The sequence below is a fragment of the Lepisma saccharinum genome, chromosome 2 (assembly GCF_977018435.1).
Source record: "Lepisma saccharinum chromosome 2, izLepSacc3.1, whole genome shotgun sequence".
NCBI classification, from domain to species: Eukaryota; Metazoa; Arthropoda; class Insecta; order Zygentoma; family Lepismatidae; genus Lepisma; species Lepisma saccharinum.
Window position 1 is genome coordinate 165,090,721 of NC_139230.1, and position 233,297 is coordinate 165,324,017.

Consider the following 233,297-nt stretch of genomic DNA (forward strand, 5'->3'; position numbering starts at 1 on the left):
GGCTCAGAGTCATTTGCTATTCATGCAGAAAACATTGCAAGCCCATTAATATGTGCGAGGTGTGCAAGGTAAGTGGAGCTGTGTGAAATGGTCCGCCATCGTGGGGAACAGGCGATTTCAGTTGAAAAGCGTGCTGTGATATGTGCACTGAAAAATGAAGGTTATTCTGAACGCGAAATAGCAAGAAAACTGAATATTTCCAAGACTGGTGTTCATTGTGCATTGGACAGATACTGTAAAACCAACAGTCATGCTGACCGTGAACGTAGTGGAAGAGCTCGTGTAACGTCTGGAGCTGACGATAGATATATTACAGTAACTAGCAAACGGAACAGGCACCTAACAGCACCAGTCATCGCTGCTTCCCTGAATAACAGCAGAGTGACACCTGTGTCTGTGTGAACGGTGAAGAGGGTGTGTGAAGAAGGGCTGCATGGCAGAGTAGCTGCTATAAAGCCATTGTTACGACGTGTGAACAAGACGAAACGATTATCCTGGACTAAAATGCACCAAGGTTGGACTGCGGATAACTGAAAACGGGTACTCTGGACCGACGAATCCAAATATGAATTATTTGGCAGCAATTAGCGAACCTTTGTGCGTCTAAAGGTTGGCGAGAGAATGAAAGAAGAGTGTCTTGTTCCCACAGTGAAACATGGGGGTGGAAGTGTAATGGTGTGGGGATATTTTGCCGCAAACCAGATGGGGGACCTTCATAAAATTCAGGGAGCATTGGTAAAACAAGGGTATCAACAGATATTGGTGCACCATACCATCCCCTCTGGTCGTCGTCTTGATGGTAATGGGTTTATTTTTCAACAAGATAATGATCCCAAACACACATCTCAATTGTGCACAAGGTATTTGGAACGCAAGGTAAGAGAAGGGGCATTAGTTCTTATGACGTGGCCACCACAGTCTGCTGATCTTTCTCCAATTGAACTGCTCTGGGACCAAATCGATAGGGACATCAGGAAGAAGTTACCCAGCAACACTCAACAGCTATGGGAATTCATCAACGATGCCTGATGTAACATTCAACCATCCTATCTGGACAAACAATTGGAGCGCATGCCATGTGTTTGCGCTGCTGTCATTAAGGCCCATGGCGAATATATTGATGAAAGCAAAATATGAGGTGACATTAGTATGTATAGTGGATGTACCTATGCTTGTACATTGTCAAGCAGATTCTTACATCTGTTTCTTGTACATTAATTACGAAATACATTCATTTCTACTGATTTTTGGCACTTTTTCCTGGTGGTCTTAAACTTCTTGTCGGTAGTGTGTGTGTGTGTGTGTGTGTGTGTGTGTGTGTGTGTGTGTGTGTGTGTGTGTGTGTGTGTGTGTGTGTGTGTGTGTGTGTGTGTGTGTGTGTGTATATAAATATATATACAAGTTTTAGGGCTTGCCCCCCCCAAAAAAAAAAAATCCTGGGTACAGGCCTGGCTATGTGGAACACATGGTCAGCAATCTCACTACTCTGCAGACAGCATAAGACATCAATATGGGATGATCTGGGGAACTCATGGAGTTTCAACGTGGTCAGGTGGTTGGGTGCCACTTGTGCGTGAGATTTCCACCCACTTAAACATCCCTAGGTCCACTGTTTCCAATGTTATAGTGAAGTGGGAATGTGAAGGAAAGTGTACAACCCAAAGCCATGCAGGCTGACCTCCCATGTTGACCTCCAGAGATCGTGGAGTGTTGAAGAGTGTCATACAGAGTAATCGTCAATCTTCCATCGCCACCATCACACAGGAATTCTGAACTGCATCAGGATCTACTCCAAGCACCAAGACTGTTCGGCGTGAGCAACTTTGTTTCCATGGTCAAGCAGCTGCCTATAAGCCAAACATCACACAGGCAAATGCCAAACGCAGTCTCGCATGGTGCAAGGAGCATTGAAACTGGACCATAGAACAATGGAAAACCATTGTGTGGAGTGATGAATCACAGTATGCAATGTGGCGATACGATGGTAGGGTGTGGGTGTGGTGAATGACATCTACCAGCCTGTACAGTGCCGACAGTGAAATTTGGGGGTGGCAGGGTTACAGTGTGGTCATGTTTCTGCTGCAGGGGGCTTGGCCCCCCTTGTTGCTTTACATAGCAATGTCATGGCACAAGATCATGTTGACATTTTAACCAATTTCATGCTGCTTACCATCGAAGACCAGTTCAGGGATGACCATTGTGTCTTACAACATGACCGAGCACCCATCATACTGCAGGGCTTGTGGGGGAGTGTCCCACTAATAGAATGGCAGGCACAAGAGTCCTGATTTGAATCCCATAGACCATCTCTGGGATGTTTTGGAATGTCGACTTCATGCTAGACCAAACCGACCCTCATTGATACCTCTTCTCATTTCGGTGCTCCGTGAGGAATGGGCTGCCCTTCCCCAGGAAACCTTACACCACCTGATTGAAAGTCTGCCTGCGAGAGTTTAGGCTGTCATCAAGGCGAAGGATGTGCCGTATTGTCTGCCAGGATGGTTAAACTTGTACTTCATTTTCAGGTGAGTGTCCAGATACTTCTGATCACATAGAGTATATTACATAACAAATGAAATTACAGGAGATGGACAAAAATATGGAAACACCTGGTATAAAACAAGTAGTAATTTCAAACACGATTTGCATCTGAATGGTAGGTGGCGTTGTTGGTCACTGGCACTTCCTGCGAGGTATACACCCTGGCCAACCTGACAGATGGGCCAGTTACAGTTCAGCGGGCAGTCCGTGCAGTTTATCGTGAATCATGTCTGAGCTGACAGAGTTTCAAAGAGGGCAAATTGTGGGTGCGCGTATGGTGGGAGCTTCCATGACGAAAGTAGCGAAATGTTTGGTGTATCAAGAGGCACAGTCTCGAAGATCATGACTGCCTACGAGACTTTCGGAAAAACCACATCAGCGAAGCACCAGTGTGGACGCTAGTGTGTGTTGCATGACAGAGACAGACGCAAATTGGGTAGGATTGTGACCAAGCAGAAGATCACCACAGCTCCAAAAGTCACTGCTGAGCTGAATACAATGCTTACAAATCCTGTTAGCATCAAAACAGTCAGAAAAGAACTCCACAAGCAGGGTATTCATGGCAGATCTGCAATTCCCAAACCACTCGTGACTGTTGACCATGCTGCTAGATGGAGACAGTGGTACAACGCCCATGAAAACTGGACAATGGAGCAGTGGAAGACTGTAATCTGGTCGGATGAGTCATCCTTTACATTGTTTCCAACTGCTGGCCGAGTGTACGTGTGGAGAACACCAGCACAAGCGTACGATACAGACTGTCTGTTACCAAGAGTGAAGCATGGCGGTGGTTCAGTGATGATTTGGGCAGCCATCTCCTGGTATTCTGCCGGACCCATCATCACCCTGCACGGACATGTCACTGACAGAAACTACGTAACCATTTTGAGTGACCAGCTGCATCCCGTGGTGTAAACTTTGTTCCCAGATGGTGATGCCGTGTTTCAAGATGACAGAGCCCCTGTTCATACAGCTCACATCCTCCAGGGCTGGTTTGATGAGCATGAAGATGAAGTGTCACATCTGCCATGGCCTCCACAATCGCCAGACCTCAATATTATTGAGCCCCTGTGGTTGGTTTTGGAGACCAAGGTGCAAGCCCGCTACCCACCACCATCATCTCTACAACAACTTCCAGCTGCTTTGGAGGAAGAATGGTACAACATCCCTTTGACAACCATACGCGACCTGTATTTGTCCATTCCACGTTGACTGCATGCCGTTCTGTGCGCCAAAGGTGGTCCTACTCGATATTAATAAAGGTAATGTGCATTTCTGCAGGTGTTTCCATATTTTTGTCCATCCCCTGTATATTCATTTTTATGTATTATGTTACTATATTATTATAAGTTATTGTATTTATTTTGTATTTGCAATTTCTACACTATTTTTAAATGTTGCTGTTATTGATAAATTGATATAATAATGAAATAGCATATTGTGAAATATACGCTGATACAACAAAACAGAATAAATTTTTGAAATCAGCATATCGCAAGTAGTAAAACTCACCTATTGAGGTTCATACCACAAAAAAAAGTTTTCATTTGCAGGCTAGTATTATTGTTGAAGAACAAACACAAAGGATTCATGCCAAAGTCAGATATGCTAACATACTTGGCCACCGGGCTGATGGCCTTATTTGTGCAAACTACATCTGACACTGCTTGGAATTCTTGGTGGGATCTTAAGTTGTGTCTCTACCAGAGTAGATATGTAATTACTGAAATATTAACATTGGCCTACATAACTGGTGTTCTCCCAATTTCTATTAATGTAAACACCAGATCATTGAATTGTCAGCTGCCAAAAATTCTTGTACATTATGTAAATTTGTTGATAGTCAAAGTGATGCTATCAATATGCTTTGACACCAGTGGCGTATGCAAGGGAAATGGATACCGGGTTTAACCCCCCCCCCTTAAGAAATGGCCAATTTATCACAGTCAAAGATCTGTGACAATAATAATAACAATAAACATTTGATTTATTATTGCCACGCAGTTCGGAGAAAAGTACTACATTCCAAACATGAATTCTTTAAAATAATATATGAGGGCATTTATCAGTGGCGTCTCATCCCTTGGGGCTTCCGGGGATTAGCCCCTAAAGAAAAACAGACGTATTCACGTAATTATCAATCACCATAATGCATAACTATCCACAGTCTTTTAAAAGGCGATTTTTACCCATGTAAATTCATCGTCTGTTGCAATGGATACGACAGAGCTCCTAGCAGCATTGATGTCAATTATCGTTTTCCGGGGCACGTTGCAAAGGAAGGCGTGGCCTACACCCACCTACGCTACAGTGAAGGTCACATGCTAGCAGAGAGAGGAGGGGAGAGTGCAATGGATTTCAGTGCTGATTCGGGGCTAATTCCTTCACGTCGCGTTCGATCTCGCGTGTTGTTCTGTAGTGTTGTGGTGGATTTCATTCGCTATGTTTGAGTGAGTTTGGCAGGGTTGATGTTCGAACACAAATTGATGAAGGACATAGGCTGTCAATTACAAGACACAATGAATTTGTCTGGAAAAATAGGCATATATTAAATAGAATTATCGATTGCTTAAAATTCTGTGGTCGACATGAACTTGCTCTACGAGGACATAATGAAAGAGAACAATCTTTAAACAGAGGCATCTTCCCAGATTTATTATCCCTTCATAGAAGAGGTAACTTCGTGTTCTTTATTGTAGTGAAGAGTTGAAAAACATAAACTCTATCAGTAGATTGCATTAATTTTTTATTTAAAATTATTTAGAGGGTATCTTTTCAGAAACAGTAAAAATGACAAACATAGTTTTAATAACTCCAGTGGCAACAGCTGAATCTGAACGATGTTTCAGCACATTGAAGCATATTAAAACCTGCTTAAGAAATGCAATGGGACAAGACAGACCAAATGCCTTGGCACTTGCTTACAATAGAGATAGAATACATTTCAAACATAGAGGCCTTCAACGAAAAAGTAATAAGAAAATTTGCTGAGCAGAAGAACAGGAGTCAACTTTCGTAGAAAGGTATGTTTCGCAACAATACCGGTTTATTTTGTAATCATGTGAATTGTCATTATATTTTAAATTCTTAAAAAAATAAGCCCCGGCCAAATTTCAGGCCACGAGACGCCACTGGCATTTATGATTTTCAAGAGTAAAAAAAAGTTGTTTATGTATCAGCTGCAACAATGAGCAGTAAGAAAGTAAGGAAAATACTTGGTTCATTGTACTAGTGGCTAACGGAGACAAAGGCTAGGCTAACAAGAATACATTGTTTACCGCAGCATGTTTGACTTTCTGAATTCGAACGATAATACGTGTTAATCTTTTTTCAAGTAACTCTTCAGTTGTCCTCACGATTCTGGGTCAACACAGAAATTTTGGGAGTTCTCACTGGGACTGGGACTGCTCACATCAAAGCTAGAGTTCTAACCACTGCGTGACCCCTCTTCACAGTAATAGAATAGGTAAGCTTAAATTTAACTTCTTTTTTTTTTTAAATCTAAAGGAACTTTCTTCTAATTTCATCTAACCACCATTCGTCATCATGATCAGCCCAAAGAATAGAAAAGTGCAACTTTTTATCATTGTGTTGTCTATTTGGTTACATGTTTTAGGAGGTTTTAGTGCCTACAATACAAATCTGCACCCATACTCATTACTTTCCTTCTAAACAAGTGTTACGTGCTTTGCATCAAAGTCAATTCACCTATAGTTTCCCTTGCTCCGAAGTAGGCGGCAAACACATGTCAACGAACCTTTCTTTCATTCTTTGCACTAATGGGGTATCCGACACTTGGAAGACAGTTTCATCTTGCTGTCAGAGAAACCCTGCTGTGGTTGTAAACACGGGCTTGAAAAGAACCCAGCGGACCTTTAAGACCTTATTTTCATCTTTTCTCAATTTAGCTACATCGTAAATTTCAAGAGCGCAGAGCAGCACACCCTCAAATTTGTTGTCACTCAGCTTCAAGAGTAGAAAAACAACCATTTTATGGCGCCTGTCCTCTGTTGAGCAATAATATATGATAGGAAATCAAGGAAAGCTGATACAAATAACTGTTGACCAGACAGTTATTTCATAATAAAGTTGACATGATCCTGGAATTTGTTAAAAATCGAATGACTAGAAAGTAATTTCGTTCTATTGCTTTCATAAGTATATTTATGTAGATCTCTACTACTTAATAGTAGTAGTAGTAACAGAAGCAGCATTAGTAGTAATAGTAGTAGTAAGTAAACTATAATAATACACTGGTAATATGAATTTGACTCCCCTTGATGAAATCCTGTGTACGCTACTGTTTCACAGAATATAAATGTCGATCCCCGGCACCTCCACCACGTGTCATTCTAGAGAATGAGGGGATCTGAACCAGTTGTTTATGCAATTAATTGCTGGGGTGATGTGAACTACTCATCATTCATCCTCTGATGAGACCACTCGTCATTGGCATGATGAGTTAACGCTTGGCAATGCGAAAGGTACAAAATCACACTAAGGAACTAGACTACAGAAAAGACAATGGTCACTCGTTGGGTTTTGTGAACCGTTGAACCTGAATCATGGCTGGGTGTTAGGATAATTACCTGTCTATCTGAAGTCTTTAGCTGAATCAAATAAGCGAAGTTCTCTGCAAGCTTCTCCAATTCGTCGACCAGAGCGTCGTTCCACTTCTGACCTACTGCCTTGCTGACCACCTCTTCTCTCTCAACTCAATCCCAAAAGTCAGTCCCCTCTCAGCTTGTCTCACCTCTATATTACTAGGCCATCGAGCTCTTCCTCTATGCCGAATCGTGTTATTAATTGCCACCATGCAAACCGCTGACTCTATAACCAGAAGTATTACCTGTTTCCTGAATGCTCAGGAGGTTTGCATGGCACAACACAATGCATTGTAAACATGCCTCAGAGGTTCAGACAACTGAGAAAAACAAGTGAATGCCCTGGTCAACATGAAGCGTTCAGAGACACTTAAATAAAATAAACATATAATCTTAGGGATTGATACGATGTGAGAAAAAATGTGTGCCAGATTTAGCCACTGTCTCCAGGAATATGTACTGCCTGAAGATGTTGAAATTTTTGGCTGATTGAAAAATGAAAACGTCAGACTTAATCTTACCTTAATTGTTACATGTTTAGTGTAAGAAGTGCTAAGTCAGAACAATTTTCACAGCTGCCTATTTTATTACCACAGTTCCCAAAATACATCACAAAATGAAATTAACATAAAAGAGAGGCAACATAGCAATGCACAATATATATTATCTCCTGAAAAATAAAAATTACACATTGTGTAAAATTCAGGGTAAAATGTCACATGTCATGACCTCACTTCAATAATTTGATATTTTCTTACAATGTCCATTCTTATGCATTTCTAGCATTCCTCTAGCATTATTCATTAGAATTCTGCTACTGATGGAACAAAAATTATGATTATGTTTTGTTTGGCCTGCATGGTGAAATATGCCATTCCCCTCACCCTTCAAAATTGACAACCCTATTGCTTAAAGCCTACAAGTTACAGAGCTCTAAAAATGTGCATGGTAATTATGAAGTCCATGAAACATTTTTTTAAATAATGATATGAAATTACAATATAGAAAATGTGATAAATCATATACCAAGTGAAAGACAAACGCTGAGGTTGTTTTCTCCTTTCTTGTAGTTGTGAAGCAGCTGATAGTGGTGACACTGCCACAGGTACAGAAAGTATTTCGCATCCTTCACTTTGACTCCAGACAATTAATTGTGCATGCAACGAGCTTTCCATGTCAAGTACTGGAAGAATCCACCAGTGCACAACAGCATGAAGTGGCACAGGAAATTCAAGGAGGAGAAGGAGTTTGTGCAATGCAAAACATTCAGATCAACCTGGCAAAACATTCAGATCAACCTAGCATGTCGGAAGACACAGTGGATCATGAGAGACGGACTTTCCATCACGCAGACCCACAAAGTCAAAGTATTGAGTAAGTCGTGAGCTAACCATCCCATACCCAAAAGCATGAAAAATCCTTTGTATGTATGTACGAGTAAAGCTGAATAAATTACAACTCCTGCAACCCATTATCGCTCCTGATGATAATGTCATCTCAGAGCAGTTCTCCCATCAAAATGCATGAGCATATAGAAGACAACTTCAGAAACAAATGGATCTTTAGTGATGAAGCAGCTTTCCACCTTTCTGGAAAGATTGAAGGACATAACATGCACATGTTGGGAATGGAGAATCCACATGTGACTCTCAAGCATGTTTGAGACTTGCCAAAAGTGAATATGTTTAGTGCCATGTCCAACAAAAAGGTTTATTGTTGCTTCTTTACAAAAGTAACCACCACTGACATGATGTATCTTGACATGTTGCAATTGTGGTTCATCCCACACATACAAAGCAATGGGGGGGGGGGGGGATTTCATATTCCAGCATGATACTGCTCGTCTGCATTTCCACTAGTAGTTGTCATGCCGTTGGATTGGCTGCATGGCAGCCACTGACCAGGAACCACTCTGTTGACCACCAAAGTCACCATACTTGATCCCAAGTGATTTCTTCTTGTTGGGTTATGTCAAGGATCCATGTACAGTGTCTCTCAAAAGTTTTAGGACAACAACATTTTAAACTAGGCAACCCAAATTACACAAGGCATTGGTGGGTTGCGTGTAGAGTTAGGCTCAATTTCAGGGTTGCCACATGCACAATAGATATTTGTGAAATACGCAAAATAAATTAAAAGAAGTATTTTTGTATAAAATTATTAAAAATATCAATATTATATCACAAATGACGAATTGCTTTCTAAGAGAAAAGAAACTAGGTTTTCTAGTATTTCATTGCTGATGAGCCTAAGGAGAAGGATAAGAGGTTATGGGAAATGAAAGATGAGAAAGGAGAGTAGAAAGAGAAAGCGAAAGGAGAAGAGGAAAAGTAGAGGAGAGAAGAAAGAGAGGATAGATGAGGAGAGAAGAAGTAGTGAGAAGAAAGGAAAAATCGAGGGGAGATGAGGAAAATGGATCAAAGAAGAAAGGAGGGGAGTGGAGAGTAGAGTAAAAGGGAAGAATGAGAAGAAGAGGAGAAGAGTGAAGTGGAGTCGGAAATCTAAGAGAGGAAAGGAGATAAGAGGAGTGGAGAAGAGTGGGATGGAGACAAGATGCGAGAAAAATAGAGATGGTGATATGACATAAAAACAGAGGAGAAGGAGGGGAGAGAAAAATAAGAAGGAGAAGAGAAAATAGAAGAGAATGGAAACAAAAGGAGAGAAGAGGTAGTTGGAGAAAATATCGTCTCAGCGTCAAGAATTGCTGCATTGATCAAATTATCGACATGAAACAAAACACACAATAACGTTTTGAAACATATTGGAGAATGTATTAGATCGGTGCCATATGCCTTTTGGCTGAGTTCAGAGCAAGATGAAATCTTTCACGTAAGATTATTGATTTTACCTGCGATTATATCACTAAAAACATGGATGTAATTTTAACATTTATAAGAATTATCCAATTTTTCTCGACTTCTCGGTTCATTGAAATGAAGATGTAATTTAATATTTCCCCTCCCCCCATCGTTAATTCCAAACTGAATCATTCCGTTTCACACAGCGTGGACAATGAACACAATGGGATATGTCTAAAACTTACGAAAATTTTCTGCCACCGGAGGGGTTTGAACCTATGACCATCAGATTGACAATCCTTAACGGTAACCATTACCATACAAGCTGTCGCTCCTGAAAGCAGGTAGAAGGAGCTGACCAATGTGAAATGTAGATGCAACTCTCCTCCTACATGTAATGTGCAAAGAAAACTTGTTTGTAGCAAAGAAAACGAAGGTAGAACGAATCGGTGAAAACATTTAAAGGATAATTGCACCAGAGGCCTGCACAAGACCTGGAGAAGACCCGTTCGCGAGACATCGCACCTGAAATGCCATGCAACCTGCGCAACATCCTCGCTTCAGCAGCTTGTCTCCCCACCTGCCCAGATCGTTCCTGGCAGGCATTGTAGACCCGCCGGGTACCCGCAGTCTTACGATACCTAGTAGGTCTCAGTTCGTTCTTTCCATCAACTTCAGACCCCTCTCTCTGCATGACGTAGTTGCTTTGAGTAGAAACTGCACCGGGCCCACACCGTTCTGCAGTGTTGCCAACTGCAATAGATTTTCACTACTTAAAAAGGGAACTCAAAGCTTCGTAAGCCACATCACCAATGAAATGAGATTTACGAATGTTGCTACCCCCCCCCCACACACACATTGAAATGTGTTTTCCGTGGCACAGGATCCATAAGTATATGTCGTAAACAACCAATATACGTATATATAGTGATATAGGGCAGGACTGAAACATGTCACGTTCGATACTGAGGTCGCGAGTCGAACAACACACTGTTCTACTGCGAACACCAGGGCCGTAGCCAGCCAGGGGCATTGCCGTTACCCTTGTTTAGGGGGGGGGGCAAGTACTTGGATAAACGTGCCAACAACAACAATCACAATAATAGTAATAAAGTAGCATGAAAGGCATTATAATCCTCATAAATCTCGCAAAAAGGGGGTAGAAGTCGGTTCTCACGCATTTGTGTTGAAACAGAGCATTAGAAATATTTTTTTTTCAACACGTCAATTTCACATTAGCTAATAATGGAAAACAAGCACACAAACTGTGTTTGAAAGAAAGAAAGTGCATGATAAATGCATTCCGAATGTACATACATATGGCATGTAAAATTTCCATCTACAATATTTTCTTTTCACATGGAGCGACGTATTACATAATCAATTCATCCAACTCGTAACAAACCAACATTAATAGCAAATAATATCACGGGCCACCATAGCATTCTCTGTTTTATAACTTTTCTCACTTAGATCGTTTGGCGCTCAGGGCCGACTCCCGCTACCCCTTTGCTACGGCATTGAACTTGATGAGACTGTATAATATTTTATAATATATTTCTACTTTCATAAAATTTGAAATCAAGGGGTTGCAATTACCCCTCCATTCCCCCTCTGCAGGTGCCCTTGGCCGTCTGGAAGGAAAATGCAAGAAAAATATGAAAATTCATTCCATCTTGAGTATCCTTTAGCCCTGCTACTCTTAAATTCTGCTAGCCTGTTTTTTTCTTGTACTTTAATGTTTGGCCCCCACCCTGACCCCTCCGCTAGACTTAATTTCCGTCCAAGGTTGTGAGCAATGCACCCTGCCCCCTCTGGTTGCGCCACTGCGTGCCTGGTTAAGGCACCATGCAATAAAAAACAATTAGCTTTCAGTGAGGAGATTTTTGTTTGCTCGATCATTCATTTAGATGAATGAAGCTGTAACATTGCGTGCATTTCCTGGCAATAAGATAAAAACTGCTTACGCTGAACTGAAATCGCTAAGTATATAAATTCTCCTTGGAGGACAGAGCTCCTCCTAGGAGTTCGTAGGATTTAGTAGCTACGTAAGTAGGCAACACTGGCTGCAGCCATCACGTGGTGATGAAACACCTGGAGCGACACGCTGCCGGAGGGCTGTTTCCTTCCAGCAGGTTTTGCAGGCGCCCGGGTCTTGTTCAATGCCCAGTTACCTTGCAAGTGCAGAGTGCCTTGAAGACCAAGAACCCGGGTAAAGACGCAAGTCGACTCGTTGCCGTGGGCAGGCGAGCAGGTATACCTGTCCTCGCGGGCAGTGGGTAGGTAAAAGGCAGACGATACAGGTCTCTAAATTGCACATGTTGAAAATTTTTCATTCGATATTTGCGGAGGTATCCTTGCATTGATCTCGAGTGGGAAAAGGGGTAAAATTAGTATATCCTGAATTGCCACAAATATAAAGAGTTATTTCATTAATATTTGTCAATGTCTTTAAACGAGTACAGAATTATTGTTAGAGTATCATAATTCATGATCTTATACATGAAAATATCCTTTTGAATGTGTGTCAATTCATTTATTTGTTTTTTTTTATATATACATTCCAGATGCAGAACAATGTAGCCACTATACACAGCTATTACAAATAATGTTACCATGCTCGTTTAATAGAAGGGGCAACATGTTTTCTAGTATGGAGGATCGAACCTGGGACTGCAATCAATGCTTTCAAGAACTCTAACCAATACAATACGCCCTTTGTTTCCCTTGGAGCAACAATTCTTAATCATTCTCTCGCCTCAATATTGTAAATGTTATCCCGCAAAAGAAAAGTTCAATACTCTGATATAGCTCTGTACTTCTAGAATAACTTTATACACATGGATTTAACTCTGAATTTCTTTCTGCGTTTTAGTATATCTAAGCTTGTGAATAATTTATTTGTAATTTCATAACGGTTACATGAACATTTACAATATAGTAAATGTAAATGTTCAAATTAATTTTAAACTACTATATTTTTGCAAGGGAATTGTATATGTGATCCGTTTCCAGTCATTCATTGCTGAAGCAAACGTTTTATTACTCTGCTGAATTTTCATTCTGAGATAAGTTTCTTTACTTGCTACATGTATGCGAACTACACTCTGTCCCACATATCTCTGGAGCAGGTGAACGAAAACAAGTATCTGAGCAGCGATGAACACCTGAGAGGAACGGGATTGTGTGGAGGGAGGAAAGCCACTGCTGTTACCAGCCTTCCCAGCAGCGTGCACTGTTTCGCTCTGTCCTGTCGATCCCCCCCTTCCCCCTTCTTTTCTGCTATGCGTGGCTTTGCTTCAGAGATGCTGGGACAGGACACAATTAATTGTTTTCGCAAGAAGTATCTCTGTGTTCCACACATTTCATTCTTACTTACATGAAAAATATTCAATTTGCATTCAGGGCTAGTTTCACAGTTAGAAACTCTTTTGTCCTCGATGAGAAGTTTAGTATAAATAGTCATTTTGTTTATAATTTTGAAATTGAGGTCTAAGGTTAAAATCCTCATATTTAGGGCTTGAACTCGTAATCTAAGAGGTTTGAAGATCTGTCCTCTCCTTTGTGCGTGACCTTTTTTATTTATTTCTCTATTCATTATTCATCCTCATCGTTGCGATTAGCCAAAAGTCAAATAAGAAAAGTCCCCCTACTTGACTGTGCTGTCTAAGGCGCTGTGCTTTGGACTCCGACTGCGGAATGTCATGGATTCATGGGTTCGAGTCCACCTGTGTTCAGTCTTAGGGTTCTCGGCCTGGGTATAAAACCGGTAGTAATCCACCATCGTGAGGAAATTTGGGAGCTAAGAGTGAGTAGCGTAATCGGGTCTGGGAAATCTCCTATAATGGCTGGGGTTTGACGTGCTGATCCCACGTCACCCCATTACCGGTTGAAGAACTCCACACCTCTAGGTAGGACTGTGGGAGGGAGACTGGAAGTCGGGAGATAGGTCAAGGCCCTTCGAGGATTGTCGAGCCATGGGTTATTATTATTATTATTATTAAAATAAGAAAATACAAGGGAATGAAGAAAAATATATTTTTTAAATATTTATCTATAATAAAGCAACCATTCAGTTTCATTTTGTTTTTCATGGATGTATTGCCACTACTACGCTGTAATCCCGATAAGTATCTTACATGTTACAGGATAAAACACGTGTTACTATTCGAATACTTATTTAATAAGCTTTTTGTTTGTGAGGAATTATGACTTAAACTTATGCATGTTGAGCTAGTACCCACCTAGCCGCCTCTGATGAAATCTATCATTCTTCAGATTCTTTTTAAAATTCGACTCTGGTCACTTGTGACTTGCTGGGTGCAGACGTTGTGAATCGACGCACAGTGTTTTGCGATAAGTAGCGTGTCACTTTGAACGCGAGCAAGCTACGCTACCAAGCTTGTCTGCCTTTGAAAACGAAGTCATTTTTTTCACCGTTTCTGATTGCGATTACTATTGTAGATGTATATATTCTCTCAAAAGAGCAAGAAAGGAAATTCGACCAATGTTCTCCCGTCGTTTTCTAAACATAGAATTATAATGAATTTTCAATGGTGCTCGGACAATTTGAAATGTTTTGTAATCTCTCTTCCTCCCTCTCTCTCTTTATATATATATATATAATTTTGGGTCTGGCCCCTTCCTCAAAGAAATTCTGGATACGTGCCTGGTCTAAGTCAATGACAGAAATATAAGCAATATTTTTATTTATTTTTAACCCAATTAAAGGAATGTGTAAGAATTTAAAAGAAATTAGAAAGAGTGGAACTACTGTTGCTCTACCTTAAAAATTGTTGTTCTTCGATGAAGAAAAATAAGAAGCATTTAGTCCAGCACCTTAACACAGTGTCCCACGAGTATCTCTTGACAAACACTGTCAAATGTGATGTGATTTCATGAAAAAAAAAAAAAATTCCCCTGTCTACGTATAATGTTTCTCACATTTGGCAGTTGGCAAACATTTTTGCAAATGGTGTAATTATTTCGTGTTACCTTGCGCAACAGCAAATACATTTCTTAAGACTGTTCTGGATACAAGACTTGCATCAGTAAACAAGCACTTCGTCTGTTACAGTATCACAGGAAGAGAGCATCCTTCTGCAATGTTCAAGCCTCTAGATATTTTCCATTCCCATTCATAATATCTAATCACAATAATAAGTTAGAAGAAATAACTCGTATTTTCACAACTACTAATATTCTTGTTTTTCATCATCACATCAAATTATTTCTCGAAGATAGCTGCTATTGATTGATTGATTTAGAGTTTTAAGTCCATTTTATGCAAAGTAAGGCTAATCTGGACTGGACCTATAGATTAAAGTGGGATCCGAACCACTACGTAACTCCACCGGGAATCGAACCCAAGACCCCTTGATTACAAGGCAACGCGGAAAGAATTTACAATACCGGACCCTTCTGTAATTTTATACTCACGAAATAATTAGTCGCAATGATTTATCTCAGGTGAACATGTTTGGGTGAGGTGAAGAAATTGTTCGTTGACGTGTAGAAGTTGTAAAATAAGCTTTTCAATTCTCGCAATGACTCTCCGTATACAAGTATGCAAGCCATATTTGTTGATATAAACAATTGACGTTCGCAAATTAGTTACGCTGTCTACAGTATTGCCACATTGTTGATTTCATACTTGGAGAGCATGGAAATGCATCGAGGATGACGAAGAAGACGACAGTGACAATCATGATGTAGAAGAACATGTGGAATGTGGACTGATTTGATTACAGGTAAGTTTGGCAACAGTGCATCGATCGTAAAATTGCAGGATACGAAAATGGCATCTTCGATGATGAACGTTTGCCGTTTAAGTGCTATGAAAATAAGATTTTTTTATCGGTTCGTTTTCAAAATTAGCGCAAAACCATTCACGGATAGCCCCACTGACCATTCTCGGTAAGGTTAGGCAAACATAGTTAAAATTTGGGGTCCTTAAACCATGCACGGGTAGACCCACACACCATTGACGGATAGCCCCATGAACCATTCACAGTGGTTAGATTAGGTTAGGAAAGGCAAGCATAATTAATATCAGGACTGTATATTTCTTTTCTTTAAGTATTGGAAACAAAATTTTCCGGTAAATAATGAGCAATCGGGGACCACTCAGTTTTGCTTATTTTGCAATTTCTACACGTGACCCCCAAATTTTAACTTCAAATTCGTGATTAGGAGGCATCAATTAGTGAGTATGCGAGATAGTACAAAAATCGGGGAGGGGTCCAGTATTGTAAATTCTGCGCCATCGGGGAGGCTGACAGCTGCTATACTACAAGAAAGAAGTCAAAATTAAAGTAAAATTTTAACTACATGTATACCCAACGACATTTACACTATTGGAAGGACAGAATACTTAAAAATTGATGCTTCGACAGAAGGTAAAAGCGTGGTGTAGTGGCTAGTATTCTCGATAGGGCTGCTAGCGGTCCTAGAATCGATCCTACTTACGAAGTGTTCTCTTTTTATCGATTCTCATTTTATTAAACAACGGCATGGTGGCATTATTTGTAATAGCAGTGTATAGTGGCTACATTGTTCTGCATCTGGAATGTATACCGGGTGGTCCATTTACAATGATAGTATGGAATATCGCATGCAGAATGCATCCAATCGAAAAATTGCACAGAATAAAAGTTTGATACTATTGAGGGGGTAAGTCAATGCCACAAAAATTTCGTCGCCGCCACCCACCCCTTAGGAGTGGGGGGTAAATTTTATATTTTAAATGGAACACCCCCATTCGTTTTACATATTTGGATTCCATGTTGAAAAATAATTTTTTTGTTTGAAACATTTATAAACATTTGGTAGTTTCAGATTCATTTTGTTCCCTTTATGTAAAGACGGTTTTGGTTTCCGTTGAGAACATTGCATAAACGAATTTTATTCAAAAAATGTGTGCAAAGAATTCGGCAAAAGAAAATTGTTTGCAATTTATGTTTTTGTGTAACAATAAATAATATTAATTTGTTCCAACTCTTTGGTTTCAAGGAACAATTTCATATGAACAACAAAATTAAGTATGTTCCTACAAATTAGTTATCATTTGAGGTACACAAATAAATGTTTCAAGGAGCAAATGTTCAAAATGGTGACCCTTCTCTTCAATGCATTTCAAAACACGGTGTGTGAAGCTCCACACTGTTCGTCCCAAAATGTCAGGAGTGATAGAGGCACAAGCATCAATAATTCGTTGCCGCATTTTTCTTGCGTTGTTGGAACTTCGTGGTAACACTTTTCGTTAAGTAGTCCCCAAAGGCAGAAATCAGGCGACGTGAGATCGGGTGAACAAGCTGGCCAAGAAACGGGTCCTCCACGTCCTATTGATCGACCAGGAAACTTTGTGTCCAACATGGCTCGAGTCTGAATGCAGTAGTGAGTAGTGTTGTTCATATGAAATTGTTCCTTGAAACCAAAAAGTTGGAACAAATTAATATTATTTATTGTTACACACAAACATAAATTGCAAACAATATCCTATTGCCGAATTCTTTGCACACATTTTTTAAATAAAATTTGTTTATGCAATGTTCTCAACGGAAACCAAAACCGTTATTACATGAAGGGAACAAAATGAATCTGGAACTACCAAATGTTTATAAATGTTCAAAGTTTGCAATTTTTTTACAAAATTTTTCAAACAAAAAATTCTTCTTTTTCAACACGGAATCCAAATATGTAAAACGAATGGGGGTGTTCCATTTAAAATTTATCCCCCCCCCCCTAAGGGAAGGGTGGCGGTGACAAAATTTTTGCTGCATTGACTTACCCTCTCAATAGTATCAAACTTTTATTCTGTGCAATTTTTCGATTGGATGCATTCTGCATGCGATATTCCATACTATCATTGTAAATGGACCACCCAGTATATATAAAAAAACAAATAAATGAATTGACACACGTTCAAAAGGATATTTTCATGTACAAGATCATGAATTATGATACTCTAACGATAATTCTGTACTCATTTAAAGACATTGACAAATATTAATGAAATAACTCTTTATATTTGTGGCAATTCAGGATATACTAATTTTACCCCTTTTCCCACTCGAGATCCTTTAAATGTTTTCGCTGATTCGTTCTACCTTCGTTTCCTTTGCTACAAACAAGTTTTCTTTGCACATTACATGTAGGAGGAGAGTTGCATCTACATTTCACATTGGTCAGCTCCTTCTACCTGCTTTCAGGAGCGACAGCTTGTATGGTAATGGTTACCGTTAAGAATTGTCAATCTGATGGTCGTAAGTTCAAACCCCTCCGGTGGCAGAAAATTTTCGTAAGTTTTAGACATATCCCATTGTGTTCATTGTCCACGCTGTGTGAAACGGAATGATTCAGTTTGGAATTAACAATGGGGAGAGGGGAAATATTAAATTACATCTTCATTTCAATGAACCGAGAAGTCGAGAAAAATTGGATAATTCTTATAAATGTTAAAATTACATCCATGTTTTTAGTGATATAATCGCAGGTAAAATCAATAATCTTACGTGAAAGATTTCATCTTGCTCTGAACTCAGCCAAAAGGCATATGGCACCGATCTAATACATTCTCCAATATGTTTCAAAACGTTATTGTGTGTTTTGTTTCATGTCGATAATTTGATCAATGCAGCAATTCTTGACGCTGAGACGATATTTTCTCCAACTACCTCTTCTCTCCTTTTGTTTCCATTCTCTTCTTATTTTTCTCTCCCCTCCTTCTCCTCTGTTTTTATGTCATATCACCATCTCTATTTTTCTCGCATCTTGTCTCCATCCCACTCTTCTCCACTCCTCTTATCTCCTTTCCTCTCTTAGATTTCCGACTCCACTTCACTCTTCTCCTCTTCTTTTCATTCTTCCCTTTTACTCTACTCTCCACTCCCCTCCTCTCTTCTTTGATCCATTTTCCTCATCTCCCCTCGATTTTTCCTTTCTTCTCACTACTTCTTCTCTCCTCATCTATCCTCTCTTTCTTCTCTCCTCTACTTTTCCTCTTCTCCTTTCGCTTTCTCTTTCTACTCTCCTTTGTCATCTTTCATTTCCCCTAACCTCTTATCCTTCTCCTTAGGCTCATCAGCGATGAAATACTAGAAAACCTAATTTATTTTCTCTTAGAAAGCAATTCACATCATTTGTGATATAATATTGATATTTTTAATAATTTTATACAAAAATACTTCTTTTAATTTCTTTTGCGTATTTCACAAACATCTATTGTGCATGTGGCAACCCTGAAATTGAGCCTAACTCTACACGCAACCCACCAATGCCTTGTGTAAATTGGGTTGCCTAGTTTAAAATGTTGTTGTCCTAAAACTTTTGAGACACACTGTACAAATCCTACTACAGGACCTCAATGATCTACTGCACCAAATCACCACTGTCATTAGGACTGGCACTCTTGATATGCAGGGCCAGTTGTGGGCAGAAACAGACTACATGTGCACTGTGCAACAATGGCTGGACATATTGAATACTTATGAAGACAGTAAAAAATCCAGGAGAGTAAGTTTTTCGCTTGATATATGAATCATTACATGTAACTGAGCTGTTTAATTGCACTGATTCTATAAACACCTTGGTGGACTTTACAATTAGCATGGAACAAATTTATTTGTCAATACATATGTATGTATGATGCTGAAATCAGTTATATTTTGTGTTATCTTTTCACATCATGGCATGTAGACTTGAAAAAATCAGTTTTTATTTTCCATATTTGTACATACATTAGGTTTTGGTTCTTATTTTACATATTTTAGTTATATTTACACATTATTTCCATATTTAAGAAGATTTCTCAACATATACTCCATATTCGCATGTCCTGGTGTGGCCAAAGGAGTTGGGTGAATTTCTTGTGAACAACTGACAAAGTACGAAGCAACGTTAAACAAATGAAAGTTTACAACCTTTTTTATATCCTCCAATTGCGTTAATTACAAGTTTTCTGTCATCCGAATGTTTGCTTTTGATATTGTAAAACACTTAAAATTTCCGTTGATTTACAATTATTGTCAGCAATAGCAAAGGAGGGCTCAAGCATCGCCTCCTAGATGTTAAAAATGTTATTTTGGCAATGTTGGAAGAGAGTCCCACTAGTTACATGCCCGACAGCAATGCCAGAAGCAAGCACATGTATGGGATTTGCTTCTGATTTCTCTTCAAGACAATCACAGTAATAGTTACAATGTCGAGAGAAGCACAAGCAATTGTTTTAAAACTCAAGGGTTACGTATGTAGTCTCTCATATTATTAAAAAAGGTAATATTTTACAATCTTAAGTCCATATTTAACTCCACAGTTTGGTGAAAATAACTATGTATTTACATATTTAGAACTTTTTTACTACACATAAATCCATCCTCTGATAATAAGCCTGTACTTTACATCACATTCCCCACTTGCAAATTTATTAAATTAATAAAATTTGGACAAGATTTGATTCATGGGATGACCCTTCTGAAAAGGCATATATGCTGACTTTTGATTACCGAGCCCATTTTTAGCAAAATGCAGTTTCATTTAGATGACTGTAGCTCGGAGGCTAATTGCCCTAGACAGATGAATGGAGTACCATTATATGGGGAATGAACCATAAATTCGGACTATATAAAATGTATGCACATTGAGTGTATATATATGCCAAAATTCCAAAATTTCTGAAGAAAAATGCCCCTTCCCCCCTCCTCCGCCCCATGACTATAAAGTACAGGACATTGTCAAAATACACATGGAAATGATTGCTGGCATGTCTGAAACAAGAAAATTATTGCACTATTATGATATGAACAATACAACACGAATTGTACCCCCAAAATGATATGTCTGTACGCCACTGAGCCATTCAGCGTAATGCAGTTACCTTGAAACGACTATAGGTCCGAAGCTAATTGCCCTAGACAATGAATCAAGTACATTTATATTTGGAATAAACCATGGAATCAGACTATATAAAATTTATGCACACAGTGTATAATATGGATGTGGGGGTGGAGGGAGGAACCGGAAAAATTCCAAAATTTCTGAACAAAAATGCCCCTTCCCCCCTCCGCCCCTGGACAACAAAGTACAGGACATTGTCAACATACACATGGAAATGATTACAGTAAACTATTTCCAAATTGAAGTTCAACTGCACTATTGACACTATTGTAGTGGAACAAACATTCCGGTCTTTATTGGGCACAATGCTTTCTTTCTTCAGAGGAAGCCACCACAAAGAAAGCCACCATTTTCCCGCCTTTTTATGGAAGAAGACGTGCAAGAGTCCTTACGGTGCAATATATGTGTTAACAATAATATTAAAAAAAATCGTAACTCCAAATAGAAATATCGACATTATGAAGCAAAAACTACGACCTTGTCGAGGTATCTATATATAGATAGTTGGTAAACAAGGGATATACCTAGAGGTATCTATTTATAGATAGCTGGTGAACAAAAGGTTAAAATGTTACATAAAACAAAGTTCAACTTTTTCAAAACCATTTTATCAAACAGGACTGCTCTCTTTCATTATGTCATTCCTTTTATGCAATTTACTCTATGTGATCAAAAGTATCCGGACACACCGCGAAACGTGTGTTTATCATAGAAGGCGACACAGTACGGCCATCTATTGCGTAGAACACATAGTCAGCGAACTCAGTAGTCTGCAGACAGTGTGAGACAGCAGTATGGGATTGTCTGAGGAACTCACAGACTTTCAACGTGATCAGTTGGTTGGCTGCCACTTGTGTAGGAAGTCTGTGTGTGAGATTTCCACCCTTCTAAACATCCTTCTGTCCACTGTTTCCGATGTTATAGTGAAGGGATGTGTACAACCCAAAAGCGTGCAGGCCAACCTCCCATGTAGACCTCCAGAGACCATCGAGTGTTGAAGAGGGTCGTACAGCATTATCGTCAATCATCCATCGCCACCATCACACAGGAATTCCGAACTGCTTCAGGATCTACTCCGAGCACCATTACTGTTTGGCGCAAGGTGCGGCAACTTGGTTTCCATGGCTGAGCAGCTGCCCATAAGTCAAACATCACACAGACAAATGCCAAACGCCGCCTCGTGTGTTGCAAGGAGCGTCGAAACTGGACCATAGAACAGTGGAAAACCGTTGTGTGTAGTGATGAATCACAGTACACAATGTGGCGATCCGATGGTAGTGTGTGTGTGTGGCAAATGCCTGGTGAACGACATCTACCAGCCTGTATAGTGCCTACAGTGAAATTCGGAGGTGGCGGGGTTACAGTGTGGTCATGTTTCTCCTGGAGGCGGCTTGGTCCCCTTGTTGCTGTACATGGCAATGTCACGGCACAAGCTTATATTGACATTTTAACAGCTTTCATGCTGCCTACAATCGAAGACTAGTTCGGGGATGACCATTGTGTCTTTCAACACGACCGAGCAGCCGTCCATACTGCAGGGCTTGTGGGGGAGTGGTTTGACGACAACAACGTCCCACTAATGGACTGGCCTGCGCAGAGTCCTGATTTGAATCCCATAGAACATCTCTGGGATGTTTTGGAATGCCGACTTCGTGCTAGACCACACCGATCCACATCAATACCTCTTCTCATTTTGGCGCTCTGCGAGGAATGGGCTGCCATTCCTCAGGAAACCTTCCGCCACCTGATTGAAAGTATGCCTGTGAGAGTGAACGCTGTCATCAAGGCTAAGGGTGGGCCAACACTGTATTGACTGCCAGTGTTCCCGATGGAGGGTTGCCCAAACTTGTACTTTATTTTCAGGTGGGTGTCCGGATACTTTTGATCACATAGAGTATGTAGCAATCTCGAGTTTACAATAAGACACAACTCTGCCATTATTAAAACATAACACATGAAGATACATTAGAAATCAGTCAATTATACATAACATGAAGAAAACTACTTCATATTTTCCCTCTCCTCACTTGTTTTATTTAAAAATTAGTCAGTACATGGAAATTGAAAAAACAAACATAACACTTCCTTATGCAATATGGTATGTCATGAAGAATGACATCACGATGTTACACAAATGCATCATTACATATAAATACAAAAAAAACAGCACTTATGCATCATATTATATCATAGAGAAATGACAAGTTCCCTATGATTATGCATTTCCCAAATATAAATATATTAAAACTTACAATTAAATAAACACTGATTTTGTAAATGTTTTGTTTAGATATATGACTAGTTCCAAATAAAGCAATGAAATCTTCATACCTCAAGAAAAAATACAAAAGAAACAATAAGAATCAATTTCAGGAACACATGAAGGCAGTGAGTTATTGTGGTTGTCACTTATCATGTTAACAAACACTATAATACCGTATTTATGTGTGTATAATGTGCACTCTGGTTTTTGATGAGGAAAAGCAACAAAAAATGATATCTCATATATAATACACAGTATAATTCAGGTTCAAGAAATAGCTCTCTTAGTTGTAGGCCATAAAGCTGTTGCCATTCTGATCAAGAGCAAACGATATCATACCTATTCAATGAGTCACCCGTTGCTATGTGGATCAAGACCAGAATGTCGTCTTGTGTATACAATGAGTCACCAATCAACCCACCTCACTCCTATCTCTCCCTCCACTTTGCATCCAAAAGCTTTCATTTCTGTAACTACCTTGTTTTTTCTGTAGCAGAAGAAAGCGAGTTCAAAATCTGATAGAGGGCAAGTTATACTGATGTTATCATGTTCTGTGGAACATGCAGGAACACAGCAATAGGGCTACAGCTAGAAAATTCAAAATGGTAAGGCAAGCATAAGATAACGGCGGAAGTAAGAAAAGTTCAATGGAGCCCCATCCAACAAGTGGGCTTTTCAGAAGTGAAGCAGCAGCTACATAATTATGTTATGGATTTGCAGTGTTCAGGAAGATATTTTCTATTATTTCTCATGTGACAAATACATAGACATTACTCATCCTATTTGTCAGGAGGTGTATGACTGAATTCTGCCAGAATAGTACCACTTTTCTCGATGTCTCAAAAGGCTCCGATACAAATTGCAAAATAATGGTAAATGACCATTTCACTTTTATACGTTTTTTTTTTTAAAAAAAAAAATAGTATTACTAAAAAACCCAACCTGATAATCTGTATTTCTGCCTGTTGTTACATACGTGTTGTATGCAGTGACAGAGTTTAAACATGTGTGGTTTTATGTTAGCTGTCTAAATTATTCTGTGCATAATACGCTCCACAGTTTTGGGGGCAAAAATTTTGGAAAAAGTGTGCATTATACATGAGTAAATATGGTAAATGTTAGCAAATAATTAAATAAACAAACTGGAAGACAGTCAAGTACAAGTAAAATATTCAGAAATGCAAATAAGAGGAACAAAACAAATTAACTACAATGAAAACAATTACAAAATTTAAAACAATAAAACATGTTACTTTTCCCTGAGATCAGTGAGTTGCTTTTGCAAAGCTCACAAGACATACACAAAACATTACAAATTTGCCAATACAAATCTAGCAAATCTAGTATTACTTGATGTTCTAAGAACAATTCTCTACATTTATAAAAATAAACAAGTGTCAAAAGCTATACAAATACAGCATAGTCCTTCCAATATAAACATACTAGGAACAACAATAAATTGGGTAGACATAATGGTATGATTGAGGAGATTGATGTTCAATTAACTGTCTGAATCTAAGCTCAAAAACACAGGAGATTAGAATTCTGATACTTGTACTTTTGCTAGAGTGCTATGTGAAGTTTCCCAGCAGTGCATTCTCAATTACATTTGTGGAATTTCATACCTAGACCTTGAAGATTGACACTCTAGATAGAAGATGAAACACAGAAAATTAGTTTACGAGATCACAGCCTAATCATTAAATTTAATTAATATAATTATATTTTATTTCCTTTAACTGTCATTGCTCAAGGAATACCACATACATATTGTCTGAAGTAAAACAAAAAGGTCGAGAACTTTAATTTGAAGAAGGTGAGATTCTGTATTTCAAACAAAAAAGTAATTAACTTCCATGGAACTTCAGATACTACAAATACAATGTGATGTGGTTATAATATACTCATTTAACCCTCTTATGGTGAATCAAGATCGGCTTTCATAAAATTCATACCCTTGGTTCAATAAGTTCTCAAAATACACATATGCACTGTGATTGGACTTTCAGTCAAATTCTTCTAGTATACAAATACTGCTGGTACATGTTACTTTAGTCAGTCTCTTCAGTAGCACCACACTTTTTAAGGTATCAAACTGCACTTTGACAAAGATAAGTTATCTCAATTGACTTTGAAACCTCAGTTGAAACCTGAAAAATTGAGAACATTATCAGTTACAATTTAAATTGTATTTAATGCATATTGATACAAATAACATATCCATGTTAGCAAATATCAATAAAGATTTATTACAAAACCAGTGGCACAGTGCTGTTTTGGTGCCTCTCCTTTCCAAATCAAGTAAAGTATGTTCAGGGCTCTTATTGAAGAAGTTTCAGCAAGAGATGGCAGCCTGAATTTAAAAGACCACGTGTGCGCACTCAGTAGCTGAGCATATTAAGTGGACAGCTATTGGCCTTGATACCAAAGTTCCTGGTTCGAGTCCAGGTGCAGGTATGGGTGTTCTTTGTGTGTAACCCTTCATCAATTTAATCTAATCACTCATCCTCATCCTTGTGATTAGCCAAAAGTGACAGAAAAGTAATGTAAAACAACAAAAATACAAATCCGAAGGTTGCACGTCCAGTGAAAAATCTCACATGGTGAATTATTGTTGCCATGAAATAAAGTGATACACAGCTTCATGCCACATGTAGTAGCCCCACTATTGGGATTGGATGAGGTGAGCTAAGAATCCACAGCACATTAAAACCTAATTATTACAGGAAAACTGTATCAGAGTGAAGGGAATTAAGACAACTTGATTTGTATATACAGAAATGTGTGTTCTATGACTAAAACCCTCAGATTTCTAAAAACTACTCAAACATACAGGCTAAAAGGCACTAAAAATATGGAAAATAGGAACAATAATAGTCACTAAAAATAGAAAGGCATATAATAGGTGTTCACTTTCAATATTGTGAATAAAGAAAGGTCCATAGAATTAGGAGCTATGATTTCATGATGCATGTAGAGGATTGTATATAATTTTTGATTTAACGGAAACTGTGTTACATATTTACACATAATTTCTTAATTTTCAATGCAGCAAAACTTAAAAATTATCTGTTCTAATCTTTAATAATACAAAAGGTTTATAGTGTCATCAATGTCCTGGTGGGACGGAACCGTTGTAGTGGATGGACGTGCTTGAATAGAGCTCCACGCTTTCACCCCTCAGCTAGCCTGGCATTCTATTCTCCACCGCTGTACGTTGCCACATCTTCCGCCAGGTCAATAGCTTCACCGTGTGGATCTTCGGGGTTGTTATCATGTCCAAGCCTACACTATCAGTTGTTTCAACCAAAGTGGAAAAAATAGGCAAAACTATGGAAGCATTCCAGCAACGGCTTGATGAGTTGCTAGACAACCATGGATCGGTGCAAGAATATGCTGACCTCTGCAAGTCACTCCTGAACCTAAGAGAGGAGTTTGTGCAATTTAAGAGATCGACGAGCGACTCCATGACAGAGCTGCGGCGAGACCTAGAGAGCATGAACAAGCAGATATGCACGAACACCATTGAAATAGATGACCTAGCGCAGTACTCTAGGAGGAACTGCATTTTGCTGCATGGGGTCCCCGAAACCACCAACAAAGACGTGGACAGCATCGTGCTCCAGACTTTACAAAATAAGCTTCAGTTGCAGCACATCAAGCTCGAGCACGTTGACTGGTGCCACAGGCTTGGCCCTCCGAAAAGATCGTCTGCGGAAGTTTTGAGATCGGGAAAACGCCCCATCATAGTGAAATTTGTAAGCTACCGCTCCAGGAACGAGGTGTGGAAGTCAAAGAAGATGCTAAAGAACTCGTCCCTATTGATTACAGAGTCGCTAACTCCCTACAGACAGAGGGTTTTGCGGTTGGCAAAGGATCGCGTAGGGACACGCAATGCCTGGAGCCAAGACGGGCGCATTTTCGTATCTCACGGAGGTCGTCGCTACCTTATATCTTCCCCCGAGGATTTTGACGTTCTCCCTTGAGATGGGGTGCAACGCGAACTGAGTGTGAAGTGTAATGAAGAGCATATGTGACTTTTGTCGTTATGATACGCTGTGTATGAATAATTGTGTGTGTGATGTGTTCAAATCATGTGTGTTTAGTGTGGGTTTTTTGTCCGAGTTCTTGTTTATGTTATCGTTTTTTAATGTGAGTGTGTGTGTGTCATTCCCTGATGCTTTCCTCCATGCTATTCTGCTTGACAGGGTAAGTAATAATTCTAAATTTAATTTTGGTATGCTAATGTTTCTTCTCCCATCTTGTTTCTGTTTGTTAAACCTCAATTCCAAAAATGGCTAATCTGGCAACAACGCATCTCGGTGACAGTGGACGAAACTCTGAAGAGGGTCGTCGCTCTGCTAATTGCCCTGGCACTCCGCCCGCTGCGGTCAGCACAGCCGAAATTCTCGGAAATGAGCTGAAGACTTGTCCGAACTCACTGTTGGTGTCACACGTGAATGCACAGAGCATCGAAGCGCACCTCGATAGCTTCAAAGCTATTTTCTCCCCCCTGAATCTCCACTGCATTCTTGTATCGGAGACTTGGCTTAATCCCCTCACACCCTCCAGCATGGTTTCCTTGCGAGGCTACAACGTCTTCCGAAACGACAGGTTGGAGAAACGAGGTGGCAGGGTGATGGCACTGATAAGGGAAGATATTACTGCGGTGGTTGTGGCTAAATCTGTCGGTAACTACGCACGAATGACAGAATATCTTTTCCTGGAACTTACCATCAACAAACAGAAGCTACTGCTGGCTGTTGCGTACCGTCCACCTGGAACGTGCTTTGTAAATTGTGAAGAGGAACTGGCTAAACTCATTCCCATGTACTCGCATGTATTATTACTGGGCGATCTGAACTTTCATTTAGAAACTGACAAACCTGAAGTAAATAAATTCTGCGCTGCTATCTCTTCTTACAATCTAAATATTTTGAAGCTCTATCCTACCTTCCACACGGCCAACTCGCATTCTTGGCTAGATGTCATCTTAACAGAAGACTCCTCTCGAATCACCAAACATGGACAAACGAGCGCCTGCGGTCTCTCGTTCCACGATCTTATTTATGTTGCTTACTCGCTCAATGTTCCGAAATCCAAGCCAAACATAATTGAATACCGCGATTTAAAGAAAATTAACCCCGCTTCACTAAACGAAGATGCTACAAGAACCCCATGGAATTCAATAAACAGCTTCACTAATATTAACGATAAGCTTAATGAATTAAATAGTCTAATCTTACACCTTTTCGACAAACATGCTCCACTAAAGAAAAAACGCGTCACGCGGCCTGCTTCCCCCTGGATGACCGACAGCATTCTCGCACTTATGGCGGAGCGCGATTCGGTTCACCGCAGGTTTAAATCTGACAAGCACCTCAAATCTCCAAATACTTTAAATAGTTTTAATAACTACCGCATGTTGAGAAATCAATGTAATCAGGCCATGCGCAACGCAAAGATTATGCTTTCTTACGAATTATTAAATATGCAAGGCAACCCCCGAATGTTGTGGAATAACTTAAGAAATCTAGGGCTAGGAGAGAAACGTAATGTAGATCCTACTCGTGTTTCGTCCCTTGATGAATTAAATACGCATTTCTCTCTCTCTAATTCAATGAATAATGATGCTAAAAATGTTACTATTAGAGCTATAGCAAACCACAAAACAGAAATGATAGAGTTCAATTTTAACCCAGTCTATGAGTTCCAAGTTGCAACTGCAATCGGTCGGATCAAATCTGGCTCTGAAGGAGCCGACAACCTCCCATTGCGACTAATAAAGCTGATTTTACCTCAGGTATTGCCATCCATCACTGATATTTTTAATCTTTCTCTGCGCTCTGGTATTTTTCCAGATAAGTGGAAAATAGCACACGTTATTCCTCTCGCCAAGACTGACCCCGCCACTTCCGTTGACAACTTCCGACCTATCAGTATTCTTCCCGCGCTATCGAAAGCATTAGAATACATTGCTCACGACCAAATCAGCCGACATACAAATGAAGTTCTGGCTCCGTTTCAGTCGGGATTTAGACCTAATCACAGCACTAGCACCGCCATGACTCACATAACCGACGACGTCAGACAAGCTATGGACTGCAGACAGGCAACAGTTTTAGTTTTATTGGACTACATGAAAGCAAGCTTTCCAGTCACTCGACCATGATATTCTCATTTCCAAGCTAAAATCATTTTTTAATTTCACCATTAATTACATTAATGACCTGCCAAATATCTTGAAACACTGCCGTTATCACATGTATGCCGATGACCTCCAGTTGTACTATTCTGCACCCCCAGTAATGTTAAGCGATGGTATTTCCAAGGTTAATGAAGATATAGAGAGGATTGTTAACTGGTCGCTAGACAATGGCATGTATATTAACCCTAATAAAACACAAGCAATTTTGATTGCTTCCGATAAACTGAAACGTTACGTAGATCTTAACATTCTGCCTTCCATTCTTGTAGATTCAACTCACATTCCATTTAACCAAACTGTTAAAGATCTGGGAATTGTATTAGACAGAAATTTATCATGGTCACATCACACAAGTTCGGTGTGTAGAAAAGCTTTCACATCTCTGTATTCTATAAGATGCATGGGCAAGTTCCTCCCCACCTCTATCAAGGCCAAACTATGTCAGTCCCTAGTTTTATGCCATTTAGATTATTGTGACGTAGCGTATTCCGGCTTAACGGGTGAGTCAGCTAGACGTCTGCAGAGTGTTCAAAATGCCTGCGTATGATACATTTTTAATTTAAAATATTGGGACCACCTATCACCTTATTTTCTCAAATTGGGGTGGCTACGAATGCAAGAAAGGCGAACGCTGCACACTCTGATTTTACTTTACAAAGTTCTCAACCTCAAGTCACCTTCCTATCTCCTCTCTCGCTTCCAATTTCTTCACGAATTTCACGATCGCAACACCAGATCACGCAACTCCTCAGTTCTCTCCATCCCCGTCCACAGATCAAATTTCTTCTCCAACTCTTTCTCCGTATCGGCTGTAAGACTATGGAATCAGTTGCCAGAAAGCACTAGAGCAGTAAGCTTCGTCGGTTCCTTCAGCAGACGTGTTCGCCACTCTCTTCAGAGTAGTCGGTAGATGTTCCCCTGTCAAGCAGACTAAAAAGCATGTGCAAGTGAACGAATTCTTAAAATACCTTGCAGTTACTTAAATACAATTTAAAATTTTGCATTCTTTCATTCCATATTTAGTTTTTTGTGTATTATATATTTTGTATTTTGTGTGTTATATTCAGGGCTTTAAGACTTGTGTGTATGAGTATAATGTGTGTGTGTGGACCTATGTGAAATGACTTAGTGTACTTTGTGTATAATATAATAATGTATAATTTTAAATGTATGGTTGAGTGGAAGAAAAGGCTTTGTATGGCCTTAACTCCGCCATTTAAAACAGGCATTAATAAATAAATAAAACAATTGCTCTGCATTCATCATGACTGGGCATTTACAATGGAACAGTCATGTCCAGGTTGAGATTCAAACCTAGAACATTCAGTATCAAGACTGGGTCAGTCATAGGGACAGCTATACTGCAAAACACAGTGAGAGATGGGACTTCCTCTTAAGGGGCGGGAGGATGAACTTTCATGATTGTTGAATATTTATTTTTAACTCTAGTCATAATGAGAGGTGGGGGTAGCAGCTTTCCATGATCCCTGAATCCATCTGTGGGGAAAACCTAAACAAAAAAAGGCACAAAAATGCAATTTTCACAGTTCAAACATTATTTAGACCCTCATTTGAAATATTTCAGGCACTACCAACTAAAATAAGCACAAAAACACAAAATGTGAACTAACACATTGTAACGTTAACTTTTCATGTTTTCGAAAGGTGTGGGGTGCATTTTGCTACCATGTTTTAGGGTTTTATTCACCATTTTAACAGCAATATGCCATTTTATACACCATTTTTGATCCTGAAATATGTCCAGTTTTTGTACAGATATCTTGATCTTCTATGTACCATAAATATATGGCTCTAGTAATTTTAGACACCATACAATTTACATATAAGATTGTATTATTCTGAAACCTACTTCTGTACTGCAAGAATGCAAATTTCATCACAGGAACAAAATAGGCAATTTGGGCAATTTCCAGCTCTATTTATGACAAACTATTGGATTGGATTGATTTGCTTTATTTTACTTTGCCTTCTGTGCCACATTTAGCTAATTTGCGAAGATGGAGATGAGTGATGATATGATGAAATTGATGAATGGACATGCACAACATACAAGCCCAGGCCGGGATTCGAACCCGGGACCCCTATATGACAAACTATTAATAGAAACAATGTTGCAGGGGATAAAGAAAAATACATTAACAAAGTAGCAGAATATGAATGTTAAGATGGCCTCAGCCAACACATGACTGAACAACGTTAAGGAAAGCATGGGTGATGAATGATAATGGGAATAGACCAGCATATCTACATAATAATCATGAACTTGTAGCAGATGGCACTTCACATAAAGAGTATTAGAAGATCAAAAGGAATCTCCCATGATGATCTAAGAGTCAAATAGACCAGACCATATGGTACTCAGTAGAAAGTGAAGAAGATCACTATTAGACACAAAAAATATGAGCCGTCCTGAGCATAGTGACAGCAAACATCAGCTTGATTATTGTCTTAACTAAGATACAAAATCAAGAGAGAATGAATTTCTTTGTAACAAAGACATGTTAATAAATGATAAGGCATTTAGAAGAGAATTTAATGTACAATCAAGAAAGAGTCTTGAAACTTCAAATACTTCAAAAGAAAAGAAAGAAAGAAATAAACTAACAGAAGAATGTGATGCAAAACATAAAGAAATGAAGAAAAGATTTCAGAAAGACAAAAGATGGAGCAAGGAAACAACAGAGAAGGGAAATATAAATGATGCAGTAGTATAATAAATTAATCAATACATGTAGCCGGACCCTGTGGCCAAGTGGTTAGCAAATCACGCTGGGACACCAAGGGTCCCGGGTTCGAATCCCGCTCGGGCTTGGTTGTTTGTGAATGTCCAATCATCAATTTCATCATTTCATCACTCATCCCCATCTTCGCAAATTAGCCAAGAGGCACAAAACACGAAGTAAAATAAAATAAATCAAATCAAATCAAATAAATACATGTAAGCAAATTACTAACTTTATCAGTGAGACTTGCTTATAATGGTTCTTTTTTTTATTATTTGATTTATTTTAATTTGCTTTTTGTGCCACTTTTGGTTAAATTTGCAAAGATGGAGATGAGTGATGACATGATGAAATTGATGAATGGACGATCACAAACATCCATGCCCAAGCTGGGATTCAAACCTGGGACCCTTAGTGTCATAGCACAATGTGCTAACCACTCCGCCACGGGGGCCAGCTATAATGGTTCTATCATGATTATTCATTATTCAGCATTACAGCACTATTTAAGTAACCTATCTTAATTAGGTTAATTGTGCATGCCTTGCTATCAGTATTCTATTGTCTTAAGATTAATAGGGCTCTGAGAAGTCATAGAAGAATTGTAATACATTTGCCATATAATGTTTAAAACCCGGCGACAGTCTTTCCTGACATACAAGCACACAGAGAAACAAGGGATGAGTTTATCTAACATAGCTGAAAACACTACAATGATTTGTGAAGCTATAGTTGTCATTCTTACTGCAAAGCTTTACCCATTACACTCTAACTTTACACCATCATAACACAAGACTCACACACAAATGCAAAGAGTAGTTTAAAAATTAGCATTTTGGGTTAAGATTTTCAGTAAGAGTGAATAATATAGTGGTGCAATATTTACTGCTATGTAAATTGAACTCTTCTTGTTTGTCTGTCTGCTTGCACATTGGGGTTGTAGAGTTTCATTGGCACTGCCATTGTGGGCTTGTCTGGAAGGAAATGTAGCTGACCACTGGGTGAATGTGTTGTACAGTACTTGTGAAATTTCTACACGTAAATAAAATTGAACACTTACGGAACAGTAAGTTATATGCTGTGTCTTCTCCACACTGAAAAACAATAAAACAAAAAAATACTTATTATCAACTATGTATACGAATACACATATATTCATATACAGGGTTATTCTAAACTAGTCACTCAAAAGTCAAAATTACAGATAGGAGTTGCAAAGTATGCAAACTGCACATGCTCACCATGTACTCAAGCTCTGATTCACCCTGTCTGATGTCATTCAGCTCCATTCTCCTCATCCCACAAACCAATCACCATATTTACTCATGCATAATGCACACTTCTATCTAAAATGTTTGTCCCCAAAAACTGTGGTGCGTATTACGCATGGAATAATTTGGACAGTCAACATGAAACTGTACAGGGTCATTTCATGATTTTGTGACACTTACATTGATTTTTCATGTTTACGGAATCCTATCATGTTATGTATCATTGGAAAAGCTTAAATCATGCAGTTTCTGAATATGGCAACAGTATTACATTCAAGATAGCGACACTAATGTGAAATACAGTTGAAATAAGCTCATCACAAAATGAAAGAACGTTCTGATTTTTATGGTAGTTTGAATGAAAGAAAAGATAAGGAAAAAGAAAATAATAATTAAAATGTATGACTGGCCAAATAATATTATGTACATGGAGTGTGTAAATGCCTTAATGGAAGAAATCTTTTGATGCCAACTGCTAGTTTGAGGGTCATGAAAGTGCCTCATATAAATGTTACGTTAGAAAAAAAGTATATATTTTGAAGTTCTTTTTAGAAAAGGTAAAGAAAGAATGAGCAAAAACCTGTATAAAAGTGTGAAGGCCATTTCCCACGATTTTTCACTTTGTATTGTAATGTAATGTTCTGTGACACCAATAAAAGCAGTGCAACTCTGGCAGAATTCGAGCATGCACCTTCCATCACATGGGATGTATATCAGCAGTATTTGTTAGGCGAGAAATAATAGAAAATAACTTCCTGAGCACTGAAAATCTATAATGTAATTTTGATCTCGCTTTCTACTATTACAGAATAAATAAGGTGGTTAAAGTGTGAAAGCTTTGGGATGCTAAACACAGTGGAGGGAGAGGGGGAGGTGGCATGGGTTGGAGACTTACTGTTTACACAAGAGGATATTCTCCTCTTGGTCCACATAGCAACAGGTGTCTCATGAATAGTATGAAGTCATTCACTCTTGATCAGCATAGCAACAACTTTATAACCTACAACTAAGCCATTTCTTGAACATGAACTGTACTGCACATTATATACGAGATATAATTGTTCATCACTTTTCCCCATCGAAAACCAGGGTGTGTATTATACCCGCATGCGCATTATACATGCGTAAATACGGTAACTGAATACAAAACCTTCCATTTAGTTAATATGGAAACCTTCTGTGATGTGGAACATGCACCAAATTGTTGGTGATTTCTTGAAGTACAATTGGAAATAACCATGCAAAACTATTTCACAGCAAAGTAAAATCTTGCACACATGAATTCTGGTAGAAAAACTTGGTGTTGGTGTTCTGAGTTTCAGTTCACTTTATGCACATAGAGACAGTCTAAAGCGGGATCCAAACCACTATGTGCCTCAACCAGGTATCAAACCCAGCCTTCATTACAAAGTGAGGGGAGGTCCCGTGAACAGTGTACAATATGCAGTTTAATTTTCAAATCAACTAAATGCAGTCTGGTAAAATCCAATTGCAAAAATTCAGACACAACAAAAATCAGTTTTCAAAAACCATTGAATACTGTCAAAAAGAATGTGTGCAAACACACAAAAAGGAACATGAAATTTTAAATATTTAACCTGCAATAATACTTGAATTTACGAGGCACATCCAGAAAGTAAGATTCCCTAATTTTTCCCATGAAAGTAAACATAATGAGCCGTGTAAATTGCGCATGCGCAGCAGAGCTAAGACGTATCAATCATATGCCAGGCGGACAGATCCCGCCCGGCACCAGTAGCGAGGCAGCAGTGGTCAGAAGTGGAAGCTCGTATTCCTTCTCCCGCCGCATGCCAGTAGCGAGGCAGCAGTGGTCCGAAATGGAAGCTCGTATTCCTTCTCCCGCCGCATGCGAGGTTCGGTCGGTGATAAAGTTCCTGAATGCACAAAGCATTGTGCCAATTGACATTCATCGTCAGCTCTGTGAGGTCTATGGGCCGAACGTTATGAGTAAGCAGATGGTGCGTCGCTGGTGTCAGCAGTTTTCGGAAGGTCGTCAAAGTGTCCATGATGAAGAGCGCAGTGGGCGTCCGTCCCTCATCACTGATGATCTGGTTAAGCTGGTGCGGCAGCGCATCGTAGAGAACCGTCGCTTCACGATTACGGAGTTGAGTAGATATTGCGATCCGTGTTGCAGTGCCTGCTGTTCAAAAAATTGTGTGCCAGGTGGGTGCCAAAAAACCTGACACCCGAACACAAAATGAAACGTTCAGGAGCAGCACTGACATTCCTGCAATGGTACCATGATGATGGCGATGATTTCCTCGACAGGATCGTCACGGGCGATGAGACGTGGATTTCGCACTTCACCCCGGAAACCAAGCAGCAGTCAATGCATTGGCGGCATAGTGGATCTCCGGTCAAGAAGAAATTCAAACAGACGCTGTCGGTACAGAAAGTGATGTGCACCGTGTTTTGGGACAGGAAGGGCATTTTGCTCATTGACTTCCTCCCCAGAGGTGAAACGGTGAACGCTGACCATTACTGTGAAACACTAAGGAAATTGCGACGTGCCATTCAAAACAAGAGGCGTGGCATGCTTACTGCAGGTGTTGTGCTCCTCCATGACAATGCTCGTCCACATACGGCTCGGCGCACAGAAGCTGTTTTGACGGAATTTGGCTGGGAGTTGTTTGATCATCCACCTTAGAGTCCTGATCTGGCTCCCAGCGATTTTCACGTTTTCTTGCACCTCAAGAAATTCCTGTCCTCCGGTGAGCATTTTGGCAATGACGAAGAGCTGAAGACGTCTGTCACACGTGCCCGACCCTGTGGCCGAGTGGTTAGCACATCGCGCTGCGATGCCAAGGGTCCCGGGTTCGAATCCCGGTCGGGCTTGGTTGTTTGTGAATGTCCATTCATCAATTTCATCATTTCATCACTCATCTCCATCTTCGCAAATTAGCCAAGAGGCACAAAACGCGAAGTAAAATAAACTAAATCAAATCAAATCAAATCAAATCAAATCAAAGTCTGTCACATGCTGGTTCCATTCACAGGCGGCAGAGTTCTACGACAGTGGGATCCAAAAGTTGATACCATGATACGACAAGTGTCTCAATTCTGGTGGTTGCTATGTTGAAAAATAGCTGAACCTTTGCTGTACCTGTTGCCAATAAATGGTTTCCTGAAACTCATACCTCATATCTTACTGGTATAGTAACTAGCCTAGACCATGAACCAAACAGCTGTATGTGGGGGGAGGTGAAAATTTAAATTTTTTGCAAGCTGGTGTCTCTTAGTTTCTGTATATTTCTAATTTTCATGCATTTATGTGTATTCTCATCTAAGTCTTGTGTCCCTTACTCTATTCTTAATTTACAGAATTTGGTGCTACATGACACTTTCATATCAAAACTCACAATGTAAAAATAATGTTTTTGGAGAAGTTTTAAAGTATTTTAATACTAGTGTCATAAAATAATGCCATGGAAAAGAACACTGCATGGAGCTCAGAAGATTGTCCATAAGAATTGTGTTTTCAAATAAAAATTACAAATGTACATGTATAATATGAAATATGACTAAAAAAAAGGTATCCCCCCCTGACACACACACATATGAACAATGCAGATCATGTGTACCAGATGTATGATAGGGAGGTGAGCAAACAGCCATAACAACAATGTCATGCTACATAAGTTTATTAGTCAGAAAACATACATTAGCATTACAGTAACAAAAGAGGTGTACACATATTCGCCCTGTGAACTCTCAAAGAAGTCTCCCAAAAACTTCTGCAACCTGCTGCCAACAATCTGGGAGGCACCAAATACCATCTGTCTCATCCCATCTACTCTTGGGGAAGGATTCTAGCTGGGAACTGCACCAGTTCCATGTCCAACTTCATATTCCACTCTAACTGATCTCCAGAGTGTGTGAAACATGAACTTGGGCATGGAACTTGCAATAGAAAATCATTCACTCACAGGTTTTCCTGACTGATGCTAGTCTATGCTTGCTTCGTGACCTCACTTAAATGCTGCTGCCCACTTGGCATTTGTCCCCCGAAGAACAGCTATTTTCATATACGAATACTGTTCATGCCAGGTCACATCTATTCTGCACTGAAGTTGTTATTGTCCTCTGTGCTTATTACTTACTTACTTAAATCCTGTTGTTCCCTGTGGAACATAGGCATCAACAAAGTATCTCCACCTGGTCCTACTAACACCTTGCGGAAAATTTTGGAGCGGTGCATAGAATGGTCATCTCGTCTCTATACAATTTTGTTGACTTAGAGAAAGCATTTGATGGTCAACAGAAAGGCAATGTGGAAGGAAGTGAAACATTATGGATTACCGACAAAAATTCTTGGTCTTATCCGAGAAACTTATCATGATTATACACGAAGGCCGTGTATCTGAGCCAATAGATGTGCAGTCTAGCATGAGGCAATGTTGTATATTATCACCCACAATGTTCTTGATTGTGATCAATGCAGTGATGTGAAATGTAATGAGGGAAAAGACTTGGTATCCAATGGAGATTGAATAACATACTAGAAGACCTTGATTTTGCAGATGATTTGCACTTCTTGTCTGAAGAACATTGATATGCAAACAAAACTAGCAGATTTGATAGAAAAATATATATATAGGACTTGTGATTAACTACAAGAAGACCAAGACACTGAGGATTAACTCCACAAAAACAGACCCATTTAGTACCGGTGAAGAGATTATTGAAAATGTGGATAGCTTTACTTACCTGGGTAGTGTGGTGGCAAAAGATGGGGCTGTACAGGATATTTCTCAATGTATCCAGAAAGCAAACAGAACCTTTGTGAGGCTCTATCCAGTATGGAAAAAACAAGAAAATATCTATGAAGACCAAACTTTGTATTTTTCGAAGTACTGTTAAGTATGTGCTGTTCTATGGGTCTGAGGCATGGAAGGTAACAAAAATGATCACCTCTAAACTACAGACCTTCATCAATCGCTGCCTGAGGAAAAAAAAAATATTTTGGCCAGAAGTGATTCAAAACCGAGAAAGACTGGAGAAACCGAGATACATACAGATACACAGTGCTGGAAAAATCTTCTTCAGAGCTAGGCACCAGTTCTGAAACTCAGGCGCCAGGTAACCACCTACTAGCAATTGTGCATACTATAAGAAGCTGAGCATCACCGTATTCAAAACAACACTAAATCATGTGAGAAAGTGGGAAATGGGAGAGGGGGGGGGTTGGGAGAGACAAAGAGTAAGAAATTGTTATTGATTTTATGGAATGTTCAGAGCGTTGATAAAAAAATAATTTGCTAACTTACGCTGTACTGCAATTTGAACTTAGAATCTTCAAAATTTCATACATGCAAACTTAAAGAACGGCAATATTACAGCAAGAGATCACAGCAAGAGATTACAGCTGAAATTTTTAGTCGCCATGGCGACCTGGCGACTGGGATTTTTCGAGCCCTGCAGATACATATATATACAAACCATACAGATAAAGTGGTGAAAATGGAACTGGATAGGGCATATGTTGAGGAAGGAAAATGATGCTGTCGAGAGAGAGGCACTAGACTGGAACCTGCAGGAAAGAAGGAAAAGAGGGAGGCCTAGACAAACGTGGCAAAGATCTGTCCATGCTGAAGCATTGGAGAAAGGAAAGAGCTGGAATGCTGTGAAGAGAATTGCCGTCAGTAGGAAATTGCCCTTTGTGCATTAGCAGTACATCAAACTGCCATCTAGTGATGTGTCCATGTACTATGGGTGCCACCTTCTTCAGGACATACGATCACATTCTGATACCATTATTTGGTTTGCTTCCATAGCAAGCCCTATCCATGTATCAAGTTTCACCAATTTGTAGTATTGTGTTTCAGATTTTATTCAATAATTTCAATTTTTTTACATACCAGAGATGCACATTACATCCAAAAGGTAAGCACATTCTAGTCCTCTTCGGTGCATTAAATTATTTATGCAAATTACTTTTGCCAAACGAAAGTTCACAGAAAACTTAATATGCACAAATGCTATTTGCGACTGGATCTACAGTTTTATGTGGAAGTGAAACCACAGCATTAGCTCCCCTCTCTCTCTCAACACAAAACTGATTGTTTTATGCTTTAGTGTAAGATTATTAGATTAGTTTATTCACTTATTCAGGTTTCCATGACCAGATTATGCAACTCATTCATAGCTCCCCAATTTCCTCATTATGGGCCACTGGTCCCATACACAGGCCGAAACCTCAGGAGAAAAGTTGTTACGCTTTCTCCATGAGGCTCAAACCTGCACACACCCCATGGTCAGAGCCCAAAGCATGATGCTTTAGACCACATGCAGGACAAAATTCTTTATTACTCATTATATTATCAAGGGTTCTTTAATTTTACCCTCCACCAAATTCTCGACACTTGGCACGCTTATAGTATATTATGCAAATGAATTAAACCTGCTTCATTGCAATAGTACCCCTCAACATCGAAATCTTGTTACAATTGCCACAATGAGGGAAAATTATAAAATGGCTATCAAAAATTAGGAACTACTGTATTTATTTATTTATTTACCTCTTATTTTGTATGATGGAGATTAACCCTTAAAACTAGAACCGTGGCTGGGTCATTTTTGACCCATTTGGATCTTTTCGTTTTAATAACTTTCACATTTTTTTTATTAATCGGATTGAATTTTCGTGACTTTTACTCATCCTGTGAAAGGAACATTTGTAGAAAATATCAGTCTTTTCCTAACTTTATTTTGTGAAATATGAAACGATTATACTGGAACCGCAACGTGGGCGACCTCTCTAAATAGTCAAATTTTGTTACATTATTGCAACACTGCTGGCTACCGTTTTGTTTCTATGTCACAAGCCTCCCTGGTGATAATGGACTCTGCCTTCCAGTTCATGTTTAAGGCCAGCTTCTCAGCCATGTTGTCAGTTTTGTCAGAGTGAGTCAAACGTCAGTGTCTGTTGAGTGGAAAAAAACTCATTATTGGCAGTTCACTGTGTTATTTTGGGCATTCACTATGAGTTCTTACTAATAAAAGTGGAATAAATACTTGCAAATTTCAATGACATAAGTGAGGCCGAATCTGAAGCTGAATGTGTTGATATTTCTTCAGATGAAGAGTACGTGCTGGACAACAGCGAATCTGACGAATCAGATCCAATATCAGGAGAGGAAGAGGTTGGCACCACAAGTCCCACTTCTTCAAATAAGCGTCGTAAAATAGGTAAGATGATTATTATTATTATTATTTTATTTTTCATTTATACACATATAAATTATGTCTCTCACATCATAAAAAAATAGTATTCATAGTAATTTCAATCGTTTTGACAAAAATAATAATTGTGAAATAAGTTGTATGCAATTGTGTAAATACATTATGCCAGGGATGTACGCAGGGGGTGCGTCCTAGGGGTCTGACCCCCTCCCCCAAATCCTGACTTTTATTTTCTTTTCTGTAAATTTAGGGGTGATTTTACAAATTTTAATATAATTTATCCTCATATTGAATTTGGACAACTCTAAACTTTGGATGCCTCCCAAAATAAATTCCTGCATACGTGCCTGCATTATATGCTTTCTTGTTGTTGTTATCAGCATCTTCAAATATTACATGAGAAGACGTTTATGGCACAAAAATAATATCCGACGTAGCCAAAAAAGTCAAAGGCAGATGAAAGCCAAAAAAGTTTAGAGGTGTATGTGGGGGTCAATTTACCATCTCATATGTTTTTGGTAACTTATGTTTCAACCAAAGGACCTGCCCTAAAGGAGGAGGGGGTTTGAACCAAGCGATCCCTTTTCTAAATATTTATGATATGATCCTTCTCTTTGTAGGTGGACTGCCCTTTAGGAGTCTGAAGCGAGTAAGGAAAGTCAGTCAACCAGCATCACATGATTCTACAGATCCTGAGCAAGATGTTGCTGGCCCAAGCATTCAAGCACAAGTTGACTAGCAAGTTGCAGTGACTCAGAAAGCACACAAGAAACGTCCAAGGAACCGGCTATCACATTTACAACCTGGAACAGAGTTGGACGCACCAGACGGAACAAAATGGACTATTTTATCAGGTAATGAACGTATGACAGGTAGGTGAAGTGAGCATAATGTTTTGAAAGAAGACTGTGAGCCATCTTCGTACGCAAAACACAACATAGACAACTCAGTTTTTAGCGCATGACATCTCATAATCAATGATAAGATATTGAAGCACATACAAAAGTGCACTGAGGCTGAGGCACACAGAGTACTGAAAAGTGATGACTGGTCAACGTCACTTGATGAGCTTCAGGCTTTCTTAGGCATAATTTATGTACACGGTGAAGTTGAAGCCCGGGAGCTAGAGCATGATGCTCTGTGGTCAGATAAATGGGGACTGTCATTTTGAAAGCTTGTGATGCCTCGGGACAGATTCCGAGACATTATGAGGTTTCTGAGGTTCGATCTAAAATCAACCAGATCAGAAAGACTGAAAACTGACAAGTTTGCTCTCATGACCAAAGTATGGAATGACTTCATTTCAAACAGTCAGATTTGCTATTAACCAGGGCCATACATCTCTGTAGATGAGCAGCTGTTCCCATCAAACTGTCGGTGCAAATTTACTCAGTTCATGGCATCAAAACGAGACAAATACGAACAAAAGTTTTGGATGGCAGTTGACAAACACTCAAAGTGCATTCTAAATGCATTCCCATACTTAGGAAAGGATGAACTGCGTGCAAATGACGAACGCCTTGCCGATCGTGTGGTCAAACAGCTTGTCGAGCCCATCACAAAGAAAGGAATTAATGTCACCTGTGATAATTATTTCACCTCACTGTCTCTGGCTAACTAACTAACTAACTCCCTAGCCTTCTTAAACCCGAAGGTTCATGGCTGCAGCAACACAGGCCTTCCATCTTTCCCTATCTTGAGCAAGTTCTATATACTCTTTTCCATCCCTACCGATTTCCTTTAGGTCCATCTCAACGTTGTCCCTCCATCTTCGTCTTGGCCTTCCTACTGGTCTCTTACCATCAGGTTTCCCAACAAGAATCCTGAAAACTCCTCTTTCCTCTCCCATTCGTGCCACATGGCCTGCCCACCTAAGTCTTCTTCATTTAATTATTCTAATAATATCTGGACATGAATATAAATTATGTAGTTCTAAATTATGTAACCTTCTCCACTCACCTGTCTCCTCATCCCTTTTAGGTCCAAAGATTTTCCTAAGGATCTTATTTTCAAATACTCTCAATTTATGTTCCTCTTTCAATGTAAGGGACCAAGTTTCACATCCATATAATACTACAGGCAAAATTACTGTTTTGTATATTTTAACTTTTACTTTCTTAGATATTAAACGAGAAGACAAAAGTTTATGAAGAGAGAAGTAATGTGCATTTCCTGAATTAAGCCTACTTTTTATTTCCTCTTTAATATAATTTTCATTTGTCAATATTACTCCTAAGTATTTGAATTTGGAAACTGGTTCAAACGAGTTGTTATCAATAATTAGATTTTGATTATTACCTAACACTTGGTTTCGGCCTGTAAGCATATATTTAGTTTTCTCTTTGTTAACTTCAAACCTATCTCTTTAGCAGTTTTGAAAAATATTTTAGCATTATTTTTAATTGTATTCACATCATCCCCCAGTAAGTCTACATCATCTGCATATGCTAACAACTGAGTCACACCATTTAATTTTAGTCCTTCTTTAGTTTCTTTTACCTTCCTAACAGCATATTCTAAGGCAAAATTAAAGAGCAATGGAGATAATGCATCTCCTTGTTTTAACCCATCATGAATTGTAAATTTGTCAGACATATTAATACCCACACAAATTTTACTTTCTGTTTCACTGGTGCATATTTTTATCATACTAACAAGCTTCTTAGGTATTCCAAACTCTACTAATATATTATACAATTTATCTCTTTTGACCAAATCATACGCTTTTTTGAAATCAATGAATAGCTGATGGACATTTTGATTATATTCCCACTTTTTTTCAAGTGTCTGTCTGTTGTAAAAAATTTGATCTGTAGTTGATCTGTTACGTTTAAATCCACATTGATAATCACCTATAATTTCATTAGCATATGGGGTTAGTCTTGTTAAAATAATGTTAGATAATATTTTATGTGTTGTTGAGAGTAGAGAAATTCCACGGTAATTATTGCAGTTCATTTTATCACCTTTTTTAAACACAGGAACAATTATGGATTCTTTCCACTGTTGAGGGATTTCTTCTTTATTCCATATTAAACAAATTAATTTATGAATTTGACATATTAATGAATTTCCACCATATTTAATTAACTCAGCTGGTATTAAATCAATGCCAGGTGCTTTGTTATTCTTTAGCCTTTTAAAAGTTCAGTCAAGTTAGGTTCTGGAACTAAAGGTTCTGCTGTGTGGACTTCATTTACTTCTGATTTATCTCCTACATGGACATTTAAAAGGTCATTAAAGTAGTTCTTCCATCTATTTAGAATATCGCTTGGGTCAGCTAGAAAATCACCGTCTTTATCTTTTATCAAGTTTACTTTCTAAACTCATTTACACCTTTATATAAATCTCTGATATTTTTATTTTTGCTGTTTGTTTCAATTTCCTTAATTTTGCTTTTCAAGTAATCTCTTTTTTTACTTCTAAATGTGCGGTTAACTTCTCGCTTTATTCTATTATAATTGTTTAGATTTATATCATCGGAGTTATTTAAACACCTAAGTCTAGCCTGATTTCTTATTTCTATTAGATTATGACATTCATTATCAAACCATGGCTTACTTTCTCTCGGTTTATGGTATCCTATACTTTCTTTAGCTGCTGATTCTATTGCATTACGTATGTGCTCCCAATTCTTATTTACGTCTTTTTCATTTATATTTTCATCATCATTTAAATCCTGCAAAACATCAAATCTATTTGACAGTTTAATTTGGTAATCTTTCTTAATTCTTTCATCAGTAAACTTTCCTGTATCAAATTTTATAACTTTTAGATTTTGTTGTTTATGTATTATCACTGAGAGTCTTTCTCTTAATTTAGCAATTACTAAATAATGGTCACTGGCACAGTCAGCACCTCTATGTGTAGGAACGTCAATTATACTAGTATGCCTTCTCTTATCAATGAGAATATGATCTATCTGATTATGAGTTTTACCATCTGGAGAAGACCAGGTATATTTATGGATATCTTTATGTTTAAAGGTGGTACTTTTCACAATTAAATTCTTTGAGGTTGCAAAAGTAATCAATCTTATACCATTATCATTACTTAATTCATGAAGACTTTCTTTACCCATCGTGGGTTTAAATGTCTCTTCTTTGCCAATCTGTGCATTACAGTCACCTAACAGAATTTTCATATCATACTGAGAAAATTTATCAAAGACCTGTTCTAACTCTGTATAAAAATCATCTTTAGTATTATCATATTTATCTTCCGTTGGTGCATGTATGTTTATTAAAATAATTTTACACCACCTACCCTGTAAAACTGCGTATGATATCCTATCATTAATAAATTCTACTGTTTTAAGAGCCAAGATAATTCTATTATTTATGAAAAAGCCTGTTCCAAAATTATGATTTTCAGTACCACCATAGAAAAAAGTATAATTTTTAGTTTTACAATTCCCTTCTCCTGGCCACCTAACTTCCTGGACAGCTACTACATCTAATTTATACTTAACTATCTCATTAACTGTACACTGAAATGCCCCAGGCCGGTAAAGGCTAAGAACATTCCATTCTCTGGCTAATACTCTGAAACTCAAATCTATAAGTATTGTTGGAACTATGAACAAAGCCAGTTGCTGTAAAGGAGTCTTGCGAGGACTTGTACACTACAGTTGTACTGAAGAACAATTATATCACTCTTACCATGTACCAATGTAAAACCACGAAGAAATGTCTTGATTTTGAGCAGCCTGCATCCAGATGTGGCAATAGGTACAAATGAGAAGAAGAAGCCCGAGACAGTACTGTTCTACAACACAACGAAGTTTGGTGTTGACGTTGTTGACCAAATGGCAAGAAAGTACTCTGTCAATGCCCATCCTGACAGTGGCCAGTGCATACATTTTACAACCTGCTTCACCTTGCAGTCATAAATTCATGGATTCTGTATGCTTATGCTTTATGCTTATATAAGATAGTGAGTAAGTCGCACGGAACCAAAAAATGAATTCAGCAATCTATACGGGTAAAAAAGTGTGAGATTTTCAGAAAGTTAGGATTAGGTTAAATTCAGTTATCAATAGGATATGGTTTTTGAAAGAATGTAGGAGGTTGGGAGTGATTCCGAAATTTCTAAAATGGGGATTTACTCCATTGAGTATGAGGGGATACAATCAGAAAAAGAAGTGTCGAATAGGGATGATTAATAGTTGCATAAGAGAAGCATATGGTACGGTGGATAAACTAAATAGAGAATTTTTAGAACTACATTTAGAGCTAAGGTCAACATTGGACGGGATAACCTGGAATCGAATACAAGAAAGACACCACAAATATGTGGAGGCAGCTAAGAATGAGAATAGGATAAGAATTCATAAGAAGTTAACTAGAATAAGGAAGAACACAAAGGTAGGAGAAAGTAGATAGGTGAGAGGAAGCAGGCAAAATGAAAAGCAATGTACTTAATTTAACTGATACGGTATTACATCTGGATTTAAATATCATTATGGAGAAAGGCAAAAATTTGCGATAGGAAAGGCTGAAATAGTTATCATTGCTGCGGAAAGAATAGGGGCGACCCTGGATGATAAAGATGACAAAAGGGAATTAAAGAGTACGATACATGACATTATAGAACAACAAATCCGAAAAGAGAATGAAAAAGGGTTTGATAAAGGAGGGGGTAAAAATAGTAAAAGATACAGAAAGAGATTAGACAACATCAAAAAATGGGCCAAAGAGAATGACATATTTATAATAAGATCAGACAAAGAAAATAGGATGGTCACCATAAGTAAAGAAGACTATAGGAATAAATTAGAAGAGTGTTTAACAGGCAAGGACTACATAGAGATAAGTAAGGACCACATTAATAAGATTAGGAGAGAAACAAACAGAGATTGAAATTAGCATAACTTTGAGTTGAGTTGGTGTTTTAAGTCCACTTTATGCACAGTAAGGCTAATTGGGACTGGACCTACAGTTTAAAGTGGGAATCCGAACCACTTGTGCCTCCACCGGGTATCAAACCCGGGACCCCTTGATTACAAGGCGGAGCATAACTTTGAGTAGGAGTGAGGAAAAAAAAAAGCTAATAGGAGATTGTAAAAAAGGAACTATCCCTGTGGCATTCGGCATTCCTAAAATGCATAAAGATGGCGTCCCTTTAAGACCAATAATACCCACATATTCCCACCAGGGTTACAGGATAGTTAACATCTTGGTAGGAAGAATTAAGAAAGTACGGAAAAATATGGCTTTTAGCATGATGAACGCATGGGAGGTTAATGGGGAAATGGAAAACATTGAATTAGAAAATGATGACAGAATTGCTAGTTTTGATATAGTCAACCTTTACCCCAGTGTACCACGAGAGAAGGCTGTGGATTGTTTACATAGGTGGCTGGTGGGGAATGGGACGGATGTAATAACCACGTGGGAGTACGTGAGGTGGTTTAACATAAGTACAGGTTGCAATTATTTTTACTGCAATGATAAAATCTGTATGAAAAAGGAAGGGCTAGCAATGGGAAGCCCCATATCAGGGATAGTTTCAAGTATTTTCATACATTTTATTGAGAATGCAGCTTTAAATGCAGTAAGTAATGGAGTCAAGTACTATGGGAAATACGTAGACAACATCTTAGTAATTGGGAAAGATAAGGTGTATGGCCTGTATGCGAACTTAGGAGAACAAGAGGCAAGAATTAAATTCACGAGAGAGGACATGAAGGATAATAAGATTAGCTTCTTAGATTTGGAGATCAAAAAGGCAGATAGGAAAATCAAAACGGGTGTCTTTCATAAACCCTTAGCAGGAGATAGGTATATAAATAAGGAATCAGCACACGTTATGAGGACCAAATACAATGTCTTCTTAAATTTCTTTATCTGAGCCCTAAAGATTATGTAATAGTAAGATGATGCTGGAAGATGAAATAACATGGATTTTTGAAATCGGTAGAAAAAATAGGTACAAAAATGAAGAATTGCATAGGAATTTAAGTCGGGTGAGAAAAATATGCTCTAAAGATGAAAATAAAGATAGAGTAAATAAGGGGGAGGAAAAAGATGAGGAAAATGTTAATGAGGAAAAAGGGGAATATAGGTATGTGGCTATCCCGTACTTCAGGGGAGTGTCGGAAAAAGTGGAAAAAGTAACAAAAACTTACAAAATTAAATTTAATAGTTACAAAAGAGAGGGGGAAAGAAAGGGTGATGAATTAGAAGGAAAAAAGGGTGTATATAGAATCAAATGTCAGTGTAAGAAAGAATATGTAGGGCAAACTGGCAGGAGCATGGGGATTAGATGGAAAGAGCATGCTAAAGATATCAGAGATGGAAACCCCCGCACGGGATTATCAGAACATGTTTCAGAAGAGGAGCATGAGATAATCACATGGGAAGTTATACGCGAGGAATACAAATTATTAAGCAGGAAGTCAGCTGGGTTTTCAATAAAACATCATCCTTGCATGTTTTAGCTAGAAAATTAGATGCCTCACTATGCCACAAATGTTTTGAACTCTGGTGTTTTATACCTTTCTGCATGCCGCAAGTCATTAAAAACCTACCTGAATCATAAGCACCTCTGCACAACAGTAGACGTCATTGTTGTGGATAATCCAACTACTGATTGATTTGGTTTATTTTATTTCGCTTTTCTACCACTTTTGGTTAATTGCGAATATGAATATGAGTGATGATATTGATGAAGGGACACTGACAAAGAACACCCATGCTCACGCCGGGATTCGAACCAGGGACCTCTGTCGTCTTGGCGCACTGTGCAAAGAAGAGTGGATGATCCAAATATCGTACACTCTACTGACGTAACAGTGCCAATTAGTAATTTAGACCACTGTTTGTTACATCTTGAGAATGCTGATAAACATTTTAAAATAATTTTGTCCAGAGACCATTCGATGTTAAGAGTTTTCAAATGAATGCTAAACATTTCCACTGACACAATATTAAGTAGTTATATAATAACGAAAAAATAAAATAAAAAAAATTAATAGTTTTGCGGGTTAAGTGGTAGAGCAGCCACAGGCTGAATTTCTACCACGAGGACTTCACCAACTCACTTGACAAAAACTGTGCTGATCTTTTAGTTTCTAATGCACATCGCTGTTCGTGCGATAAATCATACAATGCAGTGGCAGAAAGGCTAATTGGGACTGGAATTACAGTTTAAAGTGGGATCCGAACTACTTGTGCCTCCACCGGGTATCGAACCCAGGACCCCTTGATTACAAGGCAATGACACAACCACTGCACCATGGGGAAGGCCTATAATTTTGTTACGATTGAAGGTATATAAGTAAATAATAGAAAATAAAAGGTATCCGTCATGTTCAAACTTCTGCGTACAGATGGCGCTGAAGTGGTAGTTTTGTCAATACCGGTGCACTTTTTTCCTTTTATGACTAGTATGGAAGATTTCGTGGTGAAACAAAGATCACATTTTCTTCCCGCAAGCATCTGAAATTCTATGTGAAAAAATGAAAACATTTCGTACCTACAGAGAGTAGTGTTTATCATCAAATTTTTTTTGGCGTTTCATCGCAATTTAGTCCATGGTGCAGATTTTAGCCAACACTGTTGCCGAAATTTCACTCTGTGCTTTCTAACAATATGATCAATGCGAGTGCTTCGAAATTGTGAAAGTTAAACCAAGTTACCAGAGAATAACGAATCCCAGTAAATGTTGGAAGAAGGAAACATCGGAAAAAGCTGAAAGGTAAGTCTTATATTTAAATGCTTGTTGCTTAATCCATCAAAAGCAAAACGTTTGCAATATGCAAGAGTGATGAAGAATGTATGATTTATTTATATGTTGAGGAAATACCTTCCGATATAATTTCTGTGAGAATATCGCTTCAACGTCTCTACCTTTACAACGCAGCATGCATTTTTCCTTACAAACGAAGTTCATAATTCTTTGCAATTGTAAAATCAGAAGAGAATGTTACATTAAATTAGGCATAATGCAGATATTACAGTTTTGTGATTATTACTAGAGCATGAAATACCTTGATATAGATTATATTCTGGCATTAAATTGATATTGCACAAAATGCTCTACTATCGTTCCTTTGAGATTATTTTCGTATTTCACTGGTGCTATTCAAATGTATGTACATCGGAATTTGTATTACAAATCAGTCGTTTATTATAGTTTCACTTTGCCCTTGTACATGGTTGGAACGAGTTGTTTCTGACCTGTTTTGAACAAGATTTTTCTTTTTTATGTTCTTGAAACTTGAACACAGTCCATAAAGCTCGCAAATGTTAAATGCATGAAGTAGGTTAAGCTGTTAGGTTGGATTGGAATAGATTTAATGTGAGATCCCCGAATTTTGTGCAAGTTCTGGACAACGTTCTGTTATCTTCTTTCACAGAATCAGGTCATAAAACCAGTTTCGTAAGCTGTATAAAACACTTAGGTTTTCTCGTTCTTTCATAATTTTGAACGCCTTGTAATGGTAGTGCAGCATTTCCAATAAGTTCAAGCTTTATGTATTTAAAGTGTAAAAGTACACCCTAACAGCTAAAAGAGTAAAGTCCTAACAGTCTACCACACAATAGTTTGCGTAGTTACTGAGAATTTACAAATTAGTATAGATTAGTAAAGATTAGAAGTTCACATCTTTTACAAGTGCAAGGCCAATCATTTATTTGTGGGTAAGATTGATCGATTTTCAGAGAAATCATAATTTGTCCAGATTATGTTACGAATATTTGATTCAATAACTTACTGAAGTCCAAGTCATATTCATAGGCATGCGCATGGTGGGGCAAGGGGGGGGGGGGGGTGCTCACGGACATTCGCAGATTTTTCCCACATAGGGACAAGCAAGATATTTTTCCGTGGGGCATGTAACTTGATAATAGTGCTGCCCCCCTAAAACACCACTTGAATTTCAAATTATCGCATACTTGCGCCCCTCCATTACATAATAATTAATGTAAATTACTATGACTGAAATCAAATTATACATGTGAAATATATACTTTTAGGTTGATATTCATTTTCAAAGAGCGAGGTGTGTAATCCTTGCCCCCCCTTTTAGACGTTCCATGCCCCTACATTATTATACTTTCAACTAGAAATTTAGTGTAGAGGAATCTTATGACTTATTAAACGATATTATTGGAGAAAATGAAGTATTTCAAGCCCATGAAAATTCAAAGCACCTACGGGGAAGGGGTTACAGTGGCACAACCACAAGGGGGCAGAGGGGCATTGCCATATCCCAACCTTGGACGGAAATCAATTCTAGGAGGGCAAACATTGAAGTAAGAGAAAGTAAAACTAACAGAAATTAAGAGTAGCAGGACAATAGGATACTCAAAATGGAATTAGATTTCACGTCTTTCTATCAACATTTTTTCCAGATGGCAGGAGCACCTGTAGGGTGGCACAGAGGGGCAATTGCCCCCTCAACTTCAAATTTTATATACAAACAAAAATACATTTCGTAAAATTTTCTTGCTCAGTTCGCTCGCAATATCTGCTTTTCTTACAGTCTTGTCAAATTCATAGTCATAGCTAGGGGACGGCGGGAGTTGTCCTGGACGCTGAAGAATCTGAATGAGAAAAATTGTAAAAGAGAACGCCATGGCATCCCATGAATGTTTTTGCGCCATATTAAATCAATACTGTTTTCACGTCGCAAAAATTTGGATCGTGAAATTTTCTTGCTCGCAATTTATTTTCTGTAGTGCATTGTAAATTACCAGAGACAGTGTAAGAACAATTAAGTACTTCAGACAGTTGCTCCTGTAACAGCTTGGTTTGGAGGAAAAGAAGCGCGGATATTTCAGAGAAAATTTATATCATTTTTGCTGTTGGTTTGTTATGGGGCAGATGAATTGATTATGTAATGTATATAAATAATGTCATACACACACACACACATATACCCATCAATGCAATAGAACTAAAACAGCAACATAAAGTGAAGTTTTTCTTTCCCGACTGAACTTTCAAGGCTTTTGCCCCCCCCCCCCCTAATCAGAGGGTCTGCGCACCCTATGGTCATATTTAACATGCACTGTAAAGATAGATCTGAGTCACTGAGCTGATACCGTGAATCAAACCTTTCATAATTCTGTTATAAAAGGACCACTTCGTTAACCATTATGGTGCAGTTTAGATCAGTTACATTCACCACCACTTACACAACATCTCTAAGTTGTTTTCATTTTATTATTAACTCAACTTGTCTGTGGTTGTAACAATGTAATGAAAATGATTTTTTTCATCTTTGTTATGTTCATAGTCTCCTACACCATATTAACAATATTTTTATTTGCTCCTTTTGCAGATGAACATTTGAGAATCTATTTGATGTGTCTTCTAAGAATACCTTGAAATTTGTAAAAAGGACAACAGATTTGACTAACAATGGCAACCCAATACCGTGGAAGTTTGTTGATATGCTTCTATGGAATCAAAATCGTCTGTGTGGATTGTTTGAACTGTACACAATTTGCAGATACATGGTTGAATGGTGATGGTTTACAAGATATCAAGAGTCCAAAATATACTCAAGAAATTATGTTGCAAGACTTCTTAATATCTGGTTGCAAGTAGTCAGCAATTGGGAATGGTATATTTGAGAAACTCAAAATAATGGGTATAACTTGTTTGTCTTGTCTGTCAAGTTACAGCACACATTCCTTGAAATTTTTGCTAGTTCCAATTTTGAAGGGTATTTGCCCAAAATCTTAGGATATTTATTGCTTTCTGAATGGGATGATGATTTCAAGACAGCAAGAAGCATACGCATCTATGAGAGAACCACATAATGATTTGCAGGATGGACAAGAAGGAGAATCAAGTTACATTGAAAGAAAAATGTTCATGTGAATTTATACTTCAACTGTTCGACCCTATAAAGAGTGACACTTTATGTGAACAGGAGTGTACAACTAACTTTGAACTTAGTTACTAGTTAGGTGGAAAAATAACTGAATTTCAGGTACTAACTTCATAAATTAAGTAGTTTACAGTTAATGTTACTCGAAAATGTTACTGTTACTTGCAAAGACAGCTGCAGAACAAACCAGTATAATTCGTGAAGAACTGTGAAACAGGACTATGGACACTGTGCGGAGGCAACTTGTGTAAAATTGTACTTAAGTATAATGAAATGAAAAAACAATCACTCTGCTGCTCGTTTACCTTTATTCCCGGTTTTCAAATAAAGGCCTCCCCAAAGGCGTGGTGGTAACGTCGTTGCCTTTTAGCTACTCAAGAGGTTCGATATATGGTGGAGGCCCATTGCACAGTGGTTCGGATCCCACTTTAAACTGTAGGTCCAGTCCTGATTAGTCTATCTGTGCATAAAAATGACTTAAACCATCAATTCAAGGTCTTCAAATAAATAATTTTCTTAAAGTATAGTAATTTGAGCTTTAATTTCCATTGTAACACTGTTAAGCCTTGTTTCCATGTCATTAAAATGTTGACGAAGGAAAGCTTTTATAGTATAAAAAAAATATACATAAAAACGTAACGTAACCCTCTAACAGGGTCTTCTTCATACGAATATTCACAATTGACAATAAGCAAAGATTATTTGGTCTCATCATCATCCTGAGAAAATGGAACACTTTTTTGTATCAATTGAAATTCTGCAAGAAAAATACATTAAGAAACTGAAATTTACGGCCTTGCGGAAAAATTAACATTAATACTTTTAAGCATTTTTTAACAATGTTTATAATTGAAAAAATTGAAAACGTGTTTTATCTTTAATTTCACTTTACTAATACACGGTGCGGAAAATAATATCTTGCAAATGGCATTTCAACAATGAAAGCACGGTGCGTTGCGTTGCGTTCTACCCAAGAATATTTTGAACGGTCGCTCCATACACAAGAAAAGAACTTCGCTGGAGCAAGCGAACGAAAGCAAGTCTCTTCACGAAGCTGTTACACAATGGATGGACAATCCACTCGACGATGTGAGATTCAAACTGTGGGCTGCGAACTGGACGCACACAGTTCTCGAATAGTTCTCCCTGATTCGAGCCTGAACACCACTAATGTGTCTTGTCTTCCCATGTATGCAGCTCTTATAAAAGCTGAAATCCACCACGTTGTTCATATTCATGCCTAAGCACTCGCAAGTGTTCAAAATTGTCTGTTACAGCTTCCGCAGTCTTGTCATATATTGGCATGAAACAAAGGAAGTCTTCTCGAACACAGCTGGATTGAGAAACAATTAATGCACAGTGAAAACCCTTCCGTTCCCAACACATCTAATGTTTCGACTTCCAATATGATAAAATGCTCACTTATTTATATCCAGTGGCGTGATGGGGGTTGTAACCTTCCTTTGGCCCAATATTTCTATAAAAATGAACGTCAAAGGCAGACAAAGATGGCAAAATGAGGACTGACTACCGAAAAAAGTATACATAACAGCCCCCCCCCCCCTTTCAAAAATGCCAGTTGGCTTAAATAAAAGTTCTTTTTATCCCACAAAAGTCTCGGACTGCATACACAAAATTTGGCTCGGGCACAAATAAAATTACAGTTGATCTGTGCAACTTATTTATGTCTTAATAAACCACCCCAATATCCGGTACTCCTGAAATATTCACTTTAGACCTTCGATCTCTTCGGCTCATGACCCGAGCTAGCACTACACTGAGTCTCCTAGAGTTCCACAGATGTCCATACCTTCAACTTTGGACATGAACTAGAAGTAGACTTCGGCAGTTTACAGGAAATTGTCTCACTAGTCCTCTTCATTTTCCAATTACTAACAGATTCTGTTTACTGATCAACCGGGAAATTGAAGCCTGGTATTTACATCTTCATTATATTCTAGAATGTTCCGCAGATAAAACGTTTCATTAATATTACCAGTAGTTCGACTCCACCTCTTATTTAAGAACGTTTCCTTTCCCGCTTTCCAAAGAATAAATAATACAAAGAATCGTCGTACTCGTGGCACGCTTTGTTGTGGAGCTTCCAAATGATGACAAATCTTTACACAATGATCGCTCTCGCTGCGACAACAACAATGAAAGTGCAAGAAACGTTTACGTGCAATATTGTCAATAAAGGGTTTTAGAACAGTCTCCGTCTTGCCTCGATAATTACTCTCCTTAAATTATCGTCACATTATTCAAGCAGCCAAAAAACTAATTTATCCAGTGTAAACTGATAGATTTCCTGAGGGGGCTCGACCCCCTGATCTCCACCTTGGATACGTGCTATTATCAATAAAATGGTTATGGAACATTCTCTATCTTGCCCCGATAATTATTTCTCTTGTTAAATTATCGTCGCATCTTTCAATAAACCAAAAACCTAATTTATCTAGTGTAAATTGAAATATTTCCTGAGCAGGGGGAGGGGAGCTCTACACCCCTCACTGAACTCCACCTTGCATACATGCTATTATCAATAATATGGTTATGCAACATTCACTATCTTGCCCCGATAATTATTTATCATTATTTATCTCCTTAAATTATCGTCGCATCTCTCAAGAAACCAAAAACCTAATTTTATCTAGTGTAAACTGAAAGATTTCCCTTGGAAGGGGCTCGAACCCCCGCCCCTGATCCCCATCTTGGATACATGCTATTATCAATAACAGGGTTATAGAACATTTTCTGTCTTGACTAGATAAATATTACTCTCCTTAAATTATCGTCACATTATTCAAGAAGCCAAAAACCTACTTTATCTATTGTAAACTGACACATTTCATGGGGGGTCGACCCCCCTTATCCCCACCTTGGACACATGCTATTATCAATTACAGGGTTGTAGAAAAATTTACCTTGAATTGATAATTATTTCTCTCCTTAAATTTTCATCACATTATTTTATTTCACACACACAAGAAACCAAGAAGCCTCATTTTATCTAGTGTAAACCGAAAACTTTCTGGGGGGCTCTGGCCCCCTGAGTGCCCCATGAGTCAACGCAGCATTTGCTTCAAACGAATTCACAAAATGTTTTAAATTATTTCAATTACTGTCCTTACATGGTCAGTTTCGTGTTTGAATTAACTACACTTATTATTGTATTTTCTTCTCTGCGTTCTGAATATTAAAACAAATACTTAATATAAAACAACAGATTTTATATTAATTTTTCGACTATTACTACCTTCCACTGATGATATATTGCTTATTTCTGTAAGAACAACATATAACTAAAATTTCATGATTATCAATTTCCCTGATTTACTGGTTTTTTTTTAAATTCACTAACTCACCTCTAACCAATATGGCGTCATCTCACATTGAGTACCCTAATCGACCTACCTGTATGTATCTACCTTGGTTATATTTATGTGGAGATCTGGCAACATGGCCCTCGGTTGCCATGGCAAACGGTGCTGCCATCTGTTATCGAAAAATTACCACAAAATTGCCTTTAGTACGGAATTAACTTAGCTTTCAGAACTTCTTGTGTGCAATGGTTATGCAACCTTTAATAGGCTTTGAAAGCTAAATCGGTTGCTTCTGAGGATTTCCTTAGCCCCCGTTTATATTTTGTATGTTGCATATCCGGAAGTGACATAAGCTTTAATCTATCAAATATCATCCAAGGGGATGGGGGATTTTCAACCATCCTCTTATTTATAGGTGCAATTTTATTATAAAATTTTAGTATCAAGGAATTCAAAATCAAAAGTCTTATCTTTCAATATACAGATGGCAAATCTAGTATTTCATGAAAAGACAACAAGGTTGCCTCATTTGATAGATCCACTTCACTCAAGTTTTAAAAATCTCTACATATTATTTTTGGGTGATATTTCAGCACCTTCAAGGAGTAAAAAGAATATCATGTCTGGGTAATATGCCAGGAGCACTAACCTGCCATGAGTTTGTACACATTTTTCATTATTTGATAAAGTAAAGTCAAGTCATGGTTTTGTATTTTCACTATGGTAAGTTGAATTAAATGGCAAAAATTTCAATTTGGAAGTTGTCATAAGGTCACAAAATTTATTTCTATCTGCTTTATCTGTGAGCAAATTATAATTCATATCCCTCATGAGCAAAACATTATCATATTGTGGATGAAATTGAATGAAGTCATTCTTAAAATTACAGTCGGGTGGTTGATATACTATTGATGATAAAATATTTTGTCACATCTCTAAAATGATGTATTCAGTTTGTGTCATATATTGCGAAGGAGACATTGATAAGATCTTGATGTTCAGATCATTATGAACATATGCAATTATTTCACCACCACGTTTTCCCACTCTATCATTTCTATATAATGCTAACTACCAGTTTTTGGAAATTATTTTTGTGTGAAGAGTTACCAATTATCCATACATATTATATTTAATTTTTTTTTGTTCTGAATCTTGCAAAGTCAACAATTATTTCTCCACTTTGTTTTTGTCAAAGATACCTAGTATATTAGCAACATGCAAAAATCACTTCCATTAGTATGCTGCATTCAATTATAAGGCAACATCAGTAAATAGGTCACAATAGCTATGAGATAGCTAATTAAGATAGCAGTTTTGAATGGTGTCAATATAGAGCAGTCGAATCCAGCTTGATAATAGGTTTGGTAGCACATGTTGCATAGTGCTCAAAGAGTGTACAACTGAATAGCAATATGCATGGTGAGGAGAAAGTGCACATCAAGCAGTACATAACTGAGATGGTTAATTCCCTAAAGAAAGCTCCAGGATTAATTATGAACAATGGAAAAGCTGTATTGTTGAGATTGGATTGGAAGCAAAGGCGTGGAATGTGGTAGGAATTATTCAAGCTGGAAGGTGAGTAAAAGTAAACAGTAAGAGCATTCTTGTAGGTTAGCCTACAGCATGATGTAGAATTGTTTGATGAGATGAGATAATGAAAAGATTGAACATGAGGAGATAATTTGGCTGACTAGGGGCTTATATACAGCCAGTATTAGGGCAGAGATTAATACAGGGGATTATGTTGTGGATTAATAAATGGTTTTCAAGTTTGATCTGTCAATTTTTTATTTGGTAGCAATTTGTAGCGTATTTACTGACTCACATTTATAATATTTTAGGATAACAAATGAGCAATTATAGAGTGGTGATGATCCAGTCAGTGGGTGTCTGACTGACATACAGGAGACCTGTGTTTGATTCCTGGGGTGGGAGATTGCATGGAAATTTTTCCAGCAATGTCCCTGGATTAAGCAACTTGAGGTTCATCCATCCTCTAATAAATGGGTAGTTGGAGGCAATTCTGTGGGGTAAAGGAGGCCTGAGCTTGCTGCTGATTACAACTTAAGACTGATGTAAAATTAATTAGGTGAAGTATAATAAACTCTTTTAATGGTACTTTGGAGAATTTTTAATCAAACTGTTTACAACATATAAAAATTCCTTGAAATTACTAGACTTTTATTTTGAACTTTAGTTGTCGTTGACAGGCTATAATGGAAAATGCAAGAGATGCCACAGTAGAGAAAGAGACTTAAGGACTGTCTTGAAAAATGATAATGAAAATCTGGAGAACAATATACTTATCAAAATATAATATAATTATAGTAGCATTCTTATTGCATCAAAAGACACATAAAAACCAAATTTCTCAATACACAGTAAATTTCTTTGCATCTTCTACTTCCTGGTGGTGAGCTCATGGAATATATTCTCCACTGCAATCACAATTTTAAAAAAAATGTTACACAGAAAGATGGTAAATAAAGTAATGACAAACTAAATAATTTAATTAGCTCTCATTAACACTTAAATGACCAAAATGAAATAAAATAACTGATCTCTATTATCTGTTGAGTGACTATGCCTATTGCTACAACAGGTCACATAGCTGTCACATGAATCAGAATAATCTGACCCAATATCACCTCCAAGGTACTTACCATGCGAGTCGATCTGCCCGTCATTGTAGCAGGTGACATATGTATCACTTGAGTCTGACCAGTCAGAGCCACTGTCACTATCATGTTCCAACATTTCAGGTGGATAGAATTCATCTTGCCTTGACAGTGGCGCAAAGAATAATATGTCTTTCTCTCGATATATCTCAATCATGGGATGAGCACAGAGATTATGTTTCTGAAAAATAATTATAATAAAGTCAAACCACATTAAGTTTAGATTATAGTGTTGTGTGCATCTAAAATGCAGCATGTACACGTTTTGAGTTTACAGACTTAAAACAAAAACAATTAAAAAAAAATAATACTATCAAATTCACAAAAACTAATTAAGTCACATGTCACACATACCTCTGTGTTGTAATGATCCCATTGAAAGTCAATGGAGCTGTTACAACCCAGAAGTTTGATTTCATTTTATTTCACTTCGCTTCTTGTGCCACTTTTGGCTAATTTGCGAAGATGGGGATGAGTGATGATATGATGAAATCGATGAATATACATCACAAACATCCATGCCCAAGCCAGGATTCGAACATGAAACCCCTGGCGTTGCAGCGCGATGTGCTAACCACTCTGCCACAGAGGCCGGCACAACCCAGAAGTGTCCACGACTGTGTAACTAACTAAGTAAACCATTACCTGTGGCAGATCTATCTATATATAGACTCTCTAAAAGTGGTCCGTTTTTGCAGAATCTATATATAAACAGTATTTCCAAATTAATAGTTGTTGTATATAGTAACCCCTCACCCAACCCCGAGTTATGTAAGTAATGCATTCCACAAACCTTCATGTAACTTGAATGTGTGTGTGTGTATATATATATTTTGTAATGAGTGTTTTCCTGCATTCTACAATTTTCAACAGAGTCTATAAATAGATTGCTCTCGTTAGCTTCATTATGTGGCAAGTCCTTTTATAGTTATTTTTAATAATGATATAATGATGAAATAAATTTGCGGTTGCATCTATTTAGAGATAATTTCTTTTTGGAAGCACTTCCCTTCAAAATCGCCACAGGGAAGGAGATAAGAGTGGCATTTGATATGCATAATTGAAAAATAATATAAGCATTTACCATATACCGTGCGTCCATTTCGATCTGCAGCCGAGAGATCGGGAGAAGCGTGGCGGGCGGCGCTGACGGAGATGCCGACATTTGCGGCCTGAAATGCCCGCTTATTTTTATGGACATATGCAGACATTTATACAAATATTGCAAAACGAGCACTAACCTGTGTTATAAGAGTATGGTTTTAATTTTAGTAGCTTAGTGACTGTATGTGCCAATGATTTTGACATGCCCACCTCTTGTGAAACACGGCGTAGAGGTTTGTTTGGAGAACGTTCTAACGCTGCACCAATATCATCGAGTTTTGCTTCGGTTAGAATCCGTCATTTTTGCTTAGGTGTTTTAAAATTTAACGATACAGTTTCTCGTAATTTAAGGACAAGATGTCTAACTGTATCTCTGTGTGGAGTTGAAACGCATGGGAATTTCTGTACAAATTACCTACACACGTCTCGACACGAGTTTGTTTTCACATATGTGTCATACATAAAAATTCTTTGTTCTAACGTGAATCTTGCGGCTGGCATTCCAATCGTCTCACTGACACGTCACACATACACACTACAATAACACAAACAAGTAACTGCAAGTAACCAAGAATAACACTCTTGCGCACAGTACGAAATTAACACGCTCTTGGTTTACATTGCTCGCCACTATATTTACAACTCTGTCTTCATCTAGTCGCGAAGGAACAAAAAACTCGAGCTCGGATATTTCGGATTGCAAGGAAGCTCACGAAAACCATTCACTTTTATCGGTTTCGTCTGCAGTGTAATCCTGATACAGTGTTGCACATTCGAAACCTCCAAACGATTCCCATGGCCACAAAACTCTTTCAAGGATATAAACTTAAACAGGACGTTACTGGTCAAAACTATGATTAAAATGCTTTATTATCTGTGGCTCTTAACATCGTTTCTATAGTGTATTTATTTGTGTATATAAGAGCAGAACTTAAATGAATTACAGAAGAACTTTTGCGTGTTATAACACAGGTTAGTGCTCGTTTTGCAATATTTATATAAATGTCTGCATATGTCTATAAAAATAAGCGGGCATTACAGGCTGCAAATGTCGGCATCTCCGTCAGCGCCGCCCGCCACGCTTCTCCCGATCTCTCGGCTGCAGATCGAAATGGACGCACGGTATATTATTTTAATTTTGTTATATGTAATTAGCTTATGCTATTTACACAGCACACCTAGTAAGTTTTAGGACTGGCATTATAAAAAGCACTAGCACCACAGACACTACACTTTTATTGTTTAGCCTTCGAAATGCATCCTTTGTACACATTCATTTGAATGGGCATAAAACTTCTGGATGCCTCTGTAGAAGCCTTTTGCAATGGTGTTTAATGTACTCATCACTGCTTTCTGGATGTTTGAAATAAAGTCAAAGAGATGGCACTATGTTACAGTTAAACTCACATTATGTATGTGGCAGTGGTACATTCCTACAACCATGCAAAGTTATGGATGCTAGATGGACCAGATTTGCAGAGAAGCACAACAAAAGACCACTCTTTGAGGATCCATCCCACAATTTTAGAGAAAAGAAAAAATAAAGGAAAATATGCAAAATTTTAGAAAATCATAATTTTCAGGATATTTTTAAAATTGGACATTTTTCACTGGACCTCTATCTATCACAAGTTGTGAACATGTTCTTTTGTTTCCATTATTACATGTAAGAGTAAAATATATCAGCAAAAAGCAGTGGTTGAAGAGTAAATAGACCATTTAAAACATCTGTCCCATACTACTCACATAGGGGTCCCAGGTTCGATACCCGGTGGAGCCACATGGTGGTTCGGATCCCACTTTAAACTGTAGGTCCAATTCCAATCAGCCTTACTGTGCATAAAGTAGGCTTAAAACACCAAATAAATCAATCAATCAACCATACTACTCACAGGGGAAAAATTCGACATTTTCAAACTCTGTTTCTTAATAATAGTAACAATGGGTATATTGTTTTGTGATTCGAGTATGTCATACCCTGATATGTAAACAAATGAACACAAAAACACAGAACTGAAATAATTCACCCAAATTAAGTTCAAGTTTAATTTTTCTGTGTAGTTTCGGTTTCCATCAATTTCGCCACCTGTCTAGTGGCTTTGTCATGCCTGACGAATGAAAACTATGCAGAAAATGAAACATGAACATGAAACATGAACTCTCCGCATAATTGCCAAACTGATATATTTAGATACGATGTAGAACTGAAATATGTACAGTTTTCAAGAAATTATGCATTAATTACTGTCACACGAAGGTGATAAACATAGCTACTGCTTGTCCGGCAAAGGTGAAATTATTATTAATATGCAATACACATGGGTATATGTTAAATATTGCATGGATTGCACATTAAAGTGACTGAAAAAGTTATGCTAAACAACTACAAGAAGAAAATGAAGTATTTTTAAAAACTCAGCAGTAAATCCATTTTTATAGTGTACAATTTTTAGTTTTGGATTCATATCATCCAAACATCTTGTATTGTTCTACATGGACTGATACACGAAACATAATAAAGTTGTAACTGTAACTATACACAACCAAATGTATTTTACTAATATGAATTTAATATGTGAACAACTGCCCTTCTCTAGGATTTATGTTTTGTACTGTTAATACTACAGGGTGTGGTCAAAAGTCTGGACCGGGCTAAATATCTCATAAACCGGGTTTGTGTGTGATCAGATGCCAGTTGGTATCAATGTTAGTGGGAGGGGGAAACGTTATGACGTGGTCATGGTGGTCGTCCGCCATCTTGGATTCAACTTTCTTGTTTCAAATGGCAACATGGTCGTGTGACATATCAAAAAACATTAGCTTTTCAAGAGGAATCGAATGGCGAAGTTGAAGTTATTCGCGAATTTAGGGTATAATGTGTTAGATTTTGTATGTCATTTGTATGATATGTGAAGCGTTGTATGACACAAAAACTGACTGTGTTTCATTTTTTTTCACAAGTAGGACCATAACATGTTAACTCGTGAGGAGAAAATTGAAATCATCCTTTCCGCTGGAGGACGCAGTTCAGCAGTAATAGCAGCTGACTTCAACGAGCAGCATCCTAATCGCGAACCCGTGACGGACAGCGCTGTGCAAAAACTAATCCGCAAATTTCGTGCAACGGGAAATGTGGACGATTTACCTTGATCAGGATGACCACGAACTGCGACTGATCCAGACACATCAGCAGCCGTATTGGGAGTATTGGTGAAGAGTCCGACAAAGAGTGTGAGACGTCTATCACGTGAACATAATGTTAGTGTCAAAAGTGTTCAAAGAATCCTGAAAAGGGAAAAGTGGCACCCTTACAAATTACAGCTGAAACAGAAATTGTCAGAGGATGACCCTGATAGACGAAGTGAGTTTTGTGAGTGGGCATTGGCCCAGATTGCACGTGACCCATTGTTCCCTCATAACATTGTTTTCAGTGATGAGGCAAATTTCTACGTCACAGGCGAAGTGAACAAGCAAAATGTTTGGTACTGGGCAGACACAAATCCCAATTGGATAGATGCAACCAAAATGCAAGGTGGTGGTAAGGTTATGGTGTGGTGTGGTATATGGGGTGAGAAACTTATTGGACCTATCTTCATCGATGGAAACCTGGATGCTGCAAAGTATGAAGATATGCTGGAAAGCACTGTTATGCCACTTTTGTTAAATTAAGAAGGGACATTTCCTCCATATTGGCAACAGGATGGCGCACCTCCACATTATGGTCGTGATGTTGTAAGGTGGCTCAATGAACAGTTTCCCGGTAGCTGGATAGGTCGGTGTGGACCAGTTGATTGGCCTGCATGGTCTCCCGACTTGACACCTTTAGATTTCTATCTTTGGGGGCACCTTAAAGCTATTGTGATAAAGGTAAAGTGTTCCCCTGTGCATAGCACCATGCCAGGAAGGCGTATAGGGGGTGTGGGGGTAACGCCCCACACTTTCTTGATCCGGTCGTGAGTGGGGGTGATGTGATCAGCATCACGCCCCTGACCGCCTTTACCCCCCAGGGTTTCCCCCAGGTACCCATGTTATTCGACGCTGGGTAGGCGCCGGGGCCGCTTCCACCGTTAGAAAAGTTCCCGGATTTGAACCGGCCGGGGATCGAACCCGGGACCTTGAGCATGGTAGTCAGACACGTTACCGACTGAGCCACCCCGGCCACTTGTGTATCAATGCAAAATTAACCAACGTTGCCCACCTAAAAATGAGAATAATTGAGGCCTGTGAACAAATAACACCTGCTGTGCTTCGTAAGGTACACGAAAATTGGGTTGCACGTTTACGAATGTGCATACAAGAGAACGGCGGACATGTGGAACATGTCCTGTGACTGGTAATATCCTAATGTGGTGCTTCTCTCTTATCATTACAGAGTTTCTTTTACGTATTGGTGGTTTTTTTTTACCTTCTCTTTATCTTGTCCTTCAATTCGTGACCGCCCCCAGAACCACATTGCACATAACCAAAATCTAACACATTATACTCTAAATTCGCGAATAACTTCAACACTGTTGATGTTACTGAAAAACTAACTTCGCCATTCGATTCCTCTTGAAAAGCTAATGTTTTTTGATATGTCACACGACCATGTTGACATTTGAAATAAGAAAGTTGAATCCAAGATGGCCACCACCATAACCACGTCATAACGTTTCCCCCTCCCACTAACATTGATACCAACTGACATCATTTCACACACAAACCCGGTTTATGAGATATTTAGCCCGGTCCAGACTTTTGACCACACCCTGTAGATTCAAATTAAATAAAAGTACAATCACAAAAATCTGAGAGTACATCAGACAAAAGGAGTTGTGGTAGTCAACTGGTAGGGTATCTGACTGCCACACAGTCAACATGGATTTGATCCAAGCGTAGGTAACCTTGGGTGGAAAGTTTTTCATTTATGTCCCTACAAAAGTAGCCTTGGGTTTCTCTCAGCCTCTCATCCTGAGTCCCTGGAGTGGGAGGAAGGTAAAGAAAACCAAAGCATAAGACCAATCACATTTCTTCCACTATGAGCGAAATCAGAAATGTGTGGTGCACTATCAATTACCCTTTAAATAAATTACCTCTTAGTGAAGATCTACTGAATAAAAACATAACTTTGTCACTTGAATTCACAGAATCCTATAATTCTATCATCATCTTATATTTCAGATAAGTATTCTAAAATATATACATACATATGTAGGATTATGTACTTACGGCCATGTACGATGATAATTTTGGATAAACTCTGCTCACTGCAAACACAACAGACCATTTATTTTTATAAGGATAGGTGGTGTATAACCCATGTTTCACTTTTGGAAGACGGACAATGCTGTAACCTTTGCTTTCCAAAAGAGTTACATGTTCCAATGAGGGACAAAAATTCCCTTCACCTAACACACCTCCAACTGCGTAATGAAGGGTTGGTTTATCAGGCTGCTAATAGAAAAAAATCCATTATAAAATCTTGTTCAATGACATACATTATTCTGTACAATCAAAAATTTAAGGAAAATGATACACAATAAAGCACATGCATGCACAGAATTAGAATTCAAATCTCTATCCATATAATAGTACATATACAGTTATAGCAAAAGACATCTGCTTGTAGAAGGTCCCATTGCAACAATTATATCATTTGTTGGACAGGCCTCCGAGAAATTAAGCAGAATTCTTGCCAGGCACAGGGTAAAAACCATTCATATACCACCACCCAAGACCAAAGCCATACTCTACTCAGTCAAAGATGACCTGAAACTCCAGTATCCAAAGTATTCCCACCCAATGAAAGTGGGACACATACAGAGGGTTTGTTAACATTTTATGGCAGTCATGGTCAGAACATTGTTGACCCCCACCCCCCTCAGCCATGCATCATTATTCAAAGTTATTTTTATTTAATTATTTTTAAAATTGCCTAGACTCTCTTTCCTCAATATCCAAAGATTTGAAAGTACCATCAGAATTTAGAACTACCTCAACACATGAAAAGTAATTCTTTTTTGTCTGCCATCTTGAAATGTTTGGAGTGATTTCATTCAAATGATAAACCAAATGAATCACCAAATGTATCAAGTTGCTACATAATTTCAGCTTAAAACCTCTACATTTGCTGCTTATCATGGTCACAAAAGTGGTGATTTACCCCAACCCTTCCAAGAGGTTCTTTCTGAGATGATAACAGTGTTGTAATTTGGCTACATCATGTGCTTTGTTTGTTATCTTGGTTGGTTTTCAAAATATACCAGTTTAAAACTTATTACAAAAGGAAAATTATAAAATGCCACAATAGTAAAGCACAGTAATAAATTTCAAGGCATATTCAACTGGCTGGATATCAAGAAATGTACTGATTACAACTTTTCCACTAAGAGTTAAAGCATTGTGGTTGACTGTGTCTGTGACAGTACATTCAGATGGGAATTGTGACTAAACTTTGCTCACTTTCTTTGTTCATTAACATTTTTATTGTTATTATTAAACTGCACAGTATGCAATGCAACTACATCCAAAACCATAGGTTAGATTATCTTCCTTCCATGAACACAAGAGAGCCTAAGTTCTGATTGAATATTATGATAATTGCGATAGACATATTTTGTTCTGGTTGGACCATAATGCAGAATTTTCTGACGAAGGCTTGGGAGGAGCAGCACCCTTGGCTATGAATAGGATGATTAGAGCTCTCAAAAGAGAAATGACAGTAATTAACTCTGATAAATCACTTGTTAGTAAAAATTAACAAAATAAATAGGTATACTAATGTGATCTATTTAGCCCCGAATACTAGTTGATCTGTATGTAGTTCCCTCCATCAAACCATCTTATGATGTGCTGATGTGCAGGAGATTGTAATTTCTCACAGAGAACAGGGGAACATAACAATTTCTTATTCCAAAATAAAAGTTGTGTAGAACTGAATCATTTCATGTTACTCCACCAACTAATTAGCTTCAATGACGTAAAAGATGACAATGAATGAATGTTAGATTTAGTATCAAGTAATGTTAATAGCATAACAGTGACACGGGGAAAATAACGCTACACACATTGGTTATCACTATGAGAAATTTAAAGAACTACAGAATATTGTTAAACAATGGATTTTAAAAAAAAACTTATACTCCTTATACCGTGCGTTCATTTTGATCTTCAGCCAAGAGATCGGGAGAAGCGTGGTGGGCGGCGCTGACGGAGATGCCGACATTTGTGGCCTGTAATGCCCGCTTATTTTTATGGACACATGCAGACATTTATATAAATATTGCTAAATGAGCACTAACCTGTGTTATAAGAGTTGTTCAAAGTGATGTTCACCTACATTCACGGCATCGTTTGATGAAATTTTGATACAAACGCAAAAGTTCTTCTTCCGTAATTCTTCCAAGTTCTGCCCTTATATTGTCTTTTAGTTCGTCGATGCTATGAGGGTTATTTCGGTAGACTCTATTTTTTAAGGTTCCCCACAAATAATAGTCACATACGGTAAGATCTGGCGATCGTGAAGGCCATAAACCTCTAGAAATTATTCTGTCATCAAACACCTCCCTTATAGCATCCAAAGAATCAGTGGCGGTATGGGCTGTGGCCAAATCTTGTTGAAAATACCCATATTGTCTCTCATTATCTGATAACTGAAAAAATGGCGCGAGTATTTGTGTGCTGTACCTCTCTGAATTTATTGTGTCTTCAAAAAATATAGGCCATATTATTCTTTTTGCACTTACAGCACACCACACACCAATTTTTGCATCATGTAACGGAACTTCGTGTATTATTCGGGGATTTTCAGTGTTTCAGTATCTATTGTTCTGTGAACAAACATGACCATGCAAGTGAAACCATGCCTCATCCGAAAAAAATATTAACTGTGGATCAACAATACCATCTACAATATTCTGCAAAACCCAATTACAGAAATTTACTCGAAATTCTTGCACTATAGAAACTCTGTACGGTTTCAATATTAGTAGCTTAGTGGTTGTATGTGCTGATGATTTTGACATGCCCATCTCCTGTGAAACATGGCATAGAGGTTTGTTTGGAGAACTGTTCTAATGCTGCACCAATTTCATCGAGTTTTGCTTCGGTTAGAATCCGTCGTTTTTGCTTAGGTGTTTTACAATTTAACGATCCAGTTTCTCGTAATTTAAGGACAAGATGTCTAACTGTACCTCTATGTGGAGGTGAAACGCCTGGGAATTTCTGTACAAATTGCCTACACACGTCTCGACACGAGTCTGTTTTCACGTAAGTGTCATACATAAAAATTCTTTGTTCTACGAGGGGGGGGGGGGGCTGATAAGTTCTCGGCCTGACCCTCTTCCACACATGTCATCCTGAAATCATGCATTGCATTTGAACCATTGATCTTTTGGAAGTTTAAGTGCCAGCTGGGATGATCGTATCATTAACGGTTTTTCCTTTACAGGCCATTGATTGAAGCATGGTGCAGCCAAATGTGGAATTTACCAAGGAGGAGTTGCGAGGTGTCATGAAGTTCTTCTTCCTGCAACAGAAGTCGCCGAAGGAAATCCATGGTTGCATGCTAGACACATTGTGTGTACATTGCCCTTCACACTCCACTGTGAAGAAATGGTGCTCAAACTTTAAGCGTGATGATTTTTCCACAGAAGATGGTGAAAGGTGTGGGAGGCCAGTGTCATGTCAACTCTGGAAAAAGTGGATGAGGTTCATGACCTGATTTTGAGTAACAGACGAATTTGACTTCAAACGATAGCTGATACCTTGCACATGTCCAAAGAACGTATCTGGTCAATAATCCATGATCAGTTGGACATGCACAAGCTTTCCGCAAAATGGGTGCCTTCTCAGGTGATTTTGCGGTATTTTGCGAACTCTAAGAATGATATTTTGAATCGGCTTGTTATCCAGAATGAAAGTTGGTCCCACTACTTTGATCCTGAGACCAAACAGCAATCATGCGAGAGGCGCCACTCAGGATCTCCCAGGCCAAAGAAATTCAAAGCACAGAGGTCTGCAGGTCTGCTTGCCTCAATATTCTGGAATGAGGATTTTTTTTTTATCAGACTACCTTCCAAAGGGACAAACCATAACATCAGAGTATTACTTCAGTATTCTGGCTAAGTTAAAGGATGCTATTAAAGAAAAGCGCCGGGGAAAATTGAGAAGAAGTGTGTTGTTTCTGCAGGACAATGCTCCCGTTCAAAAGGCTCTGGAAGAACAATGGATTTTCTGAATGACCTAGGGTTTCAGTGCATTGACCACCCACCTTACTCACCAGACCTTGCACTCTCTGATTATTATCTCTTCCCTAGACTGAAAAAAGTTCTGAAAGGACAGAAATTTAGAAGTGATAAAAAAGTTATAGCACCTGCCGAACAGTTTTTTGCAGACCAGGAGAAATCTTTTTTTTTTTCGGAGGGGTTAGAGAAGTTGGAGCAACAAAGTGCCAAGTGTGTAGACCTTCGGGGAGAATACGTTGAATAGCCTGAAACTTTCGTGCCTGTAGCTAAAGTCCTTCTGGGTCGGGCCGAGAACTTATCAGCCCCCCCCCCCTCGTTTGGTTTGGTTTGAGTTGGTGTTTTAAGTCCACTTTATGCACAGTAAGGCTAATCGGGACTGGACCTACGGTTTAAAGTGGGATCCGAACCACTGTGCCATGTGCCTCCACCGGGTATCGAACCCGGGACCCCTTGACTACAAGGCGACGACGCTACCACTGCGCCATCGGGGAGGCCCTCCCCCCACCCTCGTAACGTGAACCTTGCGGCTCGCATTCAAATTGTCTCACGGACACAACACACATACACACTGCAATAACACAAACAAGTAATGGCAAGTAACCAAGAATAACACTCTTGCGCACAGTACGAAATTAACACGTTCTTGGTTTACATCTGCTCGCCAGTATACCTAGGTATTCACAGCTCGATCTTCATCTAGTCGCGAAGGAACAAAAAACTCGAGCTCGGAGATTTAGGATTGCAAGGAAGCTCACGAAAACCATTGACTTTTAATGGGTTCGTTTGCAGCGTAATCTTGATACATTGTTGAACATTCGAAACCTCCAAACGATCCCCATCGACACAAAACTCTTTCAAGGATATAAACTTAAGCAGGACGTTACTGGTCAAAACTATGATTAAAGTGTTTTATTATCTGTGGCTCTTAACATTGTTTCTAAAGCGTAATTATTTGTGTATGCAGAACGTGGATGAATTACAGATGATGAATTATAACACAGGTTAGTGCTCGTTTTGCAATGTTTATATAAATGTCTGCATATGTCCATAAAAATAAGCGGGGGGGGGGGGGTGCGATGTTGAAAATAAAGAAAGCATGAAATATGCATGCATGTTTTAGCAGAGGAACAATCACGAATTTTGGTCTGGGGGGAAGAAGTACCAGGATAAATGTGCCAATAATAATAACAACATTATTTTTATTATTAATAGTAGTAGTAAGAGTAGTAGTAGTATCAAATATGTTATTATCCTCGTAAATTATGCAAAAAGGGGATAAGTTGTTGCTAAAGCATTTGTGCTGGACAAACGATTTGAAATATTTCAACTACTTCAATTTCACGTTACCTAATAATTGAAAACAAGCACACAAATTGCATTCCTGAAAGCCATAAAATGCATGATGAATATAATTCTTTTTGTACCTATGACATTGTATAGGGTGAGTGCACCAGTATATGTCCATCTCCAGTGAATGACCATTCCCAAATACTACAAAGCAAAATATTGCTTGGAACAAACTGAGCCAATAAAAAATGCGCTTGCATTCATCTACAATCCATATTCTCTTATATAGGTTGTGATTGGTTTGTCCAGGTCACAAGGTAGGGAGTTCAAGAGCACACTTGTTTGAGTTCAGCAGATGAGACAAAGGATCTGGTATTAGGATTACTACATTGTAATCATGTGTACAAGAAACATTCAAGATGTGTGAAATTTGTGCTTATGTAATGGTTACATGATGAAATCAGAATAATGGGGTATTCAAAAATCACACATTCTCTGTTGTGCATTTCACTGCAAAGAAAGCAGATGGGGAGGTCATGCACTAGATACCAATTTGACATCATCTCTAGTAAATGACCACTGCAGTCAGAAAATAAAGGAAGATCCAGATGAAATTGTTAATGCCTTCCAATCATCTGCAACACTGACATATAACCAACTACCTCTTTTTGATCATTGGAAAAAAAATCAAAGAGAAAGCTTCTGGAAATGAACCTTGTGGTTTTCATTTTGATGAGGAAGGAAATACTGATATGTCCTGCTCATTGCTACATGAAGGAAGTGAACTTCAAAGAAGTCAAGCTGAAATTTCAACACTGATATTAACATCAATACCTCAGTCTCCAAAAAATCATCTAACCTTGTACACCTAATGCAGGCCAGTTCTTGGGTCACTGACATTAAGAGGAAAGAATCATCTCCTGTGGTTGAGTGCCAACAACCAAAAACTCCCAAGGAAGAGTGGGCTACTCACTTACATCAGCCTAAAGTAAATGACAAAAAACATGAACAGCCAACAAAAGATCTAAGAGATTACCACTTACAATAACATCGAAGAAATGGAAAGAATATCATGAACTAAAACAACGAGCGAGAAAACAGCAACAAGTGAAAGTGGATGTTAAGAAGAAATCAAAAGCTATCACATCGGAAGAAGATAGTATATAGTGAGACCAATAGATTTAGATTAGATGTCCTTGGCATCAGAATCTGAAGGAGATTTACATGAGTTGTTATTATCTGTTGCGCAAAACAAGAGTGAAAGCAGTGAAAATTGCATTATGCACAATGTTGGTGATTATGCTACAGTGTGTTATGATGGTGAATATTTTCCAGCAATAGATTCAAGATAAATTTAAGGATGAATCTGAAATAAAAGTTTTGCATAACCGTGAAGCTGACAAATGTAAATGGTCAAACAAAGCTGATCAAATTTGGTGCAGTCATTGAGACATCAAGGTGTGTATTCAAGCTCCACAAATATCCTGTCTGAAAGGTCTTATGATGTTTACTATACCATACGCGAAATGCTAAAATATATAAAGAAAACAGTCTGTAACTTTTCAAATTTCTTTGTTCAGGAATCATTATTATTATTATTAAAAATGTTTGTGGTCATTCACTGGTACTGAGATAGTCATTCAGTGAATTTTGCTGGTCATTCACTAGTGCTTTCATTGGAATTCACCAAGCTTTACCTAATTCTTTCATAATGATATGTATTTACTTTAAAGTAGTATTAAACTAAACCCAACATTATGCTGAATTCATTCAAGCAATTTGCTTGGATTCACTTTGTTTTCTTTATTACCTAGAAATAAACTTGTGGGAAAATGTTTTTAACTGGTCATTTACTGGTGCACTCACCCTATGTGTATTTATACGATTCACACCTAGCACCTTTAACATACAAACCCATACATTTTAAAAGCTTGTCCCTAGGTTCAACAAATATGCAGTCTGGAAGATAAATAAAGAAATACATGAAAACCAATTTCATCTTGAGTATAATTTTGTCCTGCTACTCTTAGATTCTGCTAGCCTTGCTTTTTTTCAATTTAATGTTTGCCCCCTTACCCCCCCACATAGAAATGATTCGCGACCAAGGCTGATGGGGGGGGGGGGTAATGTCCCTGCGGTTGCACCACAAAAAAAGTAAATTGCAATCTCCTTCTACTAAACTATCTCCATCAACTAACTGTAACATTTCTTTGCAAACTTTGGGCTCCTTGACAAAGTCTAAACTGGTACTTTACTAAACATGTTACATGGAACATATAGAACATACTAACAGGTAAACTACCTGTCACAATACAACTTGCGTTAAATAATTTCCCGAGCACTACCTGATGATATCATGAAAGCACCTGCGACATGGAGAAAGAGGAACAACAAGTAGGCAGACAATAAAACCATTTAACAGCAATGCCAAAAAAAGAACTTGCTGAGTTGTAGGCAAATATCGAAAAACACAAACAGGCCACTTAAAACAAAAGAAGAAACAATTCTTAACAACAATACTAACGAAAGAAGAGATAACGACCTCTGATCTTTATAGAGACTGCCGACAGTACAGGAAAATATATATGCAGCTTCCCTTTAAATGCTTGGCTGTTGTGTACAATAACAGCGGTTTCACTACAATTTACCTAACATTTGGGAACTCAATGTGACTATGACATATGGCACTGTAAGTTAATGTTTTCAATATAGGATCTAAAAAGGGGGTGCTGAAGAAAATTAGGAGGTGCATAAGCACCCCTATGCACCCCCCCCCCCTGGCTAGAAGTAACAATGGAGTTTGCTAAATATTTTCAATTAGTGTACCAACAAGATGATGGAGAGGTTAAGATGCTGAATATCCAATCTCACAATGAAATAAACAAACTCAACTTATCAAATATCAGTCAAAGATATCTAAGTTACCATAAAAAAATCTTCAACGAAAAAAATCAATGGGTCCCAATAAAAAAACATAGAGAACTAACTATAGGCTGATAGCAATTCTGGCAGCACCTGCCAAGCTCTTGGGGAGCAAATTCTTCACAAGCACATTTCTCATCACATAAGAACAGTGATCACCCCTAATCAACATGGTTTCCTAAGTAGAATATCTGTACAGTGGGATTGATGATTATTACCATGCAAATTGTCCATCACCATATTCGTGCACTTTATTTCACCCAATAAGAGCTTCAAGAATTAAAAGAAAACTCAAAACAAGCTGTTGACAACTTCTGTACCAGCATACATAAAAATCCATCGCTTAAAAACACACAGGATGTAAGAAAAATTAATGAAAATAGTCATGGACAATTTGCATGGTAATATTCATGGATCCCACTGTACCAACCAATCAGAAATCACTCATTTTATCGCAACTGTGATGGCTAGTGGAGCCCAAGTACAAGTATTTTTCAAAAGCTCATCTATAAACCATAGAATATTATTAATAAAATTGAAATCGTACAATCTATTGAATCAGATGTTATGATGTTAGAACTATCCCAGTCTTACTTCACAAACCACAAACAACATGTCACGACTTAGGAGAATAATTCAATGAATTCGAGGCTACAGCCAGAGTTCCCCAAGGCTCTAAACTTGGTCCCTTATTCTTTCTCATGTGTATAAATGATCTTCATGAAGACTTGAATTAATTGGGTAAGCTACTATTTGCAGATAACTTAAAAACATTCAAAAGAATATGCAGTTACAGTGACTGCACTCAGTTACAAGTTGACATAAACAACCTCATGGAAAAGTGTGAAAAAACTTGTAGAAAGGTGAAAAAAAAAAACTAATCTTAAACAGCCAAAAGTATCACCACATCTCATACTAGAAACTCTATATCAATAAAATATAATAAAAGATAATTAAAATAGAAAGAATCAAAGATCTAGGAGTTCTGACTTCTTCTAAACACATATTTCATGCACATGTTAACTTTATAACTAAGGAGGCTTACAAACTCCTGGAATTTGCTTATGTCAGATCCAAGATTGAATACTCATGTATCGTATCACGCCGCAGACGTGAATCGAACCTAGGACCCGGGCATCATAAATAAATAAGCTAATCACGTTATAAAAAGGGTCCCGCTGAAGCATTGAAAAAGAGCTTCTTAAAAGCTCATCGCGACAGAGTCCTTCAGCAGAGTTGGAAAAACTCCGCTGACATTGCAGTAGAAAATGAAATCAGGAATCAGTGTTCTTCTTCAGAATTGTCATTGCCAAAGGACGCGATCGAAGCAACAGTCGTAACAGCCAATAGTTCGAATTTCACTTAAATAGGTCACGTGAGAAAATCTCAGGCTTGTTTGTCTTCAGTTTTCCGTCAGATGAAGTACTTACAAAAGAACTCTGTTTCTAGTTGTTTTCAGTTTACGTTGAATCCGGTTATCCCGAGAGAGCTCCACAGGCATCATAAGTTTAGAAAAAGGAGCGAACGTTTAGAATATCGGTCTACGAAAGTACAGAGTTTGGAGCTCGGAGTTGCTCCCTCGTCCGTTTTCTTACAAAGTAGGGCCATGTCACATCGAGGACCAGCGGAGAAGAGATCGCCGTAGAACTTCAGGTAATGAACATTCCTTATGTCTTTCCTCCCCCTGCCTGATCAGTCAAATGTAGTATTTTTAAATATATGTCTGTGTATTTTTATTTACGGGGCTAGTCCCCTTGCAGTTTGAGTGTCGATGTTGCTCTTCAGAGCTACCCCCCTCCTCTTACAACATTCCTCTCGCTTAGCAAGCAAGTGGCTAAAGGCCCATCAACGGTCCCCAAAGATTTAGACTTTATACGTGGTAGAGATGCTCGGCTTTTTTTTTTTCATACATTTCCCCTCAAGAAATGTATGACCAATTTTTCGTGGATATTTTTTGCTCCCTGAGCTGTAAGTGTTATGCAAGCACGTCATTACTGGTAACAATGTTTAATGTCGATACACGGCTTTAATTCACCCACCCCCCTCCCCCTACAGGTTAATCGACCTCATGTCAGAGCCGATCACCAGTGAACTTTAACAATGCAGAGGTAAAGAAAATAGCATGTTTTCTTTGGTAGCCACGAGCGACGAGGGCATAGCCCTCAGCCGTAGTTCCGTCGCGGTTATCTGCGGCAGGTTGGCAATTTGACGCACAGAGCGTTCGTCATGTTCGATGTCGGACTTGAGGGATCCACATTGCGCCGTTAAGACTGCCAGCCCGGGCACGTTCGTCGACGAGCCTTTGTCATTCTGCTCCTGGTAGCACCGTGATTCGTTCGAACCCATTACCCTGGTCAGGCATCGATGGCTATGACAGCACTACCACCTGGGAAATTTTCCTCATTTCCAGGATTTTATTTACTTTTGAAAGTGAATTTAGCATATTTTTTTTTACATGACTTGGTACCTGACCAAGGATAGGCCTCCCCCTTGGCACAGTGGTAGTGTCATTGTCTTGTAATCAAGGGGTCCTGGGTTCGATACCCGGTGGTGCACAGTGGTTTGGATCCCACTTTAAACTGTAGGTCCAGTCCCAATTAGCCTTACTGTGCATAAAGTGGACTTAAAGCAGCAACTCAAGCAAGCAAGCAAGATAGTTCGTCTATCAGCGATGCAACCGTGCAGCAAGCTCCAGAACTTATTTGAACATTTTTTTTTTATATTTGACACCTGGGCCCAAGTTCATTTTGTTATATTGCTATTTTTCATCATGTTAAGTATGCATTTCTTACATGGTTCAATTTTGATTTACGTCTGTTAACACATACTGCAGTCTTTTAGCGATTACTTACTGCGTGTTTCCTTGATACTGGTTTTTCACTTCCGTATACTTCTACAGAGCATTCCCTGACATTCGCTATGAGACTCGGTGGCAAGTGACCTGGCATCAGCGCTTGTCTTTCCCAGTGAACAAGGTCCACAACAGTCGGCTATTAAAATTACAGTTTTCATATTGTGTACTAGCCTTGACTACAGAAGGTATTGAAAATGATGTCCCTCTGCTGCAACACATTCCTGGCATCTACGCAGGAAATTGGCATTTATTTACATGTGCAAGTTCATCTACTGTAATTCTCCTGATTTCTCGTACAATACTCTATTTTAACTCACGGATGGTGTGCGGATTGTCCTTGTATACTTTATTTTTTTAGATTTCCCCATGTCTCTTTCCACTTTTATTCAGAACTGGCCCTGTTACTCTAAACTTTTTTACGAGGTTTAATATAGTGGTCCTATGTGAAACGGGAACACCAGGAAATTTCATTGCAAAACGTCGTCCTCTATCCGAAGTAACACTCGACAAGGTAAATCCTTTGTTGTAATGTAAACTTTTGTGATGCCATATTAAGCCACAATCTTCAACATACGGACACGACACAACAAAACTTCCGAGGAAGGATTATACTGGCGTCAGTCTGCAACATCAACAGAAAGGGAAAGAGAGCGAAAAAAACAGACTGTAGCATGCGACTGTCGCAGACCCAGTTCACCGGGAAAGACAAGCGCTGATGCCGGGCTGCTTGCCGCCGAGTCTCGTAGCAAATGTCATGGAATGCTCTATATATAATTCTTGCTGTCAAAATGTTGAAAGATTTTGTTCAATATATGCATTCGTAGTTAGGTTCGGAGGGTCAGGATTAGTTCTTTTAATTTTAATAATAACCCTAAATGATTTCATGGTTAGGTTAGGCAGGTCGGGTTTAGTTCTCTTAGCATTAAATTAATAATTTCTGTGTAATGCATCAAGCATGCAAAATTGGGTGATTTTGCGCAAGGAACCTCTAACATCTTATATTGCCAACAAATAGGAGTTTTCTGAAATGAAAACTGTGCAGATTAGTTTCAGGAAGGTTCCAAATTACTTCTACATTCATTCCCACTATTCTACGAAGAATGCCTTGTCCACGGGGAGTGTGCATGCTTGCGTAAGGTATCTTTAAAGTTGTTGTTCTCCCAACTTAAACAACTGTTTTTGGTGAAAATTTACTATCATTCGGACACCTATATTTTTTTTTGTTTCGTCAATTTTTGACATTCGTACTTATGTATCCGCTTTGCGGAACATTCCTGAAGGTGTATTAAAGTTGTTTTCATGAAATTAATTGCAATTTTTCACATTACCAGTATGTCTTTTCGCTTGCTGAGAAACAATATGGCGCGTACAACTTCCTACATAATCGCACATCATGCTTGTCTTTTATCGATTTTGAATCGTTATGCAGTGTTTCAACCTTCGGAACCCAAGAAATGCCCATGAACAAAGCCCATCAGTTCTTTTGTTTACGAAGAAAATTGTAATCTTTCGTGGCGCTATCCGTGAATGGTTTTTGGGGCTATCCGTCCCGGAATAAGTGGGAAATATAAACTATTTTTTTTTAGTTTGAAATTTTTGAGTCGAAATTTCCCACCGATTCTGGGCTCCGACCCTGGGTAATTGACCTACCGCCCCCAACCACTATTGCGGCCCCGCCTCCGCTCCGGCTTTTTCTATAGAGTCCCTGTTAAAGGCATGTTAGAAATTGGCCGGAGTCACCTGCCCCCAAATGAGCCCCAAACTTTTAAATTTGAAGAAATCCATTTCCAGAATACGGAATACCTGAATTTCAACACGCATCCATGACACGTCATATTAGGCATATACCCACAGCCGATTCCTCCTAACTAGTAGCTTACATTCACTGCCACATTTTGGACAGTCCTTTCTTCACGATCCCGTGTTCAATTAAAAAATCCACTGGATCTTCCACACCCAGTACAAACTTCACCATGCATCCAGGACACGTCATGCATCTAACTCTCGTTGCAAACACAGACGGATCGAAACACTGGATACCCAATGAACATGAACAAAACACAAGCACGACGCGCGAATATCTACGAAGGTGTACGCGCCATACTGTGTCATATGTAAGCGAGACAACGCAAATAAAGAAGTACTCGTAATGTGGAAAATTGACATTACTTTCATCAAAAAAATGTGAATACACCTTCCCGATGTTAGACAATACTACAGGAACTTATTACGGTAAGTAGTTTCTTCTGTAGAAATGAAGAAATCAGTCTGAACAATAGTAAACTAGTACCTTTTTTAAAAATCCAAACAGTGCTCATTACTTTAAGGAAGGTTCAAATTTCATATGACAATGATTGACAAAATTCTACGATAATTACTATTTCTTCTAGGAGAATTTGAAAAAATCATGAAACAATCGTAACCGCTACCGACTTCTGCATGTGTATACAATATCTTCCATGCAAAAAGGATGTTTCAAGAGCATTTTCACAAAATAATTATTCCCAAATTAATATTTTTTGTGCATCTAAAATGCAGGGTAAATTTCTCGTATCGGACGAACGGCTGAAATTTGCTAGTTCATTTAATAGCCCGTATCAGTGTCACTCGAAAAAGGCACCGGACAGATGTCATTTATTCTTCCTAGTCTTACCAATATTGATTCCATTTCCCCCTTCGAACGCAAATCCATTGCATGGGAGGCCTATTCAGACTTTGCTGGAGGGAGGATTGCTGTGTCGAAAGAAGCAGAGGACAAGGTTCCCTGTCCGCTACTCTCCCCCCATTCATGCAGGTCAGAGTCTGACCATAACGGACCTTTCTTTTCAGCCCCCACGTTTATAACTTTGAGAGGGTTTCTGTGACAAGAAAAAAACTTTTTCCGAGTGTCTGAAGAGAAACACACATTGACAAACATCGCAATACAACTTACATGTAATAGAGCCAAGGACTATTTAGGGGAGGCGGGGTGGGGTGTCCACGGAGTCCGAATCTTCCACAAGAGACTTACGAAGTACTAAAATTAAATAATGTAAATATGCTTGTTTTGTTTAGCATCTGTCGTATAATCGAGAGAGGTGTATTTCCGTCAAACCTATTGTAAGGGAAGGATCATACAACTTTGGATGACTGTATCAAAGAAGATTTATGCACACCACTACCTAAGTAATATTCTTAAATATTAAATTAAGAGCTTTACTTTTCGTCAAATGGATCTAACATCCTTTTTCGTTATTCAATAAATATTCAATTCCTTATCTGTTTCACAATCACCTTGCCAGGTCAGTTGTTTTTATACAAATTGAAGCGATCTTAACTATTCATGAGCTAGATAATGAATAAGTGCTGTTATATTCCTATTCTTATGCCGTCTTTTCCCATTCATGTAATAACAATATTAATGAATATTATTAATTTAATATTACAGTTATTTAAATTTGTTCTTATTATTAGAAGAAGGTACCAACATCATAGGCGTGTGCAGACCCTCTGATAAGGGGGGGGGGGCAAAAGCCTTGAAAATTAAATCAGATCGGGAAAGAAAAACTCATTTTATCTCACTGTTTTAGTTTTTTGCATTGATGCAATATATAAATATATGTGTGTGTTCGCGCATGTGCGTATATATTATATATACAGTATATATATACCTAGGTATTAACATATTATTTAAATACATTACGTAATCTATTCATCCGCCCCTTAACAAACCAACAGCAAAAAACAGTATATAAATTGTCTCTGAAATGTGAGCGCTAGTTTTCCTCCAAACCAAACTGTTATAGCAGCAACTGTGAAACTGCGAGCAAAGCGAGCAAGAAAATTTTTCGATCCAAATTTTTGAAATTTGAAAACAGTATTGATTTAATAGGGCACAAAACATTTCATGGGACGCCATGGCATTCTCTTTTACAATTTTTCTCATCAGATTGTTCGGCACTCCTGCTACTTCGTAGCTACGGCTCGGAAGTTGACAAGACTGCAAGAAAAGCAGGTACCGCGAGCGAAGCGAGAAAGAAAATTTTACGAAATGTATTTTTATTTGAATAAAATTTAAAGTCGAGGTGACAATTGCCCCTCTGTGCCCCCCCCCCCAAGGTGATCCTGGCCGTCTGGAAGAAATAATGCAAGATGGACGTGAAAACTAATTCCGTCTTGGGTATCCTTTTGTCCTGCTATTAGTAGATTCTGCTAGTCTTGCTTTCTTTTACTTCAATGTATGCCCCCCCTATAATTGATTTTCGTGCAAGGTTGGAAAAAGGCAAAAAGGCAATGCCCCTCCCCCCTGTCCCCTCGTGATTGCACCATTTCCTTTTAGAGTAGAATATTGTTTTATTGTACAGTACATGCATTTCGACCGAAACAAGAGAAAAACTATTTTTTTCATTATAAAACTTTCATAAAAGGTCATTACAATGCTCAAGTACATTTTCTACTTCAGGAAGATGTTACCTTATTACGATGTGTTCTAAAATCGTGAAAGGGCAGGGCAACTGCTTATCTGCCTGGAACAACAATGGCCACTGATCATTTGATACTAAGAAATTGTTAAATCATGAGTCGCCAAACTTGTCACGAAATTGACATGATATTCTGCTGTCTACCTGGTAGGTGGATTCATTCAGTGGCTGAGAGATTGTTATTTCGTTCTATAGGTTATACGTATATAGAGTTAAATGTGTACAATTATTATCCTCTACAAAAAGTGTTTCCAATTTCCGGAATAGGTGTGAAAATTTTTGAAAGTTGGAGGACGTTCAACATCTCAAGAACCATCAAGTTTATTTTCCGGTTTGTAGTGATTGATTGATTTAGTTTACTTTACATTGCTTTTCTGTCACTTTTGGCTAATTGCGAAGATGGGGGATGAGTGATGATATGATGAAATTGATGAATGGACACCCATACCCAAGCTGGGATTCAAACCCAGGACCTCTGGCGTCGTAGCACGATGTGCTAACCACTCCGCCACGGGGGCAGCTTTTCTGATTGTAGTTTCTCATTCGAGTATTTGCAATGAACATAATTGTCAGCGATGTTTTCTCAATCCTTTCATCATTACACCTATTTTTGTTACTGAAAACATACAAGAGGTAAAAATACGACATTAAGGAATTAAAAAACTACAGAAACTACCTAACTCTTAAATGTTAAGAATTGGAAAGATCATAAGTGAACCTCCCCGCCTCGGTTAGCAGTAATAATGATGCTTTGTAATCGAGCAGTCACGAGTTCAATCCACGGGTAGGCACATTTGATTAAGTGGTTCGAATTCCACTATAGGCTGTAGCCTTTATGCAACTAAACATTGCAATTCAGTGCAAAAATCAGCAATTTTGAGCAGTTTTATTCCTTGTAAGCCTAAGTCTACATGTTAATAAATTCTTATTTATGACGTTGGGAAAAAAAAAATTATGCCGAGTGGCCAATTACTATTCCATGGAGAAGAACCAGATGTGAAACACATATAAAACTATTGGTAGATATTTTCACTACAAATCACTTCTGCCCAGTGCGAGAGCTGCAACTGTATCCATTGATTGATGCCCGACCCTGTGGCCGAGTGGTTAGCACATCGCGCTGCGACGCCAAGGGTCCCGGGTTCGAATCCCGGTCGAGCTTGGTAGTTTGTGAATGTCCATTCACCAATTTAATCATTTCATCACTCATCCCCATCTTCGCAAATTAGCCAAGAGGCACAAAACGCGAAGTAAAATAAACTAAATCAATCAATCAAAAAAAAAATGTATCCATTGATTTATGTCAATGATATTGATAGTCAATGCTTTTGTCTCATAGTGTAGGTGAATTTGCACTGAAAATATGTTTGTTCTCTCAGTGTTACCTTCACAATACAATTGGTAACATCCTACAACTTATAAAAAATAATTTTTCACACTCGTTCCAAAAATAGTGACATGATTTACATAGGATAATAATTGTTAACATTTAGCTTCGTAGGCATCGTATTATCATCATCGTTTGACCCTCCAGCAACCAAACATCAATCCCACAGCCACTGAACACATCCACCTACCAGATAGGTAGCAGAGTATCTGTAATTTTGTTTTGCAAGTTTGGAGACTTGTGATTTAACAATCACTTAGTACGTATTAAATAATCAATGTCCATTGTTGATCCATGCAGATCTGCAGCTGCCACCTCCAACCACGATTTTACGTACAACACGTTGTAATAATCTTGCGATCTTATAAAAACAGGAAATGTACTTGAACATTGCAATGGCCTTGCCTAAGGGAAGTTTTATAATGGAAAATATTACTTAAGATAGCTTCTAGTTATTTTATTTTCAATCGAAAGGCATCTACCCTACTATAAAAATCTGGGGGCTACAGGGAGCTTAGATCTGTTGTGGGGGTTTCATCCCACCTAACCTCTTTGTAGCACCGTCCCTGGCGCTATGTATTTTGTCCAATGAGTACAAGCTAGCAAAATTGTGAATTTCAACAAGTATGTAGATAATTCTGCAGCTGTTCATAAAAACAGACGTATTTCATTAGTTTCTTGCTGTGGTTCATTTTCCATTTTCAGCAAAAAAGTATTCACACTCTTTGCATACGCTGCGTAAATGAGGGGGAGGGAGAAGTTGCTTAATAGTCTCACTTGGAAATGTAGTGCAGAGGAATCTTATAAATGTTCTTAAACATCATTATGCTTTTATAGAAATAAAAATAAATACTATTTTCAAACCGACGAAAGTTCCAAGTAACTACGTAGGGGAAGGGTAGTGTATTACTTCCTATGTAATTGGACTCTCCCACTAGCAAATTTCTTATTAACACATCCACATATTTTATTCTTTAGTTGTATTATCTGTATATGTGTGCAGAATAAATTGTCCATATATTGCACATGAATAAATTATGTGTAGTTGTTTTGAATTTGCGGTACTAAACCATGTTTATACATAAATTAGTCTTTGAACGACAGAGATGGAAAATAAAGTGCCAGCAGACAACAATGGTGACACTGAAGTTGAAATTCATCTAATAAAATGATTTTAGGTGCGTCGGGACACACACGACCCTGTTTTGTGCCCATCAATGTAATAAAACAGTGAGATGGAATGAGGGCTTTATTTCGTCAGCTAAACTTTTATCAAGGCCCTTGCTCCCCATAATCGGAGGATCTGAGCACGCCTAAAATTCCTTATACAGAAATAGTGTTACATTACATAGTGTTATTTGTTGTATATCCAGAAAGTTGATTGATTGATTGATTTGCTTTATTTTACTTCGCTTTTTGTGCCACTTTTGGCCAATTTGCTAAGATGGGGATGAGTGATGAATTGACACTCACAGACATCCGCGCCCAAGCCGGAATTCGAACCCAGGAGCCCTGGCATCGTAGCGCGATGTGCTAACCACTCCCCCACGGTGGCCGGCCCCAGAAAGTTGAAAGTGAATGAAATTTGTATGGTGTGTTTTGTAGGGTTACATAAGACCTATGCCTAAAAGTACTTTTGTATATGATGACACAGAACTATCTTATGTTGTGATTTATCTTTGGGTCTGACTGTATGTAATTGGTGAAAAATTACGCAGTAAAGTATTAAGTAAATATATTTTATCCCCCTACTCACAAATTATGAAAGGAGTCAAATTCGAAATTAAATTGAACGGACGTTCAAAATGTTTAAAAATAGCACTATTTCCATAACAGATCATAAAGTATTTTTTACCATTGACCCTCAGAAATATCTCAAATTGACAATGAACGTTCATTGAACTTATTTATGATCGACAGCTAAAAAGTCATTCATTTGCGTGACTGATTGATAATCCACCAGAAGATAGAATTTACACAATATTTACCTAAAAACTTTGGGTAAAGTCACCTTCACCCTAAAAAAAATCTCTTGGTAATGGACTTTCGTGTTCTCACAAAAAAAAGTTATAATTTGGCACAATTTTTCTTTTGTAGGCAAACCTTTTGTAAAGGTGTACTTCAGTCTGTGCAACCAGCTCTTCCCATTTGTGAACAATATACTGGGGAAATCCTCCATCCTTCACTGTTGTCATTGCACTACAACCCCATCGTGATTTAGCATAGTGAAGAACTTACAAGAAGTTTACAAGCATCGCCCAAACCATTGACTCTCCCCCAAAACCTTTCCCTGCCTTCTTTTTTCTTTTCCTAGCTCTCAGCATGCGGTTTTCTTGGAAGACTGGCAGATTGTGAAAGAAAAAAGGGACAGCGGAGGAGTGTGGAGGGGCGGGGTTGAGCGCGAGTAGTACAGAGGGGGAAACGGCTAGCACGACCAGCTTAGAAAAGTCGAAGTTAAAATTTACATACATTGCTCTGTACGTCGAAAAACTACAGACATTCTAAAGAAAATTACGTAAGATCAGTTTCATTTCTTTGCTGTAGAAGAACAGTTGAAGCTTTCTTGTGCTTTAAAAATGTTGATTTAAGTTATTACATACAATTGGCGAGCAAGTGAATTTTACGAAATTGAGATAAGGAAAACTACGTAATAAATAATGTATTTAAAAAAAGGCTTCATGACATAACTAATTTCATATTTGATCTTTAACTCAGTAAAATTTAAATGCCACACACTTGACTGTTCGAGCACAGAAGGTCGACGCAAGAACCTATTTTTTAGGTATCGTCACCAGCGGTGCTTTGGGCTCTTAATTTCAATATTCGTACTTATGTATTCTGCATTGAGAAACATTGCTGAAGGTTGCATTTAGCTTATTTCATGGAAATAAGCTCTACTTGCAACATATCGAGTAAGTTTTCTTCATTTCTTTTTGCCTTCGGTAACACACAATATGGCGGTCACAGTTTCATTATCGTACTCGGCATGCAGTGTTTCCACTTCACTGCACCCTAATATACCTACTTAGCCCCACAAACCATTCACGCATAGCCCCACGAACCATTTCCAGTTAGGTTAGGTCAGGTAGGGTCACGTATAGGTTACAATAGTTAAAAATTGGTTTCAAAAAAAATATGTGTAGCCCCACACACCATTCTCGCATAGCCCCACGAACCATTGACACACAGCCCCATGAACCATTGACACATAGCCCCATGAACCATTGACACACAGCCCCACAAACCATTTGGGGAAACGTACCTTGTTCAGTTACAATAACACGTGTTTGGAAACACTGACCGCGATTGAGTGGGATTACGTCATCACACACAGGCTACATCCACCTGGAAGAAAATGGATGCAAGAGCTTTCGTGCAATGGTCACACATTTATATCGAAAAATAGATGATTTACCAGCAAAATTTAATGAATGATGCAAGAAAACACTTCCCCGAAATTCAAACTTAGGCCTACTTCTTTGGGCCTTCTCGATGGATTAGTGGTAACATCGTCACCTTGTAATTAAGGGGTACTAGGTTCGATACCCAGTGGAGGGACATAAGGGTTCAGAGTTCGAGTCCCGATTAGCCTTTTTGTGCATAAAGTGTACTTAAACTCAATCAATCTAAATGCATTCCTCATATATATCTGTACAAGTTTTAAAATCATGGTATCAGTTGTATAAGCCGGAGACACATTAAACTCGTTTATTTTCAAATAAAAATCATTGCTACTTACCTCATATGCATAGCAGAACATTTTTCAAGCTGGGGATCACTTTTTTTTCCATCAAAAAAGCGATATTTTTAACATTATGGTACTTGTTTACTATCCTTCGGACACATTTATTTATTTCTACAGAAGAAACGACTTACCGTAATAAGTTCCTGTAGCATTGTCTAACATTGGGAAGGTGTTTTGTGTGATGTGGGAATGTTCCATAGCTGAAATTCATGTTGTTTGTTGAAAATTAATTCTCTGACGGAGAATAGCTAGACCCCACGAACCACTGGCGCATGGATAGGTTAGTTCTGTTAGGTTAGGAAACATAGTTAAAATTTGGTGTCGTGTTAGTATCAGGATCTAGAAATTGGAAATAATTGCGAACCATTGGCACATGGTTAGGTTAGTTCTATTAGGTTAGGAAACATAGTTAAAATTTGGTGTCGTGTTAGTATCAGGATCTAGAAATTGGAAATAATTGCGAACCATTGGCGCTAGCCCCACAAACCATTGGCACGTAGTTAGGTTAGTTCGTCTCAGGCAAGCGAAAAGGCCTATCAGAAAGACGTACTGGTAATGTGAAAAATTGCAATTAATTTCATCAAAACAACGTTGATACACCTTCAGGAATGTTCCGCGAAGCAGATACGTAAGTACGAATGTCAAAAATTGAAGAAACGAAAATTTACCCAACATTATAATCATTTATTGGTCGTTGCTAATTCAGCGGGCAAATTTTGACTCACGTTGTCTATCGTCAGCTGATATGCAGTATCGTCAGCTGATGTGCAGTGTTTCCAAACTTATGAACTGATAAATGCCGCACAAACTATTCACAAAAGGTTTTTAAGAGAAAATTGAGGCAAGACTCTACTTTACGTCCTTATCTGCATGGTGATTGCTTCTTTGCGTTCGCGGTGCGGCACCCGGCATCTCTTCGGGTAAGTACCTTTTTCTTTTTACACTTTCTGTTCACAATAGCCCCACTATCCATTCACGGGGTCGAGGTATGCCTACGAGGTTAGGTTAGGCCTGTTAGGTTATGTTCCATTAGCACTAAATATGTGCTTCATCATCTAAAAAATTCCTCAGTACGTTCAATTGCGCATATCCGGACAACATTGGTTTTTCTCGATTTATTCCTTCAGGAAATTTTTGCTCGATTTGGGATTTACGTTGTTGAATTCCTTATAAAATAAGCTTTCCAACGATACATGGCACGTATTCCTTAGGAAAAGGACGTAAACTAGAGTGTTACCTTAAATTGGAAAAAAAACACTCACACGTCATCTTGTAAAACTACCGCGTGGTTGCTACACTGACAGGGGGTTACATAATCGAACGCACAGAACATTTGATTCACGTAGTCGACGGTAATGGCGGCACGAGCTATCGTACAACGGATATGCATGAATGACGAAAAATACCTTACTTACAGGCCAAATAAGTTGCACGATTCGAAAAAACAATTTCCCCGGCTTCAGAAAGTCATCAAGAACGCCATTCCGTAAGTACTTTTTCGGCTTTTCTCCTGTAAATTTGAAGAAATCCGTCTCCGACTTATACAACAGTTACCAAATTCATTACACAATCGGAACTTTGACCGCAAGAATTATTTTGGTAGACGTTTTTACTTTGTAAATAACGTCAGGGTGCTGGATCTCAGCTAAAAGTTCTGGCAAGGCGGCACTCCCGCAAGTGATACCGTGTAGTTAAAATCTATAGTTGAAATTCAAAGTAACGATTGTTTCAACTGACGATAGCACAAAATTTCAAGTACAAGGCATATGTCGTGTCAAGGTACTTACCGAGGTTCTTCTTGTGAAATACATGCACAGAATATTTCCATTGGGCACTAATTCTCCAACTTCCGTGAAAAGTCTTGTCATGCTTTTGCATCTTCCAGAATACAACTTGTAAGCAACTAAGAGACTGTTTATAGGAGGATCTCCCGTAATAATGTTTATGTCAGCCAATGCACCATTCAGTATTGACAGAATTAATACTACTATTAGACAAAGTACTACGAAGAAAATGCCCATCATAAACTCCATTATGCTGTTATACAGCTGATTATTATAAAATGTCACCTTTTACTATATTGGCTAACAAAATACTCCATGCCATGATTATCTCGAGTGGCGCCGTTATGACGTCACTCAGTGCTACCAGTTCCTTGTTTGTTTACTTCTGGCGACTCTAGTAAACAAGTGAATAACGGTACGATTCTCGCCTTCCTCCCAATCCTAGTGCCGACTCTTCCAGATCCCGCACATCCCTAGTTTTCTCGCTACTATTATATCTCAGTCGGTCTGGTTGATTTATGCTAAAATGAACGATACACAGTGGCTTGGCTGTCCCCTAACGGAAAAGTATATTCGCGACCCGGTGAACTAGATCATTAGAAAGATTCGTTCCTTCGCGAACGACTCGTCTCTAAACTGTGCTATTTATCGATGGCTGTAAGCTGTGATCCGAAACTAACATGACTTAACTGAAGTCATCATGTTAGTTTATAGGTTTTAGTTCTTGCTCCAAAACTTTGTAAATATATTGAAGAAATGGTTGTGAAATCAGAAAGTATCAAAGTTTTGATAGTGACAAACACAATGTACAACTTCTTTCCGAAGTTGTAAAACAGGTATTATTTTCATTCAGCAAATCTAAGTGCAAGGGTGATATTATTAAAATTTTAGTATCTTTCAAACGTCTGAAATTCCTTTATTTTCTTGTTTTTCACATTGGTACTTACGTATTCTGCATTGCTAAGGGTTGCTGAAGGTGGGATTTCTTTTTTTTTCACGACAATAATTTAAATTTTCCACATATCGACAATAATTTCAATTTTCCACATATCGAGTAATTATAGTTCGTTGGTGTTTCGGTTGCGTTACTCACAATATGGCGGGCAAGTCTTGACTAGCGTTGTCTATGACCAGTGGGTGTGCAGTGTTTCCAACCTTCTTCACCAAAAAATACCTACTTTCGTGTTACTGATTTTGTATTTTTTTCCGGGTTTGAAAACCCCACGAACCATGCACGGCAAGGTTAGGTTCTGTTAGGTTAGGCAAACAGTTAAAATTGTCATCTTCAAAATTCTCATGTTCTTGCAAAACAATGGTGTGGTTGGAAACACTGACCGGGGGTTACATCATCGAACGCATGCAGCATTTTTTTCATGTAGTAGAAGGACATAGAGGCAACAGCTTTCGTGCATTGGAGAGACATTAATCTTCAAAAATACATGATTTACCTGCGATAGAAATTAAGGAATGGGAAAAAACACTTCCACGACCTTTCAAAAGTGCACGGAAAGTCAGTTCGGTAAGTACTTTCTCCTGTAAAATTGAAGAAATACGTTTTGCAGATACTAAAATTTTACTGGGTTATAAAATGTTCACCTTGGAACCACATCGTGATTTTTTCTCACAAATTCCACATGGTGGGGTCGGCCATGACCCAAATAATAAATTTCCATGTATCGCATTTTCATGTTTAAAACTGAAAATTCATCACATGATTTGACTAGGAAACTGATATAACTGACTGATTCCATATGGCAGGCCATGACAAACCGATTATGACGTATTTCTAAACATATACACAAGTTCCAACAACAACTGTATCAATCTAACTATAGTTGTCTGTGACAACTTGCACATTATTTGAAGTAACAAACATTTTAAATATCTTAACTTCTTACAAATATAAAATCTTAAAACTCTCAGGTTCGTTACAAGATTTTAATGAAACTTTGTGTGTTTGTTAATACTACCAAGGTATGAATGAACACATGCAAATTTTTTTCACTGAGGAACTCTACTCCCTCGAGTGTTAAGTCGATTTTCTTTTTAATCGACAGATTTGAATGTTTTACGTAATATAAAAGTTGTTCCAGCGTTAGGAAACCGCAAATAACGGAGATAAAGTATCAATATGCACAAGGTTTCAAGATTTAAAAAACGAACACTCTTTTGGCGGTATGACTTGAGATGACCGGACCCCTCTCCGATTTTCTTCATATTTGACATAGTCACTAATTGAGGCCTCCTAATCACGAATCTGAAGTTAAAATTTGTCGGAAATGTCTAGAAATTGTGAACCATCGACGCTAGCCTCACGAACAATTGGGGCTAGCCTCAAGAACCATTGGCGCTAGCCCCACGAACCATTGGCACGTGGTTAGGTTAGGCAAAAATTGTTAAAATTTCATGTCGTGGTAGTATCAGGATCTAGAAATTGCAAATAATTGCGAACCATTGGCACGTGGTTAGGTTAGGCAAACATAGTTAAAATTTGGTGTCATGGTAGTATCAGGAATATATATATTTGCTTGTGAAACAAAAAAATTCGCGAAAATCGACGGTTTCCATTCCAAAAGCTAACGCCTTATTTTAGCTTATTTTGCAATTTCTAGATGTTTCCGACAAATTTTAACTTCAGATTCATGATTAGGAGGCCTCAATTAGTGAGTATGCCAAATATGAAGAAAATCGGAGAGCGGTCCGGTCATCTCAAGTCGTTCCCTTTGGCTTTGTCAAGTTTGTTTGTGTAGGTATCGTCTGTAATTTGCCTTCAATATCATGTACAGAGGCCATGTTTTGGCCATTTAGGGTGTGACTGCTTTTCAAGAAACTTCTGTGTGCACATAATTTCACAGATGTCGAGGACCTGCAAGCAGCGCCCTGGACGTGGGTGCGACACACTCCAACAAAGTGGTTCCAGGAGGGCCTGGAGAAGTTGCCACACCGCTGGAGCAAGTGCATAGTGCTGAAGGGAAACTACATTGAGAAGGTGGACATATCTACTGATGTGTAGCTATTCTTTGTGAGTGCAAACAAAAAAATTAAGTGTAAATCAATATGGAACGGCCCTCATAAGTTGACATCATTGAACTATATAAAATGGAAGGACTGCTTTACAGGGCAAGAGTGAAGCCATTCTCTCGCTTACGACAGGAAACTGGGGAAGAAAAGCTGAAGCAGATGATTTTTTCTATGGCGGCGAATGGATTTTTAAGAGATTATTTATGAAATAAAAGCTATAGTTTATGAGAAAACATTACAATGAGTATGTCACGTATATTCAAATACCACGGGATTTAAGATTATATTAACAATATCAATGTATTTTTAAGAACTTCTTGGTAAAAGTTGATTAATATCAAGAACTTAGCAGTTGCTGTCCTCATCGTGTTATAACTGCAAAAAATATTATTGTTGATTGATTTAGTTTATTTTACTTTGCTTTTCTGCCACTTTTAGCTAATTGCGAACATGGGAATGAATAATGATATGATGCCATTGATGAATGAACACTGGATTAAATTTTGGTTTCGTTATTTATTTATTTATTTATTTAAAAGTGTTTTTAAACTTCTGAGAACAGCTTTTCAGCCTTAATACAGCAGTATTACATGTTACAAGGTTACATATTACAAGGTATCCAAAACCACAGTATTGGACAGAGGGCATTTCAAAATATTTAGCAAACATAACCTAAAACTACAAGAATTTTAAAAATGCATTAAAGAATATACATTGTTACAGTTCAACTATAGAACTAGAAAAGATTTTTTAAATAATTATCCTTATATATGAAGTTGAAATTGTTTTAACAACATTATCAATATCTATCTCACGGTATTCGAATTATAACTGTTTATGAGATACAGAACATACTTGTTATTTTTGTAGTTCTTATCAAGATATAATAATTCGCTATTTCCTCTCAAATTGTATGATTTAACCTTAAGCCATATCATACGAAGGAGTTTTGGTACCATATAATTTCCCTCCAAGATTCCTTCCATATAAGATATAATTCGCTTTTCAGCTCTGACATCAAGTCTGTCTATTTCTAGGTGTTTCAGCAGGTTATCATACTCATAATAGTATTTGAATAGCTTGAATTTGTAATATATAAATGTGATAAATGCATATATTTTGTACATGTTAATTCTTCCTCTTACTGTGCGACTGCCATAGATTATTATATAAATTTAACACCTAACATCTTAATTAAATTAAATAAAATTAGATAATATGAAGGATGTGGCAAGTGCATGCAAGGAAGCTACATTTAACAAAACGCAAATCAAAATCCAGACTTTAACCCGACAGGATGCACGTTTTTCTACTAGGATGTAAGGATGCGCGCTGGATACAAAATTCATGAAAATTAACACTTTCAGAAAAAAAAACACAACTGGATCATGGTCGACAAATCTCAAACAATACTTCACACTCTTTTCATTTCGAAGCTTCGACACAATTTTTTTTTTCTTCCTGTTACCGTACCATGTTCAACCGACGTAAGACTGGATAAATTGTTTGAAAAAATACATGCCAACTATTAATGTAGCGAAGAAACAGTTAATAAGACCTTCACTTATAGCACTGAATGCAGAAATATTCTTAAGGAGAGTAAATACAAGTTAGCTTATGGGATCACCAAGTTTTCTTCTCCCGTTCCCTGGAGAAACTAATCTCAAAAGTGGCTTCTGTTTCGGTGGCTGATCAGCGTTGCAGCGAGCGTTCCAGTTATATATAGTTCAATGGTTGACATGATCAATAACCATTTCCAGGAGGGGTCGATGGACCAGTTGAACCCCCCTTCCGAATGCTTGAAAATGTTTACCTAATTGTCATAACTTCATGTTCCTTTTTCACACAGCCATCTCCCATAGCGGAGTGGTTAGCACATCGCGCTACAATGCCAGGATTAGAGTTGGCAGTGGTCGGAAAAAACTCCAGTTTTTTCCAAGTCTTTTTTGGTTGAGCTTTTTTTTTTTTCATTTTTCACAAAAGTGCCTCAAATCAATGAAAATACAGGAGTTGGCAGTAATTTTTCCTGTTCCATGGTTTTAGTTTATCTCCCTACTGTAAAATAAACACTCATTTCTAAATATAAAATACAATTTACAATACGGAATTTGTAGCTAGACAAACAGTGTTTTCAAAGAAGCTGGCTTTTTTTAATGGGCAACATGGCGGCATAATTCCCATCTTGCCTATCGCAAGTTCATGAGGTGTTGCCAGGTTGTGGATTATGGATCACTACATCAGGAACGTGTTACTTCAGAGATAGAATGCACATGTGGGACAACCTAAAATCAGTCTCATTACTTAATTGTCGGACCTCGTATTCACTTAACTAGAATAGTTTTGTATGTGTTTTTAATAGAGCCTAATAGTATGATATGATTTTCAATGTTTGAATGTTTTATATGAACACGTACATAAAGCAAACAAGAAAATACTGCTCCACCTTTTGAAAATCTAGTATCAGATATTTTTACATTAAATTTTGTGTTCAGTAAATTATATTTGTATACTGGGTTTCCAGTACATCATGTATTACTTGGTTAAATGCAAGCCGTGATGTATTTTGGCTGCTTGTTGCAGTAGCTCATAACCTTTGTGAGACCACAGCCCAGTAAATTTATTTCTTACAAGTCAATGCCCTGATCCCAACAATTTCACTCATTTCTGATCTTTAAAGTTTATATGGGTTTATATGCACCCTTAATTAATATTAATATATCAACTATGGCATAATCATAGTTCAATTATGTACAGACTTGCTGTCAAATATAAAATTAGATTTAAATTAGTTGTCAACCCCTGCGTGCAACGGACCTTTTGCGGCCTGGCGGTTGAATAACATTGGCACTAAATCTGAAGCAGAAGTAAATACAACTGACCGCTAATGGCAAGAAAAAAAAATATTTAAGAAATCTGGACTGGACCTACAGTTTGAAATGAGATCCGAAACACTCTGCCTCCACTGAGGATTGAACCTTAGACCCCTTCTTATTACAAGGCAACAGGAAGGTACTTTATTCTACTCCAGAGGCCCATTCATGATTATAAAAGGAGCCTTCTATCAAAAAGCCGGACTTTTTCCAACAACATTACTTGGAATTTGTACCCTGAGATGAATGAAATCTTAATCTCTGATGAAGTAACTAACAACCTTGTTAAGTATAGAGAACATTCAGACTGAAGCAACACATGACAGTGGGGGTGTCACATAGAAGTGAAGTGACATGGGCCCCTTCAGTCTGTAAGCAACCATCCACCATGCCAGCACAAACAAGACCGAGGTGACATGATGCATGACATTGAAGGAGCTTTCGGATTGAAGTCTCATATGACTAGCGAAAAAGCCTCCTTCAGTATAAACATCATTGTCTGGTAATCAAGGGGTCCCAGGTTCAATTCCTGGTGGGACAAATGATGGTTCGGTTTGCACTTTAAACTGTAGGTCCAGTCCTGATTAGCCTTACTGTGCATAAAGTGGACTTAAAACACCAACTCAATCATTCAATCCTTCAGTATAAAGCAAAACATTCACAGTGCATGCAACAACAGACCAAAGCAGCACAATGCATGCCACATTGAGAAAACAGTATAGTCCAAGCAACATGCTTGATTTCCTTTATTTTTGATTGATTTGCTTGATTTTATTTCACTTTTGGCTATTTTCTGAAGATGGGGGATGAGTGATGACATGATGAAATTGATGAATGGACACTCACAAACATACATGCCCAGGCCAGGATTCGAACCCAGGACCTCTGGCATTGTAATGAGATGTGCTAACCACTCCGCCATGGGGACCAGCCCGAGCAACATGCAAGTGACATGTTTAGATCATTGTCGCACTTCGGTTCAAGAGGTTGAATGGATTACTGAGGGAGTCACTTGTTGCTTCTGTCTGAAAGTTCCCTGAGAAAAAGGTATAGGCCAAGTGACTAGCGACACTTTCAGCTTATGTTGCTTAGGTTCGAAAGGTTGCATTTACTTCTAAGGGTTGGCCTCCGAGAATCAAACGTCGCTTCCATCTCAAAGCTTCGTTTAACAGGATATACAGGGTGACTGGTAATTAGATGTATTCCCTGAAAGGGGTTAAAGTAGAGACAATTTGCAATAAATTTGACCATATGATACCCCGTCCGAAAATAAGTAGTTTTCGAGATAATCGAATTTCAATTGTTTTTGAAAAAAATGACAATTTTCCACATAAAAAGATGAATTGAGAAAAAACTGCTCATTGTATGGAACTTATTTCAGCGTTTTCTGATAGCTAACAAATAAGTGGTTCGTTTTAAAAAAAAAAAATTCCCAAATAACAATCACATGTAAGTAACGGGTGGGTCTAAACTTACAAGTGATGATAAAAAAATGCACGGGATGGCAATGTTGTTGGAGGATGTGCCTCTAGCTACAAGACGTGACATTATTTATCAGCATGATAACTGCCCAGCTCGATCCCCCGATCGATTGGACGCCTTGCGACTTTTACATTTGGAGCCACATGACAAGGCACTGGTAAACTCGCAAGAAGAGCTCAGGGAGAGGATCTTAACAGCTGGTCAACACGTCAAGGCCACCATCACATCACGAGTTAAGAGACCAAATGACCCGTAAAAACCTGCGTGCCTGCATTCGTAACGTAGGTGCCCACTTTGAGCAAGACGTGTAATGTTCTTTAATTGTATTGTTCATTGATTCCATTCACATGAAGATGAATGAAGTATTATTTCTTGTACACAGATGTGAATGTTAGCAACATTTGTACCTTGTTGGATAGCTGATGACACAAGGAAGTAATTTAAGTAATTTGTACGCTTCGTGTCATACCATTTTTGTTATTAATACGTTGCCAAGTAAACTAAGAGTGCATTTTTTTATCATCACTTGTAAGTTTAGACTCACCCGTTACTTACATGTGATTGTTATTTGGGAAAAACTTTTTTTAAAACGAACCACTTATTTGTTAACTATCAGAAATCGCTGAAATAAGTTCCATACAATGAGCAGTTTTTTCTCAATTCATCTTTTTATGTGGAAAATTGTAATTTTTTTCAAAAACAATTGAAATTCGATTATCTCGAAAACTACTAACTTTTGGACGGGGTATCATATGGTCAAATTTATTGCAAATTGTCTCTACTTTAACCCCTTTCAGGGAATACATCTAATTACCAGTCACCCTGTATATACACATTCATGTAATACGCATCCATCTGCATATGTGTTGTGAACAGTAAATATTTTTAGTTGTCCCAAAACATCGAATATTTTGATATTAACATTTGTTTCATATTTTATGATATCAGCATTTAAATTGAGACACAAACATGTAAAAGCTTGTTTTAAGTCCATTTCATGGTCAGAAGTGCTCATCAGGACTACACATTGAAAAATCTAAGAAATGAAGGTGCCCCCAACCCCCCTATAAGCTAGGGTTAAAATTGTATCTCAACGACCATGCAATATGCAGTGGTCGAAAGTAGCTACCTACAAAATTTGTAGCTGTAGCGGCGCTATATTTTGAAAATTGTAGCAGTAGCGAAGCTACAAAATTCCTGTGATTGTAGCAAAAATTAAGCAACAGCTACATTTCTTCTCAGCATTTTGAGGTAAATTTTGAATGTGGCAACATCATTTAAACAAATCGACAATAATGCTTACTGTCTATTACTTGGAAATACGGATAATGTAGATGATAAATATCTTGATATCACAGTAAAGGCATCTGCGTAATTATTTCATTAGTATATTAATAATTCTAATATCCAGATAACTAACTGACATATATGAATATATTCCAGCTAACACCTACTTTTTTTTAGATTTTGTGGAAACACCTCATTTGAGGCACCCCTGAAAAAAAAATTACCTCTTTTGCACCACCCCCGAAACATATCGTGTGGATATCCATAGTGTAAGAGGCAGCAAAATGTCATTAATTACTGTGTAAAACACAACTTGCAGTGCAAAAACGAGTGATCCATTTTCCAGTAGAATGACAGCAATTAAATGTTAACACATTTGTCAGTATGTTAACACAGCATTGACATTTGTCAGGATATAGGATCTCACCAGCAAGAAATTATTGTTACAAGAACGCTAGACATACACTTTCTGGAATTACAATTACTTTCATCATAATATTTGTTCACAATTTTTCAAATTACAATGTGTTTAGAACACTCGGATTTACACATCAGTTTCCTCAATATATTTCTCTTTCGCTTTTCTGTTACTTTTAATCATGATAATGAAGTTGAGTGTTTTATTTAGCAATTCTCTTATCTAGAGTCGCTTTCTGCCACTTTTGGCTAATTATGAGAATGAGTAAGAATGATGAAAGACTATAAGCAGCATGGGGAATGGAAGAGCAGGAGGATCACATCCTCCAGGCATCTTTCCTATAGTTTTTATTTTGAGTCCACTTTATACACATATAAGCTAATCGAGACTGGTTTCGAACCACTATGTGACTTAACTCAATATTTATTCTCAAGGAAAATATGTTGATATATAAATGTAAATAATTCTACCAAATTTTATTTGTGTATAGTTTTAATCATTAATTTTGTGTCATTCTAAATGCATGCAATACTCATATATCAAATTTGAATTGATCTGCTGCTTATATAGGTATGTTATTCTCAAGCACTATATTGAAACTAAGTAACTGAAGTAACACTACTAACAAAATTACCGAATGACTGGAATCATGATAATAAATAACAGAATATATTTTCCAGTATGTACAACTATCTTCTTTAGAATATCCATGTGGTTGTTAAGTTGTTTTATGCAAAAGTAGTGAAGTAGCAATTAGCGAACAGGAGTAGTGTAGTGAGCTACTTTTTGGAAAATGTAGCTGTAGCGAAGCTACATTTTGGAAGAGTAGCTGCAGCTGTAGCGAAGCTACTTTTACAATGTAGCGTTCTGATCACTGGCAATATGTGTCCACTGAGATTGGCCAATATCTGTCTCTTGGTGCTACATCATGTAAATTTTTTAGCTAGTTGTAAAATATGTCTACTACAAACCTGTAAACTCATAACAGTAACTTTAAGTGAAATAGGTTAGCTGTAATTGGTAAAAAGCCAAATTTTCCGTTTTTTTCCCAAAACAACCAGCTTTTTATCGAAAAAGAAACTGTCCATTCAAAAAAGGCCTGCTTTTTTGCAACTCTAGCCAGGGGTCCCGGGTTCAAATCCCAGCCTGGACATGGATGTTTGTGAGTGTCCATTCATCATGTCATCACTCATCCCCATCTTCGCAAATTAGCCAAAAGTGGCACTATAAGCGAAGTAAAATAAAGCAAATCAATCAATCCTTTTTCACAGAAACTGTTAGGTATATGAAGATGAAATTTTAGCATAGACTCTGATTATTTGTTTTCACTTTAGTGCAGGTTTTCCTATCATTATTTGAATACATAATGAAAGTAACGAATTGGAAATCAAAATTGATAAAGAATAACCAACTCTAACAAATCCAATAAAATACAAGGCTAGATCTCTGCAGGTAATTTCATCTGAATACCTCTCATTAACTAAATTTGTTGGTTCAGTTTTTCCACGTTTTCTAATGTGCATTACTTCATAAAATATAGTATTGTACGTAGTCATTTGATAGTTAAATGCAGTGTGTTATCTATCATTTTAAACAGTACAGTTCCAGCTCTCAGATGCAATCAATATCTGAAAATTGATACTTTATATATATATTTTAGCCATTGGAACTCCATTAAGGGTGTTAATACAATGGTATTACATATTATATTACGTATTATTACACTACACAACTTCATGTGATATAATCTTTGGACCCTACATAAATCGGTCTGCATTTCTTTTTCTTCTGGGTGCAGTTTCGATTGCTACAGCAATCTTCTTGTTACGTATAAATTTAGATAAACAAATAAGCCTTGTGACTTGAAGATAGTTTCATAGTAATTGAGGCTGTGCGGGCCAATTTCTGGAAGAGCTCTGTGAGATTTGTAAAGTTAAAAACCTCTTCTTCACTACATGATTACTGATTATGGGTGTAAGAGGTGATTCTTCCATTCAATTGTCAACCTCACTTCCACATAGTACACCATGGACTGCATTTTGCAGACTAATTAGGCTCTGGCATCTGTGTTTTGTCCATATGTGTGCTGAGTGCCCCTTTACAGCCTCAGCTTTTAACTGAAGTCAGAATGTTTTAATATTTTAGTAAATGACATTACAGTTAAAAGAGGTAAGATAAGGGCCTGGACCCCGTATAACATGAAGAGTGCAAAATAGCCTTTTAAGTGCTGATGCACCCAAGAATTCAAATTTTAAAAGAAATGATTACTGATTATTAGGGCTTGGAAGTTGAAGACCTATAAATTGCCAAATAAAGACCTAAAAATATCAAAAAAAGGACCTTAAAACGGAAAAAAGGACGTATAAATGTGATCCAAATTAATTAATAACTTCAGTTTTAATTACATATTTAATGTATATGGTCGTATACAACATGGCTGAAAGCTTCAAAACAAGAGAAAGTTGCCACTTACAGCGCGACCTTCCAGACAAGTTACGGTTAAAGGACTTTGTACCATACCTGCTTCAGTCGTCCAAAAATGTTTTTCTCTCGTTTCAGGGATGGTTCAAATATATTTATTTATTTATTTATTTACTACAGAAAGGATGTTTAATAGGTGATGGTGGTGATCTGATGATGATTCGAATTGAGAATGGGCAGTAAAAATGTAGTCGAAAGAAAGTGAAGTTGCAAAAAAAGCCGTTAAGACCTAAAAGAAGGCTAAAAAAGGACCAATAAGCCATAAAAACACCGAAAAATCAAAAAAGGACAACTAAAACCCACCTTTTTCTGGCCTACAATGATCCAAAATGAACATATATTATGTTGGGCCTCGTCTTCAGACACTAGGAAAGAAAAGGGTATTTCCTCAACTTCCGAGCCCTACTGATTATTATGGAAAATATTATCACATTGTTTTGGGAGAAGAGAGAGGAGAGAGAGAAAGGCAGGGGGAGGGAGCATCTCGAATGAAACTCGTTAAGAGATGCTCAGTCACACCCGACACCCCCTTGCACACATCTATAATTATCATGTTAGTTGTTCGGGTTGTTTTGAGTATTAGTTGATGAAAGTTGGCCACACTGATGTGATGTCAGCAACCAAGATGAGGCATGTTTTCTGCTGCTGTTCTGCTTATTGTACAGGTGAAGCTTAGAAACTTGCTTGCAAGGATGAACAGATCCGATTATTCCACATTTTTCAAATGTACAATTTAGAGGGTTAGGTTTGATGTGCATAGTAATTTTACATTATTCTTTTAATTTGCTCATGCATTTGTGCATGTAGAACAAACCTGTCTTATTTTTTTAATAAGTGGTGAAAGTGGTCCAGAATGCAAGAAATTGGATGTATGCTTGTCAGACTATGGGTCTAAATATCTCACTCATTTGTATTTCTGCAGACTTGAAATAAATTCCAGGCTTCATAAAACATGTGCCACTGTACATATTTCACCCCTGAAATCATGTAGCTCGAAGTTAATATTTTCAAGTTATGTATGTAATTTCATTGCAATGATTTTCTTGCATGTGTGATTGGTTTATTTGGTGTGATATAAAGGTATTGGCAGTGCATTTCTTCGGAAAATAAAGATTTATTGATTGATTGACTGAATGAATTAGGTTATTTTATGTGGCTTTTCTGGAACTTTTGGCTAATTCCGATGATAGGGATGATTAGTGACGCAATGATTGATTGAATTTATTTATTTTACATTGTGTTGCTGCCACTTTTGGCTAATTGTGGGGATGAGGATGAATGGTCACAAGATTAAATAGATGAAGCAACAATCTCAAACACATATGGACAGGACACAACACAAGGAGGATTCAATTGAAAGCATTTAGAATATGATGAGCATGATCGCACGTAGAATGGAACTGATGCTTCTAGTTCTAAGAAACAAATGCTTTTTAATTTTTTTTTCTTTTTCGATTTATTGATTAATTTGCTTTATTTTACTTTGCCTTTTGTGCCAGTTTTGGCTAATTTGCGAAGATGGGGATGAGTGATGATATGATGAAATTGATGAATGGACACTCACAAACATCCATGCCCAGGCCGGGATCCCTGGAATTATATCATGATGTGCTAACCACTCTGCCATGTAGGGCGGCTTTTTCAATTGAGGAAGATCAAGTATAACCTTGATGTTTTCTTTGTATTCCTGTTAAAAATTGAGTATCATGATAGGGTCAGTAGAAAATTGCCATTGTTATCATTAAATGGAATCATTAAAACACACACTGAAATTCCTAGTTTATTTTAGATTTTGATGCATAATCCAGATAATTGGAAAAATCAAGAAATAATTCACAATTGCAAGCTTGATGATAAAGATTGGGTGTAATTTCAGCACATTTTTCATTAGGTCCCAAACACCAGCAATTTACTCTAGACTCTAAACCATAAAATGACTCAATTATAAGGTCTAAACCAGGTATGGCAAGATCAAATGTTATGTCTCCTGCGCTGCAATTCAGCTGGCAAGAAAGTAAGAGAACATGATTTCTAAATTTCTATCTTCTTTTGCTTTTAGATTAACCTGACAATGGGAGTTAGTTGTGTCAAAGGCTTCAAACCTTAAACAAATTATAGCATGAAAATAAGGGGGAGAGAGGTGGGAGTATAAGATGGAAGAAATTTGTAAGTATCTTCTGCATTTCGCTTTAACTCAGTAGGCACAGTGCAAGCTAAAAGAAAGTTCTTTAAACAACCTTTCGAGTTGAGTGATATTTGAAGGGGAGGATGATGATGAATCTCCCCCTCTCTAGTTGCAAATAGAGTGCATCACACATATCTTTGCCGTTGTGCACATACCAATTTTTGTTTCGTCTCCCTCTCTCTAAACATCCCGTGTTCTACGCTGCTCGCCAACCTTCGCCATTGTTGCCATATTGTCATTCCATTCCTGGAGACACTCACGCAAACATCATTGAAAACAATTGAATAGCGCTCCAGCTCGCGGTTCACACCGTTCGGCAGGGACGGTAATGTGGCAATATTGCATGACGAAGTGGTTGCTGCTTTTATGCAGTGCATGTTCATTGGCTAGTTAGTAACTAGTGTTGCCAACTGTAATAATGAAGCACTATTTATGTCACTGAAGGAGAAAGGCAGTTAAAGTGACAGTGAGTTTTGTTGGATTCGAAGCACCATATTTTTATTTCATACTAAGGATTTCACCGGTTTGACATTGTGTGCGTTAATTGCATGTGTGTGTGTGAAAGTGTGTGTTTGTTAATGAACGTTAAATTCCATAATGCCTCCAGTTCTGTCAAAGTTGAAATCAAAAACCTTGCATAGCCAAGCTCGGAAAATTCACAAATTGTTCATATTTCATAATTTGGAATTGTTCGAAAGAAATAAATTATGTGGCTCCATGAGCATTTCAACTCTTGCTCCGGCACGTGTTCGTGTAGAAATTGCATAGAGGAGGCTGTCATTTTTGCTGCTTAATGCGATGCATATTGTTTTCTGTGTTAAAATTGCCATGCTTTGATGGGCGACAAGTTCATAGCAGCAGAAAAAAAAAGGCTCGCAGTTTATCGTCTAGTGGCAGTATATGTACTTGTTATTGTTGTGAAAGCCGGCATCGTTTGTAAATGTACAACAAAGGCAATCAACTGTCGCCGATCACAGACAGGCAATAATACTGCTTGAGGAGGAGTGTTGTGGTCCAATTGTCGAGGTTTAACACATTCACATGTTATTAGTTCCAGGGGCGCCGACTTGTCAAAGTTATTGGGGGGCTCTGATCACTGAAATAAATGAATGAATGACTCACTCCCTCCCTTTTTTAAAAATAAAAATTACGTCTTCGTATAGCAGTTTTTAAGCAGCTATTCCTCATGCAAATGAAATGTAACATGAAAAACGTGTGTCTGCTCATTTGTTTTCTAGATAACAATTAACATTTTTATTTAAAAGTAGGCTATGTATTTACATTAAGAGGCCAACATAACAGTTTTATGCTGGCCTCGGTAGCCGAGCGTGTTGTGTGGTCGGCTCAACTCGCTTTGATCCGGAGGTCTCGGGTTCGAGTCCCGGCGAGGGCATGGGTGTGTTTTAATGTCCGCAACAGACTTGTAAAGAAAGGACATGTGACGAGTGCAAAGAACCTTAGTGTTAACGTACCCATAAAAGTAGCGAATATTTACAATATTTAACAGTTTTATTTAATTATTTACATGAATGCTAACACAAATCGCAGGCAAATAGTTTTACTTTTTTGTTCTTACAATATTTTACTTTTTAAATTTAATTTTGCAATAATAAATAAACACATAGCACGCCGTGCTTTTGATCATAGCCATTCCCACTTTCGCAATACAGAGTTTTCATAAGCTTTCCTTGTGTACTTTACGGCAAGCCAGTGTAAACAAACTCATAGACTTTAGAATTATTTTCCCCTTATTCTTTGGACTAGAGGAAGAGATTTCGAGGATAACTAAATATCGTACATATCAATATTGCCTGTAAGTCATGTTTACGACCTCAAATTGTTCAGAATTCACTAAACAACATACTGGTATAATTGTCATATCACCTCATTATTTTTAAACTCTTTTTAGTAAAAATGTTAACAATACTCATAATTACGTATATACTTAGTACATAGTAATAAGTCATGTGTTTTGCTGTCTCCCTTCATAGCCACCCCCCAACAAAGTTGGTTTAGCAGTCTCAGCCCCCCCCCCCCAAATTTGATGGTCTAGAACATTTCAAATGTGTATTTAAAGTTAAGTTCATGTGGCACAATTCAGAGTAAACTATACAAGAGAAGCAAAATAATACATTAGATCCTCTTAAGCAAAATTATTTGAGTGGCTCTGCCCCCACATCATTAACATTGGGGGGGCTTGAGCCCCCCAAGCCCCATGGAGTCTGCGCTTATGATTAGTTCTCAGACTGGGGAGTGAACAGTTAGAATGCCACCAGTGCATTAATGCAATGGAAAATAATAAAGTGTTTATTTTGTTTGAAATCACTCAAATATGGAATCACTATGAAGAAGTCTTCTTTGCAGCATTTTTGGTAATTTTACGTACGAATGTGTTAGTCTATATTTTGCGAATTTTTAGTCCATATGTATGTAGCTACATACAAAGCCACTTGTTAGTACATATTAATAATCCTAGTCCTGGTATATTGCATGACGTTTAAAACTCAACGTTAGATTGACCTAAATTATCTAATATTCTTGTTGTACGTAACAGCTGTGCATCGGCGCACTCCAGCGATTTTTCTATCTGCTCCATTAGCAACACTGCTTCTCGAGTTGTGTCGCGCATCGCATGGCAGAAATATCTGTGTTGGGCTATACTACACTGCTTTCAGCTACCCCTGAATCTTTGTGAAGAGATAATGTTGTTTTCATTCTCTACTGTGTGTTGGCAGCACATATCAATACTCAACAAATGACTACAAGGCACAAGTGCATTGATAAGCTATTAGAGATTTGTTCTCCCCATATTATATTCTGTGGTTTTCATTCGTCACTGGCAATGTTAGCGACATCTATGTGCAGTTCACCCACCTGTTTGTTTTCCAAACTCTAATTGTTTCTCTGCTGTCACACTGGATGGCTGGCTTCAAAGGGAAGGGGGAGCAGGGGGTAGGCAGGTATACTGATGTATTTCAACTTTCAAAAGTATTCTAAGTCTCTCCTTTACACCTTTTAAATAACCTACTGTTAATATGATCTTCCCTTCAATGCAAGCATGAATGAATTTTCTTTTGCAGCTATAGACCCATTTTAACCTGTTAAACCAGCCCCGACTAACCTATCTGTGCATGAAATGGACCTCAAGCAAACTCATAAGACACTTTGATACATCTGAATGGATAGAATAGTTCTAAGTTCTGGAGATCTTCCTCCTCAAAAGCTTTCAAGTAAATGTGTTAAAAACATTCAGTGTAACTAGGATCTGCAATTGTATATTATGGTTGGTTTCACTGTCAGTTGATGATGGCCTGACATCTAGTGTAGAACTATGAAATAATTACTGACTGAGAAGCACATAGGTGTACTGCGAATAGATTTCACTAGCATCGCCGACCAGGCGAAGACCACGGAACACGTCACGTCACTACCCCTGCACATTTCAACTTATTTTTAAACCTCGTGTACTCTTTAAGCATGTGCATGTGTTTTAAAACTTTTTATACAACTACTTGTAAGGATTAATAATATGTTTAGTGTGGTAACGAAGGTGATAGTTATAATCTTGGCCATTTATGCTCCTACTTTTGTTTAGTTTGTTTCTTACAGTTAACAAGCAATGCGTACATTTCCCAATGCTGGACCTGCTGAAATTTTCCGAAGTGTTGAGAAAGATGACTGGTACAAACAAAGGCTTCAGGGAGATATTTCAGATGCTTTATTGAATATCACAGGTATATCTGAAAACATATTCTTGAGTTGGTGGGTTGTATGCAGATGCTTATGAGCATTATCTCAAGTGATCTCCAATAATGGCAGAGTAGATGCTCGAGAAGTAAATATTTGCTCTATTTTCGTAAGAATAAAGTTTGAGGATTTTAACAGCCCACATATTCATGCATGCTCATACATACTGAGAGCCCTCTGGAGCCAGTTTGAAGCATCAGATTGCAGTGAAACATGGTATAGATGCTATGGAGACCATGGAAAAGTGAATGCTGATGAAAGAAAAAATAGTTAAAATATTCACCACCAGGTGAAAATTGGAGCTGAAATAACAATGAAAAGACAGACATGAGAAACTTTATTTTTAGTTTATATCAATGCAGCAGTGTTCAGTATGTGCACTGTCAATGTGAATGGCCCTTTGGAAATATAAGACAGCATGATCAATGTTTACATGAAGCATTTCCTGGGATGTTTTTCACTGTACACCAGATTTCAGCACCGCATTTCCACCTGGTGGTGAATATTGGATATTTTTTTTTCATCAGCATTTGATTTCCCATGATTCCACAGCTTCTATATCTAGTTTCATTGCAATCTGATGCTTCAAACAGGTTCCTGGGGGCTCTCAGTAGGAGAACTTCAATTATGACCACCTAGTACAAGTACATTGTGTTTTAAAAAAATTGATATCATTACAGATCTGTAAATATCAAAGTAACTATGTAGTCTAGGCAAAGGAAACTACACAGGTGTAATGCTCAACTCAATAAGATTTTTGCATAAACATTTGAATAAGAAATTCAAAGGTATGTTGATGTCACAAATGATTGTTCACAAGTGTTCAATATGCACACCACCTGTGACACGGCACATGTCAAGTAAGTAGTCCATCTCCTGCCAAACTCACTGCAGCTTGTCTGCGGTTACAGTCTCCAGTGTGGCAGTAATCCTCTGCTAGAGTTCCTCTTGGCTTGTAGGGAGAGGAGGTGCATAGACGAGGCCTTTCACATAGCCCACAGGGGGTCAGGTCTGGTGAACATGGCGGCCATTTCAGAAGCACATTATCTTCATCACTAGCATGTCTGATCCATAGCCCTGGCAGTGTCTCATTGAGATATGCCCGCACAGTGAGCTTCCAGTGAGGTGGTGCTCCATCCTGTTGCAAAGTGAAGCGTTAATGTTCATTTGCAAACACAGTATTCATAAACCAGCTCTATAGCATTTGCAGATAATCATTGCCTGTCACATTTTCTGCAAAGAAAAATGAGCCATGAAGATGATTCTTGGAGATGGCACAGAAAACAGTCACTTTTGGTGAGTCTCTCAGTTGCTCGAGTGTGCTTGTTATGATTGTGTGAAATGTGACCTCAGCACTAAAAACAAGACTTGTATCAAAGTTGTCTTCAAACCACATTACACATTGACTTTTGAGGTGTTTCTACACCTACTGTAAAATTTTCAGATTATTTGTACGATAATTGGTATTGTTATTAGTAGGGAAAGGAACTTTAGGTAATTAAATGTTTTTTCTGCGATAAGATACAGACCCTCATTTTTGCCAAAATTCTGATTATAGCCTTATATGTCAACACAGCAAATTTTATTTTACATAAAAACACACATTTTCCAGTTTTCCGTATGTAAATACATATTTTGCGAATTTTCATTTTAAATACATAAAATCGCTCATTGACTTCATCCACCTCGAAATCCTCGAAGGAAAAATGTTTATAGGCTACTCTGCACCTCTTTCATATCGAGAGTGCTAGGTTTGTTTTGTCTTTGAACACCCTCACTGGCAGACTTCTGGCACCTCGCCTACGATCCTATTGGGAGAAAATAGCTGTAAGTAGTAGCTGGGGCTGTCTACAAGTAATGATAGCAAGGCTTTTTAACGAAGCAATGCAGCTATTGTGGCCGGAAGGCATAACATTTGACAATGTTCTTCTCCTCGTGACAGATGCTGCAGCTTACATGAAAATAGCTGCAGTAGGCCTTGCCGTTAGCTACCCCAAAATGGTGCACGTTAAATGTGTGGCCCATGCGTTGCATAGAATATGTGAAAAGATAAGAGCTCTTTATCCCAATGTCGATAAACTGGTTTCAAATGGCAAGAAAGTTTTTATCAAGTTGGCTAGAAGAATAGACAATTTTAAACAAAAATGTCCTGAGGTTCCCCTTCCCCCTACACCTGTAGTTACGCGATGGGGCACTTGGTTGGATGCAGATGTTATGCCCAGAATTTTGAAAAAATTGTATCTGTTGTAAATGATCTCGACAAAGAAGAATTCTGCAAGAACTGTTGATGGAGCCCTCCGTAAAAGTCGAATTGGCATACATCTCAACAAACCTGTCCATTCTCTCTAATTCCATATGAAAGCTTGAATCGTCCACGAACACTTTGGCAGCTTCCATTGTTAAAGTCCGTATAGTAGAATCGAAACTGCAAGAACTCACTGGATCTAAGTGTCTAAATGTACAGAATTTTTTGGGAAAAAACAAGGTTTTCAAACTTTGTGCCAAATTGCATGTGTTTTGGAAAGTGAAGTAGAGGAAGAGGAAGCTTTGGAAAACTTAAGCGTTAGTGACATTTCGTGATTCAAATATGCAAGAATTGTTTCTTGTGACGTGGAGCGATCTTTCTCACAATATAAGATGCTTTTTAGAGATAATCGTCACAGATTTACAATCGAGAATTTGGAAAAAACTATGGTGATCCACTGCAACTCTTCCAAAAAATTGTTCGCTAAGAGGTAATCATTTAGAAACTAATTTCAGGTGTTTAAAATGCATGTTATAGTTTGTTTTTGTTACCAAATGTTTTTATTTTTGTCACATATTTTCCTGTTTTTATCACATATTTTCAACATTTATGACACATAAAAAATAAATATTTCTGTGTTTTTTAGCACATAAAGTTCCGTTCCCTAGTTATTAGATTACGAAATAATATCAAATTTATTGAAACACCCGGTACAAGTGTGTAAGAAGAAGAGAAGCAGATGGAGCTACAGTCTCCAGGAATGTTATAGAAATACAAAATTCTGGAAGATATATTTAACTGCTAACGCCAAGACCTGATGGCAGAGAGAAGTAGATTAGAGAAGTTTGACCTGTTTGGTCATGCAGATGATTGAATGCAATACCAAGTGGTTGCTGTTAATCTGGTACTGTACATTTTGTTTGTAGGTTTCATTATGTATCAAGCAAATAAGTGCTGCTTTTGCATGAAATTACTAAATATTGGAAAATGCATAGAAGAAACATTTCTTCTTTTGAATTTTTTTCTCATTCTAGAAACATGAAATCTGGTATATTGGTTGATCATGTTCAGTGTAATACAGAGCATTCCCTGACATTCACTACGAGACTCGGCGTCAAGCAGCCCGGCATCAGCGATTGTCTTTCCCGGTGAACAGGGTCTGTAACAGTTGCACGCTACAGTATTTTTTTTCACTCTCCCTGCCTTTGCTCTCTTTTCCTTTCTGTTGATGTTGCAGACTGATGCCAGTATAATCCTCCCTCGGAAGTTGTGTTGTGTCGTGTCCGTGTGTTGAAGATTGTGGCTTCATACAGCACCACAAAAGTTTACATTACAACAAAGGATTTATCTTGTCGAGTGTTACTTCAGAAAGAGGAATTTTGGAGAAGTGCGACTATGTTTTGGAATGAAATTTTCTGGTGTTCCCCGTTACACATAGGACCACTATATTAAACCTCGTAAAAAAGTTTAAGAGTAACAGGGTCAGTTCTGAATAAAAGTGGAAAGAAAACCCACGTGTACTTACTGAGGAAAAACTCTATGAGATAGGACAAAAATTAGAACAGTCTGCTCAGAAATCTATCCGCCGTCTCACAAGAAATGGGTGTTTCAAAAACCACAGCATTTAGAGTCGCTAAAATTCTTAAATCTAAAAAATAAAGTATACAAAGACAATCCGCACACCATCCGTGAGTTAAAAGAGAGTATTGTACAAGAAATCGGGAGAATTACAGTAGACGAACTTGCACGTTTAAATGCCAATTTCCTTCGTAGATGCCAGGAATGTGTTGCAGCAGAGGGACATCATTTTCAACACCTTCTGTAATCAAGGTTAGTACACAATATGAAAACTGTAATTGTAATAGCAGACTCTAGCGACTGTCTCAAACCCCGTTCACCAGGAAAGACAAGTGCTGATGCCGGGCCGCTTGTCACCGAATCTCGTAGCAAATGTCAGGGAATGCTCTGTATATGCAAACATGTTCAGTTAACTCGAAGTATACCTAGGTGTAACTACTGTATTGAACTTTTTAAATATATAACTTAAACTGAATCTCAGTATTCTCCCATAAAAAATAATACTAAATTTCAATACGTATGTACTTCTGGTTTACTAAAATGTTATTTGGATATTTTTATGTAAATGACTCTTTTAAAGAATCAACACACAGTTGTTTCATGTACCAAATTTGCAGAGTGTAAGGTCTGGCCTGACTTGTCCAACTAAATCAGGTCAGATTGAATACAGGATCAAGTTAGGGTTGGGCCTATATCCCAAAATGTTTATTATTTGTTACATGTCAAATTCCTGTGTATTTATCAATTTTAACCTTATGAACATTTAAAATATGAAAAAATACCCTATTATAGCAAAATCAAGAAAGAAACACAATAATTCACTTGTCCCATTGAAATTGCACTATTTTTCATTGCAGTGTTATTTTATTTTCCATAGTTGGCATAATTTACATGTGAGAGCAGATGCTTAAACATGTCATTGAAAAAGAAAAAACTCAGTTTTCTTTCTACTAGTGACAAAATGTGTTTCTTAAGTAATAGACTTGAATAATTTTTCCAGTAGGTGTATAGTGGAAAACCAATTTTACATTCCTGGGTTGTACATTCACATTATTCATTCAATATAGATGGTCCCAACATAGCACAATGCTATAAAATTTTTCTCAATTGTACATTTTCCCACATTTTAAGTTTTTTCAGCTTGCTTCCCTGAAAAACGTAAAATCGAGGTTCCACTGTAATTTGTATGATTGAAAAAATATGTGACTGAAGAACATCATATTACAAGAAATTAGTATTTTAATTCACTTTTATACACAGTAATGTTTAAATTTTTAACAGTGTTTAAAGAAAGGAGGTTGATGTAGTCAACAAGATTCATATAAAATTCAGTAAAGAAGGTGAACGATATAGCTGTACTTTTAGTGACAATTGAAAGAAGTACTAACTCGACTTGTTTCCAGATAGTAAGTTTTAACTGAAACATAATGTTAGTTCCAGTGTTTAGAATTGTGTGTAAGAAATAAAGAAGGGCAAATTAATTTCAATTGAATATTTCTAATATATTCTAACAGCTTCTTTACCAATATTGTTCATCATAGAATTCCTTCTCTGCGACATCTTCAGAAACCTGACATCCTGACTACTTTGAACATTCAATTACTGCAGACCCGACGCGATATGGCCGATATGATTTTTTTCTATAAAATCATCAATGGAAAATTAAGATCTGAATTTCTACTTGCAGAATTCAATTTCAGCATGCCCTCTCCATCAACCCGAAACACTCAATTGTTCCACAACTCTACCACTAGGCTTTTCCTTATACAGTGCTCCCTGTTCCACAGGCTGACCCAGTTCTATAATAAACCCTACAAACATCGACATTTTTGCCCCTGAAAGTATTTTCCGATCATCTCTAATAATGAATATGTTACTCTTTTGTTTGTTTCCGTGTTTATGTCTTATCATGTTTATATTTACCTTTTTTGTTTTTACCTAAAACCATCTTGACTTGTTCTTGTTGATTTATTAGAGTTTTGAGTGTAAAATGGCTTTACATGTGCTGTATCTCAAACTTGGAATAAATAAATAAACATTACCTACACTTGATGGGCCTCCCAGATGGCATATTGGTAATGTTGTTACCTTGTAATCAAGGAGTCGTGGGTTCGATCTCCAGTGCTTTGGTTCTCATTTTAAACTGTATGTCCAGGCCTGATTAGCCTATCTGAGCATAAAGTGGACTTAGAATAAATTTTGATTATGCCTAAGTTGTAATGGTGTGGTACAATTTTATTACAGGTGTCAGATTATGGTCAAAATGGAAGGAATTGAGTAATTTGTTATCAGAATTTCTGTACTATGCATGTACAACAATATCCAAATGTCAAACTTTAGGAGAAGAAGCCACTGGAATAGTTCAAACTGATGGAGGTAAACTACAGTTGCCTCCAATGTGGGTACGTAAGTTTCTTGTTAGTAATTGAGAGTAGAATATGCTATATGGACATAAATCTTTAATGAATATTTTTGCATGATATTTCATTAGGAGTGAAATTGTTTATATCATAGGGAAGTACAGACAACGGATTTAAGAAACTATTTCAATAAATATTAGAGCATATAAGTACAGCGCCTTGAATAACGTAGTGTGGAAAACGGCACAGTTCTGCGCGCTCTGGCTGGTTCCACTCAAAAATGATCCGCTAGAGGCGCTGGTGTTGAACCCGGTGCTTGGTATTCGTCTGCTTATAATGGAAGTAAATGGAGTTTTCGCTGCAACGTCTGATTCTTTTACATGAAGCATTTCTATGAATGTGATAATTGCTATGATATTTGGTACAGTGGTCGCGAAGATATTAACGAACATTCTAGACAGTCGACCACGTCTTGTTATTGTCATACTTTCGTTAATAATACGAGAGAAAAAATATGCATGGAATGTTCACTAATCGCGGCGATGATGATAATGATAATTCCATGAAACGACAAGGGGAACCCCACAAAACTTTCTTAGTGCCATCCACATGAGTGTAAGGAAACTTTCAAACAACAGATCTAGGTGACATGATAAGTCACACTTGTCGCTTTGTCACTTGTGCATCGCTCAAACTGGGCCATTTCCTCAATAGCTTGCAACATGTTGCCGTGGTTTGTTGTTCGTGCATGCACAATGCAATGAGTGTCTTGCTTTAGGGAGATTGTGCACCAAAGCGACAAGGGGCACGCGACACTTATCGCTTGAGGATTTCACCAACTGAACGCCGGCCTGTGCTTCCCATCATGCCGCTACGATGTGAAATGTTGCTCTTGATTGGCTCGTTTCCAAGCAACATGTGTCACTTCGGTGTGAAAGTTGCCTTGGACCGAAGGACCCATGTCGCTTTGGTGTGAAATCCTCCTATCGTTTGTCACATGTCGCTTTGGTGTAAAATCTCCTTGAGGAAACGGTGCAGTCAGAGCTTGTGTCCCTACGATTCGAAAGGCTGCATTGATTACGGACTGCTCGTTTCTAAGCGACACTTGTGGTTTGTCGCCTTGGTATGAAATATCTCTCAGGATACTATTTATATTCTAATAACATGGAAAAATAAAACTCTAGTACACAATCCAACACCTGAGGTCCGGAATCACTTTGCGATGTTTCTTCTTGTGTTACGCATGCTATTTATTTTTTAATTTTATTTTACTTTTCTTTCCAAATTTATGTCATTTCGGGACTGCAAATCACTCCACAAATATAACTGTTTCCATCAATTCACGTACCGCCTTTCAAGACAAACAAATCTACATAATATATTCCAAAAACTAACAAAGCCGCATTATTTTCATAAGAAAATTAGCACCGACATTGATCGCACTGCCATCTATGTTTCTCATCCATCTAGGGAACCAGTTTCTTGGGTCGTTTTCCACACTACGTTATTCAAGGTGCTGTAGTATAAGGGATGACCTTCTAGTAAGGCACTCAATTGTCAACCCCACTTCCACATAGTACACTCCAGTAATGGCTTTTTGCAGGCTAACGAGACTCTGAACCTATGGCCAATTTAATTCTCTGTAGGGCTGTGTGTGTTTTCCTGTGTTTTGTCCTATGTGCTGAGTGCCCCTTTACAGCCTCAGCTTCCCATGTAAGGATATTTTAATCCTCAGACACGGTTTTATTTTAGTTATGGTAAGGGGCTGGACCCCATATAATGTGATGGGTGCAAAATAGCCTAAGAGCTAATCGTGCAATGGCATATTGGTTACTTGCGTATTACTCACTATTTATAAACAAAAATACATTAGAGTATAAAATTTCATCTACTTACATAAGTGAGCATATATTCATTGTAAACTACGTTTCGGAAGCTTTACTGCTTCCTTCTTCAGGTGGTCGTATTATAGTCTCGGAACATCAAGCCACGTCGGAGAAGTGTCATGCGAGGATACTAGGTAAAAGGTTGAGGTTAAAAACACTTCATGGTGCTCGACACATACAGCTGCCCACATGCTTCACCTTGCCAGAGAGCTAGGGCTCTCAACGGCAACTCAAGATCACCGTGTTGGTGATTTTAACTTGTTTTTACGTGAGTTTTAAGGGTTTTTAACAAAGGTAGTATTAAATCTTACATAAGTAGACAAAATTGAATACTCTAATGTATTTTTGTTTAATCATGCAATATTAGGGATGGGCCAATATGGAATTTTACCTGAGACCAATAAAGAATTAGCTTTCCCAGTGGCAGAGTGAATTTGGGTGCAAATTGAGTGCTAAACTCACTGTCTTGCAACCAAACATTCCAGGTTTGGGTCCCACAGGGTGGCTACGCACCGGGAATTCCTTGAATTCTGGGAATTATGCGTGAATTATTTGCTCCGTCAAATATGCTTGAATTATTCTCCGTAGATGTGAAAAATTGCAACTACTTTTATTAGCCAAAATCCAATTGAATTTATATATATTATTTATTAATGCTCTGATGCAAGTTTTTCACAGTTTAGTTTCTTTTGCCAAGGAAAGAAAGCTGTATGGAAAATAAAACACAATTCTTTGAGATAGTTTGCTTTGTTAGTTTCCTGTGCAGAACAATATATTTGACAGATGTAAGATTATTGCAAGATATCTTGAACTTCATAGGTAAATTTGAGTTGGAAATTCTTGTACAATTAAAACTTTTTCGTACATTAATATATCCCGTAACATTTGTAGATTTATTTCGAGTCTGAGTATGTGAAATGGCAAATGTAAATTCCGCACCTTAAATTAAATATTTTAAATATATATACTGTTTAATTGAATTAGAATATTAATATGCCAAAAATATGAATGCTGGAGTTAAGAATCATGCCTCATTTTGTTCAGCATACATAGTTATGCTCATTGTGGACCTTTATGTTCACATATTTTTAAGGATAAGAAGAAACTACAGGAAAACATTTTTTTTAAAGTTCTTTGTTTTAAGGTACAAATACTGTTAAATGTTCAAACACAACATGTGGAATGTATATGCTCTTACCTGTTGAAAACCATAAACAAACCAAAAAATAGCACAAAATAACACATTAAAATTCTGACATTTAGTGGATTTCTCACCTGCATTGTCAAGCAGGAAACACAGGAGGTGTAAAAACCAAGTAATGGGGAATGTCTCGAAGCAAACAATCAGAGCTTCATTGTGTCAGCCTCTTTTGACTCTGTTATCTGGTTTTCACTCGTCCTCCATTTCCTTACCAATGCAGGTGGGAAACCCATGAAACATCAGAATTCTGATATACTATTTTGTGCTGTGTATTTTGTTCCTGTTTATCAACAGGTGACTGGTTATCTATCTCACACTTGATATGAGAAGATAATTAAGTGAATATGAAATATTCTTTGCCGAACATATTTTATAATGGACTCACTATTTAATTGCCAAAGGTTCTGGGTTTTAGCCATGGCTTGAATAGTTCTCGTATTTCATCACTTGATACACAATTTTTGTTTCCAAGTTCCTACTTGCCTTAAAAATATAGAGTATTAATAATGTACAAATATGAAATTTTTGCAGATACTAACAAGAGTAACGAGATAAAATTTACTATTAACCTTTCATGTTATGTGTGGATGTGATTTGCTTTAGAAAAAGAAACTGCTTATACATGTATGACATTATTTTATGAGAAACAATGGACACAAAAAATAGTGACACATGAATTTTCAACATAACTTTACATCATAACTACTCCATTTTAGAATTTTTCTATTCAATTTGGTTTATTGTGGGGACCACAGAGGCTCGCCAAAGAGGTATTTTTGTCTAAAATTTAAATTTTCCTGTTGTGCATCTAACTGTTCTTGATTGGAGTGAGGATTTAACTTTCACAAGAGCCTGTTCCTCCCTCCTCCCAAATAACTACTCTAAACTCTCTACAGCTAAATAATTGGCCTGTGATTTTTTCTACATCATTGCACATATGAAAAGTATTTGCTTGGAAACCTTCTGGTCATTGAGGCCTACATATGTAAAAATACCCCTGTGGTTAAAGGCTTAATATAAAAATTGTTGAATATTGATAGAAAATGTTATATCAATATGTTATTAAAATCCATTGAAATTTGATACTAGTTCATCTTTGATATATGGTCAGTGCTTCTCAACCTTTCTTACCTCATGGCACTCAAAGTGCATAAGTATTTTTTTCAAAACACTGTAAGTCATGAAATCTATTCAACATATTAGTCCAATTAGGTGATGAATGAATGGCTTTATTAACACAAATTGTATAATTTAATGCAATTTTAGTGTGTGTTTGTTAAATCTGAATTTTCTTTCATATTTATGGAAATGAAATGATTTGTACCCTACACAAAACTGAATTAAAAAAATAGTTTATATAATATATAATAATAATAATAATAATCCGTTGCGCAACAGCCCATGAAGGGCCTAGGCATACCTACCGACTGCCGATCTCCCTCCCACGCTTTCCTTCGTCACCTCTAAGCGTGGAGATCTTCAACCAGTATTGGAATAGTCGGGGGGTCAGCCCGACGTATCCCCAGCCGTTATAGTAGGTCTTCTCGACCGGATTACGCTCACTCACTCGGAGCTCCCCAATTTCCTCACGATGGTGGGTTGCCACCAGTGAAGATAAATAAAGAACTTTGGCATGCTTGGTAAACATTTTCACATTCCATCTGTTTTTGTTCTGTAAGAGCTCAGGTGATACACACACACACACACATATGGTGAAACACTCATACATATTATTGAATTCTCTGATTTTTTTTTATTTGTTACAGAGGGTGCTTTTAATGATTACACTGGATTCTTTTGGACAACCCCTTTTAACGTTTTTGTTGGGACGTGTGGAAGAAGAATTAAGTAAAGATTCAGATGTAGCAACACAATTGAATATATCTAACCCATCGAGAGAGGGATTATTGAGATTAATTGGAGGTATCCGTTCCATTCTTCCTTATGTACAGAAAATTCACACAGCTATCTTCTTTATAAATAGTGACTTCTACCACATTGGAAAACGATTGACATCTGTCCAATATGTAAGTAGAGTATGAATAAAATTTATAAAAATGAAAATGTACTTTTAGATAAAAAAAAAAATCACAATATTTAAAGTAATGAGTTTCATAATGCCAATACAGAGTAATTGACCACATCCTAAAGTTTGAGAGTGATTTGTCCTTTGTGCATGTACTTGTAGAAAGCAGATTTTATGTGACTCCTTTCAACAACACAAGTTGACCTCCTTGTAGCAAGGCAAGCAACATCAATGCAAGTTTTGAACAGAGTTCAGAGGCACAGGCTAACATTGTTCATCCAGTGTAAATCTCTTTTTTGTGTTAAAAACTGATCTAAACTCCTAGGCTAAACAATCGTTTCAGGGCCAGGGCTTGCTGAATAGCTTTTTGTTCAGTGACACATTATCAACTCGTTGAGCCCCATTGCCTCTGCTTCTTTGACAGGTCCTAACCATGCTAAAGGTGAGAGCATTAACCATATGGCTACATGAGAACCCTTTTTGTGTTCTAGGTGTTAACAGAATGGTAGATTTTGTTCTATTCATCATAAGCATTTTTAAAAATAAACTACAGCAAAATTTGAACAACCTCTTGTGAGGAAATTCCTGCAATTTCACCTGTATGTGAATGGACCAAGCTGATATTATTAATTAGGGATGGGACTGATCAATTGGTACTCTATCGGTATTGGCCGATATAGGCATATCGGTTTATCGGTAAAATTACCGATTATTTTACCGATCCAATATATCCATAAATATCTTATAATTTAGTGCAAAATTCTGCCATTTTGTTGTAATTTTTATGGACAATCTCGATGCCCTACTTTCTAAAAAAGTAATTGTCTAAATTTTCAACTTCTTTTGCACTGCAGTCACCTTGAAACACACATTTGTTATCGGTATCGGTATATTTTATATCGGTACTTTATCGGTATCGGCCAAAATTTCATATCGGCCCATCCCTATTATTAATAATATGGTAGATGGTGAAAGGAGTAAGCCTACTTACTTACACCGTATATTGAGACTAAGAAACCTATATCCACTAAAACTCAGTATGGGAAGAGAAGTACCAGACTATCTAAAACAAACCCAATGAATTGTTCGATAAAGCAAAATAAATAAATAAATAAGCCTGCATATAACATGAAACATGAAAGAGCTGGATGGTATGGAACTCTAATATGGATGGTGTAGCCCAAAGATTTACACACTTCATACTCCGAAGGTACTTGTATCATATTTACATTAGGTGAAGATGTACAAGTATCATATCTTGTCACACACTACATCAAAGATGGACTCCAAGGTAAAATATTTGGGTAAAATTGATTAAAACGTATTCAAGGTGAATGTGCTCTGACTAAAATTCATTGTAATCAAATTATATGTTGGTAAGGAGTTGGGGCCCTAACTCCGCACCCCCTATATGTCTTCATGGCATGGTGCAAAGCACAGGGGAGCACTTTACTTCTTTTTTTTTTACTTTTTAACGAGTTACAAAAAGAAACATTATGATACTGTGCATATATTTTTTCTGCTCTTTTGTGTGTTTCTTGTGTTCAACTATCCTCTTCTCCAGAAGGCATCCATTTTTTCCTGTATTCATCCACATTTACATGGTATGTTTTATATGCAGTTTTTATTGGTTTGTATGGGTTTTATTGGCTTTGTGGACTTCTTAGTTTTTTCTCACTGCTGAATGCTGTCTCCTAAATTGGAATTTTGAACCAATTCGTCATATCTTGTTTCATAACACTGGGATGTATCATATACATAGTGTGAGAAATGCAGTAGTTTTGCATTTCAAATTTGTTTCTGCGGTTCTCAGTCTCCATTAAAATGATTTTTTTTAAAAAAATATTCAAATATTACCATTGGGTATTCTGTATGTATGTACTAGTGTGTCTGATTTTTGTAATTTGCCATGTATATTTTTTCTGCAGGTTGTTCTGAGGTACTGGATGAAGAATAGATCAACAGCATATGGATTTAAAACAGTGGGTGTTTTGTCATTAGTTCAAGTATTATTGAACATAGTTGTTTCAATTGCATCCCTAGTTTTAAAAAATAAAGTTAAGTCATCTGATGATGAGAGACCAACAACTTCAAATATGTATGTGGATCCTGTTCAAAAGTGTTCCTTGTGTCTTGATACTAGATATAAAACAAGTACTACAGCTTGTGGCCATTTGTTTTGTTGGTCTTGTATTATGGAATGGCTTCAAACAAAACAAGAATGCCCACTATGCAGGGAAGCTGTCCACCCATCAAGAATTATATTACTGCAGAACTATGACATGAAAAGTCGATCTGAGCATCAGGAATATCATAATAATATTTTCAAGCATAAATAGGGGGAAATATTCTCGCAGCCATCAGAGTATCTCTTGCCAGTCTTTCACCCATATCTTGGGAAGAAAAGAGGAGCAAAGGGACAGCCCCTTGTTTTACCATGTGTTGTTTGGCTGTTTTGTTAACATCAAGGCAGAGAAAACAAGGGAGACTGTGCTTTACATCTTGATCTAAGGATATGTACAGGTTGTGTAATTGACAAGATATTTTACTTCTACTTATCAGTACCAAACCTGATGTAGTGCTTGTTTTTGTGATAGAGTCTTAACATCAAATTGATGAGAATTACATCCCACATTTCTATCTGTACTTAAGCACTTTCAGAATGCATAAGCACAAACTTGTAATATCAAAAAGAGTCATCTTAGTCCACCGTGTTATTACCATGCATTCTGGGCATTCACAATCACTTGCTTACAAGAGCCAGGCATGAAGTATTAATATATATGTAATTCAAATTATCTACCTTATATGTGGGTGTGCATTGAGCAGATTAAAATTATACTTGAGATGAGGATTGTTTTAATGTGCACAGTACATGCCTACTAATCTATCAAAGTACTGCATAATGGAATCAGATTATACAAGACTTGATCAATTTCCTTGAAACAAGTATAAAATCTGATGTACATTGAAACAAGACGTTTCTGGCTCAAGTGCTGTACTTTATGTACATTACCACTTCTTTTAGAAACTCTTACTTACTGTCAAATTGGTTTTATTGAATTGCAATTGATGACAGGTACCTGATTCATCACAGTAGTTGCTCTGAGGTAGCAACCATTTTATTTTGGTATCATCTATCTCGGTCTCACTGCAGAACATGGGCTGCTGTTTTCCTCTAAATAGACGAACAAAATTTATATCCCCTGAAAGTACGTACCTTCTACATGCATTTTCCGGTGTTCCTTTTACGATTACTATTATACTATTACGCGTAAAAATATTTTTTCCTGGTACTAAAAGCAATGCATTTGTCAATTCGTTCGCGTCCATATTCTTTACGAACAGTTGCTTTCATTTGTTTCGGGGTTTTCCTCTCCGCACAACAGTTTGACCACCTTGTGTTCCGACGTCATATTCTTTACAAACAGTTCCTTTCATTTCTTTTCACGAGGAATGCCTACAAGGTTAGGTTAGGTCTGTTAGGTTAGGTTTCATTAGCATAAATACAAAACAACGATAGTCTAACGTGACAACGTAGGCATCGGGCATTAAATTAACAACCTTTTTCCCATGTGCTCAATTGTTGTGCGATAAGCATTTGTCTTGTGTTCCGACGTCATATTCTTTAAAAACAGTTGCTTTCATTTATTTTCACGAGGAATGCCTATAAGGTTAGGTTAGGTCTGTTAGGTTAGGTTTCATTAGCATAAATACAAAACAAAGATAGTCTAACGTGACAAAGTAGCCATCCGGCATTAAATTAACGAGCTTTTTCCCGTGTGCTCAAGTGTTGTGCGATAAGCGAGACCTTTCGCATACACAGACTGTCGTCTGTCTTTTTCGCGGCATTCGAGTTGATTCCGTAAAAATGGCTTGGCCACACGGATTCTGGAACAGAAGAAAATTGTATTCGGTTTTGGGAAATCACAATGATTGTATATCTTGGTGTGAGGATAATGGTTTTCTCAAGACAGAAAAAATGTGCAGGAAGCATAAGTGTTCCATGACATTAGATCTAACGCATGGTAACGTAGGTAGTTTCCGGTGTCAAAAATCAAGTCACGGATCTCAATATCGCATCTCCAGAGCAAAAGGGACATGGTTCGAAAATTCAAAATTGGATCTCCCCACCACTTTCAGCCTTATGTACAGTTTTGCTCACGGCGATTCTTATGGCAGTGCAATTAGAGAAGCGTGTGATGCGGATGTAAAGGAAATTAGCGAACACACAGTGTGCGATTGGTACTCGTTCTGCAGGGAGACAATTGTCATTGACTACAGAGAACATGAAAACCTTCGGGGTAAAATTGGCGGTCCAGGCAAAATAGTGCAAATTGATGAATCTAAGTTCGGAAAACGAAAATTTCAACGTGGTCGTCAAATAGAAGGGCATTGGGTGATTGGTATGGTTGAGGATGGGTCAAGTGATTTACGGTTAGAGATATGTCCCGAAAATGTCAGGAATGCGGGAGTTCTAACAAATTTGATACAACATCATGTCCTACTTGGAACTGAGATACACACAGACATGTGGAAGGCATATGGGGGTTTGGCAGGCTTAGGGTACATCCACAAAACAGTGAATCACAGTGATCCGGATAACAGGTTTGTCGCTCCGGATTCCACCCACACACAGAGGATCGAATCTGTGTGGAGGGTCGCTAAACATTTCTTCCACAACAAAAACGTCCCTTCCGATTCTTTCGCTGACCACCTTGTAGAGTTCCAGTGGAAGAGATTGGCAGATTTACAAGGAGAGGACAGGTTTTCGAAACTTTTAAATGCAGTGAGATACGTTTATCCGCAGTAAGGTTAAAGTTCAACGGCATCGCGTGAAACTGCACAGATAGCCTTACTTTTTTTACTTTTTCTACTTTTATTACTTTTCCTATGTTCTGTTAAATTACATTATTGATTTCCTTACCATTTTCTTCATTTCCATGCAGGAACGTGCGAAACAATGTCGCTTTCTCGATCGTTTCACCGCTTCGGAAAGCATCTAGCCTGGACATGTATTTTCCATTTTTTTTCAAATAAAAATTTTTTTCCGCACTTTCCAACTTACTTTACTCGATTACTTACTTCAATACCTTACCAAAAAATTAGGAACCGCATTCCTTCTAAGCAGCCCATATTCTGCAGTCTTACCTCTATCTCTTAACACAAGGCTTGTGAGTGCCCTTCCTTGTTGAGTTTTTCATACCCTAGTACATAAATATGTACTGCATGATGTTTGCTACTGGTATTCAAAAAGTGAAATATTGCAACATTATATGATGGGATCAGCACAAATTATTTCTCACTGTAGTTTCTCAGCCTGGTTTCAGTATGCTTATTCTTCAGATGTGGGTTTCATACAAAGCCTTCCTGCTTGTCAATACCTGAAGTGTGCCTTGCAATGTGAGGCTTGTTTTTGTTATTGATTTCTAAAATGTTCACTCCGTTTCAGATGAAGTGGCACACACTTGAAATCTGTTGAATGTGCCATTTTATCTGAAGAGGAGTGCACCTTTGAAAACATGGCTAACAAGAGAAAATTGCTGAATAATGTGTCCTCTTCAAATATTTCAGATTTAACTATTACATCACATTTGAATATGATCCACATGAGATAACTGTTATCTCTTACATTACAGTGTAATGATTGATACTGTAATATTTTTCAGGGAATGTACTATATTGAGAATTTTGTATCTGATTTTTGTGTGGGTTTCCTTGCTGTTAGAACAATGAATTTTGTGTTTTTATGAAAATTAGGCCCCATTGTTAATTTGAAATTATACATCATAATGCATTACACATGCTATATTTTTATGTGTTATGTTTGTAGTTGTTCATATTTGTTTTTTATACTTTAAACATTGTTAATTGGTATGCATGGATAATTATGTTCTGTGATTATTTGTTATATGCACCTTCATTTTTCATTTACATAGGGGTAAAACTAAAAATTCCTGAATTCTCACCAACAAAATATTTACTAGTAAGAGTTGCACAATCCCACAGGTCTTTGCTGTAGTTGAACAAATGAGAGACCACAAGTTCTGCTCCTGATATAGAGACAGAGGTATGAAACTAAGTGAGGGAAGGTCATGATGTTAATTTGGTGTAATAACCTGCAGAAAATATGTTGCAAAATAGGACAGCTAAAGGAGTGGATGTCTGCTATAAACAATTTTGTCATCAGAAAATGCTTTATACTCCTATTCTCTAAGTATCACAGGCATTTATAACTGTGTGCCCAGTCCATTAGTACCCTCAATTATGCACATGAGAACCTGTGCAATATCATCTATTTTTGAAATGTCTGTTAGTGTTGTTTATAAGATACTGGATAGTGAAGGTGCACCCTTAGCGATGTTCAATGTGTCAAATAATTATGTGCATTTTATGACTCATAATAATGTACAGTTTTAAAATGTAAAATGAATTCTATAGGTATGCGACCCAAGCTGTAAAAGATTATTTTGTCAGCCATGAGTATAATTATTATTATTACCATATTTATTATTATACTTATTATCATAAATGAAATTACAACAAATTATATCAATGTATTCCTTAGATATTAAAAAGTTATTTGTTGAATGGAAATTAGTTATTGTTTAATTTCATAATAAGGGGCATAATTATATTCATAATACAGGACACAGCATTGAGTTTTCACTAAAATGAATTCTAAAATAGTAAAAGAAAGTTAATCTGTAAAAGGTTAAGCTCAAGTGTAAGCTACAGTATGTTTATAAGAAAAGGAAGATTTCCCTGTAAATCTTTTCCTTTATGCATGACTAGAATTACTAGAACATAAAGTAGGACAAATTGGCCCCAAATGCAAGATTTATGTCAAAATACAGGACACAGTCATTCACAGTAAGTAATATATAAGCACTGGGATAGTTAGGAAATAATGTGAAATTGACGTATTTTCAGCTCAAAAAAGTAATGCATATTTAAAATAAATCTCGAGTATAAAATTCAGTGAGACTGTGTGTGCTATTGAGCATTTCTTGTAGGACAGTAAGGCAGTCATTGTGATATTTTAGTTCTATTTTTTTATTTTTTTATTTAATATGGCAGACATCCCATCCAAAGTTAATTTCTTGCCAACCTCATTGCAGTTTATTGGGTGTAACTTCTTCAACTGAAGTAGTGATTTAAGGTCTGAGATAGTGAAATTAGTAGTGAGTGTGGAACGCTTGGCCTTTAATGATGGTAATTTATCCACACTAGGGATGGCCAAACGGAACTGGATCCAAAAAATTCGGATCCATTCGGATCTGGATCCGGATCCGAAAGTTCCGGGTCCAAAAATCCGGATCCGGATCCGAGAGTTTCGTATCTCAATCCCATTATAATATTACCACACCTTAAAAGGTATTATGATCTTTGATTACAAAGAAATTTTTCATTAGTTAGTCCTACAATAATTTTCTTGAAGTGTTGTTCCTAAAATACTCTGCTACGCATCGGCTAACACTCGTGCACAAAAATAATCTTACTTGTTTAACATAAAATGTCAGAGGTGATTTTTTAAATGCTATTGAAACGAATTTGTATTCATTCGAATGTATTGGAAATGGAAACACACATAAATGTGAGACATTCCATTCCAGGATGAAACCTTCAACACATATAACAAGATAGAAATGTTATACAAAAATTATACAATTTTTCTACAGTTACAGTTTTACAAATTAAAATAAAACATTATAATATATGCAGTGTTATATAATTACAAAGTGTAAGACTAACAAGGGAGGTTATCTAAGTGTCCCCCTCCGATTTCCATGAAACTTGGCAGGTGTATAGTGGGGCCCAGTGGAAGAAATACGTGTTTTTTTTTTTGTTTCAGCTAAAAAACTGTTTTAGGGGGCAAAACCCCCTCAAATGTCAAGATGAGGACAAATTGAAGTGAGGATCTGACCCCTGTGTCCCCCTCCGATTTCCATGAAACTTGGCAGGTGTATGTATAAACGGGCCCAAAGGAAGAAATACGTGTTTTTTTGTTTTGGCTAAAACCCTCCATACAATTGCCAAATTTCATGGAAATCAGAGTGGCACACAGGGGTCAGATCCCCGCGTCAATTTGTCTTCATCTTGACCTTTGAGGGGTGTTTTGCCCCCTAAAACAGTTTTTTTTAGCTGAAACACAAAAACACGTATTTTGTCCTTTCGGCTCCTCTATACACCTGCCAAGTTTCATGGAAATCGGAGGGGCAGACTTAGACCTGTATTGTAAGTTTATTAATTAATTACAAATCATGCGCGGGAGCACACACTATATATATATATGGATAAAAGCAAGGAGGGCCAAAAGGGCTAAGTAAAAATCAAATAAGGTAAAAGGAAACACTCACCGGACAGTAGGAAAATTCAAAATTTTCGCTAATTTATAGCATCATCGGTGTGAGAAGAAACAGAAGACGGAACCGGAAGTTGGGGTCCTGCAGAGTTGCCAGGTCCCCATTGAAGAAGAAGCGGTGCGTAGAACGAAAAAAACACTGTTTCGTCACCAGGCTCGTCGTAAACTGTGAGTGTGTAGGATGAGTTGGGAGGGAGGGCGGGAGGGTGGGTGAGGGTTGGGCATTACTGGGTGGCCTTGTTCAGGCCAGCTGGAGTGGTTGCACTCATGGCCGATATATAGGCCCTCTCCCATCTTTTGCGAACAGAGGTGTTGGCTGGTTGGGGTAGGAGGTGGATGATCGCTACCCGGAAGCAGTCGTTGAAACTGATGTTGTGGTGGTTGGTGTGGACGGCGACAGTGAAGTCCAGGTTGTGGGTGGAGGAGCGGTGGTTATTGATGCAGAGGTTGAGGTAGCGATCATCCACCTCCTACCCCAACCAGCCAACACCTCTGTTCGCAAAAGATGGGAGAGGGCCTATATATCGGCCATGAGTGCAACCGAATCTGGCCATCCCTAATACACACACCCCTAAAATTGTTCACAAAGAGTAAATTTATGGTCAATCTGACAGCTCGACCTATTGATTATTGGGGAAATCTTGGACTTTTTGGTTCTCGTGTAACTGAGAAATAAGAAAATTTTCCAGCATATCCAGGTACACTATTCTGGTGATAATCCTTTCTTGTAAAAATATGTAGTTGTAAACTTAATTCTTGCTTAGGCCGTAAAAGACATTCAACTTCACACTGTCACAAATATGTTCCATAGATAGGCGTGGATTTTTACTGCCCCAAATTCAGCAGTTATGTCATCTTTCCACTGAGGTGACAAAAATTCTGTTTCACAGCATGCATGCTGCACCTGTGAAGGAAGCTATTTTAAAATTCAAGGCCATTGGCACTCACAAACGGCAGAACGTGGTACTGGTACTATGGCACTGTCATTGTCAAACCTGATATGCTTTATCACACTATAATGCATTGATTCTGAAATGCTTTTAAATAATGGTAAAGTTATTTTTGAAGCACCCAGTATAATGGTTAAATCTTTGAAATTGTACTGAACCAATACCAGACCTATTACAGAATCTGTGAAAAATTATTGTGGAGTATCTACTACAGATACTATACTGTACTACATGATATGTACGATATGTAGTATCATATTTTCTTAATGCAAATTATGCAATACTCAAAATGTGGGGCATTTACATTTTCTAAAAATTCCTCCTGGATGCTGGACATAGAGTAAGATGTGGAACATGTCCAGGGGAAAAATAGATATCTCGTAACCCAGTGTATGACATCTCGTATTTGTATTTCATTATTTTTGTTATATACTTTAAGAATGTATATTTACTTTAGATAAATATAAACATAGTGCTGAATTAAGTATTAGTTTACTTTTCCTTCCAAGACTGTGGAAACTTAAATGAATTTTCCATCTTGTGATTTATGAACAGAGGTTATGGTGAATGGTGAAGAGATTCTCTCAGGAGATCTGCCAGGTCTCTTCCTGGTGAACTTGTGAGCTTTTGAGAGGGAATGTCTCTCATCTTCAGTCCCTGAAGAACAAAAGTGGCCTTAGAAGCCCTATCTGAAATTGACCTGGCTAATATCAAGAGAGAATCTTTCATCAGTGTTTAAGAAGTGGTTCTAAAAGGTAACATGTTACAAAGTACCTTATTCTTCTCCCAAAAGTAATCCACAACAACCTATGGCATAATCTCTGTAGAGAGGAAAACAACAACAAACTAGTAGAAAGTAAAATACACATAACTTTGTTCCAACCAATCAATTTACCAGAATTCTGTCTTTGTGAAAAGTTGAAAAATCAAAGTGATGATGCCTGGAATGTTGTTTTCCATTGTAGTTCAGCTTAAATCAGTGGGCTCGGAAGTTTCTTATGATGGATATAAATACACACACACACACATACATATATACAGAGTGTCACCATTAGCACACTGTACGAAAACTTTTCTTAGGAATGTTTTGCTCATTAAGATCTTATTTAGACTCCAGGGGTCCACAAAAAACAGCATTTTTAGTCCTGTATGTATGTAGCTTTGCTTTGCAGAATTACAGTTGCCACTATTATTATTATTATTATTTCATCTCATAATGTTCTACGGAAACAGTGTCATGCCAACATGAACTTCTGTAGTCTGAAATTGCTGAATTTAACAACTCTTCATAAATTTATGTATGTATCAGCATCCATGCATATGTTGTATTGCATATGCTACTTTATGTTTTTGCATGAAAATTGGATCTAGTAAGTTTTCTGAGGTATGTACCCTCCAGAGATCAGCCCTTGCTTTGGTTGCTTTCACAGTCTGTAGCATACTAAACAAAACATCATTGTGTGACAAAAAATATAACTGTGGCAATCACGAATTTTTTGCCACATGGATGCATACATACAGAATAGAAAATGTCATTTTTGAGGCCTCATAGTGTCAAAACAAAGCTTCAATGAGCAAAAGTTCTAAGAGAACTTCATATTGATTTCTCCTGCATGCTGTGAATGTTTGTCAGTGCTGTTCAGTAACACTCTGTATAATGTGATTTTATCTCCTAGTTTTGTACATACCAGTGTCAGCTTGTGGTTAGGATCCTTTGGTGTGCACCCATTTTGCTCAACAAAGGTTTGTGACCAACACTCCAAAAGTCCATGGATTTTGTAAGGACAGTATGATCACTCACATCGTTGATGTACATGTTACCATCTTCCATGCATGTTATGTACGTTCCCTTAAGGGAACATGCTCGAATATTGGATACTTTTGTTTACAGTTTATGATATCTTAATAACCACTGAATCCAATGTGCTTTTTGCAGCAGTCACATTATTCCTTTACTACATTGTACCAAGTTTGTTTTATTGAAAATTCTCTTTTCTTATATAGAGAGCTCAACAGAAGAAAAGGTAGAAAAATTTGACATCCAAAAAAATGTGCCCTAATATCAGATAGGAGGGTTAAACAAATAACATTGTAATATGAAGAGAAAATCAAATAATAAATTACTGAAAAAGAAAAACATATTTATTGTACAATAAAATGTGATGATCTGGGAAAGAACATCAAGAGAGCAGAAAATATTGTTTATGTGTGTGTGCGATTTGATAGTAATTGATTCCTCAGAAATTGATACTTTACCAGCATTCAGGGAACAATTGAGTAATAGAAGCAATGATGTCTCCCTTGGATATAGGGTCCACGTATCCTTTGCATCTAGAATAAAAAACTGAAAGGATGGATGGGTTTTTGTCCACTATTACCCTTCACTGGTGATGTCTTCCCATGAGTTGGGTATGCTGTCATCACCTTGGGCACTGTTTCTCTTGATACAACTAACACACTGGCCATCTTCGTTACACGTGCACCAACTAACCAGGCACCATCAATCTGCCCCTGTCGAATGTCTGAGAGGTCCCCCATTTTGCCTCACCTATGTCTGGCCATTTGCACACATGAATATGTATTACATTCCCTGTCATACTACCGACTACCGTCCTTCACTGCAATAACAAATGCCCATCACACGACAGATCAGTATTGCTAGCTCACACAGCTGCCATGTTGCTGAACATAGGTGTTTCTATTATTTTGATAACCATCTGTATATATATTGTGTATGTTAGTTTTCCAGCCTAGGTCTTGGACCTCAAAAGTTGTTGCACAGGTTGTGCGACACCGAGAAAAAGGTTATGGATATCTGCCAAGTGCCAAAGCAAAGCCACAGGCAACATTTGTGGACATTGTAATTTTGGGTAGAGAAATAAATTATTTTTTTCTATTCAACTTTTAAAAGTTACTTTCGGCAGGGTCGCCATTAGGAAATGGAAGGCCCTGTGCGAACTATATCTATGAGACCCTTATATTATTAAAGGTAAAAATATTGACAACTTTCGCTACTCATATTGTGTTGAAATTTGAGTACGTCATACCTTTATATGTATATAATTTAAATGAAGAAAAACGCAGAACTAAAATATCATCTCTGTTTTTCATTAAATGACGTGTTAAATGCTTCCATGTGCCGCTGCAAGAAATTTAGTCCCAGCCTTCCTTAAGGGGCCCACAAAAAATTACTATTTTATCCTGTGTTTATGCAGTTATGGACAACAGATTAATCTTTGCCGCTGCCTTCCGTTGTTTTTCCTCAGATGAATACTAAGACTTTAGCACTTTACAGAAAGCAGTAGCTGCAACTAGGGAAGGTCCTCCCCCCCCCCCTTTTTTGCCATGTTTTGCCCCCATGCTATGCTTTGTTAATGCCAACCTTGTCTACCAAGAGTAAGTAAACTGTCTTTACACTTAAGGTGCAAGTATGGACATTTCATGTGATTTTTGGTAAGTGTAGTAGGGGGAAAATTCCTTGGAGAACACACAAGTACAATGAAGAAAAAAGGATCTAGCTTATGTTCCAAATAGAATTTATCTTCCTCACTTTTTGTGCAGCAGCCTTCAATCACTTCGCCGAAGTCAATTTGGACTCCACATCTTCCATCTTTCTTGCATCAAGTATTGGATTTATTTTTCAGAACGTCGACAATATATCTGCTTAACTTAAGAAAAATTAGTGACCATAAAAAACAAGAAGCCGTGTTTGTGTAAAAGATCTTGTGCAGGAGGATATGTTTGTCAGAACAATAGAATCGACAAGATTTTGCACAGGTGCATGTGCAAAATTTGGTGTCTGTGTCCGTGTCATCACCTTTAACGACTCCAACAAAAGATCGGCAATGTGCAAGCACTCTAAGAGGTGATTAATGTTAAGTTTTACATTTTACCATCTTTTAGCATGCATGTAATGGATGATCATTTAATTTTAGGGAAAAGGGTTAGAATCCCATGCTTCCCCCCTCCCTGCGATTTCACTCTTTTTGTATACATTTCTTGATTGATTGAGTTGATGTTTTAAGTCCACCTTATGCACAGTAAGGCTAATCGGTACTGAACCTACAGTTTAAAGTGGGATCCGAACCACTATGTCCCTCCACCGGGTATCAAGCCCGGGACCCCTTGATTACAAGGCGACGATGCTACCACTGCACCATCGGAGAGGCCCTCTTTTTGTATACTGTTTTATACTGTCATTATATATTTTGTGGATATACGACACTGAAACCCTCACACTCATCTGCCAAGGCTGGACTCGAATCTCGAAACATTGCACTGTTGAATCCTGAACACTGAAACATTCCAATTAATAAATTGGAAAATATATGACACAATACATAACAGTGAACCAAACTCAGGAGTAGCGCCTGAAGTGGTAAATGTTAACTGAGGGGATGTTTGGTTGAGCCTTGGGGGATGATATGGCTTAAGATGGTGACAATGAGACAGCTGGGGAGATGCTTTGAGAAAATTTTGGTAGCTGGGGATACAATCTCCCTGCACTCCCTCTCACTTCGAGTACTGCTCAGTAGATATAGGTATTGAGTACATATGTAACTAGAAAGTACAAAATTGAACAAAAATTGGTGATGCGGAACTTATTGAAAAATGTTCAAAATTTTAAAATTTAGGTTTTTGATTTAATTGTTTGATTAATTTGCTTAGCTTTTCTGCTACTTGTGGCTAATCGCGAAGAAGAGGATAAGTTATGATATGATGAAATTGATGAAGGGACATGCTACAAACCAGTAAATCAGTTTGGCTGAGAATCAAGTCGAAAGAAAAGTAATTTCAAGAGACAACTATAGATGGCAGCACTTAAGATACAATCAGTTTGAAGTGGAACAAACTTTTGTGTAATGAATGATTGTCAGTAAAAGTGGTAATGAAGGATGCAGAAAGAACTAGCAAACTGTAGTCTATTTAATGAATGGAAGTTATAATTAATTATTGGCGAAATTAACGAATGTTTTCTAACTGACGCATATATAAAACTGGAAAATGTGCTAAAATTGAAAGTCAGTACTGTGTTAGACCATAGTCATAAAAGTCACGTATCATTTATTACTTTGACCGATATTTTGGGTTTCATATCTTGCCCCTCAGCCATAGAACTTGTAACTTTGAACTTTTTTTATTATTATTATTATGTGACAAATCATAACATTGAAAATGAGTGAATTGGCGCTGTTGACAAATTCCTACTTGAGTTCACTATTTAAATAGAAACTGGATTCGCCTTGCTTCCATTCCTTTGGTGATGAACAATTTTGTTTCTTTTGTACTTTATCACGATGCGTAGATATCAAACAGGGACAACTTAATATGCTCTCCTACCACCCTAGTTCCGGCAGTCAGAAAACGTTATTTTGTTAGACATTGCTGTAACTACAGTCTACAAGTCACAGAAAGCAGAATTATTTGTAATAAAGTATCGTCATTCGAATTACATTGTATTTTCCAGATATCTCATGGGGGCCAAGTGGCCTCTTTCCCCCCCCCCCCCTCTCCCTTGCTTGCTCTCATGTTTCTGGATGCGTGTGCCAGGCGCTGCTCCCCTAAAAAGTTCTGTACAAATCCTGCCGTGTGGGTTGACTGTTTGAGGCGCAGGTCTCCAGCTATTCAGGTTTGAATAGGGCTTTCTATATTTCACAGGAATATATATATGCGTGTGTGTGTGTGTGTATATATATGTATAGACACACATACACACACACACCTGTCCAGTGTACCCATATATCAAGCGACTGTGAAGAAGAATCATTTGAGTATACGTATGTTAAAAGGCGCTTCTTAAAGATCGAGCACTATGAACAACTCAATACATGTGATAACTTCTCCCAATTTACGATTAGCCATATAATATATGTAATATGTAAACAACTTATCAATTATCGATTGAAGTAGTTGCCGATAATTTCTATGCTTCATGCAAATTTACGACACCCTGAGATAGTAACCATATTCAATTGAAGCCTAGAGTAGACACTCACGAAGCACGTCCACGCCGGGGATTCGAACCCTGGACCACTAAGACGTGGTAGTCCGCTGTGCTAACCATTTAAGTTTTTGACTATGAGATAATATACACGATTCAAAAATATCCAAATGAGTGTTTTCCTAGATCTGTATCTCACTTAGAAACAGAGTTAATTGATTAAGCAAGTAAGTCGTTAAAAATTTAATTTGTTAAATGCCACTATTCGGAAAGAGGTGAATTTCTTTGAAGAAATTATTTTTGTTAAGAAAATCACATGCATGCTCAGGGGACCCAAGAAACAAATGCTGCAGTGAGTGGAGCAGATTCTTGGTTGATTTGACATGGAATGCCAAACATACGTCCCTCCACCATTTTGCAAGGATTTCGCCATACAGGCCCGTAGCCAGAAATTCTTAGTAGGGGGGCGAAGTCAATCCTAGAGGGGGCAAATTTTTAATATATTGTGTTGCATTGGCAGATATAGCAAGGCACTTGGCTCCCCCCTCTTCCTCCAAAAGTGATAAGTAACAGGAAAGGAGTGATATCTTGAAACTCCAACGAACATAAAAAGGTCGAACAACATGAAATAACAATATTTCGATAATGACCTATCAGACTACGAAAGAATATTAAAATAAAGTTTAACATAAATAGGCTAATCGGGACTGTATCTGCTTTATATTTACAGGTCAATAATTTTAATAGACGATGAATATGTACGAACAGCTTTGGGCTTCTCTGCAGAACTGATCAAGAAAGTCCTTTATAAATCGTGCTTCATAATGTTTCCCTCTAGTTTTTAGTATGCAAGAAAACATGGGTCCCTTACTCCACCACAGATTTTATTTGAATGAAAGACTCTTGCATCACTACAGACAATGTTTGCCTACTGGTTACGTTAACCATTTTGCAAAATATTGTGTTGTTGAAATACTGTGTTTGACACCCAACAAACAAATAGGAATCACTTGATTGATCAATGACTTCTTGGATTACAGTGTCATCATTAATATTTCATATCAAGTTTTATAGAGGGAAATGTTGTATCCTGTTTACATTATGAAAAATACCTTCCTTAATGACTATGGTACAAAACCGTACGATATAAGGGCCCTCCTTCGCCTTACCCCATTTCCGCGGCACAAGGTCTCTGCGCCGCTTATCGCCATCACTTTTTGAACAGAAGCGTACAAACCCCAAATATCATTATCTTTTATGCTGATATTATTTCTTCCAGTCACAGAACGACTTAAGATATATGAATAAAATTAGGAAAATCCACTCCATATCAAAAGAGTTGACATAATTATTTGTCAAAAGATTAGATTGTGCCTGAGGTACATACTTTAACAGACAACGTTTGATACAGACAAAATGTAATATTATAAATATAAGAAAATAAATAGGATATAATTTGAGAGATTTTTAATCGTATTTGTCTGACTGCAGCTTTTTTGTACTTGTCATTTTCGTGAACCTATATTCATAGTTTTTCTTGTATGTACGCATTGCTTGCATTATAGAATTATTTTCCTGTAGTTTACGGTTATTACAAGCATAAGAAAACATTTCTGATGAAAGGAGCGTGTGTTCTCCTGAAACGTCACAAAGAAAAACTGTTTTCTTATGCTTGTAATAACCGTAAACTACAGGAAAATAATTCTATATTCAAAGGGTGCCGCCTGACAACACCGACAACTTCCACAGTGTGTACAGGACATCAAGGCAAGCAACTTTTCTCAGTCACAATTTGCTCGTCCAATTCTTCTTTTGATATTAGAAGCAATCGAAATATGGCATCTTTTGTCCTTAATGTATACAATCCCATTGATAGCTTCGCAGTTGCAAATGTCATTTACTTTTGCTGCCGTTTAAAATTCTAAGAGCAATATATAACATGCTATGGAAACGATATCATGCGAACAGTCAGGGTTAAAACTTAACTTTTCCTTTATAAAATGGATATCATAACACACACCTATGTTGCTTATCATATTTGATGTGTTTGCATAGAGAAATAATTCATAAGATTTAATTGATTGATTGATTGACTTACTTTTTTTTACATCGACTTTTGTGCCGCTTTTGGCTAATTTGCAAAGATGGAGATGAGTGGTGATATGATGAAATTTATGAATGGACACTCACAAACATCCATGCCCAGGCTGGAATTCAAACCCGGGACCCCTGGCGTCGTAGCACGATGTGCTAACCACTCCGCCACGGGGCCCGGCTCATAAGATTTGAAATTGATATTTACACTCCATAAGATGCTTAGTGTAACCCGTATCAAACTACACATTTTATCGCTTTCTAACCGAAATAATAAATGTGAAACACTATCACATTTTCATCGTATTTCATAATAATTTGAGCCGGTATGCTGTCCTACATCTTTCACTAGCCGAATTCCATGATTGTATGGTTACATAACACATTACGAAGCCAGGGGTTCCAATTTCGAGCCTGGGCATGAGTGTTGTTTGTGAGCAGAGGCGAAATCTTAAATTTTTATCTGGAGGGGAGAGGGTCAAGTACCATGACAAACGTGCCAATAATAATAATATTAATATAGTGGTGGTAGTGGTAGTAATAATAGTAACATTAAAAGACGTTATTATCGTCGTAAATCGTGCAAAAGGGGGTAGAAGTCGGTGCTAAAGCATTTGTGTTTGAACAAATGATTTGAAATAATTTTTTCAACACGTTCAATTTCATGTTAGCTAATAACAAATAATAACAAGCACACAAACTATATTTTCGAAAGACAGAATATGCATGACGAACGTTATTCTTTTTGTACATATGACACGTAAAACTTTCATGTACATCATATATTTTACACATATATAACATATATATGTATATATATATTAAATAAACTTTGAATACGTAGTCGAGCGGGTTAAGGCGTTCACTCGTCTTGAGATCGTTCGCTGCGGGACGGCGTAGGTTCGAATCCGGCTCTGGTCGGAATTTATTCGGCCTACGTATAGGGCCGGTGGCAACCCACCATCGTGAGGAAATTGGGGAGCTCCGAGTGAGTGAGCGTAACCCGGTCGAGAAGACCTACAACAACGGCTGGGAGTTCGTCGGGCTGATCACCCGTCACCCCAACACTGGTCTGAGACCTCCACTCTATAACAAGTGACGGCGGAACAGTGTGGGAGGGAGACCAGCAGTCGGTAGGTAAGCCAAGGCCCGCCAAGGTGCTGTAGAGCTGTGGGGTTATGTTATATATATATATATATATATATATATATATATATATATATATATATATATATATTATTTAAATACATTACATGATACATTCATTCGCCAAATTAAGAAAATTTTACGAAATATTCTTTCATTTGTATAAAATTTGAAATCGAGGGGGCAATTGCCCCTCTGTGCCTCCTGCAAGTGCCCTTAACCGTCTGGAAGAAAAATGCAAGAAACACTTGAAAATTAATTTCATTTTGAGTATCCATTTGTCCTGCTATCCTTAGATTCTGCTAGTCATGTTTCTTTACTTCAATGTTTGCCCCCCCTAGATTGGGTATCCATCCAAGATTGGAGGAGGGACAATGCCCCTGCCCCCTGGGGTTGCAGCACTGTGTGCGAATGTCTCTTCATCAATTTTACGTCATCACTCATTGTCACGATTAGGTAGATGTGGTAGAAAAGCAACGCTAAGTAAAAAAAAAAATATCCACTCCCCTCTCTCTATCACATGAATCGCTATTACCAAACGGTGGACTGGGGAAACAAAAATTTATGCAGTTCAAACTTCATAGCAACACACCCAAACACATTAGGCACCTTTAATACAAGACTTCTCAAAATGTCACAACTGTTCTAGATACTTAAAATTGCGAGATCATTTCCCGAAATCTGGATATGGAAGGTAATTCCCCCCCCCCCAATACTGATACATTATACGGAATCCCACACACGTTCATAAATCATAAAATCAATAAATGTCTGTTATATTGCTAGAGTAATAGGGGATACAATATTGTAAAGAGCAGTGAGAATTCCAGGTAGGAATGTGTTGTGTATTTCTCACAGGGGGGGCAGAGCAGGCTCTCAGGGGGGCAGTTGCCCCCTGCCCCCCTCTAGCTACGGGCCTGTCCCCATAGCTAACCTTGTGGTCTAAATATGAGGCATATTAAGGAACCAAAGCCTTTTCTACTTATCGGACTCGTTGCTAAATAATTACAACCTGTTTGTTTTGAAGACAATTAATCTCGTTAAGCAATGAAGGGCGTGCGAAAAGGTCACCAAACGAAATTAAAGTGTATGATTTGCGTCGTTTAATCTCTTCGTGTCGTGTTTATGAGGATTAATGATGGAAAGCTGCCTTGAGGTTCTCAGTTTCGTTCTGTTAAGAAACGAGACTTTGATAATTCGCTCAATGGGTCAGAAGTCGCCATCGCGCAATTTTCCACACTTTGAAAGGAAGATGGCGACATGCAACAACTTCCACTGTGAACCTGCAACCCAGACGAAAGCAGGAGGATGTGCGTGAGAGCCTCCACTGTTCTCGTGGGCTCGACTCGGAGAGCTGTGTTGCAAATGGGTCGCAGCTTTTCTTCTTTCTGTTTCCGTTTCGTGATGTCGGTGATATGTGTGTGTGAGCAAAATTCCTGTTAAAAAATGCCTTTAACATATATTTCATTAAGAAATATGATTATTCGTTTTGAAAGCTGTTTAAATCAACAACGTTTAAAAGTTTTGTGCAAAACTGAGTGATCGATTGATTAGTTTTATTTCTCTTGGCATTTCTGCCACTTTTGGCTGATCGCGAAAATGAGAAAAATGGTGATAAGATGAAATGAATGAAAGCACAATTACAAGCACACATGGGCAGCACACAACACAAATCCCACCGAGGAGGCACGGAGTGTGGTTCGGATCCCACTTTAAACCGTAAGGTCTATCCTCATTGTCCTATCTGAAAGAAATACTGATGAGCTATTCTTCAGTCCATAAAATGGACTTAAAGCAAAAACTCAGAGCCTCGTTAGTCTGCAAAAATTCGAGCCAGGCTGTAGTACGGGGAAAGAGATTGACATTTGGGTGTCTTAAGAAAGGGTCACCTCTCACACCCTATTTTTATGCAAAAGAAAACAACCTTATGTTTATGCACACACAGGAGATGCACTACGAAGAAGTTGAAGGGAAAATGAAGACTCGACCAGGACTTAAACCTGGCTCTCTGGCATACCTCGTCATATTCATCTCTAACGTCGTAGTGCCCTGCGCATATCTCTCTCTCTCTCTCTCTCTCTCTCTCTCCGCTCTCTCTCTCTAAAATGAAACCCATAAGCGGTAGTTTCCTCCGTCATTCGCTTTCACATCTATTCGTGCCGATTTGGCTGAATATCGCGAATTTTTCATCAAGGACAGACACAAACATCCATTTATTACCCTTGACGTCGAAGCGCACTGCGCTCACCACCCTACCACAGAGGTTTACAACATCGATGTTTACAACCAACTGAGCGACAATTCCCACAAAGGTAAAACAACGGCGAAACGAAGATTGGCTAGGTAACTCACCTATTAGAGGAATGGAACGGTAAGCCGGGTGCGAGTCCTGGTCCCTTTAAATGTATTAATAATAATAATAATTTAGTTACTAATCTTCATATGATATACAGGGTGGCGCACGAAATGTCTTACACATTTATTTATTATCGATATATTACAAAATTAATGCATAGTGAATTATCAGAGTATGGAAAGTTTGTTTAGTGCAGAATGTGTTCAATGTGTCCACCATTATGGTTCACAACCTCTTGCAAGCGAACCTTTACATTTCTCACAACCCTCCGGCACAAGTCCTCCGAAATTTCACGGCACAACTGCACAATAAAGGCCTTGAGTTGCACTACATCTGCAGGCTTCCTTGCGAAAACTTTATCTTTCAAGAAACCCCACAAAAAAAGTCACAAGGATTAATATCCGGGCTATGCGGGGGCCACAATCTCCCACCTTCGTGACGTTCCGGAAACCGATTAGACATTACACGCACATTAAACATCTCATACAGGAAATCAAGAACAATGTTTGCAGTATTACAAAGTCACAACGGTACCACTACGCCATCGGGGAGGCTCTTACATGATGGTATTGAGGTATACCTTTAATGATTACTAACATAACAGAAAACGCGCTACTTTTAAAAGGGGATGAAGTACACGTGCAAACGTATTGAGAAAATCCATGTTTCTGCAACTTTCTGATCGATGTGTTGCAAAGAAAGTTGTCCGTGTTCTCATTTACCATTTCATCATTTTATAAAACGTTGAATAATATATGGGAGATATATGACTAGGTTTTCCAGGTAGACAGTAAGTGTGCCCGGATAGCTCAGCTGGTAGAGCGTTAGGCTTTTAACCTAACGGTCCAGGGTTCGAGTCCCTGTTCGGGCGGTTACCGTTTTCCTCCTTACTTTGATTCATTTGGCCACTAAATGATTCAAATTAGGCAAACGAAAATGCATTATATCTAGAAAAAAAGGCAAAACAATCTTGTGTGCACCAACAACTAATACTCATATAGAACTTATATTATGTCATTTTTATGATATTTGTAGGAATTTGTTTGCATCCAGAACGACTATATTCCAATTTCTCGTGTGTCCCACTATAAAAACATTCAAATTCAGAAATAAATCGAACACTGTTCAAGACACGACATAAGCTTATCACTAATAATTGCAGAATTTTATTTCAAAATAACAAAGTTCAAAAATGATAGTAAAAATTGGGTCAAGATTTCTCTTGCAGCCCTGAATTCTGCCCAAAACATCTCCAAAGAATATATATTTGGGCCACAAAATGTATTAATCGTTGATACAATGTGTATAGGACATCACCAGCGGGTAAGAGATCGGAGTCTGCCTTCTCAAAATATATTTCATGTGATATTAAAGTGACTGCCCTCCAAAAAATATCCAGCACTTTCCGCCATTTTTGTCAGTGTTCAGAGAAAGAACGCTTTTAATTTATTACATATATGGGAGATATATGACTAGGTTTTCCAGGCAGACAGTAAGTGTGCCCGGATAGCTCAGCTGGTAGAGCGTTAGGCTTTTAACCTAACGGTCCAGGGTTCGAGTCCCTGTTCGGGCGATTACCGTTTTCCTCCTTACTTTGATTCATTTGGCCACTAAATGATTCAAATTAGGCAAACGAAAATGCATTATATCTAGAAAATCGGAGTCTGCCTTCTCAAAATATATTTCATGTGATATTAAAGTGACTGCCCTCCAAAAAATATCCAGCACTTTCCGCCATTTTTGTCAGTGTTCAGAGAAAGAACGCTTTTAATTTATTACATATATGGGAGATATATGACTAGGTTTTCCAGGCAGACAGTAAGTGTGCCCGGATAGCTCAGCTGGTAGAGCGTTAGGCTTTTAACCTAACGGTCCAGGGTTCGAGTCCCTGTTCGGGCGATTACCGTTTTCCTCCTTACTTTGATTCATTTTGCCACTAAATGATTCAAATTAGGCAAACGAAAATGCATTATATCTAGAAAATAGGCAAAATAATCTTGTGTGCACCAACAACTAATACTCATATAGAACTTATATTATGTCATTTTTATGATATTTGTAGGAATTTGTTTGCATCCAGAACGACTATATTCAAATTTCTCGTGTGTCCCACTATACACACATTCAAATTCAGAAATAAATCGAACACTGTTCAAGACACGACATAAGCTTATCACTAATAATTGCAGCATTTTATTTCAAAATAACAAAGTTCAAAAATGATAGTAAAAATTGGGTCAAGATTTCTCTTGCAGCCCTGAATTCTGCCCAAAACATCTCCAAAGAATATATATTTGGGCCACAAAATGTATTAATCGTTGATACAATGTGTATAGGACATCACCAGCGGGTAAGAGATCGGAGTCTGCCTTCTCAAAATATATTTCATGTGATATTAAAGTGACTGCCCTCCAAAAAATATCCAGCACTTTCCGCCATTTTTGTCAGTGTTCAGAGAAAGAACGCTTTTAATTTATTACATATATGGGAGATATATGACTAGGTTTTCCAGGCAGACAGTAAGTGTGCCCGGATAGCTCAGCTGGTAGAGCGTTAGGCTTTTAACCTAACGGTCCAGGGTTCGAGTCCCTGTTCGGGCGATTACCGTTTTCCTCCTTACTTTGATTCATTTTGCCACTAAATGATTCAAATTAGGCAAACGAAAATGCATTATATCTAGAAAATAGGCAAAATAATCTTGTGTGCACCAACAACTAATACTCATATAGAACTTATATTATGTCATTTTTATGATATTTGTAGGAATTTGTTTGCATCCAGAACGACTATATTCAAATTTCTCGTGTGTCCCACTATACACACATTCAAATTCAGAAATAAATCGAACACTGTTCAAGACACGACATAAGCTTATCACTAATAATTGCAGCATTTTATTTCAAAATAACAAAGTTCAAAAATGATAGTAAAAATTGGGTCAAGATTACTCTTGCAGCCCTGAATTCTGCCCAAAACATCTCCAAAGAATATATATTTGGGCCACAAAATGTATTAATCGTTGATACAATGTGTATAGGACATCACCAGCGGGTAAGAGATCGGAGTCTGCCTTCTCAAAATATATTTCATGTGATATTAAAGTGACTGCCCTCCAAAAAATATCCAGCACTTTCCGCCATTTTTGTCAGTGTTCAGAGAAAGAACGCTTTTAATTTATTACATATATGGGAGATATATGACTAGGTTTTCCAGGCAGACAGTAAGTGTGCCCGGATAGCTCAGCTGGTAGAGCGTTAGGCTTTTAACCTAACGGTCCAGGGTTCGAGTCCCTGTTCGGGCGATTACCGTTTTCCTCCTTACTTTGATTCATTTGGCCACTAAATGATTCAAATTAGGCAAACGAAAATGCATTATATCTAGAAAATAGGCAAAATAATCTTGTGTGCACCAACAACTAATACTCATATAGAACTTATATTATGTCATTTTTATGATATTTGTAGGAATTTGTTTGCATCCAGACCGACTATATTCAAATTTCTCGTGTGTCCCACTATACACACATTCAAATTCAGAAATAAATCGAACACTGTTCAAGACACGACATAAGCTTATCACTAATAATTGCAGCATTTTATTTCAAAATAACAAAGTTCAAAAATGATAGTAAAAATTGGGTCAAGATTACTCTTGCAGCCCTGAATTCTGCCCAAAACATCTCCAAAGAATATATATTTCGGCCACAAAATGTATTAATCGTTGATACAATGTGTATAGGACATCACCAGCGGGTAAGAGATCGGAGTCTGCCTTCTCAAAATATATTTCATGTGATATTAAAGTAACTGCCCTCCAAAAAATATCCAGCACTTTCCGCCATTTTTGTCAGTGTTCAGAGAAAGAACGCTTTTAATTTATTACATATATGGGAGATATATGACTAGGTTTTCCAGGCAGACAGTAAGTGTGCCCGGATAGCTCAGCTGGTAGAGCGTTAGGCTTTTAACTTAACGGTCCAGGGTTCGAGTCCCTGTTCGGGCGATTACCGTTTTCCTCCTTACTTTGATTCATTTGGCCACTAAATGATTCAAATTAGGCAAACGAAAATGCATTATATCTAGAAAATAGGCAAAATAATCTTGTGTGCACCAACAACTAATACTCATATAGAACTTATATTATGTCATTTTTATGATATTTGTAGGAATTTGTTTGCATCCAGAACGACTATATTCAAATTTCTCGTGTGTCCCACTATACACACATTCAAATTCAGAAATAAATCGAACACTGTTCAAGACACGACATAAGCTTATCACTAATAATTGCAGCATTTTATTTCAAAATAACAAAGTTCAAAAATGATAGTAAAAATTGGGTCAAGATTTCTCTTGCAGCCCTGAATTCTGCCCAAAACATCTCCAAAGAATATATATTTGGGCCACAAAATGTATTAATCGTTGATACAATGTGTATAGGACATCACCAGCGGGTAAGAGATCGGAGTCTGCCTTCTCAAAATATATTTCATGTGATATTAAAGTGACTGCCCTCCAAAAAATATCCAGCACTTTCCGCCATTTTTGTCAGTGTTCAGAGAAAGAACGCTTTTAATTTATTACATATATGGGAGATATATGACTAGGTTTTCCAGGCAGACAGTAAGTGTGCCCGGATAGCTCAGCTGGTAGAGCGTTAGGCTTTTAACCTAACGGTCCAGGGTTCGAGTCCCTGTTCGGGCGATTACCGTTTTCCTCCTTACTTTGATTCATTTGGCCACTAAATGATTCAAATTAGGCAAACGAAAATGCATTATATCTAGAAAATAGGCAAAATAATCTTGTGTGCACCAACAACTAATACTCATATAGAACTTATATTATGTCATTTTTATGATATTTGTAGGAATTTGTTTGCATCCAGAACGACTATATTCAAATTTCTCGTGTGTCCCACTATACACACATTCAAATTCAGAAATAAATCGAACACTGTTCAAGACACGACATAAGCTTATCACTAATAATTGCAGCATTTTATTTCAAAATAACAAAGTTCAAAAATGATAGTAAAAATTGGGTCAAGATTTCTCTTGCAGCCCTGAATTCTGCCCAAAACATCTCCAAAGAATATATATTTGGGCCACAAAATGTATTAATCGTTGATACAATGTGTATAGGACATCACCAGCGGGTAAGAGATCGGAGTCTGCCTTCTCAAAATATATTTCATGTGATATTAAAGTGACTGCCCTCCAAAAAATATCCAGCACTTTCCGCCATTTTTGTCAGTGTTCAGAGAAAGAACGCTTTTAATTTATTACATATATGGGAGATATATGACTAGGTTTTCCAGGCAGACAGTAAGTGTGCCCGGATAGCTCAGCTGGTAGAGCGTTAGGCTTTTAACCTAACGGTCCAGGGTTCGAGTCCCTGTTCGGGCGATTACCGTTTTCCTCCTTACTTTGATTCATTTGGCCACTAAATGATTCAAATTAGGCAAACGAAAATGCATTATATCTAGAAAATCGGAGTCTGCCTTCTCAAAATATATTTCATGTGATATTAAAGTGACTGCCCTCCAAAAAATATCCAGCACTTTCCGCCATTTTTGTCAGTGTTCAGAGAAAGAACGCTTTTAATTTATTACATATATGGGAGATATATGACTAGGTTTTACAGGCAGACAGTAAGTGTGCCCGGATAGCTCAGCTGGTAGAGCGTTAGGCTTTTAACCTAACGGTCCAGGGTTCGAGTCCCTGTTCGGGCGATTACCGTTTTCCTCCTTACTTTGATTCATTTGGCCACTAAATGATTCAAATTAGGCAAACGAAAATGCATTATATCTAGAAAATAGGCAAAATAATCTTGTGTGCACCAACAACTAATACTCATATAGAACTTATATTATGTCATTTTTATGATATTTGTAGGAATTTGTTTGCATCCAGAACGACTATATTCAAATTTCTCGTGTGTCCCACTATACACACATTCAAATTCAGAAATAAATCGAACATTGTTCAAGACACGACATAAGCTTATCACTAATAATTGCAGCATTTTATTTCAAAATAACAAAGTTCAAAAATGATAGTAAAAATTGGGTCAAGATTACTCTTGCAGCCCTGAATTCTGCCCAAAACATCTCCAAAGAATATATATTTGGGCCACAAAATGTATTAATCGTTGATACAATGTGTATAGGACATCACCAGCGGGTAAGAGATCGGAGTCTGCCTTCTCAAAATATATTTCATGTGATATTAAAGTGACTGCCCTCCAAAAAATATCCAGCACTTTCCGCCATATTTGTCAGTGTTCAGAGAAAGAACGCTTTTAATTTATTACATATATGGGAGATATATGACTAGGTTTTCCAGGCAGACAGTAAGTGTGCCCGGATAGCTCAGCTGGTAGAGCGTTAGGCTTTTAACCTAACGGTCCAGGGTTCGAGTCCCTGTTCGGGCGATTACCGTTTTCCTCCTTACTTTGATTCATTTGGCCACTAAATGATTCAAATTAGGCAAACGAAAATGCATTATATCTAGAAAATAGGCAAAATAATCTTGTGTGCACCAACAACTAATACTCATATAGAACTTATATTATGTCATTTTTATGATATTTGTAGGAATTTGTTTGCATCCAGAACGACTATATTCAAATTTCTCGTGTGTCCCACTATACACACATTCAAATTCAGAAATAAATCGAACACTGTTCAAGACACGACATAAGCTTATCACTAATAATTGCAGCATTTTATTTCAAAATAACAAAGTTCAAAAATGATAGTAAAAATTGGGTCAAGATTACTCTTGCAGCCCTGAATTCTGCCCAAAACATCTCCAAAGAATATATATTTGGGCCACAAAATGTATTAATCGTTGATACAATGTGTATAGGACATCACCAGCGGGTAAGAGATCGGAGTCTGCCTTCTCAAAATATATTTCATGTGATATTAAAGTGACTGCCCTCCAAAAAATATCCAGCACTTTCCGCCATTTTTGTCAGTGTTCAGAGAAAGAACGCTTTTAATTTATTACATATATGGGAGATATATGACTAGGTTTTCCAGGCAGACAGTAAGTGTGCCCGGATAGCTCAGCTGGTAGAGCGTTAGGCTTTTAACCTAACGGTCCAGGGTTCGAGTCCCTGTTCGGGCGATTACCGTTTTCCTCCTTACTTTGATTCATTTGGCCACTAAATGATTCAAATTAGGCAAACGAAAATGCATTATATCTAGAAAATCGGAGTCTGCCTTCTCAAAATATATTTCAGGTGATATTAAAGTGACTGCCCTCCAAAAAATATCCAGCACTTTCCGCCATTTTTGTCAGTGTTCAGAGAAAGAACGCTTTTAATTTATTACATATATGGGAGATATATGACTAGGTTTTACAGGCAGACAGTAAGTGTGCCCGGATAGCTCAGCTGGTAGAGCGTTAGGCTTTTAACCTAACGGTCCAGGGTTCGAGTCCCTGTTCGGGCGATTACCGTTTTCCTCCTTACTTTGATTCATTTGGCCACTAAATGATTCAAATTAGGCAAACGAAAATGCATTATATCTAGAAAATAGGCAAAATAATCTTGTGTGCACCAACAACTAATACTCATATAGAACTTATATTATGTCATTTTTATGATATTTGTAGGAATTTGTTTGCATCCAGAACGACTATATTCAAATTTCTCGTGTGTCCCACTATACACACATTCAAATTCAGAAATAAATCGAACATTGTTCAAGACACGACATAAGCTTATCACTAATAATTGCAGCATTTTATTTCAAAATAACAAAGTTCAAAAATGATAGTAAAAATTGGGTCAAGATTACTCTTGCAGCCCTGAATTCTGCCCAAAACATCTCCAAAGAATATATATTTGGGCCACAAAATGTATTAATCGTTGATACAATGTGTATAGGACATCACCAGCGGGTAAGAGATCGGAGTCTGCCTTCTCAAAATATATTTCATGTGATATTAAAGTGACTGCCCTCCAAAAAATATCCAGCACTTTCCGCCATTTTTGTCAGTGTTCAGAGAAAGAACGCTTTTAATTTATTACATATATGGGAGATATATGACTAGGTTTTCCAGGCAGACAGTAAGTGTGCCCGGATAGCTCAGCTGGTAGAGCGTTAGGCTTTTAACCTAACGGTCCAGGGTTCGAGTCCCTGTTCGGGCGATTACCGTTTTCCTCCTTACTTTGATTCATTTGGCCACTAAATGATTCAAATTAGGCAAACGAAAATGCATTATATCTAGAAAATAGGCAAAATAATCTTGTGTGCACCAACAACTAATACCAATATTGAACTTATATTAATGTTATGTCATTTTTATGATATTTGTAGGAATTTGTTTGCATCCAGAACGACTATATTCAAATTTCTCGTGTGTCCCACTATACACACATTCAAATTCAGAAATAAATCGAACACTGTTCAAGACACGACATAAGCTTATCACTAATAATTGCAGCATTTTATTTCAAAATAACAAAGTTCAAAAATGATAGTAAAAATTGGGTCAAGATTACTCTTGCAGCCCTGAATTCTGCCCAAAACATCTCCAAAGAATATATATTTGGGCCACAAAATGTATTAATCGTTGATACAATGTGTATAGGACATCACCAGCGGGTAAGAGATCGGAGTCTGCCTTCTCAAAATATATTTCATGTGATATTAAAGTGACTGCCCTCCAAAAAATATCCAGCACTTTCCGCCATTTTTGTCAGTGTTCAGAGAAAGAACGCTTTTAATTTATTACATATATGGGAGATATATGACTAGGTTTTCCAGGCAGACAGTAAGTGTGCCCGGATAGCTCAGCTGGTAGAGCGTTAGGCTTTTAACCTAACGGTCCAAGGTTCGAGTCCCTGTTCGGGCGATTACCGTTTTCCTCCTTACTTTGATTCATTTGGCCACTAAATGATTCAAATTAGGCAAACTAAAATGCATTATATCTAGAAAATAGGCAAAATAATCTTGTGTGCACCAACAACTAATACTCATATAGAACTTATATTATGTCATTTTTATGATATTTGTAGGAATTTGTTTGCATCCAGAACGACTATATTCAAATTTCTCATGTGTCCCACTATACACACATTCAAATTCAGAAATAAATCGAACACTGTTCAAGACACGACATAAGCTTATCACTAATAATTGCAGCATTTTATTTCAAAATAACAAAGTTCAAAAATGATAGTAAAAATTGGGTCAAGATTACTCTTGCAGCCCTGAATTCTGCCCAAAACATCTCCAAAGAATATATATTTCGGCCACAAAATGTATTAATCGTTGATACAATGTGTATAGGACATCACCAGCGGGTAAGAGATCGGAGTCTGCCTTCTCAAAATATATTTCATGTGATATTAAAGTGACTGCCCTCCAAAAAATATCCAGCACTTTCCGCCATTTTTGTCAGTGTTCAGAGAAAGAACGCTTTTAATTTATTACATATATGGGAGATATATGACTAGGTTTTCCAGGCAGACAGTAAGTGTGCCCGGATAGCTCAGCTGGTAGAGCGTTAGGCTTTTAACTTAACGGTCCAGGGTTCGAGTCCCTGTTCGGGCGATTACCGTTTTCCTCCTTACTTTGATTCATTTGGCCACTAAATGATTCAAATTAGGCAAACGAAAATGCATTATATCTAGAAAATAGGCAAAATAATCTTGTGTGCACCAACAACTAATACCAATATTGAACTTATATTAATGTTATGTCATTTTTATGATATTTGTAGGAATAAGTTTGCATCCAGAACGACTATATTCAAATTTCTCGTGTGTCCCACTATACACACATTCAAATTCAGAAATAAATCGAACACTGTTCAAGACACGACATAAGCTTATCACTAATAATTGCAGCATTTTATTTCAAAATAACAAAGTTCAAAAATGATAGTAAAAATTGGGTCAAGATTTCTCTTGCAGCCCTGAATTCTGCCCAAAACATCTCCAAAGAATATATATTTGGGCCACAAAATGTATTAATCGTTGATACAATGTGTATAGGACATCACCAGCAGGTAAGAGATCGGAGTCTGCCTTCTCAAAATATATTTCATGTGATATTAAAGTGACTGCCCTCCAAAAAATATCCAGCACTTTCCGCCATTTTTGTCAGTGTTCAGAGAAAGAACGCTTTTAATTTATTACATATATGGGAGATATATGACTAGGTTTTCCAGGCAGACAGTAAGTGTGCCCGGATAGCTCAGCTGGTAGAGCGTTAGGCTTTTAACTTAACGGTCCAGGGTTCGAGTCCCTGTTCGGGCGATTACCGTTTTCCTCCTTACTTTGATTCATTTTGCCACTAAATGATTCAAATTAGGCAAACGAAAATGCATTATATCTAGAAAATCGGAGTCGCCTTCTCAAAATATATTTCATGTGATATTAAAGTGACTGCCCTCCAAAAAATATCCAGCACTTTCCGCCATTTTTGTCAGTGTTCAGAGAAAGAACGCTTTTAATTTATTACATATATGGGAGATATATGACTAGGTTTTCCAGGCAGACAGTAAGTGTGCCCGGATAGCTCAGCTGGTAGAGCGTTAGGCTTTTAACCTAACGGTCCAGGGTTCGAGTCCCTGTTCGGGCGATTACCGTTTTCCTCCTTACTTTGATTCATTTGGCCACTAAATGATTCAAATTAGGCAAACGAAAATGCATTATATCTAGAAAATAGGCAAAATAATCTTGTGTGCACCAACAACTAATACTCATATAGAACTTATATTATGTCATTTTTATGATATTTGTAGGAATTTGTTTGCATCCAGAACGACTATATTCAAATTTCTCGGGTGTCCCACTATACACACATTCAAATTCAGAAATAAATCGAACATTGTTCAAGACACGACATAAGCTTATCACTAATAATTGCAGCATTTTATTTCAAAATACCAAAGTTCAAAAATGATAGTAAAAATTGGGTCAAGATTACTCTTGCAGCCCTGAATTCTGCCCAAAACATCTCCAAAGAATATATATTTGGGCCACAAAATGTATTAATCGTTGATACAATGTGTATAGGACATCACCAGCGGGTAAGAGATCGGAGTCTGCCTTCTCAAAATATATTTCATGTGATATTAAAGTGACTGCCCTCCAAAAAATATCCAGCACTTTCCGCCATTTTTGTCAGTGTTCAGAGAAAGAACGCTTTTAATTTATTACATATATGGGAGATATATGACTAGGTTTTCCAGGCAGACAGTAAGTGTGCCCGGATAGCTCAGCTGGTAGAGCGTTAGGCTTTTAACCTAACGGTCCAGGGTTCGAGTCCCTGTTCGGGCGATTACCGTTTTCCTCCTTACTTTGATTCATTTGGCCACTAAATGATTCAAATTAGGCAAACGAAAATGCATTATATCTAGAAAATAGGCAAAATAATCTTGTGTGCACCAACAACTAATACTCATATAGAACTTATATTATGTCATTTTTATGATATTTGTAGGAATTTGTTTGCATCCAGAACGACTATATTCAAATTTCTCGTGTGTCCCACTATACACACATTCAAATTCAGAAATAAATCGAACACTGTTCAAGACACGACATAAGCTTATCACTAATAATTGCAGCATTTTATTTCAAAATAACAAAGTTCAAAAATGATAGTAAAAATTGGGTCAAGATTTCTCTTGCAGCCCTGAATTCTGCCCAAAACATCTCCAAAGAATATATATTTGGGCCACAAAATGTATTAATCGTTGATACAATGTGTATAGGACATCACCAGCGGGTAAGAGATCGGAGTCTGCCTTCTCAAAATATATTTCATGTGATATTAAAGTGACTGCCCTCCAAAAAATATCCAGCACTTTCCGCCATTTTTGTCAGTGTTCAGAGAAAGAACGCTTTTAATTTATTACATATATGGGAGATATATGACTAGGTTTTCCAGGCAGACAGTAAGTGTGCCCGGATAGCTCAGCTGGTAGAGCGTTAGGCTTTTAACCTAACGGTCCAGGGTTCGAGTCCCTGTTCGGGCGATTACCGTTTTCCTCCTTACTTTGATTCATTTGGCCACTAAATGATTCAAATTAGGCAAACGAAAATGCATTATATCTAGAAAATAGGCAAAATAATCTTGTGTGCACCAACAACTAATACTCATATAGAACTTATATTATGTCATTTTTATGATATTTGTAGGAATTTGTTTGCATCCAGAACGACTATATTCAAATTTCTCGTGTGTCCCACTATACACACATTCAAATTCAGAAATAAATCGAACACTGTTCAAGACACGACATAAGCTTATCACTAATAATTGCAGCATTTTATTTCAAAATAACAAAGTTCAAAAATGATAGTAAAAATTGGGTCAAGATTTCTCTTGCAGCCCTGAATTCTGCCCAAAACATCTCCAAAGAATATATATTTGGGCCACAAAATGTATTAATCGTTGATACAATGTGTATAGGACATCACCAGCGGGTAAGAGATCGGAGTCTGCCTTCTCAAAATATATTTCATGTGATATTAAAGTGACTGCCCTCCAAAAAATATCCAGCACTTTCCGCCATTTTTGTCAGTGTTCAGAGAAAGAACGCTTTTAATTTATTACATATATGGGAGATATATGACTAGGTTTTCCAGGCAGACAGTAAGTGTGCCCGGATAGCTCAGCTGGTAGAGCGTTAGGCTTTTAACCTAACGGTCCAGGGTTCGAGTCCCTGTTCGGGCGATTACCGTTTTCCTCCTTACTTTGATTCATTTGGCCACTAAATGATTCAAATTAGGCAAACGAAAATGCATTATATCTAGAAAATCGGAGTCTGCCTTCTCAAAATATATTTCATGTGATATTAAAGTGACTGCCCTCCAAAAAATATCCAGCACTTTCCGCCATTTTTGTCAGTGTTCAGAGAAAGAACGCTTTTAATTTATTACATATATGGGAGATATATGACTAGGTTTTACAGGCAGACAGTAAGTGTGCCCGGATAGCTCAGCTGGTAGAGCGTTAGGCTTTTAACCTAACGGTCCAGGGTTCGAGTCCCTGTTCGGGCGATTACCGTTTTCCTCCTTACTTTGATTCATTTGGCCACTAAATGATTCAAATTAGGCAAACGAAAATGCATTATATCTAGAAAATAGGCAAAATAATCTTGTGTGCACCAACAACTAATACTCATATAGAACTTATATTATGTCATTTTTATGATATTTGTAGGAATTTGTTTGCATCCAGAACGACTATATTCAAATTTCTCGTGTGTCCCACTATACACACATTCAAATTCAGAAATAAATCGAACATTGTTCAAGACACGACATAAGCTTATCACTAATAATTGCAGCATTTTATTTCAAAATAACAAAGTTCAAAAATGATAGTAAAAATTGGGTCAAGATTACTATTGCAGCCCTGAATTCTGCCCAAAACATCTCCAAAGAATATATATTTGGGCCACAAAATGTATTAATCGTTGATACAATGTGTATAGGACATCACCAGCGGGTAAGAGATCGGAGTCTGCCTTCTCAAAATATATTTCATGTGATATTAAAGTGACTTCCCTCCAAAAAATATCCAGCACTTTCCGCCATTTTTGTCAGTGTTCAGAGAAAGAACGCTTTTAATTTATTACATATATGGGAGATATATGACTAGGTTTTCCAGGCAGACAGTAAGTGTGCCCGGATAGCTCAGCTGGTAGAGCGTTAGGCTTTTAACCTAACGGTCCAGGGTTCGAGTCCCTGTTCGGCGATTACCGTTTTCCTCCTTACTTTGATTCATTTGGCCACTAAATGATTCAAATTAGGCAAACGAAAATGCATTATATCTAGAAAATAGGCAAAATAATCTTGTGTGCACCAACAACTAATACTCATATAGAACTTATATTATGTCATTTTTATGATATTTGTAGGAATTTGTTTGCATCCAGAACGACTATATTCAAATTTCTCGTGTGTCCCACTATACACACATTCAAATTCAGAAATAAATCGAACACTGTTCAAGACACGACATAAGCTTATCACTAATAATTGCAGCATTTTATTTCAAAATAACAAACTTCAAAAATGATAGTAAAAATTGGGTCAAGATTACTCTTGCAGCCCTGAATTCTGCCCAAAACATCTCCAAAGAATATATATTTGGGCCACAAAATGTATTAATCGTTGATACAATGTGTATAGGACATCACCAGCGGGTAAGAGATCGGAGTCTGCCTTCTCAAAATATATTTCATGTGATATTAAAGTGACTGCCCTCCAAAAAATATCCAGCACTTTCCGCCATTTTTGTCAGTGTTCAGAGAAAGAACGCTTTTAATTTATTACATATATGGGAGATATATGACTAGGTTTTCCAGGCAGACAGTAAGTGTGCCCGGATAGCTCAGCTGGTAGAGCGTTAGGCTTTTAACCTAACGGTCCAGGGTTCGAGTCCCTGTTCGGGCGATTACCGTTTTCCTCCTTACTTTGATTCATTTGGCCACTAAATGATTCAAATTAGGCAAACGAAAATGCATTATATCTAGAAAATCGGAGTCTGCCTTCTCAAAATATATTTCAGGTGATATTAAAGTGACTGCCCTCCAAAAAATATCCAGCACTTTCCGCCATTTTTGTCAGTGTTCAGAGAAAGAACGCTTTTAATTTATTACATATATGGGAGATATATGACTAGGTTTTACAGGCAGACAGTAAGTGTGCCCGGATAGCTCAGCTGGTAGAGCGTTAGGCTTTTAACCTAACGGTCCAGGGTTCGAGTCCCTGTTCGGGCGATTACCGTTTTCCTCCTTACTTTGATTCATTTGGCCACTAAATGATTCAAATTAGGCAAACGAAAATGCATTATATCTAGAAAATAGGCAAAATAATCTTGTGTGCACCAACAACTAATACTCATATAGAACTTATATTATGTCATTTTTATGATATTTGTAGGAATTTGTTTGCATCCAGAACGACTATATTCAAATTTCTCGTGTGTCCCACTATACACACATTCAAATTCAGAAATAAATCGAACACTGTTCAAGACACGACATAAGCTTATCACTAATAATTGCAGCATTTTATTTCAAAATAACAAAGTTCAAAAATGATAGTAAAAATTGGGTCAAGATTTCTCTTGCAGCCCTGAATTCTGCCCAAAACATCTCCAAAGAATATATATTTGGGCCACAAAATGTATTAATCGTTGATACAATGTGTATAGGACATCACCAGCGGGTAAGAGATCGGAGTCTGCCTTCTCAAAATATATTTCATGTGATATTAAAGTGACTGCCCTCCAAAAAATATCCAGCACTTTCCGCCATTTTTGTCAGTGTTCAGAGAAAGAACGCTTTTAATTTATTACATATATGGGAGATATATGACTAGGTTTTCCAGGCAGACAGTAAGTGTGCCCGGATAGCTCAGCTGGTAGAGCGTTAGGCTTTTAACCTAACGGTCCAGGGTTCGAGTCCCTGTTCGGGCGATTACCGTTTTCCTCCTTACTTTGATTCATTTGGCCACTAAATGATTCAAATTAGGCAAACGAAAATGCATTATATCTAGAAAATAGGCAAAATAATCTTGTGTGCACCAACAACTAATACTCATATAGAACTTATATTATGTCATTTTTATGATATTTGTAGGAATTTGTTTGCATCCAGAACGACTATATTCAAATTTCTCGTGTGTCCCACTATACACACATTCAAATTCAGAAATAAATCGAACACTGTTCAAGACACGACATAAGCTTATCACTAATAATTGCAGCATTTTATTTCAAAATAACAAAGTTCAAAAATGATAGTAAAAATTGGGTCAAGATTTCTCTTGCAGCCCTGAATTCTGCCCAAAACATCTCCAAAGAATATATATTTGGGCCACAAAATGTATTAATCGTTGATACAATGTGTATAGGACATCACCAGCGGGTAAGAGATCGGAGTCTGCCTTCTCAAAATATATTTCATGTGATATTAAAGTGACTGCCCTCCAAAAAATATCCAGCACTTTCCGCCATTTTTGTCAGTGTTCAGAGAAAGAACGCTTTTAATTTATTACATATATGGGAGATATATGACTAGGTTTTCCAGGCAGACAGTAAGTGTGCCCGGATAGCTCAGCTGGTAGAGCGTTAGGCTTTTAACCTAACGGTCCAGGGTTCGAGTCCCTGTTCGGGCGATTACCGTTTTCCTCCTTACTTTGATTCATTTGGCCACTAAATGATTCAAATTAGGCAAACGAAAATGCATTATATCTAGAAAATCGGAGTCTGCCTTCTCAAAATATATTTCATGTGATATTAAAGTGACTGCCCTCCAAAAAATATCCAGCACTTTCCGCCATTTTTGTCAGTGTTCAGAGAAAGAACGCTTTTAATTTATTACATATATGGGAGATATATGACTAGGTTTTACAGGCAGACAGTAAGTGTGCCCGGATAGCTCAGCTGGTAGAGCGTTAGGCTTTTAACCTAACGGTCCAGGGTTCGAGTCCCTGTTCGGGCGATTACCGTTTTCCTCCTTACTTTGATTCATTTGGCCACTAAATGATTCAAATTAGGCAAACGAAAATGCATTATATCTAGAAAATAGGCAAAATAATCTTGTGTGCACCAACAACTAATACTCATATAGAACTTATATTATGTCATTTTTATGATATTTGTAGGAATTTGTTTGCATCCAGAACGACTATATTCAAATTTCTCGTGTGTCCCACTATACACACATTCAAATTCAGAAATAAATCGAACATTGTTCAAGACACGACATAAGCTTATCACTAATAATTGCAGCATTTTATTTCAAAATAACAAAGTTCAAAAATGATAGTAAAAATTGGGTCAAGATTACTATTGCAGCCCTGAATTCTGCCCAAAACATCTCCAAAGAATATATATTTGGGCCACAAAATGTATTAATCGTTGATACAATGTGTATAGGACATCACCAGCGGGTAAGAGATCGGAGTCTGCCTTCTCAAAATATATTTCATGTGATATTAAAGTGACTTCCCTCCAAAAAATATCCAGCACTTTCCGCCATTTTTGTCAGTGTTCAGAGAAAGAACGCTTTTAATTTATTACATATATGGGAGATATATGACTAGGTTTTCCAGGCAGACAGTAAGTGTGCCCGGATAGCTCAGCTGGTAGAGCGTTAGGCTTTTAACCTAACGGTCCAGGGTTCGAGTCCCTGTTCGGCGATTACCGTTTTCCTCCTTACTTTGATTCATTTGGCCACTAAATGATTCAAATTAGGCAAACGAAAATGCATTATATCTAGAAAATAGGCAAAATAATCTTGTGTGCACCAACAACTAATACTCATATAGAACTTATATTATGTCATTTTTATGATATTTGTAGGAATTTGTTTGCATCCAGAACGACTATATTCAAATTTCTCGTGTGTCCCACTATACACACATTCAAATTCAGAAATAAATCGAACACTGTTCAAGACACGACATAAGCTTATCACTAATAATTGCAGCATTTTATTTCAAAATAACAAACTTCAAAAATGATAGTAAAAATTGGGTCAAGATTACTCTTGCAGCCCTGAATTCTGCCCAAAACATCTCCAAAGAATATATATTTGGGCCACAAAATGTATTAATCGTTGATACAATGTGTATAGGACATCACCAGCGGGTAAGAGATCGGAGTCTGCCTTCTCAAAATATATTTCATGTGATATTAAAGTGACTGCCCTCCAAAAAATATCCAGCACTTTCCGCCATTTTTGTCAGTGTTCAGAGAAAGAACGCTTTTAATTTATTACATATATGGGAGATATATGACTAGGTTTTCCAGGCAGACAGTAAGTGTGCCCGGATAGCTCAGCTGGTAGAGCGTTAGGCTTTTAACCTAACGGTCCAGGGTTCGAGTCCCTGTTCGGGCGATTACCGTTTTCCTCCTTACTTTGATTCATTTGGCCACTAAATGATTCAAATTAGGCAAACGAAAATGCATTATATCTAGAAAATCGGAGTCTGCCTTCTCAAAATATATTTCAGGTGATATTAAAGTGACTGCCCTCCAAAAAATATCCAGCACTTTCCGCCATTTTTGTCAGTGTTCAGAGAAAGAACGCTTTTAATTTATTACATATATGGGAGATATATGACTAGGTTTTACAGGCAGACAGTAAGTGTGCCCGGATAGCTCAGCTGGTAGAGCGTTAGGCTTTTAACCTAACGGTCCAGGGTTCGAGTCCCTGTTCGGGCGATTACCGTTTTCCTCCTTACTTTGATTCATTTGGCCACTAAATGATTCAAATTAGGCAAACGAAAATGCATTATATCTAGAAAATAGGCAAAATAATCTTGTGTGCACCAACAACTAATACTCATATAGAACTTATATTATGTCATTTTTATGATATTTGTAGGAATTTGTTTGCATCCAGAACGACTATATTCAAATTTCTCGTGTGTCCCACTATACACACATTCAAATTCAGAAATAAATCGAACATTGTTCAAGACACGACATAAGCTTATCACTAATAATTGCAGCATTTTATTTCAAAATAACAAAGTTCAAAAATGATAGTAAAAATTGGGTCAAGATTACTCTTGCAGCCCTGAATTCTGCCCAAAACATCTCCAAAGAATATATATTTGGGCCACAAAATGTATTAATCGTTGATACAATGTGTATAGGACATCACCAGCGGGTAAGAGATCGGAGTCTGCCTTCTCAAAATATATTTCATGTGATATTAAAGTGACTGCCCTCCAAAAAATATCCAGCACTTTCCGCCATTTTTGTCAGTGTTCAGAGAAAGAACGCTTTTAATTTATTACATATATGGGAGATATATGACTAGGTTTTCCAGGCAGACAGTAAGTGTGCCCGGATAGCTCAGCTGGTAGAGCGTTAGGCTTTTAACCTAACGGTCCAGGGTTCGAGTCCCTGTTCGGGCGATTACCGTTTTCCTCCTTACTTTGATTCATTTGGCCACTAAATGATTCAAATTAGGCAAACGAAAATGCATTATATCTAGAAAATAGGCAAAATAATCTTGTGTGCACCAACAACTAATACTCATATAGAACTTATATTATGTCATTTTTATGATATTTGTAGGAATTTGTTTGCATCCAGAACGACTATATTCAAATTTCTCGTGTGTCCCACTATACACACATTCAAATTCAGAAATAAATCGAACATTGTTCAAGACACGACATAAGCTTATCACTAATAATTGCAGCATTTTATTTCAAAATAACAAAGTTCAAAAATGATAGTAAAAATTGGGTCAAGATTACTCTTGCAGCCCTGAATTCTGCCCAAAACATCTCCAAAGAATATATATTTGGGCCACAAAATGTATTAATCGTTGATACAATGTGTATAGGACATCACCAGCGGGTAAGAGATCGGAGTCTGCCTTCTCAAAATATATTTCATGTGATATTAAAGTGACTGCCCTCCAAAAAATATCCAGCACTTTCCGCCATTTTTGTCAGTGTTCAGAGAAAGAACGCTTTTAATTTATTACATATATGGGAGATATATGACTAGGTTTTCCAGGCAGACAGTAAGTGTGCCCGGATAGCTCAGCTGGTAGAGCGTTAGGCTTTTAACCTAACGGTCCAGGGTTCGAGTCCCTGTTCGGGCGATTACCGTTTTCCTCCTTACTTTGATTCATTTGGCCACTAAATGATTCAAATTAGGCAAACGAAAATGCATTATATCTAGAAAATAGGCAAAATAATCTTGTGTGCACCAACAACTAATACTCATATAGAACTTATATTATGTCATTTTTATGATATTTGTAGGAATTTGTTTGCATCCAGAACGACTATATTCAAATTTCTCGTGTGTCCCACTATACACACATTCAAATTCAGAAATAAATCGAACATTGTTCAAGACACGACATAAGCTTATCACTAATAATTGCAGCATTTTATTTCAAAATAACAAAGTTCAAAAATGATAGTAAAAATTGGGTCAAGATTACTATTGCAGCCCTGAATTCTGCCCAAAACATCTCCAAAGAATATATATTTGGGCCACAAAATGTATTAATCGTTGATACAATGTGTATAGGACATCACCAGCGGGTAAGAGATCGGAGTCTGCCTTCTCAAAATATATTTCATGTGATATTAAAGTGACTTCCCTCCAAAAAATATCCAGCACTTTCCGCCATTTTTGTCAGTGTTCAGAGAAAGAACGCTTTTAATTTATTACATATATGGGAGATATATGACTAGGTTTTCCAGGCAGACAGTAAGTGTGCCCGGATAGCTCAGCTGGTAGAGCGTTAGGCTTTTAACCTAACGGTCCAGGGTTCGAGTCCCTGTTCGGGCGATTACCGTTTTCCTCCTTACTTTGATTCATTTGGCCACTAAATGATTCAAATTAGGCAAACGAAAATGCATTATATCTAGAAAATAGGCAAAATAATCTTGTGTGCACCAACAACTAATACTCATATAGAACTTATATTATGTCATTTTTATGATATTTGTAGGAATTTGTTTGCATCCAGAACGACTATATTCAAATTTCTCGTGTGTCCCACTATACACACATTCAAATTCAGAAATAAATCGAACACTGTTCAAGACACGACATAAGCTTATCACTAATAATTGCAGCATTTTATTTCAAAATAACAAACTTCAAAAATGATAGTAAAAATTGGGTCAAGATTACTCTTGCAGCCCTGAATTCTGCCCAAAACATCTCCAAAGAATATATATTTGGGCCACAAAATGTATTAATCGTTGATACAATGTGTATAGGACATCACCAGCGGGTAAGAGATCGGAGTCTGCCTTCTCAAAATATATTTCATGTGATATTAAAGTGACTGCCCTCCAAAAAATATCCAGCACTTTCCGCCATTTTTGTCAGTGTTCAGAGAAAGAACGCTTTTAATTTATTACATATATGGGAGATATATGACTAGGTTTTCCAGGCAGACAGTAAGTGTGCCCGGATAGCTCAGCTGGTAGAGCGTTAGGCTTTTAACCTAACGGTCCAGGGTTCGAGTCCCTGTTCGGGCGATTACCGTTTTCCTCCTTACTTTGATTCATTTGGCCACTAAATGATTCAAATTAGGCAAACGAAAATGCATTATATCTAGAAAATCGGAGTCTGCCTTCTCAAAATATATTTCAGGTGATATTAAAGTGACTGCCCTCCAAAAAATATCCAGCACTTTCCGCCATTTTTGTCAGTGTTCAGAGAAAGAACGCTTTTAATTTATTACATATATGGGAGATATATGACTAGGTTTTACAGGCAGACAGTAAGTGTGCCCGGATAGCTCAGCTGGTAGAGCGTTAGGCTTTTAACCTAACGGTCCAGGGTTCGAGTCCCTGTTCGGGCGATTACCGTTTTCCTCCTTACTTTGATTCATTTGGCCACTAAATGATTCAAATTAGGCAAACGAAAATGCATTATATCTAGAAAATAGGCAAAATAATCTTGTGTGCACCAACAACTAATACTCATATAGAACTTATATTATGTCATTTTTATGATATTTGTAGGAATTTGTTTGCATCCAGAACGACTATATTCAAATTTCTCGTGTGTCCCACTATACACACATTCAAATTCAGAAATAAATCGAACATTGTTCAAGACACGACATAAGCTTATCACTAATAATTGCAGCATTTTATTTCAAAATAACAAAGTTCAAAAATGATAGTAAAAATTGGGTCAAGATTACTCTTGCAGCCCTGAATTCTGCCCAAAACATCTCCAAAGAATATATATTTGGGCCACAAAATGTATTAATCGTTGATACAATGTGTATAGGACATCACCAGCGGGTAAGAGATCGGAGTCTGCCTTCTCAAAATATATTTCATGTGATATTAAAGTGACTGCCCTCCAAAAAATATCCAGCACTTTCCGCCATTTTTGTCAGTGTTCAGAGAAAGAACGCTTTTAATTTATTACATATATGGGAGATATATGACTAGGTTTTCCAGGCAGACAGTAAGTGTGCCCGGATAGCTCAGCTGGTAGAGCGTTAGGCTTTTAACCTAACGGTCCAGGGTTCGAGTCCCTGTTCGGGCGATTACCGTTTTCCTCCTTACTTTGATTCATTTGGCCACTAAATGATTCAAATTAGGCAAACGAAAATGCATTATATCTAGAAAATAGGCAAAATAATCTTGTGTGCACCAACAACTAATACTCATATAGAACTTATATTATGTCATTTTTATGATATTTGTAGGAATTTGTTTGCATCCAGAACGACTATATTCAAATTTCTCGTGTGTCCCACTATACACACATTCAAATTCAGAAATAAATCGAACATTGTTCAAGACACGACATAAGCTTATCACTAATAATTGCAGCATTTTATTTCAAAATAACAAAGTTCAAAAATGATAGTAAAAATTGGGTCAAGATTACTCTTGCAGCCCTGAATTCTGCCCAAAACATCTCCAAAGAATATATATTTGGGCCACAAAATGTATTAATCGTTGATACAATGTGTATAGGACATCACCAGCGGGTAAGAGATCGGAGTCTGCCTTCTCAAAATATATTTCATGTGATATTAAAGTGACTTCCCTCCAAAAAATATCCAGCACTTTCCGCCATTTTTGTCAGTGTTCAGAGAAAGAACGCTTTTAATTTATTACATATATGGGAGATATATGACTAGGTTTTCCAGGCAGACAGTAAGTGTGCCCGGATAGCTCAGCTGGTAGAGCGTTAGGCTTTTAACCTAACGGTCCAGGGTTCGAGTCCCTGTTCGGGCGATTACCGTTTTCCTCCTTACTTTGATTCATTTGGCCACTAAATGATTCAAATTAGGCAAACGAAAATGCATTATATCTAGAAAATAGGCAAAATAATCTTGTGTGCACCAACAACTAATACTCATATAGAACTTATATTATGTCATTTTTATGATATTTGTAGGAATTTGTTTGCATCCAGAACGACTATATTCAAATTTCTCGTGTGTCCCACTATACACACATTCAAATTCAGAAATAAATCGAACACTGTTCAAGACACGACATAAGCTTATCACTAATAATTGCAGCATTTTATTTCAAAATAACAAAGTTCAAAAATGATAGTAAAAATTGGGTCAAGATTACTCTTGCAGCCCTGAATTCTGCCCAAAACATCTCCAAAGAATATATATTTCGGCCACAAAATGTATTAATCGTTGATACAATGTGTATAGGACATCACCAGCGGGTAAGAGATCGGAGTCTGCCTTCTCAAAATATATTTCATGTGATATTAAAGTGACTGCCCTCCAAAAAATATCCAGCACTTTCCGCCATTTTTGTCAGTGTTCAGAGAAAGAACGCTTTTAATTTATTACATATATGGGAGATATATGACTAGGTTTTCCAGGCAGACAGTAAGTGTGCCCGGATAGCTCAGCTGGTAGAGCGTTAGGCTTTTAACTTAACGGTCCAGGGTTCGAGTCCCTGTTCGGGCGATTACCGTTTTCCTCCTTACTTTGATTCATTTGGCCACTAAATGATTCAAATTAGGCAAACGAAAATGCATTATATCTAGAAAATAGGCAAAATAATCTTGTGTGCACCAACAACTAATACCAATATTGAACTTATATTAATGTTATGTCATTTTTATGATATTTGTAGGAATAAGTTTGCATCCAGAACGACTATATTCAAATTTCTCGTGTGTCCCACTATACACACATTCAAATTCAGAAATAAATCGAACACTGTTCAAGACACGACATAAGCTTATCACTAATAATTGCAGCATTTTATTTCAAAATAACAAAGTTCAAAAATGATAGTAAAAATTGGGTCAAGATTTCTCTTGCAGCCCTGAATTCTGCCCAAAACATCTCCAAAGAATATATATTTGGGCCACAAAATGTATTAATCGTTGATACAATGTGTATAGGACATCACCAGCAGGTAAGAGATCGGAGTCTGCCTTCTCAAAATATATTTCATGTGATATTAAAGTGACTGCCCTCCAAAAAATATCCAGCACTTTCCGCCATTTTTGTCAGTGTTCAGAGAAAGAACGCTTTTAATTTATTACATATATGGGAGATATATGACTAGGTTTTCCAGGCAGACAGTAAGTGTGCCCGGATAGCTCAGCTGGTAGAGCGTTAGGCTTTTAACTTAACGGTCCAGGGTTCGAGTCCCTGTTCGGGCGATTACCGTTTTCCTCCTTACTTTGATTCATTTGGCCACTAAATGATTCAAATTAGGCAAACGAAAATGCATTATATCTAGAAAATCGGAGTCGCCTTCTCAAAATATATTTCATGTGATATTAAAGTGACTGCCCTCCAAAAAATATCCAGCACTTTCCGCCATTTTTGTCAGTGTTCAGAGAAAGAACGCTTTTAATTTATTACATATATGGGAGATATATGACTAGGTTTTCCAGGCAGACAGTAAGTGTGCCCGGATAGCTCAGCTGGTAGAGCGTTAGGCTTTTAACCTAACGGTCCAGGGTTCGAGTCCCTGTTCGGGCGATTACCGTTTTCCTCCTTACTTTGATTCATTTGGCCACTAAATGATTCAAATTAGGCAAACGAAAATGCATTATATCTAGAAAATAGGCAAAATAATCTTGTGTGCACCAACAACTAATACTCATATAGAACTTATATTATGTCATTTTTATGATATTTGTAGGAATTTGTTTGCATCCAGAACGACTATATTCAAATTTCTCGTGTGTCCCACTATACACACATTCAAATTCAGAAATAAATCGAACATTGTTCAAGACACGACATAAGCTTATCACTAATAATTGCAGTATTTTATTTCAAAATAACAAAGTTCAAAAATGATAGTAAAAATTGGGTCAAGATTACTCTTGCAGCCCTGAATTCTGCCCAAAACATCTCCAAAGAATATATATTTGGACCACAAAATGTATTAATCGTTGATACAATGTGTATAGGACATCACCAGCGGGTAAGAGATCGGAGTCTGCCTTCTCAAAATATATTTCATGTGATATTAAAGTGACTGCCCTCCAAAAAATATCCAGCACTTTCCGCCATTTTTGTCAGTGTTCAGAGAAAGAACGCTTTTAATTTATTACATATATGGGAGATATATGACTAGGTTTTCCAGGCAGACAGTAAGTGTGCCCGGATAGCTCAGCTGGTAGAGCGTTAGGCTTTTAACCTAACGGTCCAGGGTTCGAGTCCCTGTTCGGGCGATTACCGTTTTCCTCCTTACTTTGATTCATTTGGCCACTAAATGATTCAAATTAGGCAAACGAAAATGCATTATATCTAGAAAATAGGCAAAATAATCTTGTGTGCACCAACAACTAATACTCATATAGAACTTATATTATGTCATTTTTATGATATTTGTAGGAATTTGTTTGCATCCAGAACGACTATATTCAAATTTCTCGTGTGTCCCACTATACACACATTCAAATTCAGAAATAAATCGAACACTGTTCAAGACACGACATAAGCTTATCACTAATAATTGCAGCATTTTATTTCAAAATAACAAAGTTCAAAAATGATAGTAAAAATTGGGTCAAGATTTCTCTTGCAGCCCTGAATTCTGCCCAAAACATCTCCAAAGAATATATATTTGGGCCACAAAATGTATTAATCGTTGATACAATGTGTATAGGACATCACCAGCGGGTAAGAGATCGGAGTCTGCCTTCTCAAAATATATTTCATGTGATATTAAAGTGACTGCCCTCCAAAAAATATCCAGCACTTTCCGCCATTTTTGTCAGTGTTCAGAGAAAGAACGCTTTTAATTTATTACATATATGGGAGATATATGACTAGGTTTTCCAGGCAGACAGTAAGTGTGCCCGGATAGCTCAGCTGGTAGAGCGTTAGGCTTTTAACCTAACGGTCCAGGGTTCGAGTCCCTGTTCGGGCGATTACCGTTTTCCTCCTTACTTTGATTCATTTGGCCACTAAATGATTCAAATTAGGCAAACGAAAATGCATTATATCTAGAAAATAGGCAAAATAATCTTGTGTGCACCAACAACTAATACTCATATAGAACTTATATTATGTCATTTTTATGATATTTGTAGGAATTTGTTTGCATCCAGAACGACTATATTCAAATTTCTCGTGTGTCCCACTATACACACATTCAAATTCAGAAATAAATCGAACACTGTTCAAGACACGACATAAGCTTATCACTAATAATTGCAGCATTTTATTTCAAAATAACAAAGTTCAAAAATGATAGTAAAAATTGGGTCAAGATTTCTCTTGCAGCCCTGAATTCTGCCCAAAACATCTCCAAAGAATATATATTTGGGCCACAAAATGTATTAATCGTTGATACAATGTGTATAGGACATCACCAGCGGGTAAGAGATCGGAGTCTGCCTTCTCAAAATATATTTCATGTGATATTAAAGTGACTGCCCTCCAAAAAATATCCAGCACTTTCCGCCATTTTTGTCAGTGTTCAGAGAAAGAACGCTTTTAATTTATTACATATATGGGAGATATATGACTAGGTTTTCCAGGCAGACAGTAAGTGTGCCCGGATAGCTCAGCTGGTAGAGCGTTAGGCTTTTAACCTAACGGTCCAGGGTTCGAGTCCCTGTTCGGGCGATTACCGTTTTCCTCCTTACTTTGATTCATTTGGCCACTAAATGATTCAAATTAGGCAAACGAAAATGCATTATATCTAGAAAATAGGCAAAATAATCTTGTGTGCACCAACAACTAATACCAATATTGAACTTATATTAATGTTATGTCATTTTTATGATATTTGTAGGAATAAGTTTGCATCCAGAACGACTATATTCAAATTTCTCGTGTGTCCCACTATACACACATTCAAATTCAGAAATAAATCGAACACTGTTCAAGACACGACATAAGCTTATCACTAATAATTGCAGCATTTTATTTCAAAATAACAAAGTTCAAAAATGATAGTAAAAATTGGGTCAAGATTTCTCTTGCAGCCCTGAATTCTGCCCAAAACATCTCCAAAGAATATATATTTGGGCCACAAAATGTATTAATCGTTGATACAATGTGTATAGGACATCACCAGCGGGTAAGAGATCGGAGTCTGCCTTCTCAAAATATATTTCATGTGATATTAAAGTGACTGCCCTCCAAAAAATATCCAGCACTTTCCGCCATTTTTGTCAGTGTTCAGAGAAAGAACGCTTTTAATTTATTACATATATGGGAGATATATGACTAGGTTTTCCAGGCAGACAGTAAGTGTGCCCGGATAGCTCAGCTGGTAGAGCGTTAGGCTTTTAACCTAACGGTCCAGGGTTCGAGTCCCTGTTCGGGCGATTACCGTTTTCCTCCTTACTTTGATTCATTTGGCCAATAAATGATTCAAATTAGGCAAACGAAAATGCATTATATCTAGAAAATCGGAGTCTGCCTTCTCAAAATATATTTCATGTGATATTAAAGTGACTGCCCTCCAAAAAATATCCAGCACTTTCCGCCATTTTTGTCAGTGTTCAGAGAAAGAACGCTTTTAATTTATTACATATATGGGAGATATATGACTAGGTTTTACAGGCAGACAGTAAGTGTGCCCGGATAGCTCAGCTGGTAGAGCGTTAGGCTTTTAACCTAACGGTCCAGGGTTCGAGTCCCTGTTCGGGCGATTACCGTTTTCCTCCTTACTTTGATTCATTTGGCCACTAAATGATTCAAATTAGGCAAACGAAAATGCATTATATCTAGAAAATAGGCAAAATAATCTTGTGTGCACCAACAACTAATACTCATATAGAACTTATATTATGTCATTTTTATGATATTTGTAGGAATTTGTTTGCATCCAGAACGACTATATTCAAATTTCTCGTGTGTCCCACTATACACACATTCAAATTCAGAAATAAATCGAACATTGTTCAAGACACGACATAAGCTTATCACTAATAATTGCAGCATTTTATTTCAAAATAACAAAGTTCAAAAATGATAGTAAAAATTGGGTCAAGATTGCTCTTGCAGCCCTGAATTCTGCCCAAAACATCTCCAAAGAATATATATTTGGGCCACAAAATGTATTAATCGTTGATACAATGTGTATAGGACATCACCAGCGGGTAAGAGATCGGAGTCTGCCTTCTCAAAATATATTTCATGTGATATTAAAGTGACTGCCCTCCAAAAAATATCCAGCACTTTCCGCCATTTTTGACAGTGTTCAGAGAAAGAACGCTTTTAATTTATTACATATATGGGAGATATATGACTAGGTTTTCCAGGCAGACAGTAAGTGTGCCCGGATAGCTCAGCTGGTAGAGCGTTAGGCTTTTAACCTAACGGTCCAGGGTTCGAGTCCCTGTTCGGGCGATTACCGTTTTCCTCCTTACTTTGATTCATTTGGCCACTAAATGATTCAAATTAGGCAAACGAAAATGCATTATATCTAGAAAATAGGCAAAATAATCTTGTGTGCACCAACAACTAATACCAATATTGAACTTATATTAATGTTATGTCATTTTTATGATATTTGTAGGAATAAGTTTGCATCCAGAACGACTATATTCAAATTTCTCGTGTGTCCCACTATACTCACATTCAAATTCAGAAATAAATCGAACACTGTTGAAGACACGACATAAGCTTATCACTAATAATTGCAGCATTTTATTTCAAAATAACAAAGTTCAAAAATGATAGTAAAAATTGGGACTATAACTCCATTAAGCCTTGTTTCCATGATTATGAAAAACTAAATATTCTGACCAAGGCAGTAATTTATTTTATTAAAAAACATAAACTAACGTAACGTTTCAACCTTCTAGCAAGGTCTTCTTCAGACTCTGTATCAAGTACAAAAGTTTTTTTTTTTTTAAAAATTGGGTCAAGATTTCTCTTGCAGCCCTGAATTCTGCCCAAAACATCTCCAAAGAATATATATTTTGCCACAAAATGTATTAATCGTTGATACAATGTGTATAGGACATCACCAGCGGGTAAGAGATCGGAGTCTGCCTTCTCAAAATATATTTCATGTGATATTAAAGTGACTGCCCTCCAAAAAATATCCAGCACTTTCCGCCATTTTTGTCAGTGTTCAGAGAAAGAACGCTTGAATTTATTACATATATGGGAGATATATGACTAGGTTTTCCAGGTAGACAGCAAGTGTGCCCGGATAGCTCAGCTGGTTGTCGACCTCTGTGGCGAAGTGGGCCAGGGGTTCTGGGTTCGAGTCCCGGGTAAGACATGGGTATTTGTGTTCGTCCAGTTGATAAGAAACAAAGAAAAGTGTAAGAATTGAAAAGTGTAAAAGTGATAAAAAGAGTGAATGGTGGGGGATACCTCCGTGTAGGGGGTATTTTAAAAAAAAAAAAAAAGTGGTTAGCAGAGCGCGCTACAACGCCAGGGGTTCCGGGTTCGAGTCCCGGGTAAGGCATGGGTATTTGTTATTGTCTGTCCTGAAAAGTCCTGAAATAGAAATGTAAATGATATGAATGAATGAAGTGTGATGGGGAAAGCTTCCGCTTAGGGGCTTTCCATTTATATTAAAAAAAAAAAAAAAGCTGGTAGAGCGTTAGGCTTTTAACCTAACGGTCCAGGGTTCGAGTCCCTGTTCGGGCGGTTACCGTTTTCCTCCTTACTTTGATTCATTTGGCCACTAAATGATTCAAATTAGGCAAACGAAAATGCATTATAACTAGAAAATAGGCAAAACAATCTTGTGTGCACCAACAACTAATACTCATATAGAACTTATATTATGTCATTTTTATGATATTTGTAGGAATTTGTTTGCATCCAGAACGACTATATTCAAATTTCTCGTGTGTCCCACTATACACACATTCAAATGCAGAAATAAATCGAACACTGTTCAAGACACGACATAAGCTTATCACTAATAATTGCAGCATTTTATTTCAAAATAACAAAGTTCAAAAATGATAGTAAAAATTGGGTCAAGATTTCTCTTGCAGCCCTGAATTCTGCCCAAAACATCTCCAAAGAATATATATTTGGGCCACAAAATGTATTAATCGTTGATACAATGTGTATAGGACATCACCAGCGGGTAAGAGACCAATATTGAACTTATATTAATGTTATGTCATTTTTATGATATTTGTAGGAATAAGTTTGCATCCAGAACGACTATATTCAAATTTCTCGTGTGTCCCACTATACACACATTCAAATTCAGAAATAAATCGAACACTGTTCAAGACACGACATAAGCTTATCACTAATAATTGCAGCATTTTATTTCAAAATAACAAAGTTCAAAAATGATAGTAAAAATTGGGTCAAGATTACTCTTGCAGCCCTGAATTCTGCCCAAAACATCTCCAAAGAATATATATTTGGGCCACAAAATGTATTAATCGTTGATACAATGTGTATAGGACATCACCAGCGGGTAAGAGATCGGAGTCTGCCTTCTCAAAATATATTTCATGTGATATTAAAGTGACTGCCCTCCAAAAAATATCCAGCACTTTCCGCCATTTTTGTCAGTGTTCAGAGAAAGAACGCTTTTAATTTATTACATATATGGGAGATATATGACTAGGTTTTCCAGGCAGACAGTAAGTGTGCCCGGATAGCTCAGCTGGTAGAGCGTTAGGCTTTTAACCTAACGGTCCAGGGTTCGAGTCCCTGTTCGGGCGATTACCGTTTTCCTCCTTACTTTGATTCATTTGGCCACTAAATGATTCAAATTAGGCAAACTAAAATGCATTATATCTAGAAAATAGGCAAAATAATCTTGTGTGCACCAACAACTAATACCAATATTGAACTTATATTAATGTTATGTCATTTTTATGATATTTGTAGGAATAAGTTTGCATCCAGAACGACTATATTCAAATTTCTCGTGTGTCCCACTATACACACATTCAAATTCAGAAATAAATCGAACACTGTTCAAGACACGACATAAGCTTATCACTAATAATTGCAGCATTTTATTTCAAAATAACAAAGTTCAAAAATGATAGTAAAAATTGGGTCAAGATTTCTCTTGCAGCCCTGAATTCTGCCCAAAACATCTCCAAAGAATATATATTTGGGCCACAAAATGTATTAATCGTTGATACAATGTGTATAGGACATCACCAGCGGGTAAGAGATCGGAGTCTGCCTTCTCAAAATATATTTCATGTGATATTAAAGTGACTGACCTCCAAAAAATATCCAGCTCTTTCCGCCATTTTTGTCAGTGTTCAGAGAAAGAACGCTTTTAATTTATTACATATATGGGAGATATATGACTAGGTTTTCCAGGCGGACAGTAAGTGTGCCCGGATAGCTCAGCTGGTAGAGCGTTAGGCTTTTAACCTAACGGTCCAGGGTTCGAGTCCCTGTTCGGGCGATTACCGTTTTCCTCCTTACTTTGATTCATTTGGCCACTAAATGATTCAAATTAGGCAAACGAAAATGCATTATATCTAGAAAATAGGCAAAATAATCTTGTGTGCACCAACAACTAATACCAATATTGAACTTATATTAATGTCATGTCATTTTTATGATATTTGTAGGAATAAGTTTGCATCCAGAACGACTATATTCAAATTTCTCGTGTGTCCCACTATACACACATTCAAATTCAGAAATAAATCGAACACTGTTCAAGACACGACATAAGCTTATCACTAATATTTGCAGCATTTTATTTCAAAATAACAAAGTTCAAAAATGATAGTAAAAATTGGGTCAAGATTTCTCTTGCAGCCCTGAATTCTGCCCAAAACATCTCCAAAGAATATATATTTGGGCCACAAAATGTATTAATCGTTGATACAATGTGTATAGGACATCACCAGCGGGTAAGAGATCGGAGTCTGCCTTCTCAAAATATATTTCATGTGATATTAAAGTGACTGCCCTCCAAAAAATATCCAGCACTTTCCGCCATTTTTGTCAGTGTTCAGAGAAAGAACGCTTTTAATTTATTACATATATGGGAGATATATGACTAGGTTTTCCAGGCAGACAGTAAGTGTGCCCGGATAGCTCAGCTGGTAGAGCGTTAGGCTTTTAACCTAACGGTCCAGGGTTCGAGTCCCTGTTCGGGCGATTACCGTTTTCCTCCTTACTTTGATTCATTTGGCCACTAAATGATTCAAATTAGGCAAACGAAAATGCATTAGATCTAGAAAATAGGCAAAATAATCTTGTGTGCACCAACAACTAATACTCATATAGAACATATATAATGTCATTTTTATGATATTTGTAGGAATTTGTTTGCATCCAGAACGACTATATTCAAATTTCTCGTGTGTCCCACTATACACACATTCAAATTCAGAAATAAATCGAACACTGTTCAAGACACGACATAAGCTTATCACTAATAATTGCAGCATTTTATTTCAAAATAACAAAGTTCAAAAATGATAGTAAAAATTGGGTCAAGATTTCTCTTGCAGCCCTGAATTCTGCCCAAAACATCTCCAAAGAATATATATTTGGGCCACAAAATGTATTAATCGTTGATACAATGTGTATAGGACATCACCAGCGGGTAAGAGATCGGAGTCTGCCTTCTCAAAATATATTTCATGTGATATTAAAGTGACTGCCCTCCAAAAAATATCCAGCACTTTCCGCCATTTTTGTCAGTGTTCAGAGAAAGAACGCTTTTAATTTATTACATATATGGGAGATATATGACTAGGTTTTCCAGGCAGACAGTAAGTGTGCCCGGATAGCTCAGCTGGTAGAGCGTTAGGCTTTTAACCTAACGGTCCAGGGTTCGAGTCCCTGTTCGGGCGATTACCGTTTTCCTCCTTACTTTGATTCATTTGGCCACTAAATGATTCAAATTAGGCAAACGAAAATGCATTATATCTAGAAAATAGGCAAAATAATCTTGTGTGCACCAACAACTAATACCAATATTGAACTTATATTAATGTTATGTCATTTTTATGATATTTGTAGGAATAAGTTTGCATCCAGAACGACTATATTCAAATTTCTCGTGTGTCCCACTATACTCACATTCAAATTCAGAAATAAATCGAACACTGTTGAAGACACGACATAAGCTTATCACTAATAATTGCAGCATTTTATTTCAAAATAACAAAGTTCAAAAATGATAGTAAAAATTGGGACTATAACTCCATTAAGCCTTGTTTCCATGATTATGAAAAACTAAATATTCTGACCAAGGCAGTAATTTATTTTATTAAAAAACATAAACTAACGTAACGTTTCAACCTTCTAGCAAGGTCTTCTTCAGACTCTGTATCAAGTACAAAAGTTTTTTTTTTTTAAAAAATTGGGTCAAGATTTCTCTTGCAGCCCTGAATTCTGCCCAAAACATCTCCAAAGAATATATATTTTGCCACAAAATGTATTAATCGTTGATACAATGTGTATAGGACATCACCAGCGGGTAAGAGATCGGAGTCTGCCTTCTCAAAATATATTTCATGTGATATTAAAGTGACTGCCCTCCAAAAAATATCCAGCACTTTCCGCCATTTTTGTCAGTGTTCAGAGAAAGAACGCTTGAATTTATTACATATATGGGAGATATATGACTAGGTTTTCCAGGTAGACAGCAAGTGTGCCCGGATAGCTCAGCTGGTTGTCGACCTCTGTGGCGAAGTGGGCCAGGGGTTCTGGGTTCGAGTCCCGGGTAAGACATGGGTATTTGTGTTCGTCCAGTTGATAAGAAACAAAGAAAAGTGTAAGAATTGAAAAGTGTAAAAGTGATAAAAAGAGTGAATGGTGGGGGATACCTCCGTGTAGGGGGTATTTTAAAAAAAAAAAAAAAGTGGTTAGCAGAGCGCGCTACAACGCCAGGGGTTCCGGGTTCGAGTCCCGGGTAAGGCATGGGTATTTGTTATTGTCTGTCCTGAAAAGTCCTGAAATAGAAATGTAAATGATATGAATGAATGAAGTGTGATGGGGAAAGCTTCCGCTTAGGGGCTTTCCATTTATATTAAAAAAAAAAAAAAAGCTGGTAGAGCGTTAGGCTTTTAACCTAACGGTCCAGGGTTCGAGTCCCTGTTCGGGCGATTACCGTTTTCCTCCTTACTTTGATTCATTTGGCCACTAAATGATTCAAATTAGGCAAACGAAAATGCATTATAACTAGAAAATAGGCAAAACAATCTTGTGTGCACCAACAACTAATACTCATATAGAACTTATATTATGTCATTTTTATGATATTTGTAGGACTTTTTTTGCATCCAGAACGTCTATATTCAAATTTCTCGTGTGTCCCACTATACACACATTCAAATTCAGAAATAAATCGAACACTGTTCAAGACACGACATAAGCTTATCACTAATAATTGCAGCATTTTATTTCAAAATAACAAATTTCAAAAATGATAGTAAAAAGTGCTGCTCTTTCTGCCATGAATTCTGCCCAAAACATCTCCAAAGAATATATATTTTGCCACAAAATGTATTAATCGTTGATACAATGTGTATAGGACGTCACCAGCGGGTAAGAGATCGGAGTCTGCCTTCTCAAAATATATTTCATGTGATATTAAAGTGACTGCCCTCCAAAAAATATCGAGCACTTTCCACAATTTTTGTCAGTGTTCAGGGAAAGAACGCTTTAATTTATTACATATATGGGAGATATATGACTAGGTTTTCCAGGTAGACAGTAAGTGTGCCCGGATACCTCAGCTGGTAGAGCGTTAGGCTTTTAACCTAACGGTCCAGGGTTCGAGTCCCTGTTCGGGCGGTTACCGTTTTCCTCCTTACTTTGATTCATTTGGCCACTAAATGATTCAAATTAGGCAAACGAAAATGCATTATATCTAGAAAATAGGCAAAATAATCTTGTGTGCACCAACAACTAAAACCCATATTGAACTTATATTAATGTTATGTCATTTTTATGATATTTGTAGGAATAAGTTTGCATCCAGAACGACTATATTCAAATTTCTCGTGTGTCCCACTATACACACATTCAAATTCAGAAATAAATCGAACACTGTTCAAGACACGACATAAGCTTATCACTAATAATTGCAGCATTTTATTTCAAAATAACAAAGTTCAAAAATGATAGTAAAAATTGGGTCAAGATTTCTCTTGCAGCCCTGAATTCTGCCCAAAACATCTCCAAAGAATATATATTTTGCCACAAAATGTATTAATCGTTGATACAATGTGTATAGGACATCACCAGCGGGTAAGAGATCGGAGTCTGCCCTCTCAAAATATATTTCATGTGATATTAAAGTGACTGCCCTCCAAAAAATATCCAGCACTTTCCGCCATTTTTGTCAGTGTTCAGAGAAAGAACGCTTGAATTTATTACATATATGGGAGATATATGACTAGGTTTTCCAGGTAGACAGCAAGTGTGCCCGGATAGCTCAGCTGGTTGTCGACCTCTGTGGCGAAGTGGGCCAGGGGTTCTGGGTTCGAGTCCCGGGTAAGACATGGGTATTTGTGTTCGTCCAGTTGATAAGAAACAAAGAAAAGTGTAAGAATTGAAAAGTGTAAAAGTGATAAAAAGAGTGAATGGTGGGGGATACCTCCGTGTAGGGGGTATTTTTTTTTAAAAAAAAAAAAAAAGTGGTTAGCAGAGTGCGCTACAACGCCAGGGGTTCCGGGTTCGAGTCCCGGGTAAGGCATGGGTATTTGTTATTGTCTGTCCTGAAAAGTCCTGAAATAGAAATGTAAATGATATGAATGAATGAAGTGTGATGGGGAAAGCTTCCGCTTAGGGGCTTTCCATTTATATTAAAAAAAAAAAAAAAAAAAGCTGGTAGAGCGTTAGGCTTTTAACCTAACGGTCCAGGGTTCGAGTCCCTGTTCGGGCGGTTACCGTTTTCCTCCTTACTTTGATTCATTTGGCCACTAAATGATTCAAATTAGGCAAACGAAAATGCATTATAACTAGAAAATAGGCAAAACAATCTTGTGTGCACCAACAACTAATACTCATATAGAACTTATATTATGTCATTTTTATGATATTTGTAGGAATTTGTTTGCATCCAGAACGACTATATTCAAATTTCTCGTGTGTCCCACTATACACACATTCAAATTCAGAAATAAATCGAACACTGTTCAAGACACGACATAAGCTTATCACTAATAATTGCAGCATTTTATTTCAAAATAACAAAGTTCAAAAATGATAGTAAAAATTGGGTCAAGATTTCTCTTGCAGCCCTGAATTCTGCCCAAAACATCTCCAAAGAATATATATTTGGGCCACAAAATGTATTAATCGTTGATACAATGTGTATAGGACATCACCAGCGGGTAAGAGATCGGAGTCTGCCTTCTCAAAATATATTTCATGTGATATTAAAGTGACTGCCCTCCAAAAAATATCCAGCACTTTCCGCCATTTTTGTCAGTGTTCAGAGAAAGAACGCTTTTAATTTATTACATATATGGGAGATATATGACTAGGTTTTCCAGGCAGACAGTAAGTGTGGCCGGATAGCTCAGCTGGTAGAGCGTTAGGCTTTTAACCTAACGGTCCAGGGTTCGAGTCCCTGTTCGGGCGATTACCGTTTTCCTCCTTACTTTGATTCATTTGGCCACTAAATGATTCAAATTAGGCAAACGAAAATGCATTATAACTAGAAAATAGGCAAAACAATCTTGTGTGCACCAACAACTAATACTCATATAGAACTTATATTATGTCATTTTTATGATATTTGTAGGACTTTTTTTGCATCCAGAACGTCTATATTCAAATTTCTCGTGTGTCCCACTATACACACATTCAAATTCAGAAATAAATCGAACACTGTTCAAGACACGACATAAGCTTATCACTAATAATTGCAGCATTTTATTTCAAAATAACAAATTTCAAAAATGATAGTAAAAAGTGCTGCTCTTTCTGCCATGAATTCTGCCCAAAACATCTCCAAAGAATATATATTTTGCCACAAAATGTATTAATCGTTGATACAATGTGTATAGGACGTCACCAGCGGGTAAGAGATCGGAGTCTGCCTTCTCAAAATATATTTCATGTGATATTAAAGTGACTGCCCTCCAAAAAATATCGAGCACTTTCCGCAATTTTTGTCAGTGTTCAGGGAAAGAACGCTTTAATTTATTACATATATGGGAGATATATGACTAGGTTTTCCAGGTAGACAGTAAGTGTGCCCGGATACCTCAGCTGGTAGAGCGTTAGGCTTTTAACCTAACGGTCCAGGGTTCGAGTCCCTGTTCGGGCGGTTACCGTTTTCCTCCTTACTTTGATTCATTTGGCCACTAAATGATTCAAATTAGGCAAACGAAAATGCATTATATCTAGAAAATAGGCAAAATAATCTTGTGTGCACCAACAACTAAAACCCATATTGAACTTATATTAATGTTATGTCATTTTTATGATATTTGTAGGAATAAGTTTGCATCCAGAACGACTATATTCAAATTTCTCGTGTGTCCCACTATACACACATTCAAATTCAGAAATAAATCGAACACTGTTCAAGACACGACATAAGCTTATCACTAATAATTGCAGCATTTTATTTCAAAATAACAAAGTTCAAAAATGATAGTAAAAATTGGGTCAAGATTTCTCTTGCAGCCCTGAATTCTGCCCAAAACATCTCCAAAGAATATATATTTTGCCACAAAATGTATTAATCGTTGATACAATGTGTATAGGACATCACCAGCGGGTAAGAGATCGGAGTCTGCCCTCTCAAAATATATTTCATGTGATATTAAAGTGACTGCCCTCCAAAAAATATCCAGCACTTTCCGCCATTTTTGTCAGTGTTCAGAGAAAGAACGCTTGAATTTATTACATATATGGGAGATATATGACTAGGTTTTCCAGGTAGACAGCAAGTGTGCCCGGATAGCTCAGCTGGTTGTCGACCTCTGTGGCGAAGTGGGCCAGGGGTTCTGGGTTCGAGTCCCGGGTAAGACATGGGTATTTGTGTTCGTCCAGTTGATAAGAAACAAAGAAAAGTGTAAGAATTGAAAAGTGTAAAAGTGATAAAAAGAGTGAATGGTGGGGGATACCTCCGTGTAGGGGGTATTTTTTTTAAAAAAAAAAAAAAAAAGTGGTTAGCAGAGTGCGCTACAACGCCAGGGGTTCCGGGTTCGAGTCCCGGGTAAGGCATGGGTATTTGTTATTGTCTGTCCTGAAAAGTCCTGAAATAGAAATGTAAATGATATGAATGAATGAAGTGTGATGGGGAAAGCTTCCGCTTAGGGGCTTTCCATTTATATTAAAAAAAAAAAAAAAAAAAGCTGGTAGAGCGTTAGGCTTTTAACCTAACGGTCCAGGGTTCGAGTCCCTGTTCGGGCGGTTACCGTTTTCCTCCTTACTTTGATTCATTTGGCCACTAAATGATTCAAATTAGGCAAACGAAAATGCATTATAACTAGAAAATAGGCAAAACAATCTTGTGTGCACCAACAACTAATACTCATATAGAACTTATATTATGTCATTTTTATGATATTTGTAGGAATTTGTTTGCATCCAGAACGACTATATTCAAATTTCTCGTGTGTCCCACTATACACACATTCAAATTCAGAAATAAATCGAACACTGTTCAAGACACGACATAAGCTTATCACTAATAATTGCAGCATTTTATTTCAAAATAACAAAGTTCAAAAATGATAGTAAAAATTGGGTCAAGATTTCTCTTGCAGCCCTGAATTCTGCCCAAAACATCTCCAAAGAATATATATTTGGGCCACAAAATGTATTAATCGTTGATACAATGTGTATAGGACATCACCAGCGGGTAAGAGATCGGAGTCTGCCTTCTCAAAATATATTTCATGTGATATTAAAGTGACTGCCCTCCAAAAAATATCCAGCACTTTCCGCCATTTTTGTCAGTGTTCAGAGAAAGAACGCTTTTAATTTATTACATATATGGGAGATATATGACTAGGTTTTCCAGGCAGACAGTAAGTGTGGCCGGATAGCTCAGCTGGTAGAGCGTTAGGCTTTTAACCTAACGGTCCAGGGTTCGAGTCCCTGTTCGGGCGATTACCGTTTTCCTCCTTACTTTGATTCATTTGGCCACTAAATGATTCAAATTAGGCAAACGAAAATGCATTATATCTAGAAAATAGGCAAAATAATCTTGTGTGCACCAACAACTAATACCAATATTGAACTTATATTAATGTTATGTCATTTTTATGATATTTGTAGGAATAAGTTTGCATCCAGAACGACTATATTCAAATTTCTCGTGTGTCCCACTATACTCACATTCAAATTCAGAAATAAATCGAACACTGTTGAAGACACGACATAAGCTTATCACTAATAATTGCAGCATTTTATTTCAAAATAACAAAGTTCAAAAATGATAGTAAAAATTGGGACTATAACTCCATTAAGCCTTGTTTCCATGATTATGAAAAACTAAATATTCTGACCAAGGCAGTAATTTATTTTATTAAAAAACATAAACTAACGTAACGTTTCAACCTTCTAGCAAGGTCTTCTTCAGACTCTGTATCAAGTACAAAAGTTTTTTTTTTTTAAAAAATTGGGTCAAGATTTCTCTTGCAGCCCTGAATTCTGCCCAAAACATCTCCAAAGAATATATATTTTGCCACAAAATGTATTAATCGTTGATACAATGTGTATAGGACATCACCAGCGGGTAAGAGATCGGAGTCTGCCTTCTCAAAATATATTTCATGTGATATTAAAGTGACTGCCCTCCAAAAAATATCCAGCACTTTCCGCCATTTTTGTCAGTGTTCAGAGAAAGAACGCTTGAATTTATTACATATATGGGAGATATATGACTAGGTTTTCCAGGTAGACAGCAAGTGTGCCCGGATAGCTCAGCTGGTTGTCGACCTCTGTGGCGAAGTGGGCCAGGGGTTCTGGGTTCGAGTCCCGGGTAAGACATGGGTATTTGTGTTCGTCCAGTTGATAAGAAACAAAGAAAAGTGTAAGAATTGAAAAGTGTAAAAGTGATAAAAAGAGTGAATGGTGGGGGATACCTCCGTGTAGGGGGTATTTTAAAAAAAAAAAAAAAGTGGTTAGCAGAGCGCGCTACAACGCCAGGGGTTCCGGGTTCGAGTCCCGGGTAAGGCATGGGTATTTGTTATTGTCTGTCCTGAAAAGTCCTGAAATAGAAATGTAAATGATATGAATGAATGAAGTGTGATGGGGAAAGCTTCCGCTTAGGGGCTTTCCATTTATATTAAAAAAAAAAAAAAAGCTGGTAGAGCGTTAGGCTTTTAACCTAACGGTCCAGGGTTCGAGTCCCTGTTCGGGCGATTACCGTTTTCCTCCTTACTTTGATTCATTTGGCCACTAAATGATTCAAATTAGGCAAACGAAAATGCATTATAACTAGAAAATAGGCAAAACAATCTTGTGTGCACCAACAACTAATACTCATATAGAACTTATATTATGTCATTTTTATGATATTTGTAGGACTTTTTTTGCATCCAGAACGTCTATATTCAAATTTCTCGTGTGTCCCACTATACACACATTCAAATTCAGAAATAAATCGAACACTGTTCAAGACACGACATAAGCTTATCACTAATAATTGCAGCATTTTATTTCAAAATAACAAATTTCAAAAATGATAGTAAAAAGTGCTGCTCTTTCTGCCATGAATTCTGCCCAAAACATCTCCAAAGAATATATATTTTGCCACAAAATGTATTAATCGTTGATACAATGTGTATAGGACGTCACCAGCGGGTAAGAGATCGGAGTCTGCCTTCTCAAAATATATTTCATGTGATATTAAAGTGACTGCCCTCCAAAAAATATCGAGCACTTTCCACAATTTTTGTCAGTGTTCAGGGAAAGAACGCTTTAATTTATTACATATATGGGAGATATATGACTAGGTTTTCCAGGTAGACAGTAAGTGTGCCCGGATACCTCAGCTGGTAGAGCGTTAGGCTTTTAACCTAACGGTCCAGGGTTCGAGTCCCTGTTCGGGCGGTTACCGTTTTCCTCCTTACTTTGATTCATTTGGCCACTAAATGATTCAAATTAGGCAAACGAAAATGCATTATATCTAGAAAATAGGCAAAATAATCTTGTGTGCACCAACAACTAAAACCCATATTGAACTTATATTAATGTTATGTCATTTTTATGATATTTGTAGGAATAAGTTTGCATCCAGAACGACTATATTCAAATTTCTCGTGTGTCCCACTATACACACATTCAAATTCAGAAATAAATCGAACACTGTTCAAGACACGACATAAGCTTATCACTAATAATTGCAGCATTTTATTTCAAAATAACAAAGTTCAAAAATGATAGTAAAAATTGGGTCAAGATTTCTCTTGCAGCCCTGAATTCTGCCCAAAACATCTCCAAAGAATATATATTTTGCCACAAAATGTATTAATCGTTGATACAATGTGTATAGGACATCACCAGCGGGTAAGAGATCGGAGTCTGCCCTCTCAAAATATATTTCATGTGATATTAAAGTGACTGCCCTCCAAAAAATATCCAGCACTTTCCGCCATTTTTGTCAGTGTTCAGAGAAAGAACGCTTGAATTTATTACATATATGGGAGATATATGACTAGGTTTTCCAGGTAGACAGCAAGTGTGCCCGGATAGCTCAGCTGGTTGTCGACCTCTGTGGCGAAGTGGGCCAGGGGTTCTGGGTTCGAGTCCCGGGTAAGACATGGGTATTTGTGTTCGTCCAGTTGATAAGAAACAAAGAAAAGTGTAAGAATTGAAAAGTGTAAAAGTGATAAAAAGAGTGAATGGTGGGGGATACCTCCGTGTAGGGGGTATTTTTTTTAAAAAAAAAAAAAAAAGTGGTTAGCAGAGTGCGCTACAACGCCAGGGGTTCCGGGTTCGAGTCCCGGGTAAGGCATGGGTATTTGTTATTGTCTGTCCTGAAAAGTCCTGAAATAGAAATGTAAATGATATGAATGAATGAAGTGTGATGGGGAAAGCTTCCGCTTAGGGGCTTTCCATTTATATTAAAAAAAAAAAAAAAAAAAGCTGGTAGAGCGTTAGGCTTTTAACCTAACGGTCCAGGGTTCGAGTCCCTGTTCGGGCGGTTACCGTTTTCCTCCTTACTTTGATTCATTTGGCCACTAAATGATTCAAATTAGGCAAACGAAAATGCATTATAACTAGAAAATAGGCAAAACAATCTTGTGTGCACCAACAACTAATACTCATATAGAACTTATATTATGTCATTTTTATGATATTTGTAGGAATTTGTTTGCATCCAGAACGACTATATTCAAATTTCTCGTGTGTCCCACTATACACACATTCAAATTCAGAAATAAATCGAACACTGTTCAAGACACGACATAAGCTTATCACTAATAATTGCAGCATTTTATTTCAAAATAACAAAGTTCAAAAATGATAGTAAAAATTGGGTCAAGATTTCTCTTGCAGCCCTGAATTCTGCCCAAAACATCTCCAAAGAATATATATTTGGGCCACAAAATGTATTAATCGTTGATACAATGTGTATAGGACATCACCAGCGGGTAAGAGATCGGAGTCTGCCTTCTCAAAATATATTTCATGTGATATTAAAGTGACTGCCCTCCAAAAAATATCCAGCACTTTCCGCCATTTTTGTCAGTGTTCAGAGAAAGAACGCTTTTAATTTATTACATATATGGGAGATATATGACTAGGTTTTCCAGGCAGACAGTAAGTGTGGCCGGATAGCTCAGCTGGTAGAGCGTTAGGCTTTTAACCTAACGGTCCAGGGTTCGAGTCCCTGTTCGGGCGATTACCGTTTTCCTCCTTACTTTGATTCATTTGGCCACTAAATGATTCAAATTAGGCAAACGAAAATGCATTATAACTAGAAAATAGGCAAAACAATCTTGTGTGCACCAACAACTAATACTCATATAGAACTTATATTATGTCATTTTTATGATATTTGTAGGACTTTTTTTGCATCCAGAACGTCTATATTCAAATTTCTCGTGTGTCCCACTATACACACATTCAAATTCAGAAATAAATCGAACACTGTTCAAGACACGACATAAGCTTATCACTAATAATTGCAGCATTTTATTTCAAAATAACAAATTTCAAAAATGATAGTAAAAAGTGCTGCTCTTTCTGCCATGAATTCTGCCCAAAACATCTCCAAAGAATATATATTTTGCCACAAAATGTATTAATCGTTGATACAATGTGTATAGGACGTCACCAGCGGGTAAGAGATCGGAGTCTGCCTTCTCAAAATATATTTCATGTGATATTAAAGTGACTGCCCTCCAAAAAATATCGAGCACTTTCCGCAATTTTTGTCAGTGTTCAGGGAAAGAACGCTTTAATTTATTACATATATGGGAGATATATGACTAGGTTTTCCAGGTAGACAGTAAGTGTGCCCGGATACCTCAGCTGGTAGAGCGTTAGGCTTTTAACCTAACGGTCCAGGGTTCGAGTCCCTGTTCGGGCGGTTACCGTTTTCCTCCTTACTTTGATTCATTTGGCCACTAAATGATTCAAATTAGGCAAACGAAAATGCATTATATCTAGAAAATAGGCAAAATAATCTTGTGTGCACCATCAACTAAAACCCATATTGAACTTATATTAATGTTATGTCATTTTTATGATATTTGTAGGAATAAGTTTGCATCCAGAACGACTATATTCAAATTTCTCGTGTGTCCCACTATACACACATTCAAATTCAGAAATAAATCGAACACTGTTCAAGACACGACATAAGCTTATCACTAATAATTGCAGCATTTTATTTCAAAATAACAAAGTTCAAAAATGATAGTAAAAATTGGGTCAAGATTTCTCTTGCAGCCCTGAATTCTGCCCAAAACATCTCCAAAGAATATATATTTTGCCACAAAATGTATTAATCGTTGATACAATGTGTATAGGACATCACCAGCGGGTAAGAGATCGGAGTCTGCCTTCTCAAAATATATTTCATGTGATATTAAAGTGACTGCCCTCCAAAAAATATCGAGCACTTTCCGCCATTTTTGTCAGTGTTCAGAGAAAGAACGCTTGAATTTATTACATATATGGGAGATATATGACTAGGTTTTCCAGGTAGACAGTAAGTGTGCCCGGATAGCTCAGCTGGTAGAGCGTTAGGCTTTTAACCTAACGGTCCAGGGTTCGAGTCCCTGTTCGGGCGGTTACCGTTTTCCTCCTTACTTTGATTCATTTGGCCACTAAATGATTCAAATTAGGCAAACGAAAATGCATTATATCTAGAAAATAGGCAAAATAATTTTGTGTGCACCAACAACTAATACCCATATTGAACTTATATTAATGTTATGTCATTTTTATGATATTTGTAGGAATAAGTTTGCATCAAGAACGACTATATTCAAATTTCTCGTGTGTCCCGCTATACACACATTCAAATTCAGAAATAAATCGAACAGTGTTCAAGACACGACATAAGCTTATCACTAATAATTGCAGCAATTTATTTCAAAATAATAAAGTTCAAAAATGATAGTAAAAAGTGGGTCACGATTTCTCTTGCTGCCCTGAATTCTGCCCAAAACAACTCCAAAGAATATATATTTTGCCACAAAATGTATTAATCGTTGATACAATGTGTATAGGACATCACCAGCGGGTAAGAGATCGGAGTCTGCCTTCTCAAAATATATTTCATGTGATATTAAAGTGACTGCCCTCCAAAAAATATCCAGCACTTTCCGCAATTTTTGTCAGTGTTCAGGGAAAGAACGCTTTTAATTTATTACATATATGGGAGATATATGACTAGGTTTTCCAGGTAGACAGTAAGTGTGCCCGGATACCTCAGCTGGTAGAGCGTTAGGCTTTTAACCTAACGGTCCAGGGTTCGAGTCCCTGTTCGGGCGGTTACCGTTTTCCTCCTTACTTAGATTCATTTGGCAACTAAATGATTCAAATTAGGCAAACGAAAATGCATTATATCTAGAAAATAGGCAAAATAATCTTGTGTGCACCAACAACTAAAACCCATATTGAACTTATATTAATGTTATGTCATTTTTATGATATTTGTAGGAATAAGTTTGCATCCAGAACGACTATATTCAAATTTCTCGTGTGTCCCACTATACACACATTCAAATTCAGAAATAAATCGAACACTGTTCAAGACACGACATAAGCTTATCACTAATAATTGCAGCATTTTATTTCAAAATAACAAAGTTCAAAAATGATAGTAAAAATTGGGTCAAGATTTCTCTTGCAGCCCTGAATTCTGCCCAAAACATCTCCAAAGAATATATATTTTGCCACAAAATGTATTAATCGTTGATACAATGTGTATAGGACATCACCAGCGGGTAAGAGATCGGAGTCTGCCTTCTCAAAATATATTTCATGTGATATTAAAGTGACTGCCCTCCAAAAAATATCCAGCACTTTCCGCCATTTTTGTCAGTGTTCAGAGAAAGAACGCTTGAATTTATTACATATATGGGAGATATATGACTAGGTTTTCCAGGTAGACAGCAAGTGTGCCCGGATAGCTCAGCTGGTAGAGCGTTAGGCTTTTAACCTAACGGTCCAGGGTTCGAGTCCTTGTTCGGGCGGTTACCGTTTTCCTCCTTACTTTGATTCATTTGGCCACTAAATGATTCAAATTAGGCAAACGAAAATGCATTATAACTAGAAAATAGGCAAAACAATCTTGTGTGCACCAACAACTAATACTCATATAGAACTTATATTATGTCATTTTTATGATATTTGAAGGAATTTGTTGGCATCCAGAACGACTATATTCAAATTTCTCGTGTGTCCCACTATACACACATTCAAATTCAGAAATAAATCGAACACTGTTCAAGACACGACATAGCTTATCACTAATAATTGCAGCATTTTATTTCAAAATAACAAATTTCAAAAATGATAGTAAAAAGTGCTGCTCTTTCTGCCATGAATTCTGCCCAAAACATCTCCAAAGAATATATATTTTGCCACAAAATGTATTAATCGTTGATACAATGTGTATAGGACATCACCAGCGGGTAAGAGATCGGAGTCTGCCTTCTCAAAATATATTTCATGTGATATTAAAGTGACTGCCCTCCAAAAAATATCGAGCACTTTCCGCCATTTTTGTCAGTGTTCAGAGAAAGAACGCTTGAATTTATTACATATATGGGAGATATATGACTAGGTTTTCCAGGTAGACAGTAAGTGTGCCCGGATAGCTCAGCTGGTAGAGCGTTAGGCTTTTAACCTAACGGTCCAGGGTTCGAGTCCCTGTTCGGGCGGTTACCGTTTTCCTCCTTACTTTGATTCATTTGGCCACTAAATGATTCAAATTAGGCAAACGAAAATGCATTATATCTAGAAAATAGGCAAAATAATCTTGTGTGCACCAACAACTAATACTCATATTGAACTTATATTAATGTTATATCATTTTTATGATATTTGTAGGAATAAGTTTGCATCAAGAACGACTATATTCAAATTTCTCGTGTGTCCCACTATACACACATTCAAATTCAGAAATAAATCGAACACTGTTCAAGACACGACATAAGCTTATCACTAATAATTGCAGCATTTTATTTCAAAATAACAAAGTTCAAAAATGATAGTAAAAAGTGGGTCACGATTTCTCTTGCTGCCCTGAATTCTGCCCAAAACATCTCCAAAGAATATATATTTTGCCACAAAATGTATTAATCGTTGATACAATGTGTATAGGACATCACCAGCGGGTAAGAGATCGGAGTCTGCCTTCTCAAAATATATTTCATGTGATATTAAAGTGACTGCCCTCCAAAAAATATCCAGCACTTTAAGCAATTTTTGTCAGTGTTCAGGGAAAGAACGCTTTTAATTTATTACATATATGGGAGATATATGACTAGGTTTTCCAGGTAGACAGTAAGTGTGCCCGGATACCTCAGCTGGTAGAGCGTTACGCTTTTAACCTAACGGTCCAGGGTTCGAGTCCCTGTTCGGGCGGTTACCGTTTTCCTCCTTACTTTGATTCATTTGGCCACTAAATGATTCAAATTAGGCAAACTAAAATGCATTATATCTAGAAAATAGGCAAAATAATCTTGTGTGCACCAACAACTAAAACCCATATTGAACTTATATTAATGTTATGTCATTTTTATGATATTTGTAGGAATAAGTTTGCATCAAGAACGACTATATTCAAATTTCTCGTGTGTCCCACTATACACACATTCAAATTCAGAAATAAATCGAACACTGTTCAAGACACGACATAAGCTTATCACTAATAATTGCAGCATTTTATTTCAAAATAACAAATTTCAAAAATGATAGTAAAAATTGCTGCTCTTTCTGCCATGAATTCTGCCCAAAACATCTCCAAAGAATATATATTTTGCCACAAAATGTATTAATCGTTGATACAATGTGTATAGGACATCACCAGCGGGTAAGAGATCGGAGTCTGCCTTCTCAAAATATATTTCATGTGATATTAAAGTGACTGCCCTCCAAAAAATATCCAGCACTTTCCGCCATTTTTGTCAGTGTTCAGAGAAAGAACGCTTGAATTTATTACATATATGGGAGATATATGACTAGGTTTTCCAGGTAGACAGCAAGTGTGCCCGGATAGCTCAGCTGGTTGTCGACCTCTGTGGCCAAGTGGGCCAGGGGTTCTGGGTTCGAGTCCCGGGTAAGACATGGGTATTTGTGTTCGTCCAGTTGATAAGAAACAAAGAAAAGTGTAAGAATTGAAAAGTGTAAAAGTGATAAAAAGAGTGAATGGTGGGGGATACCTCCGTGTAGGGGGTATTTTTTTTAAAAAAAAAAAAAGTGGTTAGCAGAGCGCGCTACAACGCCAGGGGTTCCGGGTTCGAGTCCCGGGTAAGGCATGGGTATTTGTTATTGTCTGTCCTGAAAAGTCCTGAAATAGAAATGTAAATGATATGAATGAATGAAGTGTGATGGGGAAAGCTTCCGCTTAGGGGCTTTCCATTTATATTAAAAAAAAAAAAAAAAGCTGGTAGAGGGTTAGGCTTTTAACCTAACGGTCCAGGGTTCGAGTCCCTGTTCGGGCGGTTACCGTTTTCCTCCTTACTTTGATTCATTTGGCCACTAAATGATTCAAATTAGGCAAACGAAAATGCATTATAACTAGAAAATAGGCAAAACAATCTTGTGTGCACCAACAACTAATACTCATATAGAACTTATATTATGTCATTTTTATGATATTTGTAGGAATTTGTTTGCATCCAGAACGACTATATTCAAATTTCTCGTGTGTCCTACTATACACACATTCAAATTCAGAAATAAATCGAACACTGTTCAAGACACGACATAAGCTTATCACTAATAATTGCAGCATTTTATTTCAAAATAACAAAGTTCAAAAATGATAGTAAAAATTGGGTCAAGATTTCTCTTGCAGCCCTGAATTCTGCCCAAAACATCTCCAAAGAATATATATTTTGCCACAAAATGTATTAATCGTTGATACAATGTGTATAGGACATCACCAGCGGGTAAGAGATCGGAGTCTGCCTTCTCAAAATATATTTCATGTGATATTAAAGTGACTGCCCTCCAAAAAATATCCAGCACTTTCCGCCATTTTTGTCAGTGTTCAGAGAAAGAACGCTTGAATTTATTACATATATGGGAGATATATGACTAGGTTTTCCAGGTAGACAGCAAGTGTGCCCGGATAGCTCAGCTGGTAGAGCGTTAGGCTTTTAACCTAACGGTCCAGGGTTCGAGTCCCTGTTCGGGCGGTTACCGTTTTCCTCCTTACTTTGATTCATTTGGCCACTAAATGATTCAAATTAGGCAAACGAAAATGCATTATAACTAGAAAATAGGCAAAACAATCTTGTGTGCACCAACAACTAATACTCATATAGAACTTATATTATGTCATTTTTATGATATTTGTAGGAATTTGTTTGCATCCAGAACGACTATATTCAAATTTCTCGTGTGTCCTACTATACACACATTCAAATTCAGAAATAAATCGAACACTGTTCAAGACACGACATAAGCTTATCACTAATAATTGCAGCATTTTATTTCAAAATAACAAAGTTCAAAAATGATAGTAAAAATTGGGTCAAGATTTCTCTTGCAGCCCTGAATTCTGCCCAAAACATCTCCAAAGAATATATATTTGGGCCACAAAATGTATTAATCGTTGATACAATGTGTATAGGACATCACCAGCGGGTAAGAGATCGGAGTCTGCCTTCTCAAAATATATTTCATGTGATATTAAAGTGACTGCCCTCCAAAAAATATCCAGCACTTTCCGCCATTTTTGTCAGTGTTCAGAGAAAGAACGCTTTTAATTTATTACATATATGGGAGATATATGACTAGGTTTTCCAGGCAGACAGTAAGTGTGCCCGGATAGCTCAGCTGGTAGAGCGTTAGGCTTTTAACCTAACGGTCCAGGGTTCGAGTCCCTGTTCGGGCGATTACCGTTTTCCTCCTTACTTTGATTCATTTGGCCACTAAAAGATTCAAATTAGGCAAACGAAAATGCATTATAACTAGAAAATAGGCAAAACAATCTTGTGTGCACCAACAACTAATACTCATATAGAACTTATATTATGTCATTTTTATGATATTTGTAGGACTTTTTTTGCATCCAGAACGTCTATATTCAAATTTCTCGTGTGTCCCACTATACACACATTCAAATTCAGAAATAAATCGAACACTGTTCAAGACACGACATAAGCTTATCACTAATAATTGCAGCATTTTATTTCAAAATAACAAATTTCAAAAATGATAGTAAAAAGTGCTGCTCTTTCTGCCATGAATTCTGCCCAAAACATCTCCAAAGAATATATATTTTGCCACAAAATGTATTAATCGTTGATACAATGTGTATAGGACGTCACCAGCGGGTAAGAGATCGGAGTCTGCCTTCTCAAAATATATTTCATGTGATATTAAAGTGACTGCCCTCCAAAAAATATCGAGCACTTTCCGCAATTTTTGTCAGTGTTCAGGGAAAGAACGCTTTAATTTATTACATATATGGGAGATATATGACTAGGTTTTCCAGGTAGACAGTAAGTGTGCCCGGATACCTCAGCTGGTAGAGCGTTAGGCTTTTAACCTAACGGTCCAGGGTTCGAGTCCCTGTTCGGGCGGTTACCGTTTTCCTCCTTACTTTGATTCATTTGGCCACTAAATGATTCAAATTAGGCAAACGAAAATGCATTATATCTAGAAAATAGGCAAAATAATCTTGTGTGCACCAACAACTAAAACCCATATTGAACTTATATTAATGTTATGTCATTTTTATGATATTTGTAGGAATAAGTTTGCATCCAGAACGACTATATTCAAATTTCTCGTGTGTCCCACTATACACACATTCAAATTCAGAAATAAATCGAACACTGTTCAAGACACGACATAAGCTTATCACTAATAATTGCAGCATTTTATTTCAAAATAACAAAGTTCAAAAATGATAGTAAAAATTGGGTCAAGATTTCTCTTGCAGCCCTGAATTCTGCCCAAAACATCTCCAAAGAATATATATTTTGCCACAAAATGTATTAATCGTTGATACAATGTGTATAGGACATCACCAGCGGGTAAGAGATCGGAGTCTGCCTTCTCAAAATATATTTCATGTGATATTAAAGTGACTGCCCTCCAAAAAATATCGAGCACTTTCCGCCATTTTTGTCAGTGTTCAGAGAAAGAACGCTTGAATTTATTACATATATGGGAGATATATGACTAGGTTTTCCAGGTAGACAGTAAGTGTGCCCGGATAGCTCAGCTGGTAGAGCGTTAGGCTTTTAACCTAACGGTCCAGGGTTCGAGTCCCTGTTCGGGCGGTTACCGTTTTCCTCCTTACTTTGATTCATTTGGCCACTAAATGATTCAAATTAGGCAAACGAAAATGCATTATATCTAGAAAATAGGCAAAATAATCTTGTGTGCACCAACAACTAATACCCATATTGAACTTATATTAATGTTATGTCATTTTTATGATATTTGTAGGAATAAGTTTGCATCAAGAACGACTATATTCAAATTTCTCGTGTGTCCCGCTATACACACATTCAAATTCAGAAATAAATCGAACAGTGTTCAAGACACGACATAAGCTTATCACTAATAATTGCAGCATTTTATTTCAAAATAACAAAGTTCAAAAATGATAGTAAAAAGTGGGTCACGATTTCTCTTGCTGCCCTGAATTCTGCCCAAAACATCTCCAAAGAATATATATTTTGCCACAAAATGTATTAATCGTTGATACAATGTGTATAGGACATCACCAGCGGGTAAGAGATCGGAGTCTGCCTTCTCAAAATATATTTCATGTGATATTAAAGTGACTGCCCTCCAAAAAATATCCAGCACTTTCCGCAATTTTTGTCAGTGTTCAGGGAAAGAACGCTTTTAATTTATTACATATATGGGAGATATATGACTAGGTTTTCCAGGTAGACAGTAAGTGTGCCCGGATACCTCAGCTGGTAGAGCGTTAGGCTTTTAACCTAACGGTCCAGGGTTCGAGTCCCTGTTCGGGCGGTTACCGTTTTCCTCCTTACTTAGATTCATTTGGCAACTAAATGATTCAAATTAGGCAAACGAAAATGCATTATATCTAGAAAATAGGCAAAATAATCTTGTGTGCACCAACAACTAAAACCCATATTGAACTTATATTAATGTTATGTCATTTTTATGATATTTGTAGGAATAAGTTTGCATCCAGAACGACTATATTCAAATTTCTCGTGTGTCCCACTATACACACATTCAAATTCAGAAATAAATCGAACACTGTTCAAGACACGACATAAGCTTATCACTAATAATTGCAGCATTTTATTTCAAAATAACAAAGTTCAAAAATGATAGTAAAAATTGGGTCAAGATTTCTCTTGCAGCCCTGAATTCTGCCCAAAACATCTCCAAAGAATATATATTTTGCCACAAAATGTATTAATCGTTGATACAATGTGTATAGGACATCACCAGCGGGTAAGAGATCGGAGTCTGCCTTCTCAAAATATATTTCATGTGATATTAAAGTGACTGCCCTCCAAAAAATATCCAGCACTTTCCGCCATTTTTGTCAGTGTTCAGAGAAAGAACGCTTGAATTTATTACATATATGGGAGATATATGACTAGGTTTTCCAGGTAGACAGCAAGTGTGCCCGGATAGCTCAGCTGGTAGAGCGTTAGGCTTTTAACCTAACGGTCCAGGGTTCGAGTCCCTGTTCGGGCGGTTACCGTTTTCCTCCTTACTTTGATTCATTTGGCCACTAAATGATTCAAATTAGGCAAACGAAAATGCATTATAACTAGAAAATAGGCAAAACAATCTTGTGTGCACCAACAACTAATACTCATATAGAACTTATATTATGTCATTTTTATGATATTTGAAGGAATTTGTTGGCATCCAGAACGACTATATTCAAATTTCTCGTGTGTCCCACTATACACACATTCAAATTCAGAAATAAATCGAACACTGTTCAAGACACGACATAGCTTATCACTAATAATTGCAGCATTTTATTTCAAAATAACAAATTTCAAAAATGATAGTAAAAAGTGCTGCTCTTTCTGCCATGAATTCTGCCCAAAACATCTCCAAAGAATATATATTTTGCCACAAAATGTATTAATCGTTGATACAATGTGTATAGGACATCACCAGCGGGTAAGAGATCGGAGTCTGCCTTCTCAAAATATATTTCATGTGATATTAAAGTGACTGCCCTCCAAAAAATATCGAGCACTTTCCGCAATTTTTGTCAGTGTTCAGGGAAAGAACGCTTTTAATTTATTACATATATGGGAGATATATGACTAGGTTTTCCAGGTAGACAGTAAGTGTGCCCGGATACCTCAGCTGGTAGAGCGTTAGGCTTTTAACCTAACGGTCCAGGGTTCGAGTCCCTGTTCGGGCGGTTACCGTTTTCCTCCTTACTTTGATTCATTTGGCAACTAAATGATTCAAATTAGGCAAACGAAAATGCATTATATCTAGAAAATAGGCAAAATAATCTTGTGTGCACCAACAACTAAAACCCATATTGAACTTATATTAATGTTATGTCATTTTTATGATATTTGTAGGAATAAGTTTGCATCCAGAACGACTATATTCAAATTTCTCGTGTGTCCCACTATACACACATTCAAATTCAGAAATAAATCGAACACTGTTCAAGACACGACATAAGCTTATCACTAATAATTGCAGCATTTTATTTCAAAATAACAAAGTTCAAAAATGATAGTAAAAATTGGGTCAAGATTTCTCTTGCTGCCCTGAATTCTGCCCAAAACATCTCCAAAGAATATATATTTTGCCACAAAATGTATTAATCGTTGATACAATGTGTATAGGACATCACCAGCGGGTAAGAGATCGGAGTCTGCCTTCTCAAAATATATTTCATGTGATATTAAAGTGACTGCCCTCCAAGAAATATCCAGCACTTTCCGCCATTTTTGTCAGTGTTCAGAGAAAGAACGCTTGAATTTATTACATATATGGGAGATATATGACTAGGTTTTCCAGGTAGACAGCAAGTGTGCCCGGATAGCTCAGCTGGTAGGGTTCGAGTCCCTGTTCGGGCGGTTACCGTTTTCCTCCTTACTTTGATTCATTTGGCCACTAAATGATTCAAATTAGGCAAACGAAAATGCATTATAACTAGAAAATAGGGAAAACAATCTTGTGTGCACCAACAACTAATACTCATATAGAACTTATATTATGTCATTTTTATGATATTTGTAGGACTTTTTTTGCATCCAGAACGTTTATATTCAAATTTCTCGTGTGTCCCACTATACACACATTCAAATTCAGAAATAAATCGAACACTGTTCAAGACACGACATAAGCTTATCACTAATAATTGCAGCATTTTATTTCAAAATAACAAAGTTCAAAAATGATAGTAAAAATTGGGTCAAGATTTCTCTTGCTGCCCTGAATTCTGCCCAAAACATCTCCAAAGAATATATATTTTGCCACAAAATGTATTAATCGTTGATACAATGTGTATAGGACATCACCAGCGGGTAAGAGATCGGAGTCTGCCTTCTCAAAATATATTTCATGTGATATTAAAGTGACTGCCCTCCAAAAAATATCGAGCACTTTCCGCCATTTTTGTCAGTGTTCAGAGAAAGAACGCTTGAATTTATTACATATATGGGAGATATATGACTAGGTTTTCCAGGTAGACAGTAAGTGTGCCCGGATAGCTCAGCTGGTAGAGCGTTAGGCTTTTAACCTAACGGTCCAGGGTTCGAGTCCCTGTTCGGGCAGTTACCGTTTTCCTCCTTACTTTGATTCATTTGGCCACTAAATGATTCAAATTAGGCAAACGAAAATGCATTATATCTAGAAAATAGGCAAAATAATCTTGTGTGCACCAACAACTAATACCCATATTGAACTTATATTAATGTTATATCATTTTTATGATATTTGTAGGAATAAGTTTGCATCAAGAACGACTATATTCAAATTTCTCGTGTGTCCCGCTATACACACATTCAAATTCAGAAATAAATCGAACAGTGTTCAAGACACGACATAAGCTTATCACTAATAATTGCAGCATTTTATTTCAAAATAACAAAGTTCAAAAATGATAGTAAAAAGTGGGTCACGATTTCTCTTGCTGCCCTGAATTCTGCCCAAAACATCTCCAAAGAATATATATTTTGCCACAAAATGTATTAATCGTTGATACAATGTGTATAGGACATCACCAGCGGGTAAGAGATCGGAGTCTGCCTTCTCAAAATATATTTCATGTGATATTAAAGTGACTGCCCTCCAAAAAATATCCAGCACTTTAAGCAATTTTTGTCAGTGTTCAGGGAAAGAACGCTTTTAATTTATTACATATATGGGAGATATATGACTAGGTTTTCCAGGTAGACAGTAAGTGTGCCCGGATACCTCAGCTGGTAGAGCGTTACGCTTTTAACCTAACGGTCCAGGGTTCGAGTCCCTGTTCGGGCGGTTACCGTTTTCCTCCTTACTTTGATTCATTTGGCCACTAAATGATTCAAATTAGGCAAACTAAAATGCATTATATCTAGAAAATAGGCAAAATAATCTTGTGTGCACCAACAACTAAAACCCATATTGAACTTATATTAATGTTATGTCATTTTTATGATATTTGTAGGAATAAGTTTGCATCCAGAACGACTATATTCAAATTTCTCGTGTGTCCCACTATACACACATTCAAATTCAGAAATAAATCGAACACTGTTCAAGACACGACATAAGCTTATCACTAATAATTGCAGCATTTTATTTCAAAATAACAAATTTCAAAAATGATAGTAAAAATTGCTGCTCTTTCTGCCATGAATTCTGCCCAAAACATCTCCAAAGAATATATATTTTGCCACAAAATGTATTAATCGTTGATACAATGTGTATAGGACATCACCAGCGGGTAAGAGATCGGAGTCTGCCTTCTCAAAATATATTTCATGTGATATTAAAGTGACTGCCCTCCAAAAAATATCCAGCACTTTCCACCATTTTTGTCAGTGTTCAGAGAAAGAACGCTTCAATTTAATACATATATGGGAGATATATGACTAGGTTTTCCAGGTAGACAGCAAGTGTGCCCGGATAGCTCAGCTGGTAGAGCGTTAGGCTTTTAACCTAACGGTCCAGGGTTCGAGTCCCTGTTCGGGCGGTTACCGTTTTCCTCCTTACTTTGATTCATTTGGCCACTAAATGATTCAAATTAGGCAAACGAAAATGCATTATAACTAGAAAATAGGCAAAACAATCTTGTGTGCACCAACAACTAATACTCATATAGAACTTATATTATGTCATTTTTATGATATTTGTAGGACTTTTTTTGCATCTAGAACGTCTAAATTCAAATTTCTCGTGTGTCCCACTATACACACATTCAAATTCAGAAGTAAATCGAACACTGTTCAAGACACGACATAGCTTATCACTAATAATTGCAGCATTTTATTTCAAAATAACCAATTTCAAAAATGATAGTAAAAAGTGCTGCTCTTTCTGCCATGAATTCTGCCCAAAACATCTCCAAAGAATATATATTTTGCCACAAAATGTATTAATCGTTGATACAATGTGTATAGGACATCACCAGCGGGTAAGAGATCGGAGTCTGCCTTCTCAAAATATATTTCATGTGATATTAAAGTGACTGCCCTCCAAAAAATATCGAGCACTTTCCGCCATTTTTGTCAGTGTTCAGAGAAAGAACGCTTGAATTTATTACATATATGGGAGATATATGACTAGGTTTTCCAGGTAGACAGTAAGTGTGCCCGGATAGCTCAGCTGGTAGAGCGTTAGGCTTTTAACCTAACGGTCCAGGGTTCGAGTCCCTGTTCGGGCGGTTACCGTTTTCCTCCTTACTTTGATTCATTTGGCCACTAAATGATTCAAATTAGGCAAACGAAAATGCATTATATCTAGAAAATAGGCAAAATAATCTTGTGTGCACCAACAACTAATACCCATATTGAACTTATATTAATGTTATATCATTTTTATGATATTTGTAGGAATAAGTTTGCATCAAGAACGACTATATTCAAATTTCTCGTGTGTCCCGCTATACACACATTCAAATTCAGAAATAAATCGAACAGTGTTCAAGACACGACATAAGCTTATCACTAATAATTGCAGCATTTTATTTCAAAATAACAAAGTTCAAAAATGATAGTAAAAAGTGGGTCACGATTTCTCTTGCTGCCCTGAATTCTGCCCAAAACATCTCCAAAGAATATATATTTTGCCACAAAATGTATTAATCGTTGATACAATGTGTATAGGACATCACCAGCGGGTAAGAGATCGGAGTCTGCCTTCTCAAAATATATTTCATGTGATATTAAAGTGACTGCCCTCCAAAAAATATCCAGCACTTTAAGCAATTTTTGTCAGTGTTCAGGGAAAGAACGCTTTTAATTTATTACATATATGGGAGATATATGACTAGGTTTTCCAGGTAGACAGTAAGTGTGCCCGGATACCTCAGCTGGTAGAGCGTTACGCTTTTAACCTAACGGTCCAGGGTTCGAGTCCCTGTTCGGGCGGTTACCGTTTTCCTCCTTACTTTGATTCATTTGGCCACTAAATGATTCAAATTAGGCAAACTAAAATGCATTATATCTAGAAAATAGGCAAAATAATCTTGTGTGCACCAACAACTAAAACCCATATTGAACTTATATTAATGTTATGTCATTTTTATGATATTTGTAGGAATAAGTTTGCATCCAGAACGACTATATTCAAATTTCTCGTGTGTCCCACTATACACACATTCAAATTCAGAAATAAATCGAACACTGTTCAAGACACGACATAAGCTTATCACTAATAATTGCAGCATTTTATTTCAAAATAACAAATTTCAAAAATGATAGTAAAAATTGCTGCTCTTTCTGCCATGAATTCTGCCCAAAACATCTCCAAAGAATATATATTTTGCCACAAAATGTATTAATCGTTGATACAATGTGTATAGGACATCACCAGCGGGTAAGAGATCGGAGTCTGCCTTCTCAAAATATATTTCATGTGATATTAAAGTGACTGCCCTCCAAAAAATATCCAGCACTTTCCACCATTTTTGTCAGTGTTCAGAGAAAGAACGCTTGAATTTATTACATATATGGGAGATATATGACTAGGTTTTCCAGGTAGACAGCAAGTGTGCCCGGATAGCTCAGCTGGTAGAGCGTTAGGCTTTTAACCTAAAGGTCCAGTGTTCGAGTCCCTATTCGGGCGGTTACCGTTTTCCTCCTTACTTTGATTCATTTGGCCACTAAATGATTCAAATTAGGCAAACGAAAATGCATTATAACTAGAAAATAGGCAAAACAATCTTGTGTGCACCAACAACTAATACTCATATAGAACTTATATTATGTCATTTTTATGATATTTGTAGGACTTTTTTTGCATCTAGAACGTCTATATTCAAATTTCTCGTGTGTCCCACTATACACACATTCAAATTCAGAAGTAAATCGAACACTGTTCAAGACACGACATAGCTTATCACTAATAATTGCAGCATTTTATTTCAAAATAACCAATTTCAAAAATGATAGTAAAAAGTGCTGCTCTTTCTGCCATGAATTCTGCCCAAAACATCTCCAAAGAATATATATTTTGCCACAAAATGTATTAATCGTTGATACAATGTGTATAGGACATCACCAGCGGGTAAGAGATCGGAGTCTGCCTTCTCAAAATATATTTCATGTGATATTAAAGTGACTGCCCTCCAAAAAATATCGAGCACTTTCCGCAATTTTTGTCAGTGTTCAGGGAAAGAACGCTTTTAATTTATTACATATATGGGAGATATATGACTAGGTTTTCCAGGTAGACAGTAAGTGTGCCCGGATACCTCAGCTGGTAGAGCGTTAGGCTTTTAACCTAACGGTCCAGGGTTCGAGTCCCTGTTCGGGCGGTTACCGTTTTCCTCCTTACTTTGATTCATTTGGCAACTAAATGATTCAAATTAGGCAAACGAAAATGCATTATATCTAGAAAATAGGCAAAATAATCTTGTGTGCACCAACAACTAAAACCCATATTGAACTTATATTAATGTTATGTCATTTTTATGATATTTGTAGGAATAAGTTTGCATCCAGAACGACTATATTCAAATTTCTCGTGTGTCCCACTATACACACATTCAAATTCAGAAATAAATCGAACACTGTGCAAGACACGACATAAGCTTATCACTAATAATTGCAGCATTTTAGTTCAAAATAACAAAGTTCAAAAATGATAGTAAAAATTGGGTCAAGATTTCTCTTGCAGCCCTGAATTCTGCCCAAAACATCTCCAAAGAATATATATTTTGCCACAAAATGTATTAATCGTTGATACAATGTGTATAGGACATCACCAGCGGGTAAGAGATCGGAGTCTGCCTTCTCAAAATATATTTCATGTGATATTAAAGTGACTGCCCTCCAAAAAATATCCAGCACTTTCCACCATTTTTGTCAGTGTTCAGAGAAAGAACGCTTGAATTTATTACATATATGGGAGATATATGACTAGGTTTTCCAGGTAGACAGCAAGTGTGCCCGGATAGCTCAGCTGGTAGAGCGTTAGGCTTTTAACATAACGGTCCAGGGTTCGAGTCCCTGTTCGGGCGGTTACCGTTTTCCTCCTTACTTTGATTCATTTGGCCACTAAATGATTCAAATTAGGCAAACGAAAATGCATTATAACTAGAAAATAGGCAAAACAATCTTGTGTGCACCAACAACTAATACTCATATAGAACTTATATTATGTCATTTTTATGATATTTGTAGGACTTTTTTTGCATCCAGAACGTCTATATTCAAATTTCTCGTGTGTCCCACTATACACACATTCAAATTCAGAAATAAATCGAACACTGTTCAAGACACGACATAGCTTATCACTAATAATTGCAGGATTTTATTTCAAAATAACAAATTTCAAAAATGATAGTAAAAAGTGCTGCTCTTTCTGCCATGAATTCTGCCCAAAACATCTCCAAAGAATATATATTTTGCCACAAAATGTATTAATCGTTGATACAATGTGTATAGGACATCACCAGCGGGTAAGAGATCGGAGTCTGCCTTCTCAAAATATATTTCATGTGATATTAAAGTGACTGCCCTCCAAAAAATATCGAGCACTTTCCGCCATTTTTGTCAGTGTTCAGAGAAAGAACGCTTGAATTTATTACATATATGGGAGATATATGACTAGGTTTTCCAGGTAGACAGTAAGTGTGCCCGGATACCTCAGCTGGTAGAGCGTTAGGCTTTTAACCTAACGGTCCAGGGTTCGAGTCCCTGTTCGGGCGGTTACCGTTTTCCTCCTTACTTTGATTCATTTGGCCACTAAATGATTCAAATTAGGCAAACGAAAATGCATTACATCTAGAAAATAGGCAAAATAATCTTGTGTGCACCAACAACTAAAACCCATATTGAACTTATATTAATGTTATGTCATTTTTATGATATTTGTAGGAATAAGTTTGCATCCAGAACGACTATATTCAAATTTCTCGTGTGTCCCACTATACACACATTCAAATTCAGAAATAAATCGAACACTGTTCAAGACACGACATAAGCTTATCACTAATAATTGCAGCATTTTATTTCAAAATAACAAATTTCAAAAATGATAGTAAAAATTGCTGCTCTTTCTGCCATGAATTCTGCCCAACACATCTCCAAAGAATATATATTTTGCCACAAAATGTATTAATCGTTGATACAATGTGTATAGGACATCACCAGCGGGTAAGAGATCGGAGTCTGCCTTCTCAAAATATATTTCATGTGATATTAAAGTGACTGCCCTCCAAAAAATATCCAGCACTTTCCGCAACTTTTGTCAGTGTTCACAGAATGAACGCTTTTAATTTATTACATATATGGGAGATATATGACTAGGTTTTCCAGATAGACAGTAAGTGTGCCCGGATAGCTCAGCTGGTAGAGCGTTATTTTTTAACCTAACGGTCCAGGGTTAGAGTCCCTGTTCGGGCGGTTACTGTTTTCCTCCTTACTTTGATTCATTTGGCCACTAAATGATTCACATTAGGCAAACGAAAATGCATTATATCTAGAAAATAGGCAAAACAATCTTGTGTGCACCAACAACTAATACCCATATTGAACTTATATTATGTCATTTTTATGATATTTGTAGGAATATGTTTGCATCAGGAACGACTATATTCAAATTTCTAGTGTGTCCCGCTATACACACATTCAAATTCAGAAATAATCGAACACTGTTTAAGACACGACATAAGCTTATCACTAATAATTGCAGCATTTTATTTCAAAATAACAAATTTCAAAAATGATAGTAAAAAGTGCTGCTCTTTCTGCCATGAATTCTGCCTAAAACATCTCCAAAGAATATATATTTTGCCACAAAATGTATTAATCGTTGATACAATGTGTATAGGACATCACCAGCGGGTAAGAGATCGGAGTCTGCCTTCTCAAAATATATTTCATGTGATATTAAAGTGACTGCCCTCCAAAAAATATCCAGCACTTTCCGCAATTTTTGTCAGTGTTCAGGGAAAGAACGCTTTTAATTTATTACATATATGGGAGATATATGACTAGGTTTTCCAGGTAAACAGTAAGTGTGCCCGGATACCTCAGCTGGTAGAGCGTTAGGCTTTTAACCTAACGGTCCAGGGTTCGAGTCCCTGTTCGGGCGGTTACCGTTTTCCTCCTTACTTTGATTCATTTGGCCACTAAATGATTCAAATTAGGCAAACGAAAATGCATTATATCTAGAAAATAGGCAAAATAATCTTGTGTGCACCAACAACTAAAACCCATATTGAACTTATATTAATGTTATGTCATTTTTATGATATTTGTAGGAATAAGTTTGCATCCAGAACGACTATATTCAAATTTCTCGTGTGTCCCACTATACACACATTCAAATTCAGAAATAAATCGAACACTGTTCAAGACACGACATAAGCTTATCACTAATAATTGCAGCATTTTATTTCAAAATAACAAAGTTCAAAAATGATAGTAAAAATTGGGTCAAGATTTCTCTTGCAGCCCTGAATTCTGCCCAAAACATCTCCAAAGAATATATTTTTTGCCACAAAATGTATTAATCGTTGATACAATGTGTATAGGACATCACCAGCGGGTAAGAGATCGGAGTCTGCCTTCTCAAAATATATTTCATGTGATATTAAAGTGACTGCCCTCCAAAAAATATCGAGCACTTTCCGCCATTTGTGTCAGTGTTCAGAGAAAGAACGCTTCAATTTATTACATATATGGGAGATATATGACTAGGTTTTCCAGGTAGATAGTAAGTGTGCCCGGATAGCTCACCTGGTAGAGCGTTAGGCTTTTAACTTATCGGTCCAGGGTTCGAGTCCCTGTTCGGGCGGTTACTGTTTTCCTCCTTACTTTGATTCATTTGGCCACTAAATGATTCAAATTAGGCAAACGAAAATGCATTATATCTAGAAAATAGGCAAAACAATCTTGTGTGCACCAACAACTAATACCTATACTGAACATATGTTATGTCGTTTTTATGATATTTGTAGGAATATGTTTGCATCCAGAACGACTATATTCAAATTTCTAGTGTGTCCCGCTATACACACATTCAAATTCAGAAATAATCGAACACTGTTTAAGACACGACATAAGCTTATCACTAATAATTGCAGCATTTTATTTCAAAATAACAAATTTCAAAAATGATAGTAAAAAGTGCTGCTCTTTCTGCCATGAATTCTGCCCAAAACATCTCCAAAGAATATATATTTTGCCACAAAATGTATTAATCGTTGATACAATGTGTATAGGACATCACCAGCGGGTAAGAGATCGGAGTCTGCCTTCTCAAAATATATTTCATGTGATATTAAAGTGACTGCCCTCCAAAAAATATCCAGCACTTTCCGCAATTTTTGTCAGTGTTCAGGGAAAGAACGCTTTTAATTTATTACATATATGGGAGATATATGACTAGGTTTTCCAGGTAGTCAGTAAGTGTGCCCGGATACCTCAGCTGGTAGAGCGTTAGGCTTTTAACCTAACGGTCCAGGGTTCGAGTCCCTGTTCGGGCGGTTACCGTTTTCCTCCTTACTTTGATTCATTTGGCCACTAAATGATTCAAATTAGGCAAACGAAAATGCATTATATCTAGAAAATAGGCAAAATAATCTTGTGTGCACCAACAACTAAAACCCATATTGAACTTATATTAATGTTATGTCATTTTTATGATATTTGTAGGACTTTTTTTGCATCCAGAACGTCTATATTCAAATTTCTCGTGTGTCCCACTATACACACATTCAAATTCAGAAATAAATCGAACACTGTTCAAGACACGACATAAGCTTATCACTAATAATTGCAGCATTTTATTTCAAAATAACAAAGTTCAAAAATGACAGTAAAAATTGGGTCAAGATTTCTCTTGCAGCCCTGAATTCTGCCCAAAACATCTCCAAAGAATATATATTTTGCCACAAAATGTATTAATCGTTGATACAATGTGTATAGGACATCACCAGCGGGTAAGAGATCGGAGTCTGCCTTCTCAAAATATATTTCGTGTGATATTAAAGTGACTGCCCTCCAAAAAATATCGAGCACTTTCCGCCATTTTTGTCAGTGTTCAGAGAAAGAACGCTTGAATTTATTACATATATGGGAGATATATGACTAGGTTTTCCAGGTAGACAGTAAGTGTGCCCGGATAGCTCAGCTGGTAGAGCGTTAGGCTTTTAACCTAACGGTCCAGGGTTCGAGTCCCTGTTCGGGCGGTTACCGTTTTCCTCCTTACTTTGATTCATTTGGCCACTAAATGATTCAAATTAGGCAAACGAAAATGCATTATATCTAGAAAATAGGCAAAACAATCTTGTGTGCACCAACAACTAATACCCATATTGAACTTATATTATGTCATTTTTATGATATTTGTAGGAATATGTTTGCATCAGGAACGACTATATTCAAATTTCTAGTGTGTCCCGCTATACACACATTCAAATTCAGAAATAAATCGAACACTGTTTAAGACAAGACATAAGCTTATCACTAATAATTGCAGCATTTTATTTCAAAATAACAAATTTCAAAAATGATAGTAAAAAGTGCTGCTCTTTCTGCCATGAATTCTGCCCAAAACATCTCCAAAGAATATATATTTTGCCACAAAATGTATTAATCGTTGATACAATGTGTATAGGACATCACCAGCGGGTAAGAGATCGGAGTCTGCCTTCTCAAAATATATTTCATGTGATATTAAAGTGACTGCCCTCCAAAAAATATCCAGCACTTTCCGCAATTTTTGTCAGTGTTCAGGGAAAGAACGCTTTTAATTTATTACATATATGGGAGATATATGACTAGGTTTTCCAGGTAGACAGTAAGTGTGCCCGGATACCTCAGCTGGTAGAGCGTTAGGCTTTTAACCTAACGGTCCAGGGTTCGAGTCCCTGTTCGGGCGGTTACCGTTTTCCTCCTTACTTTGATTCATTTGGCCACTAAATGATTCAAATTAGGCAAACGAAAATGCATTATATCTAGAAAATAGGCAAAATAATCTTGTGTGCACCAACAACTAAAACCCATATTGAACTTATATTAATGTTATGTCATTTTTATGATATTTGTAGGAATATGTTTGCATCAGGAACGACTATATTCAAATTTCTAGTGTGTCCCGCTATACACACATTCAAATTCAGAAATAATCGAACACTGTTTAAGACACGACATAAGCTTATCACTAATAATTGCAGCATTTTATTTCAAAATAACAAATTTCAAAAATGATAGTAAAAAGTGCTGCTCTTTCTGCCATGAATTCTGCCCAAAACATCTCCAAAGAATATATATTTTGCCACAAAATGTATTAATCGTTGATACAATGTGTATAGGACATCACCAGCGGGTAAGAGATCGGAGTCTGCCTTCTCAAAATATATTTCATGTGATATTAAAGTGACTGCCCTCCAAAAAATATCCAGCACTTTCCGCAATTTTTGTCAGTGTTCAGGGAAAGAACGCTTTTAATTTATTACATATATGGGAGATATATGACTAGGTTTTCCAGGTAGACAGTAAGTGTGCCCGGATACCTCTGCTGGTAGAGCGTTAGGCTTTTAACCTAACGGTCCAGGGTTCGAGTCCCTGTTCGGGCGGTTACCGTTTTCCTCCTTACTATGATTCATTTGGCCACTAAATGATTTAAATTAGGCAAACGAAAATGCATTATATCTAGAAAATAGGCAAAATAATCTTGTGTGCACCAACAACTAATACCCATATTGAACTTATATTAATGTTATGTCATTTTTATGATATTTGTAGGAATAAGTTTGCATCCAGAACGACTGTATTCAAATTTCTCGTGTGTCCCGCTATACACACATTCAAAATCAGAAAAAAATCGAACAGTGTTCAAGACACGACATAAGCTTATCACTAATAATTGCAGCATTTTATTTCAAAATAACAAAGTTCAAAAATGATAGTAAAAATTGGGTCAAGATTTCTCTTGCAGCCCTGAATTCTGCCCAAAACATCTCCAAAGAATATATTTTTTGCCACAAAATGTATTAATCGTTGATACAATGTGTATAGGACATCACCAGCGGGTAAGAGATCGGAGTCTGCCTTCTCAAAATATATTTCATGTGATATTAAAGTGACTGCCCTCCAAAAAATATCGAGCACTTTCCACCATTTGTGTCAGTGTTCAGAGAAAGAACGCTTCAATTTATTACATATATGGGAGATATATGACTAGGTTTTCCAGGTAGATAGTAAGTGTGCCCGGATAGCTCAGCTGGTAGAGCGTTAGGCTTTTAACCTAACGGTCCAGGGTTCGAGTCCCTGTTCGGGCGGTTACCGTTTTCCTCCTTACTTTGATTCATTTGGCCACTAAATGATTCAAATTAGGCAAACTAAAATGCATTATATCTAGAAAAAATTCAAAACAATCTTGTGTGCACCAACAACTAATACCCATATTGAACTTATGTTATGTCATTTTTATGATATTTGTGGGAAAATGTTTGCATCAGGAACGACTATATTCAAATTTCTAGTGTGTCCCGCTATACACACATTCAAATTCAGAAATAATCGAACACTGTTTAAGACACGACATAAGCTTATCACTAATAATTGCAGCATTTTATTTCAAAATAACAAATTTCAAAATGATAGTAAAAAGTGCTGCTCTTTCTGCCATGAATTCTGCCCAAAACATCCCCAAAGAATATATATTTTGCCTCAAAATGTATTAACAGATGATACAATGTGTATAGGACATCACCAGCGTGTAAGAGATCGGAGTCTGCCTTCTCAAAATAAATTTCATGTTATATTAAAGTGACTGCCCTCCAAAAAATATCCAGCACTTTCCGCCATTTTTGTCAGTGTTCAGAGAAAGAACGCTTGAATTTATTATTTATATGGGAGATATATATGACTAGGTTTTCCAGGCAGGCAGTAAGTGTGCCCGGATAGCTCAGCAGGTAGAGCGTTAGGCTTTTAACCTAACGCTCCAGGGTTCGAGTCCCTGTTCGGGCGGTTACCGTTTTCCTCCTTACTTTGAATCATTTGGCCACTAAATGATTAAATTAGGCAAACGAAAATGCATTATGTCTAGAAAATAGGCAAAACAATCTTGTGTGCACCAACAACTAATACTCATATAGAACTTATATTATGTCATTTTTATGATATTTGTAGGAATTTGTTTGCATCCAGAACGACTATATTCAGATTTCTCGTGTGTCCCACTATACACACATTCAAATTCAGAAATAAATCGAACAGTGTTCAAGACCCGACATAAGCTTATCACTAATAATTGCAGCATTTTATTTCAAAATAACAAATTTCAAAATGATAGTAAAAAGTGCTGCTCTTTCTGCCATGAATTCTGCCCAAAACATCTCCAAAGAATATATATTTTGCCACAAAATGTATTAATCGTTGATACAATGTGTATAGGACATCACCAGCGGATAAGAGATCGGAGTCTGCCTTCTCAAAATATATTTCATGTGATATTAAAATGACTGCCCTCCAAAAAATATCCAGCACTTTCCGCCATTTTTGTCAGTGTTCAGAGAAAGAACGCTTGTATTTATTACATATATGGGAGATATATGACTAGGTTTTCCAGGTAGGCAGTAAGTGTGCCCGGATAGCTCAGCTGGTAGAGCTTTAGGCTTTTAACCTAACGGTCCAGGATTCGAGTCTCTGTTCGGGCGGTTACCGTTTTCTTCCATACTTTAATTCATTTGGCCACTAAATGATTCAAATTAGGCAAACGAAAATGCATTATATCTAGAAAATTGGCAAAATAAACTTGTGTGCACCAACAACTAATACCAATATTGAACTTATATTATGTCATTTTTATGATATTTCTAGGACTATGTTTGCATCCAGAACGACTATATTGAAATTTCTCGTGTGTCCCACTATACACACATTCAAATTCAGAAATAAATCGAACAGTGTTCAAGACACGACATAAGCTTATCACTAATAATTGCAGCATTTTATTTCAAAATAACAAAGTTCAAAAATGATAGTAAAAAGTGGGTCACGATTTCTCTTGCTGCCCTGAATTCTGCCCTAAACATCTCCAAAGAATATATATTTTGCCACAAAATGTATTAATCATTGATACAATGTGTATAGGACATCACCAGCGGGTAAGAGATCGGAGTCTGCCTTCTCATTGTTCATTGATTTCATTGATTTAGTTTATTTTACTTCGCGTTTTGTGCCTCTTGGCTAATTTGCGAAGATGGGGATGAGTGATGAAATGATGAAATGTATGAAAATGGACATTCACAAACAACCATACCCGACCGGGATTCGAACCCGGGACCCTTGGCGTCGCAGCGCGATGTGCTAACCACTCGGCCACAGGGTCGGGCGAGTCTGCCTTCTCAAAACATATTTCATGTGATATTAAAATGACTGCCCTCCAAAAAATATCCAGCACTTTCCGCCATTTTTGTCAGTGTTCAGAGAAAGAACTCTTGAATTTATTACATATAACATAGCCCTACAGCTCTACAGCACCTTGGCGGGCCTTGGCTTACCTACCGACTGCTGGTCTCCCTCCCACACTGTTCCTTCGTCACATGTTATAGCGTGGAGGTCTTAGACCTGTATTGGGGTGACGGGTGATCAGCCCGACGAACCCCCAGCCGTTGTTGTAGGTCTTCTCGACCGGGTTACGCTCACTCACTCGGAGCTTCCCAATTTCCTCACGATGGTGGGTTGCCACCGGCCCTATACGTAGGCCGAATAAATTCCGACCAGAGCCGGATTCGAACCTACGCCGTCCCGCAGCGAATTTATTACATATATGAAAGATATATGACTAGGTTTTCCAGGTAGGCAGTAAGTGTGCCCGGATAGCTCAGCTGGGCCAGTTCGCTGCCAGCACTGGCACGCGGTGCATCGTCTCTACGTGCGGTCCGTGTTGAGCATTTACGTGTAAGCTAGTGAAATTCCGGTTAAGTCTACCTTCTGTGTTCTGAAACATGTCTGTACGGCGAGTGAATACTGTGAAATTGGTCTTCACGAATGTGCGACAAAAACCGACATCGATACAACTGCATCGGTGGATTCAGCAGAATTTGTCACTAACAGAAGATCAAGTGCTTAGTATTGAAATCGATCAATATCGTAAGTGTGTGTTTATAAAGTTAATATCGCGAGTGTTAGGCGAGCAGATATTATTAAGATCGGGAGGCACATTAGTATACACTGATGACAATGGGGAGCATGAGGTAAAACTGGAATGGGCAGATCAAAATAGTGTAATTGTGAATGTACACGTAGTTCCTATGGAACTTCCAATGGACGTTCTACAACAGACACTGACAACATATGGTGATGTGAAATATGTTGATGATGAAAAGTACACGGATGAACATATATACCCTACGCGTACCGGTACAAAGCGAATTCGCATGACGCTTAAAAAACCAATTCCATCGTACATCACTATCAAAGGTGATCGATATTGGGTAACGTACTATGGTCAAAAGATTACGTGCAGGATATGTGAATCTACAGAACATCTCTCAAATTGTTGTGATAAGCGTAGAAAACCAGGAAGAAGGACAGCCTCAACATATGCGGAAGCCATCCACCGTTCACCAATCAATATTGATGCAGCAGAACAACCACTGCCATACCAGCCTACAAGTTTTCAAGTACCCAAGACAACCCTGGACATAGAAATGAAAGAATCCCCAAAGAACCCAGATGTAAAAGAACCCGAAGGTGCCGCACAGACGCCACTGGATCCTCCGACGAACAAAGTTTCATCAGAGAGAGCAGCAAAGGAAACTTCCCATTTGTTAACAACAGAAGGTCAAACTTCGTCATGGGTCGCAGAAGTTGAATGCGAGGAACTTTCTAGTAACTACCAGGTCACTCCTGAAGCCTCGATTAGCGATAAGATGGCCCCTCCCCGCCCGCGAACAGCTGTGTATCGGAAGGTGAAAAGAGCCAAGCAGGTGATGAGCTTTCCCTGCCAGGCGCTTCCTCGCCCACAACGACCTTGAAACTAGCAGAAGGAAACGTGAGTGAACAACATGACCAACCTAAAATTGCTCCCTCCCTTCCCTCGTCACAATCGCAAGAAATGGTATCAAGAGATGACTCCCCAACCGAAGAGGAATCCACAGATGATAAGCAAGTTATGGACAAAGGTCAACGAAATAGAAAAAAACGCACCAGTTCACGACTGAAAGCGGTAACAGAAGGTAAGAAAAAGAAATGTACAAGGATGTCTATAAGCCAGCAGTCCGTCATACACAGCACAAAAGTGAAATGTTAATTAGATGTGGGTTCAGATCGCTTCCCCCCCCTCCATTAGGTAGTTAGTGTAAGGAGAAATGTTTGTTTATGTTTTGATACGAGAGTGATTTACGGGTGTAGTGCGCGACATAAATTTGTGTACTTTCCTAGTGTATACTGTGTGATGTTATATATTACATGTTAGAGAGTTACAAGATGAATATCGATATAATAACAGGTAGAAAAAATAGTGTAAATTGTGTCATGCACATGAACGATTATCATCATTCTGAAAACACTACGGACTAATACTTACTTTAGTGTAATTGAGCTCCAAAAATGCACATTTACGTGGTATTCTTATATACAGTTTTTTATAATATCTTATTGTGCATGAATTACAGCACTCGTCTTTGTACCCTTAATATCAATGGGATCTTGACGCCAGTGAAATGCAAATTGCTTGCGGACTTTGTCCGAATCCACTCGATTGACATTTTATACTTGCAGGAAGTTTGTATAGTAGATTTTAACTTCCTGTATGGGTACGAGGCTATTGTAAACTTGGGGACAAGCGGGAGAGGGACGGCAATTTTAATCAAAAAGTGGTATAGAAATAAAAAATGTAAAGAAATTAGTCGATGGAAGGGGAATTAGTTTTCAAAGTCAACGTTATACTTTTGTTAATATCTACGCCCCCTCCGGACAGCAAAACAGATGGAAAAGAGAACAATTTTACCAGGCTGAGATAGTATACTTACTTCCAAATAATGATTCGTGTATCATCCTAGGTGGTGATTTTAATCAAGTGCTGCGATCATGTGATTGTATAGGCAAGTTTCAAAATAGTTTAGCATTAACGACCTTAATCAGCGATTTACAGCTGAAGGACATCTGGACCGAAAAACGAAAGGATATAGTGTTTACCTATTTCAATAACAAAGCAGGTTCTAGACTGGACAGATTCTATACACTTGGTCATACCAGACTATAAAATATGTGACGACAATAGATGCTTTGCCGGTACCTTTTTCAGATCATATAGCAATCAGAATCAGTATTAATCTACAAGAATCTAAATTAGTTTGGGGTCCGTCCTATTGGAAAATGAACTCTGCCCTACTTCAACAGCCTAATGTTAATGATATGTTTCAAGAAAAATGGAAGTATTGGTGCCGGCAACAAAAACACTATACTGATTACAATACGTGGTGGGTAAAATCCGTAAAACCTCGAATTAAATCCTATTTTCAATGGCTAGGGAAAGAGAGTGCACGTGACCGGAACTTAATGTTGAACTTCTATTACAAATGTTTACATGAGTTATGTATGCGACCTGATGTCACCGAACATTATCCACAGATACAAAAATACAAAGCACAAATCCTTACGTTGCAACGGCATCACTTGGAGGGTATAAAGATAAGAACTACTCATGCGTCATCCTTGCAAGATGAACGAACCTCTTTATTTCACTATGTACACACACAAAAACAAAGGCGAGCTCTTTTGATAAACAATATTGTCGATTCCGACGGAGATACACATAGAACTCAACAAGGTATATCACAGGTATTATAATACACGTATTATAATAATTTGTATTCTGGTAAAGAAGTAGATCAATTGGCTGTACAACAATTGCTCACTTCGGTAAATAATTTTTTGACGGACGAAGACAGAACTTTGTTAGACAGTGACGTCACTGTCGAGGAGGTGTATGAAGCACTGCGTACATGTAACGTTAAGCGCACTCCTGGCAACGATGGCATAGGCTATCAATTTTATATACGTTTTTTTGATATTATGAAACATGAATTGGTCAAGATAATACAAGATGCATTTCGAAACGAATGCGTGTTTCAAAATGAAGGTTTAATTGTACTGATTGCCAAAGAAACGCGTCCGAGTGCAGTGACTGACTTTAGGCCCATTACTTTGTTAAACTTTGACTATAAGATTATGGCCAAAGTTTTGGCTAATAGACTGAAACCTATATTATCTTCATTACTCAGTTCACGGCAAACATGTGTCAGTAAAACTCAAAATATATTTTCTACGGTGGCGGGTATACGTGATATAATGTATTATTATGAAATACAACAAACCGCAGCTTGTATACTATCCTTTGATTTTACAAAAGCTTTTGATCTTGTAATTCACCGATATTTGTTTGAAGTACTTCGAGCCTATCCCTTCAGTGAAGCCTTTATATCTGTTTTGCAAAGTTTCTATAGAAAGGCAACCTCCCGTCTTCTTATCAATGGATTCGTGACTCCTGCAAAACACGTGACGAGATCCATTCACCAGGGGTGCCCCTTGAGTATGCTTCTCTTCGCTTTGACTTTGGACCCGAGCCCCACCGGCAGAGAGTGCTTTCCTTGAAACGCAAGTGTTTGTTTACATTCGCAGACGATTTATCAGCTTGTGTAACAACAACGAACCAGCTCCAAAACATACTAAATGCAATGTGTTTGTATTGTTCTGCCAGTGGAGCGGAAGTGAACATGACAAAATCAAAGGCTTTACCTGTTGGCAACTGGAAGCAAGACAATCCGGACATAGGGATAAAATATGTAAACGAACTCAAAATATTGGGCATCACTTTTCATACTAACGAATCCAGAATGCTGGATCTAAACTGGACGAAAATTGTAAGCGAAATCAGGTTACACTGCTATCAAATGAGAGGAAGACAACTCAATTTAATTCAGCGTGTTTGGTTGATACACACTTTTATTTTTAGTAAATTAAATTATGTCGCTCAAGTGTTGCCAATCACACAGCAATATCTCCGACAAATAAAGTCTGCTGTGGGATGGTTCATGTGGTACGGACATTTTTCGGGTACCTTTCCCGATCATGTGCCAAACACAAATGACAGGTGGTCTAGAACTATGGAATATTGAAAATAAATGTAAGTCGCTATTTTTAGCTAGAAATTATAAATTGTACTTAATTGAACGGTCGATTACATCAATGTGGTTGCGTATATTTACCGATACGTTTCCACCGCAAAATCCACCCAACTTGTCTCGACTAACAAAGAACCCTATGTATGTACGAATTTTTGTACAAGAATGGAGTTATGTGAAGTTTCCCATGGATTTGAAGGAGAATACTATGTCAAAATATTTGTATGAACATTTTCAACGACAACTTATTTTGCAGCAGAGTCGAATAGAGAAAAAAATTCCTAATGTTATTTGGTCAAATGTATGGCAAAATCTCCACAAGCCTTTCCTTGACACGGACATACGAAGTTTGTGGTATACCCTGGTGCATGATCTAGTTCCAACAAATGTTCGACTAAATGAAATAAAAAGACTACCAACAAATGAGTGTAGACAATGTGGAGAGGTGGATACAAATGAACATCGCCTCACTACATGTAAAGGAATTTCAGAAATTTGGGCCTTTCTCATTATGTGCCTTGCCAAAATATGTCGTATATCGCCACAATGCTTTCAAGCAAAAATTTGTATATTACCAGACTTCAAATATTTCCCTGTGAAGAAACAAAAACCATTGTGTGGCTAATAGCACATACAGTATTTGGAAACAATCAAATAAACAAAATGTCCGATTGTCACAAATATTTTGGTAAATATCTGGATGTAATGTAATTGTATGTATACATGTAGGAAAAAAATCCATAGATGTAAACAGAATAGTGAAATAAAACTTAAAAAAAAAAGCTGGTAGAGCGTTAGGCTTTTAACCTAACGGTCCAGGGTTCGAGTCCCTGTTCGGGCGGTTACCGATTTCTTCTTTACTTTGATTCATTTGGCCACTAAATTATTCAAATTAGGCAAACGAAAATCCATTATATCTAGAAAATAGGGAAAATAAACTTGTGTGCTCCAACAACTAATACCCATATTGAACTTATTTTATGATATTTGTAGGAATAAGTTTGCATCCGGTCTCTATTCATTGAACGTTCACACATCATCATTTTACAACTAGAATACACTTTCAATCCGTTAGTATCTGATAATCACTTTTTAAAACTAGAGAGAATCGGAATGATACAGCGTATGTCTATTACTCAGAGTTACCCAGAACGATGATATTTAAATTTCTCGTGTGTCCCACTATACACACATTCAAATTCAGAAATAAATCGAACACTGTTCAAGACACGACATAAGCTTATCACTAATAAATGCAGCATTTTATTTCAAAATAACAAAGTTCAAAAATGATAGTAAAAAGTGGGTCACGATTTCTCTTGCTGCCCTGAATTCTGCCCAAAACATCTCCAAAGAATATATATTTTGCCACAAAATGTATTAATCGTTGATACAATGTGTATAGGACATCACCAGCGGGTAAGAGATCGGAGTCTGCCTTCTCAAAATAAATTTCATGTGATATTAAAGTGACTGTCCTCCAAAAAATATCCAGCACTTTCCGCCATTTTTGTCAGTGTTCAGAGAAAGAACGCTTGAATTTATTACATATATGGGAGATATATGACTAGGTTTTCCAGGTAGACAGTAAGTGTGCCCGGATAGCTGAGCTGTCGACCTCCGTGGCGAAGTGGCACAGTCTGCCTGCAGCTCGTGCAGGTATCAGTTCGTACCGAGCTCCGCTCTTCGCGTGAGAAGGCTTAGTGATCGAGCTGTCCGAGTTAGCTAGGGCCGTATACGGTTTGCTAGTGTTGTGTTAGTTCTTTTTTCCTTTGGAGTGCAAGCGAGGTTTTGACTACAATTACCGTGAGCCAGTGAAGATACGATGAAATAGTTCACGATGAATACACAAAGAGAAAACACCTTGAAATTTGTTTTCCGTGAGGTCAAAACGCGACCTACGTCATTGGATTTTCATCGATGGTTTCATGATGTGTACCAAGTGCCTACGAAGCAAGTGCTCAGTTTTGAAATAGATTACTTTCGTAAGTGTTTGTCTTAATCCCGAAAGTGATACATCCCTTAACACCTGAACATTATCGCCCCATCACTTTGTTATGTGCCGATTATAAAATATTGGCACGAATATTAACGCGCCGACTACAACACTATGCAGCTACCCTACTAGGCCCTCATCAATTTGTGCACGGAACTAATGGCAATATAACTACCGTTCTCACTAGCATACGAGACATCGTTACTGTAATGAATGAAGCCCCTGACTCGGAAGCAGCTCTAGTAGCCCTGGACTTCAAAGGAGCATTTGACTCATTGTATCATCATTATCTATTTCGGCATTTAACTCAGGTTGGATGCGGAGAATCCTTCGTAGAAGCGATAAAGAGCCTATACACCCAGGCTCGGGTACATTTGTGTGTAAATGGAACATTATCCTCGCCGTTTGTTCTTCAGCGCTCTGTTAGGCAAGGTTGCCCCTTTTCACTCCTCGCCTTCTGTACAGCTCTTTGTCCCTTCCTACACCAAATAAATCAACGACTACAAGGAATACAAGCGTATGGCATGACCTACCGAGTTTTTGCATACGCCGACGATGTCACAGTGGCGGTGCGTGATCATCAGGATTATGTTAACCTAATGGAAATCTTGGAACAATTACGAGTAAACACAGGCTTGTGTCTCAACCTGAGAAAATCAAAAATACTACCCTTGGGGAGAATGGCAAGGAACTGGACAGAATCTGTCCCAATGACCGTGACGGACGTATTCAAAGTACTCGGGATCTACTTCTCGAGAAACCTGGTCGAGACTTCCAACCACACATTTCAAACCATAGTGCCCAAAATACAAGCAGTATTACATTTCAACCGACTGCGCCAACTGTCACTAAGCGCTAGAATCAAATATGTTAACGCTTATGCACTCTCGAAACTATGGTATGTGGCGCAAATACTACCCGTGCCTACCCAAACGGCTGCGAGAATCCGGAGAATGATCACACGCTTTCTCTGGCATGGTCACTTGTTCCATGTAACTCATAAGACACTATGCCTACCAACTCGCCTTGGAGGACTAAACCTGCTGAGTATCGACCGACAAGCGCAAGCCTTATTTTTGCACCGCCATATCATCATGATAGTCCAGCATCAAGATAGCATTACGGCTCGTGTGCTACGCTCCATGCTGGATGAAGTGGAACTATGTGCCCCAATTTACCCAGGTGTTATACCCACTAAATTTCTCTATTTACGAACAACCATAGTGGAAATTTGTTACATGTTGATGCTCCTTCCAAGTGTGGATCCTTCTGATATAACAGTCAAATCTCTATCAAAAATGCTGCAAACCCGGATGAAACATATTCCGCGTATTGTCCCATTATTCCCCAGTGTGCGCTGGAATATCGTGTGGAGAAACATAGCCGCGACCCACCTCCCCAATCGAGTGCGCTCCATATGGTACTTAACTGTACACGATGCTATCGTCACTAGAGTACGATTGCAGAGATACCTTATGGCAGACAACTCCCATTGTACCAAATGTGCACAGGACGACACCTTAGTGCATCGACTGACGACATGTGTGACAGTCGTGGAACATTGGAAACACCTTAAGAAGCTACTTGGAATCATATGCCGCCGCTCCCCGAACGACTTCACTGTGAACCATTTATTAACTCCAGAATTTCAGTATTTTCCTCTCACAAGAACACGTGCAGTGCAATTTCTCATAGGACATTACGTCTATTATGTGCTTGGCAACCAACCTCATGTACAAAAACTGTCATTCAAATTCTATGCCAATGAACAATATTATCACAATGATCAGATAACCTGTAAAGCCTTGTACGCAAATTTCCTACATGTGATAATTTGAAATTAACGTCCAAATGTAAAAATTGTGTAAATAGTAGCTAATTTCAATAAAGAAAATTTAAAAATAAAAATAAAAGAATGCTTAGCTGGTAGAGCGTTAGGCTTTTAACCTAACGGTCCAGGGTTCGAGTCCCTGTTCGGGCAGTTACCGTTTTCTTCCTTACTTTGTTTCATTTGGCCACTAAATGATTCAAATTAGGCAAACGAAAATGCATTATATCTAGAAAATAGGCAAAATAATCATTTTTGTGTGCACCAACAACTAATACCTATATTGATTTGATTTGATTGGTGTTTTAAGTCCACAGTAAGGCTAATCGGGACTGGACCTACAGTTTAAAGTGGGATCCGAACCACTTGTGCCTCCCCCGGGTATCGAACCTGGGACCCCTTCATTACAAGGCAATGACGCTACCACTGCGCCATGGGGGAGGCACCTAATACCTATATTGAACTTATATTATGTCATTTTTATGATATTTGTAGGAATGTGTTTGCATCCAGAACGACTATATTCAAATTTCTCGTGTGTCCCACTATACACACATTCAAATTCAGAAATAAATCGAACACTGTTCAAGACACGACATAAGCTTATCACTAATATTTGCAGCATTTTATTTCAAAATAACAAAGTTCAAAAATGATAGTAAAAAGTGCTGCTCTTGCTGCCATGAATTCTGCCCAAAACATCTCCAAAGAATATATTTGGGCCACAAAATGTATTAATCGTTGGTACAATGTGTATAGGACATCACCAGCGGGTAAGAGATCGGAGTCTGCCTTCTCAAAATATATTTCATGTGATATTAAAGTGACTGCCCTCCAAAAAATATCGAGCACTTTCCGCCATTTTTGTCACTGTTCAGAGAAAGAACGCTTGAATTTATTACATATATGGGAGATATATATGACTAGGTTTTCCAGGTAGGCAGTAAGTGTGCCCGGATAGCTCAGCTGGTAGAGCGTTAGGCTTTTAACCTAACGGTCCAGGGTTCGAGTCCCTGTTCGGGCGGTTACCGTTTTCTTCCTTACTTTGATTCATTTGGCCACTAAATTACTCAAATTAGGCAAACGAAAATGCATTATATCTAGAAAATGGGCAAAATAATCTTGTGTGCACCAATAAATAATACACATATTGAACTTATATTATGTCATTTTTATGATATTTGTAGGAATATGTTTGCATCCAGAACGACTATATTCAAATTTCTCGTGTGTCCCACTATACACACATTCAAATTCAGAAATAAATCGAACAGTGTTCAAAACACGACATAAGCTTATCATTATTAATTGCAGCATTCTATTTCAAAATAACAAAGTTCAAAAATGATAGAAAATAGTGGGTCTCGATTTCTCTTGCTGCCCTGAATTCTGCCCAAAACATCTCCAAAGAATATATATTTTGCCACAAAATGTATTAATCGTTAATACAATGTGTATAGGACATCACCAGCGGGTAAGAGATCGGAGTCTGCCTTCTCAAAATATATTTCATGTGATATTAAAATGACTGCTCTCCAAAAAATATCCAGCACTTTCCGCCATTTTTGTCAGTGTTCAGAGAAAGAACGCTTGAATTTATTACATATATGGGAGATATATGACTAGGTTTTCCAGGTAGGCAGTAAGTTTGCCCGGATAACTTAGCTGGTAGAGCGTTAGGCTTTTAAGTTAACGGTCCAGGGTTCGAGTCCCTGTTCGGGCGGTTCTAGTTTCTTCCTTACTTTGATTCATTTGGCCACTAAATTATTCAAATTAGGTAAACGAAAATGCATTATATCTAGAAAATAGGCTAAATAATCTTGTGTACACCAACAACTAATATCCATATTGAACTTATATTATGTCATTTTTATGATATTTGTAGGAATATGTTTGCATCCAGAACGACTATATTCAAATTTCTCGTGTGTCCCACTATACACACATTCAAATTCAGAAATAAATCGAACACTGTTCAAGACACGACATAAGCTTATCACTAATAATTGCAGCATTTTATTTCAAAATAACAAAGTTCAAAATGATAGTAAAAAGTGTTGCTCTTGCTGCCATGAATTCTGCCCAAAACATCTCTAAAGAATATATTTGGGCCACAAAATGTATTAATCGTTGGTACAATGTGTATAGGACATCACCAGCGGGTAAGAGATCGGTGTCTGCCTTATCAAAATATATTTCATGTGATATTAAAGTGACTGCCCTCCAAAAAATATCGAGCACTTTCCGCCATTTTTGTCAGTGTTCAGAGAAAGAACGCTTGAATTTATTATATATATATGGGAGATATATGACTAGGTTTTCCAGGCAGGCAGTAAGTGTGCCCGGATAGCTCAGCTGGTAGAGCGTTAGGCTTTTAACCTAACGGTCCAGGGTTCGAGTCCCTGTTCGGGAGGTTACCGTTTTCTTCCTTACTTTGATTCATTTGGCCACTAAATTACTCAAATTAGGCAAACGAAAATGCATTATATCTAGAAAATGGGCAAAATAATCTTGTGTGCACCAATAAATAATACACATATTGAACTTATATTATGTCATTTTTATGATATTTGTAGCAATATGTTTGCATCCAGAACGACTATATTCAAATTTCTCGTGTGTCCCACTATACTCACATTCAAATTCAGAAATAAATCGTACACTGTTCAAGACACGACATAAGCTTATCACTAATAATTGCAGCATTTTATTTCAAAATAACAAAGTTTAAAAATGATAGTAAAAAGTGGGTCACGATTTCTCTTGCTGCCCTGAATTCTGCCCAAAATATCTCCAAAGAATATATATTTTGCCACAAAATGTATTAATCGTTGATACAATGTGTATAGGACATCACCAGCGGGTAAGAGATCGGAGTCTTCCTTCTCAAAATATATTTCATGTGATACTAAAGTGACTGCCCTCCAAAAAATATCCAGCACTTTCCGCCATTTTTGTCAGTGTTCAGAGAAAGAACGCTTGAATTTATTACATATATGGGAGATATATTACACGACATAAGCTTATCACTAATAATTGCAGCATTTTATTTCAAAATAACAAAGTTCAAATAATAAAAAAAAAGTGCTGCTCTTTCTGCCATGAATTCTGCCCAAAACAACTCCAAAGAATATATATTTTGCCACAAAATGTATTAATCGTTGATACATTGTGTATAGGACATCACCAGCGGGTAAGAGATCGGAGTCTGCCTTCTCAAAATATAATTCATGTGATATTAAATTGACAGAATTTGTCACTAACAGAAGATCAAGTGCTTAGTATTGATATCGATCAATATCGTAAGTGTGTGTTTATAAAGTTAATATCGCGAGTGTTAGGCGAGCAGATATTATTAAGATCGGGAGGCACATTAGTATACACTGATGACAATGGGGAGCATGAGGTAAAACTGGAATGGGCAGATCAAAATAGTGTAATTGTGAATGTACACGTAGTTCCTATGGAACTTCCAATGGACGTTCTACAACAGACACTGACAACATATGGTGATGTGAAATATGTTGATGATGAAAAGTACACGGATGAACATATATACCCTACGCGTACCGGTACAAAGCGAATTCGCATGACGCTTAAAAAACCAATTCCATCGTACATCACTATCAAAGGTGATCGATATTGGGTAACGTACTATGGTCAAAAGATTACGTGCAGGATATGTGAATCTACAGAACATCTCTCAAATTGTTGTGATAAGCGTAGAAAACCAGGAAGAAGGACAGCCTCAACATATGCGGAAGCCATCCACCGTTCACCAATCAATATTGATGCAGCAGAACAACCACTGCCATACCAGCCTACAAGTTTTCAAGTACCCAAGACAACCCTGGACATAGAAATGAAAGAATCCCCAAAGAACCCAGATGTAAAAGAACCCGAAGGTGCCGCACAGACGCCACTGGATCCTCCGACGAACAAAGTTTCATCAGAGAGAGCAGCAAAGGAAACTTCCCATTTGTTAACAACAGAAGGTCAAACTTCGTCATGGGTCGCAGAAGTTGAATGCGAGGAACTTTCTAGTAACTACCAGGTCACTCCTGAAGCCTCGATTAGCGATAAGATGGCCCCTCCCCGCCCGCGAACAGCTGTGTATCGGAAGGTGAAAAGAGCCAAGCAGGTGATGAGCTTTCCCTGCCAGGCGCTTCCTCGCCCACAACGACCTTGAAACTAGCAGAAGGAAACGTGAGTGAACAACATGACCAACCTAAAATTGCTCCCTCCCTTCCCTCGTCACAATCGCAAGAAATGGTATCAAGAGATGACTCCCCAACCGAAGAGGAATCCACAGATGATAAGCAAGTTATGGACAAAGGTCAACGAAATAGAAAAAAACGCACCAGTTCACGACTGAAAGCGGTAACAGAAGGTAAGAAAAAGAAATGTACAAGGATGTCTATAAGCCAGCAGTCCGTCATACACAGCACAAAAGTGAAATGTTAATTAGATGTGGGTTCAGATCGCTTCCCCCCCCTCCATTAGGTAGTTAGTGTAAGGAGAAATGTTTGTTTATGTTTTGATACGAGAGTGATTTACGGGTGTAGTGCGCGACATAAATTTGTGTACTTTCCTAGTGTATACTGTGTGATGTTATATATTACATGTTAGAGAGTTACAAGATGAATATCGATATAATAACAGGTAGAAAAAATAGTGTAAATTGTGTCATGCACATGAACGATTATCATCATTCTGAAAACACTACGGACTAATACTTACTTTAGTGTAATTGAGCTCCAAAAATGCACATTTACGTGGTATTCTTATATACAGTTTTTTATAATATCTTATTGTGCATGAATTACAGCACTCGTCTTTGTACCCTTAATATCAATGGGATCTTGACGCCAGTGAAATGCAAATTGCTTGCGGACTTTGTCCGAATCCACTCGATTGACATTTTATACTTGCAGGAAGTTTGTATAGTAGATTTTAACTTCCTGTATGGGTACGAGGCTATTGTAAACTTGGGGACAAGCGGGAGAGGGACGGCAATTTTAATCAAAAAGTGGTATAGAAATAAAAAATGTAAAGAAATTAGTCGATGGGAGGGGAATTAGTTTTCAAAGTCAACGTTATACTTTTGTTAATATCTACGCCCCCTCCGGACAGCAAAACAGATGGAAAAGAGAACAATTTTACCAGGCTGAGATAGTATACTTACTTCCAAATAATGATTCGTGTATCATCCTTGGTGGTGATTTTAATCAAGTGCTGCGATCATGTGATTGTATAGGCAAGTTTCAAAATAGTTTAGCATTAACGACCTTAATCAGCGATTTACAGCTGAAGGACATCTGGACCGAAAAACGAAAGGATATAGTGTTTACCTATTTCAATAACAAAGCAGGTTCTAGACTGGACAGATTCTATACACTTGGTCATACCAGACTATAAAATATGTGACGACAATAGATGCTTTGCCGGTACCTTTTTCAGATCATATAGCAATCAGAATCAGTATTAATCTACAAGAATCTAAATTAGTTTGGGGTCCGTCCTATTGGAAAATGAACTCTGCCCTACTTCAACAGCCTAATGTTAATGATATGTTTCAAGAAAAATGGAAGTATTGGTGCCGGCAACAAAAACACTATACTGATTACAATACGTGGTGGGTAAAATCCGTAAAACCTCGAATTAAATCCTATTTTCAATGGCTAGGGAAAGAGAGTGCACGTGACCGGAACTTAATGTTGAACTTCTATTACAAATGTTTACATGAGTTATGTATGCGACCTGATGTCACCGAACATTATCCACAGATACAAAAATACAAAGCACAAATCCTTACGTTGCAACGGCATCACTTGGAGGGTATAAAGATAAGAACTACTCATGCGTCATCCTTGCAAGATGAACGAACCTCTTTATTTCACTATGTACACACACAAAAACAAAGGCGAGCTCTTTTGATAAACAATATTGTCGATTCCGACGGAGATACACATAGAACTCAACAAGGTATATCACAGGTATTATAATACACGTATTATAATAATTTGTATACTGGTAAAGAAGTAGATCAATTGGCTGTACAACAATTGCTCACTTCGGTAAATAATTTTTTGACGGACGAAGACAGAACTTTGTTAGACAGTGACGTCACTGTCGAGGAGGTGTATGAAGCACTGCGTACATGTAACGTTAAGCGCACTCCTGGCAACGATGGCATAGGCTATCAATTTTATATACGTTTTTTTGATATTATGAAACATGAATTGGTCAAGATAATACAAGATGCATTTCGAAACGAATGCGTGCTTCAAAATGAAGGTTTAATTGTACTGATTGCCAAAGAAACGCGTCCGAGTGCAGTGACTGACTTTAGGCCCATTACTTTGTTAAACTTTGACTATAAGATTATGGCCAAAGTTTTGGCTAATAGACTGAAACCTATATTATCTTCATTACTCAGTTCACGGCAAACATGTGTCAGTAAAACTCAAAATATATTTTCTACGGTGGCGGGTATACGTGATATAATGTATTATTATGAAATGCAACAAACCGCAGCTTGTATATTATCCTTTGATTTTACAAAAGCTTTTGATCTTGTAATTCACCAATATTTGTTTGAAGTACTTCGAGCCTATCCCTTCAGTGAAGCCTTTATATCTGTTTTGCAAAGTTTCTATAGAAAGGCAACCTCCCGTCTTCTTATCAATGGATTCGTGACTCCTGCAATACACGTGACGAGATCCATTCGCCAGGGGTGCCCCTTGAGTATGCTTCTCTTCGCTTTGACTTTGGACCCGAGCCCCACCGGCTGAGAGTGCTTTCCTTGAAACGCAAGTGTTTGTTTACATTCGCAGACGATTTATCAGCTTGTGTAACAACAACGAACCAGCTCCAAAACATACTAAATGCAATGTGTTTGTATTGTTCTGCCAGTGGAGCGGAAGTGAACATGACAAAATCAAAGGCTTTACCTGTTGGCAACTGGAAGCAAGACAATCCGGACATAGGGATAAAATATGTAAACGAACTCAAAATATTGGGCATCACTTTTCATACTAACGAATCCAGAATGCTGGATCTAAACTGGACGAAAATTGTAAGCGAAATCAGGTTACACTGCTATCAAATGAGAGGAAGACAACTCAATTTAATTCAGCGTGTTTGGTTGATACACACTTTTATTTTTAGTAAATTAAATTATGTCGCTCAAGTGTTGCCAATCACACAGCAATATCTCCGACAAATAAAGTCTGCTGTGGGATGGTTCATGTGGTACGGACATTTTTCGGGTACCTTTCCCGATCATGTGCCAAACACAAATGACAGGTGGTCTAGAACTATGGAATATTGAAAATAAATGTAAGTCGCTATTTTTAGCTAGAAATTATAAATTGTACTTAATTGAACGGTCGATTACATCAATGTGGTTGCGTATATTTACCGATACGTTTCCACCGCAAAATCCACCCAACTTGTCTCGACTAACAAAGAACCCTATGTATGTACGAATTTTTGTACAAGAATGGAGTTATGTGAAGTTTCCCATGGATTTGAAGGAGAATACTATGTCAAAATATTTGTATGAACATTTTCAACGACAACTTATTTTGCAGCAGAGTCGAATAGAGAAAAAAATTCCTAATGTTATTTGGTCAAATGTATGGCAAAATCTCCACAAGCCTTTCCTTGACACGGACATACGAAGTTTGTGGTATACCCTGGTGCATGATCTAGTTCCAACAAATGTTCGACTAAATGAAATAAAAAGACTACCAACAAATGAGTGTAGACAATGTGGAGAGGTGGATACAAATGAACATCGCCTCAATACATGTAAAGGAATTTCAGAAATTTGGGCCTTTCTCATTATGTGCCTTGCCAAAATATGTCGTATATCGCCACAATGCTTTCAAGCAAAAATTTGTATATTACCAGACTTCAAATATTTCCCTGTGAAGAAACAAAATGCCATTGTGTGGCTAATAGCACATACAGTATACTATATATATAGCAAAAAGTTTGAAACAAATATCACCCTATATACAATGTATCTTAAAAGACTTAGATGGAAACAATCAAATAAACAAAATGTCCGATTGTCACAAATATTTTGGTAAATATCTGGATGTAATGTAATTGTATGTATACATGTAGGAAAAAAATCCATAGATGTAAACAGAATAGTGAAATAAAACTTTAAAAAAAAAAATCTGGTAGAGCGTTAGGCTTTTAACCTAACGGTCCAGGGTTCGAGTCCCTGTTCGGGCGGTTACCGATTTCTTCTTTACTTTGATTCATTTGGCCACTAAATTATTCAAATTAGGCAAACGAAAATCCATTATATCTAGAAAATAGGGAAAATAAACTTGTGTGCTCCAACAACTAATACCCATATTGAACTTATTTTATGATATTTGTAGGAATAAGTTTGCATCCGGTCTCTATTCATTGAACGTTCACACATCATCATTTTACAACTAGAATACACTTTCAATCCGTTAGTATCTGATAATCACTTTTTAAAACTAGAGAGAATCGGAATGATACAGCGTATGTCTATTACTCAGAGTTACCCAGAACGATGATATTCAAATTTCTCGTGTGTCCCACTATACACACATTCAAATTCAGAAATAAATGGAACACTGTTCAAGACACGACATAAGCTTATCACTAATAAATGCAGCATTTTATTTCAAAATAACAAAGTTCAAAAATGATAGTAAAAAGTGGGTCACGATTTCTCTTGCTGTCCTGAATTTTGCCCAAAACATCTCCAAAGAATATATATTTTGCCACAAAATGTATTAATCGTTGATACAATGTATATAGGACATCACCAGCGGGTAAGAGATCGGAGTCTGCCTTCTCAAAATAAATTTCATGTGATATTAAAGTGACTGTCCTCCAAAAAATATCCAGCATTTTCCGCCATTTTTGTCAGTGTTCAGAGAAAGAACGCTTGAATTTATTACATATATGGGAGATATATGACTAGGTTTTCCAGGTAGGCAGTAAGTGTGCCCGGATAGCTGAGCTGTCGACCTCCGTGGCGAAGTGGCACAGTCTGCCTGCAGCTCGTGCAGGTATCAGTTCGTACCGAGCTCCGCTCTTCGCGTGAGAAGGCTTAGTGATCGAGCTGTCCGAGTTAGCTAGGGCCGTATACGGTTTGCTAGTGTTGTGTTAGTTCTTTTTTCCTTTGGAGTGCAAGCGAGGTTTTGACTACAATTACCGTGAGCCAGTGAAGATACGATGAAATAGTTCACGATGAATACACAAAGAGAAAACACCTTGAAATTTGTTTTCCGTGAGGTCAAAACGCGACCTACGTCATTGGATTTTCATCGATGGTTTCATGATGTGTACCAAGTGCCTGCGAACCAAGTGCTCAGTTTTGAAATAGATTACTTTCGTAAGTGTTTGTACGTGAAATTTGCGACAAAAGTGGTAGGAGAAAGGTTACTAAATGATTTTGGTGCTGAGGTAATCTACAGTGACGTAGATGGTGATCATAAAGTTGAAGTAGAATGGGCCCACCAGCGGCATGTAATCGTCAGAATCCATGTAGTCCCAATTGAATTAAGTGCAGAAGTGATAAGTCGTGTCATGAGGTCTTATGGGGAAGTGTTAAAAATTGAAGACGAGACATACTCTGCAGATCACATTTACCCTACTCGAACTGGACGTGTCTTGATTAAAATGATACTACGTAAACCCATACCCTCATGTAACAATGAATGGAGACTCTTATTGTGTAACATACCCTGGGCAGGTGCGTACGTGCCTCGCGTGTTCGGAGGAGGATCATGTAGCTGCTCAGTGCCCTAAGCGTCGATCCTCAGGGAACCAGCCCCGCAGGGGTCCGGTTAATATACCCGCTGACAATGTACCGATGGTATATGAACCAACTGTGCTACCCGTACGGACTAAACCAAGAGATTCAGCTCCGTTAGTTGCAGAAGTCCCAGCGTCAGGAGATAGCAATGGAGGGAACACGGATAGCCCCAGAATCACCGACGAGGAGACAGGTACCAGACAGGAAGTTAGTGAGAAGAATGCACCAACAGGAAGGGAAGAGATGGAGCAGCCAACATTGACCACTTCAGAGGAGATGCATCACATACCCCCGCCCCCACCCCCAAGTGCTTTGTTCGCGGAGGCAGAATTCCCCGTAGTTACCTCTCCTAGGAAATCACGGTCAAGATCTGTATCAAGGTTACGGTCAGTGGCGGAAGAGTCCATGGTGCTACGTAGAAAGAAGAAGAAAAATAATGAATGCGTAAGTTCCACAATAGTTCATAACGAATTTGGAGTAGAACCTGGTACCCCAAAACAAGATGTTTCAAAGGGTAGTTTAACAAGTCATTCAGGAAATGTAATTAAAGAGAAACCTTCGACGAGTAACAAACTTACCCCAGATTTATTTAGTGGAAAGCATAGTTAATGCATTCTAGGCAGAAATTAGAGTTTAGTAATGTTGAAGAATGTAAGTAAGTTTAGTTTTCTTTTGTGGACAGTTCTAATCATGCAAACATTTACCTTGGCATCTATAAATTTGAATCAAATGCAAAGTAAGACCAAAATAATTGCTCTCAATGACTTTCTCATTAAATCGTCTATTAATGTGGCCCTCTTACAAGAGGTAGCCATAGACGATTTTTCTGTACTGAACATGTTTAAAGTTTACAACAATTTTACTCCCTTTGCACAAGGGACTGCCATAGCATGTAGGCGACACTTAGATTTACGTAATGTAGTGCCCCATCCCACGGGCAGACAAATAAGTGCCAAATTAGGCTCAGTGTTTCTCTGTAATGTGTATGCTCCGTCAGGAAGCCAAAACAGACGGGAAAGAGAAGACTTTTTTTCAACAGTTGTAGGGCCCGAGTTGACATCCCACACACTAGACACTATACTAGTGGGAGATTTTAACTGCGTAATTCGTTCACAAGATCAAAATCCAGGATACAACTTCTCACGTGCGCTCTATGAATTAACGCAGGGGTTACAACTGCGTGACGCTTGGATACACACCAATGGCGAAAGTCAAGGTTACACACATATCACCTCCAATAGTGCGTCAAGGATCGATAGGTTTTATGTCGCACCAAGATTTCAGGAATATATCATTAGTGTTCAAAATTTTCCAGTATGCTTTAGTGATCATAGTGTCCCAATTCTCAAAATAAATTTAGATTTGATCAAACCCCGACAAGGTAGCGGATACTGGCTTTTAAATAGCACATTATTACGCAATGGTAGTTATGTCCAGCTAATCAGGGAAACGTGGAACGAACTCAAGGCCTCTCGGCCAGTGCACAAGACACTAATCGAGTGGTGGGAAACTCGAGTTAAGCCTAAATTTCGTCAGGTCAGTAAATTCTTCAGTGCAGAGGTTAGTAGAGATCAAAGAAACAAATATAATTTTTTGTATGCAGTCTTGAATGATCTCCATCGTTTAGCATTGCAAGGTAATTTCGATCGTCCTTATGCAAATGAAATAAAAGCGCAATTACTTGCTATACATAGGAAACGAAAATCTGCAGCAATAATAAAGAGCAAGATTCTTCCTATAGACCCAGACGAGCAAGCCACACTAAGTCACATTCTTCAAGAACATAAACACGCCAGGAGTCACGTTATTCATAAATTAACTTTAGATTTCGGTGAAGTTGTCACCAGCCCTCATAGTATACACGACAGGTTTTTGCAATACTATAAAAATCTTCTTGGTCAAGCCTTTAATCCAACAGAAACGCAATGCAATTTTTTGAACTACCTCCCTGCGTCACTGACAGAAAATGAAAGAACTGAGCTCACACAACCGTTTAGTAAAAAGGAGGTTCATGATGCCGTATTCAAAGCTCAGAGGAATAAAACTACAGCCGAAGATGGATTACCATCAGAATTCTATCAATGTTTCTGGGATCTAATAGGAGACGAATTAACGGAATGGGTCAACGAAGTGTTGACAATAGGGAAGACCAGTAGCACGGGAGTTATAGTGTTAGTTCCCAAAAAGGCAAATCCAAAGTTCGTCACAGATTTTAGGCCAATTTCCATATTGAGCAGTGACATCAAACTTATAAGTAGGTGCATAAATCAGCGTTTAAAAAAATATATGGTTAAACTCATTGGCAATTTACAGTTCGCTTGTAATACGTCCCAAAGTATACATCACTTGCTACAAACGATAAGAGACGTAATTATTACCAAACCAAATAAGAATGCATCAGAGGCAATTCTATCTTTAGATTTTTCTCAAGCATATGACAGAGTGAGCCACGAATATCTGTACAAAGTCTTAGAAGCATATGGCTTCGGAGACACTTTTCTTAATTGGATAAAAACATTATATAATCATATGCTGCTAAAACTCAAAATAAATGGTTTCTTGACAACAAGTTTTAAAATGCGACGAGGTGTACTACAAGGTAGTCCCTTGAGTAGCACATTGTACGTCCTCACAATAGCCCCCTTTTTGTTTAGTATCCAGCATCATTTACAGGGCATTTCTATGGCTTCCACCACAATACAAGTTGGCAGTTTCATGGACGACGTCACGATTTTTCTCAAGGATGAAAGAGATCTGTACAGTGTTAAAAGCCAAATACATACTTTTGAGCTCACATCAGGAGCAAAACTAAACAATCGAAAGTCATTCCTAATGCCCCTTGGCAAGGAGAATCCTTTCACAAACAATACGGAGATCCCTGTAGACAAGAAAATAAAAGTTTTAGGTATAAACTTCTATGCAAATATCGATGAAACGATCGAAGCCAATAGTAATCTCACGTGCGAGAGGGCAATCTACGTCCTCAGAGTGAACAAGATGCGCTCTCTGAGTTTAAAAACACGAGTAAGATTTATAAACGTTTTTGCTCTCTCTAAACTTTGGTATGTAGCAAAAATCCTGCCCTTCAAAACACAGCACTTAGCCAAGGTCAACAAAGCTGTTGGCTGCTTTTTGTGGCACGATACAATTTTCCGGGTGGCAATAAATGAGGTCACGTTATCAGAGAAGACAGGTGGTTTGGCACTAATACACGTGAACACACAGGCAAGAGCATTGTTTGTACAGACTGGCCTTAAAACAGCTTTCTCACTGCACGAGTCAACGACCCAAGCATGTATACAGACGATAATACAGGACATTCCATTAGAAGCTCCCATCGATATCCAAAGTATCCCCAAAAGATTTTCGTTTTATAAGGACATCGCTTTACAGGTATGCTACCAGTTATTACGACATGAGACAATTACACCATCTGTTAAAAAGTTATATAGTGAAATCAATAGTTTCAAGCACACAGTACCACGAATAGTCAGGGATTTCAATACACATAATTGGCCACAAATATGGGAAAATGTCTCCGCCAAACACCTTTCAAAAGCTGCCCAATCAATATGGTACAAAGTGGTTCATCGTGTTATAGTGACAAGAGATAGGACATACCAATATGGAATCAGTGACTCTCCTAACTGTATATCATGCAACGTGCCTGACTCTTTAGCCCACAGGATAACCAAGTGTCGCAACTCCTCCACGGCGTGGAACAAATTGCGAACAATGCTCAGTCGTATATGCCGCACCTCATTAACAAAGTTTACGGATACAGATATAGTTTTTCCTGCTTTCAATTTTTATCCACCAACAAAACAACGAGCAGTACAATGGTTGATAACAGAATACTTATTATATATATTTCACAATGACGAGAGCAGTTTTAAGAAACAATTCAGTATCTTCTTGCAAGAACAATATGAAAAAATTCCTCTCCAAGCAAGGAAGAAATGGTATGCAAATTTCTTATTAGTGCTTTATACTTAATTTAGGTCAAACAAAAATGTAAAGGTTAACCAGATAGAAATACGAATTGTAATAGCAGTACAACACTTATGTCAAAAACAATGTAATTCCATAACTTGTATATCGGAATGAGACAATAAAAAAAAAGTGGTTAGCAGAGCGCGCTACAACGCCAGGGGTTCCGGGATCGAGTCCCGGGTAAGGCATGGGTATTTGTGATTGTCTGTCCTGAAAAAGTCCTGAAATAGAAATGTGAATGAAATGATATGAGTGAATGTGATGGGGGAAGCTTCCGCTTAGGGGGCTTTCCTTTTTTTTTAAAAAAAAAGCTGGTAGAGCGTTAGGCTTTTAACCTAACGGTCCAGGGTTCGAGTCCCTGTTCAAGCGGTTACCGTTTTCTTCCTTACTTTGATTCATTTGGCAACTAAATGATTCAAATTAGGCAAACGAAAATGCATTATATCTAGAAAATGGGCAAAATAAACGTGTGTGCACCAACAACTAATACCTATATTGAACTTATATTATGTCATTTTTATGATATTCATGTGATGAATATGAAAATCATGTGATAGTGCGGCTGCATGTCGTGCCGAGTGAAATGTCAGATGAAGCAATATATTCTGTACTAACTAACTACGGACAGGTGATATTCCTTGATGACGAAACGTATTCGAAAGACCACATATACCCAGTGAGAACCGGAAGAAAATTAGTAAAGATGAACTTGTCCCGTGCGATACCTTCATATGTTACGATCAGTGGTGGCCGATATTGGGTCACGTACAATGGTCAAGAGCGTACGTGTTCCTACTGTGACGCGGTCGATCATTCTTTAACCAATGCCCTAGTCGCCAGAGGCCAACACCACGCACAAGTGATAACTCGTACGCAGGGAGAGTGCGACCCGCCCCATTCAACCTCAACAGCGCTGAAGAAGTGATACACAATGATCGGACAGTACTTCCAGCTCCAATAACCAAGACGCAAACTGAATCAACCGTAGATGCCAGTTCCGATACAATACAGGATGTCCCTTTAACACCGACCGAAGAAAACAGCACCCTGCCTAGTGTCGATCCCATGGAGGTTCCAGTATCTGCCAATGACGAGACAATAATCATGCCGCTAAGTATCCATACTACGCAGATGACTCCTGAGGAAACCATCGAGAACTCACCACCAGTAGATGCAGATTCTTCGCAGACGACAAACATGGACCTGACTCTAGAACCCCCATCATTGCCGACCCCATCTTCACCCATACTGGGAAAGAAGAAGAGGAAGAAGCAACGTAGCACGGACCAGAATCACACCCACCCGGCGAAGAAAACGAACGAACGGCGTTCACCATCGCCAGTGAAGTATACCCTGACCCCAATTGTGCCCAACCCTTTGGAAACACCCCCCAACCCCACGATGACGACCACTCTAAATACCGATTCTTCAGGAAACCTGTAAGTACATGCAATGTTTTGGTTGTTTATATCATTAGTGTGTTACATGACGGCTCCCGTGTATCATTTTGCCACACTAAATCTGAACAAACTATCCTCTACAGTCAAACACCATGCCTTGACTGATTATATAAAGCAAACTGCTCTCGATCTTCTTTTCCTTCAAGAGGTCGGTACAGACGATTTTACATGTGGCCACTACTACACTATATATAATAATTTCACATACAACGCCACAGGTACTGCCATTTTGGTACGACAAGGTATACCTGTTAACAAAACTTTCCTGCATCCCTCTGGGCGAATTACGTGCGTCGAAATAGGTAAAATCTGGTTTTGTAATATCTATGCGCCTTCAGGATCAGTGGCCCGCGAGGCACGAAACACTTTCTATGCAACAGAAGTGGCGACAGCTTTAGGGGGCAACCACCAACATATTGTCCTTGCTGGGGATTTTAACTGTGTGTTACGACGACAAGATCAATATCCAGGGTTTAACTCATCCCTTAGTCTCTCTACCCTGGTCGATTCCTTTCACCTAAAAGATGTCTGGGAAACCAAGCACCCACAACTGGAAGGATTCACCTTCATGCGTCCAGACTCGGCCAGTCGATTAGACCGTGTCTATGTAAGTGCGAACTTATTACCCAAAGTGTCATCTGTAAAGATTTTTCCCACTTGCTTCACCGACCACCTCAGTGTGCAACTAGACATGGCAATGGACGCCAAAACTGCAGTTCGGGGACGGGGATACTGGAAACTTAATAGTCGGGTTCTTCAAGATGAACAATTTCGAATAGCCTTCAAACAAAAGTGGAAGGGATGGGAAAATATGAGCAGGCGCCAAAATGATATCATCACATGGTGGGACACGTTCCTGAAGCCGTCAATCAAGCATTTTTGTATAGCATACACACGTATGATGCACACGGATTTCCATAAGAAATACAACTTCTATTATCGCGTACTCCACGAGTTGACGAAACAACTCATACGGGGCGACCCAGTCCTGCATGAACTGAAACGCATACAATCGGTCCTACTGAGGATGCACCACGAGCGAATGGCAGGTTTCGTGGTGAGAAGTCGTCTCCCAAAAATTGACCCCCCAAGAACAAGCCAGTATTGCCCATGTAAGCGCAGAACAGCGAAGTGGGAAAAGGAAACTCATAACGAGATTGCAACAAGGGAACGAATGCCTCACACAACCCTCGGACATTCGTGCATGCCTATATGAACACTTTGCAGCACAATTTAAGGCACCCCAGGCGGAAGAAGAACACGTGACATACCCCGATATCCCCACGTTATCAGGGGAAGATGAAGCCATCTTAAACCAACCGTTCACTAAGGAAGAAGTGGAAGCGGCCATCCAACAAGCTCAAAAAGGAAAAACCCCGGGCATAGACGGACTACCGATTGAGTTATTTCAAACATTTTGGCCTACCATGGCAGACCTGCTTATGCGGTGGCTCAATGCCTGTTTTGCGCAGATGAAGTTAGGTCGTGCAAGCTCGACAGGGGTCATGGTCTTAATCCCGAAAGTGATACATCCCTTAACACCTGAACATTATCGCCCCATCACTTTGTTATGTGCCGATTATAAAATATTGGCACGAATATTAACGCGCCGACTACAACACTATGCAGCTACCCTACTAGGCCCTCATCAATTTGTGCACGGAACTAATGGCAATATAACTACCGTTCTCACTAGCATACGAGACATCGTTACTGTAATGAATGAAGCCCCTGACTCGGAAGCAGCTCTAGTAGCCCTGGACTTCAAAGGAGCATTTGACTCATTGTATCATCATTATCTATTTCGGCATTTAACTCAGGTTGGATGCGGAGAATCCTTCGTAGAAGCGATAAAGAGCCTATACACCCAGGCTCGGGTACATTTGTGTGTAAATGGAACATTATCCTCGCCGTTTGTTCTTCAGCGCTCTGTTAGGCAAGGTTGCCCCTTTTCACTCCTCGCCTTCTGTACAGCTCTTTGTCCCTTCCTACACCAAATAAATCAACGACTACAAGGAATACAAGCGTATGGCATGACCTACCGAGTTTTTGCATACGCCGACGATGTCACAGTGGCGGTGCGTGATCATCAGGATTATGTTAACCTAATGGAAATCTTGGAACAATTACGAGTAAACACAGGCTTGTGTCTCAACCTGAGAAAATCAAAAATACTACCCTTGGGGAGAATGGCAAGGAACTGGACAGAATCTGTCCCAATGACCGTGACGGACGTATTCAAAGTACTCGGGATCTACTTCTCGAGAAACCTGGTCGAGACTTCCAACCACACATTTCAAACCATAGTGCCCAAAATACAAGCAGTATTACATTTCAACCGACTGCGCCAACTGTCACTAAGCGCTAGAATCAAATATGTTAACACTTATGCACTCACGAAACTATGGTATGTGGCGCAAATACTACCCGTGCCTACCCAAACGGCTGCGAGAATCCGGAGAATGATCACACGCTTTCTCTGGCATGGTCACTTGTTCCATGTAACTCATAAGACACTATGCCTACCAACTCGCCTTGGAGGACTAAACCTGCTGAGTATCGACCGACAAGCGCAAGCCTTATTTTTGCACCGCCATATCATCATGATAGTCCAGCATCAAGATAGCATTACGGCTCGTGTGCTACGCTCCATGCTGGATGAAGTGGAACTATGTGCCCCAATTTACCCAGGTGTTATACCCACTAAATTTCTCTATTTACGAACAACCATAGTGGAAATTTGTTACATGTTGATGCTCCTTCCAAGTGTGGATCCTTCTGATATAACAGTCAAATCTCTATCAAAAATGCTGCAAACCCGGATGAAACATATTCCGCGTATTGTCCCATTATTCCCCAGTGTGCGCTGGAATATCGTGTGGAGAAACATAGCCGCGACCCACCTCCCCAATCGAGTGCGCTCCATATGGTACTTAACTGTACACGATGCTATCGTCACTAGAGTACGATTGCAGAGATACCTTATGGCAGACAACTCCCATTGTACCAAATGTGCACAGGACGACACCTTAGTGCATCGACTGACGACATGTGTGACAGTCGTGGAACATTGGAAACACCTTAAGAAGCTACTTGGAATCATATGCCGCCGCTCCCCGAACGACTTCACTGTGAACCATTTATTAACTCCAGAATTTCAGTATTTTCCTCTCACAAGAACACGTGCAGTGCAATTTCTCATAGGACATTACGTCTATTATGTGCTTGGCAACCAACCTCATGTACAAAAACTGTCATTCAAATTCTATGCCAATGAACAATATTATCACAATGATCAGATAACCTGTAAAGCCTTGTATGCAAATTTCCTACATGTGATACTTTGAAATTAACGTCCAAATGTAAAAATTGTGTAAATAGTAGCTAATTTCAATAAAGAAAATTTAAAAAGAAAAAAAAAAGAATGCTCAGCTGGTAGAGCGTTAGGCTTTTAACCTAACGGTCCAGGGTTCGAGTCCCTGTTTGGGCAGTTACCGTTTTCTTCCTTACTTTGATTCATTTGGCCACTAAATGATTCAAATTAGGCAAACGAAAATGCATTATATCTAGAAAATAGGCAAAATAATCTTTTTTGTGTGCACCAACAACTAATACCTATATTGATTTGATTGGTGTTTTAAGTCCACTTTATGCACCGTAAGGCTAATCTGGACTGGACCTACAGTTTAAAGTGGGATCCGAACCACTTGTGCCTCCACCGGGTATCGAACCTGGGACCCCTTCATTACAAGGCAATGACGCTACCACTGCGCCATGGGGGAGGCACCTAATACCTATATTGAACTTATATTATGTCATTTTTATGATATTTGTAGGAATGTGTTTGCATCCAGAACGACTATATTCAAATTTCTCGTGTGTCCCACTATACACACATTCAAATTCAGAAATAAATCGAACACTGTTCAAGACACGACATAAGCTTATCACTAATATTTGCAGCATTTTATTTCAAAATAACAAAGTTCAAAAATGATAGTAAAAAGTGCTGCTCCTGCTGCCATGAATTCTGCCCAAAACATCTCCAAAGAATATATTTGACCCACAAAATGTATTAATCGTTGGTACAATGTGTATAGGACATCACCAGCGGGTAAGAGATCGGAGTCTGCCTTCTCAAAATATATTTCATGTGATATTAAAGTGACTGCCCTCCAAAAAATATCGAGCACTTTCCGCCATTTTTGTCAGTGTTCAGAGAAAGAACGCTTGAATTTATTATATATATTGGAGATATATGACTAGGTTTTCCAGGTAGGCAGTAAGTGTGCCTGGATAGCTCAGCTGGTAGAGCGTTATGCTTTTAACCTAACGGTCCAGGGTTCGAGTCCCTGTTCGGGCGGTTACCGTTTTCTTCCTTACTTTGATTCATTTGGCCACTAGATTACTCAAATTAGGCAAACGAAAATGCATTATATCTAGAAAATGGGCAAAATAATCTTGTGTGCACCAATAAATAATACCCATATTGAACTTATATTATGTCATTTTTATGATATTTGTAGGAATCCAGAACGACTATATTCAAATTTCTCGTGTGTCCCACTATACACACATTCAAATTCAGAAATAAATCGAACAGTGTTCAAGACACGACATACGCTTATCACTAATAATTGCAGCATTTTATTTCAAAATAACAAAGTTCAAAAATGATAGTAAAAAGACGGTCACGATTTCTCTTGCTGCCCTGAATTCTGCCCAAAACATCTCCAAAGAATATATATTTTGCCACAAAATGTATTAATCGTTGATACAATGTGTATAGGACATCACCAGCGGGTAAGAGATCGTAGTCTGCCTTCTCAAAATATATTTCATGTGATATTAAAGTGACTGCCCTCCAAAAAATATCCAGCACTTTCCGCAATTTTTGTCAGTGTTCAGAGAAAGAACGCTTGAATTTTTTACATATATGGCGATATATGACAAGGTTTTCCACGTTTGGAGTAACTGTGCCAGGATCGCTCAGCTGGTAGAGCGTTATGCTTTTAACCTAACGGTCCAGGGTTCGAGTCCCTGTTCGGGCGGTTACCGTTTTCTTCCTTACTTTGATTCGTTTGGCCACTAAATGATTCAAATTAGGCAAACGAAAATGCATTATATCTAGAAAATGGGCAAAATAAT

General features: G+C 37.7%; 2 protein-coding genes and 63 non-coding genes across 67 annotated transcripts; 64 read left to right on the plus strand and 1 right to left on the minus strand.

The window, feature by feature from the left end:
• Positions 1-22,906: 22,906 nt before the first annotated feature.
• On the minus strand, positions 22,907-87,469 carry LOC145984558 (testis-expressed protein 264-like). 2 transcript variants are annotated; one of them, XM_083118208.1, is made up of 5 exons: positions 87,145-87,469; positions 64,687-64,908; positions 58,360-58,555; positions 33,112-33,145; positions 22,907-25,249 (listed from the first exon to the last, which is right to left on the minus strand). In XM_083118208.1, the coding sequence occupies exons 1-4, from the start codon at positions 87,388-87,390 to the stop codon at positions 33,123-33,125; spliced, it is 687 nt and encodes a 228-aa protein (XP_082974334.1). In that variant the 5' UTR covers positions 87,391-87,469; the 3' UTR covers positions 22,907-25,249; positions 33,112-33,122. The 2 variants fall into 2 exon arrangements, with proteins under 2 accessions (XP_082974334.1, XP_082974333.1); XM_083118207.1 differs by having other exon boundaries at positions 64,687-64,911.
• A 309-nt stretch (positions 87,470-87,778) lies between these two features.
• Positions 87,779-119,066, plus strand: LOC145984559 (peroxisome biogenesis factor 10-like). Of its 2 annotated transcripts, none has more exons than XM_083118210.1 (5): positions 87,779-87,977; positions 104,481-104,619; positions 110,700-110,857; positions 115,669-115,929; positions 117,857-119,066. In XM_083118210.1, exons 2-5 carry the CDS (start codon positions 104,505-104,507, stop codon positions 118,265-118,267), a joined length of 945 nt encoding a protein of 314 aa, XP_082974336.1. In that variant the 5' UTR covers positions 87,779-87,977; positions 104,481-104,504; the 3' UTR covers positions 118,268-119,066. The 2 variants fall into 2 exon arrangements, with proteins under 2 accessions (XP_082974336.1, XP_082974335.1); XM_083118209.1 differs by having other exon boundaries at positions 104,495-104,619.
• Positions 119,067-137,578: 18,512 nt separating this feature from the next.
• TRNAK-UUU (transfer RNA lysine (anticodon UUU)) lies at positions 137,579-137,651 on the plus strand. The gene has a single exon. It is a non-coding gene; the product is annotated as a tRNA-Lys (tRNA).
• Positions 137,652-138,280: 629 nt separating this feature from the next.
• TRNAK-UUU (transfer RNA lysine (anticodon UUU)) lies at positions 138,281-138,353 on the plus strand. Its single transcript has one exon. It is a non-coding gene; the product is annotated as a tRNA-Lys (tRNA).
• Positions 138,354-138,606: 253 nt separating this feature from the next.
• Positions 138,607-138,679, plus strand: TRNAK-UUU (transfer RNA lysine (anticodon UUU)). The gene has a single exon. It is a non-coding gene; the product is annotated as a tRNA-Lys (tRNA).
• Positions 138,680-139,307: 628 nt separating this feature from the next.
• On the plus strand, positions 139,308-139,380 carry TRNAK-UUU (transfer RNA lysine (anticodon UUU)). Its single transcript has one exon. It is a non-coding gene; the product is annotated as a tRNA-Lys (tRNA).
• A 628-nt stretch (positions 139,381-140,008) lies between these two features.
• On the plus strand, positions 140,009-140,081 carry TRNAK-UUU (transfer RNA lysine (anticodon UUU)). Its single transcript has one exon. It is a non-coding gene; the product is annotated as a tRNA-Lys (tRNA).
• A 628-nt stretch (positions 140,082-140,709) lies between these two features.
• Positions 140,710-140,782, plus strand: TRNAK-UUU (transfer RNA lysine (anticodon UUU)). The gene has a single exon. It is a non-coding gene; the product is annotated as a tRNA-Lys (tRNA).
• A 628-nt stretch (positions 140,783-141,410) lies between these two features.
• On the plus strand, positions 141,411-141,483 carry TRNAK-UUU (transfer RNA lysine (anticodon UUU)). The gene has a single exon. It is a non-coding gene; the product is annotated as a tRNA-Lys (tRNA).
• A 628-nt stretch (positions 141,484-142,111) lies between these two features.
• On the plus strand, positions 142,112-142,184 carry TRNAK-UUU (transfer RNA lysine (anticodon UUU)). Its single transcript has one exon. It is a non-coding gene; the product is annotated as a tRNA-Lys (tRNA).
• Positions 142,185-142,437: 253 nt separating this feature from the next.
• Positions 142,438-142,510, plus strand: TRNAK-UUU (transfer RNA lysine (anticodon UUU)). The gene has a single exon. It is a non-coding gene; the product is annotated as a tRNA-Lys (tRNA).
• A 628-nt stretch (positions 142,511-143,138) lies between these two features.
• TRNAK-UUU (transfer RNA lysine (anticodon UUU)) lies at positions 143,139-143,211 on the plus strand. Its single transcript has one exon. It is a non-coding gene; the product is annotated as a tRNA-Lys (tRNA).
• A 628-nt stretch (positions 143,212-143,839) lies between these two features.
• TRNAK-UUU (transfer RNA lysine (anticodon UUU)) lies at positions 143,840-143,912 on the plus strand. Its single transcript has one exon. It is a non-coding gene; the product is annotated as a tRNA-Lys (tRNA).
• Positions 143,913-144,165: 253 nt separating this feature from the next.
• Positions 144,166-144,238, plus strand: TRNAK-UUU (transfer RNA lysine (anticodon UUU)). Its single transcript has one exon. It is a non-coding gene; the product is annotated as a tRNA-Lys (tRNA).
• Positions 144,239-144,866: 628 nt separating this feature from the next.
• On the plus strand, positions 144,867-144,939 carry TRNAK-UUU (transfer RNA lysine (anticodon UUU)). The gene has a single exon. It is a non-coding gene; the product is annotated as a tRNA-Lys (tRNA).
• A 1,335-nt stretch (positions 144,940-146,274) lies between these two features.
• Positions 146,275-146,347, plus strand: TRNAK-UUU (transfer RNA lysine (anticodon UUU)). Its single transcript has one exon. It is a non-coding gene; the product is annotated as a tRNA-Lys (tRNA).
• Positions 146,348-146,981: 634 nt separating this feature from the next.
• On the plus strand, positions 146,982-147,054 carry TRNAK-UUU (transfer RNA lysine (anticodon UUU)). The gene has a single exon. It is a non-coding gene; the product is annotated as a tRNA-Lys (tRNA).
• Positions 147,055-147,306: 252 nt separating this feature from the next.
• Positions 147,307-147,379, plus strand: TRNAK-UUU (transfer RNA lysine (anticodon UUU)). The gene has a single exon. It is a non-coding gene; the product is annotated as a tRNA-Lys (tRNA).
• A 628-nt stretch (positions 147,380-148,007) lies between these two features.
• Positions 148,008-148,080, plus strand: TRNAK-UUU (transfer RNA lysine (anticodon UUU)). Its single transcript has one exon. It is a non-coding gene; the product is annotated as a tRNA-Lys (tRNA).
• Positions 148,081-148,708: 628 nt separating this feature from the next.
• Positions 148,709-148,781, plus strand: TRNAK-UUU (transfer RNA lysine (anticodon UUU)). The gene has a single exon. It is a non-coding gene; the product is annotated as a tRNA-Lys (tRNA).
• A 628-nt stretch (positions 148,782-149,409) lies between these two features.
• On the plus strand, positions 149,410-149,482 carry TRNAK-UUU (transfer RNA lysine (anticodon UUU)). Its single transcript has one exon. It is a non-coding gene; the product is annotated as a tRNA-Lys (tRNA).
• Positions 149,483-149,735: 253 nt separating this feature from the next.
• TRNAK-UUU (transfer RNA lysine (anticodon UUU)) lies at positions 149,736-149,808 on the plus strand. Its single transcript has one exon. It is a non-coding gene; the product is annotated as a tRNA-Lys (tRNA).
• A 1,328-nt stretch (positions 149,809-151,136) lies between these two features.
• On the plus strand, positions 151,137-151,209 carry TRNAK-UUU (transfer RNA lysine (anticodon UUU)). Its single transcript has one exon. It is a non-coding gene; the product is annotated as a tRNA-Lys (tRNA).
• A 253-nt stretch (positions 151,210-151,462) lies between these two features.
• TRNAK-UUU (transfer RNA lysine (anticodon UUU)) lies at positions 151,463-151,535 on the plus strand. Its single transcript has one exon. It is a non-coding gene; the product is annotated as a tRNA-Lys (tRNA).
• A 628-nt stretch (positions 151,536-152,163) lies between these two features.
• TRNAK-UUU (transfer RNA lysine (anticodon UUU)) lies at positions 152,164-152,236 on the plus strand. Its single transcript has one exon. It is a non-coding gene; the product is annotated as a tRNA-Lys (tRNA).
• Positions 152,237-152,864: 628 nt separating this feature from the next.
• Positions 152,865-152,937, plus strand: TRNAK-UUU (transfer RNA lysine (anticodon UUU)). The gene has a single exon. It is a non-coding gene; the product is annotated as a tRNA-Lys (tRNA).
• A 253-nt stretch (positions 152,938-153,190) lies between these two features.
• On the plus strand, positions 153,191-153,263 carry TRNAK-UUU (transfer RNA lysine (anticodon UUU)). Its single transcript has one exon. It is a non-coding gene; the product is annotated as a tRNA-Lys (tRNA).
• Positions 153,264-154,591: 1,328 nt separating this feature from the next.
• Positions 154,592-154,664, plus strand: TRNAK-UUU (transfer RNA lysine (anticodon UUU)). The gene has a single exon. It is a non-coding gene; the product is annotated as a tRNA-Lys (tRNA).
• Positions 154,665-154,917: 253 nt separating this feature from the next.
• On the plus strand, positions 154,918-154,990 carry TRNAK-UUU (transfer RNA lysine (anticodon UUU)). Its single transcript has one exon. It is a non-coding gene; the product is annotated as a tRNA-Lys (tRNA).
• A 628-nt stretch (positions 154,991-155,618) lies between these two features.
• TRNAK-UUU (transfer RNA lysine (anticodon UUU)) lies at positions 155,619-155,691 on the plus strand. Its single transcript has one exon. It is a non-coding gene; the product is annotated as a tRNA-Lys (tRNA).
• A 628-nt stretch (positions 155,692-156,319) lies between these two features.
• TRNAK-UUU (transfer RNA lysine (anticodon UUU)) lies at positions 156,320-156,392 on the plus strand. Its single transcript has one exon. It is a non-coding gene; the product is annotated as a tRNA-Lys (tRNA).
• A 628-nt stretch (positions 156,393-157,020) lies between these two features.
• TRNAK-UUU (transfer RNA lysine (anticodon UUU)) lies at positions 157,021-157,093 on the plus strand. The gene has a single exon. It is a non-coding gene; the product is annotated as a tRNA-Lys (tRNA).
• Positions 157,094-157,721: 628 nt separating this feature from the next.
• TRNAK-UUU (transfer RNA lysine (anticodon UUU)) lies at positions 157,722-157,794 on the plus strand. The gene has a single exon. It is a non-coding gene; the product is annotated as a tRNA-Lys (tRNA).
• A 253-nt stretch (positions 157,795-158,047) lies between these two features.
• TRNAK-UUU (transfer RNA lysine (anticodon UUU)) lies at positions 158,048-158,120 on the plus strand. The gene has a single exon. It is a non-coding gene; the product is annotated as a tRNA-Lys (tRNA).
• Positions 158,121-158,748: 628 nt separating this feature from the next.
• Positions 158,749-158,821, plus strand: TRNAK-UUU (transfer RNA lysine (anticodon UUU)). Its single transcript has one exon. It is a non-coding gene; the product is annotated as a tRNA-Lys (tRNA).
• A 628-nt stretch (positions 158,822-159,449) lies between these two features.
• On the plus strand, positions 159,450-159,522 carry TRNAK-UUU (transfer RNA lysine (anticodon UUU)). The gene has a single exon. It is a non-coding gene; the product is annotated as a tRNA-Lys (tRNA).
• Positions 159,523-160,150: 628 nt separating this feature from the next.
• TRNAK-UUU (transfer RNA lysine (anticodon UUU)) lies at positions 160,151-160,223 on the plus strand. Its single transcript has one exon. It is a non-coding gene; the product is annotated as a tRNA-Lys (tRNA).
• Positions 160,224-160,857: 634 nt separating this feature from the next.
• On the plus strand, positions 160,858-160,930 carry TRNAK-UUU (transfer RNA lysine (anticodon UUU)). The gene has a single exon. It is a non-coding gene; the product is annotated as a tRNA-Lys (tRNA).
• A 252-nt stretch (positions 160,931-161,182) lies between these two features.
• On the plus strand, positions 161,183-161,255 carry TRNAK-UUU (transfer RNA lysine (anticodon UUU)). The gene has a single exon. It is a non-coding gene; the product is annotated as a tRNA-Lys (tRNA).
• Positions 161,256-161,883: 628 nt separating this feature from the next.
• TRNAK-UUU (transfer RNA lysine (anticodon UUU)) lies at positions 161,884-161,956 on the plus strand. The gene has a single exon. It is a non-coding gene; the product is annotated as a tRNA-Lys (tRNA).
• Positions 161,957-162,584: 628 nt separating this feature from the next.
• On the plus strand, positions 162,585-162,657 carry TRNAK-UUU (transfer RNA lysine (anticodon UUU)). Its single transcript has one exon. It is a non-coding gene; the product is annotated as a tRNA-Lys (tRNA).
• A 628-nt stretch (positions 162,658-163,285) lies between these two features.
• On the plus strand, positions 163,286-163,358 carry TRNAK-UUU (transfer RNA lysine (anticodon UUU)). Its single transcript has one exon. It is a non-coding gene; the product is annotated as a tRNA-Lys (tRNA).
• A 634-nt stretch (positions 163,359-163,992) lies between these two features.
• On the plus strand, positions 163,993-164,065 carry TRNAK-UUU (transfer RNA lysine (anticodon UUU)). The gene has a single exon. It is a non-coding gene; the product is annotated as a tRNA-Lys (tRNA).
• Positions 164,066-164,318: 253 nt separating this feature from the next.
• Positions 164,319-164,391, plus strand: TRNAK-UUU (transfer RNA lysine (anticodon UUU)). Its single transcript has one exon. It is a non-coding gene; the product is annotated as a tRNA-Lys (tRNA).
• A 628-nt stretch (positions 164,392-165,019) lies between these two features.
• On the plus strand, positions 165,020-165,092 carry TRNAK-UUU (transfer RNA lysine (anticodon UUU)). Its single transcript has one exon. It is a non-coding gene; the product is annotated as a tRNA-Lys (tRNA).
• A 2,230-nt stretch (positions 165,093-167,322) lies between these two features.
• Positions 167,323-167,395, plus strand: TRNAK-UUU (transfer RNA lysine (anticodon UUU)). The gene has a single exon. It is a non-coding gene; the product is annotated as a tRNA-Lys (tRNA).
• A 634-nt stretch (positions 167,396-168,029) lies between these two features.
• Positions 168,030-168,102, plus strand: TRNAK-UUU (transfer RNA lysine (anticodon UUU)). Its single transcript has one exon. It is a non-coding gene; the product is annotated as a tRNA-Lys (tRNA).
• Positions 168,103-168,736: 634 nt separating this feature from the next.
• Positions 168,737-168,809, plus strand: TRNAK-UUU (transfer RNA lysine (anticodon UUU)). Its single transcript has one exon. It is a non-coding gene; the product is annotated as a tRNA-Lys (tRNA).
• A 628-nt stretch (positions 168,810-169,437) lies between these two features.
• Positions 169,438-169,510, plus strand: TRNAK-UUU (transfer RNA lysine (anticodon UUU)). The gene has a single exon. It is a non-coding gene; the product is annotated as a tRNA-Lys (tRNA).
• Positions 169,511-173,179: 3,669 nt separating this feature from the next.
• Positions 173,180-173,252, plus strand: TRNAK-UUU (transfer RNA lysine (anticodon UUU)). The gene has a single exon. It is a non-coding gene; the product is annotated as a tRNA-Lys (tRNA).
• A 2,413-nt stretch (positions 173,253-175,665) lies between these two features.
• TRNAK-UUU (transfer RNA lysine (anticodon UUU)) lies at positions 175,666-175,738 on the plus strand. Its single transcript has one exon. It is a non-coding gene; the product is annotated as a tRNA-Lys (tRNA).
• Positions 175,739-179,407: 3,669 nt separating this feature from the next.
• On the plus strand, positions 179,408-179,480 carry TRNAK-UUU (transfer RNA lysine (anticodon UUU)). Its single transcript has one exon. It is a non-coding gene; the product is annotated as a tRNA-Lys (tRNA).
• A 1,323-nt stretch (positions 179,481-180,803) lies between these two features.
• Positions 180,804-180,876, plus strand: TRNAK-UUU (transfer RNA lysine (anticodon UUU)). Its single transcript has one exon. It is a non-coding gene; the product is annotated as a tRNA-Lys (tRNA).
• A 1,338-nt stretch (positions 180,877-182,214) lies between these two features.
• On the plus strand, positions 182,215-182,287 carry TRNAK-UUU (transfer RNA lysine (anticodon UUU)). The gene has a single exon. It is a non-coding gene; the product is annotated as a tRNA-Lys (tRNA).
• Positions 182,288-182,904: 617 nt separating this feature from the next.
• TRNAK-UUU (transfer RNA lysine (anticodon UUU)) lies at positions 182,905-182,977 on the plus strand. Its single transcript has one exon. It is a non-coding gene; the product is annotated as a tRNA-Lys (tRNA).
• A 2,411-nt stretch (positions 182,978-185,388) lies between these two features.
• Positions 185,389-185,461, plus strand: TRNAK-UUU (transfer RNA lysine (anticodon UUU)). Its single transcript has one exon. It is a non-coding gene; the product is annotated as a tRNA-Lys (tRNA).
• A 628-nt stretch (positions 185,462-186,089) lies between these two features.
• TRNAK-UUU (transfer RNA lysine (anticodon UUU)) lies at positions 186,090-186,162 on the plus strand. The gene has a single exon. It is a non-coding gene; the product is annotated as a tRNA-Lys (tRNA).
• Positions 186,163-187,485: 1,323 nt separating this feature from the next.
• On the plus strand, positions 187,486-187,558 carry TRNAK-UUU (transfer RNA lysine (anticodon UUU)). Its single transcript has one exon. It is a non-coding gene; the product is annotated as a tRNA-Lys (tRNA).
• A 1,338-nt stretch (positions 187,559-188,896) lies between these two features.
• Positions 188,897-188,969, plus strand: TRNAK-UUU (transfer RNA lysine (anticodon UUU)). Its single transcript has one exon. It is a non-coding gene; the product is annotated as a tRNA-Lys (tRNA).
• A 1,993-nt stretch (positions 188,970-190,962) lies between these two features.
• On the plus strand, positions 190,963-191,035 carry TRNAK-UUU (transfer RNA lysine (anticodon UUU)). Its single transcript has one exon. It is a non-coding gene; the product is annotated as a tRNA-Lys (tRNA).
• Positions 191,036-192,365: 1,330 nt separating this feature from the next.
• Positions 192,366-192,438, plus strand: TRNAK-UUU (transfer RNA lysine (anticodon UUU)). Its single transcript has one exon. It is a non-coding gene; the product is annotated as a tRNA-Lys (tRNA).
• Positions 192,439-193,055: 617 nt separating this feature from the next.
• TRNAK-UUU (transfer RNA lysine (anticodon UUU)) lies at positions 193,056-193,128 on the plus strand. Its single transcript has one exon. It is a non-coding gene; the product is annotated as a tRNA-Lys (tRNA).
• A 6,905-nt stretch (positions 193,129-200,033) lies between these two features.
• Positions 200,034-200,106, plus strand: TRNAK-UUU (transfer RNA lysine (anticodon UUU)). The gene has a single exon. It is a non-coding gene; the product is annotated as a tRNA-Lys (tRNA).
• A 2,021-nt stretch (positions 200,107-202,127) lies between these two features.
• TRNAK-UUU (transfer RNA lysine (anticodon UUU)) lies at positions 202,128-202,200 on the plus strand. Its single transcript has one exon. It is a non-coding gene; the product is annotated as a tRNA-Lys (tRNA).
• Positions 202,201-213,830: 11,630 nt separating this feature from the next.
• Positions 213,831-213,903, plus strand: TRNAK-UUU (transfer RNA lysine (anticodon UUU)). Its single transcript has one exon. It is a non-coding gene; the product is annotated as a tRNA-Lys (tRNA).
• Positions 213,904-233,297: the final 19,394 nt, after the last annotated feature.

Coding starts and splice junctions, on each gene's coding strand:
- LOC145984558 (XM_083118207.1), bottom strand. CDS start 87,390: ATGGAGTTTATGATGGGCATTTTCTTCGTAGTACTTTGTCTAATAGTA. Junction 64,912..87,144: donor ATTTCACAAGAAGAACCTCG/GTAAGTACCTTG, acceptor TTTTTCTATTAG/CAGCCTGATAAACCAACCCT. Junction 33,146..58,359: donor CGGGCAGATCGACTCGCATG/GTAAGTACCTTG, acceptor ATTGTTTTTCAG/TGTGGAGAAGACACAGCATA.
- LOC145984559 (XM_083118210.1), top strand. CDS start 104,505: ATGCGTACATTTCCCAATGCTGGACCTGCTGAAATTTTCCGAAGTGTT. Junction 104,620..110,699: donor TGCTTTATTGAATATCACAG/GTATATCTGAAA, acceptor ATTTTATTACAG/GTGTCAGATTATGGTCAAAA. Junction 115,930..117,856: donor GATTGACATCTGTCCAATAT/GTAAGTAGAGTA, acceptor TTTTTTCTGCAG/GTTGTTCTGAGGTACTGGAT.